This window comes from Chironomus tepperi, unplaced genomic scaffold, assembly GCF_022539635.2.
Source record: "Chironomus tepperi strain 1889 unplaced genomic scaffold, CSIRO-AGI_Ctep_v1 contig_335, whole genome shotgun sequence".
NCBI classification, from domain to species: domain Eukaryota; kingdom Metazoa; phylum Arthropoda; class Insecta; order Diptera; family Chironomidae; genus Chironomus; species Chironomus tepperi.
Genome location: NW_027226457.1, coordinates 60 through 285,500, shown reverse-complemented (window position 1 = coordinate 285,500; position 285,441 = coordinate 60). Strand labels below are relative to the sequence as shown.

General features: G+C 29.0%; 29 protein-coding genes, 3 long non-coding RNA genes, 1 other non-coding gene and 3 pseudogenes across 54 annotated transcripts in view; 17 read left to right on the top strand and 19 right to left on the bottom strand.

Moving 5' to 3' along the window:
- LOC139093156 (furin-like protease 2) overlaps positions 1–75,099 on the bottom strand; it is a 76,439-nt gene extending 1,340 nt beyond the window's left edge. Inside the window, exons 1-18 of one of the 3 annotated variants that reach the window (XM_070643760.1) lie at positions 73,319–73,528; positions 71,199–71,529; positions 50,756–50,854; positions 39,220–40,299; positions 30,407–30,511; positions 28,964–29,167; positions 24,127–24,261; positions 18,640–19,578; positions 17,835–18,508; positions 16,816–17,003; positions 14,386–14,542; positions 13,054–13,210; positions 12,818–12,932; positions 9,573–9,849; positions 9,314–9,513; positions 8,944–9,222; positions 5,371–5,636; positions 1–936 (exon numbers count right to left, since the gene is read on the bottom strand). The exon at positions 1–936 is cut by the window's left edge and continues 1,340 nt beyond it. In XM_070643760.1, coding sequence (XP_070499861.1) covers positions 643–936; positions 5,371–5,636; positions 8,944–9,222; positions 9,314–9,513; positions 9,573–9,849; positions 12,818–12,932; positions 13,054–13,210; positions 14,386–14,542; positions 16,816–17,003; positions 17,835–18,508; positions 18,640–19,578; positions 24,127–24,261; positions 28,964–29,167; positions 30,407–30,511; positions 39,220–39,816 — 4,587 coding nt within the window. In that variant the 5' untranslated portion in view covers positions 39,817–40,299; positions 50,756–50,854; positions 71,199–71,529; positions 73,319–73,528 and the 3' untranslated portion in view covers positions 1–642. Of the gene's footprint in view, positions 937–5,370; positions 5,637–8,943; positions 9,223–9,313; positions 9,514–9,572; positions 9,850–12,817; positions 12,933–13,053; positions 13,211–14,385; positions 14,543–16,815; positions 17,004–17,834; positions 18,509–18,639; positions 19,579–24,126; positions 24,262–28,963; positions 29,168–30,406; positions 30,512–39,219; positions 40,300–46,145; positions 46,284–50,755; positions 50,855–71,198; positions 71,530–73,318; positions 73,529–74,979 lie in introns of those variants that run through there. The other 2 variants (XM_070643762.1, XM_070643763.1) reach the window with 2 other exon arrangements.
- A 564-nt stretch (positions 75,100–75,663) lies between these two features.
- Positions 75,664–80,409, bottom strand: LOC139093358 (immunoglobulin domain-containing protein oig-4-like). 2 transcript variants are annotated; one of them, XM_070644059.1, is made up of 9 exons: positions 80,258–80,409; positions 78,635–78,789; positions 77,181–77,208; positions 77,078–77,121; positions 76,257–76,363; positions 76,150–76,192; positions 75,963–76,038; positions 75,822–75,906; positions 75,664–75,783 (listed from the first exon to the last, which is right to left on the bottom strand). In XM_070644059.1, exons 2-8 carry the CDS (start codon positions 78,740–78,742, stop codon positions 75,824–75,826), a joined length of 489 nt encoding a protein of 162 aa, XP_070500160.1. In that variant the 5' UTR covers positions 78,743–78,789; positions 80,258–80,409; the 3' UTR covers positions 75,664–75,783; positions 75,822–75,823. The 2 variants fall into 2 exon arrangements, with proteins under 2 accessions (XP_070500160.1, XP_070500159.1); XM_070644058.1 differs by having other exon boundaries at positions 75,783–75,906.
- On the bottom strand, positions 80,394–82,094 carry LOC139093357 (speckle-type POZ protein-like A). 2 transcript variants are annotated; one of them, XM_070644057.1, is made up of 6 exons: positions 81,933–82,094; positions 81,586–81,682; positions 81,394–81,523; positions 81,007–81,334; positions 80,758–80,951; positions 80,394–80,687 (listed from the first exon to the last, which is right to left on the bottom strand). In XM_070644057.1, exons 1-5 carry the CDS (start codon positions 82,079–82,081, stop codon positions 80,804–80,806), a joined length of 852 nt encoding a protein of 283 aa, XP_070500158.1. In that variant the 5' UTR covers positions 82,082–82,094; the 3' UTR covers positions 80,394–80,687; positions 80,758–80,803. The 2 variants fall into 2 exon arrangements, with proteins under 2 accessions (XP_070500158.1, XP_070500157.1); XM_070644056.1 differs by having other exon boundaries at positions 80,394–80,951.
- Positions 82,095–90,508: 8,414 nt separating this feature from the next.
- Positions 90,509–92,109, bottom strand: LOC139093299 (dynein regulatory complex subunit 5). Its single transcript, XM_070643979.1, has 2 exons — positions 91,902–92,109; positions 90,509–91,632 (listed from the first exon to the last, which is right to left on the bottom strand). The coding sequence occupies exons 1-2, from the start codon at positions 92,107–92,109 to the stop codon at positions 90,509–90,511; spliced, it is 1,332 nt and encodes a 443-aa protein (XP_070500080.1).
- Positions 92,110–93,581: 1,472 nt separating this feature from the next.
- Positions 93,582–96,381, top strand: LOC139093409 (transcriptional repressor CTCF-like). Its single transcript, XM_070644129.1, has 12 exons — positions 93,582–93,739; positions 93,943–94,451; positions 94,509–94,582; positions 94,638–94,741; positions 94,799–94,857; positions 94,921–94,937; positions 95,020–95,086; positions 95,160–95,182; positions 95,245–95,507; positions 95,577–95,653; positions 95,723–96,106; positions 96,167–96,381. Exons 2-12 carry the CDS (start codon positions 93,971–93,973, stop codon positions 96,286–96,288), a joined length of 1,671 nt encoding a protein of 556 aa, XP_070500230.1. The 5' UTR covers positions 93,582–93,739; positions 93,943–93,970; the 3' UTR covers positions 96,289–96,381.
- A 368-nt stretch (positions 96,382–96,749) lies between these two features.
- LOC139093478 (uncharacterized) lies at positions 96,750–106,296 on the top strand. 3 transcript variants are annotated; one of them, XM_070644212.1, is made up of 8 exons: positions 96,750–97,194; positions 101,594–101,980; positions 102,217–102,455; positions 103,361–103,429; positions 103,506–103,585; positions 104,061–104,141; positions 104,204–104,384; positions 104,445–106,296. In XM_070644212.1, exons 3-7 carry the CDS (start codon positions 102,398–102,400, stop codon positions 104,369–104,371), a joined length of 456 nt encoding a protein of 151 aa, XP_070500313.1. In that variant the 5' UTR covers positions 96,750–97,194; positions 101,594–101,980; positions 102,217–102,397; the 3' UTR covers positions 104,372–104,384; positions 104,445–106,296. The 3 variants fall into 3 exon arrangements, with proteins under 3 accessions (XP_070500313.1, XP_070500311.1, XP_070500312.1); XM_070644210.1 differs by having other exon boundaries at positions 102,156–102,455; XM_070644211.1 differs by lacking the exon at positions 96,750–97,194 and adding an exon at positions 99,666–99,856 and having other exon boundaries at positions 102,156–102,455.
- Positions 106,297–107,008: 712 nt separating this feature from the next.
- LOC139093406 (aminopeptidase N-like) lies at positions 107,009–110,428 on the top strand. 2 transcript variants are annotated; one of them, XM_070644126.1, is made up of 3 exons: positions 107,011–107,222; positions 107,694–109,519; positions 109,750–110,428. In XM_070644126.1, the coding sequence occupies exons 1-3, from the start codon at positions 107,097–107,099 to the stop codon at positions 110,072–110,074; spliced, it is 2,277 nt and encodes a 758-aa protein (XP_070500227.1). In that variant the 5' UTR covers positions 107,011–107,096; the 3' UTR covers positions 110,075–110,428. The 2 variants fall into 2 exon arrangements, with proteins under 2 accessions (XP_070500226.1, XP_070500227.1); XM_070644125.1 differs by having other exon boundaries at positions 107,009–109,519.
- Positions 110,429–110,514: 86 nt separating this feature from the next.
- plx (PTB_TBC1D1_like and TBC domain-containing protein plx) lies at positions 110,515–118,606 on the top strand. 4 transcript variants are annotated; one of them, XM_070644122.1, is made up of 5 exons: positions 110,515–110,704; positions 114,817–115,179; positions 115,244–116,552; positions 116,611–117,197; positions 117,257–118,606. In XM_070644122.1, the coding sequence occupies exons 1-5, from the start codon at positions 110,645–110,647 to the stop codon at positions 118,499–118,501; spliced, it is 3,564 nt and encodes a 1,187-aa protein (XP_070500223.1). In that variant the 5' UTR covers positions 110,515–110,644; the 3' UTR covers positions 118,502–118,606. The 4 variants fall into 4 exon arrangements, with proteins under 4 accessions (XP_070500223.1, XP_070500222.1, XP_070500224.1 ...); XM_070644121.1 differs by lacking the exon at positions 110,515–110,704 and adding an exon at positions 112,772–113,003; XM_070644123.1 differs by lacking the exon at positions 110,515–110,704 and adding an exon at positions 113,062–113,499.
- Positions 118,607–118,796: 190 nt separating this feature from the next.
- LOC139093252 (ras-like GTP-binding protein RhoL) lies at positions 118,797–120,929 on the top strand. Its single transcript, XM_070643911.1, has 8 exons — positions 118,797–119,020; positions 119,271–119,384; positions 119,453–119,512; positions 119,597–119,604; positions 119,686–119,697; positions 119,755–119,789; positions 119,905–120,022; positions 120,091–120,929. Exons 2-8 carry the CDS (start codon positions 119,278–119,280, stop codon positions 120,294–120,296), a joined length of 546 nt encoding a protein of 181 aa, XP_070500012.1. The 5' UTR covers positions 118,797–119,020; positions 119,271–119,277; the 3' UTR covers positions 120,297–120,929.
- A 638-nt stretch (positions 120,930–121,567) lies between these two features.
- Positions 121,568–122,888, top strand: LOC139093411 (mitochondrial nicotinamide adenine dinucleotide transporter SLC25A51). The gene is made up of 3 exons (XM_070644132.1): positions 121,568–121,929; positions 122,000–122,437; positions 122,567–122,888. Exons 1-3 carry the CDS (start codon positions 121,774–121,776, stop codon positions 122,849–122,851), a joined length of 879 nt encoding a protein of 292 aa, XP_070500233.1. The 5' UTR covers positions 121,568–121,773; the 3' UTR covers positions 122,852–122,888.
- A 215-nt stretch (positions 122,889–123,103) lies between these two features.
- LOC139093410 (putative fatty acyl-CoA reductase CG5065) lies at positions 123,104–126,512 on the bottom strand. Its single transcript, XM_070644130.1, has 6 exons — positions 126,301–126,512; positions 125,385–126,235; positions 124,912–125,034; positions 124,715–124,846; positions 123,454–124,648; positions 123,104–123,383 (listed from the first exon to the last, which is right to left on the bottom strand). The coding sequence occupies exons 3-6, from the start codon at positions 124,973–124,975 to the stop codon at positions 123,284–123,286; spliced, it is 1,491 nt and encodes a 496-aa protein (XP_070500231.1). The 5' UTR covers positions 124,976–125,034; positions 125,385–126,235; positions 126,301–126,512; the 3' UTR covers positions 123,104–123,283.
- On the top strand, positions 126,279–127,964 carry LOC139093413 (uncharacterized). The gene is made up of 3 exons (XR_011544684.1): positions 126,279–127,067; positions 127,144–127,286; positions 127,789–127,964. It is a non-coding gene; the product is annotated as an uncharacterized lncRNA (long non-coding RNA).
- On the bottom strand, positions 127,062–131,808 carry Rap1 (RAS oncogene family member Rap1). 3 transcript variants are annotated; one of them, XM_070644135.1, is made up of 6 exons: positions 131,619–131,789; positions 130,481–130,820; positions 130,253–130,398; positions 129,497–129,733; positions 129,277–129,429; positions 127,062–129,173 (listed from the first exon to the last, which is right to left on the bottom strand). In XM_070644135.1, the coding sequence occupies exons 3-6, from the start codon at positions 130,325–130,327 to the stop codon at positions 129,084–129,086; spliced, it is 555 nt and encodes a 184-aa protein (XP_070500236.1). In that variant the 5' UTR covers positions 130,328–130,398; positions 130,481–130,820; positions 131,619–131,789; the 3' UTR covers positions 127,062–129,083. The 3 variants fall into 3 exon arrangements, with proteins under 3 accessions (XP_070500236.1, XP_070500234.1, XP_070500235.1); XM_070644133.1 differs by having other exon boundaries at positions 130,253–130,820; positions 131,712–131,808; XM_070644134.1 differs by lacking the exon at positions 131,619–131,789 and adding an exon at positions 131,049–131,188 and having other exon boundaries at positions 130,253–130,820.
- A 1,795-nt stretch (positions 131,809–133,603) lies between these two features.
- LOC139093404 (ankyrin-2-like) lies at positions 133,604–200,452 on the bottom strand. 6 transcript variants are annotated; one of them, XM_070644114.1, is made up of 19 exons: positions 200,315–200,452; positions 199,815–200,055; positions 190,483–190,584; positions 189,972–190,424; positions 189,138–189,902; positions 188,859–189,062; positions 186,077–186,820; positions 185,841–186,018; positions 185,308–185,599; positions 185,142–185,159; positions 184,306–184,712; positions 184,031–184,242; positions 180,993–181,197; positions 176,671–176,830; positions 174,765–176,608; positions 174,607–174,678; positions 143,970–144,035; positions 134,706–139,522; positions 133,604–133,641 (listed from the first exon to the last, which is right to left on the bottom strand). In XM_070644114.1, exons 1-18 carry the CDS (start codon positions 200,341–200,343, stop codon positions 134,808–134,810), a joined length of 10,707 nt encoding a protein of 3,568 aa, XP_070500215.1. In that variant the 5' UTR covers positions 200,344–200,452; the 3' UTR covers positions 133,604–133,641; positions 134,706–134,807. The 6 variants fall into 6 exon arrangements, with proteins under 6 accessions (XP_070500215.1, XP_070500216.1, XP_070500217.1 ...); XM_070644115.1 differs by having other exon boundaries at positions 184,306–184,691; XM_070644116.1 differs by lacking the exon at positions 185,142–185,159 and having other exon boundaries at positions 184,306–184,691; positions 200,315–200,451.
- Positions 144,326–169,669, bottom strand: LOC139093516 (titin-like). The gene is made up of 7 exons (XM_070644255.1): positions 169,648–169,669; positions 166,950–169,547; positions 163,991–166,903; positions 161,940–163,858; positions 155,301–161,811; positions 149,842–155,256; positions 144,326–146,648 (listed from the first exon to the last, which is right to left on the bottom strand). The coding sequence occupies exons 1-7, from the start codon at positions 169,667–169,669 to the stop codon at positions 144,490–144,492; spliced, it is 21,537 nt and encodes a 7,178-aa protein (XP_070500356.1). The 3' UTR covers positions 144,326–144,489.
- LOC139093408 (uncharacterized) lies at positions 146,638–150,025 on the bottom strand. Of its 2 annotated transcripts, XM_070644128.1 has the most exons (3): positions 147,374–150,024; positions 147,259–147,307; positions 146,638–146,663 (listed from the first exon to the last, which is right to left on the bottom strand). In XM_070644128.1, the coding sequence occupies exons 1-3, from the start codon at positions 149,837–149,839 to the stop codon at positions 146,653–146,655; spliced, it is 2,526 nt and encodes an 841-aa protein (XP_070500229.1). In that variant the 5' UTR covers positions 149,840–150,024; the 3' UTR covers positions 146,638–146,652. The 2 variants fall into 2 exon arrangements, with proteins under 2 accessions (XP_070500229.1, XP_070500228.1); XM_070644127.1 differs by having other exon boundaries at positions 147,259–150,025.
- Positions 200,453–208,619: 8,167 nt separating the features above from the next.
- On the top strand, positions 208,620–213,686 carry LOC139093232 (uncharacterized protein DDB_G0287625-like). The gene is made up of 3 exons (XM_070643882.1): positions 208,620–208,790; positions 209,326–209,481; positions 209,833–213,686. Exons 2-3 carry the CDS (start codon positions 209,326–209,328, stop codon positions 210,703–210,705), a joined length of 1,029 nt encoding a protein of 342 aa, XP_070499983.1. The 5' UTR covers positions 208,620–208,790; the 3' UTR covers positions 210,706–213,686.
- Positions 213,687–214,057: 371 nt separating this feature from the next.
- Positions 214,058–218,445, bottom strand: LOC139093298 (alpha-tocopherol transfer protein-like). Its single transcript, XM_070643978.1, has 5 exons — positions 218,440–218,445; positions 216,531–216,555; positions 215,329–215,349; positions 214,698–214,857; positions 214,058–214,628 (listed from the first exon to the last, which is right to left on the bottom strand). Exons 1-5 carry the CDS (start codon positions 218,443–218,445, stop codon positions 214,058–214,060), a joined length of 783 nt encoding a protein of 260 aa, XP_070500079.1.
- Positions 218,446–219,139: 694 nt separating this feature from the next.
- On the top strand, positions 219,140–219,628 carry LOC139093485 (uncharacterized). Its single transcript, XR_011544699.1, has 2 exons — positions 219,140–219,343; positions 219,409–219,628. It is a non-coding gene; the product is annotated as an uncharacterized lncRNA (long non-coding RNA).
- A 347-nt stretch (positions 219,629–219,975) lies between these two features.
- Positions 219,976–220,048, bottom strand: TRNAR-UCU (transfer RNA arginine (anticodon UCU)). Its single transcript has one exon. It is a non-coding gene; the product is annotated as a tRNA-Arg (tRNA).
- Positions 220,049–220,635: 587 nt separating this feature from the next.
- LOC139093456 (alpha-tocopherol transfer protein-like) lies at positions 220,636–222,418 on the top strand. 2 transcript variants are annotated; one of them, XM_070644186.1, is made up of 5 exons: positions 220,636–220,741; positions 220,963–221,337; positions 221,410–221,569; positions 221,632–222,150; positions 222,207–222,418. In XM_070644186.1, exons 2-5 carry the CDS (start codon positions 221,217–221,219, stop codon positions 222,253–222,255), a joined length of 849 nt encoding a protein of 282 aa, XP_070500287.1. In that variant the 5' UTR covers positions 220,636–220,741; positions 220,963–221,216; the 3' UTR covers positions 222,256–222,418. The 2 variants fall into 2 exon arrangements, with proteins under 2 accessions (XP_070500287.1, XP_070500288.1); XM_070644187.1 differs by having other exon boundaries at positions 220,685–220,702.
- Positions 222,419–222,539: 121 nt separating this feature from the next.
- On the top strand, positions 222,540–223,790 carry LOC139093458 (uncharacterized). Its single transcript, XM_070644188.1, has 3 exons — positions 222,540–222,886; positions 223,123–223,526; positions 223,588–223,790. The coding sequence occupies exons 1-3, from the start codon at positions 222,752–222,754 to the stop codon at positions 223,721–223,723; spliced, it is 675 nt and encodes a 224-aa protein (XP_070500289.1). The 5' UTR covers positions 222,540–222,751; the 3' UTR covers positions 223,724–223,790.
- Positions 223,791–224,668: 878 nt separating this feature from the next.
- Cul5 (cullin 5) lies at positions 224,669–227,655 on the top strand. The gene is made up of 6 exons (XM_070643770.1): positions 224,669–224,787; positions 224,920–225,008; positions 225,068–225,311; positions 225,381–226,806; positions 226,867–227,288; positions 227,351–227,655. The coding sequence occupies exons 1-6, from the start codon at positions 224,779–224,781 to the stop codon at positions 227,486–227,488; spliced, it is 2,328 nt and encodes a 775-aa protein (XP_070499871.1). The 5' UTR covers positions 224,669–224,778; the 3' UTR covers positions 227,489–227,655.
- Positions 227,529–229,237, bottom strand: LOC139093165 (uncharacterized). The gene is made up of 2 exons (XM_070643774.1): positions 228,459–229,237; positions 227,529–228,231 (listed from the first exon to the last, which is right to left on the bottom strand). The coding sequence occupies exons 1-2, from the start codon at positions 228,542–228,544 to the stop codon at positions 227,643–227,645; spliced, it is 675 nt and encodes a 224-aa protein (XP_070499875.1). The 5' UTR covers positions 228,545–229,237; the 3' UTR covers positions 227,529–227,642.
- A 169-nt stretch (positions 229,238–229,406) lies between these two features.
- On the top strand, positions 229,407–230,881 carry zda (peptidyl-prolyl cis-trans isomerase zonda). Its single transcript, XM_070643771.1, has 3 exons — positions 229,407–229,627; positions 229,687–229,834; positions 229,903–230,881. The coding sequence occupies exons 1-3, from the start codon at positions 229,499–229,501 to the stop codon at positions 230,736–230,738; spliced, it is 1,113 nt and encodes a 370-aa protein (XP_070499872.1). The 5' UTR covers positions 229,407–229,498; the 3' UTR covers positions 230,739–230,881.
- Positions 230,882–230,917: 36 nt separating this feature from the next.
- Positions 230,918–232,790, bottom strand: LOC139093164 (8-oxo-dGDP phosphatase NUDT18). Its single transcript, XM_070643772.1, has one exon. The coding sequence runs from the start codon at positions 232,597–232,599 to the stop codon at positions 231,583–231,585; it is 1,017 nt and encodes a 338-aa protein (XP_070499873.1). The 5' UTR covers positions 232,600–232,790; the 3' UTR covers positions 230,918–231,582.
- Positions 232,791–233,217: 427 nt separating this feature from the next.
- On the bottom strand, positions 233,218–235,808 carry boss (bride of sevenless). Its single transcript, XM_070644198.1, has 3 exons — positions 235,315–235,808; positions 233,825–235,254; positions 233,218–233,764 (listed from the first exon to the last, which is right to left on the bottom strand). Exons 1-3 carry the CDS (start codon positions 235,619–235,621, stop codon positions 233,552–233,554), a joined length of 1,950 nt encoding a protein of 649 aa, XP_070500299.1. The 5' UTR covers positions 235,622–235,808; the 3' UTR covers positions 233,218–233,551.
- Positions 235,553–265,619, bottom strand: LOC139093469 (DNA replication licensing factor Mcm2-like; annotated as a pseudogene).
- On the top strand, positions 238,368–243,616 carry fid (fire dancer). Of its 2 annotated transcripts, none has more exons than XM_070644215.1 (5): positions 238,368–238,853; positions 239,678–240,024; positions 240,105–240,530; positions 240,596–241,511; positions 241,582–243,616. In XM_070644215.1, the coding sequence occupies exons 1-5, from the start codon at positions 238,796–238,798 to the stop codon at positions 243,594–243,596; spliced, it is 3,762 nt and encodes a 1,253-aa protein (XP_070500316.1). In that variant the 5' UTR covers positions 238,368–238,795; the 3' UTR covers positions 243,597–243,616. The 2 variants fall into 2 exon arrangements, with proteins under 2 accessions (XP_070500316.1, XP_070500315.1); XM_070644214.1 differs by having other exon boundaries at positions 238,368–238,868.
- On the bottom strand, positions 243,864–249,128 carry Mau2 (Mau2 sister chromatid cohesion factor). Its single transcript, XM_070644200.1, has 4 exons — positions 248,920–249,128; positions 248,753–248,846; positions 248,469–248,677; positions 243,864–248,400 (listed from the first exon to the last, which is right to left on the bottom strand). Exons 1-4 carry the CDS (start codon positions 249,022–249,024, stop codon positions 247,000–247,002), a joined length of 1,809 nt encoding a protein of 602 aa, XP_070500301.1. The 5' UTR covers positions 249,025–249,128; the 3' UTR covers positions 243,864–246,999.
- On the top strand, positions 249,980–251,675 carry LOC139093470 (sex-regulated protein janus-A-like). Of its 2 annotated transcripts, XM_070644203.1 has the most exons (5): positions 249,980–250,104; positions 250,175–250,415; positions 250,482–250,507; positions 251,276–251,400; positions 251,475–251,675. In XM_070644203.1, the coding sequence occupies exons 2-5, from the start codon at positions 250,228–250,230 to the stop codon at positions 251,565–251,567; spliced, it is 432 nt and encodes a 143-aa protein (XP_070500304.1). In that variant the 5' UTR covers positions 249,980–250,104; positions 250,175–250,227; the 3' UTR covers positions 251,568–251,675. The 2 variants fall into 2 exon arrangements, with proteins under 2 accessions (XP_070500304.1, XP_070500303.1); XM_070644202.1 differs by having other exon boundaries at positions 250,025–250,415.
- On the top strand, positions 251,937–256,640 carry LOC139093465 (phosrestin-2). Its single transcript, XM_070644199.1, has 9 exons — positions 251,937–252,606; positions 253,234–253,275; positions 253,335–253,502; positions 253,591–253,711; positions 253,786–253,933; positions 254,012–254,298; positions 254,764–254,919; positions 255,001–255,139; positions 255,202–256,640. The coding sequence occupies exons 1-9, from the start codon at positions 252,536–252,538 to the stop codon at positions 255,966–255,968; spliced, it is 1,899 nt and encodes a 632-aa protein (XP_070500300.1). The 5' UTR covers positions 251,937–252,535; the 3' UTR covers positions 255,969–256,640.
- On the bottom strand, positions 256,333–258,727 carry LOC139093467 (SET domain-containing protein SmydA-8-like). Its single transcript, XM_070644201.1, has 4 exons — positions 258,437–258,727; positions 257,884–258,309; positions 257,032–257,742; positions 256,333–256,564 (listed from the first exon to the last, which is right to left on the bottom strand). The coding sequence occupies exons 1-4, from the start codon at positions 258,638–258,640 to the stop codon at positions 256,457–256,459; spliced, it is 1,449 nt and encodes a 482-aa protein (XP_070500302.1). The 5' UTR covers positions 258,641–258,727; the 3' UTR covers positions 256,333–256,456.
- A 50-nt stretch (positions 265,620–265,669) lies between the features above and the next one.
- Positions 265,670–268,488, bottom strand: LOC139093297 (DNA replication licensing factor Mcm2-like; annotated as a pseudogene).
- Positions 268,489–269,563: 1,075 nt separating this feature from the next.
- On the bottom strand, positions 269,564–270,300 carry LOC139093463 (T-complex protein 1 subunit beta pseudogene; annotated as a pseudogene).
- A 1,144-nt stretch (positions 270,301–271,444) lies between these two features.
- Positions 271,445–272,220, top strand: LOC139093476 (uncharacterized). The gene is made up of 2 exons (XR_011544695.1): positions 271,445–271,564; positions 271,633–272,220. It is a non-coding gene; the product is annotated as an uncharacterized lncRNA (long non-coding RNA).
- The last annotated feature ends 13,221 nt before the right edge of the window (positions 272,221–285,441 follow it).

Genomic DNA, 285,441 nt, shown 5'->3' with positions numbered 1-285,441 from the left:
TTTTGGAATTTGATAGTACGAAATCAACTTTTAAACATATATATCCACTGATATCTCTCAGAAAACTTTCTTTTTGTGATGTAAATTGAATCAACTTATCCACTATTAAAAAGTTTTAAATTATATTATTAATCCACAGTCACAGATTTTTTTCCTCAAAAATTTTGCTTTCACTAGAAATTTTAAATAAACTTTTTGTAAAACAAAATATTTTAATAAATAAATATCAAGACCTAGCAACTTAGATGGCATTAAATTATGTGTTCAGGGGCTGTCAAAATTCCATGCAACATGAACTGTCCTTGGGATATTTCTCTTACTTGTTGTTTGATGTCTCGTGATTTTGTGTTTTAAAATTATTCGTTTTTTGTCTACCTTTAATTGGTATCAGTAGTGGAAAATTTATTTTTATCATAAAATTTCCCACTTTTGAACAGCATTTTATTTTTCTGAGGCTCGATGATGTGTGTTTCTTAAAAAAAGTGCACGTTGAATTTTGTTTTTCTTCATTTGCTCGTCTATATTTATATTTTTTTTTTTGTGAAAAACTAAAAAGCTTTAGAATTTTTTTTTTCACATAATTTTCTAAGTTTCTATGAAATTTGTCTTTGTTACTGATGATTCGAGTCGTTTAACTGATGATCATGTTCGCTCAGATGATGTGTAATAAGATAATTGTTTACTTGATTTTTTCCTATCCGTCCTGATAAATCTTGTCTCCTCATCTTCATGATAGTCTTCATCATCTTCATCACGCTGCATTATATTTACATCATCAAGCATATCTTCGTAGCGTGATGAGTGTTCTTGATCTTCATGCTCTGCAGGAATACTTAATTTTGTATTTCTTGATTCTAATTTTAAAGGCTTCATGTGTTCATGATCATTTAGTTTGTCATATCGAATGCCAGTAAATGAATTCTTATGATTTCTCCTCTGTAATTAAAGAAACAGAAATAAAATTTCATTAATATCAATAACTATGACAATTGAAGCAATATCATTCATGAAATTTGACAATTGATTAGCTACAATTCAGGCAAAAGTATCTTTAAAGATTTCTTCTTTCAGTTCTTTGAACACAAACCAACATTAAAGTCCATTATCTTAAGGAAGAATATTCAAACAAAAAGAGTAAAAAAACCAAAAGGGTCAGTTGTGTACTTAGTACCACTTTTGAATAAATAAACGCAAAAGGGAATCCTTTTTTTTCTTTTTCCTTAAATTTTTATTTCTCCTTTGTCTTAAATAAATCATGATACTGACAATGAGATGGTGTCGAATTGCTTTTACTCCCTATGGCAATTGCTTGCTTTTCTCAGCAATTTTCTCTTATTTATTTTTAGACTTTTATTTTCTAATGGGAATAGACAATTCCGGAAGGAAATTTAAGACTTCTTTAAATGTTGATTTTGAAATCAAATTTACAAATTGATTTTTTTCCAGTGGACATGAAAATCATTCATAAAATTGGTTTTAAGAAAATTTCGTAATAGCCTGTAGCATTTTTTACATATTTCAACCCATTAAAACACACAAGAAAAACAAAAGAGATAACTCAATATCTACATCTTAATAAGCTTTGTATGATTTTAGACCCTTTTTCTCTTCTCCCTTAAAGAAAAGAATCATGAGAGAATTGAAATCTTAACGTTGAAAAAGGACACTCTAGTATTCAATATTTGACATCTCAGTTTGTCACTTTTTTCATCAATATCTATCTAGGATGTAAGGAGTCGTTCATACATGATGTCCATCATAATTCATGACACGTAACATTGAAAATTGTCGACCCTATGAAATATTTCAAGACATTGACATCATTAACGAATAAACTGTGAAGAAACTTGTCATTTTCTGATTTCTTGACAGTTTTTAAAATAGATGCTGTGCAATCTGTCGGAGTTAAAATAAAGGAACATAGATCCTTGACATTTTATTTTCATTAAAGCCAGAATATTTCAAAAAAATTGAAGCTTCCATAAGGAGCCAATACAAGTTAATCTGATTACCACATGCTCGTTAGAAAAGCATTCATCAACAAAAGTTGTCCATAAATAAATCTTAAGAGAATACCTTCAGATTTTAAGAGACCTTTACTCAATCTTTCTTTAAATATTTCATTATGTAAATTGAGTGCAATTTGGGCTCAAACGATGAATTATCGACATTAGTAAAATATTTTACAAAAGGTAACTTTTCACCCTCTCTTCGTATAGCATTATTCAAAATGTCGAGTCATCGAAAAATATGCTGAAAATGTTATTGTGAGTGAATGAACGATGAGGAAAATTGAGCCGGTGGGAATTTACGGTTCTTCTCACATTTTCTCTTTAAAGTGAAGAGAATAAAATTCAAAAGACTTTTAAAAATTTAAATCTTTTCAATTTATTTCTAATGCGTTGAAAAAATTCAGAAAGTTATAAGAAATCAAGTCAAATAAATAAATAATAATTCGAATATTTAAGCTTCTCACTAATAAATTAAAGATTATTAAACAATTTTGGTTAAATTCCATAGAATTTCAAAAGAACAACACCGAATTCCAAATCTTGTCAAGCAATCAAAAGAATTATCATTAAGCATTTTTGAGTCTTTTACAATTAATCAACGCCAGCAATGCCACAATAACAATGAAGAAGACGAATAAGAAATGAAGTGGAATGTCAAAGTTCAAGAAATACAAATAACAACAACTAAGTGGGAGGAAATAAGAGAGCGCTGAAGTGGCTATGATTTTAAGTGGCGAATAATTTTCTTAACAGATACGTCAAGTTGATGTTACTCGAATGGGAGGAGAAAATGTTATAAGAAAAAAGGCAACAGCAGCAGCAATTATCTCAACGTTCACTTTGCTGTCCCGACATGTGCGAACTTTTCTTTACTGCTTTATTTAAGTTTTATTTTTCTATAGAATATTAACCAATTTTGTATTTAATTTCATTGAGTGCTATACATCAGAAGAGTAAACAAATTTTGTGGTAAATATAGAATTTCTGACTGATCACAAATGAAAGGTATCTCTTAATAATATCCATTTTCATCTCCTGTTATTGTTACACAAAAGCCATTATCGTAACTAGAATAGAATGAAATTTTCCTCTCTTTAACATTCTCTTTTATTCCTCAAAAAAATATCAAAATCGATGTAAAGGCGTGAGAAATAGCTTAAGCGATATAAAAATTGTACATTGAATGTGGATTGATTGTTGTATGTGTACCGAATGAAAATACATCTGTTTACAGCCTGTTATAACACATAACGATAGAACGGATGAATGAATGAATGAGCGGTATTAAGAATGAGAGAAATCTTTCGATAGCTGCAAACGCTTTACGACGACACTTCACAAAATAAAATTGTTATTTTCTTTTTCCTTCTTCTTTTCATCAACCATTTTCATTCCCTTTCACCAATGAATCTCTCAACAATTTTTTCGCCCTACTTTACTGCTTATTGTTTTTATAGATCCGACATTCGATGAATACTTACAATGTTTAAGACATAAAAGGAATTGAAATGGAAAATAAACACTTCCAGCATATATATGTATGCATTCTTTCTCTCTTTTTCCATCATATAGTGCGTGCTACCATTTAGATGGGACATTACAAATAGCACTATCGTAGTAGAATGAAAAAAGGAAATGTCATAAAATTTAAGAACGACTGCCTTCAAGCAACGCATTTTCAGTAAGTTTTAAAATATTAAGACACATGGACAAAAGCTGCAAGTTAAGATTTTTTCAGGAAACAGTAAGCTTGAAAAATATGAGGAAAATTGGAAAGGACAATTTCCGTTTATGTGAAATTCTAACGCATCGATAACTTGGAGAAATATTTTGCCATTTCCAATTGTGTGAATGATTCATGTATGGAAATAGTAAATTTTATAGTAAGGCACAAAGGGCATAAAATATTGTAAAGGATAAAGATTTATGATAAGAAATTACAACAACAATAAATGAAATGAATGGCAAAAGGAAGGAAACTATTGAGATAAATTTTTTGCTCTTTCTCACTTTTTATTGCCATGCTGTAAAAAAAATTCCTTCCAAAAAAGATACAAAATATAAAAGTGAAACGAGCTTATTTTATAGCTTCAAACTTAACACGCTATAGAAGATATAATTAATAATTGAAAGGATTTTGAGGGTTATAAATGTAGGGCAATGAAATTAAAATTTATGACAATTAGCTCTTCGTTTTGTTTGTACGAAAAAGTAGTGAAATTAAGAATTATGTTTGGGGTATTAAAACTAGATAAATAATAATTTTTTCTCTAAAATTATGTAAATTTTTTATCTACCAAAATACATTATTTCTAAAATTCTTAACGATTTCTATCCAAATAATAAGGGTTCAAAATGGACATAAAATATCCGTTAAATCGTCAAAGCGAAGTGGAAAAGAAAGGACCAACATTAAGGTTTAGAAAAATCTAAATGGAACAAATTATCAACATCATCTCTATTATTGTTATTATTACCACAATTGACCTCATCATTGTCGTTGTTGTCGACATGGTAAGGAAGGTAAGAATAAATGTATACATTGAAGAAATCCTTAAAAAGATGAAGGAAATGGAAATATAAAATGATGAAGCATAAAAAGTACCTTAGAAAGGTCATTACAGAACTATGAAAGCACCCATCAGAATGTAAACGAAAGTGAGTAAAGTAAGCAGTAAAGTAGAGGATATTGGTTATTGATATTTGGATATAAAAAGGATTTGGACAAACAATTTTCCGTCCGTCCATTTTCATTTCCTCCTTACTCTCTAAATCGCTCTGTTTGTGTTCTCTATGTCCTCTTACAATGTACTTATGGAATATACAAAAAGCACCTATTGAGCTACTATAGAATGTAAGATAGTAAATTGAAAATCCAATGAGCGTATCACAAGCACTATACATGTGTTTGGATGGGCATTTTCCCATTCTCTTATTCTAGTTTCTCATCATCATCATCATTCCATTTTCTACCGGATGACGACGTGCAAATAGTGCAAAAGATTGAAATTGGAAAACAAACTACTGTCCATCATGCTCCATTAACCCTCCACTTCTTTTCAAATAGATTCTCCATACTTCTTTTATCAGCATACGTGTACGTTTATATGGAGACATTTTCATCGATATGCAATGTGGTTTAATGCATCAAAAATCTTTACCGCTTACTCTCATTGAACGTAATGTAGCTAGTTGCTAGTTTTTTAAAAGAAATAATAAGCTATAGAATGTATTTGTCTGGATACTTCTTCGATTTCCATTATTTTATAGCTACTATTACTTTTTTTTAATTCAATATGTCAAATGTCATGATCTAGACTACCTGAACATATTGTCCATTCTTTACATTAAGACTCACCTGTAGAACAGTAAAGATGGTAACAAACATGATAACAATAACAGAGCAAATTGCCACCGCAACAACTCCAACAAATGTCACTGGTGATTTAATTTGATCCATCGTACTTGCACTATCGGCAGCGGTCATTAAACCACCACCACCATCGATGAGAGCAGCATCGTTGCTATTGCTGTTAAATAAATTTCCCTCGTCCGTCAGTTGCGATAATTGTTTTTCAGCGGCAATGCGACGCTTTCCAGCGGGTGATGAATTTATGCAATCACCTGTTTTCGTGATAAAAAAAAGTGAGATTTATAAAAGTTTTATGGAAGTTCAATAAATCAATTGATTAATGGATGCAGTAAATATTTTAAATACATTTTTATATATGCTTGAAATTGAAGCTTTAACACATGTCAACTATATCCGCTCATCTTACAAACATATTTAATTTAGCTCAGTTATATCAAAAAGCTAAAAATTAAACAAAGTTTTATGTTAAAGATTGAAAAGCTTTTTTTGGAAATGAGAGAACACTTGAAACCAAAAAAGCTTTATTTTATATGAACATTGTATGGAAACTCCAAAATTCAGTTTAAAAGAGTTGAAATCTTTCACATTGTTTGTTTCATGTTTCTCTGATTTTATCGCCAATGGCAACGAGCAGGGGTGCTGAACAAAAAAAAAAATCATAAGAATTTAAAAGTGAAAAATTCATCACATTTTGTGTTGCACACATGCCATAGCTGTATTTAAGCACACAACTACGTGTGTGTAGATTTATGTCACACATGAAAAAAATCCGGTCTGAGATGCCAAGATTATTTTTCAAAAACAGCGCATATTTTTCCTCCCTAACATCTATAATGTTACAAATTCTAGTGCTTCTGCTTTTGCTGTTTCAATATCTCGCGTGGTTTCTCAAACTGAAAAATGGGTTACAGAAAATCTGGTGACAATGTGATGAAAAATTCTGAAATTTTCTTCTTTTTTTATTTCCATTACCCTTCATGTTATATTGTATGCGGATTTCTATTGTCGTTGTTGCTGTTTTTCTATGTGGTTTGAAGTTTTATTTATCTTTAGCATACACACATACACAAGTATGATCATACTTTTAGTACATATGCGAAATTGAACACTTATTTCCAATGTCAAAAGTAGTCAAACTAAAGATTGTGGGTGGGAAAGCTTTTACACACGACTGCTCGTCTCCCTTGGGATAACTTTTTTCAATTTTTAAAATCAATCTTGTTCTTAAACATCATGTACTTGAATGAACTAATTTGAGCATATGACAATTGGATAAAATTATTTTATTAATATTGCTGTTATGCTACTTTTGCAGCTAATATTACTCTTGTCGTAAGAGGCAATGTAATATGTACAATTTTGATGCTTCGGTACCACAATTGCCTTTAGGTTAAATTGATATCCTGCCATTTATTTTCCTCGTTTTCTACAAAATTTAAACAGTATATTCGACATGTAGAGGAACTAAGGCAGGCATCATCAGCAGGAGTTTCGTGTTTCTCACCACTTTTCCACTTTTTGTGTTTTGTAAAATACGATGAAAAAAGGAAGGAGTAAGAAAAGAAAAATATTTTTCATGATGATGTGATGATGTGAATGTGGAAGGAAGAAGTGGTTCAAGCACAAAAGGTGTCTATGTAAATTTTTGCATTAGTATATGTATGTGTGAAATATGAATTGAATGAGGAAAAACTTCCTGCCACATCATCTATTATTGTCAAATTTATTTTCATTTCGATTTTATGTAAATTTTTTTCCCTTAAATAAGTTTGAAGAAGTATAAGGAAATGTTGCAGGTGTAAGCGTGTGGGTTGGAATAATATCGAATGAATAGGGAAATTTTGAACCAAAAAATATATTTCTTTAAATTATTTAAGCGTTTAAGGCTAGAATGAATGATTTTTAAAAACGGAAAAAGAACGAAACAAATTGACTGATTGATTGGCTCTGGAGATGTTGACCCCTTTGGCAATTCCATATATATTGATGGAATTTTATTGAAAACATATAAGGGGCCGTTCACTTATTACGTTACGCAAAAAACGAATTTCTAGACCCCCCCTCCCCCCCCCCCCTTGTTACAAAATGTCGTTACAAAAAAAATATTTTTGTTGAGTCTGTTACAAAATCCTAGACCCCCCCCCCCCTAAAAAGCGAACGTAATAAGTGAACGGCCCCTAAGAGAAATTTATGCTAACCCTCGGTTGCTATACAAATATCATCTATATATTTTTAATTCTACTCAGGTAATAAAAAATTTACGCTTGATTCCATTTAATAATCCTCAATCAGCTATCAACATCCGACAATAATTACACAAAATGAACGTCTGATAGTCAATTTTCAGTTTGTGAAATTTACCCCCATGACTGATTTCGATTCATCCTTTCCTTTTTCCTGCCATCCGGTATTAAATTTTTCCATTTCAATAAGTTTCAATTAGACCAGAAAACTTTAAGAATCAATCGATGTCAAATTCAATTATTTCTCATTCCTTCCTCATCCCTTTCCTAGTCTTCATTATTATTCAATGATAAGAAAATTTCTTTATCAAGAGAAAGTTCGGAAGACATGTATCAATAGCAAAAATTAAGGAAGTGAGATAAAAAAAAGAGAAAAGTTTCTCATAAGAATTTTTCTGCTGCCTTAGCATCATCGACTAGGTAAGGTTAATGCTTGAAATTGATTTTTTTCTATTTTTGGCAGTGAAAAGTTTTTTCAAGTCCCGTGTTCAGTCTTTATAAGGTAAATAACACATTTCTTCAGTTTCAAAATATTTTTAATCAATTATTATAATTGAAAATTGTCGCGTGAGTAGAATTTTAAATTTGATTATGTTGAATAAACCAGATATAAAATAATCATTTCAAAGAAAAGAAAATGAATACACTCAGTCGTCAAAATATTTTGCTCCCGTCTGTTCCTTTTAATTGTGAAGATTCAAACAAATCTTTCGCTGTCAAACTTTAACTAAGAAAAATGTGTCTCAAACAAAAGCTGAATAAGAAAGAATGAAATTTTCTTTAACTTTTCTTCCTTTCGTTTCTTTTCATCGCATTTCAACTATTTTTCTTATTTCACAAATAGTACATGATGATGACGACGATAACTAAGGCAACTGCTGTTTGTTGTGAGAAAAACAGCATCAGCAACAACAAATCTGCAGTCAAAAGAGAGAAGAATGGAAAAAAAAGAGAGGAAAAGTTTTTTTTTCAAATCCCCTAAAAACGACAATAAATTTTCATTTTAATGGTAAAGCCATGACAATTTGTGGAGTGAGTAAGTGGAAGATAAAAGCAATGAATCTAAAAGCAAAAATATCGTCGGCATGTCGTGTGTTTATTTATCCTCTGTTGCAAGCAAAAATTATTCTTCCACTTTTTTTCTATATTTTAAATAACAAAAGTTGAGAATGGCAAGGCAAAAGTTTTCGATACAGCAAATAATCATAAATCTTTTAATTTTTTTTTCCTCTTTCCTCAAAAAATTTCTTCCCACGTGAAAAAGACATTAAGCAACATTTCAAGCACATTATTCGTTCTCCCATACTCAACATACCTGTATCCTTATCACAATGACAACAGCTTTGGTCTTCTGGCGTTGCATCTGTTGCACAGCAAGGCACACATTGGTTATTTAAGCGATCTAAATGCAATGGAAATGCGCACGTGACACAACTATATTGTCCTGGTCCACTACATGACCGGCACGATTCGTGGCATGTTTTACATGTTTGTGTTAATGAGTCATAATATTGCATGCTCAGACATTCTGAACATAGTCCACCTTCAAGCATAAAATGTATTGGACATGAAGTGCATGAGAGTGGTCCAGCTCCTAACATAAGAGAAAAAAAAATATTTGTCATAGCATGTGGTCATTTATATTCAAAACTGTTATTTTTTTATGTAAATATGTAACAACTTACCATTACAAGTTTTACAATAGTGATGACACTTCTGACATCCAAATTCAGTCTTGAAAAACCCCTCAGGACATTCAGGATGACATTCTCCAGCTGCTAACTTCCATCCATTTGGACATCTCACACACTGATCTCTTCGAGGTCCACTGCATGTGTCACAACTCAAATAACATTTCACACATGTCCCACGATCACTGTAATAGCTATAAAAGAAAAATTAATTGAATTTTTTTGTTCATCTCTTGACAGCGAGTATTCTTACCCGTCAGCACACGTTGCCCGACATTCACCACTTTGCAATTGAAGTCCCTTAACGCATTCTGTACAATTCATACGCGATACGCATTGCGTACAGGTGTGCAAACACATTGTACATACGCCAGCTTCCATAAAGTAACCTTTATCGCACGTGCTTACACATTTATTATTCTGTAATAGTAGATTGTTGGAGCATGTGAGGCAATCATTTTCCGTTGGACCCATACATGTCTCGCATGTTGAATGACATGAACGGCAATGACCATTGTCATAATATTCAGCTGGAAAAAGTAAAATAAGAATAGAAAAAAAAATCATTTTTTGAGCTGGTAAACTCGCTCCCTCACTTATCTTTTTTTTTGTGAAAATGAATGTTTGGAGAAGCATTAAAATAAATTTATATTATGGAGAGTCATAGAGGAGAAAAAGTAAGGAGAAAGGACACAAAAAACATATTCGAAGCACATTTTGTTCATATAAATACGTTATATATAAATTTCTTCATGATGGGAGGATCATAATAAAACATTCATGATGGTTTTGTGCTTTTTCACATCAACAGATACACAAAATGGAAACAAGAGATGGAAAATAAAAAAGAAAGAAGGCTTTCAAAAGAGAAAAAAAAAGATCTTGAAATAAATAAATAAATATAAAAATGTTCTCTCGTCTTAAAAAATTTTACTTCTTCTGTTCGTCTCATAAACCTCTTATACAAAGTGACCTTCCTTCCTTTTTCATAAACTTCTATCCCTGCCTACATAAGAGCACCTTTTTAAAAATCATTGTTAGTCTTTTTTAGCGTTCTTTTCACTTAATGAAAGAAGTTAAAATTTGTATTGACAAAGCTTTAAAAAGTAAAGTCAAGAATGCGTTTTGGAAGTAGACATTTGAAGTAATTTCACTAACTACACAATATATATCGACAATCCACAAAGTAGAGAAAACCTTTCTATACTAAATTCATGCTATTAAGATATATTCTTTGCACATACGGTCGAGTAATTTTGTATAGACAATATTTTGGGTATGTGCCCTAACTAGATTTAGTGCTCTCAACCTCAAATTAGCCGAAGATAAATTTTTAAAAAGATCTAAATGATGTCTTCTGTGAAATCTTTTCAATACTGAATATTGATAAATAAATTTGCCTGAATATAATAAGAGAACCGCTAAATAATTAGTGATGAAAATTCCATTTGTCAAAGTTTTACAACTACAAATCTAAATGTATTTGTTAAAGATTTATACTCAAACATTTTCATTGTTCGAGGATCAAAGAAATAAGTTTTTTTGTGTGAATAAAAAATTTATGTTAAGCCTTTTTAGTTTACACAGTTGGACAACATGAAATGTACGAATAGTCTGTTTTCCTCTTTATACATCCATGTATGTGGAATAAACAATGAAACGACAAATGGAAAGCAGGAATCATTTGTATAAAAATTTAAATTCTTCTTTCATGTTGTAATTTTATATCAATCGACAGCAACAAATAGTAAAAAAGTTTAAAACTTTAATGAATTGAGAGATTTTTGAATTGAAATAAGGAAAAGCTTTTTCCACATTTTTGTTTATTCATGAGATTAAACTAATGAAATTAAAAAATCTGTCTGTAAAATTTTAATGTAATTGGTTACAACCAATAATGAAAACTGATTGGAAATGAATTGAAATTTCTATGAATAAAATTTTCAAGATACTTGATAAGTCTTTATCAAACATTCAATAGTAAACTGAATATTTTTTTTTTCTCTTTCATATATTTTAATTCAGGGACTTTGGACGATATTTTCAGGAAGCCACTACCCCATCCCACTGGCTCATCATCTAAAGCCATCTGCCATCAAGATTAGTTCAAAATGTGTCCCGATATTTGATGAAAATAAAATGGCCAGCCTAATTTTATTGAACCCATAAGCAGGATTTAATTATCATTATTTGTTTTTCTAAAATATGGAAGGTCCTTTTTAGTTCAGAAACGATAAAAAATAATATTCTGATGTAAAAAAATTTAAACCCAGTTTAAATCCAGTGAATATAATGAAATTAAAATTTCTTGCTAATTAAAATTTTTCTACTTCTCTCTTGTCACATTTTCCATTAACTTCTCGTCCTCATTTTGCTCTATCTCTCCGTTTCCACAATCTCATTAAGTGCAACACATGAAAAATCTTTCGTATATATAATTTCACAAGTGAATGAGCTCACTTAAATAATTTACACAATACGGACATGAAAAATTTGTTTGCGGACAATGTAAAATGTGAGATATATAGACTGCTTTTAATGTTAAAACAAGAAGCAGCAGTTACAGGGTTGGTAAAAAAATTCCTTAACGGATGTGGTTATGCAATTAATTTTGGAGGAAAACGGTTAAAATTTTTTATACGAGTTTAACATGCTTACAAGTAATTGCATTTAAATGCAATTTAAATTTTACTCTTTTTGTAAATTGTAAAACTGATAACAGTTCGGAAAAAAACTTTTTTGGACCTGAGGTGATATTTTATTTTTAATATTCTCCAACAATGTACCATAAATCAATTAGTATTACCCGTCCCATTAATGAAATGTAAATATCATAACATTTTTTATAAAGTCACATGAATCGTATAAATTTCAGACTGGACAGATTATAAAACTACAAAAAAAATCTTTCATTCTGAAAAGCCAATAATCAAAAAGGGACAAAGACTTTTTATGTAGTTTACGTAATTACGAGTCAAAAAAATAATAATAACAATGATTTTAATGAAAAAAGAGAGTAAAAAAATGTCAAAAGTGGTGTGAGATATTTTTATTATTGTCATGAAATATTATGTATAAAGAGAATGGAGAATTGTGTATATATGTTGTGGCAACTTGTTAGTATAAACCAACAATAACACTAAAGTACATTCATTATAAAAATTATTGTACGACAATGAGAATTAAATTTACGATATGAAAGAAGTTACGGAAGTTTGTGGATACAAAAAATTAATATCATAAAAAGTTGCTGTTTTAAACTAAACGAGATCCTCGAAGTAGTTTTAGAGACGAAGAACTCTGTATAAAATTTGCAGACGTAGATTTTTCATTAAAATGAAAAATTGGGTTTATCAAGTTTAGAACGCGACTATTAATTACATACTTTCTTAATAATAATAGTTCATTTCTCAAAAATCCATCTTAATAAATTTTAATGCTTCAACCTTTTTTTCACAAACAAAAAATCATAGATTTTAGTGACAAAAAAATACTCACATTCATCGCAGTTATTGCTTCCTTTCGTAACACATTTATCTTTCTTATTTTTCACCCAATCGATCTTACATGTTAAGCACTTATCGTTGCTACAGGTGGCACATCCAAATGGACACTGTATAAACATATATGTATTTAAGGATGAATAGAAAAGGAAAACGAAAAAACGAAAATTTTATTGGCATTCATTAAATTTCATTTTATTCCTTTTAAAAGAATCAAGTAATTGTACTTACCGGAAGGCACTCTTTTCTCTTTTTATCGCCATAAAATCCATCGGGGCATGACGTAAGGCATTTTCCTTCCAACGAGAATCGATTTGGTTTACATTGAATGCACTGTGACTCGGATGAGCCATTGCATGATGCGCACGATGAATGACAGTCAGCACAACTAGAATAAATTAATCAAATGTAGTCGGAGTCTAGAAAGTTCTGCATGTCTTATTCATTAATACATTTACACACATAAACAGTCTTACAAAAATCTTAAGGATGACTGTTGTCTGTTTTATAAATGAATTTGATATACACTTGGTCATGCATGTAAATTTCATCGTTATTTCTTATGGTTTTTGTCTTATTTTTCCTTTTCCCATGTACTCTTATGAGCTGTGAAAGGACATTTAAAGCATGAGCTACTGCTGCTCGAGACAGAAAAATGGCTATAAACGATACACTTAATATGAAATTTACGATTATTAAACACGACGCTTTAAGAATGGTCATTTTTCACGTAAAATGGGTCAATGGGCAGAAGAAAAGACGAAGAAAGAGACGAAGTTAGGCGGCAAGCTGGCTACTTTGGGTGGATAGATAGATGGAACGTGAAAGCTCAAGTACACATACACATACATAGTTTCAAATTTATTCATTTATTTTCATTCCTATTTTGATAATAAAAAGAACAGAAAAATGTTTGTGAGGCATTTAGAAGAATGAACAGTCAGAAGTTTAAATTTCATTTGAAATATGTTAAAAACCTCTTGATTTTTTATGTATAATCATAGATTCAGATGAATAAATTTCAAATATGTAACAATTGTGAAATAGAAGCTACACCATTCAGTTATTCACTAAATCTCAAAGGAAAAAATTTGTATGATTCAAAAACTCTCACAGTTTACTTATGGAAATGTATTAAACTAATGAACAAATGGAAGTAAAAGAGGGAAATGCACATAAATTTCAATCAAGTGATCCATTAACTTTTTCATTTCTTTTATTTTCATTACTTTTTCACTTTTATTTTCCTTTTATACTAGTTATTTATACTTGATACATATGTAGAAGATGGGTATTTTTGTGGATATAATTTATATGTGTCTATAATTTGTTTTTATGTTGTTTTGATATGATTTCTTTTTAACAAGTCTTGAAATATCTTTGAAAAGCTTCCACTATTGTTGGTTTCTGTAAAATTTGGGTAATTTTTTTGGAAATTAAAATTTTTATGTTTTATGTAAGCCTTAACAGACATCATCATACTAGTCATAATGACTACTACATACATTTATATGTACATAAATAAGTATATTACTGCAATAAGTAAATAACTTTTTTACTTACTTGAAATCTTCTGTTTCGTACGTGTTCTTTGGACATGCAGCATAACATTTGTGTTCATGCATAACCAAGTGATGTTCACAACTTGTGCAAAAATCAGGACGATCCTGGCACGAAGCACAATTTGCCTCACAGGGAACACATGTTTTATTTTCGTAATCTAGAATTAAGAAAAAAAAAGTTCAATTAAACGAAAAATTAAATTTTTTTTTTTTTCAAATTAAAGTTACAAATTGTTGATGCTTGCTGGCATGAAAATTAGTTTCCATTTCCTATCTTTCTACATAAATGGACCAAGAGAAAGAAAGAAGTTAAACTTTCTACTTTTCTCTAAGTTAGTTAGTTAAATAAACGTAGTTTGAAGTTCTTTTATTCTTTGGCAAGAGGAGAAAGGAAGTGGAAAGGGACTTGAGCGACAAATTGATAAGAAAAATGTTTCGTAATGATGAAAAACTTTTCACTTCTTGCCTTATTTCTTCTTATTCTTCCTTTCGATATTGTTTCTAAGTCTTTTCTTCAAAACACACTTTCATTTCATCTATTTCTCTTGTGACTTGGTCTCCACTTCCTCTTTCGTCGAAATTTCTACTTATTAAATGTGCATGAGAAAGTTGAGCTAGACTGTGTCTCTTTTCTCATGTTTTCATAGGCTATATCATGGTTTATCTTTACTTTTATTTAACAAAAGCAAAGCATAAGGACGATATCTGCATTTGATGCTATTTATCATAAGATCATATATGCATGCAGAATTATCTACACGGATTTTCAAGAAACATTCTTATTATAATTTGAAAACAAAAAGAAGTGATGTGAAAGCATCTAATCCATAAAAAGAACAAGCATTAAAAGATTCACATCTGAAGAGATTATAACAAAATATAAATTTTACTTAACACATACAGCAACATAAACAGTAATAATAATAAAAACAATACAATCTTAAAGTAAGGAGCGAAGGAAGAAAAGTTAAGAAGTAGAAAGTGATTTGGAAGAAAACGACAGCGTAACTTTTTGGCGCGTAACATGAAAATAAATTCGTATTACCCATCTAATGGAAAATGATATTCATACAACCATCACTCATCGTTTTCATCTATTTCTTCTTACAGTTCCCATCATATCGTTCGCATATCATCGTCGTCATTGTAGTCATTCTATTCTGCATATTTTTCCTTCATTTATATTTTTCTTCCTTTTTTGCTTCCGTACACATTTTATGTATATTTATAATATAAGTTATTGAGACAGTTCAAAGTAAGATGTGATAATTTTTCATGAGATAAAAGCGCTTTTGAATGTGTTTTTAACAAGTTCAATGATAATACAAGAGAGCTCTGAACTAGACTTCTATCAGTCCAGACATTATAAAATTAGGTCAAAAGTAAATTTTTTAAGTACTTCCATTTTTATGGAAAAATTAGTCTTGGAAACATTTTTATCTCAAGTCATCATCTACATATCATGGCTGTTGTCTCGTTCAATTTTTTTCACATTTACTCCTCTTCCTTCTTTCGTCATCTTGTTCACCCTTCGAATTCTCATCGTTGAATTTCAGACAGAAGTGGTTGTATGTCATTATTTTGATTAGAATGATCGTTATTTCTTAGTATAATGCAAAGAGATGAAACATGAAGAAGTCATCCTAACTTCCTACCGTTCTTTTACTTCTTATCATTTATCATTTTCTTTTTTTTTTGCTGTTGATATTTCTAGAAGCTTGTTCAATATGTTTGACTGTTCTCTTTCCTGCTTCCATTATATTCACTTTTTTAAAATATGCAAAGTAAAGCTAAGGGTGTTTTAAAGTCATAGATTATTGTGAATTGGCTACTTTAAATAAATTTCTTAAAAGTTGTTTGTCACTTAAGCTTAATACTGGTACAAAACATCAATAAATTCTTCAAAAATCTCAATTTTGCTAACGTCAATATATCAATACATCAATAAATTCTTCAAAAATCTCAATTTTGCTAACGTCAATATATCATGATAAATTATATTCAATTACGTTGAACATGAATTTGAAGAGAAAAAAGAGAGAAATAAATTCAAGAAGAAGTAGAAGGCAGTGACAGTCTCAAATCTCTATCATTATGCCATTCTGTCATTTTGTCTCTGATGTTTGTTGGGATCTAATCCATCATCTTATACGCACATGTACACGCATATATTTTATGAATAATTTCTTTTTGATATGTGAATGTGTGTTGACATGGAAAAATGGATATTTTGTATGCTTCAAGTCAATGGATAATGGAAGATGAAGAGAGGAGGAGGACATACGCAAATAATAAATGCATGAACAGCCTCCTTCATTTTCTCATTATCATCATTGTTTACGAATTTCATGCCAGCATCATTTGTCATGATCTTATTCCTTTATACAGCATCAAAAGTCATCAGTTGCATTTTCTTTTCATTTATACTCACTTTCAAAGTATCCATCGGGACATGTTTGTAAGCAAACAGCTAAATCTGTCACATAATTGTATGATGGTGAGCAATTCAAACATGAATCTTGTCCGGCACCCGCACATGTCTCACATGATTCATGACATGGCCAACACACGCCACCTTGATTGGGGAAACTTCTTGGTGGGCATCGACTAACACACGTACTACGAAATAAACAACAAAAGAAATATTATAGAAAAGTCTTAAATGATAACTACCATAAATTTATATTTGATAAATAAATTCACACATCAAAGAATGTCATAGAGAATAGAATTGAATAAACAAAGACATGATGACATGACACGAGTGTGCGTGCGGATGTGTGTGAGGTCAACATGATGGAAGAAGTGTTAATGAATGAATGATGTGTCAACTTTAAATGGAGAATAAATTGAGACAGATTTCTTCATTTCTGGACATACTTAGGATATCAGAGAAGAAATTTTGTGTATTTGTGATAGAAACAGAAAAATATTGTCATTAATCACTCATGTCATGTAGATTTGTTAGGTACTAAAGAATCATCTAAATCAATTAAGGTTGATAAACTTTTTTTTGTGATTTCTTGAGGATTTTCCATGTCTGCAGACACATTGTGATGTTTTTTGAGGTTAAATGCTGCAAATTGTTTTGTAGATGAGAATGATTGTTGAGGATTAGAATAGATTAAGGTAAATATTGAAGATGATTTGAGGATTTGGTTAGAAAATTTACGATTATACACTTTAAATTGGATCCTAATGCTTATCAAATTTTAAGACATTTAAAATTTATGATTTATGATCTGGTACAGCATGTGGTTAGAAAGTAACAGACTCTTCGCATTTTGTACTTAAACTCAGAATGAAGAATCTTGAAATTTTACAGTCTCAATATTATCAAGATTAAAATTGAACAAAATACTCTCACGTAACAACTTTATTTATATTCATTGTGCACAAATATATATAGTGAGAAAGAAGGGAAGGAGAAAAAAATATATGAAAACTTACTTATCTAATCGATAATGCTTGCAAGCCACGCAATTTGTGGCTCCGCGACCATAACAGCCCTGCTGATCGCATTCAGGATCACAGTCATGTAATATCACTAATTTATTATTCGAATCAGCCATGACATTTTCACGCTGCGATGTTGGAATTGTACGACCGTCGAGTGTGGCATATTTCTTATTGACATTCGAGCCAGCACTTGCAAATGAATTTTGATAATTTACGAAACCATTGAAATTATTGGAGAATGAATTTAAGTTTTCACCCGTTGTCCACTCCCAATCAGTGCCAAGTGGTGATGCAACTGCACGTGCACTCGTCGACTGTCCGTCTGTTTTTAGACGAATTGGATTCGTTTGTGTTCCATAGAATATAAGTTGCCATTTTGACAACACACCAGCTTGATTTACTCGACGTCTACCACCATTAATAATTTGTAAAGTCCAACGACCTTCAGCACGCTCTCCCCAAAAGTGCACGCTCATGAATGGCCAATCATCAAAGTTTGATTTTGCAACGTCACGTGGACGTTCAAAAAGTAATGTACTGGTCGTGCCTGAAGGTGATGTCAATAAGATTCTCAAATTGCCACGAGGGAAGAATCTCAGTGTTATTTTACATTGAACGTGCTCTAAATATCGAACTTCATTTACAGTTCCAGCGCAGCCATTAACCTGTAAAAATAGTATTTTTTTTTTAACTCTAAGAGATTTAAGCATTCGATACATGGGGATTTAACTTGAAGCAAAAGATATCTTTTTTTTTAATTAAAAAATTAAATTTTTATAAATGAAATTAAACTTACGTCCATATGAGTCTGTAAAGTGTATCCTACTGATCCCTGAATTTGTCTGTCTTCGTTGATTTCACGTGATTTACAAATGTGCTGTGCAGGAACAGCAATCCATTTCTCAGCTAAGTTCACCATACCACCAGCATCCATTAATCCATATCCAAATTTATGACTGACTTTTCGTTTACTTCCATTTAATACCCATCCAGCTTCTTTTTCTAATGGTTCAGGTCGCGATGTCAATACAACAAGATATTGCATATCACGCCATGTTAAAGATGGATTAGCTTCCAATGCAAGAGCAACGATACCAGCTGCAAGTGGTGCTGATGCAGATGTTCCTGTATGCTCTACTGTACATATTCTATCTGGTCGAAGTGCGCCATCCATATCAACTGTAGCTACACTCTTATCATGACCTGGTGTTCCTGAACTATAAGTTGTCGCTAATGTTGAGGAACATTCTTCGAGATACCATGGCTTATATCCACCTTGTGTTGCACTTGAAATTGATAAAGTGAAAATTGAATTTGTATATCCATCACAATTGCATGAATCTGTATATCGTCCACCATTTCCGGATGCCCACACAAATATTGAACCTTTTCCTAGACGTCCACTCGTTACACCATAAATAAAAGCTCTCCTAGCTAAAGGACCGGGTCCATCGACTGTACTTCCGTCATCTTCAGGACCCCATGAGGCACTATAAATATCAATATGATTTGGATTGAGACCTAAGGCTTTTGCCTCAACTGCATCATTGACTGTTCCATCCAACATACGAACTCCTCCAATTTTCGATTTATAAGCAACACCAACACCGCAAATATCATTAAATGCTATACCAGCAACTTCGCCAGCACATCTTGTTCCATGCTTATTATCGCCATTGTCACGTGGCATTGGATCGGAATCATTATCGTTAATATCATAAGATGCTTCTGGATCCTGTGAGAAAATTAAATTAGAAAAAATATTAAATTGATTGACACGATAGCTGAATTTTTAATAAAGGGTCTAAAGAAAAAAAAAATGAACCCTAATTAGAAGCATTATTTGTGTCACATAATTTTTTGTAGATAAATTTCAACAAAAATTATTTCTTCAACATTTTGAGGGATGTTGCCTAGTCTTCGTAATATTCACATTCATGTCTAAGGAAAATATTGTCACGTTTTCTTCCTTCTACGAAATCAAACAGATAAAATTTGTAACTAACTAACCAAAAAATAAAGACGAAAAGAAAAAAATGTCTACAATAAATAATAACAATGTGAAATAAGAAGGTAACGAGTCGTAAATAATTGTGTAGATCCATAAACGGAAAAAAAGACACAAAAAATGGTAACATCATTGAGAAACGAGAAAAAAATTTGTTGTGTGATAAGAAATCATGATTATTGCAGTAAATAATGGGCACACGAATGAGAAAAAATTGTGCACACACTGAAGCATAAAAATAAAAGAAAAATTATGGTGAAAGGGGAAGGCTCAATGGGCTAAAAGGAAAAAAGGCAGAAAGACAATAAAAATAATGCGAAATATTTTAGAAAGAACAAGGAGCAAAAAAAGACATAATTTATGATTTTAATTTGTTGCTTCAAGGTATGGACATTTACAATTCGAAGTAATTACTTTAATTTCATTAACTAAGCCCTCTTTGAGCTTTTTTAACTGGTAAATCCTACTGATAAGTTGGAACTGAATTTAATGAACCAGAGAATTCGAGATACCACAAAAAAGCAATAAAAATTCAAGTTCATATAAGCCAGATAACATATAGGATTCTATTAAAATGCAAGGAGTGAACAAAACTTTCTATCACACAAAAGCTCATCCCGCTTTAGCATCTTGTTAAAAGAAAGAGATTTTCAAACTTTTATAGCAAAAAACTACCAATGAAATGATTTTATCAGATTTAAAAACATAACTTTAGAATCGATGCTTCTTATACATATTACTAATATTATTTAGTTTAAAAACAAAATGAAAAATAAAATTAGAATTCGTGCATCGTACGAAATTCCCCTAAGGGATATAACAGAAAAATCCAGTCAGCATCGTCGGTTTAGTAATGAAGCGAAAAGGAAAGTAAACAATGGCTATATCCATGACTGAGCCATAGCGTACGATAAATATGAATGCGAATATAAGACCAAAGTGATATAAATTATGATTAAAGGCGAACGTGATCTCCATATTCATTGAAATTTCTTCTCTTTCTTTCCCTTAGAAATCATCAGCCTTTAATTATAGGGTTTTGCAGTATTTTCTTTTAATAAATATATATTTCTTCAGCTCAAATATACTGCACGTTAAAACTAATTTAAATTGATTAAGACAAACAACCATGCAAAAAATTTTAATTCTTCCAAAAATAACGTAACTAATTGAAATTTCACAATAAATAATCACCAATTTACTTTATTTGAAAAAAAATCTAAGAATTTGTTCACAGTAACGATAATGACGATGTTGTCGAATGAGTTTTAATTATTTGCAATTTTAATTAAGCAAATGTGAGCTAGCGCGCACGAGTATGTGCGGCTGTGTAATGCACAGATTTTAAATAATTATTATTATTATTGTCGTGTATATGAGGCATTGAAATATGACGAATTTGCAGTATCTGGTGCTGTAGGATATATATTCATACATATTTTTTACAATTTCTTGCTGAGCCAATTATTTATGTTGATGATGTTGACGTTGATGATGCTGGCAATGCTGCTAATTAACACTAATTGAATTACATTCACTCAGTCTCATTCATGTACATATGCATTCGTTGGTAACAAACTAGCTAGCTAATTATGTTTCATTTTATATTTTCTCGTGTTAATATGATCCACATATTATATTTCATGGATAAATTAAAAAGATTTTTTGAAAATTTGAAAAGAGCTTCTTCAATTAATTCTGAGAATTTATACAAAGTTTTATTACCAAAATAGACCTAATAAACCTTTATTATAATCTTATAAATCCTATAATATTATCGCAACACCCAATAATTAATGTGGGTTAATATTGGATATAATAGTAAGTATCATATACATCCAGTCATAAATGAATATTATTAACAATCAAACAGGATTATCATTCGTTGTCAACATTAGTAATAATTTCGAATTAAATCAGGATAAATATTGCTATCATAAGCGAGATATGTGATAAATGGGAAAGACTATATGTGTGCTACATGATGAGGATTTATGATTTTAGTCTTCTTCTTGCTTTTTAATATCTCCGTGTCTGATCTAAGATGATTTATTAATAATGCAAAATGGCACGAATAAACAATTAAAAGAAATTTGAGAGAATGGAACTTAAGGAAATTTTCTTATAGAGTTAATGCATAAAATTTGCATTACAAGCATTACGTATTAGTTCTCTATTATTGATTAAATTGTTTATGTAAATTGTGAGTTTTAATTTTATTAAATGAATAATTTCTTGCATGAATGAAAATCAAATTTATTCAATTGGCTTTAATTCATTTAATGATAATATCGTTAAAAAATTAATGCAGAAATGTAGCTGATACTGACTGAAAAATTGACAACCACCAGACATATGCTCATTAACATATGATTGCATAATTAATTATGATATTAAGGTAATCATCTAGACATTTATGACGTGAAATAATCCATCCATATTGAGTGATTAAATTGAATACATATTGCATTATTTTTGTTCATTTTACCATTTTTATATTTCAATTAAGCACAAAAGAAGCAACCACATTAGAATGTTTAAAAAAAAAATGATGAAAATCCGTACTTTTATAATCAACAAACGACAGATCCATTAGATGAAAATGAATTTGAGGAAAGATAAAGGAATCAGATGATAAAGTACGGAGATGGAAAGAAAATCATGCACTTATAATATATATGCAAATATAAATGAGAAGAATAAGAGAAATAGAGATAGATAGAGTATAATTTTTCCGCAAACAATTGAGAAATGCTGTAGCAGGAAATAATTGTCACGATTCTGTAGATCTCGTCTGTTGTCTCACTGAGTTTTTCATTCATTCTGTTCTATAAATAGACCAAGAGATGAGAGTTACTATTGGAAAGATGGTACTACATTAAAATACATATCATGTCTCAGGTAATTTAAAATACAGATAGTTCAATATCACACGAATGATATTGTGTAATAACTTTGGAATTAATGATTTTCATGATGATGACAATCATCCTGCTAACTTCACTGTAATATGCAAAAATGAATCATGAAATCCTCTTTACTCATCGTGGCATTAAATGAGATGAAATTGTGTATCATAATGATAATTCTACATTTGCTTGCTGTTCATACTCATTTCACTTCACACATTTCCTATTTCATTTCTTTAGACTCTTCTATACTCTGTTCTTGTCGTTGTCTATTTTCTCATTTCTTTTGTGTCATTGTGATATGATTTAGATCATTTGAAATCTTGTACAGTCTAGAGTGAATGCTTTTAGCATTAGATGTAAAATTAAAGAGGACCAAATCGATCTATGGAATTTTCGAATCATCAAATTATCAACCGTCATTTTCATACAAATAAAATTCAGGACTAAAAACTACTACTGCTCCAATTCTTGAATATTAAGTCAAAATCAATAGAAATCTTTTGTCCTTTCTCCTCTATTATAGCAACACGACTCAATGATGTTCACATATTATGTCATTTGTTCATCAATGATGATGATAATCATATGTGAAAAGAGATCTTTCTTTATTCAAGCATATGTGGAAATAATGAGTTGTATATGTTTATATGATGATAGAATTATGTAAGAAATGTAAATGGATACTCTTATATAGAAAAAAGGAACAAATATAAGGAATATGACGATGGATACTTTTTATGACAAATAATGATGACAAATAATGGAAAGAAGAAAACTATTAAGAGTATATATAAGAAAGTGATTTAATGCTCAATGCTTTACACATTTTCTGGTCATCAAGGGATGGTAATTCTTTTTAGTGCTACAAACTCTCCTAGATTCAATGATTTCTAACTTAACAGGGACATTTAAAGAAGAAAATTTTGTCTTATATGACATGAAAAATTAAATAAGAAATGATGTAGAAACCTTGAACAAAAAATGAAATTTATGAGCTGAAAATATTTTCTTTCTTTAATTTTTTGGCATCAGTTTCTTCTTTATCCTCATTTTCCTTTCTTCTTGAGAGGTTTTATAGAAGAAGCTTTTTACATTTTTTCTTTTGCGATAAAGAAATATGGAAAGAAAATTTTATGGCAAAATAAGCAGTTAAGTATGATGATAGAAGGCAAAAAAGATTTCTATTTCTTGAATAAAAAATAATGACGAAGAAAAGTTGAAAATATTGCGTTCAACTTGATAAACAAATTACAAAATGGCAATGAAATTCCTAAATCGAAGGTTGCTTTAGGTTTGTATGTGACACAAATATCAGTAAAGCACGAAAAAGTTCATTTTAAAACTAAAAATATATTTAACTTACATAATTTTTATCTAAATCAGGATGGTTTCGTTGAATTCCGTCATCTAAGATTGACACAACAACTCCTTTTCCTGTGTATCCTTTCTGCCATGCTGGACCAACATTCATATCAAGTCCATCTTTGGCGCCGCCATTCTGTCACACACAATGATTTAATGATGACGAAGATTTGTTGTAGTAAAGTCAGTCAATATTACCATATGGCAAATTTTCATTGTCATATGACAATGTGTTTTTGTTATTTATGGAATGAAAAAAGAAGAAAAATGTTAGAGATATATATTTTATAAAACTTTTTAATATTTTCTGTGAATGGAAAAAATGAGCGATTAGAATGTATAATGTAATCGTATTTCTGTAATTCAAAAATATGGTGGACCACTACAGCTAGTAGGTATCAAATCTGCATGTTCTGATAAAAAAATGTTGTCCTTATTATCTTTATAATTAAATTTCAAAGCAGTATTTTTTCCTCATATGAAAAAGATAAGAATTATAGCATGTGGCTTATGACAATATATGTATGTACAAAAGAATAATATTATCAGAAATATATAATATTTTCATAATTTACATTTGTGTATACAAAATAACAAAAGGGAAATATTTTTTCCGACGTTTGTAACATCAGTGAAAACAAGAAAAAAATGTTCAAAATCTACTTTCACAATGGAAGGACGTTTTCTTTTCTCATCATTTCATTCTCTGTGTTTGCATATTTTATCAGTAATGTGTATATGTTTATATGAAATTCATATTGAAGGAAGGAGAACACAGAAAGGAATAATGTGATACAACAGCATAAACATGGAAGTGTAAATTTCATTCTATTGTTTACTGTCGATCCACAATCATTTAATTCGATGTCGATGCTGCTTCCCTTGTAAAAAAACTCTTAAAATTTCATCGAATTTTGTCTTTTTAATTAAAATTCAAGATGTATGTTAATTAAAAATTTTGGTTCAGTTACTAAAGTGCATACACATATTAACAAGTTTGTGGATATGCAAATATTTCCCGAAATATTTTCAAGGGATGCAAAAGAATTCGAACATATATTGTGTTATAAACATAATTCGCATATACTTATGCTTTCATCGTTCAAGCTTTTAGAGTTCCTTATTTTATACCCTATTTTCTCCTTAAAAAATTGTGTTGCTTCTTTTTTCGAATTATTATCATAAATTTAACTCTTTCAGACTATTTTATGCATTCAACGGAAAGAAAACGCTTCTCAACATTTGCAATAAAATTGTCAACTTTAAGTTGCTCCTATTTTTACTTTTTTTTTGCATTTTCAAGATCAATTCGGGTCCTCGCTGATCATGTTTTGATGTTTTCCTCTTGATTCATAAAGCACAACTAATCATTCAAGTTACTTTTCATAAAAACATTCCATATTTTCTTGACAAAAAATATATTAATAAATTTTAGTTTAGTTTTTATTAAGTAATGTTCCAAGAATCTTTCATTTTAAAATTATAGAATATTTAATTATTTTGAACTGTCACAATGAAGAACAGGCAGAAGAAGATAAAAATAAAAATGGAAAGGAAACATGTTTTTTAAAGATACCAGAATGAAAAAGTACTTCTTTTTTCTGTAACTCTTGACTTATGGTTGAAATAAATAATACTGAATCTATTTTAAAATTTATTACTTTCGATTTTTTTCCTTTTTCCTCTCCATTTCCATTGTTTTCAATGAGAAAGTAAAAATCACGGAGCAATTTTTTTCTTCTTCTGTTTTCCTTTTTTACATTCTCAACCGGCAAATGTCTGATAAAAAAAGCATTCCTCATGAAATATGATGAAAATATTAAACAGTTTCTCATTCCATTCCCGTACTTTTCTTCTCCGATGTGAAAAAATCAGTTTTTATATAAAAAAAAACTCTCACCTCAAGGAGAAGAAAAAAAAATCGCACAGCATGAAATATAAAGCATGATAGCAAAGGGGCAATCCAAAATAGGGAAAGAAAAAAATCAAAGTTACTTAATTCTATATTCAACTCATGTTTTATGACATAAAACTGTCTGATTTAATTTTCCTGTTCAAGGAGTTATATTTGCTTTGCTGCTGTGTATTTTTCACTTATTAAAGGTGAACATTATTATCTTTAAATAACTAAGATTCATCAGTAGTTGCATGAATTGACATAAAAAACTAAAAGCTCGCCCTTTGAAGGATAATAAGACTGCATATAAATTGCAGAAGCTTCTGTAATTCAACTCTAAAGTGGTCTCAAAAGAGATGAAGAGATTATCAAGAAACAGAAGAAAAAATATACTGCAAACAATATGGAAGCAAAGTGAATAAATAAACATAACTATGCATTCTTATGTATGCTTATCATCACTAAAAAATTACAGCTTCAGTATAAATAGAGTAAATACTTTTTGTATAACAATAGAAAGAAGAATGCTTGAAACACAATAATTCATAGCTGCAGCAACATGATCATCAGCGTGATGTTTTTATAGAAATGGAAAGAATGAGAACCACAAAAGAAAATAATACTGCAATTTCCTCAAAAATTGCATGAAACTTCCGAATTATTTTATAAATTTAAATTTTAAGAATTTACTTAAAATCTAAAAATCGATAATTCATGTAAATATTTATAGAATTTAACTTTAAATCTCCTAAACTTGACATTATATTAAAATTCTAAATTAAAAATATGTCATTCAAAGACAAAAAAACTCTTATATGTTCCCAGAAATACGATAAAAAATGCAGAAGTTCATAATAAGCGAGGAAGAAAAGCATAGACTCTCAGCAAGTCAACATCAGTTGTAGCAGCAGCATGCAAAACATAAAAATACAGCATAAGCATCGAGTAGTTGATGATAACAATAACAACAAACATGATTGCCGTTCCGTTCTGTTTGCTTTAAATTATGCCAAGTATTCTTATAGTTTACTGGTGTTGTTGTTTGCTTGCTGGTTGGATGGTTATTTTTTTAGAATATATATATGAAAGATTCCATTGTACTTTTATGCTTTTTAGCACATTTTTGTAAAAATGTAGCTTAATAATTCGCTTTGCTCGGTCGGCTTTTCACTAAGAACCTAAAACCTGACATCGTCTTGTTTTTGTGGATTCGGAAGTGGCCTGGATTTTACTAGAACTTATTTTTTAGGTTGTATCGTATTTATTCGCTAGCCAATTACTGATCGCAGCATCAAAAATGCGCTGAAGTCACTCGATAAGGTCGAAAACTTTTCTAATTTTTTTATATTTGCATTTTTTTGTTATATTCTTTAGTGACTACCACACTAAAGAACTGTGAATTTCCCTTTTTTCGAGCATGGCACACCAACCATAAATTAATTTTTCAATTGGTCTTCTTTAATTGTTTTCTTTATTCAACTACTTCTCCCTCATTTTCCTCATTTTTTATATCAGCCAGCTAATGCTTTCATTATTGTTTGTATTATTAACACACACTTCATGACACAGTTGGAGGGCTTTTTACACTGGGAATTATTTATGGATTTTTTTTTGTGTGTACGCTTATGCTGCTTCTGGTGTTTTGCCATTAGAAAAAGAAGAGGAAACAGAAAGAAAAACATTTTTAAATTGTGTGCTGAAAGCTTTTTTTTCTCTTATTTTGAAATTAATGGCTATAAATGAGAATAGCTTTATGAACTGTCCACAAAAACATATATGCTGCTGGGTGTTTAGTTAAGAATTAAATATATGCGAGCTATTCTTATTCGATTATTTAAATTATTATTTGATGGTAAATATATTTTGTATCGTACTTAATTAAAATCTTTGATTATCGATATACATCACCGAAAAGTACATAATCTCTTAATTTCAAGGAACTCTTAATCAAAGCTAAATTCAATATCAACACAAATCATATTTTACATGAGCAGTCAAGGTGAGGCATAAAACTCTACATAGAGGTATGGGTTTATTCATTTGCAGAATCATTCATGACCTTATCATCCATTAACCATCTGTATTTACACAAAAAGTAGATACAATATATACAAAAAACATATAATAATGAATGACATCGCATGGCTAAAAAGCATAAATGAAAGGAACAAGCGACAAGTGTGAAAGATAAAAATCGAAAATTCATCGCTTTTTAACATTTTCTGTGTTCTCATTGTTGTCATTCTTGGATTTATTTATTTGTTTGTTTGTTCATTCAATAGCAGAGACTATGAATCTGAATGAATTATCTCGCTTTTATTATTGTTTTTTATATCCAGCATGGGAGGCTGATAAAATGAGATACGTTTACGAAAAATTAATGAAAAGAAAAATTTTATCAAAAAAATTTGGAAACTTTCAAGAAAAACAATAGGTATGAATGAAAACTTAAGCAATATAAAAATACCTGTATAATAAAGATTTTGATTACAATTATATATCCAAAGCTTTTTTTTTTAGGAAGAAAGTAAGTTTCATAATACATCAACTTTTTATTAAACAAAATGATGTTTTTCTGAGTTGTAATTTTTTCCGATTTTCAAGCACATCAAATATCAAAGATTTTGTATACATAAAGGTATCAGTTACGTCAATGAAATGGAAAACCTTCGACATTTTTCAGAATTATATCGAGCCCTATAATCTCTTTCGAAAAATGTTATAAAGCGTTTTATTTCATCCTCGTTAAAATTAATTTTTCTCAATGGATTCCCACTGCGTTCATTCGAGAAGCTTAATTAATTCCATAAAAAACCGAAATTTTTCAACATAGATTTTTTTCCATCATTTTTCATTCTTTCGCTCATTTTAATCCAATCACGAGTTGACAAAAAGAGAAATTGACAGAATAAATGCGAATGATATCCAGATAATAACTCACCAAATACCATTGCTCTTTAAAAAGCGGATCAGGAAAGATGAGATGTGAATCTGTGCTACGATATTTAATTTGTGAGCCGCTGGCTATACTACGCAGTAATGCCAATGGATCACTGCGAAGGCTACTTGATGGTTCGGGAAATTTGATACGTTGAAAGTCACGTTTCTTACGGATTTTCTCATGCTGTTGCTGTACCCATCGTACCTGAAAGGATATATGTATGCATGTTTTATCAGTAATAGATAACAGTACCACAAATTATATGTATATGTTTGCATATACGGTAAGTCCCTCTCATCTTCGTTTGTGTACATATAAAATAAGTCTCATGGAAAAGTGTACTATAAGGAGTATGTGAAATAACAGCATCACAGATTTAAGTGCCATAAAACAATTGTTGGAGATTTTCTTGTTACTTTTGCCACAAAATGTAAGATAAATTGCAAGTTGAGCACACAGCAATAAAAGTGGATTGTTATAAATTCATAAGAATTTGTTACATGAGACGCATTTTCCTCTTTGAAAATTCACTTTGAACTCTCTTAATTTGCTTGATGAAAGGTGCTATTTGATTATAAAGACTCTTTGAAGGATTTTAATTATAAATAAAAGTCTCAAAATGAAAAATAAACTGAAGTTTATAAAGAAATTGTGCTAAAAAAGGGACAAAGACAAAGGGAGAAGACAAAAGGCACAAAATATATTATTATTGTTGTTATTATTACTCCAATGGAACTTTCATTTGTAGTTTCCAACCATATAATAATAATAAACCATGGTAAGTACACATAAGATGTACATATATATATATATATATATATATATGGAAGGAGAGAAAGAAAAATTGCTGAAGCACTTCTAAATCTCATGAAAATTACCTGGGATTTTCTAAGGATTATTGTGAAACTCAATTTATTTAGTTTATATAGAGGAGAAAACCGAAAAGCAAAGCAAAAATGGTAAGGAATGTCGACAAACTCTCTCAAGACGTACAGCAATGAAGGAAGTTGAAAGGCATGAAGTGTGTACTAACCATAGAGCTATATGTCTCTCATGACATTAACAACAAACATGATGATGGAGAATGTAAGTTGAACTTTATAAATTGAGTTGAGATGAAGATGAGAGGGAAAATCTGCTTTTTTATGGCATTTTTATAAAATATAGTAAAAAAGTAAAAACATAAGAAGGAATAAAGTAATTGAAGTTATGGAAGTTGTACTGCACAACGGACATTTTATACTGTTTTCCTCATAAAATGTGATAAAAAAGATAAAGTTATTAAACAGATTCGTATAATAAATGTACCCAAATAGCACAACTTGGTTAATCCAAGCCCATACCGGTGTGACTTGTTGTCGGATTCGGTTTTACTGACTTGAGCTATTTGAGGTAATATTAAAATTTTATAAAATCTAATTAAATTTATTCAATTATACATACTTCTGGTTCTTTATTTAAATTTTCGTGGTGCTCACTACCAGTTTCTAATGATCGTTTCTTTACATGTTGATGATGAAATAAATAATAATTTTTGAGACTTCCAATCTAGAAAAATATAAAAATAGAAGAAAATATTAATATTTGTGTTATAATTCAAATTAAATGTTTAATGGATATTTCACTTCTTTTTATAAGTCAATAAAAAATATTGAATATTCAACATGGTAAACTAGAATTTTAATTATGAGATGGTTTATAATTTATCAAAACAAACAAAAACCCCTATTACGCAGGGAAAATTAAAAAAAACATTATGGATAAAAATAAGTGATGAATTGGCATAAAACGGAGTAAAAATCAATAAGAAGTAAAGTCTATGAGTCAATTGAATTAACAGTAAGAAGAACGGATGATAGACGCAAAAAGAAAAGGTGGTGAAGGACAAAGGAAAAAAGATAGAGGCATGAGAGAAATAAAATGAGCCACTGGAAAGGTCGGAATTTTTTGCTTTATCTTCCTTGCATGAAAATTGAATCTTCAACTTTTTTTGCTCTCCTTTCAAGTTTCTTTCACTTTTCTTAAATGGAAAGAGATGGAAAGGAAGACTTTTTGTTGATGATAATTAAAAGAAAGGACGAAAAAGAACGGCCAAAAGAATCGAACTTTTTTCTATTTGAAATTAATTAATTAAATAATTTTTCGCTTTTTATTTCTTCTTTGATCAGAATGAGATTTTTTTAGGATTTTTCAGCTTTTTTCTTCAAGGGGTTTTCAAAAGTTATCGTCTTCGTGGGCGCCAAAATTTTCTTGTTTCTTATTTTTACGAGTATTTTCATGAGAATAGATACCTTGGTTACAAACCTTACAATTTATAGGTAATTAAAGGTCGGTTATCGTTATTTCTAATCTAACCTTTATAGTTCTTGCTTTACCCTGAGGATAATTGCTGTGTAAAAGAATATTTTCAGTCACGTAGGCAACAATTATCTAGTTTATAAAATAAATTCTAAATGTTCTTATCTTTGTGGTCATCCCTTACAAAATTTCATTTCAAAGTTTTGTGACAATTTAATTTTATATCATTATAATATTAAAATGCTCTAAAATTTTATACTTCTACTATAGAATCGGAGAAAATCTTTAAATCTCAACTTTGTTGACCTATAAAATTCTAAAATAAATCATAAATTTGTAACATTAAGTTGATTTATATTTTTACTTGATATCAACTCAATTTGTTATACTTTTGTAATAAATATTTCAATGAACTTATTTATCTAACATCTTAAAGAGTCAGTCCATCTAGTCTATTAAACTTTGAACTAAATCTTTTGAAGAAAAATATCTCAAAGGCCATGTGTCAATATGTCCATGTTTGTATCGAAAAATCACGACTACTAACATTTTAGCTTTTCCTATATTTTATCGTCACTGAGAGCGAAAGTCTTGAAAAATCTGGAAAAAGATCTACAAGACAAATATTCAATTGGGAAATTGAAAATTTCTCTCCATCCTAATGATTGAAAATAAGAAAGACTTAGAAAAAGGACTTGAATGATAGAAATTGAAATCCAATTCAATTTAACGGGTAACGGGAGATATTAAACTTCGTTTTCGCTTTTTATCGAATAAACTTTCGGATTTTATCTTCAGTTTCTCAATTTCAAACTTTTTTAATATAAGATGAAATAGTTGTTGCAAACAGATAATATAAGCTTTCAAAGCGCATTTCTAGGAATGAATATGACTTTTGATTAATTGATAATAAGCCAATTGACAGAATAGTTTTCTTCAAGTATTAGGTGAAGAAATCGACAATGAAATGATATCCCTAAAAAGTTTTACATTTAATAGAACGCAAAAATCAATCCCTATAACAAAGCTTCAAAACGAAAATAGAAAAAGTCTAAAGGCATAAGAAAAATCAATCGAGCATCACACAAGGGATATAAAGGAAGAAAATGGAATTTTAATTCATCGAACATGCAGACAAATACAAGTGTGAATAAAACCAATACAATAATACCATTTTAACTTACAAAATTTTTCTTGTCATTAAAAATACATTCTATCCATGATTTCACACACATTTTCTCACTCTTACACATCTGTAGAAAAAATGATGAAAAAAATTGGACAGGCAACCTCAAATCTTTGGTTTATCGAAATTCAACGTTCCGAAAAACACATCCTTTCCGGTAACCGGATATTTTCTCACATGCTCTTATTCTTCTTGTTCTTTTTCAATCCTTTTTTTATGATATGAAATTGCTTTAATGACACTGAATTGAATGTGTAGATGAAAAAAAACTTATTTATTGGATATACGAACGTTTGCGTGTCATATTATATTTATATATGTGTAAGAGTAAGTTCTTTCTATCTCGATTCTAGAGATAATTTAGATGACCCATAAAAATAAAATTTGTCGTCATATTTTATAGAATGAATGGTTATATATTTTGGCAGAGCTTTAAAGATTTTGCCTTTAAGGGTAAAAATCTGTGATATTTGGGTTTCAATGGATTTAAGAAGATATACAAACATAGTAAAGGATTGGAATCTTTTAGACAATTCAAGCAACGAAATTTATTTAAATAACGTTTCACAATTTTTTTAAAAAAATTACTTTAATTTTATATCTTATTTTTGATGAAACAAAAATTTATATCTGTTCGATTTGAACGTAACACAAATAAGAAAAAATTATCTTCGTCTTAATCATCACATAACTTGTGGATACTTTTCCCTTAATCTTCTTTACATTCACATTTTTATTTCCTTTTCGCGATGTGACTTGAATAAATTTTGATTTTTGTTCTTCCCACAAAAAATTTCCCTATACTTTGCTACATATATCATCAGTGTCTATTCTTTCTTTCTCTATGCATTATAGATTATTTTGCAATTGATAAATCTTTAAAAGCAATCCGTGAAATTTTCCAGAATTTTTCAAAGAATCTCTCACTAGGTTTATCAAATCGTGATCAACAATCACTAAAATAAATAAGATGCAATCTAAAATTTTTGTGTTTTTCAAATACACTCGATTTCTAAAAAGATGATATAGAAGCTGTTAAGTATGTGCTGTACGATACAGATGGGGAAAAATAAAGAATGAGAATGATTCTCGACAGTATATTTGTGGGTATAGAATAAATTTTTCATTTTACAATGCTTTTGCTAGCACTATACTGCAATATAAACAAATAAAACACCAAGTAACGTGTTTTCAATTCTACTTTGAAAGCAGTCGGATGAAACGCATTCTAACTACTATGGAAATGTTTACAGCTGCAGACAATTCGTCATTATTTAAACCATTTACATGCAAAAATGAAAACCTTCTAAAAAGCGAATAACAAACATGTCGAAATAGTAAAAAAAAATCTCAATCTCATCAGTAAAATTCGCAGAGTGAATACAAAACGAAAGCGACGAGTTATAAAAGAATTCTAGATTAAAAGAGTTGGAGAAATAGAGTACAGAATTTTAGGAAATAAAAGCTTATGGAAATGAATTTTGAAATCGTTGGAGAACTTTTTGTTTCAAAAAGATTTTTATCGGATTTTGATGGTCTTGAGTGTATTCCAAATTGGAATCGAATCTATTTTCAAGGATTTGTGGAGTAGATCTGCGTATGCTGTTCTACTATAAAAATTTATTTGTTATAAATATGAAAATAATTGCAATTAAAATTTTACTAGAAAATTCATAAAATAGTAATGAATATTTTTGATGTGATAATCATCGTTGCATCAATATCATGACGTAAAATTATTAAAAAAACTTGTTATTTGTTTGTTTTTTGCATGCTCATTCACATCAGAAAAATTTTTCTCTTCTTTTTTATTTCTCGATATATTTTTAAATTTTTTGTTGCTGATTGTTCATCATGTTTTTTCAACTGTGAGGATTTTTTTTTCTTTTTCACTACCGTCTACCTTGCACTTGTTTTTCATCAATTCAACGAATTGGAAACAACAAAAAGGAACATTTTTTCTATAATAATAACAAGCAAAAAAATATTTTGCCAAATATATCATAAAAGGAGACACTTGTTCTGACTTATACAAGGTATTTTGTGCGCTTTATTCAACATTTGAAGTATTTAAATGTAAAACTTTATCACCTATCTATATCATATATTTTCAACAACACAACATGCAGTAGGATGATGAGGAAATTTTTAGATTAAAAAATAAATTTTATGAGATACATGATGGAAAAAATGTTATTATGAAAACAAGATCACACGTTTGATATTTTTTGAATGAATGAATAATTAATGTGAAAATTTTCGCCTTTTCTACCAAAATTTCACTTGTCAATTTCCTCATATGTACAACACGAGCCACAAAATTTATTCATTAATTTATTGAAAATTCGTTACGCTTTCATCAATTCAAAATAATATCAGAGTTAGTATCGCATGGAGACATCAAATACATATCAATTCATATAACATAATCGCATCGTCAATGCGTGGTTGATGCAAGAATAGACAGAAAGTTCGATATTTCTCAATTTATATTGTTAATAACAAAAAAAAATTTAATAATAATTTGAAGCTTGCTGTATTCGTTCGAAAATGATAAGCACAGGTACACACACACATACACACACAAAGCGTAATGAATACATTGAGAATGTTGATGATAGCAAGCAAAATTTTGTGATTAAATCAACATTTTTATGGAGAGCAATGTGGAAGAAAATTTTCACGCAGAAATTTTCTCATTTTCATTCATTTCATTATTCGACACCAAAAGGTATTATGATAATATTGCGACTATGCGTGAATCATAAACGTGTATCTATAACAATAAACATGCGGCATTTATGAAATGTTGATGATCATTATAACGATGGTGATGAAATTTATATGTGAGAAATTTTCAATGAATCATTTTCGATAAATGTATTTTTAAGACATCCTAAATGTTTTCGGTGTCGTGAAAATTTTATGACAATGAGCAAAATCAAAATATTTATGGTACAATTTTCATATTTCATACTTAGTATGTTTAAAAATAATGGTATAATTTTGATTCAAAGGTGAAAATTTTACTAAAATTTTGGCGATTTTGGAGGAATTCTTAAAATAAAAAAAAACTTTAAAAAGTTAAACATTAAAAAACAAATTTTCAACATTTTCTCCGAAGTGCGTGTTCATGAAAAATTTTAAACATGTTAATATCATATCATATCAAAATGTACACATGAAACGAACATTTCTCATTCCATTCAAATTACATGTATATACACAATTTACCATCTTTACGAGAAAAAAAGAAGAAAAATACATAGTAGAAATTAACATTGTAGTGATTTGACTTGAAACTCTTTAAAACTCAAATTAACATTTAAAACGACATTCGCTTCTCTCGAGAGCGTTATTTGATGTAAATTTAATGAATACAAGTGTGGGGGTGAAAGATAGCAGGCAAATAATCGATGGAAATAATTAAAATAATTATCAAACTCACGCACATTTTTACTATGATTATTAAATATTCTTGTTGTGGTATCATACCATTATTAGCATTATTAAATACAAGCTTTTGTGTTTATTTTAGTAAAATATGCATGCCTCTTACTCATGTGATATATTATGGCTGAATAATATTTATTTATTTCAAACTTCAGAAATTTTTATGAATTTAAACAATGTGTATATCAGCAAGTTGAAAATTTAGAAAAGGATTTTAATTGAAAGGAAGTCTGGATTCATTAATTAAGTTTGTATATATAATTATTAATAAATCTTGACTGACAATAGCGACCACAAAATGGGGAGAAAATGGATACTAAAAACTTATAAAGTACTACATATAAGTATTATTATATCTGATTCTAAACATTAATAACTGCACATGCACGTAAGCACTTAAGCATCATAAGAAATAATTAACTTTATTTCCAACCGCATTAACTTTTCCTATCATAGGTTTCATATTCTTTATCCTACTTATTTTTCTCCTCTTTTTATTAGTTTTTGTCGTAATAAAGTAGCATTGACACACATACTTTGTTGCTCCCCTTTAGTTTGCTTTTAGTTGTTTCAACATTTCATGTATCAATAATAACAATACAAGCTTATCTCTTGTGAATAACGTCTTAATGCGATTAAATATATTTTTTTTCTCCCACAATTGTAGTTTCATCTTTTAAAATTATTTAGATGTTTAATAAAATTAACTTTTAATAAAAATAGTAGCTTAGAAACGAATTTGTCAAGTAATGTCAAAAATGAGTTTCTTGAATTTATCAAATAAAATGAGACTTGAGAAAGACCATGAAAAATGATAGAATGTTGAAGAACTTTTCAAGTATTTTCATAAAATATCAATGAAACCTCCTAAAATGTTCACTTGAATGGAGACAAGTTTCATTGCTTATAAAAGAAGTTCCTAGAATTGTAATACAAACAAATTTCATCAACTTTGAATTTCACTTCCTTTCAATACTTCTACCATCATATCGTTTTTACTTATTTTTATGATATTTATCTTCAAAACTTTTCCTCTTTTTCTTCTGTTTGCCTTATTTGCTTCCATTGACATTATCCATATCCACTCTTACATGACTATTCACTCATCATAACTATTCATATATAGACAGACTGAGACAAGTGAGCGTGAAGAAATGAAAGGATATCCCTTGAAATAAACTTTATCCATTTCTTGTTTAGTATTTTCTTAAATTACTTTCAGAAATTTTTACACAAATTGACATTTGTTAGACTATGTGCAGAATTGACAGATACATTTGAGAATGGTTAAATGGCGATATGATAACCACAAGGGATAGACAGAAGAAATTCCATAGTAAGTAAAAAGCACAAGGAATTGTCAATGTTAAATGTGTACATTTGTTGCCATGATGTCTCGAGAAAAGAAAAGAACGAAAAGTATATGAGAAAAGGCATAAGCACATTTATATTCACATAAGCCAATATTATTGAGACATGATGCGATGCTATGATGCCGTTAAAAATATCATGGATGTCTATGATATGATAGAAACAGAAAGGGGCTGTAGAGAAAATTTTCTCTTCTTTCCCACCCTCATCTATACTACTCCATTCTCTTCTTTATATTGCTTATGACATGAATATTTTTTATTACATCTTATCAACTCGTTATGCGTCTTTTTCTTCTTTTACTTATTTTCTTGCTCAACTACAATCATCATCATCATCGTCATACGTACACATTCTTCATCCTTTATGATACATCAATGTAAAAATATCTACAAGAAATAGTATATTATATGAAGATTGTGATGATTACATAAAAGTAATACCGGAAATGGGATTGACAAACAAGAAAATAAGTAAAAAAGTTGACATAAAAATATGAATGGCTCAGAGGCATTTGTCTTGTAAGCAATTTTCCTGGGAAAAATGATCAGGACATTTTTGGTAAAATTTGTTTGATATATGTATCACAGTAAAATTTATTTATTTTTCTACTTTCTTAAGGATATGCATGCATCAATGCAAATCATCAGTTCTTGTTGTATCTTTGATAAAAATTGAGTAAATTCCCTAATGCATTAGTCTTATTCATCACCATCATTATCCGTACATATACACATAGAATAATATTCCAATTGACTCATTATGTCATGAAAAGGATGATGTCAATGTCATATCAATGAAAGTCAAAAAGGAAGAAGGAAGAAATATTCCGTCTTTCTTCATCTCCATTTATTTATTTCTGTTCTGTTTTGATGATCAAACATAAAAGTTTGATTGATACATAAACAGACATAAACACGAACATCATCATAAAAAAATTATAAGGAAAAGATATGTTTTGTGATTTTCTCTCTTTTTTATGTCATTTTTGCTTTTTCAAGAATAACGATGATGGTGATAATGGCATGGGGAAGAGACTGAAAGTGATCGACATTTTGCTCTTTTTAAAGCAAACGATGGTTAACTGTTTATCAATATTGCTATGTTATCCTTGCGAATATGGTATATAATGGGATTAAAGTCATATCTTGTGCTGAGAAAAATTCAATAACTGTAATGTAAATTCATTCATGAAGAATTTTCCTTGTGGATCTTCTTAAAAATGTGCGAAGGATAAATAAATGTATATTGGGATGATGAGGACCGCAATTATTTTTGATGAGAATTTAAACGATATTCTGTATCAAAATGATGCAGGATATAATTTATTTTTTGATAGAATCCTATTATCATTTACTTAAAGTTTATAAGTCAAATTGACTTAAATGAGGTTTTGGTTCTATTCAGTAGCTATAAACTATTTTTTAAAATATTGTGACATCCCTTTTACTACATATTTTTGAGATATAAAAGTAAACATCTCTTTTCATCTCAGGTAAATGAAACTTATAAAAGTCATATTAAATGAATGCATGCATACAAGTATCCTTAGCATCGTTATCAATTTTCATCGCCATCGATTTTACAATAATCGTAAAAATGGTACAAAATTTATGTTTCTTAAATTTTTCCTTTCTTTCTCTTTGCCAATAAATGTTTTTCCTTCTTTTACGATACACATGAAGCACCATGACGACGTGCGTGGAATATTGAAGAAAAAGTTTAAACCTTTTTGTTGACGGTCATAAAACAGTATTGGTAGGGGTCTTAACTTATAAATTTATTTAATTCTGATTCTAAAAAATTCATCCAAATGTATTTCATGATATTGCGAGAGAGAAAAGTAGTTGGAACAACAGATGAGCTGTCCAAAATATAAATCATAATCAGTGAAATATCAAGGATAAAACAATAAAAATGTATAAAAAGCAATAAAAGATAAACTCACCTGTCCCATATTTGTGAATCCATATTTTCTAGCAATCTCATTCGCCACTTCAATTCCGCCGAGAATGTGAACAGCAAATTCATTCTGATAAATAACACGCGGCCGTGTTGAATATGATGATGAAGTTAAATTTATAAAATCCTCGATTCCATTATCCACAAATAACGCGATATCATCATCGATTTCACCAAGTAGAGTTCTCGTATAATTTGTTGGTTTGTTAATATAATAATAATTATTATTATCCTTATTATTACTATTACTATTTACATTAGGTGATGAGTTTAAAATTGAATTAGAATTTACAGCACCAATCACAAATTCCGAATTAACAATTACACAAATTAGCACCAGAAATAACCACGAACTCGCACTTGTCTTTCTTCGATACTTAATAAACTTGTTATGACCTAATGATGATAATTGTAGTTGTGGCTGCTTATGCTTATTGGTGCTTGCATTACTTTCATCTACGATTGGCGATTTCCGATGTTGAATATCTTGAAAGTTGATGTTAGATGGTCGATTTTTTGCATAAATTTTACAGCCTCGCGTCACATTTTTATGATGTGCTGACAATGTGCCCGTATTTTGCATTTTATGTCTGCTCTTCCGCACTTTTTTATTATTTTCTGTGCTTCTTTTGCTTTAATTTTTTCTGCTTGTCTTGTCGATATTCACACAAGCAGCTCGACACAGAGGCACTGCTGCTTATGTTATGATTATGTTTTTGTTCTCAAATTGCTTTGACGATTGAATTTCATGTGATTTTTTTTTATTGATGATTTTTTTGTTGTTTACTTTGTTAATTTTTTTTATTATTTTATATTATTCACAGATTGGGCTACATATGTGTATATTTGTATGTTTGAGTGTGTTTTCGTGTATACTTATATATTCAAATTTCAGTCATTTCTATTTGTTTTGAAAATTTAATTAAATCTTTTATGTCTTCAAATTCTTGCTAAAACATCGATGAATTTCTTTAAAGGAAAAAGGAAAAACAGTCAAGAGAATATGCAGGAATCAACAACAATAACAGATAATGATGATGGTGATGACGATGGTGTAGAAGAGCGACTGAAAATAGAGAAAGAAATAAAAACCAATTAAATATCAATTAAGTGTTGAAAGATCCAATCAATTGCAGATATAGAGATTAATTTCATACTTTCAATTTTATTAAGGTTTGCAACCTTATAAAACTTTAGCATTTTTCAATGAACATAAGCAAGGACGAATAGAGTTAAAGAAAATAAAGAAGTTTAGTGACAAATTGCATATTCACTTTTATTTGATTTGCCTTATTTGTCTCGTTTAATATAGTGTGACCCATTTTTAATGCATTAAAACATGATTAAAACATTAAATTTGCCTATTTGAATAATTTTTCATCAAATTGAGCTTAATGATTTTGTAAATTTGCGCGCAAAACATTTCCATTCAATTTCATTAATTTTGCCTACATTCACAGCTTATAAATTTGTATACTGGAACCAGCATTGACTGTTGAATTTTTAATAAATTATTGACTTATTGATTGAGCATGCTGAATTACAAATTAAATGCACATCAAGCCTTAATTAAATTTGCAATTTAATTGCATCGAATTTTCGAAACGAATTAGAAATTTTGTTTATATTGGACATACATTTACATTTTATCAACCAATATCTAAATAAATGCTTTAGGTTATGATTTCTAACAACTATTAAAAAAATATAATTAAATCAATAATCATCTAATGCAACCATTAGTAGAAGGAAAATGATGGGATGTGTTCCCCAACTCTTTCAATTTCCTTTCCTTCAAATATTATCTGCATCCTCTTCATTTATAAACAAATATTTACATATGAAAATAATATTATGTGAATTTATCGACACACAAGCAATATTTGCTGTACCTATTTATCCATCAACTCCTTCTTTATCTCACTCATTCCCTATTTCCATTTCCCTACCCATACACATCATTTCCCTTATGGGAAAAACAATTTTTGATGATGAATAAATTTTGATGAGAATGCTGTACATTTAAATTGATTGCATAGCATATTTATGCTATTTTCCTATTTACATTTTGATTTATAAAATTTGCATTAAATGTCAGTTGAGTATTTCTACTTCCATTTCAATGAATTTAGATAGAAATGCGGAAAATAAATGGCAATAAAAAATGAAATAAAACAAAATAAAAAGATTTTTGACATTCAATAATGAAATTTATTTGAGTGTGTGCACTATTCAATCATTCAAATCATGACACATGAATATAGTTTCAAATATCGTGCATGAATGAAAATCAATTTTTATCAACTCAACTTGAAATTTGATTTTTCAATTTTCAGTTTTTATCTATTGTATCTCAATTTTCAATTTGGTTTTATCTACATACTTATGCTCCTATCATTTCATTACACATCACTATTCTCTTTCTCACATACACACATACGTATTTTATTTGCACATATAAATTTATGATGAACACATCAAAATGATGAAATTTTTTAATCAATTCAATTAAAATTATTTTTGTTCTGTTCTTTATTGATGCACATTGCCATATTAAATATTCAAATTGGAAATATTGCGGACATGATCATTCAAATGCACTCATAAGTTGGCAATAAAATTATATTTTCGTTTAAAGTTTGCTAGAAATTTTGTTGATTTCATTTAGTTTATTTTAGGGTTGTCAATCATTTCAAATAATAATTTATTTATCACTTTGTTGTCAGTATTTAAATATTTTATCGAAGTCAACCCCTTTCGCATTTGTCAATTATAAGCCTGACAGACACTATAAAACTATCTAAAAAACCTGACTAACTTCACATAAATAACTCTTATTATTATATCAGTAGTTTGAATTGTGACATCAAAAATGAATATATCAAATTTATATCAATCAATGTATTGCATTACGAATGAGTTTATTGCATGCATTCAATCACTTTTGTGAGCAAATTTGATTTTTTTAAAAATAAATTCATTTATCATTCAATTATTTGCGATAGAATATTCTAAGGAAATAAAAATATTAAAACGAGTGAAATGATAACAAGACGTGAGGTCGGATCAGTAAATTACTGATTATGTATAGTTAAATAAAGCAAAGTAGTTCAATGGAAAGAAAACTTGCTTGGCATGTAAATTTGCACGAGCAAAAAGTTTAAGGTCATTGAAATTCTTTTGATCGGACTTACAATAGTTTTAAATTTTACGAGCAATTAAAATCTCAGCAGTTACAATGTATGATTTATAATACAAATATTCAGATCGTTACACATATTCTGAAGAATTGTTCTCTATTGAATAATGAATTTAAAATCCAAAATGAATTATTACCTGTTTAAGAACTAAATTGCGTGACAAAATAATTCAATGCTATCCTGTCCTTTTCAACAAAAAACTTAAAGAAACTAAAACTTAATTAACCTGACCTCGAATATTTCTCGTATGTACGTACATATGAAAATTAAAAGTTGATAATCAAAGAACACCAGACATAATAAAATGAGCAAAAATTAAATTGCCGCTTCAATTTTATTGTCGTCATGCATACAAACAGAAACGATAATAATGACAATCATGTAATGGTCATCACCCATACAATCGAAAATATTTTCTTATATATTCGTGATATAACACATAAATGAATGGCAAAAAATGACATTGATTGTTGTACTTGACGATTGTGTGACCGAATGAAGAGGCATTTTAAATGAGAATCAAGTTTATTTTTGGAATATTATCTGTTGAATAATTTGTTAATGAAAATGTTTTGAGAGGGTGACTTTTATCTGCCTTTGTATAAATATTTTTTCAGTGTTTTAATAAGCTTGAAAACATTGAAAAACTTCATAAGCGTTATAAATCATTTAAAACTTCGTTGCTGTATAGAGAAACATTACAAAAATTATTTCGCCATAAAACAATGCATTCAATCAAAAACGTGACTTAAGTTGTGCACAAAACATTCAAGAATTTTTATAAACAATCATTAAGATTTCTTCTTTTAAGTTTATTTTTTGTAATCAACATCATCACTTGAATGATACACATCGCTAGTTTCTGACATACTGAAGTCAATTAATTTAAGATTCGTTCGAAGTTTATTATATTTCACATCATCATCATCTTCGTGATCATGATTTTGAGAAAATTGTTTGTTTTTGTGCTTAAATCGAAGATGATTTTTTCATGCTTTTTTATCAAGCAGACGATTAAATTACCCATCCAGTCAGTCAATTTCAATCACTTAACTTTCTCTCTCTTTTCTGATTTTTCAATTATTTTATTGCTCGTTTTTGTTTGCTGTTGTTTTATCGAGTGAAAAAGCTTCGTGTATGTCTTTATTTTTAAATTACTAAATTTAAGGAACATGACAAAGCAGTTTGGAAATTGTGGATATGTTGATCTGTGTTTTCTTATTCTACAAGGATATGCTTGAACTGGAATTAATAATTTACATTACTGACTGCTAGAATATAACGACAGGTTATTAGAGAATTATATTTAACATTCATATCGTTAAACATCTAAATTTGAGAATGCGCCTTAGAAGCCAGCATTACAACTGTTGCACAACTCTTAAAAAATTATTTTATACAAATACGTTTTGCCTGAAGCATTATTATCGAATGAATATTTATAGCTTTACTTAAAGATCAGAACAGAACAGAATAAAAACAAAAAGCATTGAATAAAGAAGAAAAGGAAGAAAAAGTTTTTCCATTTTATATAAAGTCATGAAATACACAGAGAAAAAAAAGTTGAAAGTTCAATGGTGTGAGAGGGTTCAATGGAGCTCTTGCTGTGTGTGTTTTTAAAGGTTCTTTACTCTTTAAATGACTCTGAAAAAATTGCGTCTATAATTGATATTCAATGAAGTGAAACGAGTTCTTCTTACTTTTATACACTCATATAAAGATTATATCTCTGTTCTTAAAGTTAAGAATATTGTGAGAGTTTTTAAATCGATTTTCAAATAAATGGATCTTCCATTGAGACTAATGTCTTTGATTTTATTGAGATTTTTAATATTTAGTTTAGGCAAATGAAATGAATATTTAAGAAACTGAGATAAATATTCAAATATTGACAAACTCCTTAAAAGGTTAAACTTTTATTTCCTACAGACCATAATTTTAAAAAAATTTGAGCCATAAAGGAAGAATATTAAAGCACTAAACTGTTTCAAGCTCATAAAATAAAAGAGGAAAACTTTTTCCTTTTTTTCTTACTTCTAAAGGAAAAGAAAAAGATAATTTTATTGAGTTTTATAGTTTCTCACTCTCATCATATTTTTTAGTTCAGTTATTGCGAAAATTTTCTTTTCATGTTTTCCTAAGATGTTGTGTTTTAGTACTTTATATAGTGTTCTGTGGTTAGCTTAGATCAACTTCTTCTTTTGATGTTTACTTTTGAAACAAAATAAAACTGAAATTCATAAACAGAACACTCAAAACTTTTTTATGAAATTTTTCAAAATATTCATTCGAAGAATCGGGAGTTAAGTGTGAGTATCGTTGTTACTAGTTACTGTAAGTCGATGAACACACATTAACATATATGTATGGTAAAATTAATTTTATTATGCAATCGAATATCATCCGAACTTGATCTTGCGATCAGTTTCACATAACGATTTCTTTATATGTGTTTATGGGTTTCAAATAATAATAAAGTAAAAACGTGATGGTTGGTATTTCCACAAACCATAGACTGTGTAACATCATGTTTACGAATAATTAAGCTATAATTTTAAATATCTGTTGCGATTTTGACAAAATTGTGTTCCAGTTTGTTTTTAAAATGTTGTGTTCAACCTAATTTTTAAAAATCTAGCGTTTCTTTATCAAATCTAACGAATCAAGCTGTCTAGTACTTACTTAAAAACTTTATATCTAACAGTTGAAGACTATTAATAGTCGAGTCATGCATGTTATATGGATTTTAATGCTCTTTTTCCGCTTGCGTAATAAGATATTTGCAATTCAAGATTGATTTTATTGGAGCTCAACTTCCGCAATTTATGGTGTATATAAAAATTATGTGTTTGATTTTTCGTCTATTTTTTTTTATCAACACTTACAAAATGTGTTAACACATTAGTGAAATAACAATGAATTTTTCGCTCAATTGAAACATTTAATTGACTTTCAATTAATAAAAAACTTGAAATGGAAATGAAACTTTTTTGTTTCTTGTTGGATTCTACTGTATTATTATTATGATTGTTACTGTTATTATTGTTTTTTACTCACGCCACAGCTGACAACCAAATAAAAAGAGAGTAAAGAAGAAAACTTTTTTACATGCTAACAAAAAATTAACTTGGAAAAAGAACAAAAATATTTTTCAACACCATTCAACCACCACCATTCAGTTCAGACATTTTCATTACAACAATTTGATACTAAGTATGATTATTTTTATTTATATTGTTGTTTCTTGTTGCTATTTTTGTTAAAAATTGTTTGCAAGGAATTAATACAAACAAGAAAGATGGAGGGAAAACTTTTTTTACATCTAAGTGAAGCATTTTATTCTGAAATATTACTTCTGAATATTTCCTCGAAATATAAATAAAATGCTTCAATTAACATGTAATGACACAATCTACAGATATGGGAATTTCTGTTTGGCATTGAAATGTTAATGGATGATGCCTTATGAAATCAGCTGACTATTTTATATTTATCTAGACCATCAACTTTTAGCTCAGCATATGACTTATTGCGACACAAAACAGACCTATAATTATAAAATTACTTCCTTTATAAATTTATTGAAGTCGAATTTCAATTTTTCTGCTTCCGTATGTTGCAGCTATTACGCAAATTTCTTTAATTTTTTTCGATTGAAATTTTTTTAAGTGAATCAAATAAACTAAGATCACATAACTTGAAAAAAGCTCACCCTTTAATGATTTATTTCCGCAAAAAAGTTAATCTTTACGGTCGGTAAAACTTAACAACGAAATTAAAATTTTCTTCGGTAGTTGTTCACATTAAATTGTTCACACAAAATTTCACGGTCTAAAGTTTGAAAAATTTATCAACAAAAATTAAACAAATCACCACAAGAACAAAGCCAAAGTACACATAAAATCCGCCAAATACAACTATCCAACTAACCGCCGTCATACGAAGGCAAGTTCGTACTCATAACACAGTAAAATGATATTATCACACATTTCTGTGGTGTATGTCGGCACAAGTCAAACAAGTTTTATGTTTTTTATTTTTTTTTTCGCGTAAGAAAGCAAAAGTGAAGTGAAATAAAATCCGAGAAATAAAAAATGAGAAAACTAGTTTAGTGTTACCAAAGAGACACAAAAATGATTTCACACAGACATTATTTTACTATTGCTTTATTTTAATTGACGACTGTTGCATGTTTTATATACAAAATACCAATAACAACAACAATGAACAACTCGACTTTGTGCTTAATTTCTCGCTGTTGCCTTTTTCCAACTCAATGACTAACTGACTGACTATTACCATGCGCAACGTTCAATTTAGTGCGGTTGATCAGCAAGAGTATTGAGAGAGGAGAAAATATGAAGATTTTTTAGATGGTCAAAAGTAATTTGAGATTGGCAAAGGTAATGCTCAAGCGGCAAATTGCATCTCTTAATGCTCAATTGATTTTTTAAGACGAGGTAACAACTAAGCTATTGAAATAAATTTTTATTAATTTTTTTTCGATTAACCTTTAATTTATTAGTGGCTACTATTTTTATGTAATCATTAATTTGAATCTTCTTGGCTTTTTGAATTTTATATCGTAGTCTTAGTTATTGAATGATATTTGAATTTTATTGGCAAATGTATTATATATTTTCATGAAAACCATCTCAAAAAAGTATTATAATGTTTGTAGTAAACAATTCATTTCTGATTTTATTTTTGAGCAATTAAAATAAAATCGTCTCTTTTAGATTTAACCTTTGATCCTATAATCGTAAAAAAATTTGTATTTGATTTGATATTCAATAATTCCCTATTTATGTTATCATCTCGTGTTGTATAGGATTCTGCTTGTAAAACATTTTTGTATACAATTTCATTCAATAAACTCAACAACCTTGATTTATATTTGTTTCTATAAAAAAATCTGTAAAACTGGATTCCTCAGATTTATGTAAAGAAGGAGTAGAAATTTTAGCAAAACTGCTTAAACTGCTTTCGATTTTGGATTACAATCCTATGAATTAAAATTAATTCAACTTGCATCAACAATCATGAATTGAGTTTATACGAAAAAAATGCAATTCACTTCTTAATTTAAAATTTAGTTTTTGTATGACGCTAGCTGAACAAGTCATGTTCGATAAAACTATTCCGAATCAATATTTCCTAACTAAACAGTATACAATGTCAATGTACATATACTCTTTCATAGCAATGCAGTAAAACGATTTTAGTCAAGGTTCTACATGATTTTGAATACTTAATAGTAATGAGTTCTTTTTATATTTATTCATTCTTATTAAATGGGAAATATGTGCATGAAATGCTACAATTAACCTACTAATTAAATACATATGTATTATTTACAAATTAGGTTATTAATCAAAAAATAAATATAAATACGAATGACATTTAAGGTTTTCAAACTACATAAACCAATATTTTCTAAAAAAAAAATTAGTTAAATGTTTGTAAAGTTCATCAATTCTTATGCATAGTACTTCCCTATGAGTAAAGTTTACTGAATAACAAAAACTTTAAAATCCAAAGAATAAACAAAAAAGTTTAAATATTTCAAATAACATCGCAACGGTAATTAAATCTGGCATTTTACTTCTGCATAGTTTAATTTTCATTCTCGCTTTAAATCTATGAAATTCTTTTGGCAAATTTTCACGTCTTTCAAAAGTTGCTCCAACTTTTTAATCATGCAATCTCATTAGCTTGTTTTCGTTCTTTCCCTCCCAACTTCCGATTCTTATTTTCATTTTCAATTTACTAATCAGATTCGTTTTTTGCACAGACTTCTCACACTCTCGCATGAATTAATTCATGAATAGTGTTTTAATATCTTTTTAATTATTTATCATTTTGTTGTACTACTTTTGTTAAAAATTCTGCAATACTTTTGTGTTTTGATTAAATTGTTTTCTGTTTGTTGCTTGTTCTTAAGAATTTAAAGTTCTTAAAAGATGCTAAACGATATACGCCTAGATGACTAATGATAATCATCTTTTAAATACTATGAATAAGTACCTAAACTTTTTTATGATTAAGCAAATAGAGCAACAAGAAAATGTGTAAATTATTTTCATTTCACTGAAAAATTGCAATGAAAACAAGTGCATGCAAAGTAATTAAATAATGTATATAAATGGAGTCGAAGAAGCAAGCAGTGAGATGCAATTAAGAACATTAGAGAGATAAGCGCATCAGATAGAAGGTAAGAAAAATCAGTAAATCACAATAAAGAAAACAGTAAATGTTTTTGTATTGGTAGAAATTTCTCTATAAGAAGCAACAGAAAACAGTTTAAAGAAAATTGCATAATTTAAGAACAGTAATTTCTTTAATTGTTGCATGACAAAATTTATGTAGAAAGACATTAAAGCACACATACCGCGTATTGCCAAATATTTAAGGAAGTTTGCGGTAACCAGTGAAATGTGAACAAGAACAAAGTACTTTATCTTATAAAAGTGGAAAAATAAACAAAGAACAGTATTTATGGTATTTTCCAGTATGAGCATAAAGAATGTGAATCAGAATTTCTATCTACTTCTTTATTTTATGTGCATTTATCGAAGGATATCAAGAGCATCAAATTTTTGAACTTACAAAGAATCATTTTATATTGAAGTACTTCCAAATTTAACTAGTTATGGTATGAATAAAAAGCCAGCTAAGACTTTTTGAAGGAAAAGTTGAATCTAATTTCCATAACTTCTTCCTTTTTATTCCCATATTTGACATACATAAGTACTCATCCACATCAGTTATGTGAACGATATTAATATTCAAAATTTCCTCTTATCTACCCACAAGATTTTCCACAGCATAGCTATTATGTACATGTAGCACAAATGCCACTAAGTGCACACACACGTAAATTGCAGATGTGTTATGTCATGAAGATGTATTGTGGCTTTCGTGTTTGCTGTTAAAATTGATTTATGCTTTAAAGAACTCATTCTAGTCTGCATGAAAAGGCTTTTATGTTGTCAAATTTTTTCCCTTCTTCTTGTTATTATCCTCCTCCCAAATTCCTCTTTATCAAAATTTTGTGTTTGTTATGAAAGTTGTTCTCTTTTCATTATGTGACACATAAGCTTTGATATGCATTCTTGATACTTAATGTTTTTGTTGTTTTTATTATCATCCACATGTACAGCATAGATTAAATTAAAAATTCCTTTTAATGCGAAAAATTTCAATGAAAAACGAGGGATTTAGTCATTAAATTTTCTCATCATCAACACACCGTAATGAGATTATGTAACAGTAAAATGACATAATTTTCATTAAAAATTGAATAATTTTGCCTTAATGTTTCCACAAAATGTTCTTAATTGAAAGGTAAGAATTTTTATCAGGTTTTAATTATTTTAATTAAAATTTTGTTTTCATTTTTTTTTATAAAATTTACCTAATATTTAATATGTTAAAAAAAGTAGGTCATTTATTCCAAGAATCCAGTTAACAAAAAATAAATAGAATTGCATTCATTACAATTAAAATTATGAATCTAAAGAAATCCCAATTATATAATGACGCTTATTCATTTTAAAAAGCATTAATTATTTTACCCTTCAAAAGTTACGTATCTCCAATCTTTAATTAATATCTCATGTTTCGATGCAATGTGCTTCCCATAAAAATTAATTAAGATGAAAATACACATATATCATGATATTAATTGCATTTGAAAGTCATATTTTTTAGTGTTCATGACATTGTCTGAAATCTCGTAAAAAGAGAAAAAACTGAATAAATGAAACAAAATTACAGCACCTAATATCATAATCAACTGATTTTCATTCATTGTTATTTTCCCACATACATGTGTGTGTTCATGTTATCAATATAGACATGCATTGTGCTCATGAAGCTATCATTTTTGTTGTTTTTGTTACAAGCCATGTACAAACAATAATTATCAGATTTTAAAATTAATCAGCTTTAAAATGACATGATCATGCATAGAGAGGAAGTAAAATAGAGACAGATAAATGCTTGTTCAGATAACATACTGTTATTATGATAATATATGAGTGAGATAGCAATATCTAGACTGCAAAAAAAATTACATCGAATATCGTGTAAAAGGGAAATTATAGGAAACCGACCTAAATGGAAGGCGGCTCATGTTCATTGATATGAAAGAACTGAATCATTAATTATTCGAATTGCATGTGTTGTCTGATGACAGAAAATTCGAAAATTACATCTTGCATATTAAAGAGATTTTTCAATTTTAAAATTATACAATTATTTTAAATTGTAATTGTGTAGAATTTATATACAATTTTAAAGTCATATTTTAATATTTACCTTAAATATAAAAGCATGGAGATTTTAATCCTTGAAATTCTTTCATGCGATTTTGCTTTGCAAATGATATCACTTAACTTTCTTGTATAAAATTTATTTCTGTAAAGAAAAAAAGTAAAAAGGAATTATTAGTTATGTTAGAATCATTAGCTAAGTTTGTAATAAAAAACTAAACAAATCCATCCATCCGTTAAGACAATTTTAACCTTTCCATCATTTAATGTTCAAACGTAATTTATAATTTGTATTCTAGTATACACTTTAAATTTACTGAATAAGCAATAAATATTTGTTAAAGACATATCATGTTTCTAGCTGAGCAAACGAACAAAAACATAATTAATTACGTTGTGATAACAAAATTTCAATTTAAAATTTAATTCAAATGTGATATGGTGTAATTTATGTATCACTTTACATACATTATTGCTTACTCATATCAACATGACGGAGTGTGTAGACCTATTTATTTGTATAGTCTTATCATATAATTTGGAAAAATTTTACTTTAAATTATTAACCGATTAGAATTGAAATCTAATTTAAATCATTTCATTTTCCTCATTAATTTCTCCTATTATATATACTTCAGTAACACAATTATTGCAATTTAGTTACATTTCAACATGTTTGACTTAAATTACAATATATTTCACATCCTTGCACAGATTTGACTAAAATTTAAATTGTTTCTCTCATGACTAACGGAACCTCAAAATATTTGAGTCACATTTCATGACTAAATGATTTAAAATTAGACATGTGTTGATGAATTGACATTTATATTGCCATTTAGGTTATGAGAATTGACTTGAGATTCGAGAAATAATATGGATAGAGAAACCGCAAAATCTAAAATGCTTGTTGTTATATGTCAATGTAAATTATATGAAAACCATACATCTTAAGTTTCCGCAAAGTTTTATTACAACATGCTACCAAACAAGATAGACACTGAGACAACACGGAAATTTGAAAATGGCAATTAAAATTATTTTAATGTGACATGAATCTCCTACCAAATACCCCATTCTTAAGCACTCATGAGAGCGTCTAATATCTATGAAGCAAATTTTAGACACATAATTAACTCAACTCTTACATAATATTTATGTCAATGCGATAAAATTCCATCTCACTCAAAGCTAATGTGATTTGTGTTGTGTTTATGTGAATGCTGTCAATAAATTCAATTTATTAAGTGATGTGAAAGGCAATAAAGAAAAGAAGGCAATCAATGCTATTGGCGGCTTATTTTACGCACATCGAGAATTTACTTCTTACATTATTAAGTGTTGTGTTTTTCACATCTATGTATGACAGTTACACGTGTTATGTAATTATGAAATGATTACATGTTTATCTGTACTCTTTTAATAGAATTACAAGAAATTCTAAGTGAACAATATTTTCTTTTATTTAAGATAAAATAATTAAACGAAAGATACCACATGGAAATAAAGAAGAAGTTTAAAATAAAATCAATGAGTTTATGGGTGTTTTGAGATATTTTTAAGGGTTCTAGTACTTTAGAAAGACTTTAATGGGACATTTATGTAAATGTCTTAAGACGAAATTCTCTAAGAAATTAAATTGAAATGTTTACTGTACAGATAAAAAACTTTATGGGAGACAGCATGAGAGAGATAAAATGAGACGAAAAATCGCAGAAGCAAGTCAATTAAGCGAATCATAAAACGGCTTCGGAAACCTAGCAACAAACATAAAAATTCAAGATCAGTAAATGCCTCTTTGTGGTTTGAGTGACATACAGAAAATGTCAGTTGTGATGAATAAATATCAATATCCTTCAAGGCAAACTTTATTTAATTTTGATTTAACTTCTTCTTTGGAATTTTAAAAACTTAAATCACTAAGGCTGATAAAACAATTTTGATTTGTTTTAAAGTTTTACATACTATAAATAAAACAGTTTGAAAAGGAACCAAAGAATTGTAAAAATAGAAAATTGCTGAAAATGTAGAGAAAACCATGAACTGAGCCTCCTTGAAAATGATGATGACGATGGGGTGGATGAATATTTAATGAGGGAAAATATGAACTTTTCTTGTTTGTTCTTTCAAAGTTACAGTGTGTCAGGGAGACTAAAAAGTAAGAAACAAGAGACAACTCAAGACAGATGATACAAGAAAATTTTTCTAAAGGAAGAAAAACAAACATAGACGATGCTTGAAATGATAAACTTTCTTTCTTCACTTTTTATATGTACATGTAGTTATTCTATATTCCTAAGGTATGATGGGTTTTTTTTTATATATTTCTGGAAATTCGAATCTAAATTCCTCCCTCAAACTTATCAACAGGTTTCTTCTTACTTCATACTAATTTAATGTAAATTTCATTTTGTATTTTGATTTAGAGATTTAAATTTTAAGAAGATTTTTTGCGCTTTTTCCTGTCTTATCTCTTATTAGTTTATGAATTTAGCTGTAAATCAAGAATTCACAGTCAGTCGTGTGCAGACGACATATATTCACGCATATGGCAATTTATTTTCATTTTTAAAAGTGATGAAGCTCATAATTCTTCCGTTTATGTTTATGTTACTCATCTTATTTTTATGGAATTGAAATGAAGTACATATGTGTAAGCATGTATGTGAATATGTGCATATGTATGAAGAATATAAAAATATTATGTAGATGAGGTGAATATAAATCTATACGTGAGAAAAAGCTGAAAGATGATGATGATTTAAAGAAAATCATTTTGTCGCATGGAAATGTAAGCATAAAAGGATAAAATGTGCTGAAAAATTAAGATCTTTGATACCCTAATAAATTTTCATTTGAATTTAAAATTTATAGGTGCATCTGTGGCTTTAGGAGAACAAACAAATGTTTTGAAAGATTTATTTGAAATACTGAACACGACTAATTTATATTTGAGTGAGTTCTAGGAATAAAACATTTCCTTAATTTTGAAAAAATCATCAATTCGCTAGGGTTTTCTCTCCATAAATTTTTGCAATCCATAGAAAGGATTCCAAATTCCCCTCAAAAATTATCTAGCATCATAATTAATTCTTTGTCTAATATTAATCACTGTTCTCTTCCCTTAGCTTCTACTAATGTTTATAGTTTCACGAAAAATCAAGACTCTGCATTTATATACTCATATATAATGTTAGTAAGATTGACTGACATACACAAACATTGCATGTAAAATAAATCTTCATAATTCATTCCATAACTCACCACCGTTGATAAAAAGCAAAAACCAACAGTAATAGCAACTTAGTACTTAGTGTGCTTCCACATCACTCCATCATTGCAATTGCTAAAATGTGTTAATTATGAAATATTTTTTCTCGTTGTATATTACAGACATTATTATTATACAGTACACACATATGTGGATATATAAAGCAACGAAATGAAGCATTAATCATAAAAATGTAAACAGCGCATGAAGAGATGAAGAAACTCAATTTTATGCATCGTATTTTTTCATTAAGAAATTTTATCATAATAATGAAGAATTATAAATATATCTAGAATGGTGATAAATATACACAAGTGAAGGTTTTCATCAAAAAATCGACCAATTGTTAAAATTCAGCAATATTTGTTCATTAAAAAAAGTCACCATATGCTCGCCAAACTTTGTTTGTATTTAGATGTGCATGGTGACATAATAATATCTCAGTATTGCTATCTGTGAGCCTGTGAATTGTTTAGAAAACCCAAAAAATACTGCAGAATTGAGAGAAAAAATGGTGCCATTTATTTGCCATTGTTATGTTCAGCAGTTTTTTTTTTCCCAATGTTGACATGAACAGCGTGCGTATGAAAACGTTCGCTTGTATGTGCGAATTTTAGGACAATGAAATTCATTATTGTACATTCGTTAAATATTGACTCACAACTTAAAGTGTGCGACAAGTCATTTTTTGTTTCTTTTTCTGATTGTCACTTGGTCTTTTTTCAACATACAGAGCTTTACTCTTAACAATGAAACTTTTTTTTTCTGCCTTTTCTATTCATTTCATCTTTGGTGACGATTTTTGTCTCTTTCCATTTTTGAGGTCAATGCTAAACAATTCATTTCAAAGTTTCCAGTTTATCTTTCCATCTTCTTTCTGTTTGGATGTCAAATGTCAGATGACGATGAAGCTTTTGTTATTGCTATGTTTTTGTGTGACTTTTGTACAAAATAGAAGTTTTTTCTTCATTCCGTTTTTTAAGATAGAATATTAAAAAGATGTAGCTTAAAAGAGTAGAAACGAACAAATTTCGTGTCTTTCGATCAATTATTAGTTAAATATTGTAAATAATTAACACGCTTATCATGATTTTATTTATAGCGAATTTTTGAATGAATATTAAATTCATCAATATTCAGAATGACAAAACTACGAGCGAAAGCTAATACACAGAAATATAATTCTGACCAACAAAAATCATTCTGCGTATTGAATACAAAATTAAATTATTTTCATTTATTAAACTTTAAATTAAATCCAATGAAATGTCTGTCGATGATTTCAAGTCAAGATTTTTCTATTTTAAAAAAATTCTTGTTCATTACAAAATCATGTCATTTACACATTTTCATGTCATAATCACAATCCAACATTTGCAGATTTAGAACTTTGACAAACTTTTAATGATGAAAGTTTTTTATTATTAATAATTTTTTATAAACTTTTTTTCTGACTTCTCCAGCTCACAAGCTCTATAAACTTTTGACCTTTTAGTAAACAAGCAATATCAACAACTAGCAAAACAATGATGACAAATCTTATATATATTAAATTTCAGGGGGGAGTTAAGATACAAAGAGACTTGAGACGAAGTATTGGTAAGTGATAAACATCAGTCAACAAATATTGTAGCATTACAATGTCAATACATCTATGACTATGTACTTAGCTGGAGACGAGCAGTCATAGAAAATTTTCTAGCCAAAAGCTATTATGGTAACACAAGCAAGTCACACAAAAGAATGAATGAATTTTCTTTTTTGTATATTTTCGCAATTTGAGTTAAATGAATTTTGTCCTAAATTTGGCTATTATGGAAGACTTAGGCTTAAATAACTGAAATTTTATATTTTTAAAATTCTTCTTTTTGATGATGAAGGTTGAAAAAATGAAAAAAAATGCGCGATTATGCGTTGAACTTAATAATGTAAATACTTTCTTATGTTCTTTTATTTGTCATTTTTCTTCTTTTTACTAACATTCATCCCCTTCATCTCTTTTTCTCCTTTCATCGATAGGAAAAGCCTTGAGACATGAGAATGGTTTTAATACCTTGTAATACCAAAAGTTCTTATAGAAATATGTGAAACAGAATAAATGAAAACACATTGACATGTTTGAAAGGAATCGTTAAAAGGGGAGGACACAGAAGAAAAATTGTTGTGCTTATAGCATTATTTACTATTGTTATACATTAGGATAGAAATGATTGAAAGTCAATTGTTGCTTTTTTCTATCGTCTTCCAATCTTTTCTTTTCAATGTATCCTTGCTCGTGATTATTAAAAGAGAATGAATTTTCTGTACTAAAAGTTTTTTGGACGCCTCCGTATTTCACAAGAGACTGCACAAACAGAGGTTTATATATATGAAAATTTATCACTTATTTAATTCATAATTTAAACTAATGCAACCAAAATTATTGAATTTAATTCAGAAACAAAACTAAGGCCAAAAATGTAGTTCAATGTCGGGACATAGAGTCACACAGAAAATAGCTTAAACGTCTGCAATTGACTGCTCTTCTTTTCTCAAAAATAACATAGAAGAGGAATGAAAATGAAAATTTGAACATAAAAACGTGATTGCAATTGAGTTTAAACAGTTTTGTTCTATGAAAATCCACAGAAAAGCTAAAACAACAAATTGTGGCTTGAAGTTTATGCCAGAAGTGATTTTTTGCTTAATGAATCTATGCTGAATTTAGCATATTTCTAATTATATGCATAACACAAATTCATTTCAATTCTGCATACAGTTTTGTATTTACACACTTCTCATACTATTTTAATCTGCATAATCGAAGAAAAATTGAAAGACTTCATGACATTCTGACTTTCATACGACCTCCTTTTTCACTCAATGCCTGAAGCTTTATAGTTTCATCAATAATATTTTTCTTCAATCCTCAAAAGCTTCTCCTAATATTAGAAATTGCGAGAAGAACGAAAAGTTCTTCATGTGTGTATATGTGCAAAAATATATATTTAAATGAGATAAGAACTATTGATTAGCAATAGAAGAAATGAGAAAAGCTAGTGAAGAAAATGAAGAAAATTTTACCACATACAAAAATTAATAAACTTCCTCATGAAGATATATGCTTTCTTTATGCGAAGACGAGTTTAAGAACAAAGGACAAGTTTGAAGAAATTAAAATGTAAGCCAATGTGGTTTACTTCTATAAACAGTTTGAGATTATGTTCAAAGTGACTGCAAAATTGAAATTAAAAGACCAATTGCAAATGTGTGAAATTAGGGATTAGTTAAAGTTTGTAGAGGAAAACATAAGTTTCTTAATTTACTAAATGATGATCAGCAATTAGTCTTATCTGAGAAAATATCTTTTAATGCTTTCATACAATTAAATTATCCTTCTTCTTTCATCAAACCTACACCACAAACCTCATCCATAAACATCACAAACAGTTCAATTCCATAAAAATCTCATTATCGAATATTCCAATAAAGTATTTTCTCTGCTTCATGCGTACTCAAGAAAATTAAAAAGCAATTTTGATATGAGCTTTAAAATTAATAACGACAGAATGTTTATCATGGAGATAAAATTGAAAGCCAATGTCTGCTTCTCTTCATTCCATTTTAATTTAATTATTTGCCATAAAGTCTTTAACATTCCATTATCAATATCACAGCATCATTTCTATGTGTTCAATATGGATGGAGATAAGAAAATTTTCATGAAAGACATGGGGAAACAAAAATATCGATGAAACTATTGCAGTCTCTCGTCAAGCATAATAGGAAAAAATGAACTTCTTTCGAGATACCGAGAAAAAAGTAGTCAGACTTGATATGAAAGTATTATGCAATCGGACAGACGCTCAAACGAAAGTATGAATAGCTAGGTCACACACATCGAAAACGAAACACTAAAGAAAGTGTAAGTGTTGTAAGTGAGATGGAAACACAAACCTGTTTCACCGCCCTTGGTTGGAATCCAAAAGGCAAAATATGTCTTCCAAATGCAACATAGTGTAGAACAGTAATCCGAGAATATCAACTAGATATGAAAACAGTGAATTTGTACACGTTTTGTGATGTGGTCAGCATTAGAGACAAACATACAAACAAAAAGATCAATGATATATATTATATTACTGAAAATAGCAATAAAAAAGAAAAAGAGAGCCAAATGGAAAGATTGAGATGAGATTTTTTCAATCTCTTTATTTTATTTTCTTAATGTAGACGTAAAATCGATACTTTCAAGGATATTAATACAAGCAACAGAAAGTCAAGTGTGAATTTTCTTGATCTTGTAATTGACCTTGATTACGACTTCTAAATATTATGTATTTAGTTTATATAGTTGGCCGTCGCATTTTTTTTTCCCATTGTAAACAAGGATTTATTCTAATGACCATTCTTAGATTTTGTTGGACAAGTTTAAAGAATAAACTATTTTCTTGCATAAAATTGTTCTCAAGATTTATTCAGAAAGAAAGATATTTTCAAGATGAAAAAGAAAGGATGGAATGAAAAAATTTACATAATTTCCATGTTCTTGTTTTCCATCCTTAGATTACATCATTCATAACTACAATATAAATGATAGTATCATCATCTTGATCATGAATTCCTTCCAGACCCAAGAATTGTTGTTGATGTTTTTGGCTTGCCTTCGTCGTTCAACATGATATGAAAACGAATGTATTAAGCCACAGGAATTACATTTGCTACAAAAGCATTTTTTAATATACGCTTTTATTTAGGTCACCCTACGTTTAGGCCTTTCAAATTTTCTACGAGTTATTTCGTGTGTATTACATTGATATTCCTTAGGTACGTTAATGTAATACATAAGGAAAATTTTAGTTAAATATTCTATATTCTTATATATAAGTGGTGCCTTAAACATAAACGGACCGCCATAAATTTTTGGAAATGCCATGATACGTATACCGTGTGAGGTTTCGGTCGAGGCTTACCACAAAAGTGTACCGCGATTTTTCCCAAACTCGTCTTTTTCAAAACTGATAAAATCTAAAAACTATTTCTCCTTTTCATTGCACCAAAATAAAAGCGTATCTTCAAAAAACTGTTTCTATATTTTTTCATTTCTAGTACATTTCTTTAAAAAAGGAAAGAAATATGTTCATATTCTTGCTCATTTTCTTTCATTTTTTCTGCCATCCTACATGCATAAGCGAACAATAGGAAAGAAAGAGCAAAGAGGCTTTGGAACATAAATTGTAATATAATATTATACAAATTAAGAAGAATAAAGCCATCTTGTTACTCAGTTTGCAAAATACTTTAATTGTAATTCCAAGAGTCATCAATCATTTAGCCACGGCACACAGGTTTGGCCAATATTTAGCCACGGCACACAAAAAGTAGCTATAGGTTTGAACTTTTCGTAAACAACTTTGGCACGGCATACAGATTACCTAACACTGATTTAGGACGCAATTTTCATGTTAAGATTTCCTTTGATAATAATTTTTCTGCATGTAGTGCTACATTGATATCAATTTATTAATTTAAAAGAAGATGAAAATAGTTAAAAAAAATTTAAAAATAAGCACTCTGTTCTACTTTCAACATGCTGAAATTATATAGTGAATGAAAATAAATTCTTCACGAAACCACTTCAAATTCATTTGATTTCCTTTTTTCCTTCATTCAGTTGCCTTTTTTTCAGTTTGAAGAAAGCTCTTTGTGTTGGCTTAAAACATTTCATTAAATCACACAACAATGAGTCAGAAGGAAATATACACAAATCTTTTCTTGATTGATTTCTCCTTTTCGTGTTTATATTATTCATGATTGCTTTAGGAGAATTTCTAAATAACTTAACTTGATTTGTAGTTAGTTCAATGGAACTTTTGCTTTGCTATGGTGAATAAGCGCATTGGTTTATGTGGTTTTTCCTTCATTTTGTCGTTATCTTTTATATATTTTTCAATATTCCCAATATCTGATAATATTTTTATCCAAATTTTGTCGTTTCTTCCTTTTATACCTTTAACATGAGTGAATTGCGTTGAAATGTTGGAATCAGAATGAATCCGAAATGAAATCAAAAAGGCCAAAAAAATATTCCTGTTACTTCTACGGTTTGATTTATTGTTTGGAATTGAAATTGATGCCTTAATGCTTTTACTTCTTTAATTCAACACTGTATGTCTGTTGATGGTTTTATGCCTTTTTGCTTTTATTCATTTCAATGTACAGAAATTATTTCTTCTTCGTTCCCTTTCCTTCGCTCTATCATCTTGTAAGAAATTTATGTTTATTTATGTTTGACAGAAATCGATAAAAGCTCATTTGTGGCTCCGGATTGATGAGGGAATGAAGAAGAGAGTGAAATTATTAGAGTACGAGACGGATGGAATGAAGAAAGAAAAATTTGAAGGAACAAAATAATTTATAAGCGTCAATTTTCATAAATTACTAAATTTTTTATTGAATAAATGAGTAAGTGTTTTATGGTATATGTTAAAGTGACCTGCTACGTTGGAATTATTGAAAGTCAATAAATTTTTTGTTGATGTGCAATGACATACACGATTTGATTGTTTCATTTCAAGTTTATTTTTTACAATTTAATAATATTTTTTTCTTTAGATAAATTGTATCAGGAATTTCATATAAGTAATTATTTTTAATGCTATTTCGAAAGCTTTGATGTAATTATTAAATGAGAAAATTTAAGTCCCTTCGTATAAGGATTCAATATTTTGCTAACGTATGCTCTCATACTCATTCAAACAACGATATCATATCGACTATAACAATTTTATGGCTTTCTTATATCGTATTGACAATTCTTAAAAGCATTCGTACATACATATACCTATAGAATATTTTATCATTCATATTATAATATATGAGTCTCGATAAAATAAATATACATTTATTTATTTCCGGTGTTCATAGCAACTAATGAGCTTTTGCCACAGCAACGCAAATATAGAATAACACCAAATTTAGATATTCATGTCCAAGGTTTTTTACCATAAATTTTCGTGAAAATTATTGTACTGGACAACGTATATGAAATTATAATCAATTAGCAATTAGTCGCTTTAGAATTTTTTTATTTAAATGAATTTCATTTCCCAAAATGCGCACATATACACAAGCTGTAGTGGTAACACAATGCGAAACAAAAAATCTATAATGTATTGTGTGAAAATAAATTTTATGCATCGAACTACATCATCAAATTCAAATGTATGCACAGATAAAGTTGCTTTTGTTGTTATTTGGTAGAACAAGGCTTTTATTGTTTCCGCTACACGGTTCATCTATTGGAAGTAAAAACCAAGATTCTCATTCAAGGAAGCGTTGTTTTCATTTATTTCAAATATTATGTTATGTGCCATAAAGTGGCAATTAATTGTTTTCGAAATAGGTATGTAGTCACGAGGGGATATTTCAAAACCATCAATACTATTAATTAAAGCATTAGATTATTTTGTTAACTAGAAATACATTTTTTTCTGTGATTTTTTGAAACAATAAGAACTAAATAGATTGAATTTCAATACTTGTGAAAATTATTCTCAATTCTCACCCCTTGACACAAAAACACACTTTGTTATTTATATTTGTGGTTCTGACATGTCAAATGAAATTATTCGTGCGACACAGACAAAAGTGGAAACGATTTTAATAGTAGAATAGTTTTAATCGGTAGATATTGAAATCAAATACAGAAGAAAAAAACAATTAAAATTTAGCCAAAAACTCATTTTCTATTTCTTTGCTTGCAAATATATTGGGAACAAACTCTTCAAGGTTTATAAGCAAGAAAATATGTATATTCATATTTAAGTTTCTAAGCACTCTTGTTAAGTAATCGATTTATTTATTTTAAATCATATACATATAATTTTGAGTTAAAAGTCAAGATTCTATTGATTATTCAATATTGAAAAATTAAATTTATATCTTAATAATCCTTAACCGTTTATTGAAAATATCTTGAATTGAAAAGTATGAATAGTATAACCTCATTCATTGTATATGTATGAATATGAGAGGCTTCTTAATTGGCTATGGAGATGTAGATGCAGTTTCATATTCATCGATTGCTGGTAACAATTAAATTTTTAACAAGAAAGTTTTTTCATTTAATATTCATCTCTATTGGATTCATTCTGTTTCAGAAAAAAGTTCTAAAGATTAAACTTTTTTCTTCTTCTTTAAATTGAAGGTTTTTAATTAATTATGACAAGCTTGAGAACTCAAGTTCAAAAACACTATTTAAATCATATTCATGATTTTTCTTTTTTCTTGTTAGAGAAAAAGTACATTAAGCAACAGAAATAAAAGATAAAAATTTCAATTTTTAAACTAAAAATGTATATTACAGAAGGAAGAGAAATAAAAATTATAAATTGCAAATTTTTCGTATCAACATTGAAATATTTTAACAAAATTAAATTTTATTTCCATTTTAAAATAAATAAATTTTTTAATAAATAAGACAATCTTATCAAATCTCTGTTGAAATCAAAAAATTTTAAAGATGCGAGTAACAAATGAAGAACCAAAGCCTTCGAAGGATGTCTTTCTATAATAAATCTACTTAATATTTTTAATAATTATCATCATAATTTTTAAAAATTGTTTTAATTAAAAAGTTTTCGTCTAGCAACAGTATCGGCTGCAGAAACAGAAATGGAAATGAAAATCAGAGAAACATGCAGAACGTAAAGCAAGCTGTAAAGTCAGCTTTTGCACATTACGAATGTTCAACTTTTTCTTTCTGTACTCTCTTTCCTGTTCATTGCATAATAATGTCTTCATATGATGTATAAATTTTCTCTCTGCTGTTGCTGCAGCCGTTGCTTCATTGTCTATAGTTCTGTTTCTCTTTCGCCGTGTATCTCTATATTTTTATTGTCATACTTCCTGCCACATGTTTCGTACTCTTTTGTGTATATGAGAAATAGTTTGAAACTTTATATTCACATGAGTAAGTTGATACACGAGAGCTCATATTGAGGCAGGAACTCATAAGCACACACATTCAAACAATAAGTTTATTCTTTGCTTTTTTACCAACGAAACAATTTAGGTAAAAAAGAGAGAAAAAATTCGTCTTCATTAAAAATTATTTTGAATCAGCATAGATAGTCATTTTCAAATCTCTTCAAATGATCAAGATTCAAAAAAAGTAAATTGTATGCTGATTATTGATTAACAAAATTTCATACAATTCGAATATAAAAACCTCAACACATCATCCTTCAATTAAAACTCTAAAACTTCAGAGAAATGCAAATAGCACATGAAGTACAAAAGTCTGCTACATATCTTCCCATTATTCTCAATCCTTTGTTAAGAGAGAACAATTATGCACAATTTTGCAATGCATTTGGTGTATGTGAACAAAAAGTGAGAGCACTCGAAGAGGAAGAAGAGTTTCCAATTTCACTAATGGTTTGCTTTTGTTTTTCATGTGTGTATGCAAATGTATTCATTCAACCTCATAATTCTCTATTAAGGGAGAATTATTATCTGTGTATGGGATAAAAATTCTGCTTACAGGATTAAAAATTATTTTTATTTTATCCTTGTTAGATGATGAAATTCTTATCCATCAATTTAAAATTGAAAAGTTCAAATTCATTTTTCATTTTAAAAAAAATACAAGCATGTATCTTCACAACTAGTATAAAAGCCGCCATTTCAGATGTGAATTTCTTGTGAGATAATCCTTAAAGAATTGCTTTTTTTGTTCCTATCAAACTCAACAGAAACAGTTCTTAAGAAAATTTACAGTCGAGTTTTCTTTTTAACACCAAAAATTTTCAAAAAGCTTCAAAAAAAACTTCTCATGAACGAACAACTTTCTGAAGTGATTTAAACACGTAAAGTATCTTCAAACATATTCATACCTGCTTGGCTGTATGTATAAAAATAAATAGTAAAATAAATCATCAACAAACAAATTTTACTCAACATCAAGAAATGAGAGAAAAAAATCCTGCTATATTTAGCAATTTTTAGCTTGACAAGTCTCGTACACGTGCAGGCGTACAAAAAGCTAGTGAGGATGGTAAGAAGAACAAAAGCTCAGAGCAATAATTAAAAATTACTTCGTAAACATCGTATACATCTCTTACAAACGAGTATGTATGAATGAATAGTAAATCGCCAAATATCTAGCCAAATATCTTTAATGATTGATTGATTATGTATTAGCTTGTTCCTTATTGGAATAGAAAATAAAATCTTTTACAATTTTTTATTTTAATAGTACGGAATTTCATTTTATGGACTATTCTAAATGTACGAAGGAACGATTTTTCAGGACAAATTACTTGAACTTTTTTATCCATCGTAAGATGAGTCAATTTAGGTTGACGGTGTGGCAACGAAAAATAAAATTAAGAAAAAGAGAGCTGCAAAAAAATTGAGGGTAAACTGCCTAAGCTTTTCATCATTTTCCTTTTTCTCTCTTTTCCTTTGCACTTTACAACGTCTCGTGTTCGTTGGATAAAAATAATTAATTATGTGCTGTTATTAATTAATGGTTTAATAAATATGAATGTGTTTGTACTTACAGCATGGGGTTGCTTTTTTATACAGTCACAGTATAAAGCGAATTAAAAAAATTCAAATGTTTTATTAAGAAAAAAGTCTTTGACGGTTGTTTATTTGCGTTCTTGTTGTTGGTTTAATTTAAATTGTAACGCAAGGAAATGGAAAAAAAATTCAAATAAAATTTTGGGTTGAGTAAAATGAGGAGATATGAAGTAAAGAGGTATGAATTCATTAAGACTTGACACAACTGAATTAATAACTGAAATAAATTTTTTCATTGTCAACAAATGGCACGAGGAAAAATTATCTCATCTTGTTACCTTTCTATGCTCTACAAAAGCTTCTATCGCAAGGGTTAGAAACTTAAGCGAAACATTCCGTAGCGTATAAAATTTATTCAAAAGGTTTTCAATCCTTTACTAATATTTCAGTATTCTCAAGATAATTTTTCTTTGTTCTATCTTCTTCCTTATACACAAAAAAAGATCCTGTGTCAAACTTTTCCATCAAAATTAATCTCACTTAACACTACAAGCATTAAAGTATGAGTATTTGTGCCAGTGGCAATTTAGAAAATTAATTAAATTCCTTACTCTATGTAATTTTTTTTTTTATTTTTTGACTGAAAGATGAAGGAAAGAAATTTACGAAAATTTAAGTAATTACAATAAATAGAAGAAAATTGAGTACAGAAAAAATAAATACATAAATTTTCTTGGAATTACTTTTTAATAAGGGAGAAGAACTTGATGGATTTATGACGAAAATTGTTTTAATCATTACGCCAAAAAAGTTTTTAAGTGAAAATTTCTGAACGTAAATGAATAAAAGTTTTAGTTAAGCTGGTTTGTTAAAGTTATATAAAAGCATTAAAAGTTATTCAGTCAAATATAAATACAATCTCAGTTTTTATTATAGCATAAAAATGACATGTTCTTTGCCATTGCATTTCTATTTAAATCTAATTCAGTTATTCATTTAAATATGTCTATTTATTTCACGATTAGACTTTAAATTATTTTATTCTACTCTGTATACCATGAATAAGCTTTTAATATTTTGTGCTGCTTTAGTATACGTCCACATTTACTGCTTTTATCCTGTAATTTTCATAAATATAGACTTTTATACTCTAGCATTCATATTATAAAGGGGAATTACTAAGAATTATACAAACACTTAATAATGAAAATGAAAATTTTATTATACGTGTAAAATTAAAATGAAACTGACGGAAAATTGGCTCTTGATAAAAGCCCTTTAATGACTTATTGCCTCACTTACTGTTTTCATTTTCACAGAATAAAAATGAAAAACCAACCGCTTATTGATTCTTGCCGGGTGAATGTGTGTATGTATAGACGGAGTAATAAAAAAATCCGACAAACAATTTGTCATAAAAACGGTAACGACAACCAGCACTAGCAGTAACTACAGCAGAGAGAAAAATTACTTAAATATCGGTTGCCTTTTAATTTTCATTTCTAATTTGAATTTGAATGTCATGCAAGAGTACCAGTAGCAGCAGCAGTTAAAGGAACTTAATGGGATTATTAGTCGACATAAAACCGACAATCGACGCTTTTCTGTTATACATTTTTTTGTTGCTTTATATGGATATTTGAACGATAAATACACACTCAACAGCAACAAAAATCTCAACAAAAACTCATGGCTGTGTTGTGCGTAAAATGGAAAATTTCTTTAATTTTTTTTTTTTGGGAGAAAATAAAGTTATTGCTGTAATTGCCTACATGTATTTACATGTATTTAAAGCTAGAAAATGTTTTCCATTTTTGTTCACATTATCTAGAAATTTATGTAAATTAAATAAATGTAGGTAGGTAAAAGCATTTCTGTGGATTTTAGGGTGAAATTTTGGATTTATTTATGAAAGTCAATTTATGAATCGTAAAGAGCTGTCAGAATATATCATTCTAATTAATTCAAAATGAATAATATGAAATCAGAAAAATAATTCATAAAGCATTCTAGCTAATTATTTTTGGCTGAATTTAGGAGCTCTATTTTTGAAAAAAAAAAATTTAAAGATATAAAAACTTAAAGTTAATTTAATTTTCATAATGGAAGTTTAATTCTATTCTTATTCTGAAAACTCAATTGGTTTCAATTTTCTTCTCATCTAGAAAATGCCTTAAAGTCATTGTACATTTTATAAATTCCCACAATCTCAAATCAATATAAATCCCATTCTCAATTTTCATTCACCAAGGAAACAAATTTTGCAAAAATAAGACCACCTCACCTACATCATCAGAATCATTATACACTACAACAAATCGCCCATTGTAGTATTCCTGTGGGGCAGAACAACATATATTGTATGTATTTATTTCAAACATGTTTTGCAATACTCTTCCCTACGAATCATCAATATGTTGTGAGCATAAAAGTAAACAAATAGGAAAATGAAGAAAAAATCATCAGATGAAAATAAAATAAAAAATTCTATGTTGTAATTAAATTCCGGTCATTGCTTTCTCTCTGCAATCTATTCACAATGTTGTATTCAGGAACTAAACTTTTAACAACGTGCATTAGATTTTGATTAGATCAAATTGAAAATGTGGAGTAATTTTTCATGCATGAAGAAATTGTTGATTATTCTGTTTGGTGTCTGCACATACAGAGTGTTTGTAAAAATGCAGGAAAGAGTATCAACTTAATGTGTTTTTGGTATTTGATTATGCAAATTAATTTTACACATGTTGAAAATAGTAGACAAATGCAGAAATGGCCAATTTTATGAAGGCGGCAGACAGTAGCATCATTGTAACATTGATAATAACATAAATATGTAACAGTATTGAAAACATTGTGCGTATTTACGAACGTTAGTTGGGGATCGTTCGCTTATTATGTAACGCAAATATGTGGAAGAGAGGTTTTTGAGTTTTGTTACTCTTTATATTGAACTTTTGATTTTTTTTAGCAAATGTTAATGTGGGGATTTTGCGTTACTTAATAAGCAAACGACCCTTTGAATCTCTGACGCAATAATTGTTCGCTATGAAGCTTTATTGAAAATACAGTTATGGTTATGATAGAGGATTTTGGGAAAACTTTCTGCATACTAAAATGACGCATGATGTTTATGTTTAATACAATTTTAGAACAAAGATGAACTGACATCTTTGTGGTTTATTATTATGGTTCAAAATCTAAATAAACACATTCAAACGTTAATTTTTTGCATATAAAATTATTCAAAGCAAACCAACAAAAATACCAAATTTAAAAAACATGAAAAATTTGTTGGTCGTTTGGTTGAAATGCTGTGAATTAAAGACAAATACACAAAGAAGCTTAAAATACCGCACACAAAAGGAGAAACAAAAGGAGAGGGAAAAATACAAACTGAAATTTTTTTCTGCAGATGAATTGGAATAAAAAAAATATTTGTTTGCCAGCTGATTCACAAGCATTTTCCTCTTTTTGTCGCGTCAGCAGTTTGAATTGTGCCTACAAAAGCAATTACATTTACAATGTGAATTTTTTTGTTTATCTTTAAAAAAGAAACAGCAAGAACTTTTTCCACCTTCACTTTTTGCATGAAAAATACATAAATTGTATGTATACATGATAACAATAAGCATGAGGCAATAACAAAAGAAATTTTTAAAGTAAAGTTTGTACTTGTATTTAAGTTGAACTTGTAAAATAAACTTGGAGGTAATTTTTTTTGCATTTTAATGAAACAATTGACTAAATCAAAACGTGCTGTCTACAGTTATGATTTTAGTGATAATAAATAAATTTTGTCTGTTTTTAATACATTATGGACAATTAAACATATATTATATAGATTTGTATATAAAATTGAAAAGGTTCATGTAATTTCCTCAAGCTCATTTCAATGAAATATTCAATAGATTTTTTCATTAACAATTAAAATTTCAATCAATGAAACGTCAATAAAAATCGAGCATAACTTTATTATTGTTATCGTTATTTTATACTCATTTAATTATTTGTCAGGTCGTAAAAATGTCAACCAAAACGAATTATTTGTAACAAATTTTTATTTTCTCAAATAATTAAACCATAAAAATTTATAATTTTTTACCGTCATAACATTTACCGAAAGAAAAAAATTAGGGAAACTTGTGAGAAGAAAATGAATGAACATTTATTTCTTTGCATGAAAGCACTTTAAATGAGCCATTTATTGAGATTTTAAAATTATTATTTGGTACTTCCTTTTTCTCCAAAACAATTAAAATGACATTATTTTTTTATAGCACAAGAAAAGAAAATTCGAACTATTTATCGATTTTTCCCTTTTCAAAGCTCTGCTTATCAATTGGAAAAATTATTTTAAAGATTCTAAACGAAAATATTTTAAACATTGACTATAAATTCAACAGTACAAAACGCTATGAAGAGTTTTGTGTCTTGTCATTGTACACACAATAGATGAGTGACACTGAAAGCAATTCTATTTGAAATGTATCATAAAATTTATGTGTGATCGTATTTTCACGAGTGTCATATTCAATAAATATTGAAAGACAATTTTTTGCTTTATTTGAGCTTGAAATCACAGTACACTGAGTAGAAGTTTTGCATTTTTTATATCCAAATAAATAAATGATGAGCATAAATGCAGAATAAATATATGCATATACAGATAAGCAAAAATTGCTTTCAATAATATTCCTGCACATAAAGATATTGTGAAGCTATTAGGAATAATGAGTGAATTCGCTTACAATAATTCATTTTCATATGGTTGTTTAAGTGACCGATTTTGCTTTAGAATTAAATTGCACTTAACAATAGAAAATGAATACAGAATTCAATACATATTCTCTTTTGGTGCATATAAATTTTAATAGCGCAAAAAATTAAAATTTCGTTACAATGTAAACAAAAGTATAAATATGTATCTAGAGAATTGTCATGCATTTTATAGTCACAATACAAGTCGATTACGAAATAAACTTATTGCCAGGTTTTTCCATCTCCAGTTCATCCCCCACTTTCATTTTATAGTATTATAGATATTATTGGAATTGTGTCGACTCTCAATCCTGATAGCAATTGCAAATTCAGGCTTTTTAAAATGAAATTCAGTATTTATACAATTTCTAAAATAAGCTTAATTTTTTTTACAAATAAAAAGATTGTAAAAAGAGAATGTGTCTGATGATAAATTTGCTTTTGGTAATGTGTTGGCGTGTAATAAAAATGAGATTTTCCTGAGCAAAATATCATCTTTTGTGACCATTTTCTTGTATGCACTATAAAAAGAAGAGATTAAAGTTTGTCTTCAAAATTCCATTCAATACTTAAATGTTGTTGTGTCAGTAGTCTTCTTTTGATGGATTATAAAATAGCAAAAATTCACTTTCACATATAAGTGTAAGTAAGTCAGACCAACAAAGAGTAAAAGAGAGACAAGAGCAAATATTAAATGTAAAGCTTTCCAACAACCTTCATATTGCTTATTACACAATGCAGTACATAGACATGAGTGAACACATGTGAAATATTAAATACAAAATTGCAACATTCACTTTACTCTTCGATAATAAAACGGTTTTATAATTATACATCTATACATATGTACATATTTTAGTTCCAATGATTTCAGTGGCTTTTTATATATTTTTAACTCGAAGCTATTAAGACAAAGTAGAACTTAACTAAATTCAGTCAGATGATTTCAATTTTACATCTATGTATATCACATCATTTCCCGTAATATCAGTGCCATAGCGATGATGTTCATCATGTAAATGAGAATGTTCAATTCTATATTTGTGTTCATAATGAAATTCAAATTGATTATTTATCTTCGCACATATATCTAATAACATATGATGATGAATAAATCAACAATTTTATTTCTGCTAAAATGCTTGTTTCTGAATAAAATAACTGCTGCTTATGTGCAAATACACACACATGTTTGTGGTAGTCATGGACGTAATTTGGGTAGAAAACTTTTTTTTCTCTCGTAATTAATGTTAGAAAAAATATTAAGCTTAAATGTTTTTGCTTGAAGGTTAAATTGATCATAAAATTAGTTTTTGCTTCATGTGCGATTTTTAAAGTTCAAGGTGATTTTTTTGAAGTCAGCTGTTAAGTTTAGCCATTCAAAATGAATAAAAAAATTCTTAAGATCATTTTAAAGATTTCTTAATTTGAATTTGGAGTTGTGTTCTTGAGTACGACTTCTACAAATAATTTATTTCAATAGCTCAAAAGAAATAAATTCACGTTTGCTTTTCAACAATGTTTATACATACACAACATAAATACATGACAAACTTGATTTTTTGTTTAACTGAAATGCTACTTATTCTAAAGCTTAAAGGTTTAAAGGTTAAGAGATGTTGTAAAATCATGGAGAATCGGCTTTGCATTAATGTTTTGTTTATGTTCCTTTTTTAACTTTTCGTATTTACTCAATATCTTTTGAGCAACTCTTAACGTAAGGATATCCTTTCCATTTCTTGAATGGTTTACATTTCGAATTTTCTTGTTCACATCAAAGGAAAATAGAATTGTTTTAAATTATCATCCCTTGATTCACTTTACCTTTACATAAGCACAAAAAAATATTTGCAGAGATATAAAAATCTAGCATCCAATGAACAAAGGATGAATGGATGAAAGTTAAAATTAATATTAAAGTATAAAAACCTTTTTTTGGCTGTCTTACTTTTTTGTAAATGTGTGAAATTTCTAAACAGATCTTTGTCTTTTTTCTCCTTCTTATGTTATCCTTTTTACAGATTTTCACTTTTTTTTTCTTTTACTTTCTTGAAAGTACTTTTTTCTCAAAAACTAAAATATTTCACCAAAAAAGCACAGAATAATACTTTTCGTGTTGATATCAGATGAATATATTAAATGACTGCTTATATATTTTTTTTCTCACAAATTTGAACACCAACGAGGTTTCTTTTCCTCGAGCTTTTGACTCTGTATGTCTGATGATCCTTTTTATAACAAAAATGTACGAAACTTGTATGTGTGAAGAGAAACTTTAACTAAATTGGATTGAAAGGGAGATGAAAAACTTTATCAAATATTTTCAATCTTTTCTATTTTTTCCCTTTTTCCTTCCTTTTTCGGGTTATACTTTGTAGATTCTTTCTGGTTTTCAATCAAGAAAGTAAATGTTTAAGATTTCGTGTGTTGGAAAGTTAGGAAGTTTCCAAATATTTTGATTTTTACTTTATGAGTTCCTTAAATAGTTTTCCTTCTATTTCTTTTTAAGAAAACTCTTCAAACTATGAAATCATAATTAAAGAAATATCTTTCTTTAGCACTAGTTTAACTTATGATTTCCTAAAGTTGATTTTCAATTCTTTTTAACCAAATAATATAATAAATGCAACAAGTAACAATATACTCAATTTGAATATTTCCAGATCCAAATCATCATAAATGTAAAAAAAAATGTTCAATAAATTTGTTGCATAAAGGTAATTATGAAATTGGTATTAAATTATTCAGAAGAGCTTTTTTGTCATAAATTCAATGGAGCGTTATAACATCAAGAAAAGTAATGAACATAATTATTCCATAAAATGAACTGCATTTTATATTCAAAATAGTAATTACTTTCACACATTCAACATATGGAAAACAAATGTTAAGGAAATTTGAATAAAAATTTTTTATTTCTAATTTTGTGATGCTTTTAAATCTTTCTTAAATATCCTTTCATTAAGTTCATTAAGAGTTCCGAAAAAAGTAAGGAAGAAGGAGATAATAAAATATTAAAAATTTCTTTCTTTTGTTTTGAAAAATTCATTCTACAAATAAAAATCAGTTTGTCTCTTAAGAATTTGTTTACAGCAAATCATCATGTGATATGCAAATGGATTTCTTAAGTTTATTTTTTGGCAATAAGAAATTTATAATAAGGTTAAATCTACCGAAGACTTTTTCGACTTGATTTTCTTTTTCTCAAAATTTTTCAAAATTAAGTGCTTTACATATGCATTTTGGTATTTAACATAAAAAGAAATATAGAATCTATCATTTTGAGTAGTAATCAGCTAATTTGAAGCTTTAGTTAAAGAGTTATTTCAATTTAAAAATGTTTCTCGGTTAATAGATAAAAATTACTCTTTTTTTCATTTTTAGTTTTCTAAATTTAGACAAATGTTTGACAACAGAAAACTCATTTTTTCAATTTTCGGTGTTATATGCTTCAGTTTCATGCTAAATATGCCTGTTAAACATGTCTAGTTAATGAGAATTTCATCAAAAATAGCGTTTCTCGGTTAATATTTCAACTCATTATTGCAAAACAATTTTCGTTTGTTTACAAAATTTAATTTTGATTTTAAAAGGAACTAGACACTTTTGTCTTTAAATAATGAGAGCAACACAATAGTAATTAAAATCTTAATCGAAATTCCTGGTCACGATATACTTTAGGCAAGCAGATTTAGAGAAAAAAGAACTTAAAAATTTGTTTACACTGTTAAAAATTTTTGTATCGAAAAATTTCAGTGCACTTTATCTGTAGATTTAACCATAACAAAAAAATTAATTTGCATTAGCAAATATTGATATGTTTCATTCAAAAAAATAAGAAGATGAAACAACTTTAAGGAGAAGTTTTTGCCGTTAAAATAGAAGAAAAAGCCTTGCTATCACGCAACTTATAGTTTTGATGTCTTACGAAATACTGATGACCGAAAAAAAAATAAAAAACTTGAATTTTATTTTTCTTATTTTTTAATACAGAAAGAAATTTTTATTATTTAGTTTCGCATTACGATATTATGAAAAAAAAAGAACTGTGAAACTTTTAACACATACACAAGTTAAAACCAAAGTACAGCAGTATTTTTTAGTATTTCCGCGAAATACATGAAAGTTTGAATTGAAAATAAAGAAAACTGGAGAATTAAACGAAAATGAGATTTATTTCGAAAATTTTCAAAAAGTTTATATTTTTTTTTTCTTCTATAACTTTTTTTCTCTTAATTTTTTGAGAACAAGCGAAATTCCATGTTTACACACGTCCGGGTTTAGTACATGACTGGCGAGTTTTGAGTTTTTGCAGTCGATATAACTCAAAAATTGAGAAATTGTATATCGCAATGGAAATTATAAAACATTCAGTAAACATTGAAACTGTGTGTAGCATGAAACACTGTCGACGTAATGCTGCACGTGGTAATTCTTTCTATCAGACGGTGAACTACCGCATATATAAACATGAAAACAACCGCCATATGATGTCTCAAAATATTCCATTGTTATCAATGCCAAAATTGAATGAATCATAACATGAAGAAATGGAGTGTGGCAATGGCAAAACTCTCTCGCAAAAAATCTCTCATCAGACATGCGCCGATAAAACTAAGACGGCATGATATCACGATGAAAATAATGTAGAATTTACTTTTTAGAACTATTGAGATAAATCGTGTTACATATTCTATTATCATTTTTTGTTGATTTTTTGTCAACATTGTTTCATTTCGAGACACAATAGCATATGCACGAGAACCACAAATCAATTGAATTATAATCATATTCATTTTTTATATTAAATTAAATTATTGAATCAATGTTAACACGAACTGTGCAGTCTACAATTTTGTGTTGGAAGGTCAATTTCTATTGAAAATTAATTTCAATCTTTTTATTTCAGAAAACATGTAAATAATTAAATCAGTCGTCCACTGATTGATGATGCTTACGTTTTCACTTCTTTATGACTTATTTATTTACTTTACAATTGCGAATAAATTGACTTGATTCATGCTTATAATATGGTTTGATTAATTCTAAAAATAATATTGTATGGAGTATTTTTAGGCTTATTGTCATATCAAATAAGTTTATATCAATCCTCTTGAATGCTTGTTTACTTGTTATCGCTTTATGAATCATTAAAAACGAGAAGAAAAAAATACTAAAAAATTCTTACCAAATATGACGTCAATTAAGTCTTCCTCGATAGAAGCTTATTAAATGTATATTGTTAGAAGTATTATTTAAACATAAGGCCTTGAACTTTAAATAAAATATAATGAATTCCACGCCTATACTGCGATAGTATACATTAATCTTAAAAGAACACATTTGTAATAATTCAATCCATATTATCTCTCAATATTTCAACTTAAGAAGAAACTTGATTAGGTTCACTAATTTCGCGCACCGATGTCGATTATTGACCTAAAATTCGTGTTTTTAGGGTTTTCGTCACGAAAATGATGTACAGTTCAAAAATTCGCAGTTTTTTTTATTTGTTCTATTCTGACACAAATGCGTATAAATTAACAATTATATTTGAGTTGATTAAATAAAGTATGCCATCGGCAAATTTCTGAGCGTTTTTAAAAATACTACTAAAAATCAGGATTGACATTCTACATAGAAATAGAATTATCAGTAATGAAATCCCAGAGACTGATACACATATTTAATCTTTCTCGGTTTTTTCCCATCACTTAATCAGTACTCACCATTTAGTTTTTTAATAATCCATTAATTTGTATTACGATTTTGATAATTTCACTTTCTTTTGATATATTTTTTTATATTTATTAGATAAATATTGAATAACACTTCAAATGTTCACTATTGCCTTTGAACTAATAAGTTTATAATCATCTAAAATTATATTAAACAAGTCAATGTTAATTAAACTACGTATAAAAATATTTTTTCTATCTCCACTACAGATTTATCACTCTTTGCTTTTGTTTACAAAATATCTGTAAGCATAAAATGAAAAATGTGGATATGTGTTGATAAGCGCTTTATTTTGGAGTATGAACAGTACACACAAAACAAGATTTAGAATTATTTTGCAATCAACGAAGTTGAAAGTTCGAACAAAATCACTCGACTAATATTCTGATAAGAAAAGCTAAGAGAGAAAATGAAATAATTATAATGAATGACATTCGGACATAACAATGTCATATGATTTCACAAAAAATGCTAAGAATGCCGCTGAGGTAAAAAAATTCAAATTAATAAAAATACGTTATGAAAATTAGGTGAATTTAGTAGAAGGAAAATATTAATCATCAGAGATCGTTCCCCCGGAAGGTAATCTGCAATTTTATGACAGGGTGAACTAGCTTGTAGTCTGAAATAATGAAAAATAATATTGTTAGATAATTGGATCAAACCTTTAATAATTTTTATTATTTTCTTCGACTTTAGCTACATTTAATGAAAACATTTTATATAAAAATTTTGAGCATTAACGTAATTCATTCGATAAATGAAACTGAAAATATTTATAATCTTGAAGTCAGATAAATGAAACTGAAAATATTTATAATCTTGAAGTCAGCATTAATCAAATGCAATAGAGAAATCAGTTTTAAAACTTCTTCTGTCAACACTGTATTGATTGTCAGCTGTACACTCATAAATGCCTAAAAAAAAACAACATTATGTTAAAGGAATTTTCATAAATTTAGAATTGGCATGCCTGCATCCATTTGTGTTGCCGGATCGATTTCTATTTTCGATTTGACTGTGTCCTTTCCAATATACCATTGATGAACCTGTTGGCAAAATTTAATTGAATTGAAAAAATATCAATATTTTGTCATTGTAAAATAAGCTTTTAGTTCATAAAAGATCCAAATTCAATCAGCACAAAACATGATACTCACATGTAAATATAGATGACTAAATATTTCTGCACCATCCTTATACCTGAGGAATAAAGTAAAATTATTAAAGCTTGAAACAATGTCATGCAAAATTATGTTCTACTGACCATGTTATTGTAGGTCTAGGATTTCCTCGGGCAATACATAGAAAGGCTATTTTGTGCCCCAGAACGTATTCAAAATCAAAATGTGATGCTAGAGTAATTTTGGCACCCTAAATTACATGAATATAGTAATTGTAATAAATTAATTATGATATGTTCTGATTATCTTTCTTCTGATCAAAAGTTGTGTGAAATTGGAAAAACAACTGATATGTCTATTCTTAGCATATCTTAGTAAGAACAAATACTATATAAATTGTGATTTAATGAAATGTGAATATTAAGATCTAATAAAGTTCACTTCCTACACAGTTAAGTAGATGTAAAATCAAATGGAAGTAAATTGAGATTGCTTTACATAATGGTCATCCCATTGAATAATAAATATAGAAAATTGTTTGGTCTGCATGTATGTACAGAAGGAATTGTTGTTATAGAACACAATTTGAGTTGACAATTTTCTAACTATTTCATCAGCCTTGTATAGCATCAAGAGCTCGATTAGTTCGGAATAGTAGCAATTGATATTTTCATTATCTTAATGACCAATCTGCAACCAATAATTCTCATGTATGTTAGTTTCTTTTCTCTTCTAATTCTCTAGAAGCTTATGACTATTTCCATTATTTTCTTCTTCTTCTATGTACGATATTTTCAGTTTTATTGAACGCACAATATTAACAATATGAAGAAGTGTTTATCGTTTATGAAAAGCAGAATAAGGAAAATTGAATAAAAAGACAGAAAAAATTAAAATTTTTTTTATAAGGACAAGCTTTTTCCTCCCATTGCAGACCTGGTTTTTTAAAAAAGTTATAACTTACATCATTGTTATTGTAATATTGATCACTCTCTGGATCTCGGTATTCTAAATATTAAATAAATTAAAAATTAAATCAATGTTACCAGATACTTAAATTTCCTTACTTCCAGTAATCGGCAGTCCGATTTGCATCTGAAAGCATAAGAGAATGTTAGTTAAAAATCATTTGAATTATTAGTGAATCATGAGAATTGCAATACGTATTCATCATTCTCATGAAACTTGATACTACTTGTTTCTGAAAACATGAATTGAAGAATATGGAAAGAAAAATAAAAAATTTATTGAATGAAAATTGAAAAGGAACTTGAGTGAAATGTTTATTTTATGTATGGAACGAAATGAAATAATCCATTTATGAGTTTATGCAAAATAACACTAAAAAGTTCGATAAATGGAAAAAAAAATCTAAATTTCCATACCAATTGACAAAAATTATGATAATAATAATTAAGAGCTTTGAAAAGCGTGCAATATTCAACATGCTGTAGCAAAAACTTATTTTTTCTATTGACGATATATTTCTGTTGCAAAATCTCACTGAAAATAGAATATGATGGAGGAAGAAATATTATACTGTTTAATTTAATTGATTTTTAATCGCATACATATCTTTCAATTGAAATCTTCATTGAATGAAGTTGGTTAAAAATATTTCTCAAAGAATTTTAAAACGTTTTGGTTTATTGGAAGTAAAAGAGTGAAAATTCGATTTGTCAGATTGCCATTTATCAGATAAATGAAAGAGTTACTTATTATATGTTTGTTGAGAATTTATGGCAAAATGTTCAACAAATTAAATCTTTCTTTTGACTACAGCCTTCTATATTGTAATATCTAGTCTGTTGAATTAAACGCAAAAGGAAGAGGTTAAATTTAATTAAGATTCTGAAATGATAAGCAGATTCATAAATTTTAGTGTACAAGAAATAAATTTGTTGCCTAATACGAAAGTATATATTCTTATGATTCTGAAAAGAGATTTCGTTTAACATTGAATCATTATTTTATTTTTCTTTTCTTTTCATAGAAAGATTACTTCTTTTTCAAACTAATTTGATGGGATGCCCTTTAATAAAGATTTTTGTTTAAGACTCATAGCTCGTATTAGGATTCATTTAAATTTTGAAAAATAGTATCTAAGATATACCATGCGACAATTTAAAATTTAATTTTATAATAACTAGATATCGGATGTTATGAGCTAGAATAATTTAATTATACTCAATTTCTAACAAAATTACTCAAGCAATTGATTTTTTGTATAAACTGAGAGCATTCTCAACATCATTTCCATGACATTAATATGAAATTGGATACTCATTAAAATCACACTTGAGACACAATGACAATACATAAATTTCTTATAATTACCAATAATTACCCTCAAGAATGAATGAAAGAAGATGAAAATTTAGTCAAATGGTACGCAACATACATGCTGTCGCCATGTCATTATCTCTATCACACTCGGCACTAATTTGTGATGTTAATTAACTAATTAGAATGGCCATAAGGTGAAAATTGGATTTCATTCTATTATTACCATTAAACTTACCCTTGATTTCGATCGTCCACGTGAACGACCACGTCTACAATGGACATCATTAATCAGCAGGAGAAGTAGGAGCGTCAACATGATGATGTTACTTTTATTCAGTTTCATTTTTATTGTTTGCTTAAACTTTAGTGTCTTTTAATTAATGTTGAACTCTTGAATAAAAAGTTATCAATTATTAGCACTTATTATTTTAGTATACTTTTAAAAAGAAATTGTTTTGATTGGTGACAGCAACATCAAAGTTGTTTTGGTTATAAATCAGGTTGTTGTATTTATAAATTTAGAGTCTGCTTCTATTTTAAAATAAATAATATAGACATTCCCATAAATATACATTACTGTTTCACATCTAATATAATCAAAGATGATATTACAAGAAACAACAATAAGCTTAAAAATTACAGAAAGAAATGTCGTGCACAGTTTCATACAAATTTCAAATATTTAACTCCAATGCTATAAAATAGTAAACTTTATTATCTCACATTCTCGATAATATAAATTTATTTATTTATTTCCTTACTCTTTATAGCACATATATGTAACTGTATGAATCTCTATGTGTGCTATTGTAATATCGTCATTACTTTAGAACTCCATTTAAATGAAATTTGCTCTCTCATGAACATTGTATCACGAACATTATAACATCATTCATCTTAATCTAGCACCAAAATAATTTTACATATTTTACGTTTTTATTTCTGTTCTAAATACTTTTTTTTAAAAAAAAAAAATATTGAAACTCCTTGAGACACTTAAAGGTACAGAAAATACATTCCCTTTTCCTTTCATTTAATGTGATCACTGTTCTACAAAAATATAGATTACATCCGATAAAGTAATCAATAAATCAAACTTTTTATTATTCTTTATCCGCAGTATGAAAACATATACATAAATTTGTAAAAATAGGCCAAAATAAAGAACATATGTATGTATGTTTGTAATATAATATAATATCAGCTTTAGGAACAATTTTTATATTTTTTCATTATCCTTTTGCTGCAAATCTACAATGAACTAGTATTGTAGATGAGAAAAATAATAAAGAGAAACTACTCATTCTGGACGGATGAACTTATTTTGATGCAAAAACTTTCTTAATATCATCATAAAAATGGAAATAAAAGAAAAATAAAAAGCTAAGAAAAATGAGGAAGAAAATTAATTTTTTACTTTACTTTACAGTTTATATTTGTAAGTTTCATATTAAGTCCTAAATGGGCTCTTGCTCATCATAGGTAATATTGCCTTTAATTTAAAAAAATATAAGAATGCAGGGAGAATATTGAAAACTTTTTAATGAGCAATTAAATTCCAACTGTGGGTAATCAGCTTCATTGCAAATATTAGTGAAAATATTCACAGCATTCTTTAAAACATTTAACATTAAAAGTTCTTTAGCTTCTTAAATTTCAAATTCAATGTTAATTCTGTTGCTGTCACCTTAACTGCATTTTAATTTATATGTCCATTAAAAATGAATAAAATAAACAAATGCAATTTCTCCAGGATAATTATTTAAATTCAAGTTTATAAATTTGTGTGAAGAAGTCCTAATAATAGTTTAAATTTAGTAAAGTAAAAATGCACTTGTTTAAATTTTCAACACCACACCTGTAAACCGCACGCGATTTTATTGCTTTTCTAAAAAAATCACCATTAAATTGGTTTTAATTTCTCCTTCGACTCGAATTCCCAACAAAAATGCTCTCTACGAGTTCAAGATTCACTTTAGAATGAAGCGCAAAAGTATGAAATCTCATTGAATTATTTTCTTTATTGAATTCTTTATATAATGGGTGTATACATCAGTAAAATACAAAAAGGAATATGTTTGTTATCTGTATAGAGATCTTTTTTAATGTAAGAGTATGTCATACTTGAATCATGTTGATGTAAATATTTATATGATCCACTTAAAATAGTTTGTCAATGTATCATACACAGATTTATTTTCATAAAACATACACTAGATAATATATGAATTGACGTTTTGCAATATACATATTTGAATCGGTAGTCTCAAAAGCATTAGTTATGACCCCTTTAAGATTAAAAAATTTCTAATAATGATTTTTATTTAATAATAAAATTTTGTCTCGTTTTTATAATACCTGTAATGGTTTATTTTAATGCTAATATCGATCTTTTGTAGCACTATTAAATACTAACTGATTTAGCCTTATCGATGTTAATTGTCTGATTTAATGTACACATCAAATCATCGAACAATTTTGTAGCCTTATCTAACTCTTCGATATTATCAATAAATGAATCAGGCAAAGAAAGATTAAATTTACTGAATCGTCTGTAACAAAAAGATATTATTAAGTTTATAATAATATTTTATTTAAAAAATTTACCTTTTTATAAACGAAAATGCATGCTTCTTTAAATTTTCATCTCCGTGAAAAAGACAAGAAGCTTTCAAAATTTTGTGTGCATTTTCCTCTTTAATAATCTCAAACAATTTCGCTTCACAACTAGTCTTCAGCTCTGTTATTTGAAAGTAGTCAGACGCATGCAGTAGCTCAAACACATGAATATCGAATTCGTGGATCTGTTCTGTGTACATGTATCTAATCAATTCCTTAAAAGCCTCTTTACTTATTTCAAAACCTAGTTCATGTTCATTAATTGTACTTTCTTTGTAATTTGAATTAAACATACGATCAAAAACAGGACTGCGAACTAAGAAAAATCAACAATTAGATCACTATAACACTACAAACGTGTATAATTTTTATTACTTGATAACAAAAATTTGTTTACTGGAATCCTTTCATTCTCTACAATAAATTTGAAGTCACTTCTTTCTTCATTGAAAAGCGCTGATTTAAATAAATTATTCCACGAAGATTTCTTTTCAATTAATTTGATCTGAAATTCAAAATTTTGTTTTGAATTATATTGTAATTGGTACCATATCAGAAGTCATTTACATCTATTGTGGTCATAACTTTAGTTTTTTCAGTATTACCAAACTGTCCAATACCATATTGAGTACTATACTGATATGATGTCGTTGCAGCAAATGATCTGTTTTAATTTGTTTGATAAGAAATTTTTAATTATTTTTATCTATTGTTATCGAATATTATTATCAGTAAACTTTCTACTAAATAAAATCGAAATGCCATTTTGATTATTGAAACTGACTTTTTAAAATAAATTTTTTAATTCTTTAGTTTTTTAAAACTAACGAATTTATTTTTGAACCCAAAACACCGGTTGAAATGTTTTTAAAATTAACTGAAAATGGTAATATTTTTCTAATGCATTCACTTACAAATCTGCAATTTCGGATTTATTAAAAACTTGCACGGGATAGTTCTCTTCATCAATTTGTAATTTAACTTCAGATACTTTTTTCTCATCATTCACTTTATTATTTATTGTAATGTTCAATTTTTTTCCATCAACTTTATTTGAAAACATCTTGAATGCAATGATAAGCTTACTACTAGTGCATTAACCATTTGGACAAAAAAACCTTTTGGACTTCTGTTAATAATGACGTTCATAAGCGTTGAGAAGCTTGAATGACCTAAGCTTAAGGATTTGCATTTGAAATTTTTCAGCCGTTAAAGGATGAAGAATAAAAATTTCATCTTTTTACTCTTTGTAAAATTGAAAATACTTTTCGTAATAATAAATTAATTTGCTTTAAATTTTAAAAAAAGAGCCTTTTTGCGGAATTATGAGGATTCATAAAAAATTAAATAAAATTTCAACTTTGAACTTACACCACATTAATCTTAAAAACTACTGCCGACAAACAGATACTCACTTTACGTCTACATTTAGCTTTTCTCTATCCATGATATTTTCATTGAGCGGTTCCAGAAAGATGAGACTGTAAAGCTGTTTATCATGTTACGGTCTGTGTATTCGCCAAAAAATTAAACTTCTTTTCTTCATTTTGCCGAAGTTGTGGAAATGACAAAATATTTAATTTTTCTTAATATTACCCTGGCAGCAAATTAAGAACGAATTTGCAGGGAAAAAATTTCTTGACCAAAATTTGCAAGAAAATCTTTGATATTCTGCCAGTGTCTCGCAGTTAATGGGAATTTTCGTCCTGTATTCTTACAAATTTCTTTAATATTCGTTCCAAATTTATGCGAGGGTGATTTAATCAAACTGCTATACAGCAGTTTTTTTGAAATGAAATTTCATTTCTAATAAATTTAAAATCAAAACACTGTTATGAATTGCAATTTAAATTTTGATCTTTTCAACTGTCTCCGTCAATTGAGTCTAATTCTTTTCTTATTGAATTTCATTCCATCCCTGATTCCATCGGTACTTCAATAGGATGACTAATCATTTTGTTTCAAAAAGGACTATTCTCTATATCAAAAAAATAATTTTAAACGTTAGTCTTGGAAGTTTTGTTTCAGTCATTCAGCTCAAATTCAAAAAAATTATAAATTAATATATTTGGCCACCCTAGTCTTAAAACAATTTAATATATTCTAGAAACAGAATGAATAGATAAAGGAAATTGAAAGGATTTTTTCGTCTATAAATTGATTTATGAACGAATCATGATGTCACATTCACTTCCATAGTAGAAAGCACATGCAATATAATAGAAATAAAATAATATACGGATGTTCACCTGCATGCCGTTTTTAACAATTTTAGTAACTTCACACATATAAGAAATTTTTATTAAAATGAACATATCTTGTTTCTATTTTTCTTCGTTATTACCACCACCACATCAGTAGTACAATAATAACAAAAATCATAACCTGCAATTTGATGGATTTTCATTGCTCCATTATAACAAAATGCCCTTGTTTTTGAATCACTTAAATGGAATGCTAGTTGCTACTACTATGGGTTTTCATATAACTAATTGCAGACATGCAACAACAAGAATGAAAAGAAAAATAATAAATGAATTTTTTTTACACACAGAAATGAAAATTTATGCAATCAACATCATCGTAATCAGCAGAAGCTTAAGCGGAATGCGACGAAAAAAGACAAGAAATTATGGGAAAAGTTTGTGACATCCAAAAAATAAATAATACATAAAATGAGATATGATTTTCTCTCATTTTCTCGACGCCTTTTAATCAGGGGTTGAAACTTCAAATTTATGTAATTTAATTCAAATTAGGTTTTCAAAAAAAATTAATTGCAACTTTGTAGTAATTTAAAATAACTGTTTAAAAAATCATTAGAATTTCATTAAAAAATATTGATTTTCAAACAGAGAATAAAGTTTTTAAAATTATGCTTCTATTCTTTTGAAATTAAGAAACCACAAAAATACATTTGCACATGCAGGAGAAAAGAGCAAGGAAGATGAGATAAACAAAAATAATTAAGATAAAAATTTTTTTTATGTTTTCAACCAAAGCTTCAACATTATGTGCACTTAAAAGAAAAACTTCTCTTACAGCTTACTGCCGCTGCTTTTGATGCTTCTCATATCTCAACATTTTCCTTCCGACTGCTCAGTCAAGAAAAATTTATTTTTCGCGGAAATTATAATTAAATAATTTTTTCATATCATTATTTCTGTGGAAGAACAAAAAAGAATCCTTACGAAATTTTTGTTAAAATAGCACGACTTAATATAACAAGGAATCCTTTTCAATCAAATGCATTAATATTTTAAATTCAAAATTTCTTAAAAAAATTACAAAAATTTGCACAAGGGACAAAAGAAAATATTTTTAAAGAACACGGAATGATGTGGAAATTATCATTCATTGTATATGAAGCTCATGCTACTTATCATTCTTATTCACTCTCCATTGCTGTGTGGCCGCCAATTATTCTTCTTCTTTCTCTTGGCTCCTGCCGTTGCTGCTTTCTACACTTTTCTCTTATTTAATTTATATTTTAATTTAATTTAGATTAAACTTTTTCATAAATTTTATTTTATAGCTCATGATAACAGAATAATTAATTTAATGTTTGGGATGATAATAACGAGAAATAACTTTTACATGAAGACATTTTTTAAGAAAAAATTATGTTCTGTAAGATTAATTTTTGAAAGGCTTCACTGGGCTTAAGTGAGCATATGTATGAATATTTTCAATCTAAACAGCTAGGCATTTTATTTATTTGAACAATTTGAATGAAAACGCCCGCGCCTTTATAAATTTAAAATACCTTTTTATAAAAAAATTATTCATGGCATTAAAAATCATTACTTGTAATGAGCATAAAAATAATCTATCCATTGAGAATATCAAAAATGTGTCTGGTACAAATGAATTGAAAGTAATGTTCAGTAGCTAAAACAAGTGGCAGCATTGGGAATTAAAAGCAACAAAAAATTAAAGGAGAGGAATTTTTTAGACCATTAAAAACATTATTATAGCGCAGAGTAAGGAAAAACACACAGCAAATGCAATTGGATGAGATGAGAATTAATTTCTTATTTTTATGCATTGAACAAAAGACGACGACAACGAAGGAATAATCGTAAAGATGAAAATTACAATTTAATCAAAATTTATATTGAAAATTTTTCATTTTTTTCGTTCATTCTCGTTTCACTCTTTTTTATTTTGATATTTACTTCATACGCTGTTAGTGACTAATTTTTGAAAATTTGAACTTATGTGAAGAAACAAATTTTATAAATGTTTGATTTAAATTGACGCAAGGTTACTTATGAGGGGTATAATAATAAAAAAAGATCAAAAAATGTTGTCTACCAAACAGAACAGAACAAAAGGATGGCAAATTGTTCATTTTTTATTCTGGTTCAAATTATAGTGTCGGATAAAATTCATGCGCCACATATTTCTTCTACTATTTTCTGTTTAAGTTCCAATTTTTATTTTGCTCGTAAAATTTAAAGCATAAATAAAAAATTCAGCTGTCTGCAAGCTATGATGCTGTGTCCTTAATTTGGTTTTTTTATCATTTATGATCATTCTCATTTCTATATTTTTAGTATACTTATTTTTCCCTAAAACACCAAATAAGTGAATAAACTAGAAATAAACTGTGACAATTTATAGTATCCGTATAGAACCTCGTTTTGTTACACACAAATGTTGATTCATTTCAAGAATTCTAATTATCATTCAAAAAGAGTTGAAGGAACAGAAAGAGACAAATATAAAAAATAAATTTGTCTTGTAAAAGTGTAAAGAAATGTCTGAATGATTTAAGCATAAATATGGACATCACATAAATACAAAAGAATTTAATTTACGAATACATACAACACAACTTGCTTATTTTATCGTCCCCAAATCCCTACCGGATACAGTGCACATTGAATATTTGATTAGCTAAAGAAAATCAAAATGGAAAAGAGTTTGCTGCCACTTGTCGGTGAAGATGGAAATTTTTCATAAACTTGAATGATCATTATGGTCAAGTTATTGCATATGAAAAACAGGGAATAAAAATTATGGTAAAAGGTTCCATAATTGGAAAATCATTCATATTCGTGACTTAACATGAGAATTCCTAAGAAATAAATTTCATTTGTTGAATAAATTAAAAGTTTTCTTAACTTTGATAAGTACTAAGAGCTAAAGGCTGATCACTTAATTGAATTTATTCGCCTTTAAGTCAATTTCCAGTTCTGCTTAAGGAACTTCAAACTGTCTGTAAGTAAAGGCGTATTGTAATAGTATTTTTGAAAAAATGTATGTCTGCGCATACATATCTAAATAAACTTATTTGACCTTTTCGATGTTTCATGCATATTCCAGTAAAAAGTCCTTCACTGGCCACATGAAGAAAGTAATAAACCCATATAGGAACTATCGTTGAAAATGTAGCCGTATCTCAAATTACATTTCGTTCATATCTAACAATCATCATCAACAACAACATCATCATTATGTCACTATGATCTCAACCAACAATACGGCATCCATCCAAATGTGGACTTTCATGAAAATTCATCAACATAAATTCTAATAGCAATTGAAAGAGGGAGAGGGAACAATATCAACATAACTAAAATGAATGAGAACTGATGATGTTACGCATTAAAAATGTTGCTTGGGATTTATTAATTTCTGTTTACTGTTGCTAGCTGTATTTTCGTAATCATTCAGCATGTTTGAACCCATTTCATCTAAATAATCATGTTGCATAACCACCAAGGCTCTTACATCTTAATTCCTTGCTAATTTTTTTAAGGTGAACAAAAAACAGGACACTAAAGTTTTCCTGCCGAACATTTAATTTCATCGCATGTAATTAAATCAGGTAAGCACTAGTTAGCATGTATGTATGTTATTTCATTTTATTATTACTCATTGTTGTTATCGAGAATGTATAAAGAAAATGAATGAAGTATAGAACACAGAATGAAGCGGAATATACAACGTGATGTGATTTACAAATTAAAATTCATAAATTAAAAAGTTTTATTTTATTTTATTTTCAGTCCCTCTCGCTTCATTCTTCTGTATATTTACTTGAGTGTATGGAAAAAAAATCAGAATTAAGAATTGAAAGAGACGAGCTCCTCACGTCCAAATTCAAGCAACTCGACAAAAAGGCCATAAAATATTTTTTACCTGTTCTTCTTCATTTTTTGTCGCTTACTTTTGCCATACAGTACTGACTTTTTAAGAATAAACACATTCACAAAAAAATTAGATACAAATAAAGCAATAGTATAAAAAAAAATTCAACCAGAAGTGAAAGAGAGGGAAAAAATTGTCACCGAGTTGAAGAAAAAAAGAATTCAAATTGAGTTCGCTTTTGGACTTCACAAATTGACTGAAAATTAAGGAGGCTCTTAAGTCATGAATTAAATAATCTGTTTTTCATAATTTAGTTGTCGATTAGCCATCGAAGCGTTAAAGCTTACCTAACGAAGCGTGTAGACAAATTTCTTTTTTGTGTCTATCAATGATTCTCTTCTGAGTTGTAGTTTTATGTGAAAGGAAGAAAAATAATAATATATAGACATTGTGCCTTTTTATTAATTAGTGCTTAATATCTTGATTAAATCTATCGTATAATCTATGTGATGTAGAAGAACTTTCATAATTCTATTAGTTTAATTAGTGAGAAAAATCAATCTTCGTGAAGCATCGACAACAAACTTGAGTGGAAAAACTATTGAAATAGGATGGAAAAATGGATTGGCAAGATGTTGGCATAAGCTGCTATGAAGTAGAAATAGAGACAAGATTTTTTATTAAATATAAAAAGCAGCTATGTTTCATCGTGCCAGTCTGTCATTTTCCATATGCATTCATCAAGTAACGAAGTTTTCTGCATCGTGAAAATCAAAATGTTCATCATATTCATCAGGATTCAGTATGAATTCAAGTGATTGAAAAGAAAAAGGACAGAAGTGATAATGTTAGAGTTTTTATTGAGTCAAGAAGACTTATCAATGTAGTTCTGACCCTTTCATACTACATAATGTTAAATGTTTCTTTCATCGCCTAGTTAGCCAGCATGGCTGGCTGATTGAGGCATGTATTGAAATATTTCGAACTGAAATAAATTCTAATGGATGTTACTTTATAGGTCAATAATGTAAGTTGAATGTTATTAGATCTTGAAGTATAAGCAGTGAAGTGAATTTATCATACTTTTTGAATAGCTCAATTACTGATTGCTGGGCAAAATCCGTTTAAGTCCCTCGATAATATAAGGATTTCAACACTTTTCATTTAAGAAAACAAATATCTCTCATGAGAATGATGTTGCTTATGCGTCCACAACTAATGTGAAATAATTTGCTAAAATGTAAGAATTTTAATTTTTGGCAGATGGACAGCCTTTCTAACAAAGACAATGATAATGGGGAAAAGAGAAATTTCCTTAATCAAATGCTCTTTTCCGCATAGATAATTTACTTAATCCATTTATCAGGAAACATGGAAAATAGGCATCCATGGGCGTTTTAATATGATGAAATAAATAAAACTACAACTGCAGATGAGATTTCTTCTTTATTTTGCGTCCTATTTTTATTTCTTTTTTTTTTAATATATATACTCGTGTGTATTGAAATTGGCAAAAAGCATGTAAAAGAAACAAAATTAAAAAGAAAATTGATTGCAAGGCGTGAACTGGAAAAGGATACTATATGTTCCGAAAGACAGTGATGAATTACACCAGTTGTTATGCGCTAATTAGATTTTCCTTTTATCTATCTTTTGAATTAATAAGAAAAGGAAGAATCGGGCATTTTGACTATGAAATTTTTAAACAGAAATATTTTTTTTAAATATTATTATTGTGAGTTTTTTGCATTGCGCAGCGAAACTTATCACATCGGCAAATTTATAGTAGAGCAAAATTTCCAAGTGCCCATCCAATTCAACAATTTCATTTTTCTTCTTTTGTTGTTAATTACATTACTTAATTCACAATGCGTTCGTGCTTTCAATTATTTGCTCAATATATTGAATGTAAGTGTAACAAGAAAAAATGGAAATAATGAAAAGCATCTGTGCATGGATAGCTAATTTAGAACTTTCAAATGAAATTTTTAAAATCTTATCGAATAATTGAAAAGTTGAATCATAATTGAAACTTTATGTGATTGCTGACCGAGTAAAATGAAAAACCTTCCATTGAAACTTGTATTTCACTTAGGAGCATCGTAACAGTAAGCAAATAAAATAAATCACACATAAATAAAAACGATTTTTCTATAAATTTAAAAGCATAACATTAAGTTCAAAAAATACTAATAAAATTATTAATAAAAAATTCATGTAAAGTAACACGAACCTTCAGGTCATCACATTCAATCTATATCATTTCATATCTAGTTTCATATTTTTGAAATAAATATGATAGAAAATGTTTCGCAAAATGAAATTTATAAGAAAATACTCTAGCCAACTATAAAATGAAAGATTGAAGTTGATAAAAGAAAGAAACCACATCGAAATTGAACTGAGCATTACAATTAGATGAATCGAGAAAAGAAAGGATACAAGAAGAAACCATGAGCGCAAATGACAACTTTTTAGATAAATTGATTTTTTTTTTCTAAAACTTGCTTTATTAGACTTTATTGTAGTTTATATCTACTTTGTAGATGATTAATTTATAATCTTAACCTCATTATCATCTAAAAATTCCAAAAAAAAATCCAAATTTTCTTTGTGAAAATTACTTCAGTTTTAATAATAAAACGACCATTTTGATTCAATACGTTGGTGTATGCCAACTGCCCTGCTTATCTCAATTATTTAATTTATTTTTTCATTTAGGTACATGGCAGTATACAGGCAAGTGTAGAGTATAGATAGAGAGATGACATCGTAGAAATGCACATTGTACGAATACAATATTTGCTTCAAATGAAATGATTATTTTTTTCAATTTAATTTCCTGGTATGTTTTACACGGATGCTGAAAATAATGCACGAATGAGCATAAGAATAAGGTAAATTTATAGAGAGTCAACTCATGAACTTTTTTGATTCTTCATCACCATTAGAGATTTTATAGATGAAACTAAGGATAGTAAAAAAAAGAAGATAAAAATAGATCGAAATGAAAGGAAGCCAAAAGACAAAAAAATTTAATAAACTTTTGCTACCTTTTTGACATCATAAGACTCATGATTGCCAACCAACTAAGAAGCCAACAATAATAAAATAAATCGGAAAGGAGTATAAGAAATAACCATGACAATTTAATATAATTTTTCATATCTAAGATTATAAAATAAATTATAAAACACTCACAAATATATTTTAAATGATGACAGGCATTCTGCTTTTCTGTGAATCTTCTAATAAAAATCAATATTTTGAGCTTAAAATGAATAGAATCTTCAAAACATTTTTACCGTAAAACAAAATGTTACATGTAAATACAAATTTATTGAAACATAATAAAACAGATACATACAAAAATCAAAATTGAAATTGAATTTTATTGACCAACTGTGTTATTTTTTTCTCGGTTTTCAAGCACAGCAGCATCTATCTTGCATTTTAGTTCATGTGAAATTCCAACTCCACGTATATCAAGATGTCTTAAAACTTTATTATTTGAGAGTTTATTTAAAATTTCTGCACCTAAATCTTCACTTAATTTGTTAATCGAAATGTTAAGCTTTACAAGTCTTTTATTATTTTTAATTACATAGAGTAATGATTCTTCAATATTTTCGTCAAAAGAACATGACGATAAATTGAGTTCAATTAACTCAACAATTCCTGCCAGTGCAAAAATCTCATTGGCTCCTTCCGTAAGAATTGGGTTTAATTTTAAATCCAATGTTTCAATTTTTCTTCGCCTTAAAATGTTTGCAAGCAGCGCTGCTCCCTCATAACTAATAAAATTATTACTCAAAACAAGATGACGAACATGGGGAAGTGAGTCATGTGTTAAGATTGTGCAAAATGATGACAATCCAGCATCACCAAATCGACAATTGGGCATTTCAATTTTTACAAGAGATGTATTCTTATCCAGTGCCAAACCAATTTGTTTAAGCATTAGAGGTTCCAATTTTGAACTATGAAATTTGAATTCATGTAAATCAGTATTGCAAAGTCCTCGTGTAAATTTTTTAATATCATTATCAGAAATACTCGTGCACGTAAGATAAAACTTAGTTCCGATTGTTCGGCAATCATAACTGATTGATAAACTTTTAATTTCATTGAGACTTTCGAGAATTGTATCAAATGGTATATGATCATTAATCGTATCATTATCATGTGCTGGTTGGGCTTGTAAATGATCAATCCTTAGGTTTCGTACAAAAGGACTGCATAAATCTACTAGACTCCTGATTTTGTCAATATTAAAATCAACTGGTCTAAGGTTTTCAAGTGATTCTGACAAATATTTCTCCATATAAAGTTCAATCCATGGGCGTTGTTGATGGTTACTTATCATTGGCCATTTTGTTCCATACATTCGCTTCCATAATGAATTCGCTTTTATATGTGTGCAAAGATCACCAAGTTGTAAATTTTCAAACTCCAAAATATCTGCTAACAGTGATCGATTTTCTTGAACAAGAATACCTCTGAATAGTGGCAAGACTAGAATTAAAATTTGCATTTTTTTACAAAAAAATTATTTAGGTTCATTATCAAAATCAATTGAAAATTGTATGAATATATTGATTTTTTCTTGTCCATCAGTGAAAGCACTTCTTATATTTGCTATTCGGGCTTGTGAAATTAGCACATAAATTCGCTATAGCACGGTTTGAATACGGATACATTGGGTGCATTGGATTAATAATTCTACGAAAAATTGTGTTTCTAAAACACTGTGAATATCTACATAAAGCTGTTAATGAACTTACTGTTCCAATTTTCAGAAATAGTTTTAACACAAAGCTCAACAAGCGATTCAGGATAATTTAAATCCCAATTAAGATTAATTGCATCCAATATCTGTTGATGACTTTGATGATGTTGTTGCTGATTTTCAGTTTTCTTTGTTGTTGGAACATTTTCTTTATGTATATATGCAAGATAAATATTTCTATCAATTGTGTTGGGATACTTCATTATTTTGATTTCGTTGACCTACAGTAAAACTTTTAAATTTATGGAAAAATTACTTTCTCTTCAAAATTCCACCAGTATTATTTACCAAAAATTCCTTTGCAGAGCTTTAAAAATTTCAGCACAAACTTTTTATTGATCAAATAAAATAAGGCAAACGAGAATTAAGTCATCACTATGGTATCAGTCCGAAAAATTTACTTGATTCATAAAGTTCAGAATAATGTAAACATTATAGAATGCAAACTTGTTGCTCACAAGGAAGCATAAAAACAAGAAAATTTCCTCAGGTCGATAATTAAATTTTTTTTATTTGTTCTAGCTTCATTATAATTTCTTTAAATGAATCTGTTTGTCTTTCGTATATAGTATAATATGTATATATGTGTATGTATATTTTCAATGAAATCCGCAATCAAAACCTTTATATATTCAATAAAATACTTGAGTTGAATTTTAAATAATGCATGTCGATATTAAAATACAGAAAAAATATATTTCTGGTAAGTCAAATTCAAAATAATAAAGAAAATAAAATGATCAGTAAATTTCAGAAGAACAAAGAAGGAAGAAAAAGAAGAACTTTGTGTCATTGACTTTTTTTAGTATTCAAAATCATATAACACTATGGTTTTAGTAAGAAGTGCGACTTGAATATTAAATGAGGACAAAAATTTTAATGTTCAAGTGTAAGAGATAGATATAGAAGCTATTAAAGAATTTATCAAAACTGCATGTATGAAAATTAAAAAAACATTAAGAAAAGGAAATGTCAGATATGTCACACCATCTCGCTCATCCTTTTATTTTTAAAAACTTTCCTCGTTCGCTTACCAGCTTAGAGTATTTAACGTAATCACAGCTTACTTCGTGCCTTTCTTGGTGCCATTGGTGTTGTCATCTATGGAAAAAACTGAAAGGAAATCCGTTTTGGGAATTAATGAACTTTTCTTTTAATATACATGATTCAATATACAAAAAGTTCCTTAACTCTTTTTCTTTTTTACTTTACTTCGTTTTCTCTTTATCAATATTCTTGTGCGTTTTAATTTATTTCAAAAAAAGAAGAAACGGATGTCAATGCTTCCCCTACTTCCTACATTTCTGTTTCTTTAAATTATGAATGCGCTCAAAATTTAATTATGTTAAATTTATCAACTTTGATCCTTATGATTCCTTTTAACAATCTATTTAAGATCCATAAAAAATCTTCCATAACATGGGGTTCTAAAATTTTGGGATGTAAGATTTTAGGATTTTCCATAAAAAATATATTTATCAGTAAACTCAAAGTATGTTAAATTATTTAAACTAATCTAGCAAAATTATTAAAATTTTCTTTTTTTAAGATTCCATAAATTTTTGTTATTTTAACTGTAAACAAAGTGTAACGGCTAGAAATAATTTGAATTCAAGTGTAATCAAACTTTCCCACTTATTTATGTCGTTTTACAGAAACTTTACCGTTGAATTCGATTTTTCAATGAAAAATTTCTTTTATTTTAATTTATTTTGACTACTAATCGTATTATAAGCTTAAATATAAACAAACTTACTAATTGTAAATGCACAAAACCGAAGGAATTAACCAACATAAAGCATAAAACCAAATTTATTCGTTAATTTGAAATTGGTGAGTAAAAATTAAAACGACGCTATCTAGTGCTGAAAGATAAAGCCATCAGAAAAACTCCATCTACTTGTTTGAATCAAGCATTAAACATTTCTTATTTACTAATTTTAATTAAAAACAATTGTCGAAATGTTATTAAACTAAATTAAAATAACTTTTTTAATAATTTCTTATAAAAGGTAATTCATTTTTTATTATTTTAGATCCAAAATTTACTAAAATTTATACAATATGCCTAGAGGCAGCAAGTCAAATGTTAAAGTGAAACAAGAAAATGAGATTCAATCATATATTAACTCATTCAAAGAAATTGAGGAAACTGAAGTACCCTCGACATCCACTGATAAAGTGTTCATAACATCTGATGAAAATTTTGAGCAAATCGAAACTGGAGGTGAAAACGATGAGGAATATAAATATGTTTTCATTGTACAAGATGATGAAGAGGAATGTGTAGATGATAAAATTATTGGTGAAGAAGATGATGGAGAGAATGAAGTCTATGAGTTTGAAGATTTTGAGGAAGAAGAGATTATTGAAGAGGTAGAGCAAAAACCTAAAGCAAAATCTGTAGCATCAGCTAAAAAAGGTTCTTCTGGATCCCAAAATAGCAATGTTACACATATGTGCTCTTATTGTAATTATTCAACATCAAAACGATATCTTCTTGCCCGACATATGAAATGTCATAGTGAGGATCGACCACATAAATGTAATTATAGAGCACATTATTTATAGCATGTAGCTTAATCTATTAAATAATCCATAGGTAACGTTTGTGAAAGGGGATTCAAAACAATTGCAAGTTTGACTAACCACGTCAATACTCACACTGGTATTAAGGTAATAAATGACATTTTTTTTGTTGATACAGAAATAAATATAATCCATTTATTAGCCTCATCAATGCAAACATTGCGAATCTGCATTCACTACATCAGGCGAACTTGTACGACATGTTCGCTATCGTCATACTCATGAAAAACCTCATAAGTGCCCAGAGTAAATATTTTCTTTTTCACGCCAAAGAAATAAGACTAATTGTTTTTACCTTTGTAGGTGTGATTATGCAAGTGTTGAATTATCAAAACTCAAACGCCACATTCGATGCCACACCGGTGAGTTTAATTATTTATTTTTCTTTGTTATGGTTCTTCATTTTGTTTTATTTTATTTTTTAGGTGAACGTCCTTACCAGGTGAATTATATATCCTTATTAATATTATTAAAATATTCAACTAAAATAATATATTCAACTAATATTTATTTATACCGAATAGTGTCCTCATTGTACTTACGCATCTCCTGATACATTTAAATTGAAAAGACATTTACGAATTCATACTGGTAAGCAAATGTCAGCAAATAGAGTTCATTAAACTTATATTAACAATATTTTTTAAATTTCTTATTTTTACAGGAGAAAAACCTTATCAATGTGATGTAATTATTATTAATTTTTGATTTTGAATTATAGATTTATAAATTTTTACTATCATTTTTAGGTCTGTCAAGCAAGGTTTACTCAATCCAACTCTCTTAAAGCCCACAAACTGATTCATTCAGTTGGAGAAAAGCCCGTGTTTCAGTGTGAATTATGCCCCACAACTTGTGGCAGAAAAACTGATTTACGTATTCATGTTCAGAAACTTCATACATCAGAAAAGCCCATACAATGCAAAAGATGTAATGGAGAATTCCCAGATCGATACAGCTACAAAATTCATGCTAAAACCCATGAAGGAGAGAAATGTTATAAATGTGACTTGTAAGTATTTTTTAAGAACATATGATTATATCTATTTAATGTGCCTCTTATATTTTTTTTTTCAAAAAGGTGTTCATATGCATCAATATCAGCGAGACATCTTGAATCTCACATGCTCATACACTCGGATCAAAAACCTTACAATTGTAAGTGCTAAAAAATTAATGTAATTTTAGCAATCATTATTAATGTTCAATAATCTGCTTGTGTTTTAGGCGCATTTTGTGATCAAACCTTTAGACAGAAACAGCTTCTTAAACGTCATGAAAATATTTATCATAATCCAAATTATGTAGCAACAACACCGAAAGAAAAAACTCATTTATGTCCAACATGCAATAAAGCATTTCGACATAAAGGTAATTTGATGAGACATATGGCACAACATGAAAATGGCCAAACACAACCTGGAACTACAAAAATTGTTCGTGTAAAAGGAGAACCTGGAAATCCAGGAGATGAAGGAAATGACAATTATGTTGTTGTGGAAGTGCTTCAAGATGGTGCAGAAATTCAATATGATGATGAACTTGAATTAGATGGTGAACAAATTGGAGAAGAAATGGAAGTTGACTCTGAGAGCTACACTCTTACAGAAAGTATGGCATTTATTTATAAACATGAAGATTTATTTTAATATTTTTTTCGTTATTTTTTAGACATAGATTCAGATGTTATTATGTCAATAAAACAGACATCAAAAGTGCCAACATCTAGTACACTAGCATTTAGTTTTACTGATGAAGAAGATGAAAATGATGACGATGAAGTTAAGGAGTAATTTTTAATTTAATTTTTAATAGTGCTTTGATTTCAATTACTAATATGGTATCAAAATAAATTGGAGTATTTAAAACTAGAAATATCAAAGATAAAAGTCAAATAAATGTTTTTTCTTATATTTATTAATTTTAACTATTTTTTATTCAATGAATTTTAACTCATTTCTGATAGCTAAAAATATTTTGGTGAGCTTTTATTTCTATTTATAAAAGCACTTCAATTTAGCAGAGCTTTAAAATACTACAACGAAAATCACGTGTATTTGAAACTATTTATGAGTGCGCAATCTCAGGAAAAAGAAAATTTGTTATGAAAATGAACATAAGAAGAGCTTTTCACATTTAAAGCTTGCAATTGTGAGAGCAAAATTGAGAGAAAGAGAAAACAAATTTTTCGTAACCTTACACAATGCATTCACGGATATTTTGAAAAATTATTTTCAGTATGTGTTCAGCATATTCACAGCCAATGTCGCTATTTGACATTGAGTGAAATTAAAAAAAAATAGTAAAAGATAAATAAAATTAAAAAGTGAAAAATTTATAAGAAAATATTTTTGTAGGTCTGGATAAAAGATCCAGTCAAATTAATTGATGTGTGCAATTAATGTAAAATAAAAGGTTTTAAAAGTTCCAAACATTTCCAAAACTTTTCTTGTTTAATAATCAATAAAATTATCGACCGTGTCTAATGTTAATGTTTGAGTGCTGATTTTATTGTTGTTGTAAATTATAAAAAAGCCAAGTTAAAAAAGAAAAAGTTTCAAAAAATTTTCCGCTGTGTTCTTGAATATTTGGCACATTCTATAGATTAAAAATGTTAAAGATTGACAGTGCAGCATTCTGCGGATAAAAAGTGCGGATGTGAGAAAGAGAGACTGATTCCAAAACAGAAAAAGAGAGAAGTATGTTTTTGCTCTAATTTGTTTTAACAAAAAACTTTACTTATTCACCTTATACTTTACTTATTCCATTTAAATATTTTACTGCCAATTTTTTGGCACAACCAAAAGAATTCAATTATTTTTAACAAGTCTTAAAAGGTTGCTCCAATATTTTTAAAATGAACCTCTGGAGAATGATTCAATAACTGAAGAAAAAAGTCTTAAATTCGTCTGATAAATCATATGGAAGATAGTTATTTTTAAATTAAAAACAACGTTAAGTAAATTCTTATAATTATTTCATAAAAGTGATTTTAATAAATAAGAATGGTTTAGAATATTGACAGCTAATCTGCAACCCATTTCAAATCATTGCATATTATAAAAAATTCGGAATATATTTAAGGAGAACTTAAGAAAATTATTTGCCACTAGCATGAAGCAATAAAAACTTATTTACTCCTAATTAAAGTTATTTGAAAGCTTTGATTAGTTGACAGATTTTGATCTCTTAACCAAGCATATAGAAATCGAAATCTTTTGATTGTTTGAAGTCGTTGCATTTACTTTTACCAATTGTATTAATGTAAATTTATTTAAAGTTTTCTTTATATTTCTACCATTTCCATTGCACTTCCATTGGTAATTTATATGAAGCCAGTGTGCTATTATATCAGGACAGACCAAGCATGCTGATATTAAATGATATGACATTACTGAAAAAATATTTAAATTAAATAAAATTCTTTAAACTTCACAGAAATATACTCAATATAGAAATTTGGAATCTCCATATGAACTTGATAAAAACTATCATAATTGATGAGTTAAGACACTAGTTTAATAATGATAATAAGACATAAACATAAAATTTAACTATTTAATACTTAATGTGGCTTTTAAAATTAAATTCAGAAGTGAGCCGCAAATGACACACGAAAAAAGAATATAAAAGTTTAAAATAAGAAAAATCGATAATTGGTTCATATTTAGGAAAGTGCATATAAAAAAGCTTGAGGCACATATACAACGAAATGTTTAGAAATTTCTTCTTCAATGACGTCATTGATTTTATTAATATTAGCTTAGTTTAGGGATCAATTTATTTATGCTTTTTATTTTCTGTATGAGTTTGTTTTTGTCATAAACAAAAACAGCATTTAGCTATTTCTCTATTTACAAAATATTTTACCCCCATTAAAAACTATAAACATAATAATCGGAAGCCCTTAACACTCCTTATTTTCCACTTTCTTGATGTCAATTGCTTCATATTATCTTATAATACATAAATATACTTAATATGAATATTTGTATGCACTGAGTATACATAAGTGTCATACACAGGAGCTCAACAATCTCAACTTATGGTATAATTACAATATTTTGAAGTTAGAAAGTATTATAATAATATGTATGCGGCTGTTTTTGAGAGCAAAAGGAAATAGCTTTATATGAAAAATATTTCTTTGTTACTCCGTGAAATTAATTTTAAAACGATCATTGAAGAGTTCAATAGAAAAAATCACATAACTTAGTATCAACGGATTAACATCACCATTCCTTTAAAGTTTTCAAAGTTATTCTATGTCTTTTTCATCCACATACAATTTTAAATTAACTTCAATGGATAAATAGATTCTCATGAGATTCTCTTAATATTGAGATTATAAACTTGCATCATTCCATTTTTGATATGCTGTAATTAAAACTTAAGTTATTGTCAGCTTATAATTACTGTAATCCAATTATTAATAACTGCCACATTCTCAATAATTGAGTTTTTGAACGGAAATAAAGAACAGATGCTTTATTTTCAATACGCTATAACTAATGCATAACTTATTATATGTTCATCAATGCAAAAAATTTAAGAAAAACGAAACAAAAATTTCAACCTGCAATGAATCAATATTCAGCTCTTAATTAAAAATATTGAAAATATTCAATTATTAAAACAATTTTAATGATACTGCCTTGTGTAGATCTACCGTGAATATTTTATATAATTAAAATAAGAAGAATATTTGTCCATTCTATACTCTCATTTTTGTATTCTTCTTATCATCAGTTTTTCACTTGCATGGCACACTATGCACATCGAGTATAATTTTTTTTAGGTTTCATATTCTCTCGTTTTTCTCTCCAATTTTTTTTTTTATTTTGGTAAGAAAATTCAATTTTGAGCTCAATTTTCGATAAATATTTTTTTTTTGTATTTTCGATTTGCATTCCTATATGTCGTTAATAAGAAATTGAAGGTATGAATTAAATATATAATACAGTTTTTATTGGTTTATTTTCTTGTCCTATTCAAATAATTTAATGCGCTTCTGTGATCGAATTTTCCTTGTCATTGTTATTGCCTTGAGTATATACTCAGCATTATTTTTTACTAGTTTGTTGTTGCTATGAAATTTTGAGAAAGAAAAATTTTCATTTTCCGTGAGAGCGAAAAATATAAAAATTTCAATACTGCTCTTTGCGACACACACGCTAGTGAAGCGGTGTGGACACAGTGAACTAAAATAAGTGTACAACAAGTTTTTTATTATATTATTAAAAAAAATATATTGTTTTCCATACTTTTAAAGTATACGTTTAATTTGAAAGAGTAATACTTGGAACTAAAAAGTTAAATTAATAAACAAAAAATTAAAAAATCTTTGTTTATAGAAATTTTGTAAGTGAATTTTTTTTTATAATTTATTAATGGGAAACTGCTAAAAATAATTATTCACTCTACGCGACTTTTCATAGCGACTGTCTAGCATAAAAACTAAATTAAGACTATGAGCAATGTTGAGCATAGTCATTTTTACGTGAAATAAGATTTCTTTAGACTTTAAAAACATCTGTAAGTTTTTTTGAAAATTATTTTTATTCCTATTTTATTTGTGAAGGTATAAAAATAGATAAACCAAATCTGGTGACATAAAACAAATATTTATGTAAACGTCTATCTTTCGGAAAAAGATTAAAAATTTTGCTAATCAATTTTTGATTAATTCACAATTTAATAGCAATATAAAAAGTCATTAAATCCTTTTACTATAAATATGTACATAAATGACATGCTACAAGGCAGAAAAATACAATGTGAAAGCAGGAAAAAATGTAATTTACTATCCTTTTTCTTTGTTGTTAGTCATTACAACCGTAACAGCTTGTATTTAATGCATTTTGCACGTATTGCATTCTCATATATAAAGGTTTCATATAAAATTGTATGAGTATAATATTGATTAAAGTTTGTACTCACTGGCGTAAGAACAGTTTTTTAAATGTGCTGTTAATTGTATAAATTGAGTATAAATATAAAACTTCCTTTCCTCTTGACCTATGTTTTCAAATTCAAATGAAAAGTATCTTCAACACATGAAGTATCTATTCATAACGTCCTTTTGATTTCCACTCTACAAGTCCATATTTACAAACAACAAACTGCAAAATGCATCACTTAACACCTTAATAGGATGTTTAATACAAAAATACATTCACTTTGTTCCAAAAAAAAAAATTAAAATACAATCTTTTGAGTATTTTTAAAGATTCAGTTTAAAATTTCAAAATATTAAGAAAAAGTCGTTTTATTGTATATTTTTAATATAATGCGTTACTTGACTTTCATCGTCCTAAAGTGGATAGAAAAAAACTACAAGGATTTCAAGTACAATAGAATGGAAGTTACCAAGTGTTTGTCTTTTTTCATACAACGATTATTTGTGAATGGTTCTTGGCGGTATGAAAATGCGCATAAAGTAGTGTTTCTGTTTTTATTAAAAGGCATGCTTCAACGCTTGAGTTTTCATCATTAGTCTTTTTTATTCTTCCTATTTCCACATCTTGGTAATATTTTCATACTTATACAAGGGTTTTAAGTGACATGAAATTCTTCGTTTCGTTTAATTTTTAATTACTTATTTATTAGAATAATAAGATCTAAGAATAGCTATTTAAAGCATGATAGTTTGAACTCATAAAGAAACAAATTGTATCAATATGGTGTGTAAAAGCTTTTTAATTCCTTGATGCGCAAGTTGCAATGAGTGCCAAAGAATTTATGCCAAAGAATCATAATTATTGAGTTCAACAAAGATTTTTCTTATAGAATCGCAGATCACTCTACCTAGTTCTACCTAAAACAAAATTCTTATTTCTTAAGTTATAAAATTAAGTTTTAAAAATCTATAATTAATATAAAATAATCACTTATCAATATGTAAGAATCACTTCTTCAGTCGACATTATGATGAAAAATTGACTTGATTTTTATATTTTTAATATATTGTGAAAAAAATAAGTACTTTTAAGTAAACTTATTGAACACAGATTTCTATTATAATTTCCAAACCAAATTTACAAAAGTCTACTTGATAAAAACATAATGATAAGATTTTTCTTTTTTTTTTCTTTCTAGACTCTTGCATCTCAATTCAAACAACTGTTAAGAGAAAGCCTTTTGTATAAACATTGAAGAATCATTGGTAAAAAAGAAAATAAGAACCTCAGGGAAAGAAGAGAACAAAAAGTTTGCAGAGGGAAAAAAAACTCTTTTCATTTCACATGAAAAGTAAATAAACAAAAGAAAGAAAAATTGTTAGTTTAACTAGAATGAAATGTGAGTTAAGTGTGTGTGTATAACGTCTCAATTTACACAAAAAGATTCATATTTTTGAGTTAAATAAGAAGACGAGGACGTTTTGCTAGAAGGAATATAAAAAGACATAATCATAAAAGTGAACAGTGAACTTTGATACTTCATGTTGATGTTGCAACAATAAGAGTGATGTAAAGTTAATAGCTAGTGAGTGTCATTCAATGTGCATTAAAGACAAAAAAATATTTAAATAATTCTCAGGAAATCCGATTACAATTTCAATTAATGATTGTAAAATTGGAAATATTTAAATATTTAATTTGTAAAATAATATCAAATTGGTAATGTGATTGATATTTGACCTTTTTTCTTCCTCCATTAGAGGAAAAATGTCAACTCAATGACATTTTCCATATCAATCAAATCTAAAAATAAAAAAAAAGATTTCTGAAATTTTGATGTTAATCTCGAGAATAGAATCAGCTACTGTATTGTGTTAAGTTTTGTAGTTTTCTATATATACAAATTGTTAGCAAAGCAACACAACCTAAATATTTTTAAAATCAAACAACAAGAATTCTTTTCAAAAATCCAGTTCATATCAAATTAGATAAATTTGTCGCTATGAATCAAGTTATTTATCTAATCTTGCCTGTATTGAGTGCTATTTTTGGGTTTGTAGGTAAGTAACTTATAGTATACATACTTTATAGTCAGATACATTTTCTAAGCTAATTGCTCATACATAGCCTCTAAGTCAAATTCATCAAATATATTTCAGTAGTTCAGTATGCTATTTCATCCATACCATATGCATAGTCCAATTTATTTTCATCAACAATTTCATCAAAGGGCTGAATTTAAAATTGAAGATATTTTTTATTTTTAATCATGCAGTATTCGCAAATAAAATAGCCTGCAGGTCTGCAAAACTTTTCACATCAATCATTTATCATTGATATACAAAAAAAATCTGTAGATTACAAAAAAGAAGATTTTAGCTTTGAAAAAGTCTGTATTTACGAAAAAATAAAATCTGCAAATTTTTATCTATTAATAGAATATGCTTATTTCATTTTTAAATATGATACTAGTGAACTAATATCTTTGAAAAAAAAAATTCATTAAAATGTTAAATTCTTCCACTTTAAAATTCCTTGATATGAATTTTGCTTAAAGTATGTATTGTAGCTTAGATAGACGACTGCCGAATAATGCAGTGGAATGTTAATTAAATTTTTCTTGTCATATTGAAGTGTATAGCCCGATAGGCTAGTTGTTTCATATGTTTCAAAATGTCATGAGGTCGTGCATGGGCATCTCACAACTTTTTTATATTTTTTGAAAGTTCACGATATTTTTATCAAATACCTACTTTGAATATTTTTACATTTCATGCGATAATTTATTAATATTTCACCCGCTTGTCAACATTAACAACGAACTACATTCAGAACTTTGCTTTTCATTCAAACTAGCATTTTATAAATTATCTAGTTCTTAGTAGGATTCAATCTTTCAATTAGCTTTGCATTTTTAAAAAACGAATGTATATGAAAATATTTTTTATCATTTGTATACTTGCAGCTAGTTTAGAAGAGGATTGTGTAGATTTTCAAGGAAACACAGTGGCTCACGGTCTCCTTTACGTTCCTGGTAAGATAAATTCTTTAAAACGGAGGTTAAAATATGAATCGATAGTTGAATTTTTGTAATTTAATTTATCCAACAGGACCAGGAGTATGTAGTTTATGTGTTTGTTATCACTCCGAACCACTGTGGTGTAAATCGATTTATTGCGATCCACCTTATGTACGTAAATAAAATTCGTCTGAATTACAATTTATTTATTTATCAATACTTGATATCCACATTTTATTCTGTTGCTAATAAAGCTATTTTTGATTGATTATTCATATCAGCTGCATAAGATCATATGAGCTTTTTTAAATTTCTTTCTTAAATTAAATTATTGAACACAAGAAATATTTTTTAAATAAAGATTCAATACCTTCAAGGTTTTGCAATAATGTAGTCAAATATGTCAATGGAAATATTGAAACAATTTGTATAATTGCATATAGATTCATATTACCATTATTAAAAATTCCGGAAGCACTCTTATTTGATCAAGTAACTTCAGCGCATTTTTATCCTAGCAATTGATAGTTGATATTAATCAACAAATGTGTAACAATTTGTAAATAGCCATTTGATGCAATATCTTAATTTTAAAACTTGATTAATTTATAAAATAACTTTTTTTTTTCTCTTCTTTTCAACATAGTTTTGTAAAAAATTTCGTGTAGGTGAAAAGTGCTGTGAATTTGAATGTCTCGACGCACCAGGAGAAAATGCTAAATATGAGGTATTATTTATAATGCTAATATGTAATTTCTTAAATGTTAATTTTGCCTTACCTTATAACAGGAGCGTGTGAGACAAAAACAAAGAATTTTAGCAGGCATTAGTGGAGCTACAATATTGACGCCTTCGATAACATCAACTTCATCATCTGTGATCATTGGTTTAGGATTTTTATTTTTTCATTATTACACCATAAGTCTAAATACAAGATATAGGCTTCATCTTCAATGAAATTCTTTTTAGGGTAATCAATATAGAACTATTATTTAAATTTCATTAAATTTAATTTTGAAAATAATTTCAGGCTTATTTGATAATATATTTATATATATCATCTACAATAAGCAGAAATAATAAGAGTATTCTTAAATAAATGACGATAAAACTATTTACTGACACATGATTTTAATAATAAGAGCATAGATAAAAATATTTTGAATTCAAATTTTGCTAACAAATATCACGATAGTGAAAAAGTTTTTATTAATTTCAATGTATGAGATTATGTGTCAGCATGCAATTCTTATTAAAAATGTTTAAAAAAATTATTTTACTTGTAGCGACAAAAAAATACTTAGAAAAAACTAAAGAAAATCCAAATTAAAAAATCTAAAAATGTAACATACATTTCTATTTTGTCATATCTTCTAACTAATAATTCAATACAAATATCATGATATTATGAATATCATGATTCCCGAAATAAATTTTTTCCTCTCTAAAACTCTGTTAAATAAAAATTTAATCATAATAGCTTTACAAGCTTGAAAGATTTAAGAGATGAACATTTTGGAAAATAACTATTTTTTTAATATTGCATAATTCAATTTTTAGTCATTAAATGACAAATGTGAGTAAAACAGGAGGCAGACTTGGCGCTTGTTTAGCAAAATAAACGAATTATTGAGCTATTTAGGAAATTCATTTTGTATTTACCAAGTATTTAGTTTTTAAAATATATTTTTAAAATCAATTGATCTAACATCTAACAGCGCAAGTAAGACTAAGATCAAGAAAAAAAAATTAAAATTATAATTTGAATTATTAGAATGAAAACAAATGTTTTTTAACATATTAAAATATTTGAATTAGCTAAAATTTGACCAACAAGCTGTCGCAAAATATGTATTAAATTCAACTTTAGGCTAAGTAAGAGTATGTACCAATTCTAAAGTAATATTTAATATTTGTGTGGTTAAATTGATAAATTAAGTTGATAATTAAAAAGTAATACTATTTTATATAATATGTGATAAATGCAAGAGATGCATGTATGAGGAAAGAAGAAAACTCATTCAAGATAAATCATAAAAACACCAAATCAATAAAGAATATTTTAAAAATTGGCAGCATTTTCAAACGGTGAAATAGATAAAAAATTTTAAATATTTGCACACCAGAAGCTTACGTTTTAATATCAAGAAAAGAAAACTATTTTATCAACATTTATTAAATCAAAATACTAATTAGTTTGAACTTATCTTAGTTTTGATCGAATAATTGAAAATTTTAAATAAATGCAAGAAAATAAAAATTTTAATTCATAAAAACTAACGCTTCAAGGCATTAACAAAGTAAGAACAATGATTAAAAGACAAAGATAGATAGCGTCATCAGATTTTTTCGGAGTAAATTTTTATGTTGACTAAATTTTCTTTAAGAAAATTTGATGATTTAAAATATAGAGGACTATCCATTCAGATGGTCAGCCTGCCAATAAACGATGAAATAAAAAACAAACAAAATTAAATCGCAAAGAAATGATAAAATCAAATGCCTTGAGAAATGTAAATATTTTGAGTAAATAAACAATATGCTAAATTATAAAAAATTCACTATCGATTTTTGAAAAAGTCTTATGAATGAAACTCAATAATAATTTTTCATATCACACTTAATTCAAATGAAATAAGATAGAATTCAGCAACAGTTACTAAATGATTAATTATGATACCATCCAGCAAATGAACTAATAAAGATAACTTGATTAATTTCAATTTTATATTTTTAAAAGTTAAATAGCTTTTTGGAAGTTTTTTATATTTATCACATAACTTTTCTGACCGTGAGTGTAGACAGAAATTTTTATCAGATTTTATCATACAAATTAATAAACATTTTCATCATTTTATTCTTAAAAATTTAAACCATTCATGCAGTTTTTTTATACCTATCCATGTTAAAAAATTTCAATCTTCTTGCTTCTTTTTTCTTAAAACAATATAGAAAATTTCTATTTTTAACAATAAAATTTTAATGCAATTTCATCTAATTATCAAATTGAAATAATTTTAGATGACCAACTATCTATTTAAAATTTAAAAAATATGAGAATTTAAGCGTTAATTGCTGATAAGAAATATAAATTACAAATTTTTGACAGCTCAATTAATAAAAATAAAGCAACAAGCACTTTAAAAATAAGAAATTTTAATATTAGTAATTTTAACAAAAATGTAGCTGAGAAGTATGAAAATATTAAGAATAAAATCAAAAATAAAGGTTTTTACAAAAATATTTATATTTATTTTATTAACATTGTTTTTGAAATTTCACGAAATTGTTTTAATCTTGTTTTTAGCTTTTATCAAGCTATTAGACAGAATATCAAAATTCAGATAAGATAAGAGCAGGTAAGAATTGTTTTGATTTCTTGAAATGAGGCGCTTCTTTTATAAAAACAATAGCTTTTGTATCTTATTTCTTCTAAATTTCAATTAAGAATACACTTTTATATATTTAATTTAGAATTAATAAAGTTTTTTAGAATTTTGAATTTCAGTTTTTGTTTGATATTAAAATTTTAATAATGGGACAAAGTTTGCAATATTTGTTCCTTAAAAAAAAGGTAACAAAAACATTTCAAAAATAAAAAAAGCAAAGTTTTATATTTTAATTTGACGTGTTAAATTTAAGAAAAATAATTTTTTATTGTTATACCTGTTTATAAACAACAATGGAAATTCTAGAACAATCAAATCAAAACCTCTCTTATCGACTTCCTATAAATTCAATACCTTTGAGCTATGAAATCATTATAAAATCAAATATTCACGAAAACGATTTTGAGTTTAGTGGAAAAGTAAACATTCATGTGAAAATCGTTGAAATTACTGATACGATTATATTACATTATAGAGAAATTGAAATCGAAAAAATTAACCTATATTTTATTGATAGAAAAGATTTACTTTCCTATGATTTAGCTTATAAGTTTATCAAGTCTCATGACTTTTTAATTATATCCTTACCAAGAGCTTTTAGTAAATCTGAAGAGTTTAATCTTGAAATAACATATTATGGTGAACTAAAAAATGAACCTCTTGGATTTTATGCAGCATGCTATATAGATGAAAGTGGAAAATCGGTTTATTATGCTGCAACAAAGTTTCAAATAGATTGTGCACGATATGTAATGCCCTGTTATGATGAGCCTGGTATTCGTGCTCCAATGCGTCTAACAATTATTCATGGAAGGAACTACCATGCAATTTCTAATATGGAAGTTGAAGAAAAAGAGGACTTTATTGATTTTTGCATTACAAAATTTCAGCAAACACCACCAATGCAAACTTACTTACTTGCATTTGTTATTTCAAATTTTCAATTCGTAAATGCTAAAGCATCAAGAATTCCTCAACGAATATTTGCAAAACCATCATCGATTTTGAATGATGAAGCACATTTTGCTGCAGATATTGTCGGCTTGATATTGAAAGCACAGGAAGAACATTTTGGAATAGAATATCCTCTAAAAAAATTGGATCATGTTGCTTTACCGCATTTTATATTTGGTGCAATGGAAAATTTTGGACTAATTATATATTTAGAGCGTGCACTTTTAATTGACGAATATTTATCGAAAGAAAATGAAGAAGGAAGAAAAATGACTATCATTAGAATTATAACGCATGAAGTTTTACATCAATTTTTTGGAAATATAGTTTCTCCTAAATGGTGGAATTATACATGGTTAAGTGAAGGTTTAGCAACATTATATGAAATTTACATTGCAAATATTATTTTTCCTGAGTATAACTTCATGAATCGCTTTATAACTGTAAATATGCCACTTTCATTTAACGAGGATATTATGGGATCATGGTCAATGAGTCATTACACAGAACAACCAAATGAATTACGAAATTATTTCAGTAAAATTGGATTTGAGAAATCTGGATGTATTTTGAGGATGTTTCAGGAGGCAATTACACCAACAACATTTGCAAAAGGATTGAATATTTATTTAAAAAATTCATTCATGAAAGCGGTAACTCCAAGTGATCTTCACAAAGGTCTTCAAAAAGCATATAATCTAGATTATCCATCAAAACCATTAAATATTGGAAAATTAATGTCTTCGTGGGAAAATCAAGCAGGATATCCTGTAGTAACCGTTAGAATTTACGGAACTTATTTGATCCTGAGTCAACGTCGTTATCCAAGCAGTAATGGTGAAATATATTCTATTCCACTAACATTTGCCACTAAATCAGATCCTGATTTTACTATAAAAATGCCAAAGATTTGGTTTAACACATCTTCGATGCCTGTTTCCTATTCGATTATTGAGTTTAATATGAATGATTGGATCATCTTCAACATTCAACAAGTTGGTTATTATCGCGTAGATTATGACACAAAACTATGGCGTGTAATAATTAATCAACTCATTGAAAATGCAAATTTAATTCACTCATTTAATCGAGCAGTGTTACAAGATGAGATTTATTTAGCATGGACGGATTTTAAACGTGTTACTGCCTTTGAATGCTTGGACATTTTAAGTTACTTTGATAAAGAAGATGAACCGATTGCATGGAGCAAAGCACAAGCTTTAATGACTAATTTTCATAATCGTCTTTTTGGAACTTGTATATTTAGAAAACTTTTAGAATTCTTCCAAAATATAACGAACCCACATATTAATGCACATGGATTTGAGGCAATTGAAGGTGAATCGTCTTCAATAAAATCACTGAGGATTTCAACAAAAGCTTGGAATTGTCGAGTTCTTGGTGTGAAGTGTTTAACTCACGAATTACTCAAATTAAAGAAGTATTTAAGCACTCGGAAGAAAATTCCAATTGATTTCTGTGCAGCTTTTCGCAATCTTGACGAAAAAACATTTGATTATTTAATTAATTTGGTTTCAATAAACCTACAATTTGAAAATCGAGAAAACTTTTTGAATACTTTTGGATGTTCATTGAATGAAAATAATCTGAGAAAGTTCCTTGAAATGTCCATAAATTACGATAACGTTTTAACCGAAATTGAGAGGAAAAATATTTTGAAAAATACTCCAGGGAAAAGCGTTCCTGCACTAAACATTACATTAGAATTTATTCGTGAAAATTACATCATTATATGTAGCAGGTAACTTATTAAAACTCTTTTAACTAGTGTATCGAGTAGAAACCCAATGCGGATATATTCACACCGTGGAAATTGAAGAAATTATTCTAATTTAATTTTCAGCAAAACGTTTTTGCCCCATATTAAAATTCTCAGCAAAACGTTTTTGCCCCATATAAAATTCTCTTTGAACTTAATAATTTATTTCAAAATATTAATTTCAATTTTAATTTCTTTATTTATTTATTTAGAATGACATCTTCATCAATAAACGAAATACTACTGGCAATCAGTGCATGTATAAATACACATCTACATATCAGTGAATTAGAAGCAATAATGTTAAAATTTATGAGAGATAAAGTTATAAATGAAGAAAATCTTTTGTGTATTCGAAAACAATATTTAGGAAATATCAAATGGCAAAGTGATAACTATAATGCAGTTGAAAGTTGGGTCCTAAGAAATATCAAGTTAAACAAAAAAGAAATGAAAAAATATAATACATGTAGAGAGATCCATAACATGAACAATCACATAGTTGAAACAAAAAAACGCAAATTTTTCGAAACTTAGTAAAACAAATTTTTCAAATTTATGTCGTTTAAAAAAGCTCTTTTGAGCTTTAATAGTTTGAAATCTCACAATCGGTTAAGCTATGACAATTATATATACATATTTAATTTTATTAGATACATATTTCTTTTGAAAACTCACTTACCCTGTTAAAAAAGTCCCTTGATAAAACTTTGAAGCAACCAGGAATTGTATGTTTAAATTGATGATAAAGGAAGGGTATATGACCGAATGACAAATGCTTATATGAATCATTGCCATATTTGAAAAATATTTCATATGTTTTTGTACATCTTTGAAAATTAAAATTATCTTTCCAAAATAAAATTATTTCTTCATCATTTATTTTTAAAATACGAAGTCTTCGTATCCTGTTTGAGTTTTTGATATTTTGACTGCATATACGAATATTTGCTACAAATGGTTCTTTTAATTGTTGATTCACAATAAACTTACCATTGACAACTTTTGATGGTTCATCAAAAGGAAATGGTCCTTGTGAATTCCTCATTGCATAAAGAGCTTTCATATCTGGATATTTTGGTCTATTTAGTTTTTCAAAAATAATTGATGGATTGGTTCTTTCATTGTCAATTGCTTCAACAAATACCATCAAATCATTTCGTTTCGGTAAGTTATTGATCACAAATTCGTAAGTAGTCGGATTATTATTGTAAAATTTATTATTAATATGACTTGTAAGAAGAATACTTGAAAAGAATTGTTCTGTATTATTGTTTACACTGACTACGTATGAAATATTGTTGAAACTTCGAACGTTTGACGCATATTTGCTTAAACTTGACATTAACCCAAGAGCTGTAAAAACGGGTTTTCGAATAAATTGTAAATGCTTTGGCTCTGTATTATTGATTTGAAAACGAGCCAATAAAGTTCTTTGATTGAAAATATAAGGATAATAGTTGATAAAACTGTTATCATGACTTATGGAATCTAGATTAGACATATGACCATCATACATAGATTTCCAATGTTGAAATATGATTTCAGCAAGAAAAGCAGCATATCGCGTATCAGTTTGAAAATCTCTCGGTTCTGACCATTTTTTAATAGGATCCGCTTCAGTATTTGAAAATTTAAATTTTAGTAATTTCGGATATTTAGTACGAAATTCTTCTAATAAATATAATGTGGAATCAATAATTTCATTAGCACTATTTCCATTGCCTTTACGATGAAAAGTGAGAATATCCACAGGACATGATGATATATTATGATTGCAATTTTCTAGCAAGCTCCAACAAAATTTGTGTCTATTACTGTCCCTAAATAGACCAGCAGGTCCTCGAAGTTTTAACTTTCTCTCCGACAAGTGCTCATTGTTTATCCTATTAAATCCCGCTTTTAATCCATAAATGTAATCATTATACTCTATTAATTAAAATAATTTTTTTAAATAAAGTTAATTTCCAAAAAAATACATAGTAAGCCCACCTGATAGAGTAAAATTAAACTTATTATATTCTGATAAATCGGGTTCATTCCAAGTTTCAAATTTCCACTTCAATACATTCGTATATCCAAATTTTCCTATAATTAATAATATACAATAATTTCGACAAATTGTATGAATTCTTACTTACCTACATAATGGGATATAATTTTGTATGAATATTCTTCCCAAAAATTTCTATTGTAAATTTTAAATTTGTGCGATGTCATAAATTCAATTGTTGGAACCAGATTCCAATCGTTTATTAATTTCAGTAAAAATTTATCAAGTCTAGTAAAGTCATATATTGGTTTTTTGTCATCATACCTTTTGAGAAATAATAACATATTATAATAAATAAAAATGTTACATTTTAAATAATTTACTTAACCGTCAGAAGATCTAAAAGCCAGTGAATCCGAATATTTTTCAATCCATTGTTTGGTAATGATCCGATGATTTCTAAATTAGTTTTCAAATCAATTGATTCAAAAAAATTTAAGTCATTGTATAAAGGAGAAAAGCCTGTATTAGTCCAAAACCTCCTGAGTCTTCGAACATTTGATATTGATTCTTTGAAATCAATTACTATTTGATCATTCGCAAGACTATTTGAAATGAATTGCAAACACAAAAGTGTCAAGACAGAATATTGGATATACGTCATATCTGTAATGAAAAATAATAATTAGTTATCATGTCATTAATAGGTGAGACTCATTATTAACTCAAAGTTTTATAAAAAAAGAGAAGTGAAAAGAAAAATATTTTCTATTGGTGACTATTAAATAGTATACCGGCAGTGTTAGTGAGCGAAAAAAAAAACAACAGTGAGTGTAATATGCGAATAAAACTTTTAAGAGAGCAATCGTCTCACAAAAGGTAACGAACATCTGAGAATAAAAAAATTGGCTCATTTTGATTTGTTTCTACAAAGTTTGAATTAATTTTCATAATGATTGATAAATGCACTTTCTTTCTATGACATCAGAAATAAATATATAAGCAGTGACCAGACATATAAACAAAATAACTATCAGTTTTTCCTTAACTAAGTTTGTATTCACAGTGAGAAAATGAGCCAAAAGAAAAAAAATCTATTTCACATTTTCAGTTTTCTCTATGAGTTCATTGAAAGCGGTCAAAAAAAAAAGAAAGGAAAAATATCAGGAACGATTAAAAGAAAATATCTAATAAAAAAGAAGAAAAAAAAAATCATTAGACTATAAGTTTTATTTTTGAATTACGAAACAGTAATATTTAAAAAGCATAAGCTTTTATATCATAGACAATCTATTTAGTGATTTAAAAATAATATATTTGGTTCATTGTTTATTGAACTCAAATAATCCCAACAAATTAAACTGTGAACAAGGACAAAGATATAAATAAAAAAAAATGTTTCATATACCGTATCATCGTGAAAATATTTTGTTTCGCGAGGCGTACAGTGATGCTTCAGTACTTCAAAAACATGTAATATCTCTATAAAATTTGAACTATGAACAATTATGACTGAGCGGCTTTAGAATGTGTCTATAGAGATTATGAGTGCTGTATATAAATTCATATTTTACATATTAATGCTCCATTGTATCTTTAAATCACAATCTATTATTTGTCACTTTTCATTAAATGCTATCAGAAATTAATTTTTTGCGCCACACGACTCAATTGTGACTAATTGTTTTGTCTCCGGCAACAAACAGCACATGTTATATACGATTGTATATGTTGTGTGTGGTTGATCATTAAAGTGTTTTTTCATCAAGTTCCAGTATCCAAATCGTCAATAACAATTGAGTGTTGTGGGGAAACAACAGAATAAAAAAAATTAAACTGTTTATCCCCCCAGTTGTATTTTAGAACTCAACGCGAGAAGTTATAAAGCAATTTCGCACGTTTGCTTATAAATAAACTTTACCAATTGAAGATCGCAACCTTTAAAAATTGATTTTAGTTAAGAAAAAGTGTAAATGCAAATTCATTCAGTAATCACGTGAAAGTCACAATATCACTAAAAAGACTTGTTGGCAACAACGTCTGTGATCTATTTTTCTGACTTCATACGCTAAAGAAGAAGAGAGGAAAAACAGAAATTTATTCTTTTTTTGCTATTTTTAAAATCGTACAAAGTTTTTTATGTTTTGTATTTTTTAAATTGTGCGTTCTGTACAATTGTTTCCGATTTATGTGACATATCTAACAATGTGTCATAAATGTCCTTCGTAATTTAAATTGTAATTTTTTTCTTCTATTTTTAAAATGTTGATTTATTAAACTTGTTTGCCTTAAAGCGCACTTCTACGTTTACTTAAGTTTCTCAGGATTTCCTTTACGAAAAAATCTAGAAAAAGCTGTTTCAATTGACCTTAGCAGCTTTCTTGATACTCATTAAGTATATAGCATTTAGTGTTTGAGTAATTTTTTTTACAAAACTTTCAATCTATGCACTGTAAGCAACAAACATTAATTGATTGAAATTAACCTTGTGTTACCTATAAATAAACTTCTATTAATTTTAAAAGAATAAAAAAATTACAAAAATAAATTACTTAGTAGAACACATTAGAATTTGAAATAACATCAACTGTCCATTTTTATTAAAAATTATTTCAAGTTCAAACGATGATTATTCCTTCATATATGACATCAATATTAGATGTTTACTCATTACCTATTCGTTTGTTAAAAAGATAATGTCAGAGTGTAGATCAGTGGTGGTCAACCGGTGTGTTATGATTCGATGGTGTGCCTTTACGATACTTTTAGACGGCTTTTTTAAACTCTTGGATTTATTTAGAAAGTTTAAAATCGCTAAAATTTCAAATCTAGAAACGTATTTTTGAGATATTTGATTTAGTGTGTCGCGAAAAATTTTCTAGGATAAAGGTGTGTCATTTAAAGATGAAAAAATCTTCAGCAAAAAACAAACAAGAAATCAACAACTATTTATTATATTTGTAGAAATGATTAGTTTATCACATGTGTTTTTAAACACAAAGAATTTTAAAAATTAAAGATTTTTAATTGTCAGAAGAATTTACGAAAAATGATAGTTTTACGATTTTTAGGAGACGTGCGTCATAAAGCTCAATGCTCTCTAAAACAGCAACGTTTTACTTGTATTTTTTGTTCTCTATTCACAAAAGTATTCAAATGAAATAATTACACATTCAATGTCTCAGTCTAAAATTTTATTCTAAACCTATACTTGATGTAATAATAGACTAATTGACGGTAATTCAATAATGTAATCAATAAAAATTTCAACATTTAATTTATTTAGATTTCCCACTTATCGGACCACATGAATAATTCACACGAAATGTGCAGTTCGGCTGATAATGTGTCGGGTTTTGTATCACCTAACGGATCACTGATGAATGTAAATTCTGACTTATCAATGCGAAACAAGAACAAAAGAGACCGTCTAGTTAATTTCAAAAAGTCGCACATTAGCCATTCAACTGGTGACTTGAATCTTAATCGAATCAATTTGTCACTTTTCGGAGATGTGCAGCTAAATGACTCGCAATTTTTTGAGGTCATGTATGTTGGTAAAATACGAGTATCACACAAAAAGTTGCCGAAAACATTTATCGACGATGCAATACCAAAATTTATAGCACACGATAAAATGAAAATGAAGGTGAGTAAACGACATGCAAATAATTAAATTAAGCTAGCAAGTATTAATTAAATTTTCGATTTAGAACCTAGAAATAAGTGAAAAATCAATACAAGACTTTGAGCACCAGAGTTTTTCAGACACCTCTGTGATACAAAATGAAATAAAGACCATTTTAACAAAAGATAAGGATGATCAAAGTGGAAGCGACACATCCAGTGTTCATAGCATTGAGTTAAAAAATAAAGATTTTGATGAGACAAAATCTAGAAATGAGCCAGAAATCGAGAAACCAAAACAAATTTTTTTTCAAAGATCTCAGTCAATGAAAGCTGAAGATTTTCCGAAAAGATATAGATCTGCATCCATCGGCTCTATAGAGCAAAATAGAACAATGGTGTATTTGCTTGGAAGAACGGATTTAAGATTAATCAGCCCCGACAGAAAACAAGTTTTGCTTCACAAAAAATTCGAAGATGTCGTAAATGTAGTTCAAGGAACAGAGAATATTGAGCATTTTGGTATTATATGTAATGAGCTTAAGGATAACAAACAAGAATACATTGGTTATGTTTTCAAATGTCAATCTGGTAGTATTGCACATGATATTGTTAACTCTATGATAAAGTCTCTAGAAGTGCTAGAGCAGGATAAGCAGGAAAAATTAAACGAAGAAGAAGGAAAATCACAAGTATTACTAACATGCGAACATTGCCCAATGATTTGGTTCAATAAATTGTGCTCAACAATTGAAGGTCTAAGTGAAAAGAAAGTTTACAATGTCATCATTAAGCATATAGAAGAACTAAGTACAGAAGACTATGAAATACTAATGGAAAAATTTTTTGCATCTGATAAAGTTAATGAATACTCTATACACGAAAGAAATAAATTTTTAATAGCATTAATAGAGGCACATTGTCAATTACGTCAGCAAAGGCATGTACACGATACAATCGAAAATCGATCAGAATTCTTAAATCATTATTTGGGTGGAAGCACAATTCTAATGAAAGCTAAACGTTCACTAACAAGCTCATTTGATCAATTTTTAAAACGAAGAGGAAGTAAAGATTTTCCAGATAATAATAACAATCAAATTTCTCATGAGGATGATTTAAAAAAGTTCAAAACTGGAAGATCTGCATCATTATCACCAAATGCTTCTCAAACATTTACATTTAAGAACGGTACTGATGAAAAGAAGCAAGTTAACACATCAAAAATGGAAATGTTTCTTAAAGTCGGAAATACAACGAAAGAAAAAAATTCACAAAACGGCTCTTGGAGACACAATATTCTTAAGAATGTGACAGTTTCAGGAACAGACAATCATATTTCTAAAAATCACGTAGATGAATCAATTAATCTCCTTCCAAAAAAGACGAAAGAAAGTGAGTAAACAAACAAAGCTTAATAAAATTTAAATTTGAATCTTTCTTGTCATTTTAGAATATGTAACGAAGAAAAAAAGAAGTAATCAGGAATTGCGTGAGCTTTGGAAATTTGCCGGAAAGCAAATCATTATGTTAATTCGAATGGAAAAGGAAAATATTAGGCTTCTAGAGCAACAAAATGAACATGAAATTCGTCGACTGAAATTAAACTACGATGAAATAATAATTTGCGATCAGAGACTTGTAGAAGTCTGGGAAAAATTCATTTATCAAGCAGCTAAAAATGAGATTGATAATAGACTTTTCCTTCAGACGATAAAAAGTGGTGTACCTCGCATTGTTCGTGGAGAGGTTTGGAAAATGCTAGCCATGCAGTATAATAAGTCTCATCAAGTGCCTGATCATTCTGAATTTTCGAACTTTAATGTGCCTTACAATGAAATATTAAAAAATTTGACGGAACAGCAACATGCTATTTTCATGGATATTGGAAGAACTTTTCCTAATCATGAATATTATAAAGCGCCATTTGGCATGGGACAACTTTCACTCTTTAATATACTAAAAGCATACTCCATTCTCGACCCTGAACTGGGTTACTGTCAAGGTCTTGCGTTTATATGCGGTGTGTTGCTTCTTCATGTGAGTTAATATTTCTTTTGCACAATATTATTTCACTACTATTATGTTTGTAATTTTAGCTTTCTGAAGATGATGCTTTTGATTTACTAAAACATTTGATGTTTGATAGGCAGTTGCGATTGAATTATCTTCCAGATATGAAACACTTTCAACTACAACTGTATCAAATGTCTCGCTTAATTAAAGACAATTTGCCAGATATTCACGAATTATTTGAAACAAATGATGTTGCAACAACACTTTTTGCATCAAGTTGGATGTTAACACTATTTTCATCTTCCTTTGAATTAGGATTTGTGACAAGAGTTTATGATTTATTGTTATACGCATCATATGAAGTCGTTTTTCGTGTCATTATAGCTCTTCTTGAGGTTCATAAAGATGAATTGTTGAAACTCGATAATTTTGAGGATATCATGGACTATTTGAAGAATGTTATTCCAAAAGTAAATGAAGCACAGCTGTTACATATTTTAAAAAGAGTTTACGAATTGAATATTGCTAGGCAACTATTAGATTATAAAATAGAGTACAATGTTTTAAAAGATGAAATTCAAAATACTACAAAGCACGTAGAGAGTCTAAAAATGGCACGTGAAGACATTAAAAATCTTCAAAAACAAGTACAAATGGCAGAATCAAATGTAGAAAGACTTGAAGGAATACGTCATTCACAGCAACAAGAAATTCAATCCATGCAATCACAAGTTCACAGTTTAGAGGTAACAATTGAAACTTTAGGTGATTATTTAACATCTCTAACAACCAGCCGCACTGATATTGATGTACCAGCTGATATTCGAAGATTACTGCAACTATTTGAATATCAACAAAATAAGTTTCAGCAGCAGCAAGCAAAGCGTCGACCAGTATTTTTAGACAGAAAGATTGGAAAATCTGTTTCAGTAAATAATAATTTAGGAATGAGTTTAAAAGTCTTAATCGAACAAAATGAAAATGATAATCAAACACCACCATGTGCTGTGACACCTACACCTGACTGTTCACAAAGTTATTTTTCAAGTCCTTCAATATCAAAAAATAAATCGTCTGACAGCTTAACTGAATCATTGCAACATAATGCAACAAAACAATACATGAAATTATCATATCGAGAATCTCCAGAAAAACCCAAACTTGTTGAGCAAGCTGCCATAAGAGAGAGCGTTCGTGAAGATAATGAAGAAGAATGTCTAGTTTCAGAGCAAGAACACCCATTGACGTGTGATGATGTCAGCTTTCAATTTAATACAATGCAATTAAAGTCAATTAAGACCATAAATGCATTCAAAAAACAGACTTGAAGAAATATTAATATTTTGTAATATGATTCTAATATTTAGAGTATTTAAACGTTAACATTTTATTGTTATTTAGAAACTAGATAATAAATCAGTTAAAAATTAAAATTTTTGCTCACTTAATTAATTAATTTGCTAAATTATAAAATTGATAGATTCCGGTAATATCACAATTTGTAGAATTTGCAATGTTTTATTTTTGCTATTCTAAAAAATAAAAAAAAATCTACAAAACGTTAGCCCTTTGTTTCGCAACAATCTAGCTTCGTTTGAAACATTGAGTGCGTTTATAAAAATTTCATATAGAAATCATCACACAACTATGTAAGAGTGATGAGTAAAAATAATTAATTTGAACATATATTCTGGGTTAAAGAGCATAAAAAGTATTAATTTACAAATAGTATTCAATTTAGCGGTTGTGCATCGTGAGGTTGTTGAGCTCAGGCATTAAATTAAGTTTTAACAAAATAAATAATTTTTTAACTTGTTGCTTCATATCTGTCATAGAGTATAATAAGTGTAAGTATAATATCTAATATAAAAATTACTCAGACGTTTATTCTGTGACTGTTGTCATCGGAAAACTCATGATAAGAGATTTGTGACGCTGCGATTGCATTTATCGACAAAAAAAAATAATGAGATTTTTGAGTGGTATATACTGATTAAATACTTTGACGAATAAAAAAATTGTACACTAATTTCATCGTCATTAACTAATATCTATTGATGAATATTATTAAAATAATAAAAATATTCTGTGTCAAAGGTAAACAATGAGGCCCTTAAAGATAACTACTGTTGGTGACGGTGCTGTCGGAAAAACCTGTCTTTTAATTTCATACACACAAAACGAATTTCCAGAGGAATATGTACCAACTGTGTAAGTTGTGCATTAATATATTATCGATATGTAAACGTTGATAATTACTGATAATTAAAAATTTTTAGATTCGATAACCATGCATGCAATATAATTGTAGATAGCAAGGAATATTCCCTTACATTATGGTGAATATTAAATTTATTTGATAACACAATTACTGCAACTAAATTTATTTTTATTGTTAATTTTCAAATGATTTGATTGTGCAGGGATACTGGTGAGATGATACATTAAATTAATTCAAATACTGAATTTATTTCAAAATCTTTTTCTTTTCATATTTTGTTAATATTTTTAGCGGGACAAGAAGGTAATTAGTTATTTGCAATTCTAAAATTCCATATAAATATTAATTAATTTCTTTAAGATTATGAGAGGCTGCGCCCATTGAGTTATCCAAATGTGAGTCACGCATAATATTTTAATTAAACGGTTCATATGTTCTATTCGTGCTTCACACAAGTTTTATTTATAAATTAGATATAGATTTCCACTTAAATTATTTTTTATTTTACAGACTGACTGTTTTCTTCTTTGTTACTCAATCGATTCAAAAACATCCTATGAAAATGTTGTTTCCAAATGGAGTCCTGAAATTCGACACTTTTCACCACATGTGCCAATAGTATTAGTTGGTAAATTATTCTTAAAATTATATGTACATGAAATTACTCTAACACATGTTGTTCTTAAAAATTTTTAGGTACAAAATCTGATTTAAGAATTCATGGATCAGAAAAATTTGTAACAACTCCAGAAGGAAAGAAACTTAAGAATAAAATTGGTGCTTATGCTTTAGTAGAATGTTCAGCGAAGAAAAAGGCACATTTAACTGATGTCTTTGAAGAAGCCGTTCGTGCAGTAGAGAAAAAGTCTCCACATGCCAAACGGTCTTGTTGTATTTTATAAGTGTTAAGGTATAATACAAACAATTGTAACATTGTATTTATTGCCTGCAAAACTTCCAACTCTAAAAAAATTTACATACATAAAATGATTTATATTTCTTTAAATATTTTCATTCCTTTTTGGAATAATTTGATAAATGTTTTTATATAAGTATTGACAAAAACGTTTATAAGTGTAAGTGCCATTTAATTACCTTATAGTATCAACACATATTTTTGATAAAATCTATGCAAATAATCAAAATTAAACGGCCAATTTTTATCAAATCATCAATTATACAATCATTATTTACATTTTCCCTCCATATATTATTTATTCAAAATAAAGTAATAACTGGTAATATTCTTACACACACTTAGGTACATGAAAAAGAGTTTAATAAGAAGAAAATTTATTTTGAACGAATCGAAAAAATAGAAAATTGAACTTAAAAGTCAATAAACTTATATCAAAATATCTGCCATTTGAGCATTTTTGATTAAATGCATCACGGATTTAAATTTAATACAGCAACATAAATTCTAGTTTTTTATCAAAAATAAATTTTAAGATAAAGTATTTGTGACCAATGTTAAGTTATTTGTTTAATTAAAATGGGAAGTTGATGAAGTTTATAACTTTCACATGTTATATTGATGTGTTGCTTTTTATATCAGATTAATATATTTCATTTAGAAATTTTATTTAAAAAAGTTGAAAGTTTTGTTAATCACAAATTTTAAATTAATGTTTATGTTACAATGTTTTTAACTATTGTAATCAAACTTTTAAATCCGTTTAAAACGTAATCAAATTTTTAATAAAAAGAATAAAAGTTAAATAATCAGTATTATTGTTGTTTTATATTACATCGAACTCAATATTTGTTCAATATGATTATCACATTAGAAGATTGCACATTTTCAGAACGAGGTAATATTTTGTTTTGTAAATTGTATCACTTTCATTCACAACAATCATCCTGAATCAATGATTAAAAAAAAAACATGATCTAGTAATCATTTCAATCATGAAAAAATTAAGAAAAAGAGGAATAAATATTGTAAGCATGCTGTTAAATGATTAAATTTAAAAATTCTTTAACGGCTTCTAAAAATTCAAAAGATCAGCTGTTTTGTGTTAAGAAAGTAAAAAAAAATTCTTAAAAACTGAATTTTAAATTTTCAACTTATAAAATGATATTGGTGTAAATCAAATCTGCAAACACTTTCCGAGCATTCAGTGATAAAACTTTTATCGGATATTACTTTTTTTAAGACACGGTTCATTTTAATTACATAAAAAAGTTTATGTAGAATAATTTAACAAAAAAGAAGAACGAAAGAAAATTATAAATTGATATTAAACAAAAAATATTAGTTCAACAATGAAGTTTGGAAGTTGCTCATTGTTATTACTTTGATTCTCATTTCTATCATTCTGCTTTACTTGAATCATGTGATTTTTGTGTATTCTTTATTTATGTTATCAAATCATAATGCCATCAAAAATTTATTACGAAATTGTTGAAAATCGCAAGAGTCAATTTAATCCCTTCCAATCATTTGACCATCGTGAATTTATTTGTGGATGGGGAGCTGCAGGAATCAATATTTTTCTTACGTTTCCAGTATACAAAATGATCTTTCGTCAGGTACTATTGATAAACAAGAAAATATGAGGAACTTCCTGTTTATAAAGTTTTTTGCTCTGTCTATTTCTAGATGCTCCATGGAATAAAGATCAGATCAGCTTTTAATCAATTGCATAACGAAGGCATTGCATATTTATATCGTGGAATTGGTCCACCTTTATTGCAGAAAACGTTGTCCTTATCTGTTATGTTTGGAGTTTATGATGGAGTTAAGAAACCTGCAATAGATGTTTATAATATGAATCAATACAGTGCAAAATGTTTTGCTGGACTCGTTTCGGGAACTTTTGAAGCAGTTTTAATGCCATTTGAACGTATTCAAACGATACTAGCTGATTCATATTACCATGAAAAATATAAGAATACTTATCATGCATTTCGTATGATATATACTGAATTTGGATTGAAGGAGCTTTATCGTGGTTTGGTCCCAATACTCTTAAGGAATGGTCCTAGTAATGCAGTTTTCTTCATTCTTCGAGAAGAAGCACAAAAACTACCACAAAAAGTAAGTCAAGTCAGTGGCGTATCCAGGCGGGAGGGGTCTTTTGAGATCCCTCCTCTAATATTTCTGGCTATGCTGCTGACTTCAAGCTATGAAATATTACTTATGATCTAATTTTTAATCTCATCATAGGAAGGAGTACTCTATGCAAACATGCAGCAATTTGTATCTGGTGCTGTTATCGGTGCATTCACTAGTTCTATATTTTACCCATTAAATGTAGTCAAAGTTGTAATACAAAGTAAAATCGGAGGGAAATACGACAACGTGCTGGTAGTATTTAAAGAAATTTATAAAACTCGAGACAGATCGATTCGAAATGTTTACAAAGGCCTTAACATGAATTGTTTACGAGCTGCAATAAGCTGGGGAATTATGAATTCAGCTTATGAAAATTTAAGAAAAGTAATTTATTAAGCTAATGCAATAAATAAATAATGAGTTATGTACAATATTTTTTCTTCTTCTTCTTTTGATTAAATATCACATACATAGCTCCAAAAATCATAATTGTTGTACTTTAATAAAAACCACCACCAAATAGCAAAATTTTTTACCTTAATAAATTAAGATAGCCAAATACTTTGTAGTGCATTTATTATTAAACATTAAATGCTAGCCGGAATTAATTTTAAATTTAAGAATAAATGGTTTTCAATTGCCATCCTCTAATACTTTCCTTTAAACTGATAAATAATTTTATTTGTTTCAATCTTATTGAAATACGACTAAAATTTACAAAAAAATACATGTTCATAAAAGTTTTTATATAAATGTTTATGCAAATATATGAAAATTTACTCTGTTTTATTACATAGTAGAAGAAAAAAATAAAATTTTGGACAAAAATTAAATTTTTGTGTAGAAAAATTGACAAAAATAATTATATATCCATAACATAAGCATACCGTACAAGACACATGTCACTGTTCGATCCAAAATGTACAATCTGTATAAAAACAATATTTATATAGATTGCAAAATAGTGTTTAATTAATTTAATTTAATGTAATACATACTTGCGTAATATTGAACGTGCATTGTTTAATTGCTCTGGTTTCTCCTTGACTATGAACTGTCTGATACCAAATACATAATTACGAAAATAATCTTCGTGATTTATTTTTGACATATCACAGTAGAATATTTCTTTATCGATGTCATTCATTTCACTGGTCAACTTTTTAAAGTTTTCATTTTCAAATGTCCATTTTCTTGTCGTGTAATACTGAAGAATTTTTAGTCCTTGACTAATACGTTTTTGGACATTAACTAAAAATGGTTTATTTCCTGTTATAAAGAGGAGCCCATCGATGAAATAAGCAGGAAGGTAATGAAAGAATATCACACACCATAAATGAACAAAATAGTTGGATTTAATAGAGCCATCTGGGTACCAAAGTGCGATACTCATTGGATATTCATAAAATGCCTTTTTTCCAAGTTCTAAAGATTCACCCCATGTGATTGGATTTGTACCATTATTTGTCATGTTACAATAAAGCACATCTTTATCATCCGTAATTGACTTTTTATGTGCAAGAGCAATAATGCAATTAATACTTATGTCAACTGGTATTGACTCTGATGGATAATTTGGATTGCAATGCATTGATCTAAGAACGCCTTTTGCACCAGCTACTAGCAAACCTGTTGGACCATTCAAACCTTCAACAAAACCTGGTAGTGGATCCTTCCACGCGGCTGTTACAATTGATGGTCTTGCAATCACTATTGGAAATTTTCCATTAAACGAATGGACTAAATTTTCTGTTAATCCTTTTGTTAATGCATAAGTATTTGGTAGATCATTTAATAATTTCGGTGTAATATATTCTAATGTCTCATCGTTTAATGTCTTTACCATTTCCATTATACCAAAAGGATTTTCAGTTGCACTGTAATATCGTTCTTCTAATACATTTTCCTTGCAGTGACAATATGTTGTTGATACATGAACAAATACTTGAAGATTTTTCATTTTTTCAGCAAGACGTAAAACACTAAAAGTTCCATTCAAGTTAAAGTTGACAGCTTCTTTTAGTGTTAAATCGAACCTCACATTAGCAGCACAATGAAACACTAAATTAACATTTTCTTTCAATTCCTCTTCATCATTTGCATCTAAACCAAGATTATTTAGTGTAACATCTCCTTTGATAACTTTTATCTTTTTAAATAGATCAGGATTTTTTAATCTGATTCTATCAAAAACTGACAGGAATATATTATTTTATGACCTATCACTTGAAAAAGGTAAATTTCAATTTTTCCACTTACCAACGTCATTTATGTACTTTTCGTAGCGCTGTTGTGGACTAACACCTTTTTTGGTTCTAACAAGAATATAGATTTTAGATAGTTCTCCGCAATCTCTTAGTAACTTTTCAATTAGAACTTTTCCCATAAAGCCTGCAATAGAAATAAAACAATATTAATTTAATTCTCATTAAGGAAAAAACTTTTATATTTAGTACCTGTTGCACCTGTGCAAAATATATTTTTTTGGACATAAAATTTTGAAATTTCCGAATTCGACATTGTCAATGCAAGATAATATCGTTTCTTTTTGATGTCTGTTTGGTTGATTTTGGAATGCCCTTATAGTAAAAACAAAATATTATTAATTATCACGCAGGTTATCACGTAAATGTCACTCTTATGCTTTATAGTCTCTTTTCAAGCAAATTTACTATCAATTAACACTTTACTAATAGTATTCATTACTAATAATTTGCTTATCTACTCACAAAATGTTCAAGGAGATTTTAAAATTTCGAGTTATATGCATGAAAAGATATCCTTAATTTATGTAAGTGAATTATTTCTTGATGAACTGTTTTTCTCAACGTCAAAAAGTAAACTGAAGCACTTTTCTTATGCATCCGAACCATTAATAATAATTCATAAGACTATGAATAAACGAAAAGTTTAATACTCATGAACTCACCTTAAAGCATTATTTGATGTTAATAAGCGAAAATGCATCATCTTGTTTATTTCGCAACTTAAGATTATTTAAAATTTATTGTATCATTATAACTAGGTCAATTTAATTTAATTAATTTTTATTTCCGAATTTATATCATTCCTGTGCGAAATCAAATCTTTGTAGAAGTCGATAACGTCATTTTCTAAATAAAAGCATTTAATATGTGTGACATATTCAAGGTTCTCAGCTATATGCTTTAATTTCTCTTTTGTTAACTTGTAAAATTGTAACTTCTGTACATTGGGACACAATGAAAGTACAAGTGTCAGCCAATAATCATGTGTATAGCAATTAAAATTTAACTCTTTAATGCTGGTGCTTACTGTTAAATTTGATATTAAATTAGGGTTTATTGAGATTATTGGATCATTTGTAAAGTTATTGATTGTAATTTTTTTTACTGTAGAATCAATATGATCATGCCATGCTTCAAACACTGTTTTCAAATCCTTACAATAAATTATGAAATGTTTATCTGATTTATCGGATTTTTCAATAAATTTTATTGGATTTGATCTACAGACAAGAAATTTTTTCATTATGACTAATTGTCTTGTCACACCCCAATCAATTTCAATTCTTTCTGTAGTTTTTGAAATTATTTGTCATGTAGATTCTATTGAAGAACAAATTTTCCTGGAGTTTTTAATTATTTTAGAGAAGTGCGACTAAAACTTTAAAACTTGATTGAACACTATTAATTTGCTATTAAGATTCAGCTGTGTTTTTTTCATTTCATCGTCGTTTCCATAAATACGTGATCAATGTGTGAGACATTCCTAATTTGTATTTGTTTGAATTTGACAGATCTACAAGGTGAAGATAACGTTATATTGATGTTTATGTTATATCTAAAAAGTGATTTGCTTTTTACGTCGTTTTTCTTTCACTTAGTGTTGATTAAACTAAATTTGCCTATGTTTGGATTGTAGACTTCTTTATAGTGTGTTATCTATTTGTTGATTTTTGAACGTAGCAGAACAGCCTGTTTGAATTAAGTTAAAAATTCTTGATATTTCATTGACAAATTGTTAAATTGTGTTAATATGCTGCATAACACTTGTGTGGTTGTTGCGAGTTGAAAATTTTCACTAAAATTCAAAAATGTTTTAAATCGGATTTCTTATAATTTTTATTTATTAATGCTTAAAGCTTAAACTTTTCTGTTACTACAACAATGAAAATATCTTTCTGTTTTGTTCTTTTAATTCAAAGTAAATTGTTAATATTTGTATCGTTACATGTCTATTGTTGGAATCACTAATTCTATTTTATCATATATGATTTCTTTAGGATACTAAATGTTTTCTTTCATGCATCTTACCACATTTTTTGTTAATTTCTATTCCAATATATAATGGATACTATAATATCCGCCATCAAACAAATTGCTAGTTGTTTTTATATTTCGTCGATTGTAATAATTGGACTGTAGTGTTATATATTTCCATACACCTTTGCCTTTACATCCGATTTGATCGTTATTAATAAAAATATTTTTCACATTTTGTTGGAGAAGATTGTCACTGATAGATACATAGATAATAAGGAAGATCAAATAACAAAAAAAGTAAAAAAATAGTAAGATCGAAAAAAGTCAGGAGTTGTGAAAGAAAAGGGAATATAAAGCCAATATTAAAGGTTTCAATAGCAGTTTTTATTCAATAAACTTTTCATCATTTCCATATGATTTTTTTTTCTCTTTCATATTTATCAGGTTCATGTTCATTATCAAATACTGTTTTACATACGAAACAGAGGAAATGCAATCACCATAATCATAAAATATACATTTTGAAAGACAAATAATCCAGTAAAATTAAAAATTATAAAAAAAGAAAATCTTTCAATATGATTTAAGTAAGAAAAATTATAAAATAAGAGCAAGTAACAAAAAGAAGGAAATTCTTATGTTAAAAGGCAATTTTTTGATGAGGAAAAATTTTCAGTTGTGAAACTTGATCACAAATTTGCAAAAAAAATCAAATAAATCTATAATTCTGTGTAGCAAATCGACTTATGAAGCCTCGTCGTGAGCTAAAAACTTTACTACACTTTTCTAAAGATTGATGGTATAGACAAAAGAGAAGCCTACAATTTTGAATTTTTATGATTTAATTCAGAAAATTGTAAAGCTTTAAGTTCACGATCATTAGTTGAAAAACTAGTGCTTCAATAGTTGAAAACTTGCAGGTGAAATTTTCATTTTTTAGAAGCATAAATTAAAAAGTTCTTTTAACAACTAGGTTTAGAAATTTTTCAAAATTCTTGCATTCTTAAATGAATTTCTTTTTTTTGAAATATTCATCTCGTATTCAACTTTTATATTCAATTTTAATATATAATCCATTTTTATTTGCAGGCGTCATCCCTTTTCAAAAAAGAAATTATCATGTGCGACATAAGAAAGACTTGATTAAACATCAATTTATTAAATAACATTACAAAGAACATTTTTCGCAATTTTTCACATGTTTTTTTTTTTTTAATTTAATCAATATTGTTTATGTAATATTTAGAAGTAATTTTAAAGACAGTTCAGTTAAAAAAATTAAACTAGTAGTTTTATCTTCATTTTTAGGTATAAAAAAATATTGAACAATCATCATTATCATATATATTCATCATTATTTTTTAAAACTTTTGTCATCATGTTTTGACAAATTCTTGGTAATTATTCATTTTTTTTAAATAAGAAGAAACTATTTAAACCGAGAATGGGGATGAATTGTCTCACATTTGAGACTGAAGAAAATTCATATTTCAAAATGTTCTTATTAATAGCTGGCACATTTGATAAAGAAAATTATTAAACCAGGAAAAATCATTTTTTTAAAAATGTTAGAGCATAAAATAGGAATGGATTGTAGTGCAAGACATTTAATGGATTCAAATGAATCGTTACTCTATCTACTATGTTTGTATGATACTGATAATACAAATGATGATTGAAATAAGAAAAGCAGAGTTAAGAAGTTTAAAATAAAAGTTAAGCAATTCCATTTAATTAGCCAAATTGTTATTTTTGTAATAATATAAGCGTGTTTGATATCATCGACCATAATCAAGTTCATTAATTTCGTCATAAATTTTCTTCGAGAATATTATATCTTATCAACGGCACATGACTTTACAAACAAATCTCGAAGTGAATATGAAAAAAAAACTTAGTAAAAGATAAACGACTTTTAAGTTTTGCATTTAAATGAAGGAGATTGACGCAATGATACCAACCATAAACACAATATAAGTAGAAAAAGGCGAGGAAATGCTAAAGGAAGAAATATTCTTTACATAAAATAGTTAAAATAATAGAATAATAATAATGAATAAGAATGTTGACACATTTTTATTTGCTTGTCGTCGAAAAGTTTCTACGTTTTCCATCGGCTAGCTCCTATTCAACAAAAATCTATTTAGCAAATAAACTTTTTCATTTATGCCCACTTAAGTTTTTTACTTTTTTCACTTTTTAAAATAGAATGTAATGTAAATGTTTTCCTTATATATTTATAAGTGTGTAATGTGTATGTGTGTTTTAATGCTCATGTTTAATGCGCTTTCGCGAAAAAAATTATTTTTTTTTCTTTCTGCTCATCATGATTTTTATTGTTGTTGTTGATGTTACTGTTTTGTTGTTTCATACATATATTTACTTTATAGCAAAGTGCATAATGATTTTTTCTTCTTGCTCTGCTTCTTTTCCGGTGATTTCTTGTTTATTTGCTGAACTAAATCATTGAATATCTAAAAACAAAGATTTGAGAGTAAAGAAAACAAAAGGAAAGAAATTATTGTAAGGTGAGATGGTGCGTTAAAATATTAATTCGTTACAAATTCAATTACTTACATCATTAACGTTAATTTTTGCTTTGGCGGATGTCTCCATGAACGAGCAATTAAATTGTTGTGCAAGCTGTTTACCTAGCTCCTTTCCAACTACTCTCTCATCTTCCAAATCACATTTGTTGCCAACCAAAACCATTGGAACATCATCAGTGTCCTTGAAATTTAAAATAAAAGAATATTGTAAAGTATCAATGAAACAAGTAATTTTAAAATTTATTTACCTTAACCCTCAAAATTTGTTCCCGAAGATCTTGTAAGTCATTAAATGTTGATTGCGCTGTTATTGAATACACCAAGATGAAACCCTGTCCATTTTTCATATATAAATCTCTCATGGCTGTAAACTGCTCTGTTCCAGCTGTATCAAGAATCTCAAGCATGCATTGTTGACCATCTACTTCCACCTGCTTTCTATACGAATCTTCTATTGTTGGATCGTATTTTTCAACAAAAATACCCTGTAAGCATGATATCATTTTTAAAATAAGATTAATAATTATTTAATATACTTATCAATGTAGAGATATGCGCATCAATCAACTGATTGCATTGGCTATCTTACTGACTATTTTTGCAAATGCATTAAACAAGGAGTCTAAAGTTCAATCACATATACACAACAGAATAGGGTATATTAAATCAATACCATATGCCAACGTACTAAGTTGATTGATAGTAAGAGGAAAATTAAAAAAAAAATGATAATAGGAAACACAAAGAAAACAAGTATAACACTTTATACTTTTTTACGAGCATCTCTAAATTTCTTCCTCATGACTGAGATATGTAATGTATAGAAAAATAAGACGTGAAACAAGCATTATATTCAGAAATTATATTTAATGTCACTCTTATCACATTTTCTCTTTCGTTTGCATTACAAAAACCATTTGACTAAATGTGCTATTATTGCCAATAAATTAGCAGATAAATAATTTTTTTTAATTTAATGGATTCAAAAACAATTAATTACATACCTGAACGAATTGAACTGTTAGGGCACTTTTACCAACCCCTCCACTGCCCAGGATAACAATTTTATATTCACGCATTCTCGAAATTTTGGCAGATTTTTAAGTGTGTCTTGGCAGCCGCAGAAAGATACGCCTTGCACTTTTTAGTGCTAGGACGGTAAATTAGTTTAAAAAGAGATATCACGTGAAATAATGCAAAGGCGAGAGATGAATTAAAAATTGATCCCTTACGTTGAAATCTGAATCAAGAGAATTTCGCCGTATGCGATTTTCCTTTGCGATTCAGTACAAATGAAGTAAGCGAGCGATGCAAAGATGAGTCACACAATGTTGAGGCTTCTTTTTTTAAACGTCACTAATTATTGCCTTATATGGCAATTTAGTTCCTTTTATGAGATTATAAATTACAATTTTTTTATGTATGCACTGTACAAGACTTCCGGCAATTGCTTGAAGCCACTTAGCGTTCTCACTCTCTTTTCTGGAATTGCCTATCACTTAACCACTCTCGCAACTCGACAACTTTTTTCCTCTGTTACTATTCAATGTGTGTACACAAAGTATTCCACGCCTAGAAGTAAATATTAGAAAAAGAATTTGCTCTTGTAATACTATTTTTGATGTATATATTTATAAAACGTTTGTTGGTCGTAATATGTAATTGCAAATAAGCTTAAAATAATGTAAGTAAGTTTAAGCCAAACTCAGCTAAAGTTAAGTATTGATGATGTCACTCGTTAAAAATAATAAGAAAACACAAAGAAACGAGATGAATATAGTAGACACAAGTCATACGTACTGGCCAAAAGGATGAAGAAATTTATGCATGCAACGACTTATCAACTAACATAAACCGGAAATGATTCTTATGAAAATTACTATCGAATTGAAGCATTATTGTCTCACACGCCCTAAAAACTCAACTTATTTTCTGCTCTTCTCTCTTATTATACGCCGCCCGCTCCTAACAGAATGATTTCAATAATACACACAAAAAATGTTAATTTATGCCGTAAAATAAAAAAAAACTATACAAAAAACAATTGACGAAGCATTTATTAAGTAAACTAATTTTTTGGAATTTTCCCTTACTGTTCCTCACTCACTTGATTCCATTACATGCATTTCTTTCTTCATTTTATCATATTTTATGAGGGCTATTTTATTTCACTTCTGTCCTATTTCCCACATTTTTCTGCATTTATTCGTTTTTTATCACTCAAAAAACTAGTTTAATATACATACTGATTGATATTTTGAGATATTTTTAAGATCCAGTGAGGATTTAAAGCACAAAATTAGTCATCTTAAATATTCAGCTTGCGAAAAAAAGAACGCTTTAAAAATTATCGTTCAATACAAAACTTACACTATTTATGCACCCTAATTTAGTATAATCCAATTAATTATCCACTACTCTTTGCATTTATTTGTTTATATCTTATTAATTGCAGTCACTTACGCCAGAAACAGCTAAAATTAATTCACAAAACTATTTTCGTTTCTTTTTCTTCACTTTTTGGAGTGCGTTCAGTAAAAAAAATTGTGTTCTGTGAACAAAGTGGATTCAAAAACAGAATAACCGTTGATCGAATTGTTAATGACACAGTTAGTGTGTGTTCCCAAATTTAATCTGATATTGATTTCATTTAATTATCTTCATTTTCAGACAGCTTACTTACTTCAGTTTTATTAAAATATTACGAAATTTCAAAGTTTTTAAAAATTTGTATTCCTACATTTTTGGAAATCCGTTAAATGGCAAAACGTGATAAAAAATATTATTATTCATGTGTTTATTGTATTACTTACTTACTTACTGGAACCAAACTCCGACTTTTAGCCAAGGTTGCTACAAAAGGATTTCTATCAGGCTTTGTTGCTGGTCGAATTTCAAAGGTTGTACAAATTCTCAGTTTTGACATCTAACTGGCATTCCTTCAATACCGTTCTACGCCATGCTGCTTTTGGAGCACCAGGGCGTACTTGTGGATTCCAAACAAAATGATATAACAAGCTTGTGTCCCTCCCTAGCTCCAACACTTTCCCACTTTCGAAGTTTGTGACCTATCCAGCCACATTTACGAGCACTGTTTATTGAATAAATTTTTTCAATTACTTAAGCTTTTATGAAACCATTTTTTGTGTTTATTACTTTTGAAACTATGTAGGTACAGCATCTGTGATTTGGTTTGTTGCAAAATGCATCAAATCTTATTGAAATCCTCGTGTCTTGTCAATGTGCAGAGCGTATAAGTTGAGTGAATATCACTTCATCAGCTCAAAAAATCTATCTGTCATCTGAAATTATTTAAAACTAATATTTAGGTAACTAATTGAATAATAAATTTGAAAGAAATAAAATAAACCTTTTTTCTCTTTAAAGAATTTTATTTTTTTTATTAAGCAATAGGTATTTTCTTTTGTTAAACGCAAAACATTTTTAGCATATTCCTCATATTATATCTATAATATTTTATAATTTTTCTGAATATTAAGTTTTATTAATCAAAAATTAAATTTTTAAACAATTCTTTTAAATAAAGAGATTTTAAATGAAGCTCTATCTTCATTTTTTCAACTGTATGCAAGTTACTTACTTTTCAAATATATTCCTGCATAACATTAATTTATGTTGAATATCATGCTTTATTATGAGATATATAAGTAAAGAATAAATTATTATTAAATGGAGAATAAATTACGTCCAATTTTTAATTAGAACGGCCAAGTTTAATAAGAGATTTCTCATTTAAAAAAAAAATTTAAAGTTTTTAAATAAAAATTTGCAAAATAAGAAATTAAAGCATATTAATTTAAGGAGACATAAATGGAGTTATTCTCTGACTCTTTAGTCATTCAGTTTCACAAATAGTAGCATTGAATTATTTTAAAAATGATCATTGTTTTTAAGCATTTTAATGGAAATTTTTATCAAATATTTTTGAAGTTCTTTAAATGTTATTTCTTTAATTCATTATTAAATTTGGTTCAAAGCACAAAAGCCGTCATAATGAAAATTTCCCAATTCATTTTTGATTTTCAATTCAATGGAAGCGAATATTTTTTTTATCATAGCACAGGGATAAACACATTGAGCTTAAAAGTGATGAATCAGCTATATGTTTTTGATATTAAAAGCAAATATAATGTATTGTTAATTTTTAATATTTCTTTTTTGTTTTTTCTCAGATGTTTGACAATGTTTCAAATATCAATTTGAAAAAATTGATGCCTTATCTCCCAAATGCAAGAATCTTGTTGTTTCTAAATTAATCTTCCTTTTCTGTTGTTTTCTGTAATTTAAAACAAATTTAATTAGCTATGTATATAAATCAATTTAAAACCACTTACGCTTTGCATCTTTTCCTTTTCATATCCAGATTCCTCGGCTTTTTAGTATGAAATTAGTTTAAGAAAATATATTAGACATTTTATAATAGGAAATTAATTTTTCTTATGATCTTGTGTATATGAAAAAAAAATCTTTTTATAGGTAATGACACAAAGACATTTAAATAAGCATTTTGGCATGCATTAAAAATAGTGAAAGACGGAGATTTTCAGTTCTCGTTTATTCAAATAGTGCGCAAAACGAAATTGTGAAAGACCAAGGATGTAAAATGAAAATGAAATTGAATTTAAAAACCAAAAAAGAAATACAGACTAATCTTTTTCCACGAAGAAAATTTTGAATCTACAATCCGCAATCTTAATCACATGAGATAGAATTTCCTTTAATTTTGATTATGCAACTTTTTTTTGACAAAAATAATTCATTCCAAAAATAGATTATTGATTATTTTTAACACATCAAAGTAAAGCTCATTCAAATTCATTGACTTCAAATGCATTTTTTTTTTTTTTGAGGAACTAAATGTAGTTAATCGTACATTCTACTATAAAATATTAATTTGTAAACTTTTAGGAAGAAAATAAAATTAAATAAATAAAGCCTATACAGTTATTACTACATTTAAGGTTTGATCAATTATTTTTGTCTAGCATGTTTTATCAACAACCATTTGACAAAATTTTTAACTTAAAAAAAAAAAATAAAACTAGATTTACTTTATAGCACATTAGTATAGTTCCTTTGTATCATGACTTAAAAAATAATAATTTAATTTCTTTTGATTGATATTTAAAAAAAAGCAAACGGGACTTATTTTAGCGGGGATACATCGTTCAAACGATCGGACAGACAGATTATAACGACTATTATATTATTTATAATGTCAAGCATACACATTCAAAAGAGTAAGTAGAACAAGAATAAATAGTTTTGAGCTCTTTCTGGTTTCTAATTTAGATTCTTTCATTCTCCAAATAGTGACATCTAAATTTATAATGCATTACTAATATTAAAGGATATGATAAAGGTATACGTCAAAAATAAATTATATAGTTTAATTTAAAAAAAAAATGGTGATATCTTATATAGATTGTAATCTACCTGCGAAAATGTAATAGGCTCTATTGGATATAACAGAATCAGCCAGAAACAATTAGAGGAATGTTTATAATACTTTTTGATTAAAATTTACATTTGAAAATTTTACTGATTTGATTTTTTAACAGTAAAGGAGATTGGTTTAAAGTCATCATTAGACAAGTCACTTTCAAGATTAGAGTAAGTAGTTGTCGACGTTGTAGTACTTGTTATATGGTGCGTGGATGACGATGGAGAAAAGTATGAAGTAATTGGATCCATTTCAATCATTGTAGTTGATCCACAGCTCGTAATACTTCCAGACATTTGTGAATCTGTTTCATTTTGATAGGTAGCATTTGTAGCAGTTGAACTGGTTTCAAGGCTTTCTGTACTCGTCAACAACATATCTGGCTCTGTACGAACGTTAAGTGAATCGCTTGAAATGTCCTTTTGCTGTGGCATATCGTATCGAACAGTTGTAGATGTAATAGTTGTTGTGACAGTTTGGCCATCTGTTCCAGTAAGTGTTTTAGTTATTACCTTCTTAGAGCTTGATCCAGTTTCATTACTTAGCTCAAAATTCATTATATCTTCGAAACTGTCCTTTTCAATTTTTGTTGAAGAGCATGCAGCAATTTGCAAATCTATTGAATCAATGCTATCACTACGTTTTTTTATTGGTGAAGATTGTTCGATTGAATCAACATCTGACGATTTTCCTGTGCGTTCACCTCCACCACGAGACATTTCAATAGAATCTACACTGCTAGTCATTGGATCGGCACTTTTTAAATCTTTATCTAAACTATCACTGCTAACATGCTGTGAAGATGTTCTATCATAAATTTGCTTTGGTGCCTTTTCTTCTAAGCTATCTGTGGATGTTTCCATAATGCTAATACTTTTATCCTCCATTATTTCTTGAGCTCTTTGTTGAAGTTTTTGAAATTCATTTGCCATTTGCTGTTCCATTTGAGATGATTGCCTTCCTTTAACAACAGTCGTCGTTGTAACAGAAGTTATTATTTGTTGTTGAACTTTTCCTCCTGGCGATGAAGAAGCTGTTTTAGGGCTAGATTTTGCTCCAGTTGAGCTTCCTGAATTATTTGAATCATCTGATCTTGATAAAAGCAATGCAGCTTCTTCTTTTGCCCTAATTTCTAATAAATGTGCTTCTAAGCATGCATTTTCTAATCCTTCAAATTCTTTTAAGCTTGACAAACTAATATCATCACCATGAATACTTTTTGCCACTCCTCGTTTTGGGTAACTACCATTACTGAGAGATTCCTGAGAACTTTGAGAATGTTTTTGTCGGTTTTCTAGAGAAATTACTCTCTCTAAATTTTCAAATTCTTGTAAACTATTCATTGATAAATTGTCATGTTCACGTGAATGAAACTTCCTAACAAGGGCATCATAATCTGGTGTACTAGAATATGAATCCTTAAAACTACTTATTCTACTGCTTCCTACTTCAAAGTCTGTATCTTCTTCTTTGATATCCTCAAGAACACCTCTTGGTTCCAAATCATATGGATATCTTAAATTTGCTGGGTCTGAAAGATTCATTTCAACCCATCCTTTCCTTCCCTCTAATGAATATCCATTTCCTCTTAATGGTTCATCACCATTATCATCATCTTGTGGTGGTGATTCTTCAAATTCAAATCCCGCAGCAAACGAACCTGCATCTGTTGCTGCAGGTGCTGATTTTACAACATATTTTTCCATTTCTTCATCATGCTTTGTGATATATTTCTTTCCTATACTCTGAATTGATACACTTTTTCCTTCCTGATCAAATTCATGAGCCTCTTTTGCAACTTCTTCAATTATTACAAATTCATCTGAAATGTCTGGTTCATTTAACATTTCAAATGAATCGCTTCCTGGTGATGGTTGTTGTTCATCATAGATATTATCATCATATGTTTTTGTCATATCAGCAAGCCTTGATGCATATTTTTTTTCAAGAAGTTCTTGATACTCTTCTTCAGACATTTTATATTCAACTTGTTTAGCATACTGAATATTTTGTGTAGTTGTTTCACTCGAATCCAATAAAATTTCTTCTTCATTTAAAATCAAATCATGCGTGACTTCAATATTAGGAATTTCATAATCTTGAGGTTTCTTATAATCAGTCAAATGATCGCTAATTTGTTCAATTTCTTCATGAACATCTTCAACGATTGTTTCAATGATTGAATGACCCGGGGATGAGAATTTTTTTTCATCTATGGTTTCCTTGACATTTTCTTTTCCTTTAGATTTTGATTGAGAAGAGATTGGTAATCGATAAGCTCTAGCATATTCAGATTCATATCGATCATATTCGGAATCTGAAGACTCCCCATGAGTTTCATCTTTTTCTGAAGATATAACATCTGAAGAATCCTCATGTAATATTATATCTTCATCAAATGAATCAGAACCTGACTCCTTACTTTCAGCTTTTACAAAACCACTTGCAAAAACACTTGTGCTATCTGTTCTTTTGTGTCCACGTTTTTTTGTTGGTTCAGATTCTTCAGTCATCGCTATTTGGTCATTACTTACATTATTCTGATCATCTTCTTGACATTTCGACGATGCCATTAATTTGGTTTCAATTTCGGGCACTGAACTGTCAAACTCAAGTGATGTAGTCCCAGCTGCATCATCAGTAAATGATGTAAAAATTTTTGCACTATCATAGCTTCCAACTAACGATCCCATCAATTGGTCTGCATGATCTGAATGAATTTCAACCATAGTCTCTAGATTTGATGCGCTGGATATTGAAACTGATAAAATGCTACCTTCCTCTAAACTTGAACCAAACTTTGGTTCTTCCCAACTGCCATATTTTAAATCTTCAACGCTTTTTCCCAAAGTTTCTTCAAACTTTGTAATTGGATCAGAGACTTCTGAGAAGTGCATTTCGTGTGAACGTTTCATACTATGAGGAATAGATGAAGAAACATCGTCTTCAGATTTTGTAAGTGTTTCTGATTCTAGACTTGTAAATCTACTATCTTTTTCATCTGATTCCAACTCGTGTGCAATGACATCAGTAAGTAGAGCCTCATCACATTCTTCCATTGTACTTGGAACAAGTGTTTCTGAAGCTTCTGATGTCTCAATACTTGCTAAATTTCCTGAACTTTCTGAATCAAGACTTTTCATGCTATCTCGCGAATTCAAAGTACTAACAGCACTTTGATAGTCTAATGTTGTAGATCCTGATACAATCGATTGTCCATGAGCTGTTTCATATTCAGATGATTGGTAAGGAGCTAGATTTTCTATGTCAGACGATAATGGTCTACTATCTGTTTTCTCAAAACTTTGATAATGGCTTTCTGAACTTGATTCAATATCAGTCGCTGACCATCGATTCGAAGTTGATTTAGATTTTTGTCGATGTGTTACATCTAATTTATTAAACGAATCCTCATTGGATGAAAGTTGAGATTCTTCAGTTTCTGATTGTTTTGGCTTCTCATACTTTTCAGGTTCCTTTATTTTAATACATTGTTCTTTTTTTGGTGTATCAGGAAGTTCTTCTTGCTCTGGAATACTAGCGGGATATTTTAGGTCAGGAAGAATCTTAATTTCGAATTCACTTGGGGATTGTTTAATTAACTTTCCATCTTTTACTACCTCTATTAACTCTTCCTGAACAGCAGATAAAGAATCTTCAACTTCCTCTAAAGTTTTTTCAATTTCTTCTTCTGTATTTTTATTAGTTGTGTCAAGTCGAAAACTTTCCTTTGATGCCTGGAGATCTGGTAAATTTTCAAACCTCATGAATTTTTTTGGCTCAGCAGAATCTTTTAAAACCTCAACTGCACTAGCCTTTGCAATTGTTATGTGTTCTTCAGGCATTTCTAGAGGTTTTTCCGTTTCCAGAATAGTCTCATTTTTAATAGGTGAATGTATAACAGGTGGTTTTATCGCAACTGAAGCTGAATCAAATTCCTCTGATTGTTGTCTTGAAAGTTTCTCAGACATTTCAAATTCACTCTTTTCATCTAAAATTAAATCCATTTTTGAGTCCATTTCATCTCCAATTGAGTGTGCCACCAAATGAGCTTCATTTGTATTTTTACTTAATAAAGAATCATCATAAATTTGTATATCTTGATGAATAAAGTCTTCAACTTCTCGTTTATGATGTCTTGTAGATTCATCTGTGTCAATGGAGAACTCATATCCATGATTGTCAAAAGCAAAATCTGCTCTTTTCTCATTTGCACTCTTTCTTATAACATTTGTACTAGATTCACCAATGTAAAACTTTGCACCATCATCATCCGTTTCTGACGGTTCAAAAGAATCAATTTTATCCATATCAGTAATAAGAATTTTCTTTTGAATCGGTACTACAACTGCCTTTTCCGAGGCATCTGAATCATATCGATCGGATATTGGAAAACTCTCATCTTCCAATCGTTCTTCTTCATCTTTTGAGATATCTTTTGAAGAACGTAAACTACTTGTTTCTGTTTCAAATGAATCTTTTGAATCTCTTTGAGATTTTGCAATTCGTGGACGTGGTATGGGAGCTGGTAAAATTGGATGATCGAAATTCTCCCAAAATTGTTTTTTCTGTTTAAAACTTTGATCGTCCATTTTAGCCGGAGTAACATGATCATCAGAGATTTCAGATTCAATATCAGATTTCAATGTGTGACTTGCACTTGATGTTGAGGTGTCATCAACTTGTGATGATATTGACGAATTATAAGTATCATTAGTTGCTGATTTATTCAGACGTGGTGTTGGCTTAGGTATTTGTCTTGCTTCTGTTGATATTATGCTTGAAGAAGTAGTTTGGTGACTATGTAACTCTAGAATGAAAATTCGGTGAAACGAAAATAACAAATAAACATAAGAGAAGAAAATTTGCAAATTTTCAAATTAAAATTCTTTCATGAAACTAAGAGAAGTTACTTTAAATAATGATTGAAAGAAATAACGAAATGAAAACTTAGAGGCAAATAAAACTACAAAAATTTGAACAGATTTTTAAATCATATAATATATTTTGAAAGAACAAAAAAATATAATTTACAAATCATCTTAAAAATTGAAAAAAATAATATTTTATAAAGATTTTTTTTTAATTGAATGGGATTTCATGTTTAATTACTGTTTTTTTTAAAATCAAAAGTTTCAGTTAATAATGTATAACTATACGTGGTTTGAAAATAACAGACAATCCTGCTATGAGATTGCGCAAAAAATAACGGGTTAAACTACTCAATTTTACAAAGTTATTTCTACCATTCAACTAGAAAATTTTTTATGATTTGAAAACATCAAAATTAAAATCTTTAATGAACTTTTATGATTTTTTTAATAAAGCGGCCATCTGCTATTATACTTTTCATCCCACTTTGTATTAATCTTCTTACAATAAGTTCAATACTCATTTTACTCACGTAATTTATGTGTTTAAGCTCAAAATTAAAATATTTTTTTCTTAATTTCAGATATTTTTGAAATTTTTTTAGACCTCCTAACGTAAGTTCTTGAAATATTAGGTCTTTTTTGAGACTCCAAACTTAGAAATGTCGCAATTTCCCGATAATGTAAATTTCAGATGCTCGCTTTATTTTTTCATCGATATCAATTAAATCAAGAATTTAACAGTATAATAAATAATAAAGTCTTTAAAAGTAAATCATATGAAAAAATTTAATAATAATCATGCTGTGTGTGAATCATGTTCTTGTTACCATTTCTCACCCATTTTAATTTTTATTTCTTTTAAATTTTTCATATAATTTTAAATTTTAATATTCTGATTTTTTGCCAATTGTGAATGAATGAATTAATTAACATGGACAACTTTAAAGAGCTCAAAACTTTTTCTCTATGTCAATTCGGAAAGCTCTAAAGGAAAATAAACAAGGAGAAGGTATTTTTAACACAAAAAAAAAAAAAGAATTTGTAAGATACTTTGTATCATCATAAAATTAAAACAAAATTGTATAAATTGACATTTAAACAACAACTAAATAAATAGTTTTCAATTATCATAAGTTATAGAATTTTGTTAGAATTATCATACAAAGATAGAAGATATAAGTTTTTTATGCAAAATAAAACTTAATTTAACATTGAATAAATTTATAATACACGATTTGAGGTTATATCTTTTTTGACGATGAAGTATTATTCCTTTTCAATCAACAACGTGGAAATTCTTGCCATTTTCATGTTAAGATAGTAGATAAAGAAAATTATATGTTTAGTATTATAAGTTTCTTTTTTCATTTGAATAAAGTTGCTAATATTTCGACATTCTGGACACCTTTGTAGATACAATATTAACGAATATAAAAACATAAAAAATTAATTTATTACGATTTTACTTTCAAAAATACAAAGAAGAAGAAACAATAAAATTTAGAACACTTTATGAATGAATTGCAAGACAATAATGTAGCACAAATGTGCTTTTGCGTGATTTTTATCAAATCTAATTTTTGAACTAAGATCGTTTTTGTTGCCAAAAATATCAAACAATAACATTTTTTTTTTGTTTTATTATAATAAAAATCAATATATCTGAATCTATTTGTTATGTTGGTATCTATATGTATCACCTGGAATATTGAGAGGGTCTTGCAAATCATTTTCAGGTGTACTTGAAGCTAAATCACCAGTTGTTGCCGATAAGCTTTCATCCCAACTGATTTTTGAAAAGTCGGTTTGCAACAATGAAATATCATCTTTATTAACAAGATCGTCAACTGTTGCTGGATCATCATCTCGAACTTCGGATGACAAATGTTCAAATTTACGCTCAACGCGATGCAGTTTATGTTCATCTATGTTTCTAACAATTGCTGGGTTATCATTTGAAATTTCTTCATAAAGATCTTCCTCTTGTTTATTTAAAAAAGTATTTGAAAATTGTTCATTTTGATTAATAACTTGAAGACTTTCTTGTAAAACTTCATCGACTAATTTTTGAGCCTCAACTTGAACCATGTCCTTAATATTCTCATGTTCACAAACACTTTCTAATTCTTCTTCTTTTTCTATTTCATTTTTAGCAACATACTCAATGAATGTTTTATCTGAGCTATGAGCAGATATTGTCGGTGTAATATTTGTGGCTGAAATATTATCAATACTATGTAATGCGCTAACATTGTCTAAGCTAACATCAATTAACGCACTATTTGCTGTATAGTTCATTTCATCATCAACATCTTCAAATGATTTACCCGACATACTCTCGATTGTAGGAGATTTTACAATTATATCATAATCACTTTTGATTGCAAAGTTTTCACTTATCTCGTCAGATACAGGTGCATGTTCATTATAAAGGAAGTTATTGTTATTTTTGTTTGAAATAATATTTAAACTATCATTCATATTTATTAATGGCAATTGGGACGGTGGTTGTGGTTGTTCAAAACTATTTTCTTCCCAAGAAACTTCACGGCTCAATCGTTCTTGTTGTTGTTCATCTTCATCATTATCATTATCTTCATAATCAATGTCATGAGATGATGATGTAGGAGGATTAAATGATGACTGATTGGTGTTAGAATTATTAACAATTGATACGCTTTCATCTAAAACCGTATCAACTAAAGTATTCGCTTCAATTTGTATAAAATTTAATAAATCATCGTCGCCTGCAAACATAAAATAAAAATTTAAAAAAAAGAAACAAATAAATTTATAATAATAAATAGAAATAAATTAAATATTAAAAACAAAATCTTTTAAAAACATCAAATAATAAATTTTAATCAAAAGTTAGTTAAAAGAAATGTGAGAAGAAGATTAATGAAATTTGTGAGATAGCAAAAGAAATTCTGATACAAATGTGAAAAAGATTAGTTTTGAATTCTACAAGCCAATATATTGTGACACATAATTTTAAAAACTAAACATAGAACGAATTCTTTATTTTGCAAATAAAAATGATGCTTGTTTTCTTTAGATATTTAATTTGAATGTGTCGAAATTTTTTGGTAATAAAGGAATTAAAGAAAGAAATTTATTTAACTTCTTAGAAGTAAATATTTTTTGTTGAAATTTAAAAAAAAATATTGTGCAAATTTGACAAATTTAATAATTGCATACTATATTGTTCATATATATATATATATATGTTGTTATCAGCTATCAGTTGCAAAATGATTCTGAATAGCTTATATATTATGTATGAATTTAAATTTATTCACAATTTTAAAAAAAAATTACACGGAAGTAAGAATGTTCCATGTAATTCAAATGAACGTTTAAAAGCACTTGAATTGGTTTAAAAGAAAACAACTGACTCAAAATTTTAATTTAACGTGTACTTATTAAAAGTATATACCAAATTCAAAACGAATGCACTAATAAACATATTAGAACTAGGGGTACCATGAAATATGATTTAGGATGTGTAAATGAGTTATGAATTTCCATAATCTTTCAAAACAATAAGTAAATAAAATAAAAAGGATTAAACTTTAAAATAATAACTAATAACTATACTAATATCTTATGATGATTTTGGCGTCATGCGATAAATGTTCGTACATTTTTTATATGAGCAAATTAGCTCAAAAACGTTTAAATATTAAATCTAATCTAAATTTTGAAAGAAGTTTCATTTCAAAGCTGTTTTCAACAGCAATTGAGCAAATTATTCCATTTTTTAGAACGAATAATTTATATAAGTATTTTTTGAATTAGAAATATCACACACAGCGTAGATAAAAGAAAACTGAAAAAATTTGAATATTTTAAAACTTATATTTATACTGCCTTTTAAAATTATAAATTAAAAAAGTAATTTCTAAAATAACTTGTAATTAGCGAATTTTGACATTTTTCAGTTTCAAAAAATTTTTATTTTGAAAATATTTGAAAAAGTTTTTAAAATTCACCATGAAAAAGGAAAAATTTCTTAAAATACATAAAAATTTATTAATATTTAAAGAAAATGTGTTAATGTTGATGAATGATCATATGAATGATTACGATGAAGGTATATGATTGTAAGATTCGTGATTGATTTGTATGGTAAATGATAGAAAATGGTTAGTCAAAAAGGAAATTGAAATTACTTTAATTATATTATATAAAAAAAAATTCATTATTTTCAATTTCCTTTCATAAGAAAATAATACTATATTTTCAAATTATAAAAATTGAATAAAAAATTAAAAAAAAAATAAACTTTTCTTAGTCACGATATTAATGTTTAATGATAATCGTTCGATTTCAAAACTTTCTGTTTTTAATAATTCAAAGGTAGTAAAAATGACCACTAACCTCTGACGCTATCTGAGTCATGTTCTTCAGCACTCTCAACTCCAAATTTATCGAATTTTATTTGATCTGCAATGGCGCCAAAATGGTATTCAAATGGTATATTTATAATTCAGTATTTTTTTAATGGATTAGCATATTATTAAAATTTAAAAAACTAATATTTGGTATTTTTTATAAAACAATCTTTTTCAAATTATATATAGAAAGTTTTCTTTTATATTCAAAGATAGAAATATCCATAATATATTTAAAATATGAGATTTTTTAAAGAATAAGAAATAAAAAACATAAAATAGGAAATTAAGCAATAAAGCAACATCAAATAACTAGAAGCAATTTAAATAAAATAAAATAAAAAGAAAATAGTTCTAAATTCATACTTGTAGCAGCAAAATGACGTTTAATTTAAATTTAATTGTTAGTCATAAAGATTTTGATTAAAATTCCATAAATACATTTTAAATAATTTTTTTTAAAAAGTTTAGCACAACAACTAAATAAAAATGCATTTTTATGTCAATTATTCAAGATATTCAATATCTGTAAGAGCTTCTGCGTTGTCAACAAAGCCTTTGATTTCAAATTCTTCACGATTATAATCATAGCCACGTTTATTAATATCGTGAACTTCTGACACACTAAGCTCTTCGAGCTGACGATTTATCTCAATAGGTGTGGCAGTTTGCGCACGCGAATATGAGACGTATTCATCGTTATCAGAATCACATTGGATATTTTCTACATCAGTTCCCGTTGTTAGAGAGCCTCGAGGAGTTGGTTGAGGCGTTGCTGAGATTCTTCGTATCAAAGGGATACTTAAGTCATTATTTATATCACATTTTTTATTTCCCATTGATTCTCTTGACATTACAAAATTCTTTGCGTCAACAAATGTACTTAATGATTGAATAATATCTGGTATAGATGAGTTTTCGTCTTGAATGTCATCACCAAAAGATAAATATTCTATATCTGTTTTTGAATCACCATTTGAAAACTTTCTGGGTGAACATTCAATTGTTGCTCTTCTTTGTATAATGCTCTTATCTTTAAGTAACACATCATCTTCTTCAACATGCAAGTCTTCAACATCTGTATGAGCAGATCCTGCTCCATCATCGTACAATTTAGTATCAAGAAATGTTGATTTCAGTGCTTTATTACTGTTATGCTTAGTTTTTCCCCTACGTCTACGACAGTCAGAGTTCTTATCAGATTTTTTTAAGAAAATATCTTCAGTATCAGTTTTTGGTTCTGGTGTATGTGATGCTCTTAGACTAGAGTCTTTAACAATTGAGTGGTCAGAAGACTCAACAACACCACCATCGATATCAGGAAATTTAAAGTTTTCTTTATATTTAATTTCATTCTCCTCATCATCCTTTTCATCCCCACTTTCATCAGAAAAATCTTCCACATCGGTTAATCCTTTGTCAGCATCAAGATCATCAAAACCAAGTAAAATACTATCGGGTAATGGAGTTGTTTGCTTGTAAGGTTCACCACATTTACTTTCAACAAGGACAGTGAATTCCCGAACAGGTGATGGAAGATTAATATCAGGTGAATTTTCAACATCATTTGCTTCTTCACTTTCAGGATCATCAAAATCTTCAATGTCGGTTAATGCATCACTTTTAACGAGAGCAAGAGGCATTAATTTTTTTGATTTCAACTTATCATCTTCATCGTCATCAGAAGAAATCAAATTTTCAACATCGGTTAGAGCTTCATCTTGATTTTCGGGTAGTTTTAACATTGGTGACGTTGTTGTTTTTTTATGCTTCTTCTTTTTATTTCCATCATTACTTGTTGTAAAAGTAATATTTATTTCAGGATAACACTGTTCATTTTTATCAGGATCATCAATATCACTTCCTTCGAAAGCCATAATTTCAATATCTGGTGTATCTAATATCGGTGTACCTTTTTGTATACTCTGTTTTCTTTCATCGTCAGTAAAATAAATATTTTCTATATCTGATTTTGAATTTTCACCGTGGCTGTTTCTTTTTAAATGTTGCTTATTAGATTTGGATTTTGATAATTTTTCATTTTCATTTTCTGAATCTGACGAAGATAAACTTGCTTCTACAATTTTTGATACAAATTTGGAATCAATTTTTTTTCGATTCATTGAATCATGGACATCAACAACATTGGCGCCTTCTAACTCAATTGCTTTTTCATCATCGGAATAACTTTTTTCATTATCTATTTCATCACCAGAACCTTCAATATCTTCAATATCAGTAGTACCACCAACATCTATTGGATTAATTGTTAAATGAAATGCTGTTGGACTTGGTGTTTTTTGAATAGATTTCATTCCCTGCAATTTCGTTTTATTAATATTCCCTTGAATATTTGAATGTTCATCAACACATCCTTGATCGAGCATTTCTGTCAATGAAATTTCAGGGCCAAAATCATTTGTTTCTTCTGGAATATTTTCATTATCATCGGAGTCTTCAAAATCTTCAACATCAGTTATCGAGCCATTAGATCTACTTTTAACTTTCAAAACTGATATTAATGTTTTTTTCGTATCGCTATCACTTTCAAGATCTTCTATGTCCGTATGAGTTTCATTAATGTTGAATTTAAAAGATGAATCATCATTGTTGTCTTCAATTTCATCAATTGCAATGATTGGAACGTCTGTCATTCTTTCTACTTTTTTTTATTTTTTATCTGATTGGTTTCAAGAAACAGGTTGGGAATGAAACAAAAATTTTAACTAAAATATTATAAAAAAATATATGCAAGATATTTTAACGTTATTAATGACATTTTAAGTTTTCGCGTTTCAATGGCAAATCAATTTAAAAAATGGCTGAGCAACAAAGTGTAAAAAAACTAAAATAATATATTTTGTACTACATCAAAAACACATTTAATATACATCAATCGATCCAAAATGTATAGCTTTGGCATGTATTTTTGTGTATGTTTTGTTAAAATATAGATTTATTTTTTAGTTGTAAAAATTCATTCATTCACATCATATCATATCATTTCACATAAAATTTCACTATATTACATAAATGTGAAAATAAAGTTTACTCGTGATTTGATGTTGTGGAAGAATATAAAGAAAATTATTTTATAAGCTGGATATAATCGTTTGTGGCGTAATTTCCTAATTAACTGAACGAGTAAATCTTAATTGTGGATGTTATAAACAAAAAAATATCAGTGTAAAAGATGCACCTTCTGAATTTCACTATTTAATATCACTAAAAAGGAATTTGTTTTTAAAAATGTGTTTTTTATTTTGAAAAATTACCTTTCTCTTCATAAGAAAATTTGTGTTTTTGTCGCTGTGGTGAAACGGCCTGGAATTCAAGTATTGGTGAGATTGATTCAATATCAATATTAACAGTAGATGTTGAAATTATTACATCACTTTCATCCTTTTCTGATTTCATCGGTGTTATATCTACTTTTCGCGATTTTCCTTCTACTAAATCAAAAGGCATTTTCGTTTCCATTGGTGACTGAGGACTTGGTTTCGATTTTTTTTTCATTTCAGGATCCTGTTCAGATGTTGAAGATGGTAATGCAATAGAATCAGATAAACTGGAATCTGTTGTTTCAATGAAACTAGCATCTACATCACTAATATATTTTACTTTCGACGAATGAAATGATTCTGGCTGGCGATATATCACTTCTAGAGATTTTGGAGATTCTACTGTTCTTGTAAATACTTCACTTGTTATTACATTATTTCCATTTGATGAATTCGGTCTTTTAACATGACTTGGACTTGATGGCATTGAGGATGCGATTTCTCCATGTTCAAATGTAATACTATCCTTATTTGCATAATACATTGCAGATTGACTCCGTAAAGTTATATCTGCCTGTGTAATTGTTGTTGTAGTTACCGCCATTGGTTTTGTGGTTTTTGATATTGCTCGACTTTTTTTTGTGCGACTAGATGTTATTATTGGAGTTTTGGTAGAGGTGCTTAAATTTTCAATCTTTTGAACTTTGTCAAATGATTCTTGAGAATCACTTTTTGGAACTCTTTCAGTCTTTTTCTTTTTTCTGCTAATCACAGTCATTTTATCACTTTCTTTTGTTCCTGTTACAGATATTTTTTGTACTTGTTTTGAGGATTTTGTTATCGAGGCAGATTTGTATTGTTGTGATTTTTCCACAACATATTTTTCAGTATGACTCATAGTATCATCCTTTTTTGAAATGATTTGTCGTTGTTGCTGTGGGATTTTGGTTATCTTTTGCTTTTCCTTTTTTATTGGTATTAAACTTGAATTTTTCTTGTCCTTCAGGGATTTTGTCATTGCAACAATTGATGCAGATTTTTCAGAAGATGATTTATCAGATTCAGATTGTACAACTGCTGGAGGAAGTTTTTGTTTAACTGCATCCGATTTTTTAACAAAAAATTGTTCTTTCGATTTGTTTTCAGTCATTTTAGCTGATTTTCTTGTTTGTGATTGGATACTGATTTTAGCATCTACTTCGAAGTCTTTTCTAAATTCAACTGTATCAGAGTGCTTTTCTTTTTTCTCTGTACAGTCAATGGATGAACTCCTTTTCTCAACTGATCTCGATTCACTATCATTTCTAGAGCGCGAAGTTCGTTGAGCAATGTGTGTAATTTTTCCAATCTTTCGATCACGTGAAACAGTCGATTGCATATATCCATAAACTCGTGAAGAAGTTTTAGTTACAGAAGTTGAACTTGTGGATATTTCGACATCGTCTTGTTGTTTCGATACTATATTAGTCTTTCGAGATGATGATTTTGTAACAGATATTCCTTTCAAAGAACTCTCTGTTTTGCTTATTGAAGATGAAGAAATTGCTTTTAATTCAGCGTTGTTGTATTTTTTCTCATTTGTCTTTTTATATGAAATCAAGGACTTTGGTTGTTGACTCAAATCAATATCGGTACATCTAAATTTCTTTTTTCCACTTAGTATATTATTATCTGATGCTTCAAAAGGAATTTTCTCTTCTAAATGTTTTTCCATTATTCGTTTTTCAAGATGTATGCTTTCTATGATTGAATCTGCTATAGAAACACTCTCTGTGTATTCGGTAACATCACTTTGAGGTGAACTAGTGTGCTCTACTCTTGAATCAGATGTCAATTGCTTGAAGTTTTTATTCAATTCCTGAGTTTTACTTAAACTACTACTGCTTCTGGTAATACTCTCAGTAGTATGCTCTTCTTTTTCACTATCATATGGTAAATTTCCAACATGCTCTTCAAATTTACATTCACTTGAAACGTCAGAAGCAGCATTGTCAGAGAATGATATTGATCGCTCATATTGTGTTTCCTGAGCACATGATACATTCGAATCCGGAGAAAAATCACTTTGAAGAAGCTCAGATTTTGATGATGTACGAATACAACTTTTATCAACTAATGTTTTAAGATTTTTTGATGCATCTCTTAATTCTATAAACTTAAGAGTATCTTTAGCTTGAGTTAACAGTTTCGATGTTGAAACCTGTTGTAAATAATCGTCTTCAGAAGTAGTAGTGTCTGTGCGAGAATCACTAATATAAGTGTCACTGACATATGTTAAAGAAGAAACAGTAGTTGTAGAAATTTCGTCATCCAAAGCATATTCAGCAAGTTCAGATTTAATAGATAATTTCCTGTGCGCTTTGTCTTCTAAATTATGTGGTTGAGCCAATAATTTCGAGACACTTTGGCAATTCAAATCAGATATTTCTGAATCTAAAGTTTTTTGTTCAGATAAGAAACTTTGATCAGGAATTTTAAAATCAACAGAAGTCTCAGATTTCTCCTCCTTAATGTCCTCAGCACTCATTGAGGAAAAATCATTGCCAATGAGCATCTCTTCAGAAATTATATTCATACCTTCACTTGACAAATATTGCTTATCAGGTTTAATAATTATAGTCTTATCAAAACTAATTTTCGGTTCAATAGCCTTGACACTAGCTACTAGTTCCTCTTCATCTGGACATTTAATATCCTTAACTTTTACTACATCGAAAACCACTGTATGTTGTTCAACAATTTCTTGAGTAACGATTGAAGTGGTAGTTTTACTTGTTTCTTCAGACGACTTGGAAACAATATCCTTTTCATCATCTGGAGATTCTACTAATTTTTGAGGTTCATCTTTTGCAATGGTTGTTGGATCATGCTTCTCTTCTGAAATATCTGTTGGTTTAGTAACTTCTTCAGATATAACTGGTTTTTCTTCTTTCGGAATCTCTTTTTGTTCAGGTGTTTTCACTGAGGGTTCTTCAACAATTTTTTTGATGTCAACAGATTTGTCAGAAATTATTGGTTTCTCTTCATCTGGACTTTCAATATCGTCTTCTTTTGTTTCAGGTTTCTTATCTTTCACTTCATCGAAAACTACTGTATGATGTTCAACAATCTTATGAGTAACGATTGAAGTGGTAGTTTTACTTGTTTCTTCAGACGACTTGGAAACAATATCCTTTTCATCATCTGGAGATTCTACTAATTTTTGAGGTTCATCTTTTGCAATGGTTGTTGGATCATGCTTCTCGTCTGAAATATCTGTTGGTTTAGTAACTTCTTCAGATATAACTGGTTTTTCTTCTTTCGGAATCTCTTTTTGTTCAGGTGTTTTCACTGAGGGTTCTTCAACAATTTTTTTGGTGTCAACAGATTTGTCAGAAATTATTGGTTTCTCTTCATCTGGACTTTCAATATCGTCTTCTTTTGTTTCAGGTTTCTTATCTTTCACTTCATCGAAAACTACTGTATGATGTTCAACAATCTTATGAGTAACGATTGAAGTGGTAGTTTTACTTGTTTCTTCAGACGACTTGGAAACAATATCCTTTTCATCATCTGGAGATTCTACTAATTTTTGAGGTTCATCTTTTGCAATGGTTGTTGGATCATGCTTCTCGTCTGAAATATCTGTTGGTTTAGTAACTTCTTCAGATATAACTGGTTTTTCTTCTTTCGGAATCTCTTTTTGTTCAGGTGTTTTCACTGAGGGTTCTTCAACAATTTTTTTGGTGTCAACAGATTTGTCAGAAATTATTGGTTTCTCTTCATCTGGACTTTCAATATCGTCTTCTTTTGTTTCAGGTTTCTTATCTTTCACTTCATCGAAAACTACTGTATGATGTTCAACAATCTTATGAGTAACGATTGAAGTGGTAGTTTTACTTGTTTCTTCAGACGACTTGGAAACAATATCCTTTTCATCATCTGGAGATTCTACTAATTTTTGAGGTTCATCTTTTGCAATGGTTGTTGGATCATGCTTCTCGTCTGAAATATCTGTTGGTTTAGTAACTTCTTCAGATATAACTGGTTTTTCTTCTTTCGGAATCTCTTTTTGTTCAGGTGTTTTCACTGAGGGTTCTTCAACAATTTTTTTGGTGTCAACAGATTTGTCAGAAATTATTGGTTTCTCTTCATCTGGACTTTCAATATCGTCTTCTTTTGTTTCAGGTTTCTTATCTTTCACTTCATCGAAAACTACTGTATGATGTTCAACAATCTTATGAGTAACGATTGAAGTGGTAGTTTTACTTGTTTCTTCAGACGACTTGGAAACAATATCCTTTTCATCATCTGGAGATTCTACTAATTTTTGAGGTTCATCTTTTGCAATGGTTGTTGGATCATGCTTCTCGTCTGAAATATCTGTTGGTTTAGTAACTTCTTCAGATATAACTGGTTTTTCTTCTTTCGGAATCTCTTTTTGTTCAGGTGTTTTCACTGAGGGTTCTTCAACAATTTTTTTGATGTCAACAGATTTGTCAGAAATTATTGGTTTCTCTTCATCTGGACTTTCAATATCGTCTTCTTTTGTTTCAGGTTTCTTATCTTTCACTTCATCGAAAACTACTGTATGATGTTCAACAATCTTATGAGTAACGATTGAAGTGGTAGTTTTACTTGTTTCTTCAGACGACTTGGAAACAATATCCTTTTCATCATCTGGAGATTCTACTAATTTTTGAGGTTCATCTTTTGCAATGGTTGTTGGATCATGCTTCTCGTCTGAAATATCTGTTGGTTTAGTAACTTCTTCAGATATAACTGGTTTTTCTTCTTTCGGAATCTCTTTTTGTTCAGGTGTTTTCACTGAGGGTTCTTCAACAATTTTTTTGATGTCAACAGATTTGTCAGAAATTATTGGTTTCTCTTCATCTGGACTTTCAATATCGTCTTCTTTTGTTTCAGGTTTCTTATCTTTCACTTCATCGAAAACTACTGTATGATGTTCAACAATCTTATGAGTAACGATTGAAGTGGTAGTTTTACTTGTTTCTTCAGACGACTTGGAAACAATATCCTTTTCATCATCTGGAGATTCTACTAATTTTTGAGGTTCATCTTTTGCAATGGTTGTTGGATCATGCTTCTCGTCTGAAATATCTGTTGGTTTAGTAACTTCTTCAGATATAACTGGTTTTTCTTCTTTCGGAATCTCTTTTTGTTCAGGTGTTTTCACTGAGGGTTCTTCAACAATTTTTTTGATGTCAACAGATTTGTCAGAAATTATTGGTTTCTCTTCATCTGGACTTTCAATATCGTCTTCTTTTGTTTCAGGTTTCTTATCTTTCACTTCATCGAAAACTACTGTATGATGTTCAACAATCTTATGAGTAACGATTGAAGTGGTAGTTTTACTTGTTTCTTCAGACGACTTGGAAACAATATCCTTTTCATCATCTGGAGATTCTACTAATTTTTGAGGTTCATCTTTTGCAATGGTTGTTGGATCATGCTTCTCGTCTGAAATATCTGTTGGTTTAGTAACTTCTTCAGATATAACTGGTTTTTCTTCTTTCGGAATCTCTTTTTGTTCAGGTGTTTTCACTGAGGGTTCTTCAACAATTTTTTTGATGTCAACAGATTTGTCAGAAATTATTGGTTTCTCTTCATCTGGACTTTCAATATCGTCTTCTTTTGTTTCAGGTTTCTTATCTTTCACTTCATCGAAAACTACTGTATGATGTTCAACAATCTTATGAGTAACGATTGAAGTGGTAGTTTTACTTGTTTCTTCAGACGACTTGGAAACAATATCCTTTTCATCATCTGGAGATTCTACTAATTTTTGAGGTTCATCTTTTGCAATGGTTGTTGGATCATGCTTCTCGTCTGAAATATCTGTTGGTTTAGTAACTTCTTCAGATATAACTGGTTTTTCTTCTTTCGGAATCTCTTTTTGTTCAGGTGTTTTCACTGAGGGTTCTTCAACAATTTTTTTGATGTCAACAGATTTGTCAGAAATTATTGGTTTCTCTTCATCTGGACTTTCAATATCGTCTTCTTTTGTTTCAGGTTTCTTATCTTTCACTTCATCGAAAACTACTGTATGATGTTCAACAATCTTATGAGTAACGATTGAAGTGGTAGTTTTACTTGTTTCTTCAGACGACTTGGAAACAATATCCTTTTCATCATCTGGAGATTCTACTAATTTTTGAGGTTCATCTTTTGCAATGGTTGTTGGATCATGCTTCTCGTCTGAAATATCTGTTGGTTTAGTAACTTCTTCAGATATAACTGGTTTTTCTTCTTTCGGAATCTCTTTTTGTTCAGGTGTTTTCACTGAGGGTTCTTCAACAATTTTTTTGATGTCAACAGATTTGTCAGAAATTATTGGTTTCTCTTCATCTGGACTTTCAATATCGTCTTCTTTTGTTTCAGGTTTCTTATCTTTCACTTCATCGAAAACTACTGTATGATGTTCAACAATCTTATGAGTAACGATTGAAGTGGTAGTTTTACTTGTTTCTTCAGACGACTTGGAAACAATATCCTTTTCATCATCTGGAGATTCTACTAATTTTTGAGGTTCATCTTTTGCAATGGTTGTTGGATCATGCTTCTCGTCTGAAATATCTGTTGGTTTAGTAACTTCTTCAGATATAACTGGTTTTTCTTCTTTCGGAATCTCTTTTTGTTCAGGTGTTTTCACTGAGGGTTCTTCAACAATTTTTTTGATGTCAACAGATTTGTCAGAAATTATTGGTTTCTCTTCATCTGGACTTTCAATATCGTCTTCTTTTGTTTCAGGTTTCTTATCTTTCACTTCATCGAAAACTACTGTATGATGTTCAACAATCTTATGAGTAACGATTGAAGTGGTAGTTTTACTTGTTTCTTCAGACGACTTGGAAACAATATCCTTTTCATCATCTGGAGATTCTACTAATTTTTGAGGTTCATCTTTTGCAATGGTTGTTGGATCATGCTTCTCGTCTGAAATATCTGTTGGTTTAGTAACTTCTTCAGATATAACTGGTTTTTCTTCTTTCGGAATCTCTTTTTGTTCAGGTGTTTTCACTGAGGGTTCTTCAACAATTTTTTTGATGTCAACAGATTTGTCAGAAATTATTGGTTTCTCTTCATCTGGACTTTCAATATCGTCTTCTTTTGTTTCAGGTTTCTTATCTTTCACTTCATCGAAAACTACTGTATGATGTTCAACAATCTTATGAGTAACGATTGAAGTGGTAGTTTTACTTGTTTCTTCAGACGACTTGGAAACAATATCCTTTTCATCATCTGGAGATTCTACTAATTTTTGAGGTTCATCTTTTGCAATGGTTGTTGGATCATGCTTCTCGTCTGAAATATCTGTTGGTTTAGTAACTTCTTCAGATATAACTGGTTTTTCTTCTTTCGGAATCTCTTTTTGTTCAGGTGTTTTCACTGAGGGTTCTTCAACAATTTTTTTGATGTCAACAGATTTGTCAGAAATTATTGGTTTCTCTTCATCTGGACTTTCAATATCGTCTTCTTTTGTTTCAGGTTTCTTATCTTTCACTTCATCGAAAACTACTGTATGATGTTCAACAATCTTATGAGTAACGATTGAAGTGGTAGTTTTACTTGTTTCTTCAGACGACTTGGAAACAATATCCTTTTCATCATCTGGAGATTCTACTAATTTTTGAGGTTCATCTTTTGCAATGGTTGTTGGATCATGCTTCTCGTCTGAAATATCTGTTGGTTTAGTAACTTCTTCAGATATAACTGGTTTTTCTTCTTTCGGAATCTCTTTTTGTTCAGGTGTTTTCACTGAGGGTTCTTCAACAATTTTTTTGATGTCAACAGATTTGTCAGAAATTATTGGTTTCTCTTCATCTGGACTTTCAATATCGTCTTCTTTTGTTTCAGGTTTCTTATCTTTCACTTCATCGAAAACTACTGTATGATGTTCAACAATCTTATGAGTAACGATTGAAGTGGTAGTTTTACTTGTTTCTTCAGACGACTTGGAAACAATATCCTTTTCATCATCTGGAGATTCTACTAATTTTTGAGGTTCATCTTTTGCAATGGTTGTTGGATCATGCTTCTCGTCTGAAATATCTGTTGGTTTAGTAACTTCTTCAGATATAACTGGTTTTCTTCTTTCGGAATCTCTTTTTGTTCAGGTGTTTTCACTGAGGGTTCTTCAACAATTTTTTTGATGTCAACAGATTTGTCAGAAATTATTGGTTTCTCTTCATCTGGACTTTCAATATCGTCTTCTTTTGTTTCAGGTTTCTTATCTTTCACTTCATCGAAAACTACTGTATGATGTTCAACAATCTTATGAGTAACGATTGAAGTGGTAGTTTTACTTGTTTCTTCAGACGACTTGGAAACAATATCCTTTTCATCATCTGGAGATTCTACTAATTTTTGAGGTTCATCTTTTGCAATGGTTGTTGGATCATGCTTCTCGTCTGAAATATCTGTTGGTTTAGTAACTTCTTCAGATATAACTGGTTTTTCTTCTTTCGGAATCTCTTTTTGTTCAGGTGTTTTCACTGAGGGTTCTTCAACAATTTTTTTGATGTCAACAGATTTGTCAGAAATTATTGGTTTCTCTTCATCTGGACTTTCAATATCGTCTTCTTTTGTTTCAGGTTTCTTATCTTTCACTTCATCGAAAACTACTGTATGATGTTCAACAATCTTATGAGTAACGATTGAAGTGGTAGTTTTACTTGTTTCTTCAGACGACTTGGAAACAATATCCTTTTCATCATCTGGAGATTCTACTAATTTTTGAGGTTCATCTTTTGCAATGGTTGTTGGATCATGCTTCTCGTCTGAAATATCTGTTGGTTTAGTAACTTCTTCAGATATAACTGGTTTTTCTTCTTTCGGAATCTCTTTTTGTTCAGGTGTTTTCACTGAGGGTTCTTCAACAATTTTTTTGATGTCAACAGATTTGTCAGAAATTATTGGTTTCTCTTCATCTGGACTTTCAATATCGTCTTCTTTTGTTTCAGGTTTCTTATCTTTCACTTCATCGAAAACTACTGTATGATGTTCAACAATCTTATGAGTAACGATTGAAGTGGTAGTTTTACTTGTTTCTTCAGACGACTTGGAAACAATATCCTTTTCATCATCTGGAGATTCTACTAATTTTTGAGGTTCATCTTTTGCAATGGTTGTTGGATCATGCTTCTCGTCTGAAATATCTGTTGGTTTAGTAACTTCTTCAGATATAACTGGTTTTTCTTCTTTCGGAATCTCTTTTTGTTCAGGTGTTTTCACTGAGGGTTCTTCAACAATTTTTTTGATGTCAACAGATTTGTCAGAAATTATTGGTTTCTCTTCATCTGGACTTTCAATATCGTCTTCTTTTGTTTCAGGTTTCTTATCTTTCACTTCATCGAAAACTACTGTATGATGTTCAACAATCTTATGAGTAACGATTGAAGTGGTAGTTTTACTTGTTTCTTCAGACGACTTGGAAACAATATCCTTTTCATCATCTGGAGATTCTACTAATTTTTGAGGTTCATCTTTTGCAATGGTTGTTGGATCATGCTTCTCGTCTGAAATATCTGTTGGTTTAGTAACTTCTTCAGATATAACTGGTTTTTCTTCTTTCGGAATCTCTTTTTGTTCAGGTGTTTTCACTGAGGGTTCTTCAACAATTTTTTTGATGTCAACAGATTTGTCAGAAATTATTGGTTTCTCTTCATCTGGACTTTCAATATCGTCTTCTTTTGTTTCAGGTTTCTTATCTTTCACTTCATCGAAAACTACTGTATGATGTTCAACAATCTTATGAGTAACGATTGAAGTGGTAGTTTTACTTGTTTCTTCAGACGACTTGGAAACAATATCCTTTTCATCATCTGGAGATTCTACTAATTTTTGAGGTTCATCTTTTGCAATGGTTGTTGGATCATGCTTCTCGTCTGAAATATCTGTTGGTTTAGTAACTTCTTCAGATATAACTGGTTTTTCTTCTTTCGGAATCTCTTTTTGTTCAGGTGTTTTCACTGAGGGTTCTTCAACAATTTTTTTGATGTCAACAGATTTGTCAGAAATTATTGGTTTCTCTTCATCTGGACTTTCAATATCGTCTTCTTTTGTTTCAGGTTTCTTATCTTTCACTTCATCGAAAACTACTGTATGATGTTCAACAATCTTATGAGTAACGATTGAAGTGGTAGTTTTACTTGTTTCTTCAGACGACTTGGAAACAATATCCTTTTCATCATCTGGAGATTCTACTAATTTTTGAGGTTCATCTTTTGCAATGGTTGTTGGATCATGCTTCTCGTCTGAAATATCTGTTGGTTTAGTAACTTCTTCAGATATAACTGGTTTTTCTTCTTTCGGAATCTCTTTTTGTTCAGGTGTTTTCACTGAGGGTTCTTCAACAATTTTTTTGATGTCAACAGATTTGTCAGAAATTATTGGTTTCTCTTCATCTGGACTTTCAATATCGTCTTCTTTTGTTTCAGGTTTCTTATCTTTCACTTCATCGAAAACTACTGTATGATGTTCAACAATCTTATGAGTAACGATTGAAGTGGTAGTTTTACTTGTTTCTTCAGACGACTTGGAAACAATATCCTTTTCATCATCTGGAGATTCTACTAATTTTTGAGGTTCATCTTTTGCAATGGTTGTTGGATCATGCTTCTCGTCTGAAATATCTGTTGGTTTAGTAACTTCTTCAGATATAACTGGTTTTTCTTCTTTCGGAATCTCTTTTTGTTCAGGTGTTTTCACTGAGGGTTCTTCAACAATTTTTTTGATGTCAACAGATTTGTCAGAAATTATTGGTTTCTCTTCATCTGGACTTTCAATATCGTCTTCTTTTGTTTCAGGTTTCTTATCTTTCACTTCATCGAAAACTACTGTATGATGTTCAACAATCTTATGAGTAACGATTGAAGTGGTAGTTTTACTTGTTTCTTCAGACGACTTGGAAACAATATCCTTTTCATCATCTGGAGATTCTACTAATTTTTGAGGTTCATCTTTTGCAATGGTTGTTGGATCATGCTTCTCGTCTGAAATATCTGTTGGTTTAGTAACTTCTTCAGATATAACTGGTTTTTCTTCTTTCGGAATCTCTTTTTGTTCAGGTGTTTTCACTGAGGGTTCTTCAACAATTTTTTTGATGTCAACAGATTTGTCAGAAATTATTGGTTTCTCTTCATCTGGACTTTCAATATCGTCTTCTTTTGTTTCAGGTTTCTTATCTTTCACTTCATCGAAAACTACTGTATGATGTTCAACAATCTTATGAGTAACGATTGAAGTGGTAGTTTTACTTGTTTCTTCAGACGACTTGGAAACAATATCCTTTTCATCATCTGGAGATTCTACTAATTTTTGAGGTTCATCTTTTGCAATGGTTGTTGGATCATGCTTCTCGTCTGAAATATCTGTTGGTTTAGTAACTTCTTCAGATATAACTGGTTTTTCTTCTTTCGGAATCTCTTTTTGTTCAGGTGTTTTCACTGAGGGTTCTTCAACAATTTTTTTGATGTCAACAGATTTGTCAGAAATTATTGGTTTCTCTTCATCTGGACTTTCAATATCGTCTTCTTTTGTTTCAGGTTTCTTATCTTTCACTTCATCGAAAACTACTGTATGATGTTCAACAATCTTATGAGTAACGATTGAAGTGGTAGTTTTACTTGTTTCTTCAGACGACTTGGAAACAATATCCTTTTCATCATCTGGAGATTCTACTAATTTTTGAGGTTCATCTTTTGCAATGGTTGTTGGATCATGCTTCTCGTCTGAAATATCTGTTGGTTTAGTAACTTCTTCAGATATAACTGGTTTTTCTTCTTTCGGAATCTCTTTTTGTTCAGGTGTTTTCACTGAGGGTTCTTCAACAATTTTTTTGATGTCAACAGATTTGTCAGAAATTATTGGTTTCTCTTCATCTGGACTTTCAATATCGTCTTCTTTTGTTTCAGGTTTCTTATCTTTCACTTCATCGAAAACTACTGTATGATGTTCAACAATCTTATGAGTAACGATTGAAGTGGTAGTTTTACTTGTTTCTTCAGACGACTTGGAAACAATATCCTTCTCATCATCTGGAGATTCTACTAATTTTTGAGGTTCATCTTTTGCAATGGTTGTTGGATCATGCTTCTCGTCTGAAATATCTGTTGGTTTAGTAACTTCTTCAGATATAACTGGTTTTTCTTCTTTCGGAATCTCTTTTTGTTCAGGTGTTTTCACTGAGGGTTCTTCAACAATTTTTTTGATGTCAACAGATTTGTCAGAAATTATTGGTTTCTCTTCATCTGGACTTTCAATATCGTCTTCTTTTGTTTCAGGTTTCTTATCTTTCACTTCATCGAAAACTACTGTATGATGTTCAACAATCTTATGAGTAACGATTGAAGTGGTAGTTTTACTTGTTTCTTCAGACGACTTGGAAACAATATCCTTTTCATCATCTGGAGATTCTACTAATTTTTGAGGTTCATCTTTTGCAATGGTTGTTGGATCATGCTTCTCGTCTGAAATATCTGTTGGTTTAGTAACTTCTTCAGATATAACTGGTTTTTCTTCTTTCGGAATCTCTTTTTGTTCAGGTGTTTTCACTGAGGGTTCTTCAACAATTTTTTTGATGTCAACAGATTTGTCAGAAATTATTGGTTTCTCTTCATCTGGACTTTCAATATCGTCTTCTTTTGTTTCAGGTTTCTTATCTTTCACTTCATCGAAAACTACTGTATGATGTTCAACAATCTTATGAGTAACGATTGAAGTGGTAGTTTTACTTGTTTCTTCAGACGACTTGGAAACAATGTCCTTCTCATCATCTGGAGATTCTACTAATTTTTGAGGTTCATCTTTTGCAATGGTTGTTGGATCATGCTTCTCGTCTGAAATATCTGTTGGTTTAGTAACTTCTTCAGATATAACTGGTTTTTCTTCTTTCGGAATCTCTTTTTGTTCAGGTGTTTTCACTGAGGGTTCTTCAACAATTTTTTTGATGTCAACAGATTTGTCAGAAATTATTGGTTTCTCTTCATCTGGACTTTCAATATCGTCTTCTTTTGTTTCAGGTTTCTTATCTTTCACTTCATCGAAAACTACTGTATGATGTTCAACAATCTTATGAGTAACGATTGAAGTGGTAGTTTTACTTGTTTCTTCAGACGACTTGGAAACAATATCCTTTTCATCATCTGGAGATTCTACTAATTTTTGAGGTTCATCTTTTGCAATGGTTGTTGGATCATGCTTCTCGTCTGAAATATCTGTTGGTTTAGTAACTTCTTCAGATATAACTGGTTTTTCTTCTTTCGGAATCTCTTTTTGTTCAGGTGTTTTCACTGAGGGTTCTTCAACAATTTTTTTGATGTCAACAGATTTGTCAGAAATTATTGGTTTCTCTTCATCTGGACTTTCAATATCGTCTTCTTTTGTTTCAGGTTTCTTATCTTTCACTTCATCGAAAACTACTGTATGATGTTCAACAATCTTATGAGTAACGATTGAAGTGGTAGTTTTACTTGTTTCTTCAGACGACTTGGAAACAATGTCCTTCTCATCATCTGGAGATTCTACTAATTTTTGAGGTTCATCTTTTGCAATGGTTGTTGGATCATGCTTCTCGTCTGAAATATCTGTTGGTTTAGTAACTTCTTCAGATATAACTGGTTTTTCTTCTTTCGGAATCTCTTTTTGTTCAGGTGTTTTCACTGAGGGTTCTTCAACAATTTTTTTGATGTCAACAGATTTGTCAGAAATTATTGGTTTCTCTTCATCTGGACTTTCAATATCGTCTTCTTTTGTTTCAGGTTTCTTATCTTTCACTTCATCGAAAACTACTGTATGATGTTCAACAATCTTATGAGTAACGATTGAAGTGGTAGTTTTACTTGTTTCTTCAGACGACTTGGAAACAATGTCCTTCTCATCATCTGGAGATTCTACTAATTTTTGAGGTTCATCTTTTGCAATGGTTGTTGGATCATGCTTCTCGTCTGAAATATCTGTTGGTTTAGTAACTTCTTCAGATATAACTGGTTTTTCTTCTTTCGGAATCTCTTTTTGTTCAGGTGTTTTCACTGAGGGTTCTTCAACAATTTTTTTGATGTCAACAGATTTGTCAGAAATTATTGGTTTCTCTTCATCTGGACTTTCAATATCGTCTTCTTTTGTTTCAGGTTTCTTATCTTTCACTTCATCGAAAACTACTGTATGATGTTCAACAATCTTATGAGTAACGATTGAAGTGGTAGTTTTACTTGTTTCTTCAGACGACTTGGAAACAATATCCTTTTCATCATCTGGAGATTCTACTAATTTTTGAGGTTCATCTTTTGCAATGGTTGTTGGATCATGCTTCTCGTCTGAAATATCTGTTGGTTTAGTAACTTCTTCAGATATAACTGGTTTTTCTTCTTTCGGAATCTCTTTTTGTTCAGGTGTTTTCACTGAGGGTTCTTCAACAATTTTTTTGATGTCAACAGATTTGTCAGAAATTATTGGTTTCTCTTCATCTGGACTTTCAATATCGTCTTCTTTTGTTTCAGGTTTCTTATCTTTCACTTCATCGAAAACTACTGTATGATGTTCAACAATCTTATGAGTAACGATTGAAGTGGTAGTTTTACTTGTTTCTTCAGACGACTTGGAAACAATGTCCTTCTCATCATCTGGAGATTCTACTAATTTTTGAGGTTCATCTTTTCAATTTTTGAGGTTCATGCAATGGTTGTTGGATCATGCTTCTCGTCTGAAATATCTGTTGGTTTAGTAACTTCTTCAGATATAACTGGTTTTTCTTCTTTCGGAATCTCTTTTTGTTCAGGTGTTTTCACTGAGGGTTCTTCAACAATTTTTTTGATGTCAACAGATTTGTCAGAAATTATTGGTTTCTCTTCATCTGGACTTTCAATATCGTCTTCTTTTGTTTCAGGTTTCTTATCTTTCACTTCATCGAAAACTACTGTATGATGTTCAACAATCTTATGAGTAACGATTGAAGTGGTAGTTTTACTTGTTTCTTCAGACGACTTGGAAACAATGTCCTTCTCATCATCTGGAGATTCTACTAATTTTTGAGGTTCATCTTTTGCAATGGTTGTTGGATCATGCTTCTCGTCTGAAATATCTGTTGGTTTAGTAACTTCTTCAGATATAACTGGTTTTTCTTCTTTCGGAATCTCTTTTTGTTCAGGTGTTTTCACTGAGGGTTCTTCAACAATTTTTTTGATGTCAACAGATTTGTCAGAAATTATTGGTTTCTCTTCATCTGGACTTTCAATATCGTCTTCTTTTGTTTCAGGTTTCTTATCTTTCACTTCATCGAAAACTACTGTATGATGTTCAACAATCTTATGAGTAACGATTGAAGTGGTAGTTTTACTTGTTTCTTCAGACGACTTGGAAACAATGTCCTTCTCATCATCTGGAGATTCTACTAATTTTTGAGGTTCATCTTTTGCAATGGTTGTTGGATCATGCTTCTCGTCTGAAATATCTGTTGGTTTAGTAACTTCTTCAGATATAACTGGTTTTTCTTCTTTCGGAATCTCTTTTTGTTCAGGTGTTTTCACTGAGGGTTCTTCAACAATTTTTTTGGTGTCAACAGATTTGTCAGAAATTATTGGTTTCTCTTCATCTGGACTTTCAATATCGTCTTCTTTTGTTTCAGGTTTCTTATCTTTCACTTCATCGAAAACTACTGTATGATGTTCAACAATCTTATGAGTAACGATTGAAGTGGTAGTTTTACTTGTTTCTTCAGACGACTTGGAAACAATGTCCTTTTCATCATCTGGAGATTCTACTAATTTTTGAGGTTCATCTTTTGCAATGGTTGTTGGATCATGCTTCTCGTCTGAAATATCTGTTGGTTTAGTAACTTCTTCAGATATAACTGGTTTTTCTTCTTTCGGAATCTCTTTTTGTTCAGGTGTTTTCACTGAGGGTTCTTCAACAATTTTTTTGATGTCAACAGATTTGTCAGAAATTATTGGTTTCTCTTCATCTGGACTTTCAATATCGTCTTCTTTTGTTTCAGGTTTCTTATCTTTCACTTCATCGAAAACTACTGTATGATGTTCAACAATCTTATGAGTAACGATTGAAGTGGTAGTTTTACTTGTTTCTTCAGACGACTTGGAAACAATGTCCTTCTCATCATCTGGAGATTCTACTAATTTTTGAGGTTCATCTTTTGCAATGGTTGTTGGATCATGCTTCTCGTCTGAAATATCTGTTGGTTTAGTAACTTCTTCAGATATAACTGGTTTTTCTTCTTTCGGAATCTCTTTTTGTTCAGGTGTTTTCACTGAGGGTTCTTCAACAATTTTTTTGGTGTCAACAGATTTGTCAGAAATTATTGGTTTCTCTTCATCTGGACTTTCAATATCGTCTTCTTTTGTTTCAGGTTTCTTATCTTTCACTTCATCGAAAACTACTGTATGATGTTCAACAATCTTATGAGTAACGATTGAAGTGGTAGTTTTACTTGTTTCTTCAGACGACTTGGAAACAATGTCCTTCTCATCATCTGGAGATTCTACTAATTTTTGAGGTTCATCTTTTGCAATGGTTGTTGGATCATGCTTCTCGTCTGAAATATCTGTTGGTTTAGTAACTTCTTCAGATATAACTGGTTTTTCTTCTTTCGGAATTCTTTTTGTTCAGGTGTTTTCAATCTCTTTTTGTTCAGGTGTTTTCACTGAGGGTTCTTCAACAATTTTTTTGGTGTCAACAGATTTGTCAGAAATTATTGGTTTCTCTTCATCTGGACTTTCAATATCGTCTTCTTTTGTTTCAGGTTTCTTATCTTTCACTTCATCGAAAACTACTGTATGATGTTCAACAATCTTATGAGTAACGATTGAAGTGGTAGTTTTACTTGTTTCTTCAGACGACTTGGAAACAATGTCCTTCTCATCATCTGGAGATTCTACTAATTTTTGAGGTTCATCTTTTGCAATGGTTGTTGGATCATGCTTCTCGTCTGAAATATCTGTTGGTTTAGTAACTTCTTCAGATATAACTGGTTTTTCTTCTTTCGGAATCTCTTTTTGTTCAGGTGTTTTCACTGAGGGTTCTTCAACAATTTTTTTGATGTCAACAGATTTGTCAGAAATTATTGGTTTCTCTTCATCTGGACTTTCAATATCGTCTTCTTTTGTTTCAGGTTTCTTATCTTTCACTTCATCGAAAACTACTGTATGATGTTCAACAATCTTATGAGTAACGATTGAAGTGGTAGTTTTACTTGTTTCTTCAGACGACTTGGAAACAATGTCCTTCTCATCATCTGGAGATTCTACTAATTTTTGAGGTTCATCTTTTGCAATGGTTGTTGGATCATGCTTCTCGTCTGAAATATCTGTTGGTTTAGTAACTTCTTCAGATATAACTGGTTTTTCTTCTTTCGGAATCTCTTTTTGTTCAGGTGTTTTCACTGAGGGTTCTTCAACAATTTTTTTGGTGTCAACAGATTTGTCAGAAATTATTGGTTTCTCTTCATCTGGACTTTCAATATCGTCTTCTTTTGTTTCAGGTTTCTTATCTTTCACTTCATCGAAAACTACTGTATGATGTTCAACAATCTTATGAGTAACGATTGAAGTGGTAGTTTTACTTGTTTCTTCAGACGACTTGGAAACAATGTCCTTCTCATCATCTGGAGATTCTACTAATTTTTGAGGTTCATCTTTTGCAATGGTTGTTGGATCATGCTTCTCGTCTGAAATATCTGTTGGTTTAGTAACTTCTTCAGATATAACTGGTTTTTCTTCTTTCGGAATCTCTTTTTGTTCAGGTGTTTTCACTGAGGGTTCTTCAACAATTTTTTTGGTGTCAACAGATTTGTCAGAAATTATTGGTTTCTCTTCATCTGGACTTTCAATATCGTCTTCTTTTGTTTCAGGTTTCTTATCTTTCACTTCATCGAAAACTACTGTATGATGTTCAACAATCTTATGAGTAACGATTGAAGTGGTAGTTTTACTTGTTTCTTCAGACGACTTGGAAACAATGTCCTTCTCATCATCTGGAGATTCTACTAATTTATGAGGTTCATCTTTTGCAATGGTTGTTGGATCATGCTTCTCGTCTGAAATATCTGTTGGTTTAGTAACTTCTTCAGATATAACTGGTTTTTCTTCTTTCGGAATCTCTTTTTGTTCAGGTGTTTTCACTGAGGGTTCTTCAACAATTTTTTTGGTGTCAACAGATTTGTCAGAAATTATTGGTTTCTCTTCATCTGGACTTTCAATATCGTCTTCTTTTGTTTCAGGTTTCTTATCTTTCACTTCATCGAAAACTACTGTATGATGTTCAACAATCTTATGAGTAACGATTGAAGTGGTAGTTTTACTTGTTTCTTCAGACGACTTGGAAACAATGTCCTTCTCATCATCTGGAGATTCTACTAATTTTTGAGGTTCATCTTTTGCAATGGTTGTTGGATCATGCTTCTCGTCTGAAATATCTGTTGGTTTAGTAACTTCAGCAGATATAACTGGTTTTTCTTCTTTCGGAATCTCTTTTTGTTCAGGTGTTTTCACTGAGGGTTCTTCAACAATTTTTTTGGTGTCAACAGATTTGTCAGAAATTATTGGTTTCTCTTCATCTGGACTTTCAATATCGTCTTCTTTTGTTTCAGGTTTCTTATCTTTCACTTCATCGAAAACTACTGTATGATGTTCAACAATCTTATGAGTAACGATTGAAGTGGTAGTTTTACTTGTTTCTTCAGACGACTTGGAAACAATATCCTTTTCATCATCTGGAGATTCTACTAATTTTTGAGGTTCATCTTTTGCAATGGTTGTTGGATCATGCTTCTCGTCTGAAATATCTGTTGGTTTAGTAACTTCAGCAGATATAACTGGTTTTTCTTCTTTCGGAATCTCTTTTTGTTCAGGTGTTTTCACTGAGGGTTCTTCAACAATTTTTTTGATGTCAACAGATTTGTCAGAAATTATTGGTTTCTCTTCATCTGGACTTTCAATATCGTCTTCTTTTGTTTCAGGTTTCTTATCTTTCACTTCATCGAAAACTACTGTATGATGTTCAACAATCTTATGAGTAACGATTGAAGTGGTAGTTTTACTTGTTTCTTCAGACGACTTGGAAACAATATCCTTTTCATCATCTGGAGATTGTACTAATTTTTGAGGTTCATATTTTGCAATGGTTGATGGATCATGCTTCTCGTCTGAAATATCTGTTGGTTTAGTAACTTCAGCAGATATAACTGGTTTTTCTTCTTTCGGAATCTCTTTTTGTTCAGGTGTTTTCACTGAGGGTTCTTTATCAATTTTTTTGATGTCAACAGATTTGTCAGAAATTATTGGTTTCTCTTCATCTGGACTTTCAATATAGTCTTCTTTTGTTTCAGGTTTCTTATCTTTCACTTCATCGAAAACTACTGTATGATGTTCAACAATCTTATGAGTAACGATTGAAGTGGTAGTTTTACTTGTTTCTTCAGACGACTTGGAAACAATATCCCTTTCATCATCTGGAGATTCTACTAATTTTTGAGGTTCATCTTTTGCAATGGTTGTTGGATCATGCTTCTCGTCTGAAATATCTGTTGGTTTAGTAACTTCTTCAGATATAACTGGTTTTTCTTCTTTCGGAATCTCTTTTTGTTCAGGTGTTTTCACTGAGGGTTCTTCAACAATTTTTTTGGTGTCAACTGTCAACAGATTTGTCAGAAATTATTGGTTTCTCTTCATCTGGACTTTCAATATCGTCTTCTTTTGTTTCAGGTTTCTTATCTTTCACTTCATCGACAACTACTGTATGATGTTCAACAATCTTATGAGTAACGATTGAAGTGGTAGTTTTACTTGTTTCTTCAGACGACTTGGAAACAATATCCTTTTCATCATCTGGAGATTCTACTAATTTTTGAGGTTCATCTTTTGCAATGGTTGTTGGATCATGCTTCTCGTCTGAAATATCTGTTGGTTTAGTAACTTCTTCAGATATAACTGGTTTTTCTTCTTTCTGAATCTCTTTTTGTTCAGGTGTTTTCACTGAGGGTTCTTCAACAATTATTTTGGCGTCAACAGATTTGTCAGAAATTATTTTTTTTTCTTCATCATTTGCGTATTTTTCTTCTTTTTTTGTTACAATTTTTTTATTTTCATTAAATGTCTCGTTTTCTTTTTCTTTTTTTTCTTTTTTTATTTCTGATTGTTTTGATGAGAATTTTGTTACTGTTTGTGTAATTTGTGTTAATTGCACATCTGTAATGAAGTTTTCTTTTTTGTTCTCTGGAGAAATGTCTACTCTTGGTATTACTTCGATCATATCTTCTTTTTCTTTTATTTCGAATTCTAAAATTTTATTTTCTTTTTGTGTTTCTGTTATATGAGTGTGCTTTATAATTTTCGATGATACAATTGTTGAAGTGGTTTTTATTAGTTCTTTAACAGTATCGTTAATAACTTCTTCCTCATTCGAAAGTCTTTTTTCAATAATGTTTACTTTTTCCGCAACAGTTTTTTCTATTCTCGCAGAATCTGTTGGTGATAAAATATCTTCTGCTTTCTCTAATATTACTTTACCTTCTTCATGCACTGACTTTGTTTTAATGATTTCATCATTGGTTGAAGAATCTATTTTCGTTTCTTTGATTTTGCTTTCAATAGCTGCTATTGTTTCCGAAACTTTTGCTGTTGCATTTTCTTCAATTTTATCGTCATTATCAGTCAAATCGTAGACGTGCTTTTTGGTAATTTGCTTTTCACATACTGGTTCATTAATTTCTTCTAAATTTTCGCAATCAATAAAATAAGGATCTGCTTTGAAAACTTCAATTGCACTGCGCTTTGTAATTTTCTTCGTAATTGGTTTCACATCTTTTTCTTGTAATATTTGAGATTCAATCTCAATAATTAATTGTTCTGGATTTGGTTTTTCATCTTTGCTAACTTCTCGTTTAATAACTGAAGTTGAAATTGGTTGGGGAATTTTTGAACCTTCAACTGAAATTTGTTTTTCTATTTTCTGAATGACCTCATATACTGGAGGTATCGGTTCTGAATGTATTACTGTTTCTGATTCAGAATTTGGAGGTGAAAACGTACTGATCTCTTGCAAGCGTTTGTTTTCTGTTTTTTTGTCTAAATATTGCTCAATTTTTGGTGGTTCTTCAAAATCTACTTTTCTTTTTGTGCCTAATGTTTTTGAATTCTGTTCTTCAATAATTTTAACTTTAGCTTTTACTTCTCCTGTTCCACGACGAGTAATTAAAAATTCTTCATCAGAAATTTCAGGCATTTCACTTACAGACATGATTACATTTTCATCAAGGGGACTAGATGAGGCATCCTTTGTTTCAATTTTATCTGTTATTGTAGCTGCTTCAGAAGTATCGACTTTTTCAGATACTTCATCAAATTCAACAGGACTTGTTGCTGTGTTAGTGAAATGTGTTTCTTCTTCAGATGCCATCTGAAAAGCTTGGTTTATCATATCAATGTCATCAGCTTGAATAGGACTCAAGCCAGCATCAGTTAGTTCAGTTTCTTCATTTTCAACATCCAAAGTATCTAAAGTGACTTTTTTAATACCTTTATCCGACTCAAATCCATGACTTGTTGTTTCCGTAAAACCTCTTGTCAATGATATTCCAGTATCAGTTACATAATGTGAATGTGAAGCAGGTGATTCGGTAGCAGGAGAGTCTGCATTTGAATCGAAGCTTCCATACATATGTATACTTTTTTTTGTAGCAAATGCAACGCTGTCTTCACGTTTGCGATCAGCGCGATTAAAATCACCTTCCTCATTTTTTTCATCTTCAATAATTGTATAGCGTTTATATTTTCTTGGAGTTTCCTTTGCTGGTTCTTTTTCTTGTGTAGTAGTCACGCTTATGCTTGATTCAGAACTAATTTTTATGTCTACATCTTGAACGCCATAAACAGTCAAATGACTTTCAGTTATGGCTGATGTATCACACGTTTTAATTTCTTTTCGGCCAATTAATAGCTTCACTTTTGGTGATGATTTATAAGATGAATCAGATTCAACAAAATCTGAATCTGTCAATGGGGACTCATCGATTTTAGGAATTCGCGTTTTATCTTGTGTAGATTTTTGGAGCGTTTCTAAACGTAAATTAATGTCCTTTTTCGATGTAGCTATAGTTTTTGTGATTTCTGTAAATGTTTGATTTTGTGATTGCTGTGTTCGAACAGAAGCCTTTGATGCTTTAGTTTTAGCAGGCATATCACCATCATTATCATCTTCGGCATCGTCAAAATCCTCAGCAGTAGCCAAATATTTATTATCAACTGATTTAATGAACGTTTTTTTAGCAGCATTATCTGTTTTTATTAAAAAAGTTAATGCAGATTTAAAAGTGTTTATAATTGTTTGAATTTTCCAAATATATTTAGTGATTAGTATTTATCCATTGTTTCATACGTTTTCCGCAATATCCAAGCATAAAGACCGACATCAGCATCATCATCGACGACAAATCGTATTATTTTGGATAATGATATGTTTTTCGTGCGACGTGCCGCATGCAGATATTATTGATATTGTTTATTATTTTTGACAAAATGTTCGAGATTTACGATATATTTGAGGAGAGATTAAGATTTTGCAGCGTGTAATAATCATGGGTAAATAATTGCATAAATTAGATTTTTGAATTGAAACATTTCAGAATTAATAATCAATGAAAAAATCGACTGCAATATTATACTGAAATTTATATTCAAATATTTGTGTTAAAATAATGTTGAAAAAACAAACGATTTTTGTTGTAAAATTTTTAAAGAGAAATATGCGTGAATGCTTTTAGATTCTAAAAATATTAATTTAAAAAAATTTACTGAATAATTTTTTATATCTCTTTTATTAATTAATATTAGAAACTAATGCAGTTTGGACATTTTTTCAGAGATTATTACGTCCGATTTTTTTACACTATAAATTATTAGATAAGATGAGTTCTTATTGTAGATTACATACTACACGAAGTGGTATTTGAAATAAATTATTAGCTGAAACTAGCTTTGAATTATTTTATACTAATAATATATGATGTCGTGGTTCATAATTGCCGAAAGAATACGAATGAATTGTATTTGAAAAACTTTTTCCATAAAATTTGAGTGAGTTTATATTTTAAAATGTGTATGTTTCATGAAAATGTATTCACTACTAAACAGTAAAGTGCAATACCGATTTGTGTGAACTTAAGCGTAAAATTTAGCGTTAATAAGGGCCATACTTAAAGTCATTGCGAGTAGCATATAGCTCAGAATTTTTTTTTAATTATATCGTTATATATATTGTTTATTAAACTTCAAAATATGAAATGCTGAACACTATTTTATAAAATAGATCCCAAAACTTTTAGGCCAAACAGAATCAAGATTTATTAATTTCTTTAAAAATATTTTCTTTCATATGTTACTCGTATGACTAAAAAAATTTCATCAAAAAGTTTGATATTTTTACACTAATTTTTATGCTCTTTTTTGAGTGTACAAAAATATTGAAAGTCCACGACCTCATATATTATTTAAATTTGAATCTTTGGTTCTAGCAGGTTTTAGCAATGGTAATATCAATGTAATATTTTTAGAAATGTTAAGTAAATAATTACACTTAATGCAAATTAAGATGATAAAAGGACTAAAATTTACACTTTATTTCCTAAAGCAACATAGGTTAAATTTTAAAAAGTTCAAAATTTAATTTTAAAACAAATTAATAAAATATTTACTAAAAAAAATTCAATTCAATTATGTGCGAAACAATAATTTTTCTTCAGTTAAATATTTTATTTAATCCACAAAATAACTATAAATTCATAAAATGCTTTATCGTTTGATTTTGTAGCCATGCGACAGCCCAATTGATAAAATTAAAAAAATAATATACTTGAATCCAAATATGAAATAATAAATCAAATAATCATAATGATAAAAATGTTGATAGTATTGGATACACTTTGTAATTGAAATTTTACTGTGATGTTATATAAATTGATTTTTTTTCTTAATAGAATTAAAATTCTTTGCTTAATTGAATATATGTATATTTAATGTTACTATAGTATTTAGCCTAACAAATAACTAAACCAAGTTTGAATGTTTTTACTGATGTCAAAAAAAACAATACAAATTTAATTTTAAAAAAATATATCATCAATTACAATTGTGTGTTGTTTGTGTAAACTCATACAATTTTTATTTTTTTAAAACTTCAGTTTTCAAAATTCTAATTTGAATTTATGATCGTGGTAAATTTTTCTGTACACTCAAAAAGCATTGAAATTTTATATGCAATTTTAAATTTTGCAATAATTTCTTTTAAAAAAGATTTTTGAATGAATTTCTTTTTGTGCTTGTCGTAAAATTATTACAGAGCACTAAATAAGTTTATTTTATTTCTTTTTAATTCTTGAAACTGGACGTGTGGTTTTTCTGTAATTTTTAATAATAAAAAGTATTTTTCGAAAAATGTCATAATTGGAACTCAAATCAATCCAATATTTTGTGTTTCTTATTTTATCTAATTCAAGTTTTTCAAATAGTTGATTTTAAATATTTTAAAATAAATTAAACTGCTGAATGATTCATTTTCTAAATGACACTACCCTGAAAATTAATTTATAGATTTTTCATAATAAAATAGGAATTATTAAAAATGTTGCTCAGTCCAAAAAAGAATGTGTAAAGAAGGTTTTTATTTTGATTTGCCATTTTTTATCAAGTGAATGTGATTATTTTGAAACGATGTAGTAGAAACTCAAAACTTACCAGACTAATTAGATAATTTAAAATTATTTCTTCCAATAAATCGAATGAGTTGAACTTTTATTTTCAATTTAAAATTTTCTTGGTTATTAAGTTGAAAAAATTAAAATAAATTAAAAAAAAACTGTCAATTTTTAGAAAAATACTTAATCTTCAAAAACTCAACTAATACACAAAAAACACACAAGTCTTTAATATTTCAAACAACACATATAATCTTTTAAACTTGTTAATCGCTCCGATTTTTGCGTCTTTTTAAATATTTTACCCCCAATATTAAAGTTTATTTTTTTAATAATTATTTTCTTAAAATATTGTCCAGTAAGTCCAAAATAATAAAATTGAAACGAAATCTTTACTCCGCGAAAAATTCAATTGCCTTCGTCAGCTAAATGTAAACTAAAATATGAATTTTAACATAAAATGGAAAGCAATAAAAAATAGGATGGAAGTGGAAAAGTCAGCAAATTGAACATAATTCACTTAGGTGACATAAAGAATTGTATAACTGATGACAATTCTAAATAAGTATGTTAATACAATTATAAATGAATAATGTACAAGCATGGCTCCTACAAAATAAACACGAATTATGAAGCCATAGTAATATATAAGAAAAGTTTGTATGCTTTAATGCAGACCTTTCTGCTGTGCTCAAATTTAAAGTAAGAGTATAATAAATTTGTTGATATAACGTAATTTGTGAAAACTGAAACTTAGCATGTAAAAATGAAAACTAGTGAAATTGATATAGAATAATTTGTGTTGAATTTGAAGTAGTTCAGAATTATGGAAAAACTTGCCTAGATATGGAGGGAATTAGTCGTTGTCAGAATTTGATATTTTCAAAAATTTCATAAATATATTTTAAATTTTTGTTAAAAATGCAATCAAAAAGTTGACAAATTTGTGAATTGAATTCATGACCGGAGAAAGACTTTGAAATTCATTTTTAGGTTTATATAAAAGGCAAGGAAATTTTTGAAAATATTTAATTAATTAAACATATTTCTTTTTTTTGGGCAAATGAACTTTGGGAAAATGAAAAAAAAGTAATAAAAATATAGTTAATAATAAAAAATGTCAATGTAAATAAATGTCTGAAATTAAAATAATCAATAAAAACAGTCATGTCGTATATTACCTGTCCTATTTTATGTCAAGAATAATTTATCAAAATTTAATACAAAAACATAAAAAGGTTTTAAAAAATAATTAAAACAATTTTAAATTATTTTCAAGAAATAAGCTATAGCAATAAAGGAACGCTTTAAAAATTTTAACATATTAAAAGCATATAGAAAAAAAAAACTGAAAAATTAAAATTAAAATGATAAATCAAGAGCCAAATTTTAAAGGTTTAAAATTTTAAAATGCTTTAAATATTTTATTTATTTTTGTTCATAATTTAATGTTAAAAGAAAAAAATTTATTAATTTTTAGAGAAATGTTTAGAAAAAAAACTAATAAAGGAAGAAATAATTTTAATAATAAAGTAAAAAAAAAACAGTTTTTGATTTCATTTTTACTCTATGCCATTTATAGTCATTTTGCTGCCAAATGCTAAAGATACATCAAAAAATAATAAAATTTATAAAACCAAGGAATGAGATTTTTTCAAATAAATTCTTTATAAATGCATTTATTTATATATTCAATTCAAAGTTGACAATGATTTTACTATAATCTCAGTCCTTAGTTGTTATAAAGAAGAAATAAAATGATATTGTATAAAGGATAATTTATAAATAATAAAAGTATTTGCTTATATTTTAAATTATTAAACATATTTACAACAAATAAATGACAAATAGCAATTTATAACAAAAGCATTTTTTGTTTCTTTATGTAAAATATTTCAATTATACACTAATTATTATCATCATTATTATTTATAATAAAATTTTGTTCGTTTTCTGTCATTTTGCTCTTGACACCGCCCCTTTTAAAATCTCATATGCTCATTTCCTTCCTATAGCTTTGAAAATTCTGATGGCTATAAGCCCGAATAACCGATAGTAAATAAATATTTTCCCATCATGATTTTTTTGCATTACATTTAAATTTGATATAAATAAATTTAATTTTTTTTTACTAATAATGATAATAATAAAAAGATAATTTTTGGCAGAGAAGTAATAAAAGGTGATGTTATAAGAAACCAATTGAATGATATTAACACTACATAGTTTGCGTATGATAAAACATAATAGTTAATATTGTTCTAAATATTTACTTTTAAGAATTGAATAAAAAAATTTCTTTTGTGTCTCTAAGTGTATGTGGAATTGTGAAAGAGATTAATAGCAACTTTAGAGAATTGAAATTGTAACACGGAAAATAAAGCAAATACAATATAACTGTAAAGCACTTATTGATAAATGAATCATCATTTTCCTTTATGTTGCTTAATGAAATGTATTAAATTTTTCTGTTTTTATTCTTAAAAATATTTTAGAATCATTGTATTAAATAAAATTTGAATATGTAGTATCTATATATATTTTTATGCATTTTTATATTATTTGATCATAAATGTTTTAAAAGAACTAGCAAGATGAATTTGCAACTTGTTTGATTTATTTAATATTTTGTTATTTTTACATACCCGGTAATTGCTGAACATCACTAGAACGTCCATCAAGAGGAGTTGGAGGAGGTGTTATTGCAGGTTTTTGTGCTAAATAGAAAAAAATTTAAGTTAATAAAGCATTACAAAAATGAATGTAATAGTTTTTTTTTTGCATAAAAAAGTATATTTCTTACTTGATTCAACGGACTTTTGTTGTATTAATTCTTCTTCATCGCTCAAATTGTCTAGCCTGGAATCACTAACGTCGTCTAAATTTATACTTTCGATCGTTCGAATAGTTGTTGTTGTGGTAATAATTTCTTTGGTTTCTCCTGGATGCACTGTTGTTGTTGTTGTATTTGTAATAACTTTGCTTTGAATGTTGTCTGCTTTTTGACGTGCTTCTTCAAGTATTTCATCAACTAATGTAGGATCCATTACTTCACGTTCGATTTTTTCGAATTCATCTGTGATATCATCACCTTGATCATAAAATTGAGTCATTGTATTTTTGACCGAATCGCCATCACTACTTGTTGTTGTAGTTGTAGTAATGATTTCTCGTTTCTTTAAAATTGACGATTCTGTTAAAACTTCATCAGGAATTGCTTCTGTGATGGTTGTTGTTTTTGAAACTGTTGAAATAATTTTCTCAGGTAAATCTTTTTCTTCTGTTGACTGCTGAATTTCAGATGCCAAAAAATCTAGAGTCACTGGAATTGCTTCATGTGTAAATTTATGTTCAAATTTTTCAACATCGCCCAATGTTTTTTGGAATTTATCTTGTAATTCCTTTTCAAACTCAGATTTATCAACAGATGAGCTGTCGTGAGATGTTGTCTTTAATTTAACTACCTGCTCTGGCACAGTCGAAGACTTATATGAATTATCAACAGGTTTTTGCATCAATATTTCATCTTCATGCTTTGCGCGAGCATCCTCAATAAGGCTTTGTCGCTTGATTGTAATTATTTCTTCAACAATTTCTTTTTGTTGAGTCGAAGGAAAATGTTTTTGTTCTCCTGACAAACGCTTTTCAATTTTTTCGCGCCTTTCAGCAACACTTCGTTTTGCAGCTTCTATTTCATCTTCTTCTGATTCAATAACCTTCTCTTCAGCCGAATATTTACTTTCATCGTGCTCATATCGTCCATATCTTTTCTTGTTAAGATCTTCAAGTGATTCTGAATCTTTTATTAGGTCTGATTCCTCATAACCATTTGTATCATTTGAACGCTTCTGTTGACGTTTCGTAACGGTTGAAGTGGTAATTTTGCGAATTAAACAACGTTCAACAATGTCATCACGATCAATACTACGAAGGCCGTTTTCCAATATATTTATATCATTTTGTTTTTTAGTCTGGAAAAGCTTTAGCATAGCTTGAGCTTGTTGCGCAGTACTGTTGGAATAATTTTCAATGATATCTTCAACTTCTTGCTCAGTTATACCAATCTCAGGAGCGAGTTTTATCCAGTCATCACCAAGAAGATTCGAAACGTCACTCATTCGAAGTTCTACTCCACGCATATAGTCATCAGGATATTTATGAATATGTGAAGAAAGCTCAATACGCTGAATAACTTCTTGACTTCCATCAAGTATGGATAATTGTTCAGGTATAATATCTTCAGGTAGGACAATATTTAGGATACAAATCGGTGTTTGTGGCTGCTCACCTTTAGCTACTTTTGGCTCACGCATAAAAAGAGCTCTTCCAACTGTGTCTGCATGCTGGTCTTTAACACGGACAGAGAAAGGTAATCGATTTTCTTTGAAAGCCTTAAAAGGAAATTGTAATTGTTCACCAGATTTAGTGACAGGAATGAGATTTCCTGCTAATTCAAGATACTGAATTTTATTTTCCAAAACTTCTACGTCACGACTTTTTGCAACTTCTGAAAAGTTTTCTTGTTGTTCTAAAGTTTTATCCTCTCTATCGTCAGTCATACAAAAAACTCGCAAACGTGCTTCCATCGGATCAACCCGCTTAGCAAAAACTACAAATTTCGCCATAAAAGGAACATGAATAGCTTCCCTGTTAAAATTTTTAATCGAAAAATTATTTAATTTTTTTAAATTTTAATAACAAAATCATACTTATAAAGTTCAGTTGCCATTTTTGTAGCATCGGCAATATTGCGGCAATCCATTAACCAAAATCGTGCAGACACAGTTGTAGTAAATGATACACAATCATTTACAAATGTAAGTGGTGTTGATCCTGTAACATCTTCCCATTGTGCTCTTGTTGTTCCACCTGAATTAATAAAATCAATCATTAGTACGATTAAAGCAAAGTTTTTACTAACTATTTTATATTTTCTTTTCATACATCATATCTAATCGAAAAAATGTATAATTTTGAAAATGCATTAGGCCGCATTAGGTAACACTTAATGATGCATAATTTTTCAAAACATTTAGAAAGAAAATTTATTAGTTTTCGTTTTATTCCATATATTTTCCTTCCAATGCTTAATACTTAAAATTTTTGAGATTTTACAAAGGCATGCATTGAATTGATAAACAAACGAAAATGAAACCATAAATTTTTCATGTTTTTATTTTTTGTGTAAATGTAAAATAGTTTCAATCAAATATTGCAAGTGATGTGTGAAATATTAAAATAAAAAAAAATATAATGATTATTGTTTGCTGTGTTCACAATCAAGCATATTATTAATAAAAAGTGGAACTTTAATACGGGAGAAATTGAAAATAATAATAATAATAATAAATATTAAAAACGGTGAAAAACATTGCAAAAAATGTTTATGTAAAAGTATAAAACTTATAAAAATTAAACATTTAATGCCAATAATCAATAAGTCACTGATATATTATTTATAAAAACTATAAAATGATCCATATTGAAACCATTACTATTATCTATATATATTTTCAGAATATTCATTAGCAACGTAATATCATAAAATAAATTACAGAATATTTTGAATACGATGATTATGTTAGAAACACTGATTAAATTACATTGACATCAAAATTAACTTAATCTCTTTGTTTCAAATATTTCTTAGTGTATGATAAAAATTAGTACTAAGTTACAAAAACTAAATAGTTTATACTTGTGATATTTAATAAGGAAAAATCGGATTCGATAACTTATAGTAAAATGTTTGTTTTAAACAAATTTTTTTTGTATGAATAATTTTTTTGTAAAATTTAAATTTTATTATTATTATGAACAAAATATTATTAAAAGGTTTTCGAATAAATTAAATATAAAAATTAGAAAAAAATATAGGTGTAAATGTTAACGAATGTAAAAATCGAGAATTAATTTATAATATTAAAAAAAAAATAAAAACTTATAAGAAGTAAATTTTAAATTAATATATGTCTTTAATAATTGTTTCAGAAAAGTTCTCCCTTACATAGGGCAACTAACAGTAGATTAAGTAAATAGATAGCAACGGTTTCAGAAAAGTTCTCCCTTATTTTTTTATATTTAGGGCAACTAACAGTAGATTACTTCCATTTTAATTGTTATTTGTTTGCTTTGATTTTTTTGATTTGGCCAAAAATATAATCCAAAATAAAATAAGGAAAGAAATAAAAATCTAATCAAAAAATGATTTTGAATGACTAAAAATCTGAACTAAGCATTTAAAAAAATATTCAAATTAATTTGAAATAACTATGCTCGTTATTAGAATTTAAGCTAAAATATTTCAATCAAAATTTTTGTGACTGATAATCTTCAGTTGCTGCGTCAAAAGCTTATGATTTTAACATGAAAGATTAAAAAAACGAGCTACATTTAAAACAAGTTATATATTTTTGAAAGAAAATTAATGATCACAAAAAAGTGAGGTTGCTAAAAAGATATAGGAAAATAGGGTCCGTTCACACATTACGAAATGTAAAAATAGACTTTTTTGAATTCCTTCCGTTGTTTTTGTCACAAATTTTACAAAAATATTTTACTTGAATTGTCATAAAATCTCAGGTCTTCAGGCTGAAAGAATTAAGTAATAAGTGAAAGACCCTATATAGATTTTTTTTAGTAGATGGAATTATAAGAAATATAAATGCTTGAGTCAAATCAAATATAAAATAAATTATATACGTTACTAAATATTTTCAAATGTTCATTCCATCGGACCATCTAATTCATGCTTACATATTATGTCACTTAATATTTTCTCATTCTCAATTGAGCTTTATCTATTTAAACTATGATTTTCATCATGATGAAAAAGAATAAAACAAAAGCAATTTAAGCAATCAGGATATGGTGCGTATATATAATAGAGAAACGCGCTTATGACTGTGATGATTAAAAAGCTTTGCAAAAACTTATTCTCAAGTTTCTCTAAACTTTAGTGTTTAAACAATAAGGATGTTCTGTTTTAAACAACAAGTTTATAAATAATGTTCAGAAATTCATTTGATTTGGAAAGGGAAACAATTTTCAATAATTAAGCTTGTTTCATAATCAGTATTACTTAAATTTTAATATTCATATGTAACGTATATAGTTTAGTATATAATAATAATAAAATAAATATAAATATAATATAATGAAAATGAATATTTAAAAAATTATAAATTATTTTAAATAATCCTTTTAAAAATATATAAAAATATCTAATCAAAATATTTTGGAGTTAAATGCTAGGCATAATTACAAATGTTTAGAAATTCGTTCATTTATTTCGTAACACAATTTCAAATCAAATCTCTTTGGTATTGTAAAATGGCTAAACCCTCTCTCCTCCCTTAATTTTATCTTTAATATTGAACACCTAAATTTAATATAAATGCCATATACTCGATGCCCCCTGTGTTTTTCTATTTTTCATTGTGAGTTAAAAAAGTGAGGCATTTAAAAATTGGTTTTGACTATTAAATTTCTACTTATTACAATTTTCATTTTTTTTTTTCAAAAGAGTTACGCAATAATTGAACGATCCTAGATTTACAAGAATTTAATTCATTTAACATATTCCACAAAACATTATTTTTAGTAAAATTGACTATAAATTCCATATTTCTTGAAAATTTTAAACAATTAATAATGAAAAATTATATGTTTATGTTCAACACAATTTTAAAATTCGAGAACATAAAAGCGTTTGTACAAATGAAAATTATGAAACAAAAATTCAGATAGAATAAAAAAATAAGAAATTTTAAAGAAAAAAATGAGAAAAAATCCCAACAAATAATTTCAAATATCAAAGTTTCTTCAAAACTTAAAAAAAAATATTTTCTCTTTTAATCTTAAGATTTTGGATAACATTTTGTTTCAAAAAATTCGGATGTATTCATCGTTAGTTACCTTTTAGAGATCTTTTCCGAAACACACCTTCAAATTTGTTTCATATTTTTTTAAAATATTTATTTGCGTATTTATTGTGTTTTGTTTGGACATATTTTTTTTATTTTTATTTTGATTGTATTTTTTCCAAATTTTATTTGATTTGGAAGATTTTAAGTTTTGGCAGAAGAAAGAAAAAGGAAGAAGAGAGTGGTAGCGTGCATTAATTAAATTTTAGTTTATTGAATATTTAACTCAATGAGATTTTATTTGTTTTTATTACGACTAAAATAAGCATATCAAATTAATCATTTCATTTTAATCGCAATAACTGCTTTGGTTTTTTTATCTTAACTGCTATTTTTATATTTTACTAGCTAAAACTAATTTATTGAAATATAAAATCATTGAATCAAAACCTTTACCCCTTTTTCCTATGATTGATTCAAGTTTAAAGTTGAGTATTAGAAATTAGTTACTAATTCTACATAATATCTTAACTTCAATTAAATTAGGAAGTGCACTGATTTTACTTTTTATTTGATACCTATCAAAAAATTAATCAACTTATGTTATGAATCATATCGTTGAGCTAGCTAACAAAAAATTAATCTAATAAATATTTTCTTAACTTAATAGCAATTGAGATAAAATGTAAAGAGTAAAAAAGTCCCTTTTTGCTCAAAACAAGTTATAAACTAACTAAAATTGTTAAAACTAAGAAAAACATTAAAAAATATTTTGGTAAAGTTTTGAAAATTATTCAATGTCATGAAAATAATTTTTTGTATTTTTAAGAAAAATAAAAACTTGTAATTCAAATCCAATTTTTCCTGTATGTTTGTAAAGTTTTTTTATCTCAAAAAAAAAAAAAAAATCTAATCATTTTACTTAGTAAAATTTAATTTTTTTTTAAAAAAATTATGTTCGTTTGTATTTTAAAAATTATTCAAATTTTAAATGAGAAATGTTTTCAAAAAAGTTTAAAAATGTATTTATCTGATGTTAAAACTTTACATTTTTAAAGAAAAAGGAAAATATAATAAACAAAAAGAATTTGTATGTGTTGCACTCAATTTTTCATATTTAAATTTTTTTTTTTTTCTTATAAAATTGAATAAATAATTTGACTTACCTGTTATTGAACATAATAAGCGAAGTGTTGGTGCATTTCCGGAATACTGATTTATCATTCCTTGACTATGAGCACGTGGTGTGGGAATGCTCAATGTTATCGCTTTATGAAATTTGCGACGACGTGGTTCAACTGTGACCACTGGTGAAACAGCTACGCCACGTCCCAAAAGTTTTGCTGTTAATTCAGGATCAATTGGTTGTGCCTAATTTTTCCAAATTCGAAGAATGAAATATTTGAAAAAAATTAAACCACAAAAAAAGAAAAAAATTATAATAAAATAAATTAATAAATAAATAAGTTCTTAGCGCTATTGTTTTGCGCCCAAAAATAAAAAATTTTTGGATACATAAGCAAAGAAAAATTAAAAAAACATATTAACAAAAGTTATATAAAATACGTTAAAAAATTAAAAATTAAATAATTAAGGATTTAAATGAACTAAATAATGTGAAGCAAGGCTCGAACATTTAAAATTATATTAAAATTTTTTGATTTTCTTTTTAATCTTTTTTTTAAGAATTCAATCATTTAAATATTTTTTCATCTGCAGCGATGGTAAATTTAAATGCAATAAGAAAGAAGTTAGCATTTTTTTTTAATTTACGAAACTAAAAATGTATTAAATAAGCAAAGGAGCAAATCATATGAAATGGTCATTCTATTTAGCATTGTTTCATTGAATACAAATTAGTGTTAATTTCTCATTTAGTTTTTTTTTAAAATGTAATTTAAATTGATTTGAAAAACTTTTTAATAAAATTGATTCATCTTTGTTTAATTAATTGCAAATAATTATCAAATGAGCGTTCATAGCCCAATAAATTTAGTATTTTTCAAACATTCATTTCCTTAAAAACTAGCTTAATCTAATTTTAATATAATTTTGTTTCAATCTTGAATTCAGTTTAGTATTAAATTTTCGAACCCTGTTTCATTTTTCAAATCACAAATAGTGAATTTCCTTTGAAAAGTCAGTGAAAAAATTCAATTAAATACACAAAAATTTTTATTTTTTGTTAGTAAGTTATAATATTTATTTCAGAAAAGAAGAGTTGAGTAAACTAAATTTATTGGGCACTCAAATCATTTTTGAAAAGTTTTAATCATTTTCTGTTGATTCAGTTAAATGTGGATTCTGGTTTAATTGTATTTCTTAATTCTACGATCTTGCGAGATTAAAATCCAAAAAGGACAGATTTTCAAGGGCCTTATTGATTATACATACTACAAGAAAAATAGCCCCTCAAATTTTTTTGATGAATTATTATTTTCAAATTGGTTATACCATTATTAAATTCCTTGATAAATTCAAATTTGTAAAAGTTTTCATATCATGTTTTTTTAAACCTAATTTTAATTTGTCTCTCAATTTTTAATAATTTAATATCCTAGAAAACCTGAGAAATTTATGGTTTTCAAAATTTTCATCTAACATCCTAGAGTTGATCATTTCTATCCGATCGACAAAAATAAGGAAACATTCGTCTTGACATATGGCTTTCATACGGACTCTTAATAAATGTTTCAGTAACGGAACTACACTAAATATATCTTGAATAAAAGAACTGGAAATTTTTGAATTTTCAATTGAAAATTTGCCAAATTTTTTTCTTACGGTATTTTTTACCAATCGATTTCAAAATATTACTAAATTAAAATACAAACATATCAGAATGTGTGATTATCATTATAAGACAGTATTTCAAAGATATTTTAAGATTATATTTCGTAATAAAATTCTAGAATTCAATTTCAAAAAAACTTTGAATCTATAGGCTTCACAATGTACGTAATGTAATATTGTGCTCAATTTTTGTTTTTAAGTAGCAAAATAAATTCCTGACTGTTTTTAATCACAAATAAATTAATAATTTATAAATCTATTTTTTTGCATACCTATGGTTAAACATTTTTGATCAAAGTATTAAATGAAGTGTAATTAATTTTTTTAAGCCATACAAGTTATACTCAGTAATCAAATGTTAATTTTTTAGCTTTAAGTGTTCATTTTGATTAATTTATATTTGCTCTAATTAATTAAATATTTATAATTTTAGATGAAAATTTCTTAAAAACTTAAACAAATTATAACCTTGTCTAATACTGGTTTTAAAATTCTTATTTTTAATTAAAATAAAAATACAAAGTTATTTAAAGTAATGGAATTGTCGTAAAAATTATATTTTGTAAGATAATTAAATCATTGCCTGATATTTGACAATATTATGCTCCATATATTGGAAAATAAATAATTGAACACTTTTATTGATTATATTTGATAAAAAATCAAAATCACACAAAACTCTTAATTCGTAATAATTATAAAATATTGAATTTATAATAATTACATTTTTGGTATAGTTATGATAGTATAAAAAAGGGAGATTGTCATCAAATAAATGTATTTAATGATTAAAGACGGTACAAACATTGTTAATATAATCATTTGAGCAACTCGATCAAATGTTAAATTCATAAAATTAATATTAAATAAGTTTTAGTACATTTTTGTAATAAAGTTATGATAAAACATTGTTACATTTTCCACGAAAATTCAAAGATTCTATCTAATTCTAGTTATGCAACTAGAAAGATGAACTAAGTTCGTAATGTAATCAACCTTTGGAATAATTTAAATTTGATTTTTAGTACAAAACATAATTGAAGCTCCTTTACTTTAACATCAAAAACTTTGTTGAAAATGGCAAAATAATATTTTTGTTTACATATTTTTTAGATTTTATATAATTATTTCTTGGAAGATCTGATCCGATATTTCACCATTTTTGTAAGTTTTCATCAGTTTTCAAAAGATTTAAGACTTCATTATAAACATTGCTAATAAATGACTAGATTAAAAAGTTTCGTGGAATTAATTCTATGGAAATTGCTTAAAAATCACTTAGAATTTTTAAACATTAGGGTCAATAAGTTTACCAAATCAATGAGAATCTCTTTTTCTTTGGAACATGATTAACACTAATTTTACGTAATTTTTCAGGCGCAACACCTTTACGTGGTTTAAATAAATTTACCTGCAGTCCAACTTTAATTTTTTTGGTAAGTGCTCCTTGAGGAAAGACAGCTTGAACTTGTGGAACAACTGTGCTTGAAACCATTCCACCCTCAGGTCCTATAGCATGAACCTCTTGATGAATTCGTGAAATAACTGCAAAATACTGTGGAAAATCGTAGGTCACAAAACGACAAATGCGTCCTCCACCTAATTCATCCATTTGAGCGATGTCTAAAATAAATAATCAGATAGAATTTTAAATTTGTATCCCCTTTAAAAATATTTTCAGCATACCTTCGGGCTCAAAGCAATCATTTAGTACTTCGCTTATTATTTCATCAGAATTTTCTATTGTATGTTCACGCCATGTTTCTCCGTTATCGGAACGCAAGATAACAATTTCGCGTTCTTTTCCACGCAACGATGCGAAATGTGGAACTTCCATAATTACTGGTCCTAAGAATTTTGCCCCAACAGGTCCAAGTTCAAGAACACGACTTGCTAGTGCTTCTCCTTCCATTAATGGTGGAGGGTGCATTGTCCGTTGAGGCTTAACATAACGGCATGTTATACGCGTTGGTTGGGCTGCTGAACGAGCAGGTACAATAATTCGAACTCCACTATGGCGGCAACCTCTCATTGCTCCACCACGAGCATCAACCAGAAAGGAAACCAAGAAACTGTAATCATTCAAAATTTGTCTTGAATCATCAATAAAATCATGAATATTTCTTTCTATTTTAATTTAACTACTTGAAAAAAAGTATATAAATTGAAAAAAAAAATCACAATCTAAATATTCTAAACTGTGCAATTAAAGAAGATATAAAGAAACTAGAAAAATATAAATATAAAATGATTTTTTTGAATTTTTAAAACAATATTTTATATAAAACATAAAGAAAATTTAAAAAAAAAAATTTAATAGCCTTCCACTTCGCTAATTAAAAAGATGTCTCGTAATTTCTGCATCTGACTAATTCTGTACGTTTTAAGCAAACAATTGCATCGTAAACTGGAGAAGAAATCAAGGCGACAGATCAAGGCGGAAAATGCCCCAAAAATTACGAGTCAGGATTTATTGTTTTGTGTGCATAATCGGCAGAAAACCAAGCAGAAGATATACTCACTTCTTCCAATGTAATTTACTATGAGGTTTTAGATGTATAAATATATTGTAGGGAATATTTTTGTAAATTATATCCGAAAAAGAATGCAGCATTTAAAAATATGGTAAAGTTTATATGGATTTTACTTAGATCTAAAAATTTATAAAAAAAGGTCAATAAAACTAACCCGACATGCTGAGGATGGCGATCAATGACAATGTTGTCGGAAGTTACAGCATAATCAGTTACACTTTTTCCAACTGGAGCTTCAGTTTGCTGCATTGAAATATGTTGTGGACTAATTGAATCTTCCAATGCTTGAGGCGGTTTAGCTGTTGTAGATTCAATTGATGTGATCATTTTGTTATCAACACGTTCATCGCGAGTAACATCAATTGGAAGTGAGTCATCGCCCAACGATTTCATTTCATCTACTGTCAAATATCTGTAGGGTTGATCAGACAAAGCTGTGTCTTCACCTAAATTGTAAAGAAGAACAAAGTAATTTATAATCATTAAATTCCGAAATTGTTAACAAGAAATGAATGAGGAACTTTATTAACCTCAGATACGAATAAAATGTAGACTAAAGCGTTTATTCCATTATAGAAAATTCGCTTTAAAGAACCAAATAATAAAATTTAGAGTATGTTTGTGTCTTCAGTATATGGAGCAAAAAATAATATAATAAGAAAATGTCAACTGTTTCAATATACAAACCTTCTTCTTCTGAATCTGACATAAATGTTTCATGCATAGCTTCCGGTGCAACGACTCTGTATTTCTCATCAGTCATCGATGTTGTCATAGCAACTTCAGAATCGGTTACTGGTTTTAACGAATCATAAACACTTATATATCCCAACTTTTGTGCAATATGTAAAGGAGTCTGTCCCGCCTAAAAATTTAATATACATGTTATCGATTTTTTTCTATAAACAGTTATTTTAACTTACAGCTGTGGCTAAATTTGGATCTGCCTTATTTTCAACTAACACCTGTACAATATGCAAGTGTCCTTGTTGAGCTGCTTGATGTAATGGTGTGTAGCCTATTCCAGTAGCTGCATTTGGTTGTCCACCTTGTTCTATTAGATATCTAACCATGTTAGCTTGACCAAAATGAGATGCAACATGCAATGGTGTATAACCAGCTTTTGTTTGAGCTTCGATATTTGCACCATGTTTGACCAAAATCTGGGCAACTTGAACTTTATCTTCTTGAGCACATAAGTGCAAGGGAGTCAACCCGTTACGTGCTTGATGGTCGGAGTCTGCTTTATGCTCTAATAATAAGCTTGACATATCAGTATGACCTTCTTGTGAGCTCAAATGCAATGGCGTAAAACCAGCTTTACTTTCAGCATTAGATTGAGCTCCATATTCCAATAATGTAGTTGCAATATCCATTTGGTTTTTACGAGCAGCAATATGAAGAGGAGTATGTCCATTTTTAGCAGTAGCATGTGGACTTGCTCCTTTTTCAAGTAATAATAATGCAACATTTTGATGATCATAGTGGCTTGCTACATGTAATGGTGTCACACCATTCTTTCCTTGTGCATCAACCGGAGCATTCTTTGAAAGAAGCAATTGAGCCACTTTTATGTTGCCATATTTAGCTGTCAAATGTAGAGGTGTAAATCCCTTCTTTGTTGTTGAATCAATTTGAGCTCCATTATCAAGCAAAACAGCAGCCACCTAAATAAATTAAAAGAAAAAGATTTAAATACTATTTAAAATCAATTTATACTCAAGAAAAAAAAAGACAAATTATAAAGTGATGACATGTTTTTTTCATAATGAAGCCAAGAGAAGAACAGCCTGGTGTGAAAAATTTATTTTTATCAAGAAATAAAAACCTTTGTATATTTTTTGGTTTTTTTTTTTTTTTGATAAATTTTGGGTGTTAAACATTGAATTGAAAGATTATTAACAATATTTCACTCCAAATTATTATTCTCCTGGTAAAAGCATAGTAAAAGTAAAATTAATATTACGCTCTTATCTAAGTATGTAGATCAGATGTAAGCAAACTTTACTAAAATGTAATAGGAACAAAGCTATTGAAAGGTTATTAGGTAGAAAGACGACTTTCCGAACATACTAATAATTAAGATTGCACAAATTTCTAATCAAAAACTCAGTCCTCTCCCTGAATATATGCAAAAGTTATGACTTAATATTCAAAAACTAACAAGAAATTAATTTTCCTACTTTAATTCTACCATGAATAGCGGTTTAGAATTCATTTTGATAATTTTATTTAATCGAGTCCTTTTTTTAAAGTATTTAATTATGCTTATAATTAAGGTGACCATTTGTTGTATTTTGTATGAATTTCAATATAAAATACAAATTTGAAACCTTTGATAAAATATAAAACAACATGAGCGTTTAACAGGAAATGTGTGTTTCTTACAGGTAAACCCACTTAAAATCACTATTTTTTTTACAAAAAATCTGAGTTATAAAAATTTTAAATAGATTTAAAATTTACGCAAAAATTATTAAATAGATTTAAAATTTAAATTTTAATTTATGAGAAATTATTCCTTTTAGAATATATGTACAAGTCGTAATATAAATGGTCACCCTTTGTTTTATTTTGTAAACATTTCACTCATATTAAGTTTATTGTTAATTTTAATTTTCTATTCTATTAAATAATCTATGATAAAAGGGAAAGTTTTAAATATTAGCTATGTTAAATTAAATTTCCAATGGGCATTTTACTTTAATTTTGCATTTTTTTAAATTTTCCCTTTTATCCTAGAGGAAAATATTTGAACTGATAATGGTCAAAGGATTTTGGCTAATAATTAAAAACGGGAAAGTTAAAAATTTTCATGTGCTAATTGTTACTTTTATGGACCATGTAAATTTAAAACACAAAAGATTCAAACAAATTTAATGAAAATGTTAATCAAACTGTTTGTAATAAATGTTTTTGAAAAAATTATTTACCCTCCATTTAAATCTACAGTCCAAATAAAGTGAAATTTTTATGATATTTTGACTTCTTCATCAATTTCTTTCTAGTTTTGATTCACTTTTTAAACTATCTTATAAAAAGATACCAATTGATTGGAAATTTAAATTTGAAAATTAAGCGAATATTATTTTCTTTTTAAATTCATTTCTGATTTTCCTTTTGTGTAACTCAAATTTCCTCTGTTGTGTAAAAGGGAAAATTTCGCGGAACAAGAGCATTTTTGTTTAATTCTATAATAACGTTTAATTAAGATTCTAAACCTTTTTTTTTAATTTTCTTTCAGATTTATATTAAAAAAATATCAAAGATAAAATAAACATAAATAAGTTAAGTAAGAATAAAGAAGTAAAAAAATGATGAAATAAAATCATAAAGTTTAATAATTTTTTTTATTGTCCTTTGCAAGTTTCTTGTTTCTATATAAAAATTGAAACAATAGCTTATGATGTTATAGGTACTGGTAGTTAAGGCACAAAGAATTTACTTTAAATTATTAAATTTTACAATACTGTTAATATATTTTTTTATCGTTCGGACATAGTTTATGAAAGTATATTATCATAAAAATAAACAAAACAAAATTGAAAATCGTATATTGAGACTAGATACATAATTAACAGTTTTAAAAATAAATAAAACAAAAAATTCTCAAATAAAATATTCTTGATGACGAATCCAAAATAATTGCATTAAATAAACGGTATCAATGTGATCCATTAATTTTTTAGCAACAAGATCTTTTACCTCATCTTGTCCTTCCTTAGCTGCAATGTGTAGAGCTGTGTACATATCTTTTGTAACTGCGTCGACTTGAGCTCCATGTTGAAGAAGCAACATAACAATATCAACATTACCAAGACGTGATGCAATATGCAATGGAGTTTGTTGTTCACGTGCTCTTGCATCAACTTGGGCACCGTTACGAAGGAGTATTCGAATAATGTCCGTCTGAGTTTAATTTTACAAATAAATTAATTATAATTAAAGATTTCCATAAGTTTGAAATCTATTATTTTTACACACCTGATTTGCTCTAGCTGCCAAATGCAATGGAGTTTCTCCCCGAACAGTCGGTACATCAGGGCTAGCATCATGTTGTAGCAAATATATGACAATATTCATGCAACCCATAAATGATGCAACATGTAATGGTGTCAATCCACTTTCAGTTGTAGCACCGATACTGGCCCCATGCTTTAATAATAATTCAACAACTTTTATGCGATTTTTTTTGCAGGCAATATGAAGTGGAGTAAAGCCATTTAGTGCTCGAGCATTTGCATCCGCATTACGATCGAGAAGAAGCTTGGCAACTCTTACATGTCCGCAATGTGCGGCGACATGAAGGGCCGTTAAATAGTCGACAGTAACTTCATCGACTGGTGCACGATGATATAAAAGAATTCTGGCAGCATCAACATGCTCACCTTGTGCTGCCATATGTAACGGCGCAAGCCCATTTTTAGTTTTAGAACTTATTGGTGCTCCTCGTTCTAAAAGTATATCTACAACTTGTTCGTGTCCAGAACGAGCAGCACAATGAAGTGGTGTCAATCCATCTCTAGTTTTACTTTCAATATTTGCTCCCTTATCTAAAAGTAATGCCACCATGTTTGTTTTTCCCCATTTAGCGGCAACATGCAATGGTGTTATACTATGCTTTGCAGCATAATTCACATCAGCGCCTTTTTGAATTAACAAGTTTGCAATACCCTCATTTCCATAATGAGATGCAATATGTAATGGTGTAAAGCCTGACTTTGACGTCACATCTGGATTATGATCATTCTGAAATTATGTTAAATTTTCTATAAATTTTTAGAAAGAAAAGATTTTTTATTGTCAATGGTTAATTACCTCTAGCAATAAACTGGCTGCCTTAACGTCATCTTTTTTAGCAGCTATATGTAAAGCTGGAAGTCGGACTTTTCCACGTGTATCACTTTCAAGTAAAACTGCGACAACTTTATCATGTCCTTGTTGCATTGCAACGGCTAATGGTGTGAAACCGTCTTCAGTAGCAAGGCTTTGATTTGCTCCATTAGCCAGTAACAATTTAACAACACTATCGTGATTTTCTTGCGCTGCCATATAAAGTGGTGTAAAACCGTTTTGTGATTGAACATTAACTGATGCATTGTGTTGTATTAAAAGTTTAACCACTTCCTCTTGTCCTGCTAATGATGCAATGTGAAGTGCTGTATTACCTTTTTTAGTTGCGGCATCAACTATTGCACCGCGGCTAAGCAATTCGGACACGACTGAAATATGTCCATCTTTTGATGCTAAATGAAGTGCGTTTAAGCCATTCTAAAAATAATCATAATCATTAAGATACTTCTATTGCATTTATTACATTTGTACTTACAGCATTGCATGTATTAATATCAATATTATTCTTAAGATGTTCTAGCACTTTTTCAAGATTTCCTGCACGAGCTGCGCGAAGAAATGATGTATTGCCATCGGACTACAAATAAATAATTATAAAAAATGGCTATTAATGATTCTAAATTATATTAGTATTGTATATTACTAAATTATTGCTACAGTGCAACAAGCTTCGTCAAATGTATATATGTTTATCTAACCACACCGAGAGTATGAATAAAATCGAATTTTTTTTTTTTTTTTGATAATAACTAAAAAAACAATTAAAAGCAAAAATTCTATGGTTTTTTAGTAAATTTTAGCTTTTCTTTAAAATTCTTTTAACACAAATAACAATTTTCTGAAATCTATATGAATTTTTGCAATTTTGAAAAAATGTATTGAAGAAAGAAAATATCATGAATTAACAAAATGCGAACTATTCATTCAATTAACCTCCACTGACTCTATTTATCTCGTATGTTTATAGTATTTTATGAGTAAGAGTAAGACACGCTTACATAATTTTAATACTAACAATAAAGTTTTCTTCTAAAATTAAGGTTTTGCGAGTATCAATCGAAAAAAAAATGTAGAAAAATATGAAAAACTGACGAAAAAAAATCTTATGTATGGCAATTTTAAAACCAAATTTAGTTTTATAAATCTTCAAACAATAAACACTGTTTGCTCGCATACGCTTTTCTCAGTTAATACATTAGTAAAAATTTTCTTGTTAATTTGAATAATGAAATTTAAAAGAAAAAGTTCGTTTTGATACTGCGCATGTTTTTCAATCATTTTCCAGCCGTCTCTCTTTTCAGTCTGTCTCTTTCAAGTCTCTTAATACCACAAGTATTTTTTTTTTGTGCGTGCAACATTCGCATAAAGTTGAATTTATAAATTTCCTCAATAATTTTGTTAAAAATTCAAACATAAAAACTAATCCAATATTAAATCGGGTTATTTCTTTGTATATTTGCATGTATTATTCCTTTTGCAGTTGTAATTTTGAATAAAACTTTTAAAACGTAGATTTAAAGAGACAGAATATGGTGTTTGGGGATCAAAATTAAGCCCTTCTTCACAATTTTGGAAAAAGTTTTCCTTTTTTAAAAGGCCTTATTATCACAATAATTGTTTGAATCTATTATTCATTTTGCACTTGTAAAATTACAAAAATATCAAAAATATTGCATTAGTGATTTCCATGACTCATCAGCATATAAGGACAATATTGCATTAATTTAATTCTACGTAATTGTTTGTCCTTAAATGGAAAAAAAATCATTCAAGGCTATAATACAAAAAGCCGACAATGTGGCAGACATTTAATAAAAAAAAATCGATATTTTATTTGCTTCTTTTTAAATATGATGTTTTTTTGGCCACAAAAAACTAACTTCTGATTTCAAATTTTGAAAAAAATGGTAATATTATAGTATTTGGTATTTTTGATATTTTATGAAAAAGATATTTTATCAATCGATAGAGGTAGGAGGAGAGTTCATTTTTTGATAATTTAAGGAAAAATTCAATTGTTTACATTTTGAACACTAATGAAATCTTATAAATATTTTCATAAAATAACACTTAAATAATTTAATTAACAAATGCTGAGTTAATTATTTTATTAAAATATATTTAAGGTTCATACTAAGAGCATAAAAGGACGAATAAAAGCAAATAAAAAATTTGTACACATAGTGAAAAAAAATATCGATCGTGATGCGGTAAAGTACTTTTTGGGTTCAAGCCGACATATTGACGATGAAAAATTATAGATTTTTCATAAATTGAATAAGAGATATGAATTTTGATGTTTGTAATACTTTTTAGGCGTATTAATCAAATATAATCAATATTGCTTTTAAAAATACTACTTTTAAGTAGTAAAAATATAAATAAAGTTGATTATAAAAAATACACCCAGTAAAAATCAAACATGGAGGACGACAGTATGAAAAATTAAAATTCATTTTATGTTTTTCAAGAGATTTTATCTTAAAGAAAATTAATGATATTTTATTTTCATCTGTTAAATATTCATTTATAATAATATTTAAAGATAATAGACCATTACCTGAATTCCATTTTCAGTGACCATTTCAAGGTCGTTTTAAATCACAAATCCCATAAACCGAATAAAAAAATTTTAAAAGAGATTTTGCCAACTTCAGCTTAGCACTTTTTCTTTCACAAAATATTGGTTGCTTTTAACTTCAATTAACTTTCTTTTAAAACTTCTTAGACTACTTTTAGCAATATTGCCTTTTAACTATGAAGAAAAATTTTTGGGTGGGGTATGAAAAGGTTATTCTTGAAATTTTAAAAGATTTTTTTTTCCAACTTGAACTGTTGAAGTCTCGTTCTAGACTGAAAAACTAAACTCTTCGTCAAGTTTTCATCAATATTTATTCTCAAGTTGCAGTGTGACGTCATCATTTTGTTAAATATAAAACTGCGCAGAATCACAAGAAATTTCAAATTATAAACATTCTCACACCCCTTATGTAACCTTGCTTGAAACACGTTGTTGACTTTCACCCTCGTTACTCTCTTCTCTCTTTCAAATTATATATATATAATACAATACAATGCGGAATCGCACATGTTATGCTCTCGTATTTTTGTTTATCAACTAATTTTTTATACGGTACTTAAATTCAATAACAATTGGTCGTTTTCGTTTTTAAATAAATTTTGCTATTAAAAATTTTCTAATAGTTTTACGGTCATTAAATATTATCAAGCTCCCAAAATAGGGTAACATGTTTTTTGGAGTATATTTTTTTGGAATTTTTAAATTCAAGAATTTTCAGTCTAATTGCACCTGTACAAAGCTGTTCAAACTATTAAAACAAATAATTATCAAAAGGAGATTTTGATCCTTTTCATTAGATACGATTATTATCAAATTATTTGTCAGAAAATGAAGATTCTAATGTAAAGGTTTCGTGTCTGTCTTTATATATGTTTGAACCAAACATAATCTTAATCTTTTAAAATTTTTAGTTTATCCAATCGAAAGTAGTTAAGAATTTTTCTTAAAACTATAGTTGTATAAAGAATTATACTTTATTATTTTTCTTATTTTTTAGATTTTTGGATTATTATGCTAGACTTTTGCTTTTCGGTGACAAAAATGAACAACAACCTTATCATTTATTTGTTTATTGATTGATGCTTTTACCTATTTCTAGATTTAAATATCTTGATATTCATCAATTGAAATAAATTAGAAATAATTTATCCATCTGTATATGTTAAAAAATTATGAAAACTAAACAATTTTATTCTCACACAACGAGAGATTTGATTCCCATATTACCCTCCCAAAAAGAAAAAAAAAATGAAAACTGAGTACAGAATCTAAAAATAAATTACGCTACAAAAGCAACTGTAGACTGTTTTCACTGTCGAAAAATTTTTCAGATTAACTTTGCATTCTTAAATTAAAATAAAATTGTTATAACTTACACCGAGTGATGATAACGATGGAAATCTTTTTTTCAATGAATTCATAGCAAAGACGTATTTAAATTAGTTTTTGTTTATGATGATATTGAAATATCAAAATTTAGAGTGAATCAAATTTCAATAGCAAACGAAATAGTAATTATATTTTATTTTTTATGAAAATTGCGAAAAATAGAGATTTTCCTTTTCTAATCCTCAATTTTTTTTTCTTTTAAAATTTCCACTTTTACAGCAAAATATCGAATCACTTGAAAAATCAATATGAAATCTTTTTTTTTTCAGAGAAATTTGAATTTCTCGCACTTATAATTTAAATTTATTTAATTTTCTATTTTTATCTGCAAGCAGCAATACGAAGCAACACAGCAAAACAAATTCAACGACTAGACTGACACAGAGAATGATGAAAAGAAAAATCATATTTTTCACGAAAGCTTCCATTGAGAATTTAAAAACTTGAGTAAAAATTTGAACATTTAATCCGAATAGCTCAAATCAGTTAATAAATCAAAAATTAGGCACCAGGTTTGACTCTTATTTGAAGTCGGATTCGGTTAAAATTTTAAATATTTTATGATATAATTGAACCATTTTTTATCATTTCACATTTTGATAATATTACTCCTTAAAACGTTTAAAATCTAACACCGGAAAATAGAACTGAGAGAATTGATTTTATCTCTCACTTCTCAATATTTTATGCTCAGCAATATAAAAGTAACTAAATACAATGAGTAAATTTTTTTTTTCTTTCAAAAACGGTATGACTAAAGACATAAAACATCAATTTAAAAATAAATGACTAATTTCAATTGATATCTGGTGTTTTGGTTTTTAAATCATCAACATTATTGTATATAGTTCCTCATAAGGGTCATTTAAATTTAAATTTACAGCCCAATTTATTAAATTTCATCTACATTCGGTTAAAGTTTGAGCTCAGTATACATGTCTGAGTTTTATTTATTTTTTTTTTGTTTTATATATTTGTGTGGTAACACTGAAAAAGTATGATGACTTCATGCACATAAACTTTGATTCTCCATACGTTATAAATTTAAAATATCACATTCTTTAAAAAAATATTTATATAATCATTAAAGTTAATGAATTGTTTAAAAATATTATTGCACTTGTTATCAATTATATCCTCTATTTCAAGCATAACATACATATCCTTTTTTGTTGTTAATTGCAAAGTGTAAAGTTTATGCATTTTTAAATGTTTTATATATGTATATATGTATATATATAAATATATATATAATATATAAATATATGCATATATATATATTATATATATATATATATATATATATATATATATATATATATATATATATATATATATATATATATTAATATCATAGAAAATAAAAAGTTCAACATAAAAAGTGACATGTTATTTTAAAAATTCAACTACTTGTTTTTGTTTTAGTTCGGATGCTTCAATTAAGAAGCTAAATATAAATGTATGAATATAAGTATGAATATATTTTTATTATCAATGAAGTTGAACAACTTTGAATTTAAGTTTATTTTTTTCTAATTCGTAAAATCAAAATGTTTTGCACATCAATTTTGTAATGAAAGTTTTATTTTATATATATATATATTTAATTTCAATAACACTAGTGTAAAACCCAATCAACCGTTAAAAGAGGATATTAATTTAATCTATAATAAAATATTCTTAAAATTTCCATTTTTTACTTTTATCAATCACAAATTAATTAGAATTTAGATCTGATAAATATTTTTTTCTTTGGAACTTTAACATTTTTCTTAAATGATTTACAATTAATTACGTAATAAAAAAGCATAGAGTTTTATTTTAAACTATATATATCTGTACAATATTTGTACTTACCAACTTTTGTGGAGTTGTTTCTGCCATTTTTAGAAATTTTCTTTGACAGTAGAATTTTTTTTTAAGTTTAAATTTTATTGATTATGTGTATATTTTGTATTTTTGTTTTAATGTGCTATGTAGAATGCGAGTATAAGCTATTAATTTGCTAAATGCTTTATTTTTACACTCTCGTATCAGTTTAAGTAGAAAAAGATAAAACTTATTATTCCTAAGCTTAATTTTAAATTCTTCTTATAATTTTTTAACCAATTCTTCAAAAATCGAACTTTCCTTTGCTAATGCCAGCCTTGTTCTGCAGAAAACGAGGAAAGATACCGTACAAAAATTGGAAAACGAATAAGAAGAGGAAAATTGAAAAAGAAATGTCTGACAAAACGAGAGAAAATTTAAAGCATTCTGAAAAATTGCATTGATTCAACTTTACTGCACACGCTCGTGTTTAAAATCCTTTCGGGTTTTTCGCTCTAGAAGCTCATAAAACGAACAACATGATATGATGATGAAATGATTTATTTAAATATGATGTTTATCAAGTAATAAAACATTTTCTTGGAATTTTACAGTGCAATTTTTTTGGGTAAGATTTAAAGATAATCAGAACAAGACAAAATAAATAAATTAATTCAACTATGAAATCAATCGTGAACGTAAAACTTTATATTTTAAGGGCCGTTAACTTATTACGTTACGCAAAAAAACGAATGCATGGCAAAAGATTTACCACAAATCGAGTTGGTGTTGTTAGAACGGTAGTTCGACGCTCTAACCACTTGAGCATTGTTGCTTTTTCGCTGCCAATACGGCACGCATCGGCCAAAGAAAAAAAAAATTGTACACCTATTGGGTCGTTCACTTATTACGTTCGCTTTTTAGGGGGAAGGGGGTCTAGATATTCATTTTTTTGCGTAACTACTATATGAATTTGAACTTTTCCATTTTTGGCGACACACCGGTTGCCCACAACTGAATCAAGTAAGAAGGATATGGTTTTCAAATTTTCTTATTAGATTAATGTTTTTCTTTTCACTTGAAACTAGAAATTTTCTTAAACATTAAAATAAGTATATGTAAAATATATTATTGTACAACAAATGTAATACAAACATCAAAGATATGTTTGAACTTTTAAAATCCAGAAATCAGGAAAAATGCGATATATATTGGTATTAGTGAAAAGAAATATTAGAATAAGGGAGAAAGAAGAAGCTATCGAACTGGAACTACATTTTTTTTTTGTACAAAAATGTAGATTTTAATTTTAAATGTCATCTATAACCTGCTGTATTGATGTTTTTTGCATTGTAATAATTCACGTGCTAATTTTAACAAATGTGTTACAAAAAATTCATTATTATTGCTGTAATTGCACCAGCTATTGGAAACGCTATATTTTTAAATATATTTACCACAAAAAAGTTTTAAATTATTTAAAATGTGCAAATGAAAACGATGTGCTTGATTAAACTTACATGGAATGTTTCGTTTTATATTATTCACTTATTCTAAAAGTTATTATACTTTCTTATTTTATCATAATTCATAATTCTCAAAATTTTGACTGATGAAATTTATTAGATAAGGAGAGATATGAATTAAGCTATAGATTTGAATCAAGGTCAAGAAATATTGAAAAATAAGTCATTCATATGACATCATTCATAGTATTAAATTTTTCAGTGCGAAAACTTCCGATAATTTTTTTCTTAAATACCAAAATATTCAGTTTATAAACTTATATTTGTCAAATAGTTCAAATATTACTATATATTTTTTAATTTTTAAATAGTTTCTAAAATTACATCATAGTTTTTTATAGAATCATTTTGATTTGTGAACTTTAAAATATTTATTAAAAAAGTTATAATAAATATATAATGGTTACGACCAATCTTTAAAAATAAAATTGGAATCTATTATTTTTTAAACTTTTTTCATGACCGCGGTTTTGCTTTTTTCTACATACATATTTGGATATATTTTATTGTTTTGCCCTCAACAGAATGAGAATGGGCTAATTGTGGAAGTATGTGTTTGTGGAGCTGATGCGTATTTAACTTCGTTAACTATAACGAAGAAAATTATCTTACTATAGTGTTAGAATGATTTTTTTTGTGAAAATTAAATTTGTTCATTAATTAGCAATGAGCAAAATAAAAGGAATGTACGAGTAAATGTTCAGTCTTTCTACTTGAATTTTTATTTTTTTAGCGCAATTTTTGTATTTAGAGTATTTACCGGCATTTTCTTTTTATATCAACATAGGAAAAATAAATTGAATAAAAATAATTAAATATTCTACAAAATAAATTAAATGGCAAACGCAAAACAAATTTCAAATATTGTTCTTTCTTTAAGATTTATCAATTTATGCACGATTATGTCATCCAGTCAAACAAAAATTAACAAATACAAATAACAGAAAGAATATTACGTCAAAAATATTATTTTGATTTTTTTTTTGTGAGTTTCACACGTTTAAGTTGTTTTTGCTGTTCTTATTGGATAAAATAACGCAATTTTTGATTTTAAGCGTTTTGATTTAATCAATATTAAGATAAACTGAATATTCTAAAGAACTTCACTATTATGTAATTATGTATTTGTCTATAACAGTGGCAAAGAATTTTTTTTAAAGAAAATATTTTTAGAGCCACTATAAGAAAAAGCCACTATAGCGTACATAAGTTTATTATAAAATTATATATTTATATGAAAGTTATAATACTTATTATTTACTCACAATTTGATCAATTGCAATTCCATTTCCATTATGTTCATGACGATTACTATTTTCAATGATTAGACTCATTTTTTGACTCAAATTTTGATTCAAATATACTTTAGAATTTTTTAAGTGTTTTTCTCAATTGGAATTAATAAGTATTTTTTATATTTTTGGTTTATATTTTTTTTTGAAAATACAATTTTAACACCATTGGATATTACTTATTTTTTTTTTTTTTTTGGACAACAGAACATTTTTCTCTTCACTCTGCGCTCTTCTTCTTATATTGTATTTGCTTGTTTTCTTATTCACAAAAACAGCGGGTAAAGAAGCGATCACGTATACACAAGTAAACGGTTTGAGAGTTTCCGAGGGACTGAAAATCAAGAGAAGTCAAAGAGAAACTTACTCGACGATTGATCGCATATATTGTACTAGAATAAAATATTTTACAATTTTATTTTAGAAAATTTAACAAAAATTGTTTCATATCATTTTTCAAAATACTATTTCATTTTAAAAATGACATTTTAATCAATTCATGTTAAAAAATAATTTTTTTTTAAATTACTTCTTTTATCAATCACTAACGTTGGATCATTTAACTTTTTCATAAATAAAACTCTCAACACGCTTTTATTTACCTCTAACTATGTGTATTAAATTCTACCAAAAATCGAAATATGTTAGGTCGATTTTCGATTTTACTCTTACGCGTAACGATATATTTTTAAAATAAACTAAGAGTGATTATTGTATTAAATTTTTTTAGATTTTATACATGCAAATAAAAAGTTGGCATAAGTAAAGATATTTTTTTCTCTTTATATCAAGTGCATCATTTTTAGGTCAAAAATGTCAAAAAAAAACGTCAGTTTTAGACCAAAATGCACACGAAATTACTAAACCTTATTAATAGTCTTAAATTTTTTTTCTATTATTATTTTAAAATCACTAAATTATATCAAAGTGCAGGCGTGTAAGTTTTTTGCATAGTGTAGTGCTTTTATTGTAATTTTGTCCAATAACTTAATATTTAAAAATACTAGAATCCTTACGACAATAGATTTTTGTGACTTAATTATCCACTTTGTTATTTTAATTGTTGCCAATGTAGAAAAAAATCATAATTGTTATGTAAACATTAATCTGCTAACGTACAGGTTTTTAAAGTACAATAAGCAAAGTTGAAACTCATGTTAAAAAAAAATTAGATACTTTATGATTAAATTTTTTGATCATATGTACTTACATGGTGATGATGATGTGTAGTATGATGACTTGTATGATGTGCTTGATGATGCGAGTCTGAAGCACGTTTGTTAGAATTTTGATGATGATGATGATGTTTTTCATGTGGATGTAAGCTATCTAAGTTAATTTGATGTGCAATATTTCCACCTCCTGAGTGAATTTGATGGGGAAGTGTAGAGCTATGTGGTGCAGAATGTCCATGATGTCCTGGATGATGTCCACTTTGACTTTCTTGGAGACTGAAAATATTCATATTTATTAACATTACGATCTTTTTGCTTACTTTATTATTTAAAATTGAAAAATAAAGAAATGAAATTTGTTTTTAATTTTGTAATTTTATGTATTAAAGGATATTTTCAATGAAAACAGCCTTTTCAGAATTTTTGAAATATAGATAATTTTCACTACTCAAATATCTAAAAAATTCTATTTGTGAATGAACTATTATATGTCACATGACAAATTTAAGTCAAAATAAAATTTATAAAACACTACCTTGGATTTATGTGTGTAACAAACTGCATTCTATAACTATGCTTTAATCAAGCTTTCAGTTTTATTCTAATTATTTCTAACTCACGAAACTTTTTGCAATTTTCAATATAGTATTTTTTTTATGTTGAAACTTTATAACTTTCTGTAGTAATTTTTATATACTTGATAATTATTTCACTTCAACTGGAATATATAGTTCCTTAGTAAAGAGTTTAAAACACTTATAAACTGTGTTCATTAAAAAAGATAAATTTAAAATTAATTTTTAAGCAATGGGCTTACATTTTGACGATAAAAACTAAAATGTTCAAATTTTTTTAAATTGAGACAGAACAGATCTGTATAAAAATATTGACAATCTCAAGTGAAAAACGCATAGATAACCATCTTAACGTTAAAAATCAAAAAGTGAATTAAATAAAAACTTATCAATTTGATTTATTTTTCAATTATGTACTTAAAATAATAAGTGTTAATGGATATTAAATGAAGATTGAATGGACACAAAAAGAAATTAAAATTTTATATGGATATTATAAAAAATATAACTCCTCATATTTCAAATTTTGCTATTTTTATGGATTTTTTTTAAATACTATATTGACTGCGCATAAAGACATTGCTCCGTTTTCTTTTACTATAGAGCTTTTTTTGCCAAATATTTAAATGTTTTCATTTTACATACAAAAATTGTCGTGACAATTGTTCGAAAGTTCTAATGTGTTTTATTAGGAAGTGTATGTTTAAACACAAATTAAAATTAATTAGGTATCTTTATATATTTGCTTTTGATTATTTTTCTCTTGATCTAGGATGGCTGTTTTTACCTTTTTCTAAGGATTATCCCTTAGATAAGGATTCTAAGTTTTTTTTAAAAACAGTTCTGCCTTGTTTCGAAATCAATTGGAAATGTCCCAATTTTTTTTTCGATTTTCACAATACAGTTTTTTTTTTCAAATTTTTGACAAAACATGGACAAACTTGAGTGTATAATAACGTTCAGTCAATAATGAATATACTTATGAAATTTTTCAAGATAAGAAGTACTAATTTTTAAAAAATTGAGATGATGTTAAAGTTTGTGTATCAATAATATAAATGTGGATATTAAATTTTCCTAGTGTGCATAATTTTTCGGTCTAAAACTTCAAAAACGTGATTTTTTGATCAACAAATTTGCTATACAGAGTCATGACTATCGGAATTTTGAAAAACAATTTTTTGCCATTTTGTCACATTTATTATGCAATTTAAGTTAATTTTTCAAATCATTCACAAATTTATAACTTTTGGGTATGTTAAATTTAAAAATATATGGAAAAGTGGCTTTTTTGTTTAAACGCTTGATTATTGTGATATTTTGTGAAAATTTAAGACCAGCCTCATTATAATTGTTAAATTTGATCTAAGTCAACATTCGTTCTTTTTTCTTGTGTGTCGTTGCAAAGTTTAAAGCTTGCGTTGTATTCGAAATAATAAGATCAAAGGAGTTCTTGTGCATTAACGTGTGATTTCAATATATTTTTGAAAAAGTGATCTGTATTAAAAAATTAGTGCAAAGTGTTAAAACTTGCGGCTCATAAGTGTAAAATTCATTAAGGTATTGATTATTTGCTGAATGTTATAAATTTCCGTCAATTTTACGGCAAAAAACTTTATGAATTAATTATTTATCAAATAAAACTATTAGTTTAAGCCGAAATCATAAATTCGGTGAATCACATGCTAAAAACTAAAACTTTTATCTAAGTCGAGCAATAAATATTTGAATTCATTAATTGATGAATGAGATAACATTGCGGATAGTGATATTGAAATATTTTCATTAAAATAATATATATATAAAAAAAAAATCATTAAAATACAAAGGATAATTCATCCGTTGAACCATTAAGTTTAGAGCACACTATAAGGTATTATAGCATTTTTATTGCTTTTTTTACAGGACCGTATTTTGTCTGTCCGTCGTTCTTCGTGTCATGGAAGAGTTTGCGGAACCTAGTAACAAAAAACAGATAGAAAAAAACAAGTGTTTTTTGCTTTTGATGCACTTAAAAGATTCCTTAAAATTAAAGAAAATTTCTGAAATTAATTTTTTGATTTTCAAAATTATGTGAACCTCATTTTGTTATTATCACCAATTTTAAAAATACTCAAAAATTAAATCAAATTTGTTATCAATCCTTTCAACTTTTTAGTTCATTTAAAAAAAAATGTTAAATTTTTAATTTCATTTTAATCAGCTGGCTGGTTGGCTGGATGAGATGTGAAATCTTAGCAACAACACATGAGAGCTCCAGTTTGAGCATTAGTTCAGTACTATCGATTACAAAAAACCCATATAAATATCAAGGTTTTTCTTAAAAAATTTCAGGCCAAATTTTCTGCTCCTTAATCATGTCTTTTAATTTGCTTCAATTAAATTCGTGGATAATGCGCTTTCGCCGTTCACGAAAGACTACGTCCAAACTACTTTTAATCTAATAACTTGATCATATTGCAATGCATAATAATAAAATGCAAAACATATAAATTTTGATCTTTTTTGATATTTATATAATAAACCTTCATAAAAGTTTTATATTTTGGATAGCTATTAAGAAAATATTTATATTTTTTATTATTATTAAAATTATTTTTAAATTATTAGCAACACTGAATACACTTTAGATTATTTATTAATTTTGCACCGTATTCACGTGTGAATGTATTTAATTTTTAAAATTACATTTTACACTAGATAAGTCTTAAACTCTTAGGTTAAGTTAAGCTACGAATCATTTTATTAATCAGTTTAGATATTTTACAAGAAAAAGTTCAATGTGAACATTAAAACAGCACTGTTCTCGATTGAACAAAAAACGCGTCCGAATGTGTCTAAAGAATTTTTTCAACTGCTCCGTATTTTCAGTGAAAAATAAACTCTGTAAATGAAAGAAAATTGTAAAATAGACGCACGCATACAACCTCAGTGGAAAGCTGTTTTATTATCACAACAAGAAAAATAAAACTAAGATAAAAAAAATTAGTTCATGTTGCATTTAAGGAATCTACTATGATATTAGTCATATTAGTGGCCTTATATAACAGAATTATAAAAAAGTTTTGATTTTATATTTATTTTTGTTGTAGTTTCAGTACCCTACAATTAGAAGGTATGCATTTATATTATTTTAAAATAAAAGCATATTTTGTTTTACATTATTATTGCAGAATCTTGGATTTTGCGCAAAAAATCCTTGTTCTCTTCCTAATTTTTATATATTTCACCATAAAACTTTTTCATGTAGATATGAATGTTCACATTTATTTTGATGTGCGGACAAAGTCTGTGTCCATTGCATTAATTTATAATCTATACAAATTAATAGTTATATTTTTGTTCTAAAATCTTTTCTAATTTCAACTCTACCTAAAAGACATTTTCTAATATTTTCTGATAAAGTTAGAGCAAATTTAAGCTTTATTAGGCATAAAAAATATATAGCTACAAGGAAGGCATACAGTTGGCGCCGAAACTCAAATAATTTTAAAAGAAAAAAAAATATCAATAAAAGCAATTGAGATCATTTTGTTTTCAAATATACCTTGATGCCAAGAAATTAAAATCTATAAAAATAAGAATGTTGTGTTGATTTAATTTTAGCATAAAGCAAGCATAAAAATAATTGTTCTTATCATTTTTGATTACGCCTTTTGCACAGAATATACAGTATAAATTTTGTATAAAATTTCATTCATGATGAGGGTCATGAGATCCCTACATATCCCTACATATCTTCATTTTTAAAAACCTTTGATACTTTGAAATTTCTTCTGAAGTAATTTCAACAATGAATTTAACTTTTCTAGCATCTAGTTGTTGAAATGTGCTATGAGTAGGAAATTGGTATATAAATGTGTTCAACTAGGCTTTCTGTATCCAACAAAATACTTATTACTTACTGGAACCATGCTCCGATGTGGAGCCTAGGTTTCTACAAAAGGCCTTCCATCTGACTCTGTTGCTGGCCTTATCACAAAGTTTGTACAAATTCTCCGTTTTTGCATCTAACTGACATTCTTTTAATACCGTCCTACGCCATGTTGCTTTTGGAGCTCCAGGACGCCTTTTCCCTTGTGGATTCCATCCTAGGGCGGTAAAACAAACTTGTGTTTCTTCACCCGCATTGACATTTTGTACTGCGTTGCGTTTTCGAAGTGTGTGACCTATCCAGCCATACTTTCGCATGAGAATCTCTTGATTAATGTCCTCCTGTCCAGCTCTTTTCAATAAAACGCTATTTGATGGCCAGTCTTCTGGATTCCCATTCCACCAAATTCGAAGAATTCTCCTGTAGCAGCTGTTGACAAACACTCTAAGTTTTTGCTGGATTTCTTTGGTTACAAGCCAAGTTTCGCAACCGTAAAGCAGCACTGACTTGACGCATGCATTGAAGATTTTCATCTTCAAGGACTTGCTGATACTGGTGGATCTCCAGACATTCGAGAGCTTTGAAAATGCACCTCTCGCCTTCTGAATTCTCATGCCCACGTCCTTTTTCGCGCCGCCATCTGCTGAGATATTACTTCCCAAGTAAGTGAAATGTTCTACACACTTGATGTTTTGTTGTCCGACAACCAGTGGGTTTCTGTTTCTAGCATTTACTCGGATTTCTTCCGTCTTTTTTACATTGATCACTAAGCCCACCTTTGCTGATTCTAATTCGAGGTCCTTGAGCTTCTCTTGCATGTCCATGTGTGTGTGTGCTAACAGACAGGCATCATCTGCATAGTCAAGGTCTTCAAGACGCTCGTTGAGTGACCAAACGATTCCCCTTGGTTTGCCTCTCGTTGTTGCCCTCATTACTTTGTCCATGATCACAAGGAACAATAATGGTGATAGTAAGTCGCCTTGTCTGACTCCAGTTAGTGACGCAAATGGTTCCGATTGCACACCGTCATGCATTACTCTACATCTGAAACCGCTATAAGCTTCACTGATTAGCCTGATGATCTTCTCGGGTACTCCTAAGTTGCGCAACTCCGTCCATATACACTCTCTGTCTATCGAGTCAAATGCTTTTTCGTAATCAACGAAGACTAGATATAAAGCTGATTGCCATTCAATTGACTGTTCAATGATGATTCTGAGCGTGCTTATTTGATCGATACACGATCTGTATGGACGAAATCCTGCTTGTTCCTTCCTCAACCGACTCTCGATTGGCCCCATCAATCTCTGGAGGATCACTGACATGAATACCTTGCTTACCACTGATAGCAGGGTGATCCCTCTCCAGTTGTTACAGCAACTCAGATCCCCTTTCTTGGGAAGCTTAACTATGAGCCCCTCCTTCCAATCCTCCGGATACTGCTCTAGGGCCCAAATGTCATCAAATAACGGCTTCAATATGCCTGCAATTGCATTCGCATCAGCTTTAAGGACCTCCGCCGGTATCTCATCCATGCCCGCAGCTTTACCATTCTTCAGTCTCTTTATTGCGTCGATGATCTCGCTTTTTGCCGGTGAACGCGTGTTAATCGACAGAGCTGGTGGATTTTCAATTGCTTCCACGTTTATGCCTTCACGTCGAACATTTAAGACTTCTTCGAAATGTTCCTTCCACCTGGCCGCTTGCTCTTCGATGGTGACAAGTGTGTTTCCCTCTTTGGATTTGATTGGGACTTGCTTTCTGCCTGACTGCATCCCAAGCTCTTTAATGGTGCTATAAAGATCCCTCATATTACCAACGTCGGCGGCAGCTTGCGCTTTCTCGGCCAATTCATTGAGATGTCGTCTCCAGTCATTCCTTATTTCCCGTTTGACTTTCTTATTCAGCAGAGAGTATTGCTGACTCAACTCTTCGGCTCTTGACTCGTTGGCTGCTAAGATTTTCACATGCACTTCCTTCCTTTGGCCAATGGTATTCCAAGTACTTTCTCGGATATAATCCTCACTTTTCTTCTTTTTCCTCCCTAACTCAGCATCGCAGGTGTTCACGATACTTTCTTTAATTTGCCTCCATCTGTCTTCTATTGAGTTGATGTTGCCATTCGAGACTTTTTCCTTAATTTGGGAGACAAGCCGGGTTCTGGTCGCTGTAGACTTAAGCTTCGTGAGGCAGAATCTTCTTTTCGGGTTTGTGTTCTTTTTCAATCGATCCAACAAAATAAAACATAAAAACAGCTGTTAACCGGTCAAATATAAAAACTAGTCATTTTTGTTTTCCGTTTTTGCTCAGAGCCCAAAGTCAACTCGAATTTTGTATGGTCAATTTGAGACGACTCGACTCAATATAATATTCGAGTCGACTTCGAGCTCTGATTTTCACTAATTAAATAGACTAAAAATACTCAAAACAGAATTGAATTATTAAAAAAAGGGCAAGAGAAATAAAAAAAATGGAATTCAAAATTTTAAACTATAATTATTAAACAGAGTTAAAATTAAATTAAAAATTTAAATAGGGTAAAGAATATAATTTTTGTGGTAATTTCAATCTTCAAGATTTTAAAAGTTCATAACTTTTCACGTGTTAATTCTTTTAGGACAATTTCTTCGGCAAAATATTCAGGAAACAAGGAAATTTACTATAAGCTAATCAAAATTTATCCTAAAATAACAGTTTTCGTGAAAAACTGATTTTATTAGTGAATTTAATTTTTGTGGTATGAAATATAATTTTTGTGGTAAAAAAATATAATTTTTGTGGTAATAATAAATTGAGAATTTGTAGCTTAATTCTTCAAGAAGATTGGCTAAATTTATTATCAGGCTTATATTCAACTAATTTAAGTTCAATTTAAGTCTGCAAAGCATGTGAAAAATGATAAATTAATTAAAAAAAAGTTGAAAAAAAAATTAACGAATTTTTAAATTTTAAATGAGATAGGGGAGCATCAACCTTAGGGAAAAATCAACCAAAAAATTTCTTAGAAAAAATACCACAAAAATTAGATTTTTTTACCACAAAAATTATATTCAATGTTTACATATTTTAAATGTGTTTTTTTAGTTAAACTAATTAACTTTAACTGTTTAATACTAATTATTGTGAAAATATATGGTTTGTTTTATCATATTAGTCCACTTCCTAAATGAATCAGTGATAATTCCTTAAGAAAATATTTAATTGAAAATTGTAGTAAAAACTTGAATTTTTAGGGTAAATTTTTGGATCGATAAAACTTAGTTATAGTAAGGTAAAAGCTCCATAAAACTAAACATAAATCATTTTAATAGTATTCTTTCATAATTTATTTAACTTTCTGGAAGTGAAAAGCAGTGTAAAATAGAATTTCCAAAAAAATGTCAATACCACAAAAATTATATTCTTTACCCTAGGGCAAACTCTTTAAATATTTTCTTAAGGAATTATCACTGATTCATTTAGGAAGTGGACTAATATGATAAAACAAACCATATATTTTCACAATAATTAGTATGAAACAGTTAAAGTTAATTAGTTTAACTAAAAAAACACATTTAAAATATGTAAACATTGAATATAATTTTTGTGGTAAAAAAATCTAATTTTTGTGGTATTTTTTCTAAGAAATTTTTTGGTTGATTTTTCCCTAAGGTTGATGCTCCCCTATCTCATTTAAAATTTAAAAATTCGTTAATTTTTTTTCAACTTTTTTTTAATTAATTTATCATTTTCCACATGCTTTGCAGACTTAAATTGAACTTAAATTAGTTGAATATAATCCTGATAATAAATTTAGCCAATCTTCTTGAAGAATTAAGCTACAAATTCTCAATTTATTATTACCACAAAAATTATATTTTTTTACCACAAAAATTATATTTCATACCACAAAAATTAAATTCACTAATAAAATCAGTTTTTCACGAAAACTGTTATTTTAGGATAAACTTTGATTAGCTTATAGTAATTTTCCTTGTTTCCTAAATATTTTGCCGAAGAAATTGTCCTAAAAGAATTAACACGTGAAAAGTTATGAACTTTTAAAATCTTGAAGATTGAAATTACCACAAAAATTATATTCTTTACCCTAACTGATTTTCTTTTTTTAAAATTTTATTTCAATGTTCATATTGATATGAGTTTTCGAACTTATACGTTTCGTATAAAAATTCCAAACAAAAAAGTTAATTAAATTATTTTATTTATTTTTTTTTTATTATTATTTATTCAATATATCTAATAGGTAATTGCTGAACAGTCAATCAAATTAATTGAAAAATAACTTCTAATACCAAAATAATTATTTCAGAAAATGTAACACAAACATGATTATTGATAAACCGACATCACTTACTTCGTATTTACCTTATACCTTTTAATTGGAAGTGCAGAATTTTTCAGCTTTAAAGACTGAATCAATTTTTTTTATTACTATAATCTTCAAAATTTTTGTGTTTAAGATAATATAAATAATGTTTTTCTAATTAATTGTGATTCAAAAAACTCAAGATAACACAAAACCAAAGTTTTCTAATACTGTTTCGAGAAAAATCTACCAAAAGGTAAAAATTTCAATCCAAGTATTTCTTTAACCATTATGAAATAGCATTTTTCATATGTAGCAAAATTTAGATTTTCAAAAACACAATTTAAATAGTTTTTATTACAAATATATGTTAATTATTATAACTAAGATTAGTCAAAATGGTTTTTAAGCAGCATATAAAAAATGTACTATTTCGTTTTGAAGATGTCTTATTTTTAATGTTTCTTAATAGATATTTATCAAATTTGGTAAAAAAAAAACTTTTTTTTATCTTGAATGATAGGATATTTACTACCAATATTCTTTGCTTTTATCATTTTTTTTGGTTTTAAATTAATGATTTTTTGTTTTAAATTTGCAACATCACAATCACCATTTTTATTAAAACGCGTTAAATGAATATTAGTAAAATTCGATTTGGGAATATTTTGAGACAGAAAAGTAGAAAACTTATAATAAACAATATTTCCTTAAATTGGCTTTACTCAATTTATTTTAATTAAAAAATTTGTTTCTGATCTTTATCACAAACCTCTTTTTTTTAATTTTAGATGGCTCTTAATATTGTTTTTGATGAATTCGGATTCCTGGAGTCAAATTCTGATGTAGTCTCAAAATTATCGTCGATGCATAAGCAACCACCCATTTCTCCTATTGAAAGCGAATCAAGCAGTGGAATCAGCTCTTTAGATTCCGATGATTTAAAGGTAAAAAGTTCAATTCATTTTTCATTTTTATTAAAATTAATAGAAGTGCACTTTCTGAACGAAAAATAGAAATGAAGATTATGAGTAATTTTGCACTGTTAGAAAATCAGGCTGTTATATTTCGTATAGAAAAATCTATTCAAATGTATAAAATTTAATTTAATATTTAGCGAACTTCTTTTGAAAAAGAAGGATTTCTGATAAGCATGTGTTTCTATACTCTGCATAAAAGTGAACAATGTACAAAAATTTAAATTCAATTCGAGAATTTTTAATTGCAAACATACAATTTTTTATTTTTTTTCAATGAAATTGTTTTACTTTGAACTATTTTGTTCTTTATTCTTTTAGAAACAACTGACTTTTTCATCACCTACAATATCAAGTTCTCATGATCAAGATGACGAAGAACAACAATCAAATGATGGCGATATTCAACTTAATGAAAAGGAGGATGAAAATGACAATTTAGAAGAAAGTGAGGAGGATAATATTATTGAAACAGAACTGATTCCAAACGTCATTTCACCAGTTAAGGTAATTTATCAAAATCGAAATATCTTGAATTTGGTGGACAATATTTGGAGTTCGGGACGTTTTATTCAATATACAGTCTTGCCTGACAATAATCTCAGTTGTTTCTTTCAAAATCGTGCTCAATACTGGCGACTCGGAAGTTCAAATGGCTCTGAAAACAACGATACATTAGAAAAATGCTCATGCTGTGATTTTTGTTACCCATCAATTTATCATCAACAACTTAGTCAAAATAAACTACATACAACAAAAAATGCAATTACTGATTCTCTATTGACGTTCCTAAAAATCAATCATGTCGATTTTAATAATACAATGCCAAACAGTAATGATATTAATAATATAAATAGTAAAAATATTAGTAACAACAGTAACATAATTGGCAACAACAAACAACGTATGTATAACAATAATACTGCTTTTCAAACTATTCAACAGCAGCAACAACAGTTTCAAAATAGTGGATATCACCAAAGCTCTATGAATGGTTTTAATCCACAAATTAATGCATTCAATAATAATGGATATAGTTGCTTTAACAATAGTAAGAATTTTGCTAATGCAGCATTGAATATGATGAATCAACCGCGTAATGTTATAACTGCATTTCAACAAACTATGAATAATAATTCTCGCTATCAAAAAAGTAATATTAATAATAATAATGGACTCTATAAACAATTCTAAATTATTTTTTCACAAAAAAATCAGGAATCATAATACTGAATGGTTATGATAAGTTCACAAAATTCCCCATAAGAGTTTTACTTGATATTTGAATTGATTGAAAAACATTTCTTGATAATATTACTTAACCAACTGTCGTGTGTTTAGGATCATAAAATTTTTTATGTTTCTAAATATTGTACATTACAAAACAGAATATATACAACTAATACGATCTCTTAAAATGCGGGGAAAACGAAGGAACGTGGGCTATAAAATTATTTATCTCAAAAAACTCAAAACACGTTACGACGTCGAAAGAGAAAAAGGAAATTAAATATTTTTAGTTGAAATGTTGGAAATGTTGACAATAAGAATGTAACTTAAATCAATTACTTTTATTATAATTAGGGATACCAATTGAAATATTAAGGAGCATTTAACATTTTGTTTAAACTCACCATAATACTGAGAAAGTATCTAAAAGCTTCAAACGTGATTATGTTCAATTTTAAAACTTCAAACTGAGTCATACGCCATCGTAAAGGCGGTTAAATTTAAACAACCACTAACTATATATACTTAATTTCATAATTTAATTAATTGTTAAAACTATTAACAACAGTTTGAAAGTTTTAACAAACTATCTTTGTTTACCAAAAAAATCGCCATTTTTGATTCCGCTCCATTTATTAAGAAAACTAACTAAGCGGATGTTAGGACAGAATGACACCGTACAAACAAAACTTGCAAAATATAAAATAAATTTATGCTCAATTTATGTTAGTCAATTATTTATTAAATTCTAACTACTCATTTCGGAAGCTAATAATTATGTTTTAGTTAGTGCTATTATTATTATTATTTTTATTATTATTAATAATATTATTTATATTTGTTATTGGCTACTTTAAGGATTAAAATCCTTTCTAATTAATCTAACATTTAGAGGTATAAATACCTAAATTATATAATTTTATTGCAAAAGTTTGAAAATTATGTTTTTAAATTTTTAAATATAATTATTTTAAAAAAAGGTCTTCAATCAATTTAAAGGAATAAATTCAAAAATCTAGGAGATTGGGCTTTATTTTTTGTGGCGTTTGTGTCAAGTTTGTGATTTTTACAAATATTTCAACAAAACTTTAATTTAAAAGGTTTATATTTGAGGAATTTATGTTTTGAAAAAAGTACTAAGTCGAACTATGTTGCATAAATAGTGCATCAATGTGATTTTTTATAGACATATTTTTTTTTTTCAAAAAATTAAATGATAATTTTTAATTATTGAATTGCATTGTCTATTTATAAGTTTATGACAATGTTTTTTGATGTTGAATGAACAGATGTAAATCCAAGTTTTTTATTTTATTTGAAAGTTTTTTTCTCCCTTTTTTAACTCAATGGAACTGTACTTATTAGAAAAAAAAATTTTTTAATTTAGATTTTTATTAAGATCTTGAAAACAGAACGTTATGATTGTTTTTTTTTGTGTGCAATAAATAAATTTTTAGCTAAAAACATTAAAAACACATTCCTGCACAATCTTCAAAATTAAATTCACTTTCATTGAACGATAAGCAAAACATTTTTAATTTTAAATATAACTTGAAATAGGAAAATACAAAAATTGTTTTTATCATACTTTGATCACTTGTGAGACAAAATTTTTCATCCATTAAATAACTAAAATCAGGATCTCTTCACAATACCTATATTTTAAAAATATTTTATGAGCTGCAAATTAAAAAAAAAAAAACATCACTAATAACGAAATGCAAAAAGTCGATTTTTGAGACCCCCTATCCCATGTATGAACTTCAAGCGAGAAGGATTTTTAAACGGGTTTAGTTATTTATCTTTTTTTGGCAAATGAATAACTTAGAATATTAAACGAACCGAATTATAAACCTTCTCAAAATATTCAAACAAATTTTTTGATATCCAGTTTGTTTCCGTTTGTGGAAAAAAATATTTTGATTTCTTAGCGTTTTACTTAAAAACAATAGTCTCAGAATTCATGGACACCTAGATTATCGGTGTTAAAGAACAAAATATATCATATTTTTATATTAAGAACAGAAAAATAAGAGAAACGTTAAATGTTTATAAAAAAAACCAATTCAAATCGAATTCAATTCATATCTAAAAATTTAGCTAATAAAAGCGATCACACATGTTCTGAATAAATAACTGAACTTTCATCTTTGAAAACAGCTTTGTAGACAAGTATAAAATAAAGATGTTATTTTTACATTTTTTTAACAAAAAAAGTTAATTTATTAAAAAAAAATAAAACTAATTAACTATTTTTACCAATAAAAATCATCTAATCAGTGATTTGTTATAAGAGTTGAACAAATTCTCAAATTTAATTTTCATCAAATATAATTAATTTTTTTTAGAAAAAAAAAACAATGATTTTTCTTGTTCTTTAAAGAATACAAATGCGTCAACAAAAATCGTGTAAAAGTTTTATCGTTAAACACTTAAAATATTTAAAAAAAAATAAATTAGAAACTATTTTTATATTAAAAAAAGTACAAAACACTGTGCCTTTGATTGATAAAACATTTCTTATGGCATTTTCAAAATGAAATCCTATGATATGAATATAAACATAGAAAATTTGTGCCTAATATTGAAGATGACGAATATATATATATATATATCCATCGTATTTTCGCGAATTATGCTTTCAAAAACCAAAATCGCAAGAAATAACGTAATAATTATAACCCGTCATAAAATTCAACAATGTATAAAAAATTGTGAAATCATTTTTAACTAACATTAAAAATTTAAAGCAATTACTAAGTTTAAAGTTTATTTGTTGATTTGTTACCAGGGTAGTACATTTTTGGATATTTAGTTAAAATTCTTTAAGCTTCCCGTCTGTTTTATCCTTCTTACGCGTTTTTGCATTGTGTTGAGACTGTTTATTTATAAAATTAACAATTAACTTTTATGTATGTGATAAATTTCTTGTAGTAAAAAATAAATATTTTGAACACCATTTTTAACCAAAAAAAAATATTTTTATTTAATATTTTCTGCATTTTTTCAGTTAAAGGATTACGAATAAAGCTTTAATAAGCTAGTTGATACTTATTCTATTTGTTTTTTTTTTTTTTTATTGAGCAAAAAATTAATTGAACACTATTTGGTCATACCTAGATATAAACGCAAAAATTTAGGAGGGAATTTTGTCTCGAAAAATCCAAGCATATTGAAGAATTTTTTCCTTAAGAAGGAGGGTTTGACTCCCAAAACCTCCAACCTCCTCCTCCGCTCTGGAAACGCCCCTGATTTTACATACCCCACTACGAATTTCAAATTAAAATTTTTGTTCTAATCTCTATTTTGAGATTATTCAGATATTATTTCCATCTGGTTTCCAATAATCATCATTCATCACAAACGGTCGATATGTTTCAAGCACACCGTACCAATATTTCTTCAGCTCATTCATAGATGGAGCAGAGCCGCCATAGTCAGATGGTAACATTTCACGAGGGATATAGTTATATAAATTTTCAAGAGAACCAACTTTATGAAAATGCAAAGTATTATAAAGTTTGGCGTAGATAAAAGGACGTATGAAAAGAAGTGCCCTATTCACGATTGGCGTACAATTTATAACATGAAATTGAACAAGACGAACTGGATGGGCTGTTTGCAGGTACTTAGAAATGAATTTTAATGTTGACACAACAGCTTTTGTCAAGTGCTTTAATGTAAAATTTTTCATATCAAAAATTATGATTTCTCCTGATTCCATTTTTCGATAATCCGCAACTGGAAGATGAAAACGAACATCACATGTCATAAGGTACATTTTTGTTAAATCGTTTAAGACAATTTCACTATGGTCACTATGAACTAAACGAGCAATGCATACTTTATAATTTTCAGGTGTATGTTGTTGTAGCAAAACCATGTCACTAAATATATAAAGGAAAAACATAATTATTTAGCTTATATGTGTAACTAATAGGTCAAGCTGGGCTTACAATGTTTCAATAATTTTTTGCATTGCTGGATCATGTGGATCACGTTGTGTAAAAAACCACGGATAGCGACTTCTTATATCAATGTTACGCGTAAGCATTGCTTGAGCTTTGTGGATACGAAATGAATAAAGTTTAAGATATCGTATAAGTAATGCTTTATCTGTAATAAAATAACAAATATCGATAAAATTAATTTACCAAAATTAACAAAATTTTAAACGTGTGTTTTTCTTACACGGGATGTAATTATTTAGGTAGTATGGTTTAAAAAAAACTAGTTTTGGCCAACTTATGTTATACATTATTACCTTTTACTTAGTGACCTAAATTTATCTTAATTTGCCAATGTAATTTTATATTTAGACAAGAAGCAAAATTGTAATGGACTTCTTGTATGGTTGTATGTCTAACTCAAACACATTTAGGGTAAATATATTCAAATATGTCAAATAAATGGAAGTTATTGATATTTCTAAAAACTCTGACATCCCGTATGATGTCCTAGATTATCTTCAGATAATCTCCATAGTTTACATTAAATCATTTTTGAATTAGTTTTTTTTTTGTTGAGTCTTATCAATTTGTGACTTTAATTAATAACTTTACAAAAACCACATAAGACATTTCATGCTATTTTTATTAAGAAATCTTGCTGTTGCAAACTTGAATGTGATGAAAAAAAAAAAATAGAAAGCTAAAATTATTTTGGTAAGAAAATATAAATTCATAATTAGATGTTCAAGGTAAACACACGTATCGCTTGATAATGCAACAAAATAAATGACATAGGCAAAAAAAATTAAGTAAAAAGGTTGTTATTACGAATTCAAAGTAATCAATTGTCCAGTTTTAGAAGAAAAATGTTATATAGGATCATTGTAAATGACCAATTTTACAGATTCTAATTTACTTTAAAAATATTCAATCTTTTATACATAAAGTTGTAAATTCCCAATAGTGTTAAATATTTTTTAAAAAATTATAATTATTATTACGAACTTTACCTAAATTTCTAGGTATTTTTGGTTCATCTAGTGCCCATTTGTGAAATTCTTCCAATAAATCTTCGATTTCTTCTTTGCTATGCGAAACATTATGTCTTGTCATTTCTTATCAGCCTTTTTCTAAATGAATAAATTATTTCACTACAAATTTCTATTGTAAAAGCTCACAATTTTTATTAAAAATACTATTTTTAGTCGATTTATTTCGAAGAAAAAAATGCTCCAATAGTTTGAATTTTCAGTCTAAGCTCTTCAAGAGATAGATTAATACTGTCTATGTTTAGTCTCAAAAAATAAATTCGGTAAAGCAAAGTGTATTTTTTTTAACGCTTACACTATTTATCAATTGCATGAAATATATTTGTGTGAAGTCAATAAATGAAAAACATAAAACTCAAAAAAAAAAAAAAAAAAAAAAATATGCTTCTCTTCGTATTGTCATGGTTTTTTGAAATACACTCATCTCGTGCAACATTAAAAGTTTCGAAAGAGGTAAGATTTAATGATCAAAAAAAAAAAAAACGATATCTTGTTTCATCACTCACGCTGCTATTTACAATGTTACATAGTTTTGCAAAAAAAATGACACCACACAAAATAAAAGGAAAAAGTAATAAGTATGGATATTGAGAAGTTCATCATAAATTTTTTATTAAGATTTTTCCAAATATTAAATAAGTAATTTTTAGGTTGCTTAAGCATATAAACTTATGAATTTTGTGTGTTTTTTGTTACAGTGGTTCACTAAATCTAAACAGGCAATGATTGTGATCCCTAGTGATTGCAATAATTATTGTGATCTTATCGTAATCAGAAGTCATCTTAGTACACCCAAAAATATTTAAACATGTTCGCTGATCATGAATCAAATATTAATTAAACATGATCGCTCCAGGTATTTTGCCAGTAACAAATTTCACACTTCAAGAATTGTTACAAATATGTTGGGAAAACTATGAACATTAACTATTGCTCGACAAAAGGAAATCACCTATTACCCTTCAGTAAAAAATATCTCAGCAAAAGCCCATGTAAGCGAATTTTTCAATTATTATCATTTAAAAGATATTCTCTAGAAATGATATGATAAAAAATTAAAATATAGGATTTAAATAATTTCGTACATTAATATGCTTAAATACATTTTAAATTATATTACCTATGTTCTTCTGTTCTTTTAATCCAATTTTCCTTGCTTATATCAATGCATTCATTTTTACCATTCAATTCAACTGGTAGAATCTCACGTGATAAACAATCAAATAACGTGTTGGAACCTGGTACATGAAGGTGTATAATATTCATGACTTTTGACCCAATAAATGCTTTTATAAACATTATAATTTTATCTAAATTTATAGATGAAACCGAAAGAATATCTTCAAAAACTATATTATCGGGGTTAAAATCAATGAGTCTTGTTACTGTGATTCGACAATTATCAGTTGTTAGCTTGGGTAATAAAACCATATCGCTACAGAAAAAAAAAATGAAATATTTGTGAATCAAAAATTCTCTAGTTCATCATTACATTAATCAAAAAAATAAAAACACTTACACAAAATGCAAAACTTTATAAAAATGCACATCGGTTGTATCAAGATTACGAAAAATGTTTGAATAATGTTTTCGAAGCTCCATGCTTGAGTATAATCTCTTCAAAGCTTTTTGTATATCACCATTAAAAAATTTAAGGTACCGACGTAATAAAATTTCATCTAAAGAAAATATTCTACTAAATTTAATTCAATAAAGTTTAATGTGGACAATTTATAATTACCAATATTTTTTGGCAATTGTACATCCAAATCTATATGTTTTTTAAAATCCGTAAAATTATACTGTTTATCTATTTCACAAAATTCCATTTTTTTAAGCAATTTTAAAAACTGAATTGAATTGAAGCTCAATATCATGAGCCCAATAATATTCTAACAATAAAGTTTGAAGGCATTTAATTATGTAAAAAACGTCTTATTCACAGAACGCACTGTTTAGAAATGAATATGTTACAAAATGTCAAATAATTTATCTGATCATAATTTTAAAATCGCAAAAAGAATTATATGCAAGATATAATAGCTGAAAAACCTTCACTTACAATTTTATTGTGGTTTCAGTAGAAAAATGTATCTAATACATAAGTTTTTATGCCGCAAGTATAAGTTAATTAAATATTTCAAGGTGCACTTCGTAATAAAGTTATAATTTAAACAGTATATTGAAATTAAGAGTAAATAATTTTTTTTGATAACGAACTAAAATATATATTCATGGAGTTAATTTTTTCCTACATAATTTCATAAATTAACTAAAGAAGAAAACCAATTCTTATTATTCTATATATTTTATATATATTTCGATTTAATTACAAATCATCTCCTGAAACGATTTAAAAGTTACAAAAAATTAATTTACAAGCATACTACGATATATTTGGATAGTTTTTTGAACAGAAAAATTTTTCTTTTGACAATAATGATGTTTCTTTTACGAAACAATATTTCAACAAGAAGTGATTTCGCATCAACCAAAATTAAATTCAATGTAGGTCAATAAATTACCCAAAATTTATTGTTAGCTTCTTATATAAACTAATAATATTGAATATATGCTGCAAAAAATAATTTATATTTTTCATAACATTTGAAAAATATAATAAATAATATCTTCCATAATTTGATAAAGTAATTCTAAAGCTTCATCACATGCATTTTCAAATAAATTCAATGACTAACTCGCATTTTTGGCTGCTTCTTTATTTAATTTTAAAATCATAAAACCTTTTCTAAAAGCTTTTCACTTCGTTTTTATAATATTGCATAATATTTAGGAAAAAATAACACAAAATATGTAATTTGATATTTTGCATAACATTTAGGCTGTTGATCATTTGTATTAAATTAATCTAACTTATATTCATTTGAACTATCCAAAAGAAGTAGTTTAAGTAAAGAAATGTTAAAACGGAATTTTAATCAGTGGAAAATTAAATCCAATATTTATTATCATTCTATTAACATCCAAATTATTTTAATGATTTATTTTCAGCTAAGATTTGTCAAAGATTTAACTCTTATTGATCTTAAATTTCCCTGTACTTGATTTATATTTTACTTGATGTATAATTTTGCACTAAATTATTATTTCGGTGGTTTTAATGTAAAATAAAAATTGGTTTAAAAAATGAGTAGAAAAGAGTTCACATCTTAACTGTGTTGCACTTAATTTTTTTGTTTAAGATGACTGGTTTTTGGTCTTTTGTTAAAAAGTTACTTATAAATAATCAAGTTTTAAAATAACCCATTGTTTATTTAGATGATCGACTTTATACATAAGATAAGAAGATTCAGATTAATGTGTCAATATTGTTTTTTTGCATAGCTTATTGATACTGCAACTTGGCTTAGTATAAAAGAAAATGTTTAATCATTTTCATTATACAGTAACTAAACATTCTTTTCAAAGTTGAAATTAAGTAAAGGAGCAAATATAATGAAATTCTATTTGAATGCCTTTATATTAATTTTCGCTTTAGTGTTTTATGTCTATGGTGAAAAAATTTCAGAAGATGAAGTTGCCGAGCTAATTAATGATTATAATCATCTATATAAAAGTTATGAAGGAGACAAAAATGCACCGGTAAGCACTTTTAAATCCAACCATATGATTTAAGCAATTCGAAATTCAAATATTTTTTATTTTAGATTCGTGAAATGGCACAAAAAACAAAGGATCTGACGTTAAAATATTTCAAAACAGTTGGAATTGAAATAGCTAAGCACATGTGCAACAGTCTTGATAATATCATAGCATCAATAAATAATGTAAATGAAAATGGAGTTTAAAAGTTTGTATGATTGATTTCTGGGGAAGTGATACAAATAAAACAACATGAACTTTAATTTTATGTTAATAAATATAATATTCAGAAATTTGTTAGGATTCAATATTAGCTTATTTTCACTATTCAGGTCATGTCATAAAAAATCCTAATTTAAGCTGTAATAGCTATAATATTTAAGAAAAACAAGAAACTGATTGAGATCTACAAAAGTACTCGTTTTCATCGAGTCACTTCAGCGCATTTTTATCCCAGCGATCAATAATTGATTAATAAGTCAGTTCCCGACCCTAAAAACCCCCATATATTTTATAAAAAAAAGTTTTTGCTCAATATGTTCAAAAAAATTCTAGTTTATCGTCATAAATAAGTAAATAACTGATAGTAAATCTGCAAATACAAAGAAAGAAATCATGTAAAAAAAGTACCACACTCCTGGTGGGGATCGAACCCACGACTTTTGGATTAGAAGTCCAACACGCTTTCCTCTGCGTCACAGGAGCATTGAAAACTATTAATTGCATGGCTCTATTTAAATTTTTGATTTTCAACCGTTATAAAAGTTCGTGGCTTCCTATGTAAGTCATTTTTTCCTCATTCGTTTCAAATTTTCTATTGAAACATTTTATTTGGTTTAAACTTCTCTCTCGTAGTAAGTGATGGACTCCTTTTTGCAATAAAATTAACATAATAAAACTAAACTAAAAAAAAATTCATGCTCTTAATTTAATTTGTATCAAGTAACTTAAGAATGCAGTCATATTTTTGAAATATGTTTGTCATGCAAAACTTACAAACTACAAATATTTGAAATATCGTTATTTTCATATGTTGTTATTGTATTTGGGGCTTTTATACTCTATTTTAATTGCATGCAAAGTTAAACATTTTTATTGCGATGTTCAAAGACAAACGAATTTCTTTGACTTTGAAAATCGATATGAGTCATTCGAAATGATATTTTATATGTATTTGTAGATAATTTTTTAAACTGTAGTAGTGTGATGATGTAATTTTTATATTGTTGTTTTTTTTGCTTGTGATTAAGGCACATTAGTAGTGAAAAAATAGTTGAACTCAAACGTCATAAAGTGTGTTCGACAAAATTTAATAGTAAAAATTTTAAAATTTCAAAAACATTTTCAAGTACACCATAAGTAAAAATTTTGTTATTTGTTAGCAAAAGATACAAAAATGTAAAACAAGTTTTTATTTTAGCTTTTAAATTAAAATTAAAAAAAAAAATTTTTATGTGATAAATGTTTTGATGATCTCATTTCTTTTCTTAGTGTAAAATGTTTAATTGTATTACAGTTATTCCACAACGACAGATATTACAATTTTAGCAATTATGTATTAGATACATTTTTGTCAAAATCATTTTTTTATGATAATAAAATTTAACCGAAATATACAGTAACAAAGTTCAGCAAACAGACTTAAGTATATGATAGAAAAGACGATAAGCATGTGTAAGAAGTTTATTTGGTCAGGTTAGTTTAGTAAGTTGTCGAACTTGATTCAGACTTCACGCACAAAAAAGTGAAAATATTATATTTCTACACTTCCGTTTTCACATACATAATTGTATTTCGAAATACAAAATAATCCAAAGGAAATAAAAAAAAAAAAAAATTCACCGTAGGAAACATTGAACTAAAAGTTTTAAAAATGAATAATGATAGTATTAAAGAAGAAAAAATCGAAAATATAAGTCATAGACCCGATCAAGTTAAATTTGAAGAATTTATTAATAGAATTAAAAATGAAAAGAGTTTTCCACAAACCATAAGTAAGTATATAACAAATAATTAGCTAGTCAAATTAAACTTAACCATAAATATTTTATCTTAATACTTGACAGACAAAGTTTTACTTGAAAGGTACCTAAAAATAAGCTTTAATGATGTTGATTGTGCATTTGCTTTACTTAAAAGTGGCCTTGAATTGCGAACGAAAGCACCCTACTTATTTACGGATCGAGATGTGATGTCATCGGAAATTCAAACAGCTTGCAGTACTTTGTAAGATTTATTTTTTCTTGACAAATTAATTATCATCAGACTAATACTATTTAATTTTTTAGTCAGTTTGTCCCTCTTCCAAAGATAACAAAAGATAAATACAAAGTGACAATAATAAGATTTCCAAAATGTGATGCCAATCTTTATGATAGTGTACAAGTCATTAAAGCAGCATTAATGATGTTTGATGCAAGTTACATCTCTTATGATAACGAGAAAGATGGATTTGTTGAAGGCGAAATATTTATTTTGGATGTTGAAGGCTATTCATTTAAACAATTCCTAGATCTCGCTAAAAATGTTAAGACACTATTGTTTTATACAAATTTTTTGCAAGAAACTGCACCTGTTGTGCTGATAAGTAACCACATTTGCAATACGTCTAGTGTATTTGACAGCATAATGGGAATGGTCAAGCCTATTCTATCTAAAAAAGTTAACGAATTAGTACACTTTAATCGATATGGTACTGGAATTCTTGAGCACATTGAAAGAGAAGTTTTGCCTGAAGATTACGGTGGTGACGAAAAGTGTATTAATGATTTATATGAAGACTGGCTAAAAGTATTCAAATCAAAAAGGTATAAATGTCTTATAATACTAGTATTCGATTTATAATTAAAATCTAATTTTTCAGAGATTATTTATTAAACGACAGCAATTGGAAACTAGTTGAAGATATATAAAAAAAACATTAAACTTATGCTAAAATTCTTAGAAATGAAAGTAATATTATTAATATTTGATCATCAGACGAAATATAAAATTTTTGAATTAGAAAGTTTTACTGTTAAAATAATCTTAATTCACAAATAATTTTAAATAAACCAATAAAAAGTATTGCATAAATTTCTTTTTTATAAATTTAAAAACATAACATAACACCTAGAAAAACCCTTTAATACAAAACGCGTAAATTTCAATAACTGATCGAAAAACTCTTATTTTTCAATCCAAATACGAGTTGAATTCTCGAAAAGACTTATATTTTCTATAAAAAATATTGATTGAGCTAATTGGTTGCATGCTCAAAAGATTGTGATAATTCTGTCACTAATGTGTAATTTTTTCTTTGTAATAATCCAGATAAATTTGTGAAGAATTCTTTACAGTTCGACGAAATTGTTCATTGAATGCACATCTTATCGTATTAAAATATATATAAAATAAAAGCGTATAAAAATGATATTGATTTATTTAAATATAATAATTTATATTATTTCGATGCACACTACCAGCGCTTATTATTCTAAATCTGATCATCATCGAGAACAGCGTTCTTTAATATTTCCACGAGGAAATCCTACACGCCATCAGGTAGTTATAAAGCATTTAAAACTTTATTTATAATTTGAAAAAGTGAAAAGGACGTACTAAAAGTAAGGTTATGGACGGTCAACTCCCTCCTTTTGGTAAAAAATTTTTCAATTTACTAGGCTTTTTGAGACAAAAATCCTAAAAACCCTAAAAACCCTTTCTAAATTTTTGCTTTCTCGACCCCTACCATATTGTGCGTGTAAGTAATCATTATTTTTTGTTTATATTGCAATAAGTTTATTGCAGGAATCGGAATTCCAATAGATTTGTCTCCTGAGTCGATGACAGTTGGATATGTTTTTAAAGCACAATATTTTCTGCCATATAATAAAACACAAGTATATCCAACCAGATTTGATAAAAGAGACTTAACGGAAAATCATCGTCGTTTTATGAATTATGATTTTACAAAACCAGTAATAAAGGAATATTCATCTTTAAATGTACAGAAGCCAGATAACTACAAATTTTTAAATGACAGTATAAGATGGTCAATTTATCAAATTATGAGTATGCAACTTCAAAAGTTCATGAAAGTTGATGGGACTAAATGCATTCAGATGTACATATGCGAAGCTTCACAATTTTTATTCTCCTATAAAAGTGGTTTAATAAGCGAAATTCTTCATATATTATTAGTGTATGTTCTTTTAAAGTATTTAATATTTCAGAAAAAGATTAAATTAAAATGTAATTTATAGACCATCTACAACAACCGTGGAGAAAAATGATTATACTTATGCAGAGGAGATTGGAAGAAAAAATATAAACTGTCAAAATGCTTTTACAACATGCAAACTGCCATTATTAAATTATTTAACAAATATTCATCTTTAGTAATTTATTTTATAATCTAAATCTTTAAAAAAAATTTTAATAATAAAAATTAATATTCTTTTTTCTTTAAAAATTTTTAACTTCACAGTTACTTTCTAGTAACATTTTTTGAATCATTAAAAGCATATTCGAGTTTTCGAATAATGTGATTTAAAACTGAGGGTGTCGAATATAAATACAATTTCTCTTGATTAAGAACAGTCTGATTATTTTTCCATATTTCAAGTGTAATTTTGGGCTCCAAACTCGTATTCTGCTGAATAGCTCTAGAAGTTATCCTTGTGTTTAATCTCCATTTTAAATCAATAAATTTGTCTTTAGCTCTCAAAAGAATATCGTGTTTTTCGGCAATAAAATTCGAAATTAATTTAATTTGTTTATCATAATTTTGATTCTCATATGCTTGATTTATATATGATGTAATAAGTTCCTCAGATTTGCATTTTCGTAGTTGCATCAAAATTTTTACAAAGATTTTTATATGCTTTTGTTCTTCAATTGGTTCCAAATAATGGTTTTCAATATTGTTCAGAAATAAATTTAGTGCTATAACAGAACAAAAATAATTATTTATTTTTAATTTTATATTATTATGATATTATTATACTTTCTGGTGTCATCTTTAAAATTTCCTCTAAATCATTATTTTCTTTTTCACTTAAATCCATTTTGATGATACTGTTGTTTACACTATCATTGAAGCAAATTTTCGAATATCGAAATTTTTTAGCTATCATTGATATTATGTTTTGAGAATCATTACTATAATTTCGGTCTTTCATAGTTTGAAAATATATTAATTTACAACAATTAAGTATTTAAAGTAAGATACAAATAAATACTCAAAACGCTTAATATTTAAATAACAAATTATAAAGCAAATAAAATAACGAATTTTATTTATTTTAAAATAACAAGTTTCGTATGATTTGTCGCATGATTTTCGGAGAATTGAAATGTCTACAAAGAACATTTTCAATAAATTTTAATGAAACCGTAAATGTAATCATTTAAAAAGTAATTAAAATTTCTCAGTGCTTAAAGAAGATTCCATCATGTTAAAGGTAGTTAATAAATGATGGGAAAGTGATAGAAAACTTAGAAATTTAATAGAATTTTAATATAATTTTTTTCCTGAAATTTGTTTTATTGTTTCGTGGCTTTCAAAACCAAATAATTTCTTTTTTAATTCACAGATTAGAGGTCAATTACATTTTGAAGAGAAATGGCCATCTATGGAACCAGTTGTGCTGAAACTTTTAGTCCAAGATCATATTGATAATAAGTGAGTTGATATGTTTAATTCAGTATTAGAGCCTTTAGTTGACTATTTATGTTTTTTAGTGAATGGCAAGATCTGTTTTACATGGTTCATTCTGTGTGCTTATGGGATGAAAAAGGGGCACATAAGATTCGTGATAGTTTAGAAGACTTGATAATAAAATTTATAAAACAGGCTCAAAAAAGGGTTTTAGTCGCTGGTGAAGAGCAAGCACTTTTAAAAGCATATATAATTGAATGGAGAAAATTTTTTACTCAAAGTTCATATTTACCTCTTCCATTTCGGCAATTGGAAACATCTCTGCAAGTATGTTTGAAACATTTTATTTATTAAAAATCAATTTAATTGTGTTATACAAAAAAAATACCATTCCAGACAAAATCATCGTCCAGTCATATAAATAATAGCACATCAAAAAAATCTTCCAATTCTGATGACACAGTCGTAAGAAAATTAATGTTAGACAGTTGGAATCAAAGTATTTTTATGAATGTGAAAGATCGTTTGCAAGATTCTGCCATGAAGTTAATTCAAGCCGAAAGAAATGGTGAGGCATTTGATTCTCAACTGGTTATTGGTGTTCGTGAAAGTTATGTAAATTTGTGTTCAAATTCTGAAGACAAATTAGAAATTTATCGTGAAAACTTTGAAGCAGCCTATCTACAAGCCACCGCTGAGTTTTATAGATTGAAAGGAAATGAGCAGTTACAGGCAAATGGGGTTCAAAGTTTTATGCGATATGCTGATGCAAAATTAAGGGAGGAAGAAGCTCGAGCTGCTAGATATCTCGAACCTGTTAGTGCTTCTGGATTGAGCGAATGTTGTGTCCGTGTTCTTATTGGAGATCATCTTCCTACTTTAATAGCTGAATGCAGACCTTTGATAGAAGCTGGTGAAACCGAACGTCTAAATTTAATGTTTCGACTATTGGATCGTGTGAATGGTGGAGTAGATCCAATGCTCAATGATCTTGAGAATCATATAGTTTCGGCAGGTCTTTCTGATATGGTTGCTTCAGCTGATGTCATAACACAAGATAGTGAAAAATATGTAGAAAGACTATTAGATTTATTCAGAAGATTTAGTAAACTCGTACAGGATGCTTTTAACGATGATCCAAGATTTTTAACGGCTCGTGACAAAGCCTTTAAAACCGTTGTTAATGATACAACAGTTTTCAAACTCGAATTACCAACTAATACTACTGCTAGAGGAACAAAAATCACTACACCTGAGAGTAAATGTCCCGAGTTGTTAGCAAATTATTGCGACATGCTTCTTCGAAGGACTCCATTAAGTAAACGATTGACGAGTGATCAAATCGAATTGCGCTTAAAGGATGTGCTCTTAGTATTGAAATATGTGTGTAATAAGGATGTTTTTATGAGATATCACAAAGCACATCTAACAAGACGATTAATACTTGACTCGAGTGCAGATTCTGAAAAAGAAGAGGATATGGTAGAATGGTTGCGGGAAATCGGAATGCCTGCCGATTACGTTAACAAACTAGCAAGGATGTTTCAAGACATTAAAGTTAGCGAGGATTTAAATGCTCAATTTAGATCTCAAACAACGCGACACGATGCAATTAATATTAAAATTCTAAATGCTGGTGCTTGGGCTGCTCGTTCAACAGAACGTGTATCAGTAAGTTTACCATTAGAGTTGGAAGATTTCATTCCTGAAATTGAAGAGTTTTATAAAACGAAACATTCTGGGAGGAAGTTACAATGGTATCATCATATGAGTAATGGAACAATAACTTTTGCAAACAACGTAGGACGGTTTGATTTAGATGGTTAGTTTGTATAGTTATTTTTAATAATCATAATAATAATAATTTTGTAAAAAATTTCAGTGACAACATTTCAAATGGCCGTTCTTTTTGCATGGAATCAACGACCAAATGATAAGATATCATATGAAAATTTACGACTTGCTACGGAACTTCCTGATCCAGAATTAAGAAGAACTTTATGGTCTTTAGTAGCCTTTCCAAAACTTAAAAGGCAACTCCTTCTCTTTGATCCAATAGTTCAAGTTCCAAAAGATTTTGATGAAAATACAGTTTTTTGGATAAATCAGGAATTCTCGCTCGTAAAAAATGGAAAGCCTCAAAAACGTGGAAAAATTAATTTAATCGGAAGACTTCAATTGAGTACAGAACGATCACAACAAGAAGACAATCAGTCGATCGTACAGTTGAGGATTCTCAGAACACAAGAAGCAATCATAAAGATAATGAAGATGCGAAAAAGAATGACTAATGCTGCTTTACAGGTAAATAAAATTTAATATAACACATGTAAACAATTCAACATTTAAGTGCTTACATTTTTTAGGCTGAACTAATTGAGATTTTGAAAAACATGTTTTTGCCATCTAAGAAGATGATAAAGGAACAATTGGAATGGTTAATAGAACAAAAGTATTTAGCTCGTGATGACAGTGATATTAATGTATTTACTTATATGGCTTAAAAATAATAAGGCATACGGACTCTTCATTTTTTTTGTTTTGTTTTTCTTTTAATACATTTCCAAATCACTTTTGAAACATTGTTTGAAATAAGAAAATTGACATTTAATTTTATTTTAATAAAAAAAAAAAAACGGTTTATGCTACCTTCATTGATCACATGTACAAATTACTTTTTTCTTGAAATGATCGAATCTTTGCACATTCATTATATTTTAATCCTATGCGGTTAAGATGATTTAAGATTTTATTAATTGTTATCTCATCATAAATATCAATGTATATTATGTAGCACGAAAATGATTGATCACTCAATAATCTCTTTGTGCTTACTGCTGAACCTATTCCAGTTATGAAATTTGGAGGTTTTAAAGCCTCTACGTCATTGAATTTAGAATTAATTCCTTTAATACAGCAATCGTCAGGAATTTTATCAGCTTTGAGATCGGATGCTCGCTGTAAGGAAACAATTGTTACATTGTTCGCTTTGTTTATGAATGTGTTCAAAAGATCAGAAATGGAAGCAACATAATTTAGTTCTTGTTCTTCGGCCACACATAGCATAGTTGCTTCTTCGACTTCAAATATATCAACATTTCTTATTTTGCAAATCAGCTTCAAATTACTATGCAAAACTGAGTCTTTTAGAAGGTTTTTAGCATTTTCTCCTTCGACAACAATAAAATGGTCAATATTTTTTTCAATATTCCTCTGACATTCATCAATGCACCATACAATGTCGGGTCTAAAAGTAGTAAATTAACAAAATTTTCCACACTGGTTTTATTTCAATAAATTCCTACATTAAAGGGGTGGAATTTTTCAAATTAAACCAGTATGCCAAATACAAATAATAGGAGAAGTTAATATAATATGTAATGGATTTTTCGTTTAAGTCTTTCCAATATAATTCCATTTTTTCAAACATGACTTAGCATTTTTTTATAGGTTCGTTTTTAATAAATTACTTACTGATTGAAGTTGATGTTTGCATCATATTCATCAAAGAAAGCTCTTGATACTGGATCAATGATTATTTCTCCAAAATTAAGATCCATATTTTCTGAAGCCGCGTAAAATATTTTTCACCACACTTTTTGCACTACAATTTTTAATTTTAATTAGATCTTGAAGAAAAGACTTTTAGACAACTAATTCTCGAAAATACTGAAAGTTGCGATGATATTTACACAACAAGCAATGTTCTTGATATTTAAAAAGTAGATTAATTAATTTTTACAGCTTTTTGCTAACTTTAGTTTGTTTTTGTTTTTAGCGCAATTTCGAAGCTTGTTTCAAAAGATAACTTAATAATGCACAATGTTCGTTTGTTCCACTGAAAATTTAAAAGATTCAATTCAACGCACATATACTTTAATTAATATTTTTTTGTTAACAAGAACAGCACGTTTTTTTCAATGATTTTACAGTGTTTCTTTGATAAATTTTGAATTTGTCGAAACTGTTAAATAATTTGAATTATAAAAAACCGTTGATGAAATTCTCAAATTTTTTTGTGTGGTGATTAAGTCTACTGGATCTTGTGTTTAGGTCGTGGTAACTTGGACCTTACTGGTTCCTATTTTTAGGTCGTAGAAATGACTTAAACTTAACTGGATCTTGGTTTTTTTAGATCAGGGATGTGACTTGAATATTGTGTCTTGTTTCTTCATACAATTGGACAAATGGACACAAACATATAAAATTCAGCTAGTATTAAGTTCAAATTTTTGTTAGAATCGTTCTTTTTCAAAAAATGCGAAGTAATTATTTTTTTTGCTACGACAAAAATGCGCTGAAGTGACTCGATAAGAACGATTACTTTTTTTTTGTTATTTAACTGTCTTTTTTAAATTTGAATTTTTAAGCTCCCAGCAGTGAACAAAAATGAGCAAAAAACGTAGCACAAATTTCTTAAAGGTTGCTGTATCAGGGGTATGCAAGTGATTTTTCTTTCTAATCAAAATTTTTAGTAAATTAATTTTCCGAAAAAGTAAAAATAAAGGTGTAAAATGGAACAAACAGCAACAAGTAGTAATTCTTCAAGTTTCGAGGATCTAACTAAAGATAATGAAGTTGAAAATATGCAAAAGGATGAGAATTTCATGGACATTTTGGGAAATAATCAACTCACAAAAAAAGTAAGTGGAATTTTATTTTAAAGAAATTTAATTCACTGACTGCTGGATCCTTTGATCAGTTGCTCGTTAAAGGAAAGCCTGAAACACGACCAGAACGACTTTATATCTGCAAGATCAATTTAATAGGCATTTTAGAAAGTAATGGCGAAGAAGTTGAAAATTATAATGACTTTGTTTTTCAATTGTCTGATCAAGAAATTGTACAAGGTATTTGCATAAACTTTATTTATTTAAATTTCATAAATAAGCAGCTTTGTATTATTTTTTTTTTATAGGTTTGGATATGGCAATTGCTTTGATGGATGTTGGTGAAAAATCGTTAATAAAGTGTACTTCGAGATTTGCGTATGGATCAATTGGATTACCATCTAAGAACATTCCACCAGATTCAACAATCCTTTATACTGTAGAGCTTTTGTCAGCACACGAAGAAAGTGACTTAGAAAAGAAGTCGTATGAATCACGAAAGGAAATTGGAAATAAAAAGCGTGAAAGGGGAAATTATTTTTTTGAAAGGCAAGAATTCAATTCGGCAATACAATTATACAGGAGAGCATTAGAATATTTAGATGAAAGCGAAGGAGGTATAAAATATCCAACTGGCGATGAAGATTCCGAGCCTACAAATTTACAACTTCAAGATTTATTGGAAGATCGTATTAAAGTTTATAATAATTTGGCTCAAGCTCAAATGAAAATTCAAGCATATGACACAGCTTTAAAATCAATCGATACGGTGCTTCAATGTCAACCTAATAATGTTAAAGCACTATATCGCAAAGGTAAAATTCTTGAAGCCAAATCTGATGTGACTCAAGCTATAAATTTCCTAAGAAAAGCTGCCATTCTCGATCCAGACAACAAAACAATACAAAATGAACTATCAAAGTTGATTTTAAAATCAAAACGAGAGGCACGAAACGAGAAAGACTTGTATCAAAAAATGCTTGGTCAAGCTCAAAAGCTTGAGACAAAGGCTCAACAAAAGAAATCATCAAATTCATCCAATAACAGTTCACCTAATCGATTGAAGCTATGGTCCTATACATTAGGATCAATTTTAGTTAGTGTAGCAGCAATTGCAATTTACAGATATAAATATGGAGCATAAAAGGTGTATTTTACAATTATTTTTTAAATGGTTTTGGCATTTAATATTTAGTCACATGCATCATTGGGAATGAACGAATATTTTTGTTATAACTTTTTTTTTAGAAGTAATAAAATTTCAAATATAATGGTAGTTATTGAAAATGTCTTTATTCTATATATATTTAATTCAATATTTATTATATAATAAATGCTAGGTAGTCCTTATGTTAATTGAATTCCAAGCACCATTGAAAGAAAGAATAATATGTAATAATATCATTCTTCATTGATACAAAATTAATTAAAATTCATATTTTTCTTTTACTTATGCTCAGTTTTAAATGTGAATTGCAATATGACATCAAATATATGATTTGTATTTTATAGGCAAAAAAAAAAGAAAATAAATAAATAAATAAATAAAATATCCCAACGTCCCATATTCATATTTTAGCGCATTTTTATAAACTTGTTTGGAAAAGAAAACTTTATAATGTACGTTGTTCGAGCAGAGGCAAACTTTTTAACCGGGCTTAATCAGAACAATCTTATCTTTATATTGTGCCCCAAAATGGCTTGGATCATACTGAATCTTGCATTTTGGGTAGAAAACACTTAAGCTACTGGATTGTATTTTTGCTGAGACAAAAATGCGCTGAAGTCACTCGAACAAACATGAGGACTTTTTTTTATATTCTTTTCTTTATAATAATTTCTGTTATTCTTAAACTATTCATTAATGGTATGTGGTCAATAACTGAGTATTAATTTTTGTATGCATGAAATATGAAAATGCTAATGCAATGTTTGTTGCTATTTCAAAAATCAATATGTTAATGTGATTGATTTTGTAAAAATTGAGTTTATCGTACAACGTTTAACGGAAAAGTTGAATTTTTAGAAACAACAATTAGCGATAATCTGTCGCTTACATCTTTACTTAATTCAAACCACGAGCACTTGCCAATTAGTGATATTTCTTCAAGAGTTGGCTTAAATACAACTAACAATGTTAGACAAATGCCATCTGTAACGTTTGATGTTGATGATGATGGATCGTGTTCGATAGATAGGAGACCAACCGGTCTGTGCTGGCCAACTTCTGCTCCAAACAATTCAACCATAAATTTTCTTAGTGTTGAATGTAAACTTTTTGAAGGGTGGATTTCCACAATTGGAAAGTGATTTTTAATGCAATCACTTATCAAAACATTTACTCGATGAGGAGAGGCCCGTTTGCGTACAGCAATTACGACTCTCAAATAGTTTTTACTATGGGCTTTTAAAGAAGGCAGTATACTTCTATGCCAAGTTGAATCTTTAGGTTGGTTGTAATAGTTTCTTCCTATTTCAATTATGTTCAAAATATCATTGCTTCGTAATATAACTTCGTCTAGATTCTTAAGCCACTTAGCCTGTAGACTTTCCTTATCGGCACGTGAAGGTGTTTTTAATTCACCATTTAAAACATCACCAGTTACAACGAAACGAAACCATGAACCACTTGCAGATTCTACTGCTAATAATGTTGTTACTCTGATATTTAGACCTGTCTCCTCGTATACTTCCCTCTGTGCTGCTTCTACTATTTTTTCACCAGATTCGATACGGCCTGCTGGCAAATACCATTTTCCAGCACAAGATTTTTTTGCCTCTTGCATCATTAAAATCTCATTATTTTCATTAAATATTACACATGCAACTATATAGGAAACTGTTTTACCCAAAATGGGTTGAAAATCTGAACTAGCTGTTGTCTTAATGCCTTGACTTTCCGCAAACGAATTTTGTTGTTCTATCGTGAAATCACATAATTCCGAAGTCATTTCATCAACAGCTTGGCCGCCATCCAGTAATTTCAATAATGTTGATTCCATCATTTAAATTTTGTATTCGTGGAATTTTGTTTACCTAATTAAATATTTCTCATATGTTTTGATTATTTTTAATTTTCAACAAAAACTTTAACTACACTTTATAACAATAAAAAAAATCAGATGTGGCACTTTAGTAAATTTCTAGATACTATGATTTTTACATTAAAAATTTGATGAATTTAATTCAGGAAAAATAAAAAATAAAATTATTTGTTATGTTGGAGCATACTTTTTAGAAATAATAAAATTGATATTTGTTCACTTTGTCTGGCTCAAGTCTGACTATAAAAACATTTTTTTTAAGGAAATAAAGCATTTTCTTTTTCGTTTACATAATCGTTTTTGAATAAATTGAAAAAGCATTAAGTCATAATGAATTTTTTATTCAATCTGACATTATTTTTTTCAAATCCTTTGTGTTGCGCTTAAAAATCATTTACGATTAAAATGTCTACTTTCTGTATATTTTTGAGAGAAAAGTTTGAAATGTGAGAAAAAATTTCATTCCTCTCCCTCTCTTTTCTCTGAAATATTTTAAATAGGTGAAAGAACATTTTCAATGTAAAAAAACCAAATAGAAAAAACTGATATAGATGTAGGCACTGCGACCGGAAGAAAATAAAAAAGCTTTAAATTTGAGGTTTTTCAAAAAGAGTAGATCAGAATTAAACGCAGTATTTACATTTGTAGTATTTACAACGCAGGTATTATAATAAAGTTTCAGAAAACGAAGTTTGTATTAAAATGTAATTTTTAAATGTTTTTTATGTGTAAATAGTCAAGAAAATTCTTTAAGTACATATTTCAACACAAGGAGTTACACTACAGGCTACCGACAGGCCAAGCATGGACAGTAAAAAAATCAAAAAAGTTTATGTATCTTGTTCAATTTTTATTTTGGTGGTTTCTCCTGACTAGAAAATTTTTACTTATTATAGATAATTAAATCTTGATGTCAAAATCTTGTCATCTTATTTGGTGAAGGCAAATTGGTATTTATAATTTCATTAAAATTTAAACTATATTGCATATTCCTGCGTCCGCTCCGAAGAGGCAACGTAGGAGCCTCACTGGGAGATAAGTATGAATCATTAGGCAAATTCGTTTGATCACTCTCCTCTCCAATAGATCTTGATCGCAATGTTGGATTAACACATTCATATATACTCTAAATAAAACAAAATTTTTAATATCAATAAATAATAGTGTAAATTCATACAACACATACCGGTTCAGAGATGAACTGATTAGCTTGAGCAAATGCCAGAGACGTTAATGATGGGAGAGCTTGTGTAAAATCTGAACGAGCTATTGATTTTACAATTAAATAGCATCTAGGTACCATAAGGGCAGCTAATATAACCCATGCTGTTGATTGAACACCTAATGAAATCATTATTTCTCGAAAATTATTATCAATCATGCTCAATGGTATCCATATAATCCAACAAATAATACACAAAATTGTTGTTATCACCATTAAAATCCCTTCATGATAATTTCGCTGCGATTTAAACATGAAGGGTGAAAGACTGAGGAGCACAATTAAAATGAAACCATCATATCCTACTACAGCCCAAAACCAATTGCCATTGTATATGCTAAAGCATGTTAAATGTTTGCTATTTGCATGCATTACAATAAGTAGCTGTATTGAAAGCCCGAGTTGAACTATAAAACAAAAAAAGCAAATAATGCTTTGAATGTAGCCATTTACATGAGACAAAAATCCTCCTTCACTACCAATCGATGCCAACATAATGGCACGTGATAAAAGTAGTGAAAACGTAAGACAGTAGCTTACCGACACAAGAAATAATTTTATAATGCACATAGAATTCATTACATTATCATTTTCAAATAAATCTGCACTTTTGTATTCAATAGTAAACGGAAAGAACGAAGTAAATTGAGCAATCAAAGCAATCAGCATTACAACAGATCCTATTGGATTTCCTTCAAGCACATCATCCATACATATTCTAACTAAAATAAATGTCAATATAGCCATACTAAGTAGAATTCCTAGTGTAGACATCGTTAAACCAATTGCAACCCAAATCTCAGATTTTAGCTCCCAAAATAACTCTTGCATCTCTCCATTAATTTTTACATTTGTATCAAGCAATTCTGGATGAAACACTTCTTTGGGATTAAATGAATCTATATGATTCCTTTCAAGTTCACTTTCGTTTAAAAGACTTGAATTTAATGCTTTGGATATATTATCACATTTTAACAAAGATCCTAATTTTATCCTTTCCTTTCGATCTTGAATAAAAACTGTCGTAAGGTTAGTAATATAATTTGATATAACCAATTCATTTAATTCAGTTGCAGTAGAGGATGATTTTTGATATAAAATATAGTTCATTTGAGCTTCAAGTATATTCATTTCTAATGTAGTTAGTACACTTTTTGGATTTTGATATGATATATCTCCAATCACTTCTAAATCGATACATATTTCACATTTCTTAAGACTAGACTTGACGTTTGTAGTAGACGTATTATTGAACTTCCCTATGGCTTTGTTAATAGTTTTTAATATTTCTAAAAATGCTGAACCAATCGATATAAATGTTGAGGGAAATGTTTGTTCTAAATCATCAATTTGTACTTCATTTTCTTGTAAAATGTATGCTCCAAGAGGAATTTCTAGTAAAATATTTAAAATAAAATAAGTAAATAAAAATAAAAATCAGGTTAATATTTTACCAGATATATGTATTTTTTTGTTTTGTGATGCTAACGGTACTATAATAAGGCTTTGATTTGTACTAAAACGAACAGATTTCATGTAATCTTCATCACCAATATGAACCAAAATATTATCACTGGACGGAAAGCTTTTAAAGCAAAGACTTTCTCGCTTCATTATGCTTTCAAACTCTCTTGCTCTAATAATGGAATCTGCTTTTATTTCGACTGAGATACCTTTTCTTTCAATTTTTAATGGCAATTCATTTAAAAGATGAGCAACTCTTTGCATTTTGATAGTTTCAGTATTAGGAAGAGGCCACATTTTAAGCTCATAATTTTTGTCACTTTTCAAAATACGATGCCACAGTGAATGCGATACGAAAATTCCTAAAAAATAAATTACGGATAAATTAATAATTAAAAAATATTATGCTAAAAAACGAGGTAAAAAATTCATCAACAAATCTTTTGGTTCTTATTGCAATGATACTACTTTAGAAACTTGTTGTTTAACACAGTTATTTCATATTTTATTTTAATTTTTAGAACTATATTGGAGAAAAAAGTAAAATCAATAAAAGTATAGCAACTAAGGTGTTTGTTACTCTTTTTTTTTGTAATGGTAACTATGATGTTTAGCCAACATTCAAAACCATATGATAACATATACTATATATGTAGATACAAGCTAAATTAAATTTTTAACTGATCCTTGTTTTCATTGCTATTTAATATTTTTTTTAACCAGAGATTTTAATCCAAAAATTTGTGATAGAAATTGTGTTTTGCTTACCAAAAGGATTATCAGCACAATGTTCTAAATAATCAAATTCATTTTCGAGTATTTCCAAAAAATCCACTGCGTTGATAACGTTTATTATGCGAACACCTAATCATAATTTTTTGAAATCTTATAGAAATTGCATTTTAGAAGAGTATGAGCTTGCTTACCAATTGAATTATTATTAATTAATAAGCCTAGTTCATTTATTCGTTTAGTAATATATTGTACTGTATTCGAAGCATTGTCATATTTTTGTAAAATAAAAGAAACAATTATATTTCCAAAAGTCGTTTCAACATGATAATTTTTATGATTTGCATTTTCAGAACAATTATTATCAGATGTTGTAGCAACATCATTTTCGTCGTAATCTGATGGATCTATAAGATGAAGTCGAGTAACTGTTTCATTATAAGATGTAATAGTTGCATTTGACCAAATGTCAATTGCAGTTGGTAATGATTCCAAATTATATTGATGAGTGTTTAATTCAGTAACATTTTCCAGTCTTGCGGAATTTTCGCTTCCAATAATTTGAAGGAAAGTATTGAAAAAGCCTAATGATAAATTTAATTTTACTTCATTTTCGAAACATTAGCATTTATGAGAATCCCTACCTAACATAAAGAAAAATTTCAAGCTCATTTTTTCCACTTTATAGTTTTTATCGAAATTTTTAATTTCTATTTTGCTTCTAATAATTTTTCTTTTGTTCTACACTATGTTTTTTTTTTTTTGTTGTTGTTGCACATGTATTGCTAACTCATAATTTAAATTTCAATAATATATAAATCATTTAACTCAACTTTAAAATCATTTAAATTTTTGTTTTTATCGAATTTTTCTCATAATTGTTTTTCACTTAATTTACATTTGTTGTTGATCCTTGACGTAACCAATTTTATATACAAGGAAGGAGAAAATGAGAATCATTAAAAAATCAATAATTCTACCACAACTTGTTAAGCGGCAAACGTGCTTCAAGCACAACGTTTGAAACAGGAATGAGCATAAGTTTGAGCCAAATAGTTTTTTGTGTTGTTCTCTATTAAAATATTATAAAGCAAACAAAAAATCTACACATAAGTTCACGGTTCGATTGTTTTTTCATTATTATTATTAATATAATTTCGTTCATTATGCTTTCTGTCATTCCGCTTTTTAAGCCCTGTCTCTTTTTATAATCATTAAATTTCCTTAAGAAAACATTTTTGCTTATATTTTGAATTTTTATGACGTCAAAAAATTAAAATATTCCCATCATGCTTTATGGGGTTTTATTCTTATAATTTGTTTTGCTTTTAAAAATCATGTTACCCTACAAAAGGTATTTGGAAACATATACATATGAATATTAATTGTAGAGAAAATTATCTGTAGTAAATTTCACAACCAATGCGTATGATAAATGAGAAATAAATGCAAAATTAAAATAATAATAGTAAAAATAGAGAAAATTTTTGATGAAGCTCGATCGGGACATTATCACATTACTGCCATAATTTATGTGTTTAGTTGTCGAATTCTGTCAACAAAAAAAAAATCTACTTGCGGTAAATACCTTCAATTTCCAAACTATTTAACGAAAGTGCGAAAAGGTCAATTTTCTATTGTTTGCAAAAAATGATAAATGATTTTATTAAGAAAAATAATTCAGAAAATAATAATTTAACTGTATATTATGTTAAATTTTTAAGTAGTAAATAAAATATAATGAGCGCTAAATTGAAGAAAAAAAATAAAATGCCAAACTTGTGGCTTCTTTGATGTAGAAAAATCAATGATCTTTAAAAAAATCTATACTGAATGATCAAATTTTCGTTGGGACAATATTCCGTATACATACATATGTATATTATTTTAAAATGTGGTGAACAATTCGTCACACATCAATGGCGCATGAGCCTTATTTATCTCTCTCATGCTGTTTTTGTTGAGTAGGAAGCTCTCAAATTCATTGAAAAAAATTCTCCTTTTCCATATCAAGTTGTTCAATAGACAGTATCAGAAGTTATATTATTTTATCATTATTTAAGGAAAAACTTTAAATGTTTAATTATTATAAATGGTTTTTTTATTAGCAGGAATTATACATAAACGAAATTTTGTTAATACTTTATGATAAAAGTTTAAATGAGTCAAAATAATTATTTTTATCATCAAAAGTGATTACATTTTTACATTGAAAATAAAATGGATATCTAAAACTATTTTTTACTGCAGATAATATTGATTGTGTGTATTAACGATTATTATGGAGTATTGAAATTAGAGAAAAGTGAATTTTAAATTTAGGATTTAAATAATCAGACAAATAGCTTTAAATCAGTTCATGTCAAAAAGTATTCATGAAGGAGTTCCAATGAAAAAAAAAATGATAAAAAAAGAAAAATGAGAAGAAATTTGGTGGGATAGAGAACAAGGAAGAAAAACTTTGCAGTTATTTTTTATGATTTTTTTAAAGAGTGCATTAGAGTATGAGTGAGTGAAAGAGAATAACAACATCGTTGATGAGAAATATGAATGAAAAGGATTGTAGTGGTTAGAAGCAAAATTGTTTGTGTAAAGTATTTCAGCTTAGAATACTAAATGAACTACAGATGATGCATTTCATTTTTCAATTTCTACAACGAACATAACATTTCTTAGCTAAAAGAATAAACAATTACTTAATTTATGCATCATTTACTTTCTTAAGAAAACAAATTTTGAATGATTACGGGGACATTAATGTCATCGGCGAATTGGATTACACGTCCAAGTAATGAAGGTATAAACATTATAGGTGAATATTTTCATTCAGTTACAATGTTATTTTATATCAGTGCAAATTAAACCCTTTTTACGTCGAAAAGGAGGGTCTATGCCAAATTAACAGAATAACTAGAATTATGTATATATAATTGTCAAGGAAAAATATAGATTGAACTTTCAAAAAATGTTTCGCAACACATTGTTTAAAATGATCCACACTCAAAATTAAGTAAATTTTAAGCATTTGAATAGCCAATGTAAAACTTTGAACATGTCAACTCTATATAAAATTCGATTCTCTATCGTAGTAGAATTGATAACTAATATTACATAATTTTAATATCAAATTAAAAGCCAAATTCGGTTAAAGATTAAATAATCAAATTTTAAAAATAATTTGTACAACCTAGATTTTTAAAATTGCGTATTCACACTGTTTTGGTAAATAAAATCCTTTTAGGAAGATATTCAAAAACAAATTTGTGACAAATGATCAAATTAAAAAATAAGCTTCCATTAAAGAGCTTTTATTCGTAAATGAAAACAAAAAAGAGATTTTTTAGCAGAGAAAGAGAGAAAGACACAAGGAGGAGAGAAATTAGTAATGTTCTCTTTTTGACGTCATATACCTACTTTTTTATTTTCTACTAGGATACAATACCAATAATGGAAAGTTTCATTAATTAGGAGCGTGAATTAAAATTTTTAACTTTATAAGAATTACATAGATCAAAACGTGATTTTTAGATTTTTAAAAATAAGCCCGAGTCGAGAACGAAATGACAGAGAGAATCGCAAATGCTCATGATTATATTTATTCATATTAAAATACTTTTTTAGATGAACCAGTCGATTCATCAGTTATATCACCAGCACATGTATCAAATGAGAAGGATGTAAAGGACAATAATAATAATACATCTTTGAACAATGAAGCAAATGGGCGCTCAGCAGCTCTCGAAAGAGCATATGTACATGAAGTTTATGAGAATTGTGAGGAGCCGGCTGGAAGCATTCGGCCTAAAGTTGCACAATTCTTAGCAGGTCTAGATCCCGGTTCTTTTGTTTGCGATGTTGGATGTGGAAATGGGCGATATCTTACAGCTGGATGCAATAATTCCATTTATTCTATTGGTGTAGATAGATGTTGTCGTTTGACTAAAATTGCTAATAGTTCAGGTGCTGAGGTAAACAATTATCTCCAATTTATTTTTAATATACTTGTTGAATAACCATTTGGCATGTTTGCAACAAATTTTTTCGCTAGGTCGCTATTTGCGATAATTTGGAGCTGCCGTTTAAAAACGAAAGCTTTGACGCTGTCTTATCATTAGCAGTCATACATCATTTTGCTACAACTGAACGTCGAGTTAGTGCAATTAGAGAACTTGCAAGAGTATTGCGAATAGGAGGTCGTATGATTATTACAGTTTGGGCACTAGAGCAAAAATCAAGACGATTTGAATCACAAGATGTTTTAATACCATGGCAATCGTCAAAAACAAAAAATATAGCTACAACATCAGATGACGAAGATGAGGATGAGTTTCTTCCTCCTTACCATGCATACACTTATACAGAAGATTCAATACATTCAAATTCAAGTCGATCTCAAGGTGATGGTGATAGCTCAAGCTTGTCATCATCATCTCCAAGTGATACCTGTTATAGCTTTGTAAGGCGTGCACTTCAAGTGAGAGTTTTTTGGCAGTTAATTTAAAAATATTAAGTTTTTAATTATGTTATTTTCGTTTATAGAAGTTGGCTGGTGGAAAGAAAAGTCCTTGGTTTTTAGACTCATGGACATCAAAGGATACAAAAAATGATAGCAGTTTAGATTATGAAGATGCAAAGGATCTTCCAATTGAATTAAGACGTCTAGAAGATTTTGAAGATATTCCAGAACCCCTTTCATCTGCTGGTCTGAAAAGCCGAAGTTTAGGAAGCATTTTGAATCCTCCACCTAAGCAAATTGTACGCTCGCGATCAAGTGTTCCCAGTTTTGGAGCTGAAGTAAAGCAATCTAAATTGCTTAATGAACCAACACAAAATTTAAATATGAAAACAGTATTATCTACATCAATAGTCACATGCCAAGCATCATCCAATATTGGATCATCAAGACGCCCTAAACTTATAAAACAAAAACAATCGATATCTGATGATCCAGATTTACCCTTCGAAGAAAATTTATCTTACAAGCATATAGTTCACAGCGATTTGAGAACACAACTGCTTCGAAAACAAAGCTCTTTAAATGAAGAACTTATGGCAGAAAGTAGAATTCGTGAAAAAGAGAGAATTAGAAAAAAAATACAGAAGCAAATGTCATTGAATGAAACATTTCTCTGTCGCTCAGTGTTTACTAAACGTCTACAAGTAATTCGAGATGGTTTTACAACGAAAATAAAAACATCCACTGGAAGTTTGGAACGTGTAACAAAAAATGGATTAGTCAAAATCATGCAAAATATTAAAGGAAGTGGCAGTTCTGGCTATTGTAGCAATACTGCAACTACTAATTCTTTAATAAATCAAAATTGCGAAATTAATACAAGTAAAAACGGACCTATTTCCCGAAAATTAACAACAAACAACTCGTGTGAAAAAATATGTTTAAGTAAAGCTATATTCAGTGGAGATATTGATAAAATGCGAAGAGAAAGTGGATCAGGTAAGTTAATAATTATCATTAGTTAACCGGATATGCATATGTAATACCAAAAAATTTGTATAATTTTTAGACTCATCAAAAGATAGTAGTCTACAAAGCGACACTAGTATTGAATCGGAAGATAGCTTTGCATCTGTGATCTACATTCCTAAGAAGTCAGAAATATTATCAAATAATAATAAAATACCTTCAGTGCCAACTTCGCCATTGATAATGCCTTGTCCCACGCCAATACATTCACCAGCTCCGATAACAAATCAAAGACAATTTTCATCTACAACTGAAGAATTTACACGTTTTACATTTGAAGGTCCGAAACTTTTGGAAAAAGTTGATAAGCAAATAATGCTCCCATCAAAACAGACGGAGTTAGATGATAATTTCAAAAAACCGTCTACAAAATTGCAAGTAGCAAGCTGTGGAATGCAAACAAATATAAGCACAATAATTACACCGCCTACTCCGACGTCATTGTCAATGGAAAAAACAAACAATTCTTCTTTACCTATAAAGATGATACCGAAAGTAACTCGTGAAGCAATACGCGATTTACCACTAATACCAAAGTTTAAAAAGCTTTCCAGCTTTCCAATTGTTAGACGTATTTCTTCATCTAATTCAAACATTGTGGTGCCAAAATTATCGTCATTGGAGCTATTCAATCCCGAAACAGATGATTTAGATAGTGATTCAAGTGATGAAGCCTCATCTCCTGATTCTATTGATAGTGTTATAAATGCTTTGCAAACACAGGCTACAAATACTCCAACAGAACCGTTGTTACAAAATATGGAAAATACAGACCCATCATACGACCTAATTCCAACAAAATGTGAAAACAATTTGTCAGCACAAGAATTCATATCAAATAATTCTAACGATCTCAACGACCCTTTACCAGTAGCACCGTTGATCAAAGCTGCAGCTGATGTAGCAAACAAATTAGAAAATGCAGTTGAAATGGTAATTCGAGAACAAGAAGCAAGTTCAGTAACAAATGAAATAGCTTCAAATATCATTATCAACAAAAACGATATTAATCTCAATGTAAAAATTAATAGTCATTATAGCAATAGTATCAATAGTTGTAACAATATTCCCAAAAATGTAATCAGTGATAAATCTGGTGATAAGTTAGAAAGTTGTAAAGAACATTTGGTAGATTTCGCTGAAAAATTGAGTGCTCAATTATTAAAAGAATTAGATAATGAAACATTAAACAATTATGAGCACAGATTTGTTAGTGATATTTATTCAGAAGCAAACAAAGTTCCGGATGATCCTTATGTTCGTAAAATTAATGGTGATATTAAAAATTTGAGTTTATTGCGTGATGAACTACGTGAAAGGCGATTAATGTTGGCAAATTTAAGTCCACAAAATCGAGAACTAAGTACACAACATGATTTCGATTATTCTCAACAATTTTCAAGCATTCCTCCATCCACTATACAAGAATTAGAGGAAGACGATTCACCTCCATTATCTGCAAAAATTCAATCACATTTATCGCAAAACTCAAATTTAATCTCAAACTTAGGAAGTTCGCCGCAAACAGTAAAAAAGCAACAACAGAAAATTAGTGATTACATATTAGAAGAGAATGAAGAAAATGAAGATGATGCAAGTTCAAGGGCTGACGAGGATTCAAGCTCAAGATCGCGCATCAGTTTTAGTTTGAGTTACAATGCATCTAATAACAACTATAGTAACACACACGATACTGCGCTTTTATTACAAGAGGACAGCTTTGAAGAGAACGATAATAGTAATTCATTTGGCCTTCAACATATGAAGCAAAACTTATTGAAAACAATTAAATATCCACCAAAGTTGAATGATAGTAATAATAATAGTAATTCAAATTCATGCGAATCTTGGACTAATAGTAATCCAGCATCACTTGATAGTCCTTCGGTTGGGGGTGGCTCGGCAACGCATCATGTTTTCCACCATGTGTTTCGAGAAGGTGAACTCGATTCACTCATTAATAAGCATGTCAATAATTTACATATTGTATCATCTTACTATGAACGTGCATCCTGGTGCGTTGTATGTGAAAAAGTGCAAGTTTGGACCATATGAAATAAAAAATTTTGCACAAGAGTAAGTTTCATAAATATATATATATATATATATATATATATATATATATATATATATATATATATTGGAGTTAAAAGTTTTAATTTTGAATTTCGAATTTCTATATAATTAAAACATTGAAAAAAAAAATATTATATATTATATTTATAAATGAAGGAATGATTAGTAAACTCTAAATTCAGCTTTAACTATTTATAAAATAATCTGTAAATAACTATCAGAAAATTAATTAAAAAAATCAACGAATATTTTCACTTATAATAACTTGATCTTATTCAGTAATATTTTTAAATTTTTGAAATAATGCAAACAGTGAATTAAAAAATATATATTTCCTAATTGACATCACTTAAATTTCTATCCAAGAATAATAAATGCTCTAAGTTACAATTAAAATTAAAATTAAGTAAGAAATACTTAAGAAAAAAATTCACACTCAGATTAGAGTGCGTGCCACCAGTTTACTGAAATAGTAGGAATCACAATCACATTAGGTATTCTGATTGATTTATGCAACGAATCGATAAAAAAAAACTTGTTTTAATTGCAATTACCTTATGCAATACATCTTTTCTTATTGCTACTATTACAATTGTGTTTAAAATATTTTAATTTCCATAATAACAAACCCGATGGGACAAAAAACCGTTAGAATTAGCCCTTATTGACTTGCCCTTATTTATAACGTATGTTTGATAAATCGGAAAAATAAAATATAGAACATCAAATAAAAATTTTTAAAAATAAAAAGTAAATAATTAATTTTCTTGAAATCATCCTGTAATCATCAAAATACATCGATATACATCTTTTTTATGTAAGTCTATTTGTAAATAATTTAGTATATTGAAATGTCAAAACAAATGTTATAATTAACATTTAATTTTATTTACTCAAAATAAAACAATAAATCGAGAAATCCGATAAATTAATAAATATTCAAAATGTAATCTGAATTAGAATTTAGCATAAACGTGGTCACTTTTGACACACGGAAGTGCATTTTTAAAAAATATTAAAAAACATGATTATAGAACACAAAACTCAAATATATAAACCCAGTCAAAGAAAAACATTCAAAATTTCAGTATTTTTCATTAAATTGCAATTATTAAAGTTTTATGGAAATTTAATAACCGAGAAAAAAGTGACTAAAATTTAGAAAATTTTAAGTATATCAAAATTTAGATTACTTTGCAATCACACATCTAGTCGCAGTCAGACCATCACAACGGCAGTCAGACAAAGAGACGAACATCACGCGAACAAGCGTTATTTAATTTCAGAGAAAAAAAAATGTTCTAAAAGTTGAAATATTCATAATAGAACAAAGTTTTTCTTATTATTTAATAAAATTCAATGTGACGATTCAATGGCTCTCAAAACTATATGAACATAAATTTAATAAATTAAAAACTAATAAGCAAACTTTTAATTATATAGATATATATTATATTCACTTCATTCATTTCATTATTATTCATTTAGGGATAAATTGATGAAAAAACTAAAATAGAGCTTCTTACGAGCAAATATTTCAATATAAATGTCTAATCATACTTAATTATTCATAATTACTGCGTTTTAGAAATAATTCTCTAAACATACGTTTGTACTGAAAGATTTGCATTTAACATCTACATAGGATGTAATTGAGAAAATATCAATTATTAATATAATTTAAGTCATTTGTCCTTTTGTCTGTCATTCCGCTCTAAGCTCCGCCCCTTTTCATAAACATCAAATTTTATTTTTCACCAAAATTTGTCAAACTTTCGGAGATTTGTTTGCTATTATATAAATCTCAATAGAAGCCTGACTAATCGTTAAATTTAAATCTTCACACCATTCTTGGTGGGGGATTATTCTAGTGATCAAATAATACTTCACATTATTCAGCATTATTCACAGCTTTCTTGCCGTTACACTGAGTTTTTTCTTTTTTTTTTGATAGTTTAAGTTTTGTTTAGAGCAAAGTTTGTTTACATGACCATAATATATTGGTTTCAATATATATTATTTTGTTTCTTTATTTAAACATTTTAATCCTTATAGCGAACATAAAGGGAACATTTACTAATTGCGTTCAAAGGGTATTATTAAAACAATTTAAATTCTGAGAATTGAATAGAATTTGATACTATATAATCAACAACAAATCGAACTTTCATCCTATTACTCACATGTGAGTTTTAAGTCATAATAGGGTGTTTCTTTGGATAAATTTTTTCAAAATTTTCGACTTTAAACTAATTTTTCTCATAATCTGGCAATTTTATAGCTCCATTCTTTATATACACTTACGGGATTTGTGCAGATCTTTATTTATGTACAATTATTTTTTACCGTCATGCTTTATTTAATTAAATATTTCAATTTTTATGCCGGTTTCTCGGAATCAAAATATCAAATTCCGACTTTCATCATGAATTTTTTGCACTTTATTCTACTTGTCACTATGGTTGACTTGATATTTCGAGTGTATTACACCTAAAACTATCGTTTGTTCCTCTTTAAACGCTGCAAAAATCCTTAATTAAAGAGAAAAATTGAAATTTTAGTGATTCCGAGAAACTTTTTTCCCAATCCGTGAGAAAATTCATTTTTTGATTTTATGTTTTTGCAGGAATTATAGACTAACAATATAGAATAAAGACAGATTGAGATATTATAATTAATATTTTAAAGAAATTAACAACTAGTTAATTTGTTTAATAAGTTAAAGTAATGTTTTTCTATGAAGCAAATTTTGTTGTTTTTGAGACACGAATTAGACGAATTTGACTTATCCAGAGAATCACCCAATAGTTGATTATTTTAGAATTAAATTTAAATTCTAAAACTATAAAATTCCAACCAATAGAACCAGGTAGGCAAAATATTGAATAAAAATTATACAGTTATAAAACTATTCCGCAGACATGGTAAATTTCAATTATTTCGTTATAAACCAGCCAACCAAAAATTTAATCCAAGCACTTTAAAATAAGGTTTCTAAAGGGTTTTTCTTCGTAAAAGAATTAAATCTTTCAATTTTCCTCCATTATATTTAGATTTAGTTCTAAATTGATTGATAAAATAGTCTAAAAAATTATTTGTTGTAAAAACTTTTAAAATTAAAGTTTGTAAAATTTTAGTCAAGTTTTTCATGTTAATACAAAATTTTTATTTTTTTATATTCCTAAAAATTTTTCAGCGGTTTTGCGGTTTTTAGAAAGCCGCTTCCAGAAACCCTACTTTAAAATAATTGGAGTTAATTTATACTTTATAATAAATTAATTGATAAAGTCGAGTCAAATTTGAGCTCTACTTTTTAGAGCACGACACACAAAACCATTAAATTTAATTCTAGGTATTTCTGACATGTATAAAACATATTTATTCAATTATCCGTTGAAAAGTTGTTATAATTAGATGTTGAAGGAATTGCTGAATTAACTGTACCTAGAGAATCGTTTGTTATCCAATTAAGTAGATTATGCTCTTGCATTTTAACACATTCATATTGATCGTTGATTAAAGTTTGCGAGTATTGTTGATGCTGTATATAAGCTTCTCGCTCTAAATTAATGTCTCCTAGCATTTTGTATAGTTGTTTTTGTATTGAGCTTCCCCATAGTTGAACATTTATATCAGGAATTTTAGAAGCTAATTGTAATGCCGGAACAACCATGTTCATTGCTTCTTTGGAGTTTCCAATGCTTAGAAAGACTTGACTCAACAAAACTAAGGAACAGGAAGTTAATCGATTTAAATCTTCAGCATTGCCCATTTTCAAAGATTCGCGAAGAAATCGTTTGGCTTCATGAAAGCTTCCTTTATAGTAAGAATTTAAGCCTTGAACCCAATAATAGCTGCCTAGTAAAGCCTGATTGGTAAAATTTTGAGTATAATCTGAAGCTATGTGATTAAGAACATTGCGAAGGTTCTCTTCTTGACCAGTTCTCAAATAAATTATTGCTAAATTCAAATTACTGAATAGTTTTAATTCACGATTATTTGTCTCCTGAATTGCTATGCATAATTGAGCTTCTGCACGATCGTAACAATTGACTGACATTCCATATAAACCCAAAAGACAATGTAATTGTGATGAGTGAGACTTTAGTAAAGATTTATCAGGCAATGATAGACATATATCTTTGGCTGAAGATATTTCCTTCAGTGCTGATGTCCTATTACCCATTATCAATCTACATAATGCTATATGCTCTAGTAATGTTACTTGAAACATTGACAGTATTGGTTTATTATCCTGTATCTTTAATTTTTCAATTTGAGTCAAAGCTTTCTCTGTATATTTCTGAGTTTTTTCCAAAAATCCCGATATCATTGACTGTGAAACTGTAAGTACGTAAACATATACAAATAACTGTTCCTTTGTGAGCCAAAGAAAACATTCTGTAGGATGTTGACCAAAAATTTGCTCATCTGATGGCCAATTAGTGTTGATAATTGTTTGAATAATACGTTGTAACTGCTTTAAGATTTCCTTAACAGACTTAACATGTCCTAATTGAAGTGAATTCGAAACTTGCAGAATTAGTTGAAACACTCTTGAATATTCTTTCAAATGTGGATTTTGAATAGTTTCCAAGCATAATGCGGCTTGATTTAAAATACCATTTACATCACTTGATTTTCGCTCTATTATAAGAATCATTGCGCGATTTAATAAAAATTGTGTCTTTAAATAAGGAGCATTGTTTTCTTCGGCACAATCAGCTCCGATCGAGAGAAATTCAGATGCTAAACTATATTCCTTATCATTGGCATGAATTCTCTGAAAATTACAATATAAATGACACTTTGTATATATTTAATATTCGATTCAATCATTAAAAGACTTACAGCTATTTGAAATAAAAGTTTTGAATGCCAAAATATGTTATGTTGAGAATTTTCAATTGCTTTTCGCAAAATGGTTTTTGCAGCATGCGACTGGTTCTGTTGCTGATAGAATTGTGACAAAGTGTAAGCTGCATCGAATCGAATATCATCGAAACCTTGAATTTGTTGACTCAATGTCCAAGCCTGTTCAATGTGTGTTTTCGCCAAATCTATATTATATAGATAATGGAAGTATTATTATATAAAATAGAAAAATAATAATCGTTGTATCCAGATTGATCTACCCTGATTATTTGTATATGCGAAAAGCAATTGGCCTAGTTGTAAATGAGTCCTTGATTCTACTTTTTTGGGAGGATTAAATGCAAAAAGTGCCTCCTGAAACGTACATAAACGAAATAGTTTTATTTAATAATGCCAATTTTTAAATCTTAGTATTTAAATAAATTACCAAACATTGTATTGCCTTCTTAATATTTTTGGTTGTTCGAAAGTGCTCTGCTAATCCTAACAAAGCAACATAGGCTCTGTCTTGAGATTGTCCTGTTGAATTCATTCTCTTCTTACGAATACTCAGATTAATGCAATTTACTTTATATTTTTTTAATTAGCTAAAAATCGTAAACCAAACAATAACTTGGGTTTTATAACTTTTAGCGTCTTTTTCGGCATGAAAAGATGCAAAAAAAAAAACTTTTCACTATACATAAAATAACAGAAAAAAGGCAGAAAATAACGGACGATTGAAAATTTGAAAACTGAGTGCGTACTCCGATCGGCACATATTTTTCATAGCTGTCAAGCGGTGATCGATTGGTATTCAAGTGATGATTTTGATGGCAATCAAAATTTATGCTTCTGCACCATGGACTGAGCAATTGGCATTGGTCTGAGTTTTTGAATTTTGCGGCATTCTCTTTATAATGCATATATTCCAACTAGTATAGAAGTCGTTAGAGATGTGAACGAATGAATTAAGCGCATTTTCTGCGAGTTGATCAGTGATTATTTTCATTCAGTTCTAACTCCCCCAGTGACTAACTCTTAGATAAAAAATTATAAATCAAACTGTATAAGAATAATAATTCAAATTTAATGTAAGGAGAATAATTTCTATTAACGATGTCTTTTTGAAACCAGATATATTATGTTCATAAAAATAAGATCCAGCTTACATAAACAATACGTTCCTAATTAAAAGATTCAGTTAACATCCAGACACATTTTTTCCTTAATAAAAAGATCCAGTGAACATCTTGTCGCATTATAACAATAACTTCCAGTTGACATTAGGACCAAAATATACAAATCAGTTTTTTTTAACAGAAAAAAAATCATTTAACAGTTTTTTTGACATTCAAACTCATTGGCTAATTCAATATCAATGATGTAATCACTAAAAATATACAAGTTAATATAACTAAGAAATGGTAATGAAATCCAAAAAATCCAAAAATGTTGGGCACTTCTACGAATTAGCAGCTATCGAATGCAAAAACCAGAAGTCTCTAAGTGCTTTCTCCACGGAGTTTTTGTCTAGACAATCAGTCAAAGCGCACTATTTCTGAAGGTAAATGCGCTAAAAATTTGTGCGATAAGAAAACCAGCAAAAGTTTATTACAGAATTTTTTCCACAGTAATAAATAAACTAGTTGCACAAAAACTATTAATAATTAATTTGATTTTTGCAAATTATACGATTTTAGAAAAAGGAGGATTAGCAGTAAAATATTAAATTTAGATCAGTGTTAAACGTTGAATGTTTATGATTAGAAAATTTTATAATTCTGTCAGAAATTTTTCAAGCTTAAATAAAATGAGTATTGCTGCACGATTAGATGCTGTACCTTTGGCAGAAATTGACACTGGAATATTCAAATATGTATTGATTAAAGTTTATGGAGAGGAAGATTCTAATGGAAAAGAAGCTCAAAAATCTATTGTTCGGTAACATTAGTAAATTTTTAATTAAATTGTTAAGAGATATATTACAAATTGGAAAACTAATTACAGTGGATTTTTACGAGCTGAATGGCATGGTAAGCACTCAAAATTAAAAATAAAGATATAAGCTTCATTTGTTGTATATTTAACATATTTATTAGTGATTATTTTTAACTGGATCACAGTACTTTTAGGGGGTTAAATTGTTATTAAACAAAAATAATAACAGAAGATTCACTTAATATAATGCTTATAAGGAATGGTTCATGGTGTTAATAAAATTATATTTAAGAAATAACCAATGATTGTAGAAAGCTCCAAATTCCCGAGCTCCTGACTTATCGCTTTAAGCGTTTTAAAACTATCGATATATGCTTTAAATTTAAAGTAATGATTTTTAGCATAAACAGTAAATGACAAAAACAATACTCAAAACATACTTAAAAAAAATATTGCATAAAAGAGCTTACAGTACTGTGGGTTTAGAACTAAAATGAATTTTAATGGGTCGAATTTAAATATCATCATTTGAATTTTGCTTAACGTTCCTAAGATTTATTTTTAATAAAGAGATTCATATTAATTTTTGAAAGAAATTGAAAAGTCTCAAGTACTTTTATTCTTCTTCATTTATGGATACATTTCACGAATATTATACTCATTTCATATAAATATTTAAAATATTTGCTTTGGAGGAATTTACTGAGAATGAATGTTTAAAGCATTAACAATGCTCTATTGGAATGCTTGAAGCATTGTAATAAAAGGAAATATAATTTTATTCCCTGATTTAAAGAATTAATAATTTTGTATAAGGCATAATGAATAACAATAGATTTCTATTTGCTGTTCTTTTTCAAAAGCTGACATCTATGAAGAAGTAAGTATGTCCATTAGATCATTAGGTTTAGATTGTGAATGTCTAGGAGGTGGTCGAATAGAACATAAACCGGAAGAAAAGAAAATTAAAGTCTACGGATATTCTCAGGTGAGGAGATTGTACTTTTTTTACGTAGCTAATTTTTAAATTAAATAATATTATTTCTTAATCACTTTATATAGGGTTATGGCAAAGCTGATCATGAAGAGGCAAAAAAAATTCTACTAACAAAGTATCATGACTACCTAATTGAATGTTCCGATGAAGGCTATTAAATTTTTAATATTAAGATTGAAATTGAACATTATTATTAAATTTTTGATATCAGAATAATAAAATTTACTTCAATTAAAGAAAAATGTAAATAATTTTTTAATTCTCAACTCAACTTTTTCATTTCTTCTGGAGAATAAAAATTAAATTATAGAAGAAAGAACATTGTAATCGATTTTTCATTTTTATTTCTTATAATATGGTTGTTGATGCTTTCACGTGTTATCTGCAATTCAAAAGGAAATAATATTCCAAACTGGAATTTCCACTAAAAGCATTGAACATTGCAACTAGTTGAAATTCATTGATTTCAATGTTTTCTGTTTATCCAGTGTCTCAGATTCATTTTACAATTATTCCAGTCTAGAACGAGATTTCAATTATATGGTACAAAAATATGAAGTGCGGAATATAATTTAATTTTTCAAAGTTAAAATAAGCTTTGTTTTAGTTTTACTGAATATTAATGTTCAATAATTAAAATTTATTTAGTTTCTTTTTTTGAAAATTATTTTGCCAAACCTTTTAAAAACACAGTTCTCATTTACAACATGGCACCAATAGAAGATTAATCCTTCTTCCAAAAATACGAAACTCCAAAAAAATGAAAATTTTAAGTGGAAGAATATCCGTTTGCAATTATATTTAGCAACAAAAAAAGAAGGAAATAATCAATTTTGATAAGAAATAGAAATTTTATGAGATGTAATATTGAAAAGAAGTGCATGTAGAGTAATAAATTCCAAATTGCGACGAAATGATTTTAAAGATATTTTTGGCAAAGGAAATTGCTTTGTTGCAATAAACATTCTGTCATAGCAACTGGCAAACAACGTGAGTTTAAAGTGAAAAGAAAAATTCGAGTGTACAGCAACATTTTTCAAGAAAATGGTGAAAAGTTGAATGAAAAAGTAAAATGTGGTATCACCAAACTGTTTTAGAAAAGGCTATGAAAATATAGTCAAAAATAATGAAGGAAAATGATAATGATACTATCTTGAAAGACACCCCTTCTCCTAAAAGGCCTCAAAATCAAATACAGTGAGTTCATACATTAAATATTTAGCAAAAAAAAATTTAATTTATGGTAAAAGTATCAAAAGAAAAACGAGAAATTTATAAATTTGTAAATCTTTAGTAAAAGGGGCGACGAAGTATAAAGTATATTATGATATAATATTTGTTAGAAATGTAATTTTATTTTTATTTATAAAATTACTAGTATGATAAAACGTATAACTAAATTAGTTGGGTTTTAAAGCAATCAAAACTTTCAAATTTAGAGTAAAAATAAATTTCACAGATTTTCAAAACTTTTAAACTCAAGTAGGAAAATAAAAACAAATCTCAAAATCTCAAACTTAATGACAGAAATACATAAGAACTAAATTATATTACTACAAAAATGCCCGTAGAGTACGAAATAAGATTTTGATTTAACGACTTAGCGAGTCGATTTCGAGTTCTGCTTAAAACTAAAAAGAACTTGAATACTTCAGATGCTCACAACTTTTGTACGAAAACGAAATGGGGCTGAAAAAGCGGACCAAAATATTGACGAAAGCGTATTATTATGTATTCATTAAATATATATATTTATATATATGTATATGTATTTACATATTTTTTTTCAATTTCTCAACATTTTTTTTGCGCACAACAATTTAGAAACTTAAATGAAAATGATGATTCATCGTTGGGATCTCAGAAGTAAGTTTTATCATAGTTTAGAGATTAAAAAAAAAATCAATGTTTCTATATAATTTAAGAGTTTACAAAAAAACATCTTCAAATCAGTTATTAACACTATATTTGGGTACACGGGAATTAGTCTCCCGTGAAGGTGTTGTTGATCCTATCAAAGGAGTAGTTTACTTGGATAAACGAGTAAATGATTCAAATCAAAAGGTATATTGTCAACTAACGCTTACCTTCAGGTATGAGCATATTTTATTTTTCATAAATTTATTTATTTGGAATCAAATAAATAAGCTAAAACAATACATATATAATTGTATGATAAAGGTATGGAAGAGAGGATGAAGAAGTAATGGGTCTTAAATTTTGCAACGAAGCTATCATAGCATTACAGCAAATATGGCCTAAAAATGAATCAGAACAACGCTTTTCATTGACTCCACTGCAGGTATTTATTAATTAATTTATGCAGCAAAAACTAATAGATAATTTTCATAAATTTCTTATCACCATTAAAAAAAGGAAGCGTTAATTGAAAGATTAGGACAAAACTCAGTTCCATTTATGATCGAAATAGGCTCCGTTACTCCACCAAGTGTTCAACTTCTTCCTGCTAAAAGATATACAGGTGCACCAATCGGAACTTCTTATGACATAAGAGTTTACACAGGTAAAAATCCATTTTTCTAAAAATCTTAAGGCTTTTATATTTAAAATGCTTAACTTAAAAAACGTATCTACTTTTCAGTTCCAACAACTGATCAAAATGACGAAAGAATTCAAAGGAGATCAACAGTAAGACTAGGTATTAGACTTTTACATAAAATATGTCCGGAAACGAATTTATCAAATAATGAACCATCACAACTACCACCTGTGCCAAGATCACTTCGTTTGCGTCTTTCACCAAAAGCGAGAAAATTAATAAAGCAGACAAGTTTAATAATTCATGGCAGCAATAGCACTACAAATAACACCAACGGCACGGTGTCTTCTATCACTTCTGATGCAGATTTATCTGATAATGCAAATAAAGTAAGTATATTTAAAGAGAAATCATAACAATTAAATGATCTTAAGATTAATTATAGCTAGTAAAATTTCTGATTAGTACTTCAAAAAAAGTAGCCTTAAGATGACTCAACTATCTGAAATACTTAAGTATATTTTTACTGATCATTTAAAAAATTCACTAAAGTAGAAATGTTTGTGTAAAAGAAAAGAGGTAATTATTTTTAACATCGCTTAATAGATATTTAAACAAATTCAAAAGTTGAAAATTACTCTGATTTCCCTTGACTATGTTTATGTATTCAAAATTGATATTTTGAGAGAGAAAAAAAATACAGCATGAGCGGTGCGTTTTCTATTTATATCTCTATAAAGAGCGCTCAGGACAATAACGAACGAGTAATGAAGATGTTATAAACATTAATGTACTGCTGATTTTTTCGTTAATCAATGTCTTTTTTTTTTTTTTTTGAAATTTTACTTTCAAAGGGACCATATGGAAGTGTAGATAAGCCTTTTTTGTGGACTGAAGGTAAAGTAAGCTTAAAGGCATCTTTAAATAAGTCAGCTTATGCTCATGGAGAAAACGTGAATATTACAATTGATGTGAAAAATGAGAGTCGAAAAATTGTGAGGAAAATAAGAGTAAGTTCGAGCATAAATTTTACTCTTAAAATCTAAGCAATATTATAATAAAACACGCGTCTTTAAACTCATAAAATCTAGATTTTTGCGGTACAACATGTGGATGTATGTATGTTCAGCAACGGAAAATTTAAAAATATTGTGGCAGAAGTAGAAATAAGCAGACAAATTGGCCCAAGCGAATCGATACATGGAGTTTATTCTCTACTTCCTGTCAGAGGTATATACAATACATGTATCTGTAAGGATAAATATAGGAAAATAATACAAATTGATTTGTAGGCTCAACAAAAAATTGGATCGCAGTAGAAGGTGCACTCTTCAGTACAAGCAATTACGATACTTCCTTGGCTGCTTTAAACTCTAAATTAGCATCAAGTGCACCACGTGGCTGCATATACCCTGCCATTCAAATACAACAGCAGCAATATCAGTTCCAACAACAGAAACAAGACTCAAATTTAATACATCAACAATCAATTACAACTCAGCATACACCATCCGGTGATGAAAAAAATGTTTTTGCAATATATGTCAGTTATTATGTTAAAGTAAAGTTATTGTTAAGCGCAATGGGAGGTGAAGTTAGTTTGAAATTGCCATTTATTCTTGGTAATTTTGATACAACAGATGGTACAAAAATAGAAAAAATAAATATACCTCCAAATCATTCCAATGATTTACATCTTAATGACCACCAATGTCTTGATGACATAAGAAGACCTGATTTGGAGCGTGACGAAAGTTTGATCGAAAAAAAGAATGATGAAACGATTGATGAAAACATTGATATTAATCTAATGTCGCATAATAGCAGCGTTAATTGTAAAAGTATTGATTATGAGGATATTGCAGTAACGAGCATTGGCATTAACTGTGAAGAAATGGATTTTATTAACAAAAAATTTTGCGAAATGAATCGACTTGATTCGGCTAGATCATCTGATTCAAGTATATCTGATGTTTGCGAAGGTGAAGAAATTAAACATGAAACCAATGTCATTCAAGCACAAATTCACTGTCAAAAATATTTAGAGAGTGACATCTAAAGAACTGATAAAATATGATGATGAATTATTACAATTTTTGATGTTAGATTTATGATATATGGTATATGAAAACTCAAAAAAAAAAAAAAAACTATTTAATGTTTTTGAATGTTAAATAAAACCTGCATGGAAATCTGTGATTTAGAACCTAACAATCTAACCTAATAAAAAATATAAAATAACAGTCTCCCTACATGCACAAATTTAGTATTTTATCTTTTTTAAAAATTATGTTAATTATGATTTCTCATGTACATTACAGTTAAATATTTCCAGTTGTTTAAAAATTAACTTTAAATTATCTTTTTGATGTATGATTGTAAGTTATTTAAAGAAAACAAAAATCTGTAATCATAGAAAAAAAAGTATTTTTTTGGATGTGAGATTATAGTACACGCATCAGTGTAGTATTTATTAGATTGTGCAATTGTTACGATATCATAAAACTATTATTTTGACTAAAATTCATTTTCTTTCAATAACATTAACTATGTAAAACTATTGAGAAGATCCTTCAAATCCTTTGGCTCTGATATTGAATTCCCTATTATATCCCATGATTTCTTTAGCAAAACTGATAGATTTTCTCGCGTCTCCTATTTTTGTGTAAGTGTATTGAAATATATTTGGTAGAAAAGGATAAAAAATAAATAAATTTTTGGTTAACTCAAATATGGCTATGAAAATTTTAAAAATATAGAAAATTAAATAATACAAAGTACTAAAGATATTAAAAGTTCATAATAAAATAATTTCAGATATCATTTCACAAAAAAGTACTTAAATTTTGACAAAAAAAGTACTTAAATATCTGGTAATGTATTATATTTAAAATTGTTAATTTAATTTTGATCATTATTCTTTCTGTTCTCAATTTTTGCATTAACTTTTAAATTTATAGTTAATATATAAATTCTAATTAAACCGTTGAATTCCGGGAACGAACATTTTTATCTTCCGACGAAAAAATTTCATCCGGAACAATTGAGATTTTATATTAAAATCTTCCCATTATGTTTGACGGAATTTATTTCAAGTTTTTTATATAAGGATACACACTTACTTTATTTAAGACATGTCCCTGTAGCTCTGATAGTTTAATTTTCGTAACTGCTAGCTCGTGACAAAGAATGCCTTTTACAAAGCATTCACCCATGGTAAGCATATCAATTATATTTAGAATATTCTGGCAGTAGTTTTCAATATCCTGAAAATCTTCAATTGTCATTATGTAATCCGACTCTTGTTTCATTTTTAAAATTATTTGCAACTTTAGCTCTATAGTAAGTTGATTGGAGTCGGGCAAAAAATTAGAAAGTTTTTCTTTTAAATATTGATTAATAAGTTTCATTGGCTCATTGGAGATACGATTAAAAATCTGTTTTGATAATATATCTGTTATCTTGGAAATACGAGCATGATCTAACTTGAAATTACATTTTTCACACTTCCATGAGGATGTAATTACCAAAGGATTTATTGGCAGCATAATACTATCACATTGAGGATGAATACATTTAATGCCAGAAATATTTGAGTTGAATTCTTTCGGATCCAAACATCTTTCACATTTACATAAGAAATTTTTTGAATATCCTAAATGAACACGTCTCTGCATGGTTCCCCAAAGTAACTTTGTATATGAGTTAAATATTTGGTCACCTCTTTTAATTAATTTTGAAGCCTTCGCAATCATGACTTTATGATCATTATAAACGTAGTAAATGTTAGGTATGCAATTGTGATTCATCACAGCACCAAGTGGGAAGAGACCCTAAATTTCATTAAAAATTTTAAAAAAGAGATAGATTAAATATAAAAAATGGTCAATTATTTAAGGATGGAGATTGATTTCAACTATGAATTGAACTATAATTCCTTTGGGAAAAAAATACACTCAATTTTGTTTTCTTACTCGTAAGCTTATTCCATGTTCAGGTTGAGAATCGTGAGGAAGACCTACTTCAAAAGCATTTGTATTAAGAATAGATGAAATTTTCTTCAGTTTGTTAACTATTTCTGAATCTTCTGACAATCCATCAAATTCAACTAATATTTTCTCCACTTCCATGTTTTGCACTGACGTATTTTCGTGACAGGCCATCATAAACATTAGTTCTGATTCTTCTTTTGATAAAAGCAAGCCACGAATAACAGTCAAGGCACGAAACAAATGTTTAGAGTATTTATTTTCATTTTTAAGTTTCCACGAACGTATTAATTCGCATTCAACGCGATGCTGTGCATCATTATTTTCACATTCACTGCATACTGGAAATTTACATTTTTGACTGCAAAGTGATAACTTATTTAGGACCTTATAACATGAAATGCAAAAGATCTTTTTTAATGAGTTCGTTAATATTTATTATGAGGTAGCAGAAAAGAAAAAAGAAATGTTAAAACGTTATCAGCAGTACAAAAAATTAAGAAAAAGTTTTGAATAATTTAATGTTATATATAATTACTTTGTTATAATTATTGACTCTAGGTCCAACAATTAGAGGCTTGTCGCGGAATATTTCCTCGTTTGGTTGGATATCTCTGTTGGCAATTAAGCATCTACCATATATTGGCAATTCTTCTATAGTCCAACAGCACTTATCATCACCAGGATAAATATTTCCATTTTTTAAATGATTTACTAGAGCTCTTTTAAATTCTTCGCACATTTTAAAAGTAAAGATTATTTAAGAAACTTTTATAGAATCACAGGAGATCTCTAACCGATGAAAAACAGATAATACATGAAAAAAAAAAATACTTTTTCGTGCTAATTTTTCTCTTTTCTCATTTTTTTTTTATTTCTTTTACTTATTTTTTATTTACAGTCGAGAGAAAATACAAACAAAAAATCAGTCTCGTGATTCAAATTTTCACTAAAAAGATTCCTCTTTTAAGTTAATTATACTAGACTTGGTTTTTTTTTCACATATACTCTTGTACTTTGTGCTTGAACAAATATTCACGTCTAAAAAACTCACATTGCCAAGTAAAACTATGAAAAATGTCTAAAGGAACTACGCTCGTGATTGAATTTCAGCAAAAAGTATTTTTGGCGGTAGTATTTTGTAAGAAAATTCTTTTTCTATTTTTATTTTGCTGTTTTTATAGGAAAGCAGGTTTTTTTTCTTTCTTTTTATTTTATTTTTGGTTCACAAGTTTTACATATATATGAACTGAACAATGCACAACGATGAATTGCGATATAAAAATATATTGATCATAAGCTAGCGATAGTAAATTTTTGTAATTCTTCATTCGATGTACATGTAGTGAAAAATTAATGTCAGAGAAAAAAAAAAAATAAATAAGCACTCGAGCGACAAAAAAATAAATGTAAGTTGGCAATTTTGCCCTTCAAGTGAACAACATATTTTCAGAGAAATCGAAGGACAAAAATATGAAAACATATTAAGCTAATAGAAAGAGATGATTTCTATTGCTCTTTTTCAAAAACCCGTTTCTAATCCCTGTTGAGTATACACAAAAAAGGCTTTCATCCATAAAATATGTAATTAAAATAATGTATGAAAATTTATTCGATAAAAAAATAAACTTCCAACATGCATATTTACCTAACGAAATTATTACTAATTCATGACAAGTATGATTTCTTTTACTCAAACTAGCAAACAGAATTTTTTTCAAAATGAAACATACTATGCATTAGTAATAATAGTTATTATTAATATAATTTAGGTTATTTGACATACAAATATCTAAAGAAATTTTTTTACCAAAAATGCTCAGTTTTTATATTATTTAACAAATTTCAATCAATTATGAAATGCGAAATCCGCATAAATAATAGAAACAGGAGTAACCAATCGTTAAATCGATATTCTTTACCATGAATGATGGGGTTTTATACTAGTGTATGATATGAATGGATTTTTCATGTTGGTTTGAAATGCGACATTATTGTTTTCGTTCACTTAACTACAATTGTGTTCTCCATTCCAACTTTAATATCTTCGTTTGTGCAGAAGAAAAATTGCACTTTACAAATAGAAGTTTTATTATTTAAGCTGTGATTATGTGTAAGATTTAATTTATTTTAAGTTTTTGATAAAATAAATAACAGAATCTTACAATCTTACTCAAACAAAGTGACTTAAGTGGCGACATTTTATAATGCATTTAAACGACTGCAATGGGTTCGTAATAGGTTTTAGATGGACACTTTTCTTCGAAAACCTAGCTCAAGATCTTACGTGTTATTTAAAAAAATAACTTTCGGTTTTTTTTCCCCTAGTATAAAAATCCGACTTTTTCGATGGCATATGCGCTTATGTATCCCGAAAAGAAGAGGAAATTCAATATTTTTTAATTCCCTCCATTCTTTGACAAATTGAGTACAGTGTCTCTCAATAAGCGAACTTTTTTATCTCAACATTGTTAATATTGTTTATAAGATTTTGTGCAGTAAAGTGCACTACATTAACAAGATCTATCAAAGTAAAACGAGATCTTGACTATATGGAAGTATACATTTGGACTCACCCTTGATCCTATGAACTTAAGTGGCGTCTCTGATGGTATCAAAAGTCTTGATGACATTAATGATTTTAAGTGAGTCTTTCGTTGTCACGTTAGGTACGGTGTTAAGATGAGCCTCAGCAATCGAAATGAACTTGATGAAAATGCATGATTCTCGTAATTATTATGTCAAGATTTAGGTTCTTTGGTCAAGTCACTTCGTCGACCTTTAAAAAATATCCAGTAAGCATAAAGTTGTTCTTTTTTTAATGTTCATGTTTGTCATAACACTGATTTACCTCTAAAATTGCTATTTCCATGGTCTCCTCCTTGATAGTTATTTTGATTTTGATATTTTTACTGATTTTTTTGTTGCTATTGTTGCTGCTGCATAAAATGGAAAAAAATTTTTATCAATTATTTTTCAAAAATTTCGGGTTTAAACCTTTTTCTTCTAGTTTTCCTAATTCCCTGATTTCCGAATTGCTTCCGATGTGATTTTTAGATGTGCTTACATTTGTTGCTTCGTGCTGGTTCTTTGTCACCAATACACCATTCTGGACGTTGCTACTTAAAAGTCAATTCTGACTACGATGATTTTGATGAAATCACGTTGATGAATCAGATAAAAATTTCCAATAATAAATTTATTTTTATGTTCCAATTTCGTTTGCAAAATCGTTTGCAGCAGATACATTTTATGAAAATAAATCGAATTGTTGTATATAATAACCACCTTACAATCTATATAACGGTGGTCAAAAAAATTTTTGAGTCGATACGATGTGAGAGACATGGCATTTTGAAGTTACTTAGTCGACCATTTTCATGTATCATTAAAATTTCTCTCACCGATTACTGCATTGATGAATCTTTTTGAAGGCACTTTTTTGGTTTTGAAAGTTGCATGTCTAACACTACTCATATAGAAAAAAATTCATAACTAGTGCATCGGGTAGAAACTCAATGCGGATATATTTACATCGTTCCATAAAGAATGTTTCCAGTGGGTAAACCAATGAAACTTGTACAAATCCTTTTTGGAAGTTGCATTTTTATATGTTTATTAACGTTTGTTCAGCAGCTTTTCACAAATATTACTTATTTTTGGGTATTATTTGAACAAATGTTACTAAATCTTATCAAATTCCAAATTTTAGCATAAAATTATTGATTTAATTTAAAAAATTGGTATATAAAAATGATATAAAATATTAGTAAATTTTATAATATTAAATGAATTCTGAAATTTTTAAAGTCATCTGAATGGTTTAGGTTGTGAAACAGTGAATTTGAAAATTTTGATCTTGTTCGAACTATTTTAGAACATCTACATTTGATAACTTATAAATTTCTCCCCGAAAAATGAAAGATCATCCTCGAAAACATAAAGTAAATCAATAATTTTATGGAAATCTGGAATTTGATAAGAATTAGTAACATTTGTTCAAATAATTTATAATTTTTTTTAGTGTATTTTATAATATAAAATAATAATCTTTATAACTTTAGTGTATTTTTATATAAAACAACCAAAAAACTGTCAATTGGATCTTTTTTCGCATTTTTTTATCCTAATTATTCTCATAATATATATATATAATCCCAAAACATTAACCAATCTCCTCCATGATAAATTAAAATTAACACCCAATAGGTTGGCGTTAAATTAATATCAAAAACATTACATATTATTTTAATGTAACGTTAAGTTCAAAATAAAGAAGTTTGTTATTATTCAAATAATACCCTAAAATTAGGAATTTTTGTGAAAAATTGCTGAACACAAGTTAATAAAGATATAAAAATACAACTTTAAAAAAAGATTTGTACAAGTTTCATTGAGTTCGAGAAAAAAGTGATTTATTTCTCAAAATGTTTAGTTAAAATTGAAATTTTGCTCATAAAACTGAACAAAAACATGAATAATTTATACTCAAAATATGCACCTTGAATAGATCTATCAATCTAGACTATAATTATTAAATTTTTTAAAATCTAAAAATTTTTTGAGTTTTTTTTTCTATATGAGTGGTGTTTGACATGCAAATTTCAAAGCCAAAAAAAGTGCCTTTAAAAAGATTCATCAATACTGCAATCGGTCAAATTGCCATATCTCTCACATTGTACCGACCAAGTTTTTTGACTACCGTTATATAGAGCAGATATATGTACTATTAAATAAGCCACGACTTTAATTTTTATAGAATGAATATATGAAATTGTTTTTGTTGATTTTTTGGGCTAAATATGCTTTAAATTAGCATAAAACTCATAAAACTGAACAAAAACATGAATAATTTATACTCAAAATATGCACCTTGAATAGATCTATCAATCTAGACTATAATTATTAAATTTTTTAAAATCTAAAAATTTTTTGAGTTTTTTTTTCTATATGAGTGGTGTTTGACATGCAAATTTCAAAGCCAAAAAAAGTGCCTTTAAAAAGATTCATCAATACTGCAATCGGTCAAATTGCCATATCTCTCACATTGTACCGACCAAGTTTTTTGACTACCGTTATATAGAGCAGATATATGTACTATTAAATAAGCCACGACTTTAATTTTTATAGAATGAATATATGAAATTGTTTTTGTTGATTTTTTGGGCTAAATATGCTTTAAATTAGCATAAAACAATTAAATTGGAAACAAAACGGCAAATTTGAGTAATTTCAAGTATACAATACTTGAATTTCATACCTGATACAATATATCACTTTAATGATTACTTATACAAAAGACTCGCGAATACTAATCGTGGGTCTGAAGAACTGAAATGTTCTAAATATAGTTTTATTAAGATTTGATATACTAGTAATGAAGTGAATCACGCTTCATGGGAATATTCGCACCATACGCAGATCAAAAAAGTAAAAAAAAAAACAGTAATTCGAAATTGCGAATACATTTTTGCAATCTTATCTTGGTCCATGTTTTGTAATTAAGGAGAATAAAAGGAATTAATGTCTAAAATTCTAGTTTAAAATTTAGTTCCTGACTTACCGATAATTTAGGTCTGACATTCTCCTTTGAGTAGACAATGTACTGTCTCAACAAGTCTTGTGGCAATTCCGTTTCATTAACATCTTGCATTGGCTCATTCTCTTGATCTTCATTTGATGGCTGATGACGAATGTGCGATTTAACGACGAATTCAGCTAAACGTTGATCCTGCATTGGATCAAATTCATCCTTAACAACACACAAGATATCAAAACCGGACAAAATTGGTTCCGATAAATTGACATTTTCAGAGAAAGTTAAACTTGGATCATAACGTCCTCCAATTGGATTTGAGGCAGCAATAACAGCACAACGTGCTTGAAAAGAAGTAATAATACCAGCTTTTGAGATACTAATTGATTGTTGTTCCATGGCTTCGTGAATTGATGTTCTGTCTTGATCATTCATCTTATCAAACTCATCAATTAAGCAAATTCCTTGATCAGCTAAAACTAAAGCTCCAGCTTCTAATGTCCATTCTTTAGAGATTGGATTACGACGAACATAAGCAGTAAGACCGACAGCACTAGCACCTTGACCAGTTGTAAATACAGCACGTGGTAGAATCTTCTCGGCAAATTTTTAAGAATTGAGATTTAGCCATACCAGCATCACCACAAACTAGCACATTAATGTCTCCACGCAATTTATGCTTTTCACCAGGATTCTTAGCTTCTCCACCAAACAATGAAAGTGCTAAACTACGTTTAATGAATTGATGACCATAAATAGATGGTGCAATACTGTTGACAATTCTATCAGCAATTCTTGGTTCCTTACTTAAACGTTGAATTGTAGCAATATCGTCATCAGTTAGAGAGCTTACAACTTGCTTTGAATCCTTAACTAATATATGATTGGCAATAATTACAGTTTCAAATACAGGAAATCCATTGTCTGTATTTAATGATCCATCATAATTGTTTGTATAAATGCCAGTAACTTCAACTTCATCGCCAGGTTTGCATTGATCACATAAATCAGCTAATAAGATGCAATCTTTGCTTCTTCCATATTAATTGAAAATGGTCCAGCTGATTGACATTCAGGACATGATCCAGGTTTTACTTTTGAATTTTGATTTTGAACAAATGGACCAATGATATATCCACATTTAACACAATCATATTTAACGACTGATAATTGAGGTAGAACGCCTGTTGTGGCTGTGACAACTCCCATTGTTCGGACTAATTGATTTAAATGGAGTTTTCTGAATGTTCTCAATTTTTCAAGGAGAGGAAGTTCCGATATTCTTACATGAATTTCGTTGGTGACACGCTCATATGTTGGGAAAATTGATAAAACCATTTCCTTAGCGACTTGATCGAAAATTTCCAACATTTGTTGAGGAGCTTCTGGTAAAAAGTAAGCAAGAACGTGCTGATGATGAGCAAGTTCCGAAAAGACCACGGCAAAACTTGATTTGTTCTGTTCACACATCTTTCTGATTCTATCACGATAAATATGCTGGCCTTTTTCATCAATGTAAGTTCTCAAGAAGCTCTTGAATCGATTAGCAATTTCAGTTCTAGGACCTTTCTTTGATTGTGTGTCCTTTTGTATCTTCCAAATTCTCAATTGATTCAATCATTTCCTTATCAACTTCTGCAGCTCTTCTTTTGTGACTAGGAATGTCACTTTCATCGTCGCTTTTATCATACATCAAATCTCGATCATCACGATGAATTCCAGCTGCTCTATCTCGTCTATTCATTTCTATTTCAGCAGCTCTTCTTTCAGATTCGCTCATAAAACTTAATGGTCCCTCATCATCTAGCATTTCTGGATCATATCGATCAAGACGGGGATTTGGCAAGTAATCTCTGTAAATTACATGATAATTGTTATAAATACAGTGCACTAGAAGCGTGCATTACAATTTTACCTTTCCATGTCCCCGCCAAACAAATCCTCTCCTTCCGATTCATCTTCGCCGGCAGTTAAATCTCCTAATAATTCAGCTTCATTTTCAAATGGTTCAAAGTCACCAACTGGAGAATTTTCACGATTTGATCTCGGTGTTGCTACCGATTCATAATTTGTTGCTGGAGATGCAACATCATCGTTTGGGTTCTGTAAATTATAAGCAAAAAATTAAAAAGTTGATTTATCCAATTATATTATGCTAATTTGAACTTACTCCGTTTTGTGACATTTTGGGCAGCAATTGCTTGATAATAATACTTTTGAGATACTTTGATTAAATTAATCATTCATCTTATCAAACTCATCAATTAAGCAAATTCCTTGGCTAGCTCCAATATTCTTTAGAGATTGGATTACAGAACATAAGCAAAGACCGACAGCACTAGCACCTTGACCAGTTGTAAATACAGCACGTGGTAGAATCTTCTCGGCAAATTTTTAAGAATTGAGATTTAGCCATACCAGTCACCACAAACTAGCACATTAATGTCTCCACGCAATTTATGCTTTTGGATTCTTAGCTTCTCCACCAAACAATGACTAAACTACGTTTAATGAATTGATGACCATAAATAGATGGTGCAATACTGTTGACAATTCTATCAGCAATTCTTGGTTCCTTACTTAAACGTTGAATTGTAGCAATATCGTCATCAGTTAGAGAGCTTACAACTTGCTTTGAATCCTTAACTAATATATGATTGGCAATAATTACAGTTTCAAATACAGGAAATCCATTGTCTGTATTTAATGATCCATCATAATTGTTTGTATAAATGCCAGTAACTTCAACTTCATCGCCAGGTTTGCATTGATCACATAAATCAGCTAATAAGATGCAATCTTTGCTTCTTCCATATTAATTGAAAATGGTCCAGCTGATTGACATTCAGGACATGATCCAGGTTTTACTTTTGAATTTTGATTTTGAACAAATGGACCAATGATATATCCACATTTAACACAATCATATTTAACGACTGATAATTGAGGTAGAACGCCTGTTGTGGCTGTGACAACTCCCATTGTTCGGACTAATTGATTTAAATGGAGTTTTCTGAGTGTTCTCAATTTTTCAATGAGAGGAAGTTCCGATATTCTTACATGAATTTCGTTGGTGACACGCTCATATGTTGGGAAAATTGATAAAACCATTTCCTTAGCGACTTGATCGAAAATTTCCAACATTTGTTGAGGAGCTTCTGGTAAAAAGTAAGCAAGAACGTGCTGATGATGAGCAAGTTCCGAAAAGACCACGGCAAAACTTGATTTGTTCTGTTCACACATCTTTCTGATTCTATCACGATAAATATGCTGGCCTTTTTCATCAATGTAAGTTCTCAAGAAGCTCTTGAATCGATTAGCAATTTCAGTTCTAGGACCTTTCTTTGATTGTGTGTCCTTTTGTATCTTCCAAATTCTCAATTGATTCAATCATTTCCTTATCAACTTCTGCAGCTCTTCTTTTGTGACTAGGAATGTCACTTTCATCGTCGCTTTTATCATACATCAAATCTCGATCATCACGATGAATTCCAGCTGCTCTATCTCGTCTATTCATTTCTATTTCAGCAGCTCTTCTTTCAGATTCGCTCATAAAACTTAATGGTCCCTCATCATCTAGCATTTCTGGATCATATCGATCAAGACGGGGATTTGGCAAGTAATCTCTGTAAATTACATGATAATTGTTATAAATACAGTGCACTAGAAGCGTGCATTACAATTTTACCTTTCCATGTCCCCGCCAAACAAATCCTCTCCTTCCGATTCATCTTCGCCGGCAGTTAAATCTCCTAATAATTCAGCTTCATTTTCAAATGGTTCAAAGTCACCAACTGGAGAATTTTCACGATTTGATCTCGGTGTTTCTACCGATTCATAATTTGTTGCTGGAGATGCAACATCATCGTTTGGGTTCTGTAAATTATAAGCAAAAAATTAAAATGTTGATTTATCCAATTATATTATGCTAATTTGAACTTACTCCGTTTTGTGACATTTTGGCTTATCTTGTTTTATTAATTAATGATAGTTAAGAACAATTGGATTTAAATGGAAAATAGTAACGTTCGAACCATTTTTCTACTCATGGTAGCTTCGCTCGCTCGACTTGGGTAGATTACAGTCCTTATAAAGATCACTATATGAGTTGGGTTGAGCTTTTCTCGTCCGACTTGGATAGATTGCAGTACTTAAATAGATCACTTTACCAGCCGGTTCACCTCTAGATCTTTAAAATGAGATCCAGTAGGATCCACATAACTTTCAGACCCATAAAAACAAGATCCAGTAGGATCCAGTTCATTTTCAGACCTTTAAAATCAGATCCAGTAGGATCCAGGTCACTTCTAGACCTTTAAAATGAGATTTAGTACGATCCAGCTCACTTACAGACATACAATTCACTTGAATTCACTCAAATTTATCATTTTGTTTCCAATTTTACCTCGTTTGTTCTTATCTTAAGTTGCTTTCTGCTTAAAATATCTCGCATCTCATTTGTCTTTTGATTTCTTCCAATTCTTCTTCTTTAACTGTTCATCGGTGGATCTAGATTTCTTTAAGTGCTCCTTCTGGTCTAGTTTACTTATTTTGTACCTAATTAAATTTTTCTTGTTGAAAAAATTACACGCACAACTAAAGTTCAATTTTCGACGAAAATATTTTTCCGATTTAAATGACTTTAGTTAATTTTACTCACCATTTTTCATGTGTATTCGATCCTATTAGTCCTTATGTGTGTGCTGAAAATAAGTTAGATGATTAAAACCTAAAGAAATAAGATAACAAAAAAATAACAAAATTAATGACGAAAATATTTTTTCGATTTAAATGATTTTAGTTAATTTTACTCACCATTTTTCATGTGTATTCCATCCTATTGGTCCTTATGTGTGTGCTGAAATTAAATTAGATGATTAAAACCTAAAAGAAATAAGATAACAAAAAAAAGGAAATAAAATTAATGACAAAATATTATAAACCTTGAATTTCTCAGTATCTCCTGAATGGTCTTGTGCTGATTTTGTTAGAGCTTCACGGGCAACTTCTGCAGCAGTTCTCCATCCAGCAATAATTGTTTGTGGATGGATTTTAAGCTCAATAAGCTTTGTGATTTGATGGAATGATATTTTTGAAGCTCAATAAGTGGCTTCTCAGCTAATTGATTTAAATGGAGTCTCAATAGTTTCAATCTTAAAATGTTAAAATTAATAAAACCATTTCCTTAGATTGATCGAAAACCAACATTTGTTGAGGAGATGTTGTTCCATCATTTTCTGACTTCTTCACGTACTTCCTTTTTCATCAATGTACTTTAGCAATTTCAGTTCTAGGATTTCTTTGATTGTGTGTCCTTTTGTATCAACTAAAACTCTTTTTAGCTGGATTGTCAACACCCATACAAAATTGTTGCATCATCATTTGTGACTTCAACGCTTCCAGCACTTCGTCGATAAGATACTAAAATTTTATCATTCCCTTTGGGCCGATTTCTTAACTAAATCTCCAATAGCGAAATTAGATGATTAAAACCTAAAAGAAATAAGATAAGAAAAAAATAACATAAATTAATGACGAAAATATTTTTCCGATTTAAATGATTTTAGTTAATTTTACTTTCACCATTTTTCATGTGTATTCCATCCTATTGGTCCTTATGTGTGTGCTGAAATTAAATTAGATTTAAAACCTAAAGAAATAAATAACAAAAAAATGATAATAACAAAATTATGACAAAATATTATACACCTTGAATTTCTCAGTTTTCCTGAATGGTCTTGTGCTGATTTTGTAATTAATGAGCTTCAAGTTTCCATCGAGCAATAATTGTTTGTTGGATTTTAACTCAATAAGCTTCTCAGCTTCTCTCAACTTGGGTAGTTCAGAAGCTAAAACAGTTACTGATGTTGTTCCATCACCGACTTCTTGTACTTCCTGTACTTATAATAGATCACTTTACCAGCCGGTTCACCTCTAGATCTAAAATTGTCAGTAGGACTCCAAATCTTTGCATGAGATTTAGTACGATCCAGCTCACTTACAGACTGGATTTAAAATGTTTAGTTAACATTTCTTCCAATTCCCATCGGTGGATCTTTTCAGATTTTAAGTTAATTTTACTACCATTTTTCATGTGTATTCGATCCTATTAGTCCTTATGTGTGCGCTGAAAATCATTTGTGACTTCAACGCTTCCAGCACTTCGTCCGTGAGATACTAAAATTTTATCCATTCCCTTTGGGCCGAGTGTACTCTTAACTAAATCTCCAATAGCGAAATTAGATGATTAAAACCTAAAAGAAATAAGATAACAAAAAAATAACAAAATTAATGACGAAAATATTTTTCCGATTTAAATGACTTTAGTTAATTTTACTCACCATTTTTCATGTGTATTCCATCCTATTAGTCCTTATGTGTGTGCTGAAATTAAATTAGATGATTAAAACCTAAAAGAAATAAGATAACAAAAAAATAAAAAAATAACAAAATTAATGACAAAATATTATACACCTTGAATTTCTCAGTATCTCCTGAATGGTCTTGTGCTGATTTTGTAAGAGCTTTACGGGCAACTTCTGCAGCAGTTCTCCATCGAGCAATAATTGTTTGTGGATGGATTTTAAGCTCAATAAGCTTCTCAGCTTCTCTCAATAGTTCAGAAGCTAAAACAGTTACTGATGTTGTTCCATCACCGACTTCTTGTACTTCCTGTACTTCCTGTACATATCAACTAAAATCTTTGCAGCTGGATTGTCAACACCCACAGATTTTAAAATTGTTGCACCATCACTTGTGACTTCAACGCTTCCAGCACTTCGTCGATAAGATACTAAAATTTTATCCATTCCCTTTGGGCCGAGTGTACTCTTAACTAAATCTTCAATGGCGATTGCTCCAACAAACGATGATTAAACGAGCAATTCTGAAATTAAATTAGAAATAAAAGAGATAAGAAAAAAATAACAAAATTAATGACGAAAATATTTTTCCGATTTAAATGATTTTAGTTAATTTTACTCACCATTTTTCATGTGTATTCCATCCTATTGGTCCTTATGTGTGTGCTGAAATTAAATTAGAAAATTAAAACCTAATAGAAATAAGATAAAATAATTAATTTTTTTAAGCTGAAAATTTTACACAATTTTAATTATTGTCACTAAATGATAAACAATTTACCTACACAAGTTGAGTTGTATCTGCTGATATTGTCACTGTGGATCTAATTGTGAGTTAAAAAAATTAATTTAATTACATTTTTGGGTGACTTGTGAGAAAATTTTTGAGTAAAAATATTTTTAGAAAACATTTTTTTGTGACTAATCCGTGCATATTTGAATTAGACAAGTTGAGTTTTATCTCTTAATTAACTCACTGCGGTTCCATTTCAAGCATTAAATCTTAATTTAGATGAAAAAAAGGGTGATTTTTGGACTTAGGAATTTTATAAGGGGGCGGCGGGGGCGTAATAGGGCGGGAGGTGTGGGGAGTTCCCGTGATGATTAAAAAATGAAAGTGCAATAAAATAATTAATTTAACTAATTTCTATTATGATTAAATTACTTAATTATGTTTCAATGTATTCCTATTATGATTTTTTATGACTTCTATATTTTATTTCAGTGAATCATTCATTAATTAATGAAATATTAAGCAAAAAATATTTTTCATACAAAAATTTATTTTTTCATACAAAATATTATTTTCTCATACAAAATATTATGTTTTCATAGAAAAAATTTTACAACGAAATTTTTGAATTTAAATTTGTAGAACACTTATGAACACCAAAGTAAGAAACACACACAAAAAAAAATTTTTTTTAAACGCATATTTTTATTTTAAAATTTTTTTTGTACACTAATTAACATCGAAGTAAGAAACACACATACTATAAAAAAATTATAACACATTTTTAGCGCATTTTTGGAATTAAAGAAATGAGATAGGAATAACTTAGCTGAATAGCATTATGCTTTGCATTAGTTTGACGAAATTTTATGATTTACCGACTGTTTCAAATTTGAAATGTTTTTGAATTTTCCTGTAAAATAATCAAGCAAGCAAAAATAATTCCGTAGAAAATAATCAATTTAACTAGTTTAATCTTAAAATTAAGTGCTGTGGACAAGAAAAGTACATACATAAACTTATTATCTACATGATGTAAGTAGTAGAAACTCACTATTTTGTATTAATGTGATAAATTTTAATTTTTTAATAATTATTTCTAGACAATTAAGAAATCGACTTATTGAACGCATTACCCGAGGAAATTTTCAATGAAATTATAACTTATTTTAATGCAAAGGATGTCCTGAAAGCATCATTGGTCAGCAAACGATGGTATCTAATGATTGGAGAAGCATGTATGAGAAAAATATCAACAAAATACACTCAGTTCAACTGCAAAAATGATGTTGATCCATTGTTAAAAAGTGAACGTAAATATCAGAACTTAATCATTGGATTTGATCACAGTCGTATAAAGGAATTAGGCGCTGAAGTTAACATCCGAGCAATACTGAAGAAATTCTCAAAATCACTTTGTTCTCTAAAGACATCACATGACTTCCAGCGAATCTGTGAATTGCCAAATTTAAAAACTTTTCTTTTCATTTCTAAGGAATAGATTAAGAATACATGCTAATTATTTTTGCACAAACGGATTATTGACAAGGAGCACAAATCTCAGGAAATTGAACATTCAGTGTGGGGAAATGAACATCAAGTCACAAAAAATCTTTATTGAGTCGCTTAAGAATATGGAATAAAAATTGAAATCGTTGACACTTAATCAGCTTGATATTTTAGAACATTTACATGCAACTGACTTTAAATTTAAGCTTGAAGAAATTGATATTTTTGGCTTTCTTTTTTCATTTTGGTACAGCATTGATACAATTTATGATTTCTTGCGAATCCATTTTACTGGATCTTGTGTTTTAGTTCTGGAAGTGACCTGGATCTTACTGGATCTTGTGTTTTAGTTCTGGAAGTGACCTGGATCCTACCGGATCTTGTTTTTGAGGTGACTTATTAATCAATTACTGATCGCTGGGACAAAAATGCGCTTAAGTCCCTCGATCAATAACACGAGGACTTTTGTAATTTTTTTAATTTTGAAATTTTAGATCATCAAAGTGAGAAACAAATACATGCAAAAATTTTACAACGCATTTGCTTTAATTCAAAAATTCTTTGTAGACTAAAATACATCAAAGTAAGAAACACATACATGCAAAAAATTTACAACGAATTTTCTTTAATTAAAAAATTCTAAGAGATGGTTGAGGTAGCGTTGGAAAGGTATTAACAAGAGGCAACTTTCGTACCTTGACACCAAAGTACGAAAGTCCTTGTGTGAGGAGATAGAGCGCATTTTAGTTTTTCAACTTCAAAGTGTCATAGCTCGGAGACGAAGAAGAGTTAAGAGATGGTTGATACAGCGTTGGATAGGGGTCAACACGAGGCAAATTTCGTCTGAAGACACCAAAGCGTGAAAGTCCTTCTGTGAAGCACCAGAGCAAATTTTTGAAAAACACGTGTTTTTTTCAATTTTTTCGAAAAAACACGTGTAGCTCGGGACTGGCAACGAGTTAAGAGACGTGTGATACATCGTTGGATAGGTCTTGGAGAGACGCAACTTTCGTTCTTTGACACCAAAGCGTGAAAATGCTCCTGTGAGGCGCCAGAGCAAGTTTTCCGAAAACAATGGAAAATGCTGAGTCATTGTCCATTGTTTAACTTCAAAGTGGAATAGCTCCTAAACGGAAAGGAGTTAAGAGACGTGTGATACATCGTTGGATAGGTCTTGGGGAGGAGCAACTTTCGTTCTTTGACACCAAAGTACGAAAGTCCTTCTGTGAGGAGATAGAGCGCTTTTTTCGAAAACAATGGAAAATGCTGAGTCATTCTCCATTGTTTAACTTCAAAGTGGAATAGCTCCTAAACGGAAAGGAGTTAAGAGATGGTTGAGGTAGCGTTGGAAAGGTATTAACAAGAGGCAACTTTCGTACCTTGACACCAAAGTACGAAAGTCCTTGTGTGAGGAGATAGAGCGCATTTTAGTTTTTCAACTTCAAAGTGTCATAGCTCGGAGACGAAGAAGAGTTAAGAGATGGTTGATACAGCGTTGGATAGGGGTCAACACGAGGCAAATTTCGTCTGAAGACACCAAAGCGTGAAAGTCCTTCTGTGAAGCACCAGAGCAAATTTTTGAAAAACACGTGTTTTTTTCAATTTTTTCGAAAAAACACGTGTAGCTCGGGACTGGCAACGAGTTAAGAGACGTGTGATACATCGTTGGATAGGTCTTGGAGAGACGCAACTTTCGTTCTTTGACACCAAAGCGTGAAAATGCTCCTGTGAGGCGCCAGAGCAAGTTTTCCGAAAACAATGGAAAATGCTGAGTCATTGTCCATTGTTTAACTTCAAAGTGGAATAGCTCCTAAACGGAAAGGAGTTAAGAGACGTGTGATACATCGTTGGATAGGTCTTGGGGAGGAGCAACTTTCGTTCTTTGACACCAAAGTACGAAAGTCCTTCTGTGAGGAGATAGAGCGCTTTTTTCGAAAACAATGGAAAATGCTGAGTCATTCTCCATTGTTTAACTTCAAAGTGGAATAGCTCCTAAACGGAAAGGAGTTAAGAGATGGTTGAGGTAGCGTTGGAAAGGTATTAACAAGAGGCAACTTTCGTACCTTGACACCAAAGTACGAAAGTCCTTGTGTGAGGAGATAGAGCGCATTTTAGTTTTTCAACTTCAAAGTGTCATAGCTCGGAGACGAAGAAGAGTTAAGAGATGGTTGATACAGCGTTGGATAGGGGTCAACACGAGGCAAATTTCGTCTGAAGACACCAAAGCGTGAAAGTCCTTCTGTGAAGCACCAGAGCAAATTTTTGAAAAACACGTGTTTTTTTCAATTTTTTCGAAAAAACACGTGTAGCTCGGGACTGGCAACGAGTTAAGAGACGTGTGATACATCGTTGGATAGGTCTTGGAGAGACGCAACTTTCGTTCTTTGACACCAAAGCGTGAAAATGCTCCTGTGAGGCGCCAGAGCAAGTTTTCCGAAAACAATGGAAAATGCTGAGTCATTGTCCATTGTTTAACTTCAAAGTGGAATAGCTCCTAAACGGAAAGGAGTTAAGAGACGTGTGATACATCGTTGGATAGGTCTTGGGGAGGAGCAACTTTCGTTCTTTGACACCAAAGTACGAAAGTCCTTCTGTGAGGAGATAGAGCGCTTTTTTCGAAAACAATGGAAAATGCTGAGTCATTCTCCATTGTTTAACTTCAAAGTGGAATAGCTCCTAAACGGAAAGGAGTTAAGAGATGGTTGAGGTAGCGTTGGAAAGGTATTAACAAGAGGCAACTTTCGTACCTTGACACCAAAGTACGAAAGTCCTTGTGTGAGGAGATAGAGCGCATTTTAGTTTTTCAACTTCAAAGTGTCATAGCTCGGAGACGAAGAAGAGTTAAGAGATGGTTGATACAGCGTTGGATAGGGGTCAACACGAGGCAAATTTCGTCTGAAGACACCAAAGCGTGAAAGTCCTTCTGTGAAGCACCAGAGCAAATTTTTGAAAAACACGTGTTTTTTTCAATTTTTTCGAAAAAACACGTGTAGCTCGGGACTGGCAACGAGTTAAGAGACGTGTGATACATCGTTGGATAGGTCTTGGAGAGACGCAACTTTCGTTCTTTGACACCAAAGCGTGAAAATGCTCCTGTGAGGCGCCAGAGCAAGTTTTCCGAAAACAATGGAAAATGCTGAGTCATTGTCCATTGTTTAACTTCAAAGTGGAATAGCTCCTAAACGGAAAGGAGTTAAGAGACGTGTGATACATCGTTGGATAGGTCTTGGGGAGGAGCAACTTTCGTTCTTTGACACCAAAGTACGAAAGTCCTTCTGTGAGGAGATAGAGCGCTTTTTTCGAAAACAATGGAAAATGCTGAGTCATTCTCCATTGTTTAACTTCAAAGTGGAATAGCTCCTAAACGGAAAGGAGTTAAGAGATGGTTGAGGTAGCGTTGGAAAGGTATTAACAAGAGGCAACTTTCGTACCTTGACACCAAAGTACGAAAGTCCTTGTGTGAGGAGATAGAGCGCATTTTAGTTTTTCAACTTCAAAGTGTCATAGCTCGGAGACGAAGAAGAGTTAAGAGATGGTTGATACAGCGTTGGATAGGGGTCAACACGAGGCAAATTTCGTCTGAAGACACCAAAGCGTGAAAGTCCTTCTGTGAAGCACCAGAGCAAATTTTTGAAAAACACGTGTTTTTTTCAATTTTTTCGAAAAAACACGTGTAGCTCGGGACTGGCAACGAGTTAAGAGACGTGTGATACATCGTTGGATAGGTCTTGGAGAGACGCAACTTTCGTTCTTTGACACCAAAGCGTGAAAATGCTCCTGTGAGGCGCCAGAGCAAGTTTTCCGAAAACAATGGAAAATGCTGAGTCATTGTCCATTGTTTAACTTCAAAGTGGAATAGCTCCTAAACGGAAAGGAGTTAAGAGACGTGTGATACATCGTTGGATAGGTCTTGGGGAGGAGCAACTTTCGTTCTTTGACACCAAAGTACGAAAGTCCTTCTGTGAGGAGATAGAGCGCTTTTTTCGAAAACAATGGAAAATGCTGAGTCATTCTCCATTGTTTAACTTCAAAGTGGAATAGCTCCTAAACGGAAAGGAGTTAAGAGATGGTTGAGGTAGCGTTGGAAAGGTATTAACAAGAGGCAACTTTCGTACCTTGACACCAAAGTACGAAAGTCCTTGTGTGAGGAGATAGAGCGCATTTTAGTTTTTCAACTTCAAAGTGTCATAGCTCGGAGACGAAGAAGAGTTAAGAGATGGTTGATACAGCGTTGGATAGGGGTCAACACGAGGCAAATTTCGTCTGAAGACACCAAAGCGTGAAAGTCCTTCTGTGAAGCACCAGAGCAAATTTTTGAAAAACACGTGTTTTTTTCAATTTTTTCGAAAAAACACGTGTAGCTCGGGACTGGCAACGAGTTAAGAGACGTGTGATACATCGTTGGATAGGTCTTGGAGAGACGCAACTTTCGTTCTTTGACACCAAAGCGTGAAAATGCTCCTGTGAGGCGCCAGAGCAAGTTTTCCGAAAACAATGGAAAATGCTGAGTCATTGTCCATTGTTTAACTTCAAAGTGGAATAGCTCCTAAACGGAAAGGAGTTAAGAGACGTGTGATACATCGTTGGATAGGTCTTGGGGAGGAGCAACTTTCGTTCTTTGACACCAAAGTACGAAAGTCCTTCTGTGAGGAGATAGAGCGCTTTTTTCGAAAACAATGGAAAATGCTGAGTCATTCTCCATTGTTTAACTTCAAAGTGGAATAGCTCCTAAACGGAAAGGAGTTAAGAGATGGTTGAGGTAGCGTTGGAAAGGTATTAACAAGAGGCAACTTTCGTACCTTGACACCAAAGTACGAAAGTCCTTGTGTGAGGAGATAGAGCGCATTTTAGTTTTTCAACTTCAAAGTGTCATAGCTCGGAGACGAAGAAGAGTTAAGAGATGGTTGATACAGCGTTGGATAGGGGTCAACACGAGGCAAATTTCGTCTGAAGACACCAAAGCGTGAAAGTCCTTCTGTGAAGCACCAGAGCAAATTTTTGAAAAACACGTGTTTTTTTCAATTTTTTCGAAAAAACACGTGTAGCTCGGGACTGGCAACGAGTTAAGAGACGTGTGATACATCGTTGGATAGGTCTTGGAGAGACGCAACTTTCGTTCTTTGACACCAAAGCGTGAAAATGCTCCTGTGAGGCGCCAGAGCAAGTTTTCCGAAAACAATGGAAAATGCTGAGTCATTGTCCATTGTTTAACTTCAAAGTGGAATAGCTCCTAAACGGAAAGGAGTTAAGAGACGTGTGATACATCGTTGGATAGGTCTTGGGGAGGAGCAACTTTCGTTCTTTGACACCAAAGTACGAAAGTCCTTCTGTGAGGAGATAGAGCGCTTTTTTCGAAAACAATGGAAAATGCTGAGTCATTCTCCATTGTTTAACTTCAAAGTGGAATAGCTCCTAAACGGAAAGGAGTTAAGAGATGGTTGAGGTAGCGTTGGAAAGGTATTAACAAGAGGCAACTTTCGTACCTTGACACCAAAGTACGAAAGTCCTTGTGTGAGGAGATAGAGCGCATTTTAGTTTTTCAACTTCAAAGTGTCATAGCTCGGAGACGAAGAAGAGTTAAGAGATGGTTGATACAGCGTTGGATAGGGGTCAACACGAGGCAAATTTCGTCTGAAGACACCAAAGCGTGAAAGTCCTTCTGTGAAGCACCAGAGCAAATTTTTGAAAAACACGTGTTTTTTTCAATTTTTTCGAAAAAACACGTGTAGCTCGGGACTGGCAACGAGTTAAGAGACGTGTGATACATCGTTGGATAGGTCTTGGAGAGACGCAACTTTCGTTCTTTGACACCAAAGCGTGAAAATGCTCCTGTGAGGCGCCAGAGCAAGTTTTCCGAAAACAATGGAAAATGCTGAGTCATTGTCCATTGTTTAACTTCAAAGTGGAATAGCTCCTAAACGGAAAGGAGTTAAGAGACGTGTGATACATCGTTGGATAGGTCTTGGGGAGGAGCAACTTTCGTTCTTTGACACCAAAGTACGAAAGTCCTTCTGTGAGGAGATAGAGCGCTTTTTTCGAAAACAATGGAAAATGCTGAGTCATTCTCCATTGTTTAACTTCAAAGTGGAATAGCTCCTAAACGGAAAGGAGTTAAGAGATGGTTGAGGTAGCGTTGGAAAGGTATTAACAAGAGGCAACTTTCGTACCTTGACACCAAAGTACGAAAGTCCTTGTGTGAGGAGATAGAGCGCATTTTAGTTTTTCAACTTCAAAGTGTCATAGCTCGGAGACGAAGAAGAGTTAAGAGATGGTTGATACAGCGTTGGATAGGGGTCAACACGAGGCAAATTTCGTCTGAAGACACCAAAGCGTGAAAGTCCTTCTGTGAAGCACCAGAGCAAATTTTTGAAAAACACGTGTTTTTTTCAATTTTTTCGAAAAAACACGTGTAGCTCGGGACTGGCAACGAGTTAAGAGACGTGTGATACATCGTTGGATAGGTCTTGGAGAGACGCAACTTTCGTTCTTTGACACCAAAGCGTGAAAATGCTCCTGTGAGGCGCCAGAGCAAGTTTTCCGAAAACAATGGAAAATGCTGAGTCATTGTCCATTGTTTAACTTCAAAGTGGAATAGCTCCTAAACGGAAAGGAGTTAAGAGACGTGTGATACATCGTTGGATAGGTCTTGGGGAGGAGCAACTTTCGTTCTTTGACACCAAAGTACGAAAGTCCTTCTGTGAGGAGATAGAGCGCTTTTTTCGAAAACAATGGAAAATGCTGAGTCATTCTCCATTGTTTAACTTCAAAGTGGAATAGCTCCTAAACGGAAAGGAGTTAAGAGATGGTTGAGGTAGCGTTGGAAAGGTATTAACAAGAGGCAACTTTCGTACCTTGACACCAAAGTACGAAAGTCCTTGTGTGAGGAGATAGAGCGCATTTTAGTTTTTCAACTTCAAAGTGTCATAGCTCGGAGACGAAGAAGAGTTAAGAGATGGTTGATACAGCGTTGGATAGGGGTCAACACGAGGCAAATTTCGTCTGAAGACACCAAAGCGTGAAAGTCCTTCTGTGAAGCACCAGAGCAAATTTTTGAAAAACACGTGTTTTTTTCAATTTTTTCGAAAAAACACGTGTAGCTCGGGACTGGCAACGAGTTAAGAGACGTGTGATACATCGTTGGATAGGTCTTGGAGAGACGCAACTTTCGTTCTTTGACACCAAAGCGTGAAAATGCTCCTGTGAGGCGCCAGAGCAAGTTTTCCGAAAACAATGGAAAATGCTGAGTCATTGTCCATTGTTTAACTTCAAAGTGGAATAGCTCCTAAACGGAAAGGAGTTAAGAGACGTGTGATACATCGTTGGATAGGTCTTGGGGAGGAGCAACTTTCGTTCTTTGACACCAAAGTACGAAAGTCCTTCTGTGAGGAGATAGAGCGCTTTTTTCGAAAACAATGGAAAATGCTGAGTCATTCTCCATTGTTTAACTTCAAAGTGGAATAGCTCCTAAACGGAAAGGAGTTAAGAGATGGTTGAGGTAGCGTTGGAAAGGTATTAACAAGAGGCAACTTTCGTACCTTGACACCAAAGTACGAAAGTCCTTGTGTGAGGAGATAGAGCGCATTTTAGTTTTTCAACTTCAAAGTGTCATAGCTCGGAGACGAAGAAGAGTTAAGAGATGGTTGATACAGCGTTGGATAGGGGTCAACACGAGGCAAATTTCGTCTGAAGACACCAAAGCGTGAAAGTCCTTCTGTGAAGCACCAGAGCAAATTTTTGAAAAACACGTGTTTTTTTCAATTTTTTCGAAAAAACACGTGTAGCTCGGGACTGGCAACGAGTTAAGAGACGTGTGATACATCGTTGGATAGGTCTTGGAGAGACGCAACTTTCGTTCTTTGACACCAAAGCGTGAAAATGCTCCTGTGAGGCGCCAGAGCAAGTTTTCCGAAAACAATGGAAAATGCTGAGTCATTGTCCATTGTTTAACTTCAAAGTGGAATAGCTCCTAAACGGAAAGGAGTTAAGAGACGTGTGATACATCGTTGGATAGGTCTTGGGGAGGAGCAACTTTCGTTCTTTGACACCAAAGTACGAAAGTCCTTCTGTGAGGAGATAGAGCGCTTTTTTCGAAAACAATGGAAAATGCTGAGTCATTCTCCATTGTTTAACTTCAAAGTGGAATAGCTCCTAAACGGAAAGGAGTTAAGAGATGGTTGAGGTAGCGTTGGAAAGGTATTAACAAGAGGCAACTTTCGTACCTTGACACCAAAGTACGAAAGTCCTTGTGTGAGGAGATAGAGCGCATTTTAGTTTTTCAACTTCAAAGTGTCATAGCTCGGAGACGAAGAAGAGTTAAGAGATGGTTGATACAGCGTTGGATAGGGGTCAACACGAGGCAAATTTCGTCTGAAGACACCAAAGCGTGAAAGTCCTTCTGTGAAGCACCAGAGCAAATTTTTGAAAAACACGTGTTTTTTTCAATTTTTTCGAAAAAACACGTGTAGCTCGGGACTGGCAACGAGTTAAGAGACGTGTGATACATCGTTGGATAGGTCTTGGAGAGACGCAACTTTCGTTCTTTGACACCAAAGCGTGAAAATGCTCCTGTGAGGCGCCAGAGCAAGTTTTCCGAAAACAATGGAAAATGCTGAGTCATTGTCCATTGTTTAACTTCAAAGTGGAATAGCTCCTAAACGGAAAGGAGTTAAGAGACGTGTGATACATCGTTGGATAGGTCTTGGGGAGGAGCAACTTTCGTTCTTTGACACCAAAGTACGAAAGTCCTTCTGTGAGGAGATAGAGCGCTTTTTTCGAAAACAATGGAAAATGCTGAGTCATTCTCCATTGTTTAACTTCAAAGTGGAATAGCTCCTAAACGGAAAGGAGTTAAGAGATGGTTGAGGTAGCGTTGGAAAGGTATTAACAAGAGGCAACTTTCGTACCTTGACACCAAAGTACGAAAGTCCTTGTGTGAGGAGATAGAGCGCATTTTAGTTTTTCAACTTCAAAGTGTCATAGCTCGGAGACGAAGAAGAGTTAAGAGATGGTTGATACAGCGTTGGATAGGGGTCAACACGAGGCAAATTTCGTCTGAAGACACCAAAGCGTGAAAGTCCTTCTGTGAAGCACCAGAGCAAATTTTTGAAAAACACGTGTTTTTTTCAATTTTTTCGAAAAAACACGTGTAGCTCGGGACTGGCAACGAGTTAAGAGACGTGTGATACATCGTTGGATAGGTCTTGGAGAGACGCAACTTTCGTTCTTTGACACCAAAGCGTGAAAATGCTCCTGTGAGGCGCCAGAGCAAGTTTTCCGAAAACAATGGAAAATGCTGAGTCATTGTCCATTGTTTAACTTCAAAGTGGAATAGCTCCTAAACGGAAAGGAGTTAAGAGACGTGTGATACATCGTTGGATAGGTCTTGGGGAGGAGCAACTTTCGTTCTTTGACACCAAAGTACGAAAGTCCTTCTGTGAGGAGATAGAGCGCTTTTTTCGAAAACAATGGAAAATGCTGAGTCATTCTCCATTGTTTAACTTCAAAGTGGAATAGCTCCTAAACGGAAAGGAGTTAAGAGATGGTTGAGGTAGCGTTGGAAAGGTATTAACAAGAGGCAACTTTCGTACCTTGACACCAAAGTACGAAAGTCCTTGTGTGAGGAGATAGAGCGCATTTTAGTTTTTCAACTTCAAAGTGTCATAGCTCGGAGACGAAGAAGAGTTAAGAGATGGTTGATACAGCGTTGGATAGGGGTCAACACGAGGCAAATTTCGTCTGAAGACACCAAAGCGTGAAAGTCCTTCTGTGAAGCACCAGAGCAAATTTTTGAAAAACACGTGTTTTTTTCAATTTTTTCGAAAAAACACGTGTAGCTCGGGACTGGCAACGAGTTAAGAGACGTGTGATACATCGTTGGATAGGTCTTGGAGAGACGCAACTTTCGTTCTTTGACACCAAAGCGTGAAAATGCTCCTGTGAGGCGCCAGAGCAAGTTTTCCGAAAACAATGGAAAATGCTGAGTCATTGTCCATTGTTTAACTTCAAAGTGGAATAGCTCCTAAACGGAAAGGAGTTAAGAGACGTGTGATACATCGTTGGATAGGTCTTGGGGAGGAGCAACTTTCGTTCTTTGACACCAAAGTACGAAAGTCCTTCTGTGAGGAGATAGAGCGCTTTTTTCGAAAACAATGGAAAATGCTGAGTCATTCTCCATTGTTTAACTTCAAAGTGGAATAGCTCCTAAACGGAAAGGAGTTAAGAGATGGTTGAGGTAGCGTTGGAAAGGTATTAACAAGAGGCAACTTTCGTACCTTGACACCAAAGTACGAAAGTCCTTGTGTGAGGAGATAGAGCGCATTTTAGTTTTTCAACTTCAAAGTGTCATAGCTCGGAGACGAAGAAGAGTTAAGAGATGGTTGATACAGCGTTGGATAGGGGTCAACACGAGGCAAATTTCGTCTGAAGACACCAAAGCGTGAAAGTCCTTCTGTGAAGCACCAGAGCAAATTTTTGAAAAACACGTGTTTTTTTCAATTTTTTCGAAAAAACACGTGTAGCTCGGGACTGGCAACGAGTTAAGAGACGTGTGATACATCGTTGGATAGGTCTTGGAGAGACGCAACTTTCGTTCTTTGACACCAAAGCGTGAAAATGCTCCTGTGAGGCGCCAGAGCAAGTTTTCCGAAAACAATGGAAAATGCTGAGTCATTGTCCATTGTTTAACTTCAAAGTGGAATAGCTCCTAAACGGAAAGGAGTTAAGAGACGTGTGATACATCGTTGGATAGGTCTTGGGGAGGAGCAACTTTCGTTCTTTGACACCAAAGTACGAAAGTCCTTCTGTGAGGAGATAGAGCGCTTTTTTCGAAAACAATGGAAAATGCTGAGTCATTCTCCATTGTTTAACTTCAAAGTGGAATAGCTCCTAAACGGAAAGGAGTTAAGAGATGGTTGAGGTAGCGTTGGAAAGGTATTAACAAGAGGCAACTTTCGTACCTTGACACCAAAGTACGAAAGTCCTTGTGTGAGGAGATAGAGCGCATTTTAGTTTTTCAACTTCAAAGTGTCATAGCTCGGAGACGAAGAAGAGTTAAGAGATGGTTGATACAGCGTTGGATAGGGGTCAACACGAGGCAAATTTCGTCTGAAGACACCAAAGCGTGAAAGTCCTTCTGTGAAGCACCAGAGCAAATTTTTGAAAAACACGTGTTTTTTTCAATTTTTTCGAAAAAACACGTGTAGCTCGGGACTGGCAACGAGTTAAGAGACGTGTGATACATCGTTGGATAGGTCTTGGAGAGACGCAACTTTCGTTCTTTGACACCAAAGCGTGAAAATGCTCCTGTGAGGCGCCAGAGCAAGTTTTCCGAAAACAATGGAAAATGCTGAGTCATTGTCCATTGTTTAACTTCAAAGTGGAATAGCTCCTAAACGGAAAGGAGTTAAGAGACGTGTGATACATCGTTGGATAGGTCTTGGGGAGGAGCAACTTTCGTTCTTTGACACCAAAGTACGAAAGTCCTTCTGTGAGGAGATAGAGCGCTTTTTTCGAAAACAATGGAAAATGCTGAGTCATTCTCCATTGTTTAACTTCAAAGTGGAATAGCTCCTAAACGGAAAGGAGTTAAGAGATGGTTGAGGTAGCGTTGGAAAGGTATTAACAAGAGGCAACTTTCGTACCTTGACACCAAAGTACGAAAGTCCTTGTGTGAGGAGATAGAGCGCATTTTAGTTTTTCAACTTCAAAGTGTCATAGCTCGGAGACGAAGAAGAGTTAAGAGATGGTTGATACAGCGTTGGATAGGGGTCAACACGAGGCAAATTTCGTCTGAAGACACCAAAGCGTGAAAGTCCTTCTGTGAAGCACCAGAGCAAATTTTTGAAAAACACGTGTTTTTTTCAATTTTTTCGAAAAAACACGTGTAGCTCGGGACTGGCAACGAGTTAAGAGACGTGTGATACATCGTTGGATAGGTCTTGGAGAGACGCAACTTTCGTTCTTTGACACCAAAGCGTGAAAATGCTCCTGTGAGGCGCCAGAGCAAGTTTTCCGAAAACAATGGAAAATGCTGAGTCATTGTCCATTGTTTAACTTCAAAGTGGAATAGCTCCTAAACGGAAAGGAGTTAAGAGACGTGTGATACATCGTTGGATAGGTCTTGGGGAGGAGCAACTTTCGTTCTTTGACACCAAAGTACGAAAGTCCTTCTGTGAGGAGATAGAGCGCTTTTTTCGAAAACAATGGAAAATGCTGAGTCATTCTCCATTGTTTAACTTCAAAGTGGAATAGCTCCTAAACGGAAAGGAGTTAAGAGATGGTTGAGGTAGCGTTGGAAAGGTATTAACAAGAGGCAACTTTCGTACCTTGACACCAAAGTACGAAAGTCCTTGTGTGAGGAGATAGAGCGCATTTTAGTTTTTCAACTTCAAAGTGTCATAGCTCGGAGACGAAGAAGAGTTAAGAGATGGTTGATACAGCGTTGGATAGGGGTCAACACGAGGCAAATTTCGTCTGAAGACACCAAAGCGTGAAAGTCCTTCTGTGAAGCACCAGAGCAAATTTTTGAAAAACACGTGTTTTTTTCAATTTTTTCGAAAAAACACGTGTAGCTCGGGACTGGCAACGAGTTAAGAGACGTGTGATACATCGTTGGATAGGTCTTGGAGAGACGCAACTTTCGTTCTTTGACACCAAAGCGTGAAAATGCTCCTGTGAGGCGCCAGAGCAAGTTTTCCGAAAACAATGGAAAATGCTGAGTCATTGTCCATTGTTTAACTTCAAAGTGGAATAGCTCCTAAACGGAAAGGAGTTAAGAGACGTGTGATACATCGTTGGATAGGTCTTGGGGAGGAGCAACTTTCGTTCTTTGACACCAAAGTACGAAAGTCCTTCTGTGAGGAGATAGAGCGCTTTTTTCGAAAACAATGGAAAATGCTGAGTCATTCTCCATTGTTTAACTTCAAAGTGGAATAGCTCCTAAACGGAAAGGAGTTAAGAGATGGTTGAGGTAGCGTTGGAAAGGTATTAACAAGAGGCAACTTTCGTACCTTGACACCAAAGTACGAAAGTCCTTGTGTGAGGAGATAGAGCGCATTTTAGTTTTTCAACTTCAAAGTGTCATAGCTCGGAGACGAAGAAGAGTTAAGAGATGGTTGATACAGCGTTGGATAGGGGTCAACACGAGGCAAATTTCGTCTGAAGACACCAAAGCGTGAAAGTCCTTCTGTGAAGCACCAGAGCAAATTTTTGAAAAACACGTGTTTTTTTCAATTTTTTCGAAAAAACACGTGTAGCTCGGGACTGGCAACGAGTTAAGAGACGTGTGATACATCGTTGGATAGGTCTTGGAGAGACGCAACTTTCGTTCTTTGACACCAAAGCGTGAAAATGCTCCTGTGAGGCGCCAGAGCAAGTTTTCCGAAAACAATGGAAAATGCTGAGTC

Coding starts and splice junctions, on each gene's coding strand:
- LOC139093358 (XM_070644059.1), bottom strand. CDS start 78,742: ATGAAACTGAATAAAAGTAACATCATCATGTTGACGCTCCTACTTCTC. Junction 77,209..78,634: donor GTGGACGATCGAAATCAAGG/GTAAGTTTAATG, acceptor TTATGCTTTCAG/ATGCAAATCGGACTGCCGAT. Junction 77,122..77,180: donor CGGACTGCCGATTACTGGAA/GTAAGGAAATTT, acceptor TTTAATATTTAG/AATACCGAGATCCAGAGAGT.
- LOC139093357 (XM_070644056.1), bottom strand. CDS start 82,081: ATGTTTTCAAATAAAGTTGATGGAAAAAAATTGAACATTACAATAAAT. Junction 81,335..81,393: donor AAACAAATTTTTGTTATCAA/GTAATAAAAATT, acceptor GATTTTTCTTAG/TTCGCAGTCCTGTTTTTGAT. Junction 80,952..81,006: donor GCATTTTCGTTTATAAAAAG/GTAAATTTTTTA, acceptor TTTTTGTTACAG/ACGATTCAGTAAATTTAATC.
- LOC139093299 (XM_070643979.1), bottom strand. CDS start 92,109: ATGAAGTATCCCAACACAATTGATAGAAATATTTATCTTGCATATATA. Junction 91,633..91,901: donor TATTTCTGAAAATTGGAACA/GTAAGTTCATTA, acceptor TTTTAATTCTAG/TCTTGCCACTATTCAGAGGT.
- LOC139093409 (XM_070644129.1), top strand. CDS start 93,971: ATGCCTAGAGGCAGCAAGTCAAATGTTAAAGTGAAACAAGAAAATGAG. Junction 95,508..95,576: donor AAATGTTATAAATGTGACTT/GTAAGTATTTTT, acceptor TTTTTCAAAAAG/GTGTTCATATGCATCAATAT. Junction 95,654..95,722: donor GGATCAAAAACCTTACAATT/GTAAGTGCTAAA, acceptor CTTGTGTTTTAG/GCGCATTTTGTGATCAAACC.
- LOC139093478 (XM_070644212.1), top strand. CDS start 102,398: ATGAATCAAGTTATTTATCTAATCTTGCCTGTATTGAGTGCTATTTTT. Junction 102,456..103,360: donor TGCTATTTTTGGGTTTGTAG/GTAAGTAACTTA, acceptor GTATACTTGCAG/CTAGTTTAGAAGAGGATTGT. Junction 103,586..104,060: donor TTTATTGCGATCCACCTTAT/GTACGTAAATAA, acceptor TTTTCAACATAG/TTTTGTAAAAAATTTCGTGT.
- LOC139093406 (XM_070644125.1), top strand. CDS start 107,097: ATGGAAATTCTAGAACAATCAAATCAAAACCTCTCTTATCGACTTCCT. Junction 109,520..109,749: donor TACATCATTATATGTAGCAG/GTAACTTATTAA, acceptor TTATTTATTTAG/AATGACATCTTCATCAATAA.
- plx (XM_070644121.1), top strand. CDS start 112,926: ATGTTTCATATACCGTATCATCGTGAAAATATTTTGTTTCGCGAGGCG. Junction 115,180..115,243: donor ACGATAAAATGAAAATGAAG/GTGAGTAAACGA, acceptor TTTTCGATTTAG/AACCTAGAAATAAGTGAAAA. Junction 116,553..116,610: donor TCCAAAAAAGACGAAAGAAA/GTGAGTAAACAA, acceptor TTGTCATTTTAG/AATATGTAACGAAGAAAAAA.
- LOC139093252 (XM_070643911.1), top strand. CDS start 119,278: ATGAGGCCCTTAAAGATAACTACTGTTGGTGACGGTGCTGTCGGAAAA. Junction 119,385..119,452: donor GAGGAATATGTACCAACTGT/GTAAGTTGTGCA, acceptor AAAAATTTTTAG/ATTCGATAACCATGCATGCA. Junction 120,023..120,090: donor TGTGCCAATAGTATTAGTTG/GTAAATTATTCT, acceptor AAAAATTTTTAG/GTACAAAATCTGATTTAAGA.
- LOC139093411 (XM_070644132.1), top strand. CDS start 121,774: ATGCCATCAAAAATTTATTACGAAATTGTTGAAAATCGCAAGAGTCAA. Junction 121,930..121,999: donor ACAAAATGATCTTTCGTCAG/GTACTATTGATA, acceptor GTCTATTTCTAG/ATGCTCCATGGAATAAAGAT. Junction 122,438..122,566: donor CACAAAAACTACCACAAAAA/GTAAGTCAAGTC, acceptor ATCTCATCATAG/GAAGGAGTACTCTATGCAAA.
- LOC139093410 (XM_070644130.1), bottom strand. CDS start 124,975: ATGTCGAATTCGGAAATTTCAAAATTTTATGTCCAAAAAAATATATTT. Junction 124,649..124,714: donor AAAGTACATAAATGACGTTG/GTAAGTGGAAAA, acceptor TATTCCTGTCAG/TTTTTGATAGAATCAGATTA. Junction 123,384..123,453: donor GCACGTTCAATATTACGCAA/GTATGTATTACA, acceptor GTTTTTATACAG/ATTGTACATTTTGGATCGAA.
- Rap1 (XM_070644133.1), bottom strand. CDS start 130,327: ATGCGTGAATATAAAATTGTTATCCTGGGCAGTGGAGGGGTTGGTAAA. Junction 129,734..130,252: donor TAACAGTTCAATTCGTTCAG/GTATGTAATTAA, acceptor TCATGCTTACAG/GGTATTTTTGTTGAAAAATA. Junction 129,430..129,496: donor AACAAATTTTGAGGGTTAAG/GTAAATAAATTT, acceptor TTAAATTTCAAG/GACACTGATGATGTTCCAAT.
- LOC139093408 (XM_070644127.1), bottom strand. CDS start 149,839: ATGAATATAATTTCTGAAGAGATGCTCATTGGCAATGATTTTTCCTCA.
- LOC139093516 (XM_070644255.1), bottom strand. CDS start 169,669: ATGCTTGGATATTGCGGAAAAC. Junction 161,812..161,939: donor AGCATGATCCAACAACCATT/GCATGAACCTCA, acceptor GTTACTCATAAG/ATTGTTGAACATCATACAGT. Junction 155,257..155,300: donor ACAGATATTTCAGACGAGAA/GCATGATCCAAC, acceptor CTCAAAAATTAG/TAGAATCTCCAGATGATGAA.
- LOC139093404 (XM_070644114.1), bottom strand. CDS start 200,343: ATGCAGTTTGTTACACACATAAATCCAAG. Junction 190,585..199,814: donor CTACACATCATCATCACCAT/GTAAGTACATAT, acceptor ATTTATTTGTAG/TCCGATGGCAATACATCATT. Junction 144,036..174,606: donor TGATGTTCAGCAATTACCGG/GTATGTAAAAAT, acceptor GCGCCATTGCAG/ATCAAATAAAATTCGATAAA.
- LOC139093232 (XM_070643882.1), top strand. CDS start 209,326: ATGGCTCTTAATATTGTTTTTGATGAATTCGGATTCCTGGAGTCAAAT. Junction 209,482..209,832: donor TAGATTCCGATGATTTAAAG/GTAAAAAGTTCA, acceptor TTATTCTTTTAG/AAACAACTGACTTTTTCATC.
- LOC139093298 (XM_070643978.1), bottom strand. Junction 214,858..215,328: donor AAGATTTCTTAATAAAAATA/GCATGAAATGTC, acceptor ATTTTATTACAG/ATAAAGCATTACTTATACGA. Junction 214,629..214,697: donor CAAAAAATTATTGAAACATT/GTAAGCCCAGCT, acceptor TTATATATTTAG/TGACATGGTTTTGCTACAAC.
- LOC139093456 (XM_070644186.1), top strand. CDS start 221,217: ATGAATAATGATAGTATTAAAGAAGAAAAAATCGAAAATATAAGTCAT. Junction 221,570..221,631: donor CAAACAGCTTGCAGTACTTT/GTAAGATTTATT, acceptor TTAATTTTTTAG/TCAGTTTGTCCCTCTTCCAA. Junction 222,151..222,206: donor AAAGTATTCAAATCAAAAAG/GTATAAATGTCT, acceptor CTAATTTTTCAG/AGATTATTTATTAAACGACA.
- LOC139093458 (XM_070644188.1), top strand. CDS start 222,752: ATGATATTGATTTATTTAAATATAATAATTTATATTATTTCGATGCAC. Junction 222,887..223,122: donor GAAATCCTACACGCCATCAG/GTAGTTATAAAG, acceptor TATTGCAATAAG/TTTATTGCAGGAATCGGAAT. Junction 223,527..223,587: donor ATTCTTCATATATTATTAGT/GTATGTTCTTTT, acceptor TGTAATTTATAG/ACCATCTACAACAACCGTGG.
- Cul5 (XM_070643770.1), top strand. Junction 225,312..225,380: donor AATTGGAAACATCTCTGCAA/GTATGTTTGAAA, acceptor ATACCATTCCAG/ACAAAATCATCGTCCAGTCA. Junction 227,289..227,350: donor TGACTAATGCTGCTTTACAG/GTAAATAAAATT, acceptor TACATTTTTTAG/GCTGAACTAATTGAGATTTT.
- LOC139093165 (XM_070643774.1), bottom strand. CDS start 228,544: ATGGATCTTAATTTTGGAGAAATAATCATTGATCCAGTATCAAGAGCT. Junction 228,232..228,458: donor GCAAACATCAACTTCAATCA/GTAAGTAATTTA, acceptor TACTACTTTTAG/ACCCGACATTGTATGGTGCA.
- zda (XM_070643771.1), top strand. CDS start 229,499: ATGGAACAAACAGCAACAAGTAGTAATTCTTCAAGTTTCGAGGATCTA. Junction 229,628..229,686: donor ATAATCAACTCACAAAAAAA/GTAAGTGGAATT, acceptor TCCTTTGATCAG/TTGCTCGTTAAAGGAAAGCC. Junction 229,835..229,902: donor TGATCAAGAAATTGTACAAG/GTATTTGCATAA, acceptor TTTTTTTTATAG/GTTTGGATATGGCAATTGCT.
- LOC139093164 (XM_070643772.1), bottom strand. CDS start 232,599: ATGATGGAATCAACATTATTGAAATTACTGGATGGCGGCCAAGCTGTT.
- boss (XM_070644198.1), bottom strand. CDS start 235,621: ATGTGGCCTCTTCCTAATACTGAAACTATCAAAATGCAAAGAGTTGCT. Junction 235,255..235,314: donor CAAAAAAATACATATATCTG/GTAAAATATTAA, acceptor ATATTTTACTAG/AAATTCCTCTTGGAGCATAC. Junction 233,765..233,824: donor ATCAGTTCATCTCTGAACCG/GTATGTGTTGTA, acceptor TGTTTTATTTAG/AGTATATATGAATGTGTTAA.
- fid (XM_070644214.1), top strand. CDS start 238,796: ATGATTACGGGGACATTAATGTCATCGGCGAATTGGATTACACGTCCA. Junction 238,869..239,677: donor TGAAGGTATAAACATTATAG/GTGAATATTTTC, acceptor ATACTTTTTTAG/ATGAACCAGTCGATTCATCA. Junction 240,025..240,104: donor CTAATAGTTCAGGTGCTGAG/GTAAACAATTAT, acceptor TTTTTTCGCTAG/GTCGCTATTTGCGATAATTT.
- Mau2 (XM_070644200.1), bottom strand. CDS start 249,024: ATGAATTCAACAGGACAATCTCAAGACAGAGCCTATGTTGCTTTGTTA. Junction 248,847..248,919: donor AGAAGGCAATACAATGTTTG/GTAATTTATTTA, acceptor TGTACGTTTCAG/GAGGCACTTTTTGCATTTAA. Junction 248,678..248,752: donor CGCATATACAAATAATCAGG/GTAGATCAATCT, acceptor TATATAATATAG/ATTTGGCGAAAACACACATT.
- LOC139093470 (XM_070644203.1), top strand. CDS start 250,228: ATGTTTATGATTAGAAAATTTTATAATTCTGTCAGAAATTTTTCAAGC. Junction 250,416..250,481: donor GCTCAAAAATCTATTGTTCG/GTAACATTAGTA, acceptor AACTAATTACAG/TGGATTTTTACGAGCTGAAT. Junction 251,401..251,474: donor AAGTCTACGGATATTCTCAG/GTGAGGAGATTG, acceptor CACTTTATATAG/GGTTATGGCAAAGCTGATCA.
- LOC139093465 (XM_070644199.1), top strand. CDS start 252,536: ATGAAGGAAAATGATAATGATACTATCTTGAAAGACACCCCTTCTCCT. Junction 252,607..253,233: donor AGGCCTCAAAATCAAATACA/GTGAGTTCATAC, acceptor ACAACAATTTAG/AAACTTAAATGAAAATGATG. Junction 253,934..254,011: donor TGACATAAGAGTTTACACAG/GTAAAAATCCAT, acceptor TCTACTTTTCAG/TTCCAACAACTGATCAAAAT.
- LOC139093467 (XM_070644201.1), bottom strand. CDS start 258,640: ATGTGCGAAGAATTTAAAAGAGCTCTAGTAAATCATTTAAAAAATGGA. Junction 258,310..258,436: donor GAGTCAATAATTATAACAAA/GTAATTATATAT, acceptor TCATTAAAAAAG/ATCTTTTGCATTTCATGTTA. Junction 257,743..257,883: donor AACATGGAATAAGCTTACGA/GTAAGAAAACAA, acceptor AATGAAATTTAG/GGTCTCTTCCCACTTGGTGC.